Source organism: Calypte anna, chromosome 17 (genome assembly GCF_003957555.1).
Source record: "Calypte anna isolate BGI_N300 chromosome 17, bCalAnn1_v1.p, whole genome shotgun sequence".
NCBI lineage: Eukaryota > Metazoa > Chordata > Aves > Apodiformes > Trochilidae > Calypte > Calypte anna.
The window spans coordinates 7581540-7867970 of record NC_044262.1 but is presented as its reverse complement, the minus strand read 5'-3'; the positions used below and the strand labels follow the sequence as shown (position 1 = coordinate 7867970).

At 44.5% G+C, this 286431-nt stretch overlaps 5 protein-coding genes and 1 long non-coding RNA gene across 22 annotated transcripts in view; 3 read left to right on the top strand and 3 right to left on the bottom strand.

The window, feature by feature from the left end:
- Positions 1-4587, bottom strand: part of RAB14 (RAB14, member RAS oncogene family) — a 15846-nt gene extending 11259 nt beyond the window's left edge. The window contains exon 1 of one of the 2 annotated variants that reach the window (XM_030461199.1): positions 4450-4587. The gene's annotated coding sequence lies outside the window, so the exon portion shown is untranslated. Of the gene's footprint in view, positions 1-4387 lie in introns of both variants that reach the window. The other variant, XM_030461198.1, reaches the window with a different exon arrangement.
- On the top strand, positions 4554-10828 carry LOC115599258. Its single transcript, XR_003988256.1, has 3 exons — positions 4554-4642; positions 4976-5186; positions 10728-10828. It is a non-coding gene; the product is annotated as an uncharacterized LOC115599258 (long non-coding RNA).
- Positions 10829-12722: 1894 nt separating this feature from the next.
- On the top strand, positions 12723-35486 carry GSN (gelsolin). Of its 2 annotated transcripts, none has more exons than XM_030461437.1 (17): positions 12723-12802; positions 26445-26646; positions 27089-27243; positions 28100-28261; positions 28497-28646; positions 28919-29008; positions 29361-29493; positions 29940-30028; positions 30322-30537; positions 31194-31327; positions 32132-32222; positions 32414-32584; positions 33097-33271; positions 33538-33662; positions 34002-34079; positions 34543-34603; positions 35076-35486. In XM_030461437.1, exons 2-17 carry the CDS (start codon positions 26454-26456, stop codon positions 35243-35245), a joined length of 2193 nt encoding a protein of 730 aa, XP_030317297.1. In that variant the 5' UTR covers positions 12723-12802; positions 26445-26453; the 3' UTR covers positions 35246-35486. The 2 variants fall into 2 exon arrangements, with proteins under 2 accessions (XP_030317297.1, XP_008489720.2); XM_008491498.2 differs by lacking the exon at positions 12723-12802 and adding an exon at positions 24971-25189.
- STOM (stomatin) lies at positions 35426-46094 on the bottom strand. Its single transcript, XM_008491592.2, has 7 exons — positions 45884-46094; positions 41965-42068; positions 41675-41747; positions 40699-40781; positions 38342-38545; positions 37794-37928; positions 35426-37691 (listed from the first exon to the last, which is right to left on the bottom strand). The coding sequence occupies exons 1-7, from the start codon at positions 45930-45932 to the stop codon at positions 37497-37499; spliced, it is 843 nt and encodes a 280-aa protein (XP_008489814.1). The 5' UTR covers positions 45933-46094; the 3' UTR covers positions 35426-37496.
- Positions 46095-68655: 22561 nt separating this feature from the next.
- On the top strand, positions 68656-237893 carry DAB2IP (DAB2 interacting protein). 12 transcript variants are annotated; one of them, XR_003988251.1, is made up of 17 exons: positions 102227-102609; positions 120345-120448; positions 137835-137953; positions 197678-197831; positions 202790-202888; positions 205083-205637; positions 213816-213960; positions 216173-216317; positions 219482-219718; positions 221268-221469; positions 222079-222257; positions 223595-224468; positions 227256-227408; positions 230783-230985; positions 231978-232065; positions 233098-233456; positions 234436-237893. XR_003988251.1 is itself a non-coding variant. In XM_030461028.1 (17 exons), the coding sequence occupies exons 1-17, from the start codon at positions 102489-102491 to the stop codon at positions 234443-234445; spliced, it is 3459 nt and encodes a 1152-aa protein (XP_030316888.1). In that variant the 5' UTR covers positions 102228-102488; the 3' UTR covers positions 234446-237893. The 12 variants fall into 12 exon arrangements, 11 of the variants coding, with proteins under 11 accessions (XP_030316887.1, XP_030316886.1, XP_030316889.1 ...); XM_030461028.1 differs by having other exon boundaries at positions 102228-102609; positions 233098-233168; XM_030461027.1 differs by lacking the exon at positions 102227-102609 and adding an exon at positions 68656-68844 and having other exon boundaries at positions 233098-237562.
- Positions 237894-240192: 2299 nt separating this feature from the next.
- On the bottom strand, positions 240193-279558 carry TTLL11 (tubulin tyrosine ligase like 11). 4 transcript variants are annotated; one of them, XM_030461343.1, is made up of 10 exons: positions 279196-279558; positions 272438-272534; positions 270679-270812; positions 266177-266752; positions 265479-265574; positions 264838-264956; positions 249712-249957; positions 246882-246988; positions 243804-244111; positions 240193-243650 (listed from the first exon to the last, which is right to left on the bottom strand). In XM_030461343.1, exons 1-9 carry the CDS (start codon positions 279556-279558, stop codon positions 243846-243848), a joined length of 2004 nt encoding a protein of 667 aa, XP_030317203.1. In that variant the 3' UTR covers positions 240193-243650; positions 243804-243845. The 4 variants fall into 4 exon arrangements, with proteins under 4 accessions (XP_030317203.1, XP_030317202.1, XP_030317201.1 ...); XM_030461342.1 differs by having other exon boundaries at positions 240193-243612; XM_030461344.1 differs by having other exon boundaries at positions 243647-243690.
- Between the last annotated feature and the right edge of the window lie 6873 nt (positions 279559-286431).

Genomic DNA, 286431 nt, shown 5'->3' with positions numbered 1-286431 from the left:
CATGGTGAGAACTCAGAAAACTTAGTCTCAGCACTTACTAGAAAAGAAAGAAGGAAGTCCAGATAATAGTAGACAACAGGATTCAGTAAACACAGGAGTATATTAGCTACATGTTAATGCAAGGGGAAGCCATGTTGACAGCACCAGCTATCTGTAGAAATTCTTCCTCCACAGCCCTCTGGTTCCAGACACATGACTTTAAATTAACCTCAGTACCAGGGTTAGGGATTTTCCTCTTGGGAAAACAGGGAGGCAAGAACTGCAGGACTGAAAGAGTTGCACATAAGAATGGGCAACTTACCTTCATCCACCACTGATATTATACAGTATGACAGAAAAGTTAACTAACTATGAATTTACTGCTAACAGAAAACAGAAGTTTAGTCTGAAAGCTACCTGCCATCTCTCTATCAGGAAAGCTTGCCAACTTAAAGCAAGTCCTGGCTCCCTTTTCAGAGGTAACACTTCCCCAGAGTTTAGAGCATTACTTCAGAATGGCAGCTAGCCAGAGGATCATGCTTCCCCATACACAGAATTTTCCTATTTTCAAAGTGTGCACAATTAATTTCTGTATTACAGTTAGGATTAGAAGTCTTACAGTGACTAGTGTCACTATAATCTATACAGCAACTTTCTCCTGCAAAGTTTCTTTTTATTTATAAGAAGTTATAGATGACCTTAAAGAGATACCAGAGACACCTACATCTCCTCCTCTAATTGACAAACACTCCACAGGTATTTTGACATCTCACTGGAGCCTTATTTCAAGTATCAGCATACATCTGTACAACCCAAGATAAGGTGGTTCAGGCACACTGCCCTAACATTCTTTTATCAGAGTAACATAACTGTAAATACCATAACCACACCAGCTTTTGTGAGACACAAGCAGTTCCCTCTAGTTCCACTCAAGGACACAGTCAATTTTAATTCTTCACTAAATGTTTGCATGGAGAAATTTCATAGCTTTATGCTCAGTAAGAAGCAGGTTCTTTACCAGAACAGTAAAAAACCTGGATGCACAAGCTTTGTTGTACAGTGTGCATGGTTAATACCATCAGCTGGACAACCTAGAGAGAGATGATACCTCTGGAAACAGTTATCACCTTCAAATTCAGGGCTGCCTAATTAATACAGGTTCCCCTCAGGAAGTGCTGAGCAAGCAGCATTTTGCATTTCATCTGGCCATCCAGGTATTCTTTCAGTCACTCCTCAAGGATATGCAACATGAGAGGATCTCACAGGTGAAATCCAGTTCCTTTTATAAAAAGGTAATGCCACCACATCATCCCTTGCATACACTGAAACAACTGCTAAAGAGCTGTTACTTTCTTCATTTGGAAGAAAATATTAGTTGAGTACACAGGGAACTGCATGCAACCAGTAACTATTATTTAGAACAGCTAAATCTACACAAAATTAATAGGCAGCTATCCTCTTTCCCAGAGCATAATTTTCCTTGCATATTTACTTAGATGCTAATTAACACTGAACACTGAGAAGAGATGAATAAGGAAGGAAAGAACAGGACAAAGGTAGAATTTTTTTTAATTCATAATTGCACTATTCCCCTGATGAAGACTTCTGCCAAGCACACAAAACACAGGCTAACTGATACCTTACTTTAGAAGGCTGCTAAAATGTCTGAAATTGCTTCAGTTGTGGTCTTCTGTAAAAGTCACATCATACTGGAAGGCAATAACAGTTTTGTTATCAGTTAATGCACCCAAGCAGTGAAATCCCTAAAGTCTGTTGTCCATGACAAGTTATAAACTCTATTACAATTAAATCTCATTGTGGTCCTATGACTTCCATAAATCAAGGACATTTATGTCGTCCTTATCATACAAACATTTTGGCCCTCTTTAAGCTGATGGCCCCACAGTCTCCCTGTTTATTTCTGTAGCCTTGTCTTTCTAAAGCTCTTCCCTAAGACTGATCCCTGAGGATTTTTATTAGCAGCCTGCCAGCAGCCCAATACTTCCACATCCAGCATTCTGTTGCTGGCCAGTTTCTTACTCATTCTTCAGCCCCCCTAGAGTCATCCTCTCTAGCTTTCCCCATTTGGACTTCATTAAAGCATCTGATTAGCACAAGACAGCAAATTTGGCTGAACTGATCTTTGATCACACAGCTGCCCAGCAAGCTCCTTCTGATCTGCTGTCAAAAATCACTTTTCATTTCCTTATTATTTCCACATCCAGTTATTCCAATTCTAAAAGCACACCAGGGCTGAATGCTGGTGGGCTCAGACTAAGAAGCTTCAGCTGTGCAGAGCCCTGGTTTAAGCTGTTCTTGAAGAAATGCATTTGCTGTATTTTTTAATAATGCAAAACACCTAAACTCAGCCTGAAATACTCAGCAAGTATTTCAGAAGACCTCACAGGCCTTCACTTCTCTTCCTATACAAGAACTCTGACTTTATTTATATTTTTACACCAAGGTTATCTTCACTTTATGATTTTCCTCAGCAATTATCCAGTCATATGCATGCTGCAGGTTATCCTTTCAGTGGTTTCAGATCCTGCTCCATTCAGTTCCTCCATTTTGTTTCAGAAACTTTCTGCATTTATATGCCCACACCTCATTTCTTACTAACCACACCCCAGCACCATAGCTCAATTAAATACTGCATGCCTGCCCTCACCAGTAAGAGCACTTTCTCCACTACCCATTTTCTCAGCCATAGTTCTATATCCATCTGTCTTATCTTTTTTTTATCCTATTTCCCCTTCCTATAAAACAGTCTAACCTGTAGCACATGCCTGTGTTCACAGGCTAGAGAACCAAGTTTCAGAGATACCAGGGAGTTTTAGGGGCAGTACATGGAGAAACCAGGAGTATTTTGTTGTCAGTCTAACAAATCAGAAACATGGAGCTGTCTGGAGTCATCACCTTGGAAAAGACAACAAGACAAAGACATTTGAGAACAAAATTAAGTAAGGTCTGCTGGCTTTGTTCCAGAAAGAGCAAAATGAGAACCAATCATAAACAGGCTGCAATGCACAGGAGTAAGCAAGTAATTTAAAAAATCTATTTACATTTTAAATCCTTGTATCTCCAGTATAACAGGTTTGCTTTCAAACTACTGTTCTTCAGGATAACCTTTTTTTTTTTTTGCTATCCATATGATGGAAAACAGAAGCTTCTTCTTTCCACTCAGACATATGAGTGGAAAGCCCTACAGGAAGCTAGCACATTCCTTTTTAATCCATAAAAATCTGTGTGATATTAAGTCCTCCATAGTTGGAATCTTCTTCCTATTCCTGAGCAGTGCCCAAGTACAAGAGGCCCTCAATCCAAATCAATGCATCCCATACAATACCATTGGGCTAGTGGAGAAGTTAGGTTTCTACATTAAGATTTTAAATGATTCAGGATACAGACAACCAGAGTAAACCCTGCTCACAAGGGAGTTTTTTTATTTTCATGAAAAAATGTCATACAACCACACAGATCCACTCTGTTTCAGAGGCCTATAGAGCAAAGTCCTCATCAAGTAACATCCAGAGCAACAGAGCCACTGCCAGAGCCTCCAGTGCACAGACACCACTCCCTGGCTTTACTGCAAGGATAATTCAGTAAAATTTTAATTAAGGACTAACCTTAAGTGTTCTGCACACGAACAACAGATGACTAGGTGAGAGAACCGAACAACGTTTTTCTGTTTAAACCAAACAAGGATTGACATAAGAAAGCAGAGATTAAATCTAGAATACTTCTGTTGCCTTCTCGCATACAAAGTGGCATTCCCACAGCCCTCGTGAAAGGTATTTTTCTGTCGAAGTTCATGACAGCACGGGTGAATCAGAGCACAGGTAACACTGCGCATCGGCCACACACAGTATCCTACATACATGCAATAAGCACCTTACGTGCACTTACAGCCATTAGTGGGGGGCACGTATATAAATATATTCATTTATATAATTATATTTATACCGCATGTTCAGGAGCGGCAGCCGGTGCCGCGTTACCGAGGGAGGGTGCAGCGCAGGGGAGGCGGTGGCGACAAACAGTGCAGCAGCGGCCTAGCTCCAGCCAGCCAGCCTCACCCTCCTCCTTCCCAGACGGACCAGCAGCCCCCTCCCCTTCCTGTCCGCCACCCGGAGCCAAGGCAGGCAGCCCCGCCGAGCCCAGGGCCCGGCCCGCACCCCTGGAAGGAGGGCAGCGGCACACTGAGGGGAACGCGACCCCGACCAGGCCCCGGCTCCGGGCAGCAGCAGAAGGAAGTGTCGCCCCCCCAGCTGAGTGTCTGCCCGCGGCTGGCAGCGAGAGGGCAGCGCGTCCGCCCGAGCGGGACCCGCTGGGTGCCGGGTGCCGGCGCGGGGCCTGGTGCGGTAGGCCCGGCGGGGCGGAGGGGCGCCCCTCCCCGGCTCCTCCATACCTGGGCGCGGGGTGCGGGTGGCTGTGCAGCGTGGCTCTATCGGCGGCAGCCCGGTCCCCCCCCTGCGGGCACTGTAGCGCTCTACTTCGGGGCTGAGGCGAGGGCCGGGCCGGGTCTCCGCCTCTCTCCGGGGCTCCCTCAGGTTCAGCTCCGCTGACTCCACTGCGCCCCCATCACCCCCCTTATCCAAGATGGCGGCGCACCGCGCACGGGGTTTCCCCTCCCACTCTCGACGGGCGCCGGGGCTGCACAAAGGTGGGCGCGCGAGGCCGTGCCGGAGCCAATCACGGAGCCGCTGAGGGGCGGGGCGGGGAGGGGCGCGCGCCGAGGGGCGGGCGGGAAAGCGGCGGGGCGGGGGCGGCGCGCGGCCCGTGAGGCGATGGCGGCGGCGGCCCCGGGGGGGGGTGAGGGGGAAACGCCTCAGCGCTGAGAGAAACCGCGGCGGTACCGACCGCACCGGGAGGAACAGGGCAGAGACAAACACGGCAGAAAAACGCCCTGCCCCTTGACCCGCCGTGTGCCGGCTGCGGAGTTACCTCAGCGGCTGCCAGCCGGTTGTTAAAATTACTTTCCGGTTTCTAATTTTAGATAACGTGCAGCACCGAGAATAGCAATAGAGTTAAAAACAAAGTCTTCGAGGTGCTTCACACGCTAGCTACAAGCAGTATGTCCGTGTTTCGGCCCTGCCTCAGGCTCCCTCAGGGCCTGGAAAAGGAAACCTGTGGTGCTTGCTGAGGTGCGGTGGTTCCTCCCGGGTGGTTCCAGCAGGAGCCTGGCAGGGCACAGGTACACAGGACAGGTAAGCTCCAGGACAGCCCAATATGCAACAAGAGAGCTCTCTTCCCAGTTTTCAGTAGAATCAGTACCATACCTCCTTTTTTTCCACAATGTCTTGTGAAAACGCTCTAAGCAATTCGTTAATTTTTAGCTTTGGTTGGGTTTTAATAGGCTTTTTAAACACTTGTGGCAAGTGATGCTAAAGAGGCAAGAAACTGCAGGAACCTAACAGCTTCTGGGATTAATGTAGGTGAAAAAAATGTCATAAAAGTAACATTATAAAAGACTCTGTGTATCTTCTGCTCAATAAATTTACCCACATTCTCAGCTCAATATACAAACTCCTTATATGAGCCCAGAAATTACAGAAACAATTGAGTTCAGCTAATGAAAATTAAGACATCTGGCATTCCAGGTTAGTATTCATATTTTCAGTTTTACACTGTTTAACCAATCCTTTAATATAGTTTTTTTGGGAAGCTTTAGGGCCTACAAACCTGTCAAAGGTAGTTACAGCTTTATTTAAGAGAAATTACCACAAGAGCTGCTAGAGGGCAGCCACAGAATGCCTTTTCAGGGGATGATTTATGGTTTTGAGAAGGAACAGGATGGTTCTTCATCTCTAAGGCCCCAAAGGCAAAAAACTTCAATTAAAGCAAGTGGAGGGATTCTTTATATTTTAGAATTGAGAGTTGATTAGGGCTTGAGCGTGGGTGAAAAGCATTAATGGTTCTTGCTGCCCAAATACATACTAGACTTTTAATCTAAAAAGTGTGATTTCCTCTCCTAACAGACTGCTAGAGGACAATAAGGATTTAATTTCAGTCCCACACATTACAGAAAGCAGCAAATTCTGTTGTGTACCAGTATCCAAGGTTCAAACTGCCCGTTGCCATCAAGCAGCACACCACTGATGTTAACAGACCCATGGAAATCTCTTTACAAAATGGGCATTTTCCATCTCCATTACTATGACACAAGTAATAATTCCATTTACTCAGTGTAGTAATGGGGAATCCTCTGCTTTCTGCAGTGAGTGCTCCCCATGAATCACACACCCCTAATTATTACTCAGCTCCTACCAGGGAGGCACAGGATGCTGCACTCCACGTCATCCAGGCAGACACCTCTTACACAAGGTGAAAAACACAGATAGAAAACAGCTTATGGGATTTTTTTTGTTTTGTTTGTTTGTTTGTTTGTTTTACACCTACATAATAAATAAATAAATCTCCAGGTTAAAAAGAAAAAGAAGACTTTCTACAAAGATATAAAATATGCAAGAAATCCACAACAGTTTTACAATGACTGTCAGTTACTGTCAGGGTTCTAACTTTCAAGTATGTAGCACCACATAACTGAACCATTTTCAAGTTTTGCAATACCTTATATGGAGTGACTTTTACTACAAAAATAGGTCAAAACAAGCCAGTAAGAATGATTTCCACAAGAGGGAGTCTTTAAATGAAAAATTATCTGACTATTTTGACCCAGTTACAGTTTAGCTTACTGCCTTTAGAGAAATACAGTTCCTTTAAGCATCTGGTGTTTCCCCAGTTATTATTCTATTAACACAGACACTACAGTTTTTGTGTGCTAGGTTTTAAAATTCAAAATTGTGAAAATATTATGCAAAAATCTATAGAGTGCTTTTCTATTTATGGTTCAGTCCTGCTAGTTAGTCAAATGGTGTTAGCTTCCCTGTTTTTACCAGATGAACTCATGACAGGTAATCACCACCATTAGTGGTGATCCCCTGGAAAGAACTACTCAACAATTCTCAAAATCACTTTAATCTGAAGCCTGGGTTGTGGAGAGCATATTTTAATCCTGAAGGAAATGAAGAGCAGTTTGAGAATATAATTACTGTCATTTCTTGTCTACAACAAAGAAAATTAGAAGCCATTACCTAGCTGTAATGTTGGTCTTTTTCATCTGAAACTCCTATTTCTGTGATATGCTCTAAAACATGATTTATATAAAACTGTCTTCATTTGTCAGATGAGGTAAAAGGCAACACAGATTTTCTTTAAAGGTTCTGATTTTGAATTGTTTATCAAACATTCCTATAAAGTTGAAAGTACACAAAAGATGCCAGCAAGACAGAAGATTGAGTAATGGCATCTACATTTCTTCTTTGGTTCTTTGATTCTTGCAAGTGCTTGAAAGCCTGCAGCAGTTTTTCAACAACAGTTATTGAGAAAAGGCTGACTTCAGCTTATTTGTTCTGAACATCTGGACAGAACCTAACAACAGTAATTAAAACCCACTAAATTGGTAACAATACCAAATTGCTAGAAATGGAATGCTGCCTATTGTCCCACCCTTCTTTGTGGATTTCTGCTAGGTCACTACAGCCTGCTCTTGAGAAGCCTTTTCTACGTGTCTCTCCCTGAAGTCTCTGTCAAGAAAGCAGCATCCAAATTTTCTGATCATGTGAGCATTGCTCTGGGATTTATTTTTACCACAAACCCAAGGAAAAGTGAAGACTCAGAGTTAATACAGTTCTTTATATCTGTTCCTAGGAGGAACTCTCAGGGACTCCTTCACAACAAGCTGTGTTAAAATACTCTAAACAAACAATTTCTTTTTGCAAGACCCTTCTGCATTTCATATCCTTCCTGTTAAAACTGTCAACACTATGCATTTTATTCCTACAGTAGGCTCCTTTCTTATTATTGTCCCAGACAATCTCTGAAAACATAATATTACTACTTATTTTTTCAAAATTCCCTGCCTTCAATATAATAAAATGTATTGGATGTACTCATGATTAATAATTTTGCCAGTAGTAGTTTATTATTATATAACTCCAAGTAAGGGCTTTCAAAACAAAGCATAATCCTCACATTCCTCTGAAGGGAAGTATTCTAATCCCCATGCCACAGATTCAGAAACTGAAGAACAGTGTGGTTGATGGCCTTGTCCTAAATCACAAATACACCAAGAAAATGGGAACAGGAGCTCCTGACTGCCTGTTCCATCCATGGCTGTGCTCCTGCTGTGGGGGAACCATCACTTTAAACATATTATTTATTTCTCAATCAACTTTCAGTTTCCTTATTCAAAACAGATTTTCACAAAGAAAACAACAACAAAAATTTAAAACCAATTTCACAAACATCTGTAACTTTGATCCCACAAGAAGCTGGAGAAGCTCCATGGTAGATGATCTTCTAATGCCCCTGAGAGGTGGTTCATTTACTCAGTTCCATTGTAGATCTCTGCACCTACAATACCTCATACCTCTAAGTGCACAAGCACAGACAGAACAGCAAGGTGCTGTTACACTAGTGAGTGCTTCTCTTTCCACTGCAACCCAGACATTTTCACACACTCATCAGCATCTGAAAATATTAGGAGATGACAACAACACAGAAATGCAGAAAAAAAGAATTGCAATCAGAGAGCAAGCAGGCCTTCCACAGTTCTGTTTCTGTGGAAAAAGCAGGGCACACTGTGGGTAGCAGACAGAATCAGCAACTTAGAGGAAAAGGAAATGGCAATTGGTCACTAGTTCCTTATTTGCAGTCACAACAGCTGCTGTGAAGTCACAGCACAGGTTCTCAATGTTGCTATCCCTAACACAGGTTTGCTTATTCTATAGGAAAAATTACTTTGTACAGTGCAGTAGAAACATAATAGAAATGATCCATAAAGGGCACCTATAGCAACACAGAAGCAGTAATTAGCAACAACTAGGAAAATCTAAGTTACCCAGCAGCAACAATGACCAAATTGTCAGTAAAAAGGTAGCTAAAGCAAGGGATGTTTGTTCAGGCTTGGTTTGTCTGTCTTCCCCTGAACCCCCACTTCTTCTGGCTTTGTGAAAATTCATGCAGGCAAGTATAGAAAGAAGAAGTGTGGGATATTTCAGGAACTATATTTTAAATATTTTTGGTGAGAGTCAATCATATAACACTGGATTGGTCTGAAATGACTAATTGGTCTTTTCTTGTGTTGTAATTTTAGTTGCTAGGTTCTTTCATATCTTCCCATTTCAGTTTTGTGGTGTCTGTAGAAATAGCCTCGTGGTCAATTGTTTTTTTCCTTCCTTCTTTATAGTTTTTTTTTTAATTTCTTTATCTGATAAAAAATAGGTAGCCCAAAGTCATGTTTTCAGAGGCACTTACACAATCTCAAAACTCCAAAATTTGAACTTACTAATAGTACAACACCATTTGGGCCAACAGTTCTTCTGGTGGAAGTAGCTGCAGATCAGCTGGAATTTCTCTGTTGAGATTGGAGGCATGGAAGGGGAGTACAAAATGGAAGTACAGCTCTTTCCCTTTCAACACTGAATTTCAAGCATGGCTCTCAAGTACCTCTAGCAGTGACTGCTTGAGGGGATCAGTGCTCAGGATGACTCCTTTTGTCCTGACTAAAGACAAAGCTGAGCTGCACTGTCTTTAATTGACTTATTTGGGCAATCACATTTAAACTGATGTCTGGTTCACTTCTCCTTTAGCTTGTTTAGTCAGGCTTGTACGTGTTATTTAGCAAGTTGCTTATATCTTAACACTAAAAAAAAAAAAAAATTGTTACAGCAATAACACTGTCTGCAACAAACCAGCATCAGCCTTTCAAGGACATGCAAGTTGTGTGGTTTTCCTGGCTGATATGACAACATACCCATAGACCAAATCTTAAAAGTGGTGAAAGAAAGCATGAGCCAATCTTCTTGCAAAAACCAACATTAGATCCATGCAGAGCTTCTCATGAGCAGAAAGCAATGACTGAAGATAATGACAAATGCCTGTGTGCACAATCTTGATCCTAGATATGGATATGGATGCAATTCCACATCCCCTGAAAAGCAACTCTCTCATCTGCTTCAGCACACCAGTCTCCCTTTTTTATATGGTCAACAACAAAATTGTAGCTGCATTTCCAGTTAAATAAGTCTGTTTTGGAAACTGGAGCCTAAAATTTCCATGGAAGCATTTCAACTATTTGGCTCCCTCAAAATAAAGAAAGAAATTAAACATAGTGTTTTGAAAAGGTCAGCTCATTTTATGTCAATCATATATGACTGATAGTTAAAGAGTTTTTGTTTAGCTGTGTAGTGTAATGATTCTATTATAATTTATTATATTATCTATGTAATATAGATATAAAACAAAAGGATAAAAGCAATCTTCTTCAGTTACACTGCTGACAGATGAGACATATTGATCATTAACCATGTCATTGTTACATTTCCATGCAATTCCAGCAGCAGCTGAAGGCATTGTTGATGGCATAGAAACTTCTTGTAATAACCCATGCCAGGCTGGCACTGTCTCGGTACAATGCTTCTCTCAAGAACACAAGACAGTTCTCTGATTACATGATGTATAGAGGAAGAAAAACAACAGCAGTCTGTGGCCTGCCAGCCTCTCTTGAAGTTACCACAACTCACTTGTACAATGTAGGAGAAACTACATAAAAAAACACAAGTAGAAAGTGTGTTTTTTCCTGAATAATGTTGAAAATATATTACTAGCTCTCTGATGCATTACTGCATACAATGTTTCACAGAAAATGGTTCATACTAAGCTGATTTTAAACATCATGTTTCTAGAGCTTCAAACACAACCATGGGAGGAATGAATCATGTGTACCAAGCAGATGAGCCAGAAAGTCCATGTCTTCACATGTCTACTGTTACAACTCCACTGCCAACAGACTTTGTAAGTTTAACATTGTTAAATTTCTTAGGAGCCTAAATGGATTATCTAATCAATAATTTATGTTACCTGTGTCATCACAATTTGCTTATCAGACTTATATATACACCATGCACACCTATATACACACAATACACACTCTTACAAAGAAGATATCCTGGGGTACAGCATAGCTAGCAAGCATCAGGAACTGTCTTCACATGGCTCAGTGCAAAATGACATCTCTATATATAGACACAGATATCTGTCTGTACACACAAACCATGTCTTGGAGAACTGTCTGGAGGAAGTGGCTTTCTCTAAATAGGTGGCAGGAAAGGAGTCATTGCTGGCCTCCAGAGGAATCCCCAGCCCTGCTTCATTAAAGCAGTCTCTGGAATTGAAGAGATGGGATGATGAGACATAAACCCATTTCAAAGAACTTAGAGTAAAAAATTAAAAAATAAGGAAATATTTGCCGGTTGGTGCAAAGCTTTCCACACCACAAGGAAAACTACAGCTAAGCAGAGAGAACAGTCCATCTAACTTGGATGTATTTCACAAGACAGGGAGGGATAAAACCAGGAAAAAACTAGCAACACCCAGAAAAGAGGAGAGAACAAACCTCAACATACCCTCAACAAAGGTATGTTGGATGAGCTGAGGGGACAGGCTGTGGCCACCTAGCACAAGAGAGGGGTGAAAGAGAGCAGGACAGAGCAGCTGTCCTGCTGTGCTGCACTCTGTGCCCTGTCTGCAGTGCATTTGTCACTGTGCAGAACAAAGGAGGGGAGTACAGGTCAAAGGCAGCAGAGAAAGATGGGCTCAGCAGCAGCCAAAGATCAAGGTGCCCCTTAAAGTTTTTGTGGTTTTGTATTTGTTAAATATTTTTATTTGGGGGTGGATGGAGGGTGAGGTGAAAAGAGGAATCTGCAGCCCTCTAGTTCTGTGTTTTGCTGATCATTTCTGTCCTTTGCTCACTGAGCTTTCTCATCAATTAACACTCCCATTTAAAATCACATTTGTGATCTTCACATACAGAAAATCAATTTGATTCCTTTCTGGATAAACCCTTGTCTCCCGGAGCAGGATAACTCTGGAAGCACACTTCCAAAGCAATGTTTATGATGCTGCAAATGAAGGATTTGGAAGGGACAAGCTGCTCATCACCCTGCAATAGCTTTGCGAAGAGGCACTGCCCCTGTGGGTGCTCACAACCCAAATACCACACACCCGTGTCTGTGTGGGGGGCAGCCCTGCGGCGTGACAGCCCTGCGGCGTGACAGCCCCGGTCTCACTGGGCTCACTTCGCCTCCACCGCCCACTCCATCGCTCAGTTCTGGGTGTAGAATCAAATCTTCCAGCACCACTGTCCTGCCGTAGGGTGACCCAGACACCGAGCCTCCCCCGGTACCGAACTGAAGGGTTGCTTTGTTGGGCAGGCTCAATGGGGAGCAGCGGGAAGGCAGGAGGCGGCCCAGCAGAACCGGGCTGCGGGAGCACCCAGCCTCCTCCGGGCCCTCTGCTGAGCCTTTCCCCGTCCAGGCGACAGGATGCCACACCTTGTCACCTCTGCCATGTGTCACCGGGGCTGCCCGCCGCCTGTGGCCCGGGGAGTGAAGGCACAACCCTCCCCGGTCCGGGGGTTCTGCGGTGGGCAGGGTGCCGGAGGGCTGGGGAGCCCGGGCCCTGCGGGGAGGCTGAAGTAAGGAGCGTGTAACAAAATGGTGGCTGAGGCACGCAGCGGCTCTGGGGATACGACGGGCGGTGCCGGTACCGCTTCTGGTTCTGCCTCCGCTGCCCCAGGCGGCACCGGGGCCGGACCTGGATCTCCTCATGGGCCGGCGCGTGACCGCCTGCACCACCCCACAGCGGCGGGTGCGGGGTAGGGGCGGGGTCCCGCCCGTCCCCGCCTCTGGGGCTGCCCTGCCCGGCACCGCCCGGCACAGCTCCCGGCGGCTGCTTCTGTACCCAGCCGGTGCCACAGCAGGTAGGGCTGGAGTGGGTACCTACGCGGGGACCGGGACCGGGGCGCTGAGGGGGAACTTCCCCCGAGCCCCTTCTGGCTGCCGCTCGGTCGGGCTGAGGGGAAAGCTGCGAGATCCTCGCCGAGGGGGCGCGGAGGGAGGGATGGAGGGCGGGAGGGGTCGGACCGGAGGCTGTCAGCCCCTCCGAGGAGGGAGGCGGACGGCTGGGTCCCGGAACGGTGCGGTTGATCGGTGAGGGGTTGGCCGGGCTGCCCGGTCGATCTCGGTGAGTTGCCCCCGCACATCGCCTCACGCGTGGCAGTGACCGTCCCGCAGGGTGCCCGAACTGGAGTGTGTGTGCGTGACACCCCGAGGGAAAAGGGAAGGCTCAGAACGCCCCAGAGCAGCCGGGCTGGGCCTGAGGAGCCTCCTGAGAGGGGCAGGGGCTGGGGCAGGGGTTGAGCCCCCCGCCATCCCCACCTTAGCTCGGGGTGCCTGTGAACCCCGGTAAAAACACTGCCAGGCCCTTCTGAGATAAGAACAGTGTGGGGTTTGTTTTGTTCTTTACCTGGGGAAAGAATGTTTGAAAGCTCTATTTGAATAGAGATTCCAAAAATGTAGACACTTAAAACTTATTTAAAATGTTTCCTAGGAAGAGTATTAAAAAAAAAAAAGTTATGGGGATGACTTGTTTCAAGGAGGCCTCATTAGTAAGTAGATCCTCTTTGAATGAAACTGCTTTGAATGTTATTTGCTTTTGGGTGTAAAAAACCCAACTTTCCTAACAAGGATGATACTTGCATCGTTTCCCTTCAAGTCTCTTATTTTTCTTACTCATCATTACAATTTCCATTTTCCACTACCAACTTTCTGCATGATGCAAGTTTATTAGCAACAAAATTTCCTTTTCTGGGGTATGGCATGGCTCAGCTTAGTGTGTCCTAGCTCTGGCATCAAATGGGGGTGGGGGTTCATTAAAAATCTCTCACCCTTTAGGTTTCTTAAGGTATTTTACAGAATACTGTATAACATCCATCTGGGCAAATGAAGCAAAAACCTGAGTACTGAGGAAAGGGTCTTGCACAGCCTTGGCAATTGCTGCTGGTTTCTCTCCTCATGTCCACGAGGTAGTTTATTCCATAGTCCCTGCTACACAGAGGTGGGAGGTGGAAGTTTAACCCATGCCATTAGCAGAGAGAAGCAGAAGTCAGTCCTGTTTAACTCCTGCTCCTCAGGACTGCTGCTGCCACTTTGGTTGCCTCCCTGCCCTCTCTGTTCTAGATGTGTTAGATGTGGTTTCAGGCTCTAGATTTAAGCTGTCTGTTCACTTCCAGAGCAGATAATGAGAATGCTGTCCTCTGCACTTATCCACCAGCCCTGGGTGTCAGCATTAGTTTATCTGTGCCATCAATGGGCTCATTGCAGGGCTGACTTGCTGGAGTGGTGAGGAGTCCATCTACATGGATTTCCCCAGAATTCAGCATAAAATAAGGCAAGAAAGGCATAGGTGTCATCAGTGACATAGGTGGAGGATGAGCTGCTTCTGTGTTTTAATCCATGCAGGGATTTTCCAATGGTTGTCTGAGTGTTTAGATAACAAACTCATTTTACTGAGAGCTGAGTACCTTGCAGTGTCCTCAGGAGAGTGGAGGCTTTCTCCAGCTGGATGAAATTCCAGTGCTATGGGGAAACAGAACCAACCATCAGTCTTTGGCTGCTTCTGAATATCTAAACCGTGACAAAGCAAAAATGCTACTGTGAGCTTCAACTTTGATTTTTACAGGCACCTGTCCAACTTGTTTGTGAATTTGTTCCTTTCATCACCAAAGCAGGGATGTGAGATAGTGTTCCACAATCGAGTTTCATGGTTCTGATAATGTTACCCAGGGGGATTGCTGCCAGCTCTGGATAAAGACTGGCTGCCTGGCATGTTCCATTACAAGGCTGGTTTTGTAGGTACTTTCGTGAGTATATACTTTCGTGAGTGCTTCAGCCACTTCCTGAGTTCAGAGCATGGTCAGCAGTGTCTCTTAAGTGCTTCTTCTGTGAAAGAGAAGAGGTAAGAGCCTTCCCACAGGACAAGCAGCAGCAGCAGCTGTCTTCAAAGACCTGTGCCGAGCCAATGCTTCCCACTGTCCCAAGTTCAGATAAAATAACTTTTTGCTGTAGGCTGGGTGTTTTATAGCATCCCAGTGAGAACTAAACCATTCTTAAAATAGCAGTGTTACACAGTTTATTACTCAGGATTTATATCTGCTTTCAACCCACTTTTCAAATACAAGCTTTCCATTTTAATTCTATCTCAGATTAGTGTTGCTACCCAGTAGCATGGATGGGAAAGAGAATGGTGGGCAGGAATATGCAACTTCACAAACCAACCATTTCCTAGTTTTGCTTTGGAATTCTGGCACAGGATTTTTGTAAAATATGAGCTGAAGTGATCAAGTTGCAGACTGGTTGGGATGAAGGAAAACAAGGTAAAACACAGATATAAAGTAGCTTGGGCACAGTAACTGTCTAGGAGGAAACAGCTGCTCTCCTATTTTGCTCAGTTTTAAAGCACTTGGGAATTGATGGAGTTTTGAATGTCTCTGCCTGATTGCTACCAAGTGCTTTTCATTAAAAGGCAGAAAAATCTGATGTGGGTAACTTGTCAGTAACAAGCTGTGTATTATTTGTGTTAACGAGTGGCTGTCTGGTTCTCCAAACCAGGTATTTGGTAACCCTTCTAAAATGAAAATAATATGTACTATTTTGTATGTGCACTTGTAATCTCTTTTGAATCCTTTTGAGCTCAAGACTCTGAAGATCTTTTTTTTGAAGCTCACTGAGGTTTTACATTAAGAAGAAAACCTCAAGTTATCATTTTTTTGTGCAGCTTATCTCGTGTGCCTCTGTCATGTCATTTGTTCTGCTTCTCGTTCAGGTCCTTGTCTTTTCAGTGTCTTAATTGTTTATTAATCACTTCACACACCAGGAAATCTAAGGGAATTGAAAAGAAGTGCTCTGGATGATTAATTCTTTTGCCACAAAAAGCAATACACTTGCCAGAGATCTCAGCTATGAGCCATGCTGGAATTATTTTTCCCATATCAGACCCAGACTCCCTAGGTGGGGATCGTGCACAGCTATTGAGCCTAGAGCTGTGTTTTGTCAGTTTTTGCCATATTTTTCTGCAGGAGGCTCCACAAAACAATGGTAGTGTGAAAAGGCAGTGCAGCCAGACTCAGTCCTCGGGGCACAGGAGCTGAGAAGCTGTCACACTGGTTCCCAGTATCCTTTCTCCCAGGGCAGTTCACAGCAGAGGTTTAGACAAAGGAAGAGAGTGGAAAATTGCAGGGGCATTCCCAGGTCTATCCTTGTGAATTTTGGCAATCCAGAAATGGTGTGATTAGGTTTTTCCTGGACTGAGAGTTGCATTCAGGTGGTTTTTAAAGTAAGGAGACCAGCAGGAAAGGAGCTGGTGGTAGGAGTGTCTGAGCAGACTTCCCATGCACCAGGTCTGGATTTCAGAGGACATGCTTCTGCCTCATCTCTGCTTCCCAAGAAGTCACAAATAGTGGCACATTTCCAGCATTTACACTGTCCTGCAGCCTTCAGCAGCTCCCTGACAGCAAAAGCACACCGATTGCCAGAGCTGATTCATCAGGCCTCTTAGTAGCTGTTTGGCATGCTGGTAGGGGACTTTTTTTTTTGTACACATTCCAATCTGCTCCGACCTTCCTGGCACAGCTGCTCTGCTAGGACCTGCCTGGTGATGGCAGGGGACAGTGGCACAAGTCCTGTTACATCCCTCACTGTACAGAGACAGTCAGAATGTGCCTGCTGCTGGTCCAGGTGTATCCAGGGCTCTGGAAGAGAGCTGTCACTGTTAAACCCCAGCCAGGTGAAATCTGCTCGGTGTTCTTAAGATGTCACAGCTGAGTACTGCTCACCTGCTCAGTGGAGGGCAGGGGGATGCAGAGAAATTAGGGAAGGAAGTAACAGCCTTTGACAGCAAGGCTTTGACTCTGCAGGGTTGCCAAGTATTTATCTCTGATTATCCACTGATGATGCATTTGCAAGGTTAAATTGAGTTCTGACATTAGTGGGGTTAAGTAGAGCTCCAGCAGCTTTTTTTCCTGAGATGCTTTGCAGTGCTTGGCAACCTGGAAATGCCAGACCAGAATAGCCACCCCTGGTGACTGACACTCAGCTGAAGGAGCATGGCTGTGCCACTGGCATTGGAGTGGGTTGAATTACTTGGTGTGCTGGGGAGTTCTGCCTGTTTACACTTTTCTCTGGAGAGTATTTATTTTAGCCTGTTTGGTTTTACCCATTTTGGGGTGGACTGGGTCTTTGCTATGTCCTCAGTCAGAGTATTCATGTTGTTTTGATCAAAATTTGGGGTGTGCTGGTGACTGGTTGGAAAGGTTAGGTGGTAGAGACTCTGAGGGTTTTTTGGGTCTTTTTCACTTTTGCCTGTTTCAGAGTGTTCTTTTCTGACTACAGGCTCTGGTTTTGGTCTTTCCCCTCCTCTGCTCCTCTGGCTCTCATTCAGCTCCCACTGAGAACCTGAAGAGCTTGAACAGATCTCAGCTGATGTCCCAGCACAATTAGGAGAGGACAAAACAACTGTTTGTCTGTATTAGGAGCTAGTGAGTCGATGGGATGCCATCCAAAAGCAAAGTTTAAGCATATGTTATTTACTGAATGTTTCCACACACAGCAAAAATACAGCTACAATTCAAAACAGTGCCTTTAAAACACTGGAGGGAATGAATCATCCCAAGATCTTTCAGGAGGGATGGAGGCTGTTGCCATGAGAGCTATCACCATTAGGATGTTGCCTTCTTTCAGGCTGTCTGCTTGGAGAATGCTTGTGGTTCCTCAACACTGCAGGCTGAATCCTGCTCAAAATCAAACAAAATCCCTCTTAACCATCAGAGGGAGAGCTGCAGACACTTTGCAGCGAGGCAGAGGGGAGGGTTTGGCCATGGCTGTTCATAGCGTTGCCCTCTTGTGGCTCTTAGCAGCAGGGATGGAGCTGAGCACTCCTCCTGCCAAGGCTCTGGTTCTGGAGCTTCTCAGTCTTCCCGAGAAGTTCTGTCTCCTCAAGCCTGAGCCTTTAATGCAGTGGCTGCCCCTGAGTGTTGGTAGGGGAACTGACAGCAAAAGGGAAAGGGGAACTCTGATAACTCTGTGTCTCCACATGGTGTCATTTGGAATGGATCTTGGTGGAGAAAACCACTTTATGTGGAATGGGGGGGGTCCTGTCCCCTCCTGGTGCAGAGCTGCCTGCACCGTGTGCTGGGGGCAGAACTGGAGGAAGGTTTTGATGGGAGCAGTTCTGTCTCCTTGGCCTCTCAGCAGGTACCAAACCCTTCCCCAGCACTTGTAGCTCTCAGCTGTGCCTTGTGTTCTGATTACTGTCCCTGAACTAGAAGAATGTAGATGAAGTGAACTGATTCCTGTTATTTCTGCATGGCTTCATGTCTCATGTGGAGGTTTTTGAGGTGGAAAGATAAATCCTGTGTGGAACTGATTTGAAAGGCAGGAGCTCACTGAGCCAGAGCAGCTCTGCAGTCACCCCATGGTGGGTTTGCTATAGGACTCAGAGGTGCTGTGCTGCATCAGGAGAATCTTTTATACTCAACCCTAATATTTCCTTCTTTCATCTTATATATCTCATCTAATATACTTCTCTCATCCTTTTCATACGTGTAGCAATGGCTTATTGTAGTCCTTTCACTCAGTTACCTGGGTCTGATGCTACAGTTGCAGTTCAAGCACTTGTTTTATGCCTCCCTTTTGAACTTTTTTTAAAACCATCTCTTCTGGTTTCCAGCCCTTCTTCTCCAGGGATAATGTATTATTCTGTTGTTCTTTGAGTTATGGATGATGGATTGAATGGGCTTCTGTACTCCAGAGGAATGTAATTGGCTGGTGCTCAGGGGAAAAACAGTTTGCATAAAGTTGCAGATGATTTCCCCTGTACAGAGTCAGGAGGTAGTGCCAGGAGGAAGAGCAGCTCTGTCACTTCCCTGCAGCTGACCACAGGTTTGACTCCACTGCCTTCCTTGAAGGGTTTTTGGCTGTCACCACCACATCTCTCTATGGGGCACAGTATGGGGTGGTGGTCACATTCTGATGTACTGGGGTATGTCTTTTGGCTGACATAAGCACTCCTTCAAGCCATGCGTTCAGCACGGAGCAGTAATTTGTGTTTGAATATAGTTTAGGACTCATTTTTGCTCCCAACCAAATGAAAGTAGTCAGTGGTTTCCCCTGAGCCATACTTCCCCATGCTCTGTGTATTTAAGTGCATGATTCAGCCCTCACGTATGCTCTTTAAGGCAGGGCTTTCAAACAGTTGATTGTATCAGCAGATTTTCTCTGGGTGTGTTTCAGATGGCAGAGCTATATATTCTCCACAAGTTTCTCCCATGTAGGTAATAATTTTCCCCTTTTTACAGCAGTGCAGCTGAGAAGGAACTCAGGTTTTTTGTGTGGAAGTTTTGTAGCTTTGGTGAATTGGGGTGAACTCCGTGCTCACTGAGTGGATCATATTCAAAAAGTAGAGAGACCAGAATAGAGCTGACATGACTCACAATGCAAACAAACAGCTGGAAAAAGTGAACAATACTCAAATCATCTGGGTGCTCTCATTTGGTAAAGTGGTTTAGTAGGAAAATTAGTAGGAATTTTAACTTTATTAATGCAAAAACCTACTTGCCAGTTGTACAGATAATGCTGAACTTGGTGTCAGGGACTGTTGATCTGAGTTCTTTAAATCAGGTGCATATTTTAAATGAAGGGGCAATGCCAATTTTAATTTATGTTTTTTTTATTTGTGGTTGGCTGTAGCTATTAAGCTGTGGCTGCTACGAATGCCACTGGGTATGCTGCAGCTCCCATAAAGAACTGAAATAGGTTCTGAAATGGACAGGGTAGGAGGAGGTCTTTTCCATGCCAAGTTTCCTGGTCCCAAATCAGCTTTGTTTACTGCCTTCTTCAGGGGATGGAAGGAAGGAGGTTGTTTATAGTTTGATGTGGATATGAATTTAGGGCTGTCTGGAGACTGAAAACTGATTGAATGTATCATTTTAGGTATTTTTTTCAATGCCTGGCACCTTGCCAACAAAGCTGACGTCCCACCAGATGTATTTTCAGTGGCTTGCTGGAGAGTTAGACACAATATATACTGTTTTGGCAAGGAGGCCCAAGGAACAGACAAACATTTCCATTTTCAGTGTGTGCTGTCATCAGGTGTTAATGCTGTGCTGAACTCCCTTTCTGTTCCATTCAACCTCATGTTTTGGGTTTCTTGTTGTCAGAACCTGAATGATTTTGGAGTGCTCTCCTCTCACAGTCTGTAAATTCAGTTTTTATGGGTCAGGAGAAGATCAGAGAAAAAAAAACAAAAAGGCTGCATGAGTAGTCAGAAAGCAGAGATTCTCTGCAAAGCACAGAAACAGCAAAACTTGAAGCAAGCAAATAACTTGATTTGTGCTGTGTTTGATTTCTTCAGGGGCATTATTTCAGGCAGTGCTCTGCAGAAGGCAGCTCTTACTCTGGGAGAGTTACTGTTCCAAGTACAATCTGATGTTTTCATGGGGACGGATGTGTCAGTGAGACTGCAGGACTTTGCTGCTTGCAAAAAGCAGTGATTTACAGTTTTGCTGTTGCTGCAGAAGGAATACAGTGGTAATTTACTTCTGGCACTTACTCTAGGAGGTCTGGAATGCTTTGAGACAAGGGAGTCTTTCTTTTCCTGAGGAGATACATTATTATCATTTCTTTGGAGCACTCGACATTCTCCAGACAATTTTTGTCAAATAAATAGAGGGAAAGAGAGAATTAGCAGGGTGGAAATGCAAGTGTTTGCCCCTAGGGTGCAACACAGATGGGTGCACAAGAAGCATTTTTGAAGCATGAATGTTGTGTGGATACATTTTACTAAGATTTACTCTTCTCCCCATGTTTTAGAAATTCAGTCTATATTTGCAAGTTATTTAGGTGCTCTGTATTATCCATTAAAATAAAAAATGCAGCCTTTGCCATTTAGAAATGCAGAAATCCTTCCAGAAGTAAGCAGCAGGTGTTTTAGGCACTCTGTGGTGTAACTTTATGTTGGCTGCCAACCAGCCCTGTGTGGGCTTTGTTTATGCAGCAAGTTTAGACAAATTAACTGAACCTGTCCTGAACTGGAGCTGTAAATGAGAACAGCCACATGGTGACCTGGCCTCTCACCACGGGTTTCACAGTCTTGGTTAATTCAGCCAAGTTTTCCTGAGCAGCCCTGTGCAGGTAGGTGAGTCCTTTCTGTCTTTGTGGGTATATACAGTGTGAATTGCCACAAATTAACTGGAGCTTCAGAAAGATCATAGAATCATAGAATCATAGAATTAGCCGGGTTGGAAGGGACCTCAGAGATCATCTAGTCCAACCCTTGACCCAGCGCATCAGTTGCTAGACCATGGCACTGAGTGCCACATCCAGTCTTTTTTTAAATGTCTCCAGGGACGGAGAATCTACCACCTCACCGGGCAGTCCATTCCATAGCCTGATCACCCTCTCCGTGAAGAAATTCTTTCTAATATCTAACCTAAACCTCCCCTGGCACAACTTAAGACTGTGTCCTCTTGTCTTGTTGAAGGTCGTCTGTGAAAAGAGTCCAGTTCCCACCTCGCTACAGCCTCCTATGTTATGCTCATGTTTCTCTTGTAAGTGGCCAGTGACTCAATAAAAGCTGCAAGGGGAGTAAATCGTTGAGCAGAGTTGTTTCTTTTTTTCTTTTCTCAAATGTGAGGGATATATAATACCTACCTATTTTCTTTAATCTTCCTTTGATAATTTTTTATTTTAAAAGCTATTAAAATATTATCACTGCTGTCTTGTGCCTTTTGTGGTCTGAAATATTCTGGCAAAACCAGAAGGCAGAGGATGTTCTGGTTGAGTGTGTGCATTCCTTCAGCTTTGGTAAAGCTGCTCTGAATGTTTGAGGTTGAATCAGAATCAGACTGGAGCCTAACAGAATAAATATTTTTCTCTTCTTTTTTCCCCCAGTCAGTATTGGATGATACTGTCTTTGTAGAAGGATAGTTTAGACAGCATCACTAGATGCTTAAAATGGTGGTAGGTGTGACAGGATATTTCATGTGGAGGAACTAGGCATTAATTATTCTCTGTAGTGGACTTTGCAGTGTGATGAGATAAAACGAGATTCTGAGCTCCACCGGGTTTTGCTGAAGGGACCAGAACATTCCTTTTCAGTGTATTTGTGCTGGGCCACATCTGAGCAGTGCAGAACTTGGCACCTTCTTGGCAGAAACAAATTCAGAGAAGAAACACAAGTGGCAAAAGTGTTGATGGCATCAGTTTGTGAAGTGGCTCTGTGACAGATGCGTGGGAGGCACAGCTACACAGATGAATGTAAAGGGCATAAACTGAAATAGGGAGGCAGAGGGAACTGCTTATTAGAAGTTGCAGGGTGGTAATAAAAAGGTGGTTTGGATTGGATACCAGGAGAGGAACCTGGGTTCTGGATCAGAGGTGGAACCATCAGCTGCCAGAGCTTCCAACAGCACCATAACTGAGAGGGTGCACTGCAGGCTGAGATTGTCACATTTGGTGAGCAGAGAAGACCACATGGTCTTTGTGATTTTTCTGACCTGTCCTCTGAAGGAAGCAGCTTCCAGCCCCAGGAAAATAAAGAAACAAGTCTCAAAATTCTGCCATTGCTCTGGCAGTCAGACCCAGACTTCTGCACAGCGTCAGGTTCCCTGATGTTCCCCTTCTGGTGCTTTCCATTTGGTAAGTAGGAGTCTACCCTATAGTGACTCCTCTGGGGCAGTCTCCATTGTGCTAGGTCTGTCATGACTCTGTTAACTGCACATCTGGATACCATAACAAGTTGTCTTCCACTGTTTGCTCAAATCTTTGGACTTCTTAAATTCTTCTTTTTATCACCAATTGTCATTCAGATGATCCATCTCTACTGAGAGCCTGTATTCCAAGCCCTGTCCCTGTTTTCTTTAAATAACTTTCCTTTGCATAAGATGTTGGCTCTGCATAGCACCCTTTCTATGACTAAGCTGGACAGTGTTATAAAATCAGCTTAAAATTTCCCTTTTCCCTGTGTTTCCAACAGGACATCCTTTTGGGTAGGGTCTTGGCAATCTCATCTGGCATATGCCCTTAATAAAACATCCAGAGCCCAGATTTCTGTGGCTTAACACTGCAATGTTTGCTGGCAGCACTAATAAAGCATACCAGCTGTTGGAGTATACTCCACTTATTCCCTTCTGACATGCTTTGGATATATTTTTACCAAAGAACACTATAATATACAATCTATTTTCATTGTAGCTCTCATTCCTTTTTCTTGCCTTTATTTATGTTCTCTAACTAATGGGCAATGCAAGCTTGGACTGAGGGCAAAGTTTATAAAATGCCAAGTTTATTAGAAGGCTAAATAAATTGTTTTTTTCCAAAATATGCTTATGAACAGATAGCTGCAGATTAGAATATAACAAAAAAAATTGAATTGCTAACAAAGTGGTTATCCTAGATCTTCTCACCTTCCATCTGTGAAGTCTGGCCAAGTGTGGCACTATACAGGTATTTGTTAATAAATTAAGTCCAAAGTATTTTTCCATTTGGAAGGGACCCATCTCTTGCTGATGTTGTGCAATTGTCTTGGTCTGGGGATGCTGCAGCTGCAGAAATCATTCCCAGCTGTCTGCCTCCCAGTGCTAAACCTGACCCACCACACAGCCAGGCCTCCAACATTTTTTTCACTGGGTCTTAGACCTCTGACACTCTGAACTTCCTTCACAGAGATGAGAAATACCAGCAAGACTATGACATTGTTTTTCTTATCTATTTCATTTTGAGAATTTCCAGTGAAGTTTTCAAAGGTACATTAATGAAATCAGTGTCTGCCAAGGTGACATTTCAAAACAAAATGCATCAGCTTGGACAACAGAGAAACAGAGTGTTCCAGTGAGAGGAAGAGAGAGAAAAAAAAAACCATTCTCATGGAGAGTGGAGAAAGCACAAAGCAGAGTCTCCATTTTCCTTACAGAACTTTTGTTGTTGAAGATTTGGCAGAAGATTTGGCCCCTTATTTAAATGTCTTTTGAGAGATTCTGAAAGTGGGAACCTCAGACTGTCAGTCATTCACCCCTGGCTGTGTTAAAAGTATATCCACACATATATATTCCTTACCTACCCCCTGGCATTCTTTGGCCTCCCAGGATATTCCTCCCCACATAGGAATGGCTGGGACAGGTTTCTGCACATCCCTTGGCAGATGCTGTCCCACAATCACTGCTGCTGGCACCCCAGGAGCCATTCCACCCTCTGATAAGAGCCCAGGGCTGCTCTGTCCCTGGGTGGAAAGTTTTCTGCCCAGCTTCCTTGCTACAAACACGTATAAAATGTGGGAGATTTGGCTGCTGAAGCATGAGATTTTTGGAAGAACAAGTGGTAGCTTGTTGGTATGCTACAACCTGCTGTGCTCCATTGTAATTCCATTGAGCTGAATAGGTTTGAGGGCTGTTTTTTTCCTGTCACAGGGTCTTGCTACATCCTCAGAAATATTTGGTGGTGAAATTATTGAATTAGTTCTTATTCTGTCACCTACCAGACTGCTAATGTCCTTTTGCCAACAAATGAGCTAAAGGGTGCATCTCACCCCCTTGTGGGTTAGTCCTGTGTGGAGACTGCACTGAGCTGCAAGATGCACAAAGAACATGCTGAATTTTATTCAGAGAAATGAGGGCTTATTCCCTCCATCCTCAGGTTATTCAGCTGTATCCTTTCAGTGCTTCTCTTTTCTTCTCATCTCCAAAATCTCTGCAGCCCTTGCCATCTGGATCAGCCTTTCTGTTCCTTTGTGTCTCATCAACTTTCCCATTTATTTGCAGTTTTCAGCTGACAAAATATTGCCTCTGTTACTGGGGTCTCTTAATTTCTTCCTTTCTTATTGGCCTTTTGACTAGATATTTGGCTGGTCTGAGCATCGTTGGCTGTAATGGATAGCACATTGTCTTCAGCTGTTGCCTGCTGGGATTAAGCCTCTGGAAGTGGCTGAAGGAGTCCCTGGGACTTCCAAGAGGAGTTTGCACAAACATGTTACGCCCCTGTACTGCAGAGGGGGTGGGTGTGTTTGTCCCTGATAAAAGATTGGCTCCTGTGGTTCATCTTTACCAGCAGCAAGAGGAGGAGGAGGGAGCAGGGACTCCCCGCAGCTTCTGCAGAAGAAGGGAGAGGTCCTTTTGCTCTTAGAAATGGGCAAACAGGACTTGAGTTACGTTTTTCTCACCATTTTTTGTGCAGTGGCTCTGAAACTGAACTGTGTGAGCTCCATGTCTGTTGCAGGGCTGGGATATGTTGTCACAGCAGCTGTTGTGCTTTCAGCTGGGGTAAGTGATTAATGTCACAATTAAACATTGAAAAACTCTGGTTTTTCAGTTTCTTCTGAGAGTCATGCTCCTTTAACTCTTTGTAAGGAGTTTGTCCAATTTTATAGTGAGAATTTGGGAGAAACGAGGATAGGCTGACTGCATTCATGATGATAAAGTTCATTGTCTTCTTTGTGATCTGATTTCAGTTTAGGAATCACTTTGGTAGCTAACCTGATGTTTTTCTTTCTAGTTTGTAACATTCTTTATTTCTGCCTTGAAAGCTGAATGTATTGTACTGTCCATCAGCTCCTGTGAACTGTCTGTCAAAATACTGGATGCTTCTAATATAACATTTTAATTTTTTTCTTCCCTGTTATCTGCTACAACTCAAAGGCATGCTGGAATATACAGACAAACTTCCTTTGCTGATATAACAGAAATGTTTCTTTCCTTTCAGTATTACCAAAGTTAATTATTTTATAACACAGTTTGAGAAAAGTGTCCATTAATCTTGTTACACGAATGGATTGTTTACTGTTAAAATGTTGTATTAGTATGACAATACACAGACTGAACCAGAATTGCAATGTCCTTAGAACAACATGCAGCATGTGTTTGTATCATTCCTGTGTCTTGGTGTAATTCCTGTAAGGGAGCAGTTACACAAAAGTGCTAAAGTAAAGTGTCAGAAGAGATGTTAGAAACCTGTTAATTATCTAACTCTTTGATGATAATTCACAGCATTTTCTAGAAAGAGCTGGGGAACATCACACAAAGCTTTAGAAAAACTGTAAATAATATCTGTGCAAAGATATACAACATGAATAGTTAAAAGGGGTTAATTTCCAACTGTCTTGAACATCAATGCAGCATTTATAGAAAAGAAGTCAGCAAGGGGGTTAGTCTTTCACTTATGTGCCAAACTGAAAAGCTATAAAGTAGTAAAGAAAATACATAGAGTAAAATCAGGAGAGGCAGACATAAAACAAACAAAAGAAAATAGAGAAAAGTCTGGGAGAAATTAAGTCAAGAGTAAGCCTGCAAGTAGATTTGATTTGGAATGAAAATTAACAGTGATCAACAGAGAGAAATTTCCACCTCCCCTTGGCCCCCCCCCCCTTTTTTTTTTCTTCAAGAATTCAGTGCAAGTGTTAAAAAGGAAACTTTCCACTTGTTGCCTGGAACAGTAGTTCAGAGATCAGAAGCAATATAATCTAAACATGTGCTTCCTTGTGCTGTGCATACTGAACAACACTCTCTGTCTCCCCCCTAGCCTGCCAGCATGGTGGAACACGCTGAGTTTTCGAAGGCTGGGAAGGAACCTGGCCTTCAGATTTGGAGGATTGAGAAATTTGATTTGGTACCAGTGCCAAAAAACCTGTATGGAGACTTCTTCACAGGAGATTCCTATCTAGTGCTCAACACCATCAAGCAGAGGAGTGGGAACCTCCAGTACGACTTGCATTTCTGGTTAGGTAAGCTGGGAGTGCCCCTGCTGAACTGGGAGCCCAACGGGAGCTCTCATCTTCTTACTACATCAGGCTTGTCCAGTAAGTGTTACCCAAGGAAACAAAAAGCAGAACTGGCAGACCATTGAGGAGGTCACTTGGGGTACCCTATAGTGCTGCTCACCTTGAACATTTGAAATGGTTTCTGCAAAAGTGAGTGCAGCCATCTCTGTACCTACAGATAGCTTTTTCTGATCCAGATGACAGAGAACAAGCAGTTTATTCTGCTGTTTGGGGGCATTATTGGAAAAGTCTGGAAGTGGCAACTCTGCATACCTTCCTGGGAACTAAACTTGTCAGTAATCTGCTTTCTCCCTGGTGTTTTTGCACAGTTGAATGGAGAGGCTGAAAACCCTGCTTTCCCTCCGACTCTGCTTTCCCTCCAAGTTGTTGCCTTTTCATTTCTTAGGAGATGAAAGCTCTCAAGATGAGCGTGGGGCAGCTGCCATATTCACTGTCCAGATGGATGACTACCTGCAAGGGAAGGCTGTTCAGCATCGTGAAGTGCAAGGCCATGAGTCTGCAACTTTCTTGGGGTACTTCAAATCTGGCATCAAGTACAAGGTAGGTGATGTCCTTGGGTCCTTGTACTACCAGGATGAGTCAAGTTTGCAAGAGATGGCATCTTGCCCACTGCCCAGTTCTCAGAAGACTGGGAATTGCCCTTTCTCCTGTTGCTCAACCATTCTCAACCAGATGTTTTCAATGAGTTGGAATTGACAGGGTGGAGAACAGCAGATCCCAATGGGAGAGCTTTGGCTGAGTTTATAATACACAAGCAAAGCCCCTGGAAATTTTAGAAATCGAGGTTTTGTTTTTCTTTGAGAAGCTGAGGAAAAAACAGTCCCAGGACGTCTGGAATGAATTTAAGGAACAGCAATCTGAGTTAATGGGAAACGCCCACCCAGTAGGTTTAATCTCTTCCCACTTGCATAACAGAATTTGACCTTTCTAGTCCCTTTTTCTGTGCTTAGCCCACCCCCTTAGCCTACAAGATGTTTAGGTAAAGTAGATAAGTAGTAGTGAGAGTTACTCTTCCATGCCCTTGCAGTGAAGTGGAATAGAAGAGGTAAAAACATACAGTCAAGAACAGTTATGTTTGCTAGGAATCCAGTGCCACTAGGAAAGTGATATCAGGTCAAATGCTTGCAAAGTGCTTACATTTCCTCATGTTTCAGACCTTCTGAGTCTTTCTGTTTTGCTTATCACCAACTGTATTGTGTCAGTGTCTCTTGGACACTATGGGAAGAGAGAGGTACAAATAGGTACAAAAAAAGCCCAGCCTGGCCAAACTCTCTCTGCAAGCTGCTGCTGACCCTGCTGTGAGAGGCAAAAGTGCTTACTGATAGCAAATCAGTTGGATTTTCATTTCTTCTGAAGCAACAGCACAAGTGTGAGTTGTTCCTTTGTTTTCCCTTAGGCTGGTGGGGTGGCTTCTGGCTTCAGACACGTGGTTCCCAACGAAGTAACCGTGCAGAGGCTGCTGCAGGTCAAAGGCAGACGGACAGTCCGAGCCACGGAGGTCCCTGTATCCTGGGAGAGCTTCAACACAGGGGACTGTTTCATCCTTGACCTGGGCAGTGTAAGTACCATGTCAAAGACAGGTTTACAGACTTTCAGGGGCAGGAGCTGGCTGATTAGTTCCCATAAAGATTTCTCTTTCCTCGCTCTGTTGAATCTCCCTCAAGCGTTGAGCGTTCTGAAACACTGGTAAGCCAGTCCAACATCTTTCAGTCCCACAGCCACACTGCCATCTTGTCTAGAGAAGGGCTTGTTCCACTTGGACAACTGCACTCTTTCTCCTTCTTTCCCCCCAGAACATCTTTCAGTGGTGTGGTTCCAACAGCAACCGCCAGGAGAGGCTGAAGGCCACGGTCCTGGCCAAGGGGATTCGGGACAACGAGCGGAACGGTCGTGCCAAGGTCTATGTTTCAGAGGAAGGATCAGAGAGGGAGGAAATGCTTCAGGTTATTCACTTCCTCCTTTTCTCTCTGCTGGAGTTGAAGGGTGGTATGTTGTGGGATGGGTAGATAAGCTCAGTAGTGTGGGGGTCTTTATATATGAAGTGCTAAAAACAGCTCAGTGAAGACTTGGTCCTCTGCATTGCTGGAACATCAGAGTGTATTTTCACTGTTGTTGATCTAGATGTTTTTCTTCTACTTGTTCTTGTGGCTGGAGTATCTGGGGAACAGAAATACTCTTGAATTGCCTTGTAATGTGTTCTCTCTCTCTCTCACAGGTCCTGGGACCAAAGCCCAGCTTGCCACCAGGAACTTCTGATGACACCAAAACTGATACAGTCAATAGGAAGCTGGCTAAGCTCTATAAGGTAACAAGAAACAGATGGGCATTGGCAAATAACCTTGTGGGGAATGGAGTGAGCTTTGTGCAATCAGATGGAGCTGGAATAGCAGAGAGGAGCTGAGCTGATCTGAGTCCTGCTTTTGCCTCACTCTGCTGTTAGCTTTTTATGAAGTTTTATGTACTTGAAATCCTAAGAGTAAGTGTTTATTTTTGTCATACTGTTGCTGTGTTAAAGGTATTCTGTTCAAAAAACAATAGTGCCTGAAGCAGCCAGTGCATTCAAATTTATTTCCCTTCCACTCCCTGAGTTTTGAACTGTTGCCAGAAAGCTGGAGGGGACCGGATGATGCCTTATCTAATCTCTTGTGTTATCACAGGTCTCCAATGGGGCTGGGAACATGGCAGTCTCCTTGGTGGCAGATGAGAACCCCTTCTCCCAGGCAGCCCTGAACACAGATGACTGCTTCATTCTGGACCATGGCACAGATGGAAAGATCTTTGTTTGGAAAGGTACCACAGAGATGTGGGTGAAGCTGATTGTGCCTGCACAGGAGCTTTTCCCAGTTACCAATCCCTGTTCCTTTCAAGCCAGGTAGGGAAGCATAGTGGTGGTGGTGGTGTTTTCAGGGCAAGTTCCGACAGGGATAACAATATCAGAAAACCACTCTCATCTGGGTGCTGAGGTACAGGGGCTGTAGTGTAGGGAATTAAAGGGAGAGTCCAGGGAAACAGGAAGAAAAAAAAATACTCTAAGTAGAAGGGGAAGATCACAGAAGGTGTAAAAGAGATGGAACAATTGTCATTCACTATTTGACATCATCCTCTGGGAAGGCTGGGCCCTTACACAAAAGGGACTGGGCTCTGCCACAAAAGCCAGAAATACCTGGGACAGTTTCTTCCCTAGGTATCCAGAACTTCAAAAAAGGTGATCTCTTTTCTCTCTATTTTCAATAAAGGCAAGAGTGCCAACTCTGAAGAGAAGAAGGCAGCACTGAAAACAGCTTCTGAGTTCATTGATAAGATGGGTTACCCAAAACACACCCAGGTAAGGATGTGCAGTCAAGAGCACTGAGGTCACTTTTCTGCCACAAGGGCCACTGACTCCAGAGCTTGGCTCATGCACTCCTGTACCTCATCTGAAGGTACTATTGATTACTTTCCCTGATGATGGCAGCAGAGAGCTCTGGCTTTGCTTTCAGTTGAGGTACCAAGCATTTCAAGATCTTAGAAGAGTTGTACCAGGCAATTCCCACATGAAGCAAAGAGTAGCCAGAGCTGGAGGTGTGGAGCATGGTGAGGCACAAGGCTGCTCCTGATGGGCTGGCTCATTTGTTTCAGATCCAAGTCCTCCCTGAGAGTGGTGAGACACCTTTGTTTAAGCAATTCTTCAAGAACTGGAGGGACAGGGACCAGACAGAAGGACTGGGGCAGCCTTACATCTCTGGTCACGTTGCCAAGATCGAGAAGGTCCCATTTGATGCTGCCACCCTGCACACCTCCAAGGCCATGGCTGCCCAGCATGGGATGGAGGATGATGGCTCTGGCACAAAACAGGTGAGCAGTGTCACAACCCATTTGAGAAGGTTTCCAGAATTTTATTTTTTTTTTTTTGCTACTCAGTGGCATTCCTGCAAGGGCAACAAGACAAATGCAGGCCTGAGAGTTACCAGCACTGGAGTTTCATAAATGCTGAGGGAATTTTTAACACCAGAAATACCAGCAGGGTCTCAAGAGCCCTGCAGCTAAGTCGTGTAGATCAGCTGTTAATTTTGACCCCAGAATTTCTCTGAGGGCAATGCTTCACCCAGCGGTGTGGACCCAGACTTCTTCCTCTTTCTTCCTCCTCCCTCTTGTAGCTGTTGCCATCACACGTGTGCTGGCTGATTGTCTCAGAGCACACATCTGGTGCACCAGGATGCACACGGGTACACAACAGCCATCAGTGGTGCTCAGGCTACTACTCTGCACTTGTTTTTTCTCCAGTGGTTCTGGCTGAATCTGATGGAGGTTTGGGAACTCACAGTAAGAAAAGCACCCTGTGCCCTGCTCTCAGGCCTGGCTTTAGTGGTGCTGAGCAGCAGGTGGGGCTGCAGGCCTGCAAGCTCTGTGAGGTTGAAATTGGAAAGACAATTAAACAGAAGCTCTGTCAGGAATGACTGCTTATTCTGCTGTGTCACACTCAGAATAATTCTGCTCCTCTCCTTTTCTAGATTTGGAGAATAGAAGGCTCAGCAAAAGTGCCAGTGCAGCCTTCAACTTATGGCCAGTTCTACGGAGGGGACAGCTACATTATCCTGTACAATTACCAGCATGCTGGAAAACAGGGACAGATCATTTATACTTGGTAAGAGTTTTCTTAATGCAAGTCAGGAAACACTGGGGCTGCGTGGAGCTGAGAGTGCACTGCTTCAAAAATGGATCACTGCTGGTTCCTACTTACAGAGGAGCCTTGGGGGATAAAATTTCACTCTGAATAACCTTTCATTGCAAACTAAACACTACCAGAGGTCTGGAATGTTTTGTTTGAAGTGGGACAATGGAGGGAATTACTGTGCTAGGTTGCTGGGGTTTTTTCCTGGCTTTTTTTCCCCCCAGTAGTAGTTGCTCCCATCTTTGGATCAAGCTTTAGTTCTTTTTGCAGAATTCCTACACCTTTTGAGACCACTGTAATGAATTTTTGATGATCTGCCACCTTGGCTGGCAGCTTGTGACTGTTGCAGCTCCCAGAGCATGCCCTTAAGGAGGGTTTTTTCAGTAGTCTCACAGTAGGCTTCCTGCTGCTCAGCAAGCAGAGAGGTCACAGAGAAGCTGTGGAACTAAAACCAGAAAGGATGCAGTCTGTATAGGGGCTGCAGGTGTAGTGCTGATACCAGTGCCAACAGGTGTGTTTTTAAGCTGGCTGCTAGAAAGATAACATGAGATAGACAAGAAGATACTAAAGAATCTGTGCTTATTATGTAGCAAACTTTCTTATCTCCCTCTATAATCACTGAGTTACAATATAAGATAGTGAATTGCTCCTTCATGTTGAATTAAATTCTGCAGAGGTTTGGTAACAAAGGTTTTCCTTACCTCTTCTTTATCTCTGTAAGGTGTGTGTGAGCAGGGAGGAAAGGGGCTGAAAATAAGTCAGATTTTTGCCTTTCAGGCAAGGTGCTGATTCCACTCAAGATGAAATTGCAACATCTGCATTCCTTACAGTACAGCTGGATGAGGAGCTGGGAGGCAGCCCTGTGCAGGTAAAAATGGCAATTGTGGGAGCTATTCCAACACTGGTCTGTTTGTGCAGGAGGTCACAGCTAAGGTCCTGTGACCATCTAGGTGCTGTATCAATACTCAAGCTCAACAGATGTTTGTGAAGGTCATTTCTAATGCATCTAATGCATTCTTCAGCAACAGCTTAAAACTGACAGCAAGTTTCTTTGTCTAGAAACGAGTAGTGCAAGGAAAAGAGCCACCTCATCTGATGAGTATGTTTGGTGGAAAGCCCTTGGTTGTTTACAAGGGAGGAACCTCTAGGGAAGGAGGCCAGACAGCACCTGCAGCAACACGGCTGTTCCAGGTCCGATCCAGCACCTCAGGAGCTACCAGAGCAGTAGAGGTATGTGGAAAGGGTCAGCTTTTGTGTTGCTTTGGAAAAAAGAGACAATAAAACCTGGTCCATAGCTACAGGTGAGCACTGTTTGACATCTGCAGCAACTTAAGTTTCTAGCTTCAAGATGTCGTGTCCTTGTTGACACAGAGAAAATTACATTAATGATTCATTAGCCTCAGCAGCAGCAACACCACTCTACAGAGGTCTCCCCAGCAAAGTCTTAAATTATGTGCCATAACCATAAATCCTGGCAATATGACAAATCCAAGCATTCTTGACAAAGGTCATATATACCTGAAGATTACAAACAGAAACACCCATTTATTTACTCTTCTGGTATGATTAAGTCTAACCCATCACTCAGAGAAAGGCAAATGTACAACATAATTTATAGCCTTACATATTTGTGTGGAATAGTCTGTCTGCAGTTTATTCACCAATAGGTACTGATTGGTACTGTGAAATATCAGGCTCTGTGTAGAAGAGCATCTGACACCTGCAGTGTTGTTCCTTTTCAGCTGGATCCTGCTGCCAGTCAGCTCAACTCCAACGATGCCTTTGTCCTGAAAACTCCCTCTGCTGCTTACCTTTGGGTTGGCCAAGGAGCCAATGATGCTGAGAAATCAGGAGCACAGGAGCTGCTGAAGATACTGGGAGCTAGCCCAGTACAGGTTTCTGAGGGCAGAGAGCCAGGTGAGAGAGGCACAGGGGAGGCTGAGATAATGTGTTGTAGCTCCATGCTCTCAGTAATTATTTAATGGATGTTTTCTTTTGTCTCCCAGCATAAGGAAATGTGGCCACGGGCACAGAGAGGTTTCTCCAAAGCATCTTCATTATGTTTAACAGTGCATTCATGTTTGTGGGCCTTTGGGACTTTCTGACATAGAAGAGTGCTTCCAGCCCTGCTGCTGAGGTTTCCCTGAACAGCTGAAGCACCAGTAGCTCCTTCTCTTTTTCAGATAATTTCTGGGCAGCTTTGGGTGGAAAAGCTCCTTACCGCACCTCTCCCCGGCTGAAGGACAAGAAGATGGATGCTCACCCCCCTCGTCTCTTTGCATGCTCCAACAAGAGTGGACGCTTCACTGTGAGTGGCCAAGAACTTTCTCGAGTCTCTAACTGGTTTTGCCCTGGTTAACAATTACCAACCCTCCCATTTTAACTCCTGAATCTTCCACATAAAAAGAGGCAGTGTTACAAATCTTGTGTGGGAGGGAAAGAGTTTCTGTTCAGTGACTGATTTTCTGTTCTGTGGTCGAAGAGCACTTCTGTGCATGCACTGAATTGCATGGGCAAAGCCCACACCCTTGTCTAGCTGAAGGTATCTGACTGGCCAAAGGTAAAAGCAGAACCTCTGTGAAATTAATTTCTGATGGTGAAATAGCACCTGAAATATGTGCTCAGCTTTTAACCTTATGTTTTCCAGATTGAAGAAGTTCCAGGAGATCTGACTCAGGACGACCTTGCTACAGATGATGTCATGCTCCTTGACACGTGGGATCAGGTATGGGACAACTACCCAGTGATGAGGGGAGCAAAGAATAGGCACAAATGGCTTAAGATTGAGACCCAAATCACAATAGCTGAAAGAGTTGTTGTACTTTTAAGAGTCTTTTCATCTTCAGGCCTGAAAACAAATCACCTCAGATTGTGCATGAATCAGCCAGAAGGCAACTCATAATTTTATGTTTTATGTTAAAATGTTCAAACATACTACTTTTTCCTGATGTTAAGCTAGTGTATAATTTGTTCGTGTATCTAGAAATTATGCAGAGAAAAGGCAGTCAAAAAGCTTCTCAGTATCTACCACTAGATTTAGTCAGATAGGTCAACAACCCAGGCACACCACCATGAGTATGCTCTTGTTCTGTATCACACTGTTCACTGGGACTTAGTCTGAATTTTCCTTTCTTTCATAAAGAGATCAATTGTTGCTGAAACAGTTTTTGGGCTTTTTTTATATTTAGGTCTTTGTATGGATTGGGAAAGATGCCCAAGAAGAAGAAAAGACTGAGGCATTGAAATCTGGTAAGGTCACATTTTCCTCTCTGAACTAAGAGTGTTTTATTTTCCCTGCTATCTGATCATAAGGCAGGCAATTTAATAGTCTGAGAAACATATCTTAATCACAACATAAAATTCAGTGTTGTGCTCAAAGAGATCACATCTCTCAAGAACGTAGGCTCACCAAGATCAGTACAAAGAGGTGTGGTATCCACTGAGCAGAAAAGAAGTGTCCTTGTGTAGGTGAGGGCTGTCACCCAGGCACAGCATTTTATAATCCTAATGTCATTTTTCCCTGAAGAAGTGCCAGCCTTCCCTCAGGTGTAGATAAAACCATGGGGTGAAATCTTTTGTGGGTTTTGTTTTGGGGGGTTTGGTTTTTTAGTAAACAATTGAAAGTGGTATCATTAGCACCCCTTTAGTTACAATTAAACTGTTCCAGCTGTTGCTCCAAACTTGCACTCTCTGAGTTTTCCTTCTCCTTGTGTGTTCACAGCCAAGCGCTACATTGAGACTGATCCTGCCAGCAGAGATAAGAGAACTCCCATCACAGTTGTTAAGCAAGGGTTTGAGCCACCAACCTTCTCTGGATGGTTCCTGGGCTGGGATGATGACTACTGGGCTGTTGATCCCCTGGAGAGAGCCATGGCAGATGTGGATGTCTAAGTACCAAGTTTTTTCCTTTTTTTTTTTTTTTTTTTTTTTTTTTTAAATGGAGCAAGTTTAGTGCCTTCAATGCCTTCAAGAGCTACTTCCTCCTGCAGGATGCACATTAACAAGGCAATGATGTTAATAGCCAATTAGCTGTGCAATAATTACCAAAAACAATCACGACCAATCACTGACCCTACTCCTTGCTTTGATAATATTTAATACAATAAAGCTTGTATGGAATACATGAAGAATACAAATGGTGGGGTTTGTTACACAGAAAACATTACACAGAGCCTGCAGATCCCACATTTGAACTTTCTTGAAACAAATACACGTTAGGAAACTAAACTTTTGTGCTATCTTTTGCACAGGCACTTTTACCCAGTGGTTACAGAAATTAGTGCTGGGGGTTGGGTATTGTTTTACTTTGCCCTTGATAGAATTATAAGCATTTAAGACCCTGATAAATCAACAGTATCCTGCTCTTTCAGAAAGTCACTCATTAGTAAAGAGCATGTTTTTTTTTTATTCAGACTGAGAGCAGAAAGCATGCTTCTGTTGTCAACAAGAATTCCCAGGGGTGGCCATCAACAACAGCAACAGTGGGAGTTAGAGATTCACTCATCTTCCCCAAGGACTCACCTAAAGCTCTGCAGTTACTCAGTTTTCCACTTCCAAGTGCGTGAGCACAGTAATGCTAATTAGTACAGCTTTGTTAGCCCCATTTCTGCCCCCTCTCCCAGGAAGACTCAAGCTCAGCTTGTATTACCTGAAGTATTGACAAACAAACCCATGCAGATGGGTGTACTGCTTCCATGGTGCAGAGGAAGAAAAAAAGTTCACAGCAAAGAGGCAGAGAAGAACCAGTGGCAGCTCCAGCCCTAACAGAGCTTGAGCATTGTTTCCTAACAGTGACAAAGGAACAGTGCATCAAGGCACAGGTGAGCAGACCTTGCCCTCCCTTAAAGACCCATAAATGCAGACCTGATTGTAGCAGAAAGGTGATAAAAGACAAGTTAGGAACTTTGTTGGCTGAGGAGGACACTTACATCACTGAGCCAGCCTTTTCATTTTCATTGCCACCCCCCAGTGATTAAACAACAGATACCAACCTCTGCTGGTGGTATCCTGAAGAGCTTCCCCCAGCACATACTCTGATCCTTCTCATTTTAACCTGGAATTGTATCTACTAAACAGGTACAAATACAGTACATACAAATATAGTTTAACAGACAGCTCAAGACTACATGAACTGAAGATTAAATGCTTTTGGTATTAAGTATAAACCTCTAATGTCTTATACATACTACAGATCTGCTCAGAACAGCCTCAGCAGGTAAATCATTAGCTTGTTACAACAGATACATAAAGAGTACAGCATCTTGTGTTAACCATTGCAACTCCCTGCTAGTTACAGAGATGCTGCTTCCCAGAGAAGCAGATTTCAGACCTGCATAAAATGGCTGAGTTGGTACTCTGGCTTTTTTAGAGAATTAAAAAAAAAACAACCCAAAACAGATAATGCACTCAGATGTGGGGTCTGCCTTTAAAGCAGCATAAAGCTATACAGTCACACCATTGCAACAACACAAGTTGTTGCATCAGTGACTGCAAGCTTATAACTACAGCATGGTTCTGTTATTTGTGTGGCAGCACACAGGGGGAAAGATCCACTTTAGTAACATTGGCTAACAGCTGTTTTTCATGAGTGGGGGACTCTTTAATCATGAACCTGATTTTCAGAAGCACACAGTATAGTTTTCTCCTTCTTCTATTGACTTCCATTACTGTTCCTTGCATAAGGTCAGTAACCAGTCCAGATGACAACCATCAGCTGACCCCATTGCATCCAGCTGCACTCCAGGAGAATACAGCTGGGGCTGTTCTGCTTCCCTTGGAGGGCTACAGACCCATTTAGCACAAAGAATCTTTCCAGATACTGGATCTTCACCCCACACTATTTTATATGCTATATGAACATGGGAGGTTAGAGATTAAAGGCACCCCACCCAGGCTAGTATGGTTACCTACATATTCAAGGTCACAACCCAATTCTAATTTTGAGAGGCTTTCAGTTTCAAGTATTTTGGCTGCCTGTATTTGCAAACATTACATATAAGTTTTATAACACACTTAGTATAACAGAAGTTCCTCAGCAAATCCACTTTGTGAACACTGCCATAACACACACAAGGCATTCAGCATGTCAAGCATTCATTGTAGCATAAAAAACCCCACTCCAGACCCTCTCCTCCCACTCAACCTAGTGACTTCCACCTATGATACCCTGCAGCATATTTATGGGCAAGGGGAAGACGATGGTGGAGTTCTTCTCTGCAGCAATGGTGGTCAAGGTCTGCAAGTAACGAAGCTGAAGAGCAGCAGGGGACTCTGTAATAACCATAGATGCCTCTTTCAGGGCTCTGGAAGCATTCATTTCACCTTCAGCTGCAATTACCTGGGGAAGCAAAATGAATTAAATTGATTTCATGAACAAACAAACCAGCCAAGAAAAAACCCAAACCACAACAAAACCAAACACACATGTTGATGTTATTACCTTAGCTCTTGCCTCCCGGGCAGCTTCTGCTTCTGCTGCCATTGCTCTCTGCAGCTGGACAGGTAATTTCACGTCCTTGATCTCCACACGTTCCACCTTAATGCCCCAATCATCTGTTGCACCATCAAGGGTGTTCTGAAGAAGGCAGAGCAATGAAGTTAAGGCATCTTGGCTGCAAACACATAGCCAAGTTTGAAGTTCAACTGTTGAGAATTAACAAAGAACCCCACCCAGAGCTTAATTAATACATCAAAGGAATTCTGTGGCATGATTTCCTTCAACAGCGAAGTATTGACATGAAGATCCAGGGAAGCTCTCCTCTCCTTTATCCCCCCATTCCCACCTGCTTGCCCCACTGCTCCATTATTGCTTTGGTCACTCATTTTGGTCACACAGATGCCATCCCAACAGCTCAACTGGGTTTTGCCTAAAGCTCCAAACCACAGCTTGGCTTCTCACTTAGAAGACAAAATAAACCCTGACCTATAACTTATCCATGGGATTGCTGCTTAACTGATAGTGGATTGCTTAGGTAAAGCTGCTCATACCTGCATGCTGTGTGCAATTTCTTCACGATCAGAGAGAATCTGAGAAAGGTTTTTGGTCCCCAGAACATTCCTCAGAGTAGTCTGAGCTAAGAGACGGGTGGCAGAGTCAGCATTTGTGATATTTGCTACAGCAAGGGTGGCATTCTGAACTCTGTAATAAACCACTCCATCCACATTGATTGTCACAGAGTCCTTGGTCAAGATCTAAAAGCAGTGGAGAAAGCATATGATATTCAATAATTATGTGCTTATTTATTACAATAATTACATTCTTGTTCTACTAGACAAACTCCTGGTTTTCCTAGGGTAAAGCAACTCTTGAAAATGAGAGGTCTTACACATGTATGCTGCACATGAACATCTCTGTACAGAGAGATGCACAAGCCCTTTGCTATAGCTTGGCAAAGCTGGAACTAAAATAAGGGATTCAAACATTTCACTGGAAAATAAATGCCATTAGCTCTGCCATAATGTTATTTCTAACTCACTTCTTCAAATTCACAGAAGGAACTGCAATTCATACAGGTGACAGAAAAAACAAACGTAAATTACTTCTTATTTCCCTAACATGGGGCAGTGCTGAAGTCTCTAGGACTGCAGTGGCTGTGAACAGTAATTTATAGAACTGCAGAACTTTGTAAAAAAGGATGTCAGCACAAAGCAAAGCTCAGAGGAACTGAGAGTTGGGCTGATGAGACATTTCAGAAAAGACTGCAAGGTTTCACTACAAAACTGGTTTTACCTTCCTCAGAAGCCAGGTGTATTGCGGCTGCACGGGTGACAGCCTTCCATCCACATTTAATTAGTAATATCTGTTATTATTTAGCAGTTCATTGTCCTTTTGGAGGTACTTCTGACTGAAATGCCACTATGTGTTACTAAATGAGTGTGTGGTGATTTATAGACAAGCAGCAGAGCAAATCCCAGTTTGTGAACATCCTCAGAGCTAGATTCAAGTGATTTACTGAATTTAACACTTGGATGTTGAACAAAAGATATACACACAAAGATAAAGACAGATATTCTTGAAAGTTAAGATGCCAGTATACCAGAAAGAAGCAATAATGTTAATTACATTTCAAAGCTAGGTTTAAGAGACTGAACGATGCCACCTGACCATGAGGTGTCCTAATTCCATGTGAGACAATTACCTGTGTGTTATTTGAGGAGAGGGTTATGTGAGTTACTTAACCTTCAGGACTTACCTGCTCTGTCCTTCCCCAAATTACCTATTTTAGGCTTTGCATAACAACACAAAATAAAAAATAAAAAAAAGAGTTGGATGTCCAGAAATCACATTATACCAAAAAACCTTATACTTACAGAACACAAACAAGCCTATATCCATCAGCATAATTTAATCAAGTCAAAAGAAAAACCATAGAACTGATGGCACATCAGCAGCTGCAAGCACATGTTGCCTGGCAGTGATTAGGTTTCTACCAATTACCCTTTAGAGTGTTCCATGACAGCTGCCATTTGTCTGAATCTACAACTAATGCTGAGCAATACACCCACCAGCAAATAAGACAGAGAACAGATGCACCAGACAGCTTGGGTCAAACATCTTTGCCTTAGAAAATACACCAGACACATGAGGGATATGGTTCTAACCACCAACATACAATTGTTCACCAACTTATTTTTTGGGGGCTGGTTGGTTTTTAGTCTTTTGTTATCCATTGAGTTGGCATCACTGAGTTCAGCCAGCTTAATGCTATGGAGAGATTCTGCTAAAACATGAAGATGTCCAAGTTAAAACAGGCTAGAAACAAAAGTAAATCTTTTGTCCTTAATGACCTTCAAACTGAAAGACATCAGACAGCATTAGGTGCATTACTTTGTAATGTTTCTGTTCACAGCAGGACACAGGAGCAATGTGCACACAAAGCCCACATAAAGAAGTGGATCAATACCCTGAGCACCTGATGTATATTCTCATTTCATCCCATGATTTTAGCTAGTTTATACATCAGGATAATTTGGCATGAGGAAGATCATTGCTGCTTCTGTAAGTCTTCCAGATTTCACAGAAGGAATTACAGAATGTTCCATCAAGTCCATGGACTTGATGTTCAGCAGTCCTCATTCCAAACCACTCCCATTCCAGCTGCTAGACAGAATTAAGTTATCTTATTTGTTCCTTAGAGGACAGCATAATTGGTTTTCTTTCAGGGATTTTCTCTCATTGAATTATAATTGCTAAAGGATGTAAGTTTTCTTCACAGTCCATTGAACTTGCCCAAGAAATCTACATTAAAACTACATGCTACCCAATACTGAGAGGGAGGAAAGGAAAAAGAGTGCAAAATATTCTGCAAAAACTTCAGCAGATAAATAGGCAAATGCAAACTCACCTCTTGAGGAGGAATATCAAAAGAAATGGTCCTCATATCAACTTTGATGAAGCTGTCTGTGCAGGGCAGGACAAAAAACAAACCTGTACAAAAAAAGCCGTTCAAGAAGATGTGAAAATGAGTCCTCAAACCAGACAAAACTTAAAACTTAATTAAGTTTATTTCAATAAACTTAATTCCAGCCACAGTAACTGTGAAGCCCTCTTTGTAATGAGCTCAGCAGCATGTTTGTTGGTGGCTTTCAAATCAGGGTAAGATTTCCAAAACTGAGAAACTTCCATTTATTCAGCTCTAACTTGTTCAGAGGTCTTTAATATTTACAGAACACCCTGCAAACCCCAGAATTCTAACAGCTACTTTTGAAAATCTGCCCCACAGAAGTTATTTGTTGGGCCTGATTCTGTCAGGCAGAACTATCAACCTCCTGCTGTTCCTGGTGGATCACTGCAATTCTTCAGCTTTTCAGCAATGGGGAAGTACTGCAAAACCTGGATCAACATGAAAGAAGCAGCTACTGCCCCTTGCTGTCACTTTGGGCAGCACGAGCAACAGCTGAAAATAACATTTTTTCAGATCTCATCAGAATCTCTAACATACACAGGAAGCTTTTCAAAACTATCAAACAACTTAATTGCTTCTCTTTCTTTTGAAAAGCATCAAGGCTTTTGAAACACTGGGATTATAACTGACATGCTAAATTTCTTTTTTTAAATTGTACATTTGATGCCATTACTTCTCCCTGTAAACTCTATGATTCTGATTCTGCTCAAGGGCCACACATGAACTGAGGAGACCTGGGTGAGGCTCACAGAGAACAAGCTCACTGTCTTCTCCATATAAAGTAACACATCCACTTACTGGAAGCAACAAAATTCTTGAGAAATACATTTGCCAGTCTAGCTTGTCTAGACAGATAATATTTTGCCCAAGTCTTAATTAGAACAAATATTAACAATGAATGCTCTCCAGGACATACCAGGTCCCTTTGCTCCCCCTTTTAAGATGCGTCCAAGCCTGAAGATGATGGCTCGCTCGTATTCCTTCACAATCTGTAATATTAAACAGTTGGATGTCATGCAAGGCTTTCCAGAAGCCACATGATGCATTCCAAACAATGTATACACTAGTCTAAGACAGCCTTGTATCTCAGATGTAGATTAAATGTAGCTTAATTTGTGTTTGAAACAAATAAAGAACAATAACAACCACTAGGAAGCATCTGCATTGCTTACAGTCTTAATCCAATTTGGCAGTGAATAATTTTACCTTTATGCACATCCAGATTGATACAGGAAATGTAAGGACAGTGAAAAAAAGTGAAGTGATCACCAGGATCCATCCACAGATGCCAAGGCCAGTATTATTGTCACCTGCAAGAAAACAGCACAAATTTTCAGACTTCTGAAACCACGAAAACCTGTTAGAGACAGTGCCTACAATGGGATCTGTGTTGAATATTCTTTGAAATAAGCCACTGTTAGCACTACCCCTCTGCCATACTCATTAAGGTCAGGTCAGAAGTCAAATTAAAGGCCAAATTCTGCTTTCATTTAATGAGTCACTGGAAGCTGCACAAGATAGCTGAGGGCAGAACATGATCTAAGTAGCACCTGTGCAGAATTAAGTTTGCAAACACTTAAGTAGACTCCTGGGGCCTCTCCCAATTTTCTCTGGCAGAACGACCCATAGGCAGCAGCAGAAATCCTTAATGTCTAAGGAAGTCAGAGCAACACCTGCTTAACAGCTGATGTGCCTGTCAGCTCTGACCATAGGACATTAAGAATTTGGATTCTGTTCCACCTGTCAAAGGTGCTAAGAAAACCCTAATTCTCAGAGCCCTTGCCAATAGGAAGTGGGGCAATTTCCAGGTCTTCTGTGAAAGTCAAGGAAATGCACAACCTACATGCCTTGGTATTACGCAGATGTCAGCATTAAGCAACATCTGTAAACTCCTTAGTGAAGGGAACAAAACCTTTCAGTTAGCAATAAGCTATTAGCCTAAAACCATAAAAAGTGTTCACAGTCCACAGTGGCAGAGAGACAGACTCCTCCTCTCTTTCACTTTTTGACTTTTTTAAACCTAGAGGAGCTGAGGATCCTGCTTCACTTCTGCTCTCCACTTTCAAATCAAACTTTCACCACCAACCACCTACAGCTCTTAACAGAACTTCAGCTTCCCTGCTGGACATGAAGGTAGAAGTGACAACTGAAATAACGTAAAATCCCAAAATTGAGTAAAGGAAAAGTCACACTTCATTGAGCAACAACGATTGTCCCATCATGTGGTATATTTCACAACACAAAAAGCAAGAGAGATGCCATCTTGTGAAAAACTGTATGAAAAAACAGGGAACACGCTTGGAACCTGCAGAATGAGCTTTCTGGTTGCAGCTTTGGAACATCTCGTTCATGGCAGTTGGGTAACTCCACCAACAAGCTGTTCTTGCCACATTTACAGACATACTTATGAGGAAGCTGAGAAGGGCTTTGATGAGACTTTGGCCAAAGAGAAAGGAATGAACTGTAATGACCAAATCCATGGTGCCTTACTGATCCTCAATGAGCTCGTGAGAATCAGCAGTATGGAGGGAGAGATGAGCCCAGGAATTAAATGGGAATTGAAGCTTCTGGTTTCCACATTGAAATGGGGTTCTTGGGCTGAAAAGTCAGCTGAACCTGGAGTCAGAGCATTGATTTATCATGAATTGAAGTATTACTGTGTCCTGTTCTGGGCCCCTCAGCTCAGGAAGGAGATTGAGGTGCTGGAGCAGGTCCAAAGGAGGCAACTGGGCTGGTGAAAGGACTCGAGCACAGATCCTATGAGGAGAGGCTGGACAGCTGGGGGTGTTGAGGCTGGAGAAGATGAGGCTCAGGGGAGACCTCATCACTCTCTCCAACTCCCTGAAAGGAGGTTGGAGCCAGGGGGGGGTTGGGCTCTTTTCCCAGGCAACTCTCAGCAAGACAAGAGGGCAGGGTCTCAAGTTGTGCCAGGGGAGGTTTAGGTTGGAGATTAGAAAGAATTTCTTTCTGGAGAGGGTGATCAGGCATTGGAATGGGCTGCCCAGGGAAGTAGTGGATTCTCCGTGTCTGGAGATATTTCAAAAGAGCCTGGATGTGGCACTGAGTGCCATGGGCTGGGAACTGCAGCAGTAGTGGATCAAGGGTTGGACTTGATGATCTCTGAGGTCCCTTCCAACCCAGCCCATTCTATGATTCTATGATTTCCCAGTTTCCTGGGTTCTGAATTGCAGCTCATTCACCAGCACTGACATGAGAGGGGCAGAGATGGTGCAGGTGCAACAGCAGGCTGCTGGTTCCAAACACTTGCAATGTTCTTCCTCTTTTATTATCAAAATATTAAAACCTGACACTTTAAGCACAGAAATACTATTTGTGGACAGTGCCTCTTTAAGGAATACACCACAGAGAGAAAGTCTTGGATCCTTTTAAGGCTGATTGGAACAGTTACAGTTCCTTCAGCAAGAAATTACCACTTGGATCATCAAACAATATTAACAATTTATAATCAACACTTAGTGCTGGAAGAGGGAAGTTCTCACTAATGCTTGAGGTGTGGCATACACATCACTTGCAATTTATTTTCTTTTGCAATTACTTCTTTGTCACAAACAGCAAAAACACATATGATTCCTGGGTACCACGAGAGGAAGGCACCTTCTCCACAACTCTGCAAAAAACCCACGAGATCAAAACCAAAATGCATATGGGAGATGAACTGGATTGAACATAAAGCAAGCAATGCCAGACAGAGATGTCCTCTGTCATGCTGCCTGGTCAAATGCTGACCAGGCCTGAGAATGGTCTTATTCTACAAGTTATTCAACTGCTAATTAGCAAACAATCAGGAATTATATATAAACTGCCTTTCAGATGCTTCTCAAAGCATTCCAGAGTGGGAAACCGTGAAAATTATAACCTCTAATAATCAAAATTATCTCTAATGCCATTTATTCCATGGATACTGATGACAAAACTAATTGGTAGTCAGCATTACCCTCCAAAACTACACAGCACAGAGTAACTACAGAGGGAACAACCTCCATGCCACATACAGTGAAAGGTTTCCCCAATCCCAGACGAGTCTAACATCAGAGTGACCACAGTTTGGTATTAATAACCAACATACTTACAGATTGAAATGCAAATCCTATCCAAGGAACTAACATGTGCCATTAGGCATGGGGCCCAAATAGGTCTGAAGTTATTTATAATAACAACTCATATTACCTAGCCAAAGCCTTTGTATATCAAGAGATCTTATAAATACATTTCCTTTTCCAGTTGCCAGTGACAAAACCATTAAATGACTTTTCCAGGGTCAGTTTCTGACCTGTGCAAGCAGCAGGAAAAGGCTCCAGCTCCCTGAAAAACCATGCAGTTGTGCTATTGTAGTGCATCATCTCCAGAGCTCCCTGACCAGCACTGAAATGCCCAAACCCACCAGAGTAACCACACCAAAACCTAAAAATTAACTCCAGCTCCACTGCCCAAACTGAGGAAAGATAAGTGACTTTTATCGCTTCCCCCCTTCGCATCTCTCGCGTTTGGCTCAAGTGACAAGGACCCAACAACCAGTTCCCAAATTCTTTTTTCTTCTCGTTTACTGGTGCAGTGCCTCGGGGATTGCTTCTGTCCATCCGGTCTTAATTATTTATTCAGCTTTCCCCTTAGCGATCCTTACCGCATGGAAGAACGAAACTTACGGGAAGATCCCAAACCCAAGTTACGCAATTGGGGCTAACCCCAGCGATGCCTCCCCGGGTGCTGTTTCTGATAAGAAATGAGGCGGGGAACCGGGGGACTGCACCGCCCGCGGGAAAGACACCGAGGGGCCCGGCCCGCCCTGGGTCCGCTCCGGGGCGAGGAGTTGCGGGGCCTGCGAGGGACTTGGGGGGTGCGGGGGCTGCGAGGGGCGAGAGGGCTGCTGGGGGTGTGAGGGGTGCCGGCAGAAGAGGCAGAACCGCTTTTTGCTCTTTTTTTGCTTTTTTTCCCGCGGGTTTAACTTCGCGAAAGAATGCACCAACTTTCCTCAGTCACTAAATAACAATTAAAACGGAAACAGAAAAGCGGAAAGCCCCAGGAAGGCGCCCCGGGGCTGGCAGCCAGCGACCCTGCCCTCCGCTATCCCACGGCTCAGCCCCCTCCCCTGCCCTGCCCTGGTTACCTTGCTCACGTCGGACCTTGCCCGTGATCCCCGCTTCGTGGTCTGCCATGGCCTCCCCCGATGTCCCCACCGCTGATGTCTCCACAGCCGATGTCCCCTCCGCTCCTCTCTGCTCCGCCCCTCGCGGGAGGGGCCGCGGCCGCTGCGCTCCCCTCCTTTCCTCATGGGTCCCGCCCTGAGGGGATGTGAGGGTGCGGTGGGAACGCACCCCTCAGGCACAGGGATGAAGGACACGGGAAACAGGCAGGGAAGGGGCTGTAGGAGCGTGGCCCAAAGTGGGCTGAGAGGAGAGGAGGGGAGCAGAACGAGCGCGATGCCTGAGGGAAGCGAGACCCCCGCCAGGACCCTGCAGTGCTCAGGGGGAGTTCGAGCTGAGCCCCGGCCTCATGCGGAGTCAACGCACGGACATTGATGGTGTCTCATGGCTTGAGAGTTGGTTCCACATCAAAGAATGAGTAAGGAGCTCCCAAAGTGATAAGTTTTACCTTTCAACCCCTCCTTTTGAGGAGTGATATGCTACTGCACACCATACCTCTTCCCGTGATCATGTATGTGTCCCACATAGGAAGGGAATTAAAACAATCCCGAGGAACAAACAAACAAACAAACAAACTGCTTTTAAACAATTCAAGTTTCAGGCATTACGGCTTTTCTTCTTCCTGCTGGCTGGTTCCTTGTGTGGAAACAGCTCAGGCCTCATCCAAGGAGATCAGATGCAAGGATGAGGAAGGACTTATCGATTTGCCTTGTTATTAAAGTAAAAAAAAATAGTATTAAATTAAGACCTTTATCCTTCACTGAATTGCTTTAGTTAGAAAAGGCCTTCAAGGTGCAGCCCAGCCACGAGCAGCCATGCTCCTCTACACCCACAATGTCTCAGCAGCACAAATTCCCCTCGGCGTTGTGCTCAAAGCAGAGAAATCCTTCCCTCCAAGCTGAGGTGAGTCCTCATCCCCGTTATTTCACTGTCTTCGGGAGTTGGGAAAGTTGGGAAACCCCAGGGCTGTGGTGCTCAGGGAGCAGTCCCTGCTGTGGGTTATTGCTGCCATCTGCTGTGGGTTCTCCACAGGTCCATTCCCAGTTAACCCAGGTGGGAAGTCCCCTCTCGTTTCCTCGGGGTGAACTGAGCGATGTTATCATGATATTTATTACAGTTTTATTTTCTTTCAGTTTTTATTTTCTTTCTTATGTACTGAAGTTAAGAAAAGCATCAGGATTAATCACAGGTGGCTGTAGTGACTCACAAGTCCTTTTGCACCAGTGAGAGGTGATCAGGGTCAAAGAGTTTGATCAGATGTAAGCAGAAAAATGGGCCATGCAACATTTTCTAAATAGTAGTATCTGAATATTTTGTTCGAAATTTTAGTTCAATAAATAAAGGGATCAAAGAATTTTTGTCTGGTTAGAACACAACAGTGGGCTTGAAAATCAATTTAGTAATCTCTAGGCCTTAGGGAGAGAAAAACGTCATTGGGTTTTGTCCTTATAATTCATTTAAGTGAGTATGATTTCCAGTATGGAAGTTCCTCTCAGCAAGGACTCCTGAGTATTAGCCTACAGTAAAGCCTGCATTTATTTAATCTTTCCTTGAATACTAATCAGGTGGGCAGTTAATTAGAAAGCAGATTTGTGTGAGGTCTACCAGCCTTGGAAACATTTGTTCTGTTTCTTCTGCAGGCCATAGCTGCAGCTTTGTTATTTCTCAAAAAGTCAACAATCAGTTGAGATGTTTCTTCTTTAGAGCAATGAGCAGATCTGCCATTAGATGTCAGCATCCTATTAGCCACAGCTGCTCCCAGTCAGTGCTGTTTGCCACATGTGTCGAATATATTGATTTTTGTCACCTCAGTCTTTGTTTTAAAGGTCTTTCTGAAAGTAAGTTGTAGTCCTTACTGACCATGGGATAATATCAAAGGTTGTTCCTGAAACTCTTTGATTCCTCCTGTAAAAAGCTGCTGGATGTGGAACGCTCATCTTCTGAATCCCATGTGGAGCTGCACAGGGTATGTTAAATTTTAGGTGAAATTTCAGTTATGCTCCTGCTCTTCTATGCTCAAAAAGTCTTCTTTGTTGTCAGCTTCCCACAGGGATTCTACATGGCAATATGGTAGCAAGGTGTGCTCTGGTGCTTTATTTTATTGTGCTTTTCCCAGCTGACAACAAATTTTAAGGGACTCTTATAAACATCATTTTTCATTGCTGTTTATAATTCAGTTTTTAAGGGAGAACTTCACTTTGTTAGGACCTCTTCTGTATTCTTACTATAGTTGTGTTCAAATGTCTGGTTGGATTTTGGATTGGAGCTATGTCCCTGGAACTGTTTAACTTTGCAGTAGGTCCCTACGTATATTTTTAGTTTTATTCTGAAGAACACTGCTTTGCATCAGTTTCTCTTAAAATGTTTAAAAGTAATCCAAACCAGAATGCTAGTTCAACAAATGTTTCCCACGTTACAAAAGTCTGCATTTTATTTAGTTGCCTATTTTCATATAGTGTGGTTATTTGTTTTCAGTGGAAATAGAATATGTGTATGTTGGAATCAATAATCCCAAAATAGGAATATTTTAAAACTGGGTTTCTTTAAACAGAATAATTTCTCCCTCATGAAAAGATACATTGCTTAACGTATCTTTTCAAGTCTGGGAGGTTTGCTATTTTTATGTTGTTTACACTTACAGAATACATTTAAAGGACTAAGTACAATTAAACTGTATTTGCTGATGATGTTTGCTTCCAGACAATATGTTGGGAATAGTTCTTTTTTTCCTGAAGTATTTCTTACTGTTCAAGGGTAGAGGACTGAGTTTTCGTGGCTTGTTAGGAGTCAGAATTCTCCTTTCATGGGCCTGGAGTCCAGGTTATGGTGATGTGTTGCTCCTCACATCCTTTGGGTGGATGCTGGGGGCAGAGGGATGTAGGAGCAGTTTTGTTGGCATGGTGTTTAACTCTCAGAAGGAGCTGTCAAAAAAACCACAAAAAACGTAACTCTTTCAAATTTCCCAATGTTCTCAGGTAAGTTTCTTGTGAAATCTCTTTCCTATTCCCTCTGCCATTTCATATGCTACTCATGTGCACAAAGGTCTTACTTGTCATTCCTGCTCTTTCCCAGAATTCCTCTGGCCAGCCACTGCTCTTTTTGATTTTTCAATATAATGATTTCTTTGCTTCTGTAGGTTTGGCAAAAGAGAATTTGTGTTTAACAAAACAGAAAAAGCCTTGGGTAATAATGAAAAAATAGACCTACTAGAACAAGTCAAAGTCATCAAGATGCCTCAGAGCAGCAAGGGAATGTCACTTTGCTATGCAGGAAACCCAGGCTGAGAAGAAATCCTCCTGTAGTATGTCACTGAGATTACAAGTTTGTCTCACACTTAGATAGCCTGGAGGTTTTAGCATTGTAACTGCTGCTTCCCTGGAATTTAAGAGCAGAACTGCTAGCAAGAGGTGGTTGTAGAGTAAGAGATTATATTACTGAAAAAAAAAAAATGTTCAAGTGCTGCACATTTAATTCTATTTGTGCATTTAATAGTTATACATCTAGAAACAGAATAACTCTGTAAGACATTGAAAGTACTTCGGGACAAGCAGTATAATCTAAAACTGATGATAAAAGTAACAAAGCCTCTGAGGACGTTTTCTGATGCAAATACACTCCTGGCAGCAGTGATTCAGCTACACTGGGTTCAGAAAACAACTGAAGGAGACTCTCAGGAAATGAAGACAAACATTTGTGTTTCTTCCCTTGTTGTTCCCAATAAAACTGCCCTTGAGCTGGGGGTCAGGAGCAGTACAGAGGTACCAGTCACCCTGACTACAAACCAGTGCACAGGGTGGTATTTATTTTCCATTCTTGCACAAACCTCACCAATTACACAAAGGGAGAGAGCCAGGTCAGCTCTGGGGGAGGGGAAAAATTAAATCCCAGCCACTTCATTTACCACTTTGCTACCTCAGAGCTACAAAATGGGGAAGTCGAAAGGAAGAGACCCCATGAGCAGTGCCAGAACCCATGGTTCAGCTGCATCTGGCTGTACTTCCCTTATGGAAAACAAGGACAAAAGACTGGAAGAGCACTAATGAAAGATCTAATTGTTGTTTTTGAAAATCCAGCATTAAGGAAAGCTGAAAGTTTATGAACAGGTTTGACAGAGAGACCAAGAGCCCCATGATGTGTTTCTATGGAAACTACAGTTTCAGGTTCTATCTGATGAGATTCTAAAAAGAGTACAGTCTGCCTCTTTTTTTCTGGTTTGGATAGACAGGATAAATACAGAAAATCAGTATTGAAAAGTGATCTTTGGAAAGACAGTTAATGAAGTGCTTCAGGATGAAAACTGCTGTATAAATGTAAGGTGACATTTCTCTTTTAATCATTGCCTCTAATGATGAGATTTTTAGGACAGATTGCTGGCAGGAACCTGCAGCTCAGCAGTCAGTATACGTTTCCATTCGAAATACTTAATTATTTGGACTTAGTCTGAATACAGGAGTGTAACATCTTGCTCAGGGTTGCTCATAGGTTGTGGAAATTTCCTGTCTGCATCTCTGGTGATTTCCAGTCCTCAGATATCACCTTTCTCCTTTCCTCATCCTGCCTGGGCAGCTAAATGATAAATGCCTGTCCTGGGGATCCTGAGCAGGTTCCCCCAGCCCCCCAGAGCTCCTCTGCCAGGACCCTCTCTGTGGTCTCCAGGGCTGAGCTCTGGCCAGGCTGTGCTGACCCATCCAACCACTTGTGGGACAGGGACCCTTGTGCAATGATGACAAGGCTAAGACTCTACAATTGATTCATCATCTCAGAAGTGAAACATGCTGGTCAGGGATGAAAGCTGTGATTCACTGAGCCATCCTGCTATTTCTGTCCAGGCTTTTATTCGCTTTGACTTCGCTTTCTTCATCAACATAGATGAGTTCACAGCCTTAGAATTCATTAGGTACAATCTATTCACCCACAGTCTCTACCAGAGCTTTCAGTAGTTCACAGCAGAGACTGATCCTCACTTAATCAAGTTTCTGTTCAGAAGTCAGTGGCACCTTGTGCTGTGATTCATTCCTTCACAATTCCAGGGGACAGACAAATGGCTTCGTTATCAAAACAGCATATGGTCATGTTCAGAACTGGCTGAAGCTGAGATTTTAATCTTTGACTGTCTTCTAATATTGACTGTCAGAGCAAATGAATTAGCATATGTATTTTTACTCTAATGAGGAAAAATACTGAGTTAGGGCTACCTGCACAGCAATAAAGGCTTTCTCTCTCCTTTCACACAGAGGGACCAAACCCTTCTGCATGGTGATGGCTTCTTACATAGCAACAAGTGGATCTGGCAGCCAAGAACTAAAGTCCTGGGACTTGGCTCTCACCTTTTAGATGTGTTGCCTCTCTGTATGTATTGTAACATCTCAGTACAGCTAAAGTGTTTGTAGGGATCATAATAATGGAATAAATACTTTTGGAATACAGTGTAGGTGTGTAGAAAGTAGCCTGTTTGACAGCATTACTCTTGTATAGATGTTTGCCTCAAAACAATATTTGTTATATCTAGAACCTTGTTCAGCAGAAAGCTTTTTTTCTTTTAGTATTTTTACTATTAATTATTTTACTTAAAGTAACTAGATGCGTTTTTCATTTACAACATGAGAGGTTTGCTATATGCAGAAATCATCTGACTTCAAAGCTATTTTGGTATCTCAGTTATTTTTTTCCTTTTAATTGAGCTTGATGAATTAGGAGCAATCACTTTGTGTGCAATGTGCAGTGTGGATGTTCCTGAAAAGTGGCTGAGTTTCTGTAGACTTTCCTAGCATTTAACTTGCTACCTGCTATCTGTTTCCGTAGACAAGGCAGGGTCTGGTGACCACATCCCAGGAGTGGGGATATATTAAAGAAATATGACTCACAGAGGGAGCAGAGCCCTCTTAATCCATTCTGCTTTATCTCATGTCCCTTGGACACAGTGACTTCACTACAGGCATTGTCACTATTTGCTAAGCACTTGGTGCAATGCATCCCAGTGCTGGATGGAATTATTTCACTCTAGCTCAAATATTTCATAAAATCTGACAAATCCCCCTGAGGTCCCTGGATGGCAGCGTGTGTGTTATTCCTGACTTTATATCCTTACTTCAGTATGTAGATACCTGCTCAAGTGGGGATGCCATTAGCAGCATAGCACATGCCCAGCTCACTGCTCCTCTCCCAGGCTGGGTCTGTGCTGCCCGTGAGAAACTGCATAATCCCAGCAAAAGTCCATTAAGTTGCTAATTGTTTGGCCGTCCTGATATTCCACTCATTTTGGTGCTGTTTGTATCTAAAGAGTGCCCATTGGTATCAGTGTCTCTTCTTACACAGCAGCTGGAGTTGCATTTCCTTCTAAGCCTGCAATCTATTTCCCAAATTACTATTTTTGTTCAATTTGCTAATGACTTGAGCTCTTGTTCCTTATTAACTTGTTAGTGAAGCTCTCTCTGAGTTGGGTTAGACTGGAATCAGCTCAGACAATGGGAGAAATACCACTGCTTGCTTCTCCTTTCATCCCAAGGACTGAGTCTTAATGGGTTGCAAGCTTTCTCATCTTGCTCTTGGGAGGGATTTATGATTCTATTTCTTGCTGTATGGATTTCTTTTGACTTTTTCATGTAGGTTTAAAATACACTGGAAGTGGCTGAAGAGGCTGTCCAGAGAGATGCCTGCTACACTGAAGTAATTAAAGTTGTGCCAGTGTTTCCACTGTAAAATGCATTTCTTCAAGTTTTATTACTTAGCTTCTGTAGTTTGTTCTCGTAAACAAGATGTACTCTCAGGCACAAACTGTTTTGATAGGTTTTAAATGTCCATTTGCAAATTAGGTGGCTAGCTTGCCATAGAAGGTTTGACAGTTTGAATGCAGAAGGTCAGAGCAGAATCCAGAAGCTCTGCAGGACAGAGCAAGGTGAGGAAGCTGCTAAACCTAGAGCTGCCAAGAGGAATCACTCGACATAATTACCTTTCCACTTTATATTAAAAGACTTTGGAGGATGAGGTCTACGTTTAATTTATGAATGGGATAAAATCTAGGAGGATTTAAGTGTCTTCTTCTCTTATTCGTTCACATTGCAGAATTTTAATGGTGTACTTTTCACTTTTAATGGTGCCCTTTGCTCACAGCTGAAATGGCTGCTGGGCTGTTAAATAAATTCAAGGATAAGCAGTTGGCCCCAGTTAAAAATGTGTGCAACAAAGGGTATGGCTGTACTGCAATAGCACTTTGACTTCTATGGCCCTGATACCTCATGGTGCTATAAAACTTCCTTGTAAGAAATTAATCAAATGCTATTTTTATTTCTTGAGTTTATTCTTACATATAGGACTTCAGTGTGAACATTTCCTGAGTGGTAAAGTCTGTTTTGTGTTTGTATCTTCTGTATCCATCTCTGCCAGCTCACAAAATGTTCATTGGTTGCATCCACTGAGCTGAGCTTCCCTTGGATGATTTGAGCTCAAAAACAAAGTAAAAGGTCCAATGCACTCCCTTGGTAAAAGGTCCAATGCACTCCCTTGACCTCCTAACTTGCAGCAAACTGTTGTAACCTCTGTGGAGCTCTTCTGGCTCTCTCAAGTGCTTTGAGACTCGTGGATGGAAAACATTATGTAGATATATTGTTTTATTTGGTTTTGGAAAGTAAATATTGATGCTCAGAATTCTGCTGCTGTTTTAAGAATTAGCTGTGGTGAAGCAAAATTATTATTTAGCAGCACCTCTGCCCAACTTTACAGCGTGTGGTTACTTTGGGGTACAGGTACAAAAAGAGACTCTTGAGATGATACTTCAGATGCTGCTGTCACTGTGCTTCAGCCCTGTCCTGTTTATACTTCTGTTTAATTCTTATCTCCATCTGTCTTGGGAATTAGGACAGAAGTACATTTTGCTGTTTCCTGTATTAATTTGCCTGAAACTTCCAACAGGAGATGATGTCAACTGCTTTTGGATCTAATGAAACAGAGTAGTGTGAAGCCTCTAGCACACTTCCATCCTTTATTTCCCTCTGTAGCAGCTGCTGAGCTCTCTCTGGTTTATGCTCTTTCCTTTTTGTGTGTATAGGAGCACAAGAATATAGGATATAACACAAGTTGGAGGGGACCTCAAGAGATCTTTAACCCAAGCTCCTGTTCCAAGCAGATTGAGCTGAGGCTGCTCAGGACTCTGTCCTGGCTGAAAACCTCCAAGAATGGGGACTGCAGAGGGGGCAAAGGATGTGAAAAGCTGAAGTTCTCGTAAGAGAGGCTGATCCCTTCCAACCTCTGCCGCTGTCTTCCTGTTTCAAACCCGATTTTCTCCAATTATCCACAAGGAGGAGTTTAAGCCTTTTCTATCGGGAAACAGGAGGTGGTTCAGGAGGGCGGCAGCAGGCACCGGGGCAGCAAATGAATCCCAGGGCTTCATGCATCGAGATCCATCGCCCCAAACCCCGGGTTGAGGGGCTCAGAGATGCTCACAGGATCGCTGCACTTCGGCCTGTTGTCTGTTCAGCTTTGCTGTGGCTCCATGGCACAGGTTTAGCTGCTCCCTTGTATTTAACTCTGCATTCCAGGTGCTCACCCATCCTGCTCTGCAGGCAAAGGAGCCTTTGGGACATCACTGGGTCCCGTTCTTCCCACTCGTGGTTCCCTGAAACCTTTGGTTTGGGTGGGAGCCAGGTGACTGCTCTCCAGGCATTTGGTGGATGTCAGCTTGGTCAGAGGGCTGGTGGGATGGGTGCTGACATCCTCAGCTGCTCTGAAGGGAAACCATGTGAATTCTTCCACTCCTGATCTCCCACTGTGACTGCTCTGCTGCTCCTCTTCCACTCAAGCCACCTTGGTTCTACCTTCTCTCAGTAAAATGTAAATTAATCCCATTACCTGTTACCCAGAATGGTTCCTTTAAGGAGCTGTATGTCTGCACAGGAAAACACCAGGATGAAAGTATCCACACCGACTTTTTGTTTGTTTGTTTGTTTTTGTTTTCATAAAGTACCAGCTCAGAAAATTCTGAAATGAATATAAACCTCATGCCAGCCTCTCAGAGAAGGTGGCCATTTCACCTGGTAAATTGTCATGGTAAGCAGTAATGTGCCTGAGCAAATTGATCAGAGAGGCCCCAGCCCAGGTGGGGTCACAAATTGGCAAAGTAGCCCCAGAGAACTGTTCCACTGTGTGAAACTGAACTGCTGGGAAAAACTTTTTCCTGACTGTCATGGAATTTTTTTTCCCTGACATTTTAACTGAAAATGAAACGAAGAGTTGAAGTACCTGCAGCCATTCAGGAGATTCCCTGCCTTTTCTTGCATTCTTATATATTTTTTTTTGACACATACAAAATGCTATCAGCCAAATCAGTTTTGGTAAATCCCACTGTGTATGGCTCTGTAGTCATTCCAAGAAAAACAATATGAGAGGAAAGGTCTTTTGGGGAGAATGTTGGTCTCCAAACGCTCCAAAGCCTCACTTCGCATTGGTCACTTGTGCACTTTTCCTTTGGAGGGAGCTGCACACACCATCTGCTCTTCAGGTGTGGGTTTTATCCTCTGGCTTGAGGGAATTGGTCCAAAGGCTTAGTTTAGTCAGAGGGAAATACAAGGATGAATATCAGCTGGGTTTGTGGCCTTGAGCTGACAAGCCAAGTAAATGATGCTGATTGGTAATGAAAGGCTCAGCTGTGAGGAAGCCAGGAGTGGTTTTTCTCTTCACCCTTTAACTGCAACTGTTCCCCACTTCTGGGTGCTTCCAAAACTCAACATGCTCAGGAAGGTGGAAAATGTACGAGTGGAGTTTGGAAGTTGTGCTGAGCAATTGATTATGTTCGTGGGGATGTTATTCTCCTTGCTGAAATTGTTTATACAGAAAACAAGGCAGCAGAGTTGTATCGTGCCAGCCAGCCTCTGGTTCTGAGCTGCATATTGTTAAAAATAAAGATTTTTAAAGCCTTGAGTTTTAGTGAATTTGAAAAAGCTTTCTTCAGGATGAAAGTAAGGAATAAAGCAAGGAGTCTGTGTGTACTGAACTTCTCTGAAGCACTGGATCCAAAAAGAAGTTGGCATCAGTAAAAGCTAACTGCTTTTAATCCATTGTAAAACTGCACTGTTATGAAAAACCTTCTGGCTGAATTATGCATTCACTTATGTTTAACCAGAAAATCCATTAGAGGCACAGAGGCCACAGAATAGATCTTAATTTCAGATTGGATAAAAGAAAGCCAAGGCTGAACAAGAAGATGTGGCACGTTTAAAAAATGAAGTTAAGGAAATCAAATTAGGGAAGTCATAGAAATAGGAAATCATTGAAAGGCCAAAGGAAAGATGTTGTTCTAACATTGTACTTCTGATGACAGTGAAGGGAGATGACCCAAGCACTGTTCTACTTTCAGATACCAACAAAAAGAAATGCTCTAAATTTTTAGGAATTTTCATTTTAAAATACAAGGAAGGCATCAGTGCCTGTGAGTTTAGAGAAAAGGCAGCACAGGTTCTCTGGTAAATCAGTTCTGAGATTCATCTAAAGCATTCTGTGACCCTGCAGCCAGTGTAACTCAACATCTTTTCTCTTTGTTAAAGAGAATGCTCAAATCCATTAGTTAATTCAAGCTGAATAAACTCTGGTGTTTTCCTGCCAAATACTATAAAAGGGAATATTGAATTGCTCCTTGGAAAGGCCCCCAGGATCTGTCATGTCTATTAATTCTTTTATCAAGATGCAGATACACTCCCGTGTCTTTCTGGACCATCACAATCTCAGCTTTGCTCCACATGACAAAGTAAGAATACGAGCCTGATGCTTCCTCAAAGTTACAAAACTTAAGTACCTTAAGTGGACCTCGGGTCCACTCTGCTGGGGAGGTATTTCTCAGCTCCAGGTTTAGTTCTGTGTATTTTTTCTCTTTGCATCCCCAGCAGCAACTTCAGGTTCCTGGCGGCCGCTGCTTTGCCAAGAAGGGAGAGAGAGAGAGAGAGAGGTGCTGGTGAAGGAACCTTGTGTTGGGTGGTGGTGGTGGATGACCCCTGCTAGACTTGTACTCATCTTTTCCTAGGTGTGCTCGGTGGCAATGCTTGCCCAGCTTCAGCAGGAGTCTGTAGGGATGAACAGGATCCCATCTGTTGGAGAAGCTGCTCCGAGGAGTTCGTTGCCATTTTTGGGTTCCTAATCACACTGGCTCACTCAGATGTCATTTCAAAACGTCTTTACCAGAGAAAAGGTGAATATCTGAGGCAGGAGGAAAGAGATTCTCATTGGAGATGCTGAAGTTTTAGGGTTTCAACACTAAGCAATGAGGCAGCACTCCTGTGTGCTTCACTACCCAGGTCAGAAAGCAGATTACCCAAGCTCTTCTCTGCCTACTTAAAATATGGGGAATGGCTGGAAGATGAGTCAAAGAAACATTACAGGGCATGCATGAAGGCAGACCCTGGCAGGGGCTGTTGTACTGAGGTTGTCAAAACCAATCAACCAAGAGCAGATTGACATTTCACTGTGCAACAGGCACCAGAGAAAAAGCAACTGCAGCAAATACAGGAGGTGCCTGTGACACCTGGAAGCTCTGGTTTGCTGTGAAACCACAAAAGGTGAATATTCATATTTGTCTAGCTCATAAGAGGCCTTATCATATAATCTGTAGAATAAATCCATCTTTGCATAGTTGGGTTTTTTTTGGGGGGGGGGGTTTTGGTTTGGTTTTGTTTGGGTTTTTTTTTTTTGTCAGCCTGAGTGATCAGTCCATCAGAGCACAAAACTTTTCCTCCAAAGCAAAAGATGGGAACAATAAACAATGGGTCTTTATATGGTAGTGATGTAGGGGCCTTGGCACATATATGGACTTGGAGCTGTTCAGCTCTTAGAGAGCAGTTCCTCTACAATATATCCCTGGTACACTGAGCTGTAATGAGATTTTACAGATATGATTTCTCCATATTTAATTTATGCTGTGTGCATTCAGAGAGTGCAAGATCATCCAGGGCAGCCTTTGGGCCACTGGAATAGCAATGCCTTCTCTTTACAGCCTCCTTTCTCTTTGTCCTGTTTTGACACTTGATGCCATTTTTCTCTAACTGTGCCTATCTTTATATAACCCAGGTAATATTTCACAAGCATTTCAATGGACAATGGTGCTGTCAAGGGCTGTGGTGCTGCTTCTCACATTACATTGCTAAGCAACATACAATATAACAGCATGATATCCTCCTGCAGCTGGGAAGAAGTCAAGCTCCAATATTGTCAAATTTTTCTGATCTGCTTTTCTGTTACACAAGAACCCACTTGTTTCAGCACACAGAGATCTGGATTAATAGTAACAAACTCATACAAAAGTTGGAAATTTCTTATTTTATAAATTCTCAAGGGCTAAATTATATAAATGACTACATTTTATCCCCATTAAGCCCAGAGAAGTTGGTCTTTGCCATTTTTCCTGTTGTGTAGCTTTCACTGACTTTGTCAAGACTTACCCTTATCAAAGTGATGTATCAGTGAAGCAAAATGCTTCAACTTTGAAATAAGTTTGTTTGTCTTCCCTGCTTAAGATTATATCTGTTAGAATACCTTGCTAAGCATGGGTCAGCTTGAGAGCAGAGGTATAATGTAAAATTTTAGAAGCAACCCATGTATTTCCTGAAGTCCAGACCATAATATTTGATGAGGTGAAATTTCAGTTATCACATTTATTCCAAACTCCTCTACTTAGAGCCAAATTAATTATGAATTTGAAAAAAAAAAAAAATCTGATCTGTAATCCAATTTCTAAACTCACATATGATATTTTATAGGGGAGATCTCTTTTGGCAGCTGATCTCATCTCTATAGAAACAGATGCATATCTCAGATCCATTTTTATTTATATATGTACTTTAAATATTTCAATGGGATCATCAGTGAAAATGTTAAGCCTCCTTTCTGAAGGAAAATGTCTGTCTGAAATATTTTAGTAGATCATGAGAGGAGAATTCTGGCACTTGAAGATCTAATAAAGCCTTTCCTATAACTTGTTTCTCACTGGCTTTTAAAAGCTATTAATACCAGCTCTGCTCCTTGTGCCAGAGGATGCACAGCTTTCACGTGGCTGCTATCAAGAACTGTTTCAGCATTTTACCATTAGCTACTCTGATAGGGATCAAAGGAGACTTTTATATTATTAATCTTGTATCTTAAAAGAGCTGGAGCACGAGGTCAAAATCAGTGTCATTTCCAGAAATGAAATCACCAGCTGGGTTAATACTGAGACAGCAGCAAGAGAAAACAGCAATGGGGGACAGGAATTTTCTGGGCTGTTCAGGGATGCGAAGAATGGCTGAGCTGAGCTGCTGGACCTGGGGGCTCCCTCAGAACCTGTTTCTCAGGAGAAAACTTGTTCTGCACAACTCCCCTGCCTGGGCCTTGAGTCTGGGTTTGCATCCTGCTGCTCTGATAACCAGAATGGTGCCAAAACCTCTTTCTTTTCCATGTGTGCCAGCATTCCTTCTGATACCTGACTGCTTGGGAGGGAGAGAAGGCCTAAATCTGGACATCTCTCTTCTTCCCCATAGATCCCTTTTTCCATGTCTTAATTTTGTCTCTCTGTATAAATTTTTTGGAGGCTCTGTACCTCTGGAAGGGCTGTTAGCTCTGTAGGTGGCATAAGAAAGAAAAAACAGCCTTTGAGGATAATAATAGTGTGTATGGGAGTGAGACAGAGGAGCTCAGTGTGTGAGAAATGGTCTTCATTTGAACAAGAGCAGAGTAAACAGATTGGCTGATAATGGTGAATAACATGCAATTTCCTTTTAAATTAGCAGATGGGGAGGGAAAGGAATATAAAAGGAAGTGAGAGGGGGGAAAAAAATAAAAGAAGCTAATGATGAATGTTGATCGGGAACAAAATGTTGCCAAGACATCACAAGAGAATGAAGAATTGGTGAAGACAGAGAAATTAAATTGTTGCTTCATGTGGGAGCTCCAAGAGCTTTGAACCCCTGGCTCCAGTGTCTGTGCTGCACTTTATATGGTCTTGGGATCATATATCTTATGATCTTTATATGATCTTGTTCTTCTGACATGCCCACTGGGGCTTGGGAGTCAGATGTGGGGAGGGTTTTGTTTGATGAGACCCCCAGCAGAAGAGAAGCCACACAGGGGATGTCCTGCCCTGGGCAGACTGAAGGGCATTGCCTAGAATCAGGTTTTATCTGCCACTAAAATGGTGCTATCAAGTGATGGGAACTGATTAGAGAAATTTGTTGCATCCCCTTAGTCAGAATAAGGAGGCAAATCAGGACACTGCTAAATCAGATAAAAGTAGACTGCCAAGAAGGAGGGGAAAAAAAAAAAGGACTTTAAATTCTTCCAACCATTCTCATAATTTCAGTCACTCTAACAAAGCTAGGAGAGAAGACTGGAGTGTCTGAAAATGATAATATTGCATGGGGAGGGAAGCAGAGATCTGTCTGCAGAGGATGCTGAGCAGTCAATAGGATCAGCAACTGAATGTTAATGATTCTGCAGTCACTCAGACTTGATGATAATCCCAGTAAGAGACCCAGCAGCTGCAGGACGTGCCCAGGGATGTATCCATGGGAGTAGAACAGAAAAATTCATTGGGAGGAGTTAATTCTGAAATAGGGGTGATAACTTGCCCAGGTCTAATAGAGACTTTCTTTAAGCCAAGCTACCTGGAACTGTGTTTCCCAACCTGTGTGGGCTGGGATGGTTCCTGGTCAGAAAACCAGCAGGGGATGGTATGGGAAATAAAGTGAAAATGACAGAAAAGGTGACATTCACCTTCTGCATGCAAGTTTGGAAATAGGCAAATGAGAGGGGAAATAAAACAGCAAATAAGCATTGAAAGTTTAAAGTTTTGTCTTGTTTGTCAATGAAAACTGTGCTGGTTAGACTACACAATGTGTTCCATAGGTTTTTTTCCAGAAAGATTACATATTCTATAAATGAAATGAAAGTAGTAAACACCTTTCTGGAACTTCTGCTGGAGATAAGCTATAAAAGAAGATTAGTTATTAAAAACCAGCATGTTCCACCAGGAAAGGGTATCGATGGTTTGCAGAAAGACAGAATGTCTGTATGTGAGAAAAAAACCTGATTTAACCATCTGCATACACAGAGAGAGGAACTTCTATATTTCATTTTGGTAGATTAAACTGTTTTCCTTTCATTCCTTCTCTTTGTAGGTGTGTTGCCTAAAATATTGTAAATAACACTAATTCTATTTTACCTTCCTCTTTGCTGAGTTATGAAATATTTCAGGCTAAGTGGAAGAAGCATCCCTCACCTGAGGGATGTGGTGTATCTATAAGCCAAAATGATGGGATTCCTAAATAACTCTTCTAGGTTCCCAGCATTAAATCAAAGGATAACCTCCACCCATGCATGGACTAATTAGAGAAATACCACAGGAGTCAGGAAAGAAATCATTGGAATAGAGGATTGATTATTTAGGATTTTTTTTAATTCATCAGGATGACAAATAGCAGTTTGAGCCTTGCAATCTTTTGTCACATGCTGAGTATTTATTTTCTGTCTTTTCACTCTACTCTTCCTCTTCTGTTGATTTCAGTGAAGTTTCTCCTTTTCTAGCCAAGTCTGAAATTAGATTTGCTCTGTGTACTTCATACCCACACCAGTATCTCAATAATTCTATGGAAACCTTCATTTAAAAAATGGTTTATCTATGTTATACAGTTAGAGCTGGTTCTGAAGTCTTAGCTCAGGCAAAAGTAATTGAGTAGGAACCGAGTCTGTATTCTCATACTTTGCCTAAAGCAAGAGAAAATATTGAAAAAATGAATGTGAAACCATAAGTTACTGGACAACAAAAGGGAAGAATGACAGTAATATTCTAAAAAGAGACAATATAAGCCTTTTTCTATCAGAAACAGATTAGAAACAGGAGGAAAGAATAAGACATCATTTATCTTGCATTTCACTTTCTGAATGACAGTAACAAACAAAAGTTAGTGCAAAAGCTTTGCTTTTTGCTGTGTGAATTTCACATAAAGCAAGAGACCATATGGAGTAATTTAGCCTTAAAAAGCTATTAAAATGAAGAGACTGCTCGATTTAGAAGGATAACAATTGGCTCAGTCTCTAAACAAAAAAGAGAGGGAGGAAAAGACAAGAAACAATAAATGAAGGAAAGCAAAGAACAAGGAGGCTCAGAGGATGCACTCTGTCAGCTTTTGAGGATTCAGAATATGTCTCTCTCTCAATGCAAGAGCTTTGTTCATGTGCCTCAGCATTGTCTGGAATTTTCTCTTATTTCTAAGTTGTGTATAATTCTGTAGAGGGCTTGCAAATGGAAAGAAATACATATTTTTGATGTTGCCTTTCTGTGCTGGAAGTATGGATGTATGGGAATAATCTCCTGATTTGTGAAAACCAAGATGTCAGACAAAGAGACCTGGATGTCACTTTTCTCTCTCATTTATTCTGAGTATGGCACTGGATTTCATCTGGACAAATCTGTGTCCATGCCAAATTCAAGGCCTTATTCATGTCACTTAGCTTGCTGCCATCTGCTTTGGAATCCCATCAATTACATACATTCAGATACATCTGAACTGCAGACTTGCTTTTTTTAACCTTTTTTTTGTAGACTTTTACAAATTTAGAATAATTTACCCAAAGCCCTGGGAGCCCTGATCCCAGCTGGAGAAACAAAGAGCAGTTACTCTTGGTTGTATCATGTCCAGTCAGCAAAATGCAAAAATAGTGGCAGAATAGCCCATAGTTGACAGAGGGGAGAAAACATGGGGTTCAATATATATATATATATAAAAAGATATTGATAAATACTCCAGCAGGGTTATTTGTCCAGCAGATGTTGTTAGGGATGCTCTTTTGGGTGGTGTGTTGTGTTAGCCTGAACCTCCACAGAAGCATCAGAGGGAACTTCAGTCCATGTTTCAAGAAACTGCTCCTCATTTTCCCCGTTTTCCTGTGCAGTAAGAACTTCTCCAGAAGCTATATTCATTATTCAGCTTGATGCCAGAAGGAAGTCTGTAACTTTTCAACATCTGGTCTGCTCTTGTGTGATTATTAATCCAGTGTTTGGGTACCCTGAAGATTCTCAATGTATTTCTCTGTATTTCACTTCCCATTGGTCCCTTTTGTCCATGTTTGTTACTGATCTATCATCATCATCACACCACTTGCTATTGGATTGCACTTAGAGAACCTGCTATCAAAACATCTCATTCTTTAGGGCTCATTAGTGGTTAAAGAAATTCAAGTTGATTACTTCTGTGTCCTGAAAGTGAGGAAAGCTGCTGCAGAGCTTGTCAGAAAAAGCTAAGAAACCAGCAAAGGCTTCTTGTTCCTGTTTCTAGGAGACAACTGCAGAAACTTAGCTGGGAATCTGGAAAGTCAGCTAGGGGGGAATTTCAGCAGCCAGCTCAGCAAACTCTGCACAGAACTCTGCCTGTTGCAGACCTTTTGTTGGTTTTTTGCTCAGGAGTCAGCTTGGGTTTATTTGCCTTTGTTAAGCTGCCATTCAGACTGTGCTAAAGAAGTTCAAAGACAATTTCCTCAGCCTGAAGTGTACAGCAGCAAGAGATAATATTATGTTCTTGTCACCCTGACAGGATGTCTTGGTAGTATTACTAATTCTGGGGGGTTTTAAAAATATCGACAACATTAAACTGGTGCTTGGCAATTTTTGTGGTATAATAATTATTGTGTCTCATAGTCAGAGGTGTATTCTCTCAGTCATGATTACTGTCAAACCTATAACCCTGAGGCGTTTAATTGGGTTTATTGTTTAGATTTTTGTTTGTTAATGATTACAGCATTTAGTAGTTTGTGGCAGAGATCTGAAGAGAGATTAAAGGCTCAGGCTTCAGAAACTGAAGAACTGATCTATTTTAAAGTTTCTGGAGACAAAGATCATTCAGTAAATTCCATGTTTTGAGCATGTGTCAGCTACTGCACTGCTCTTACACCAGAGAATGTTCTCATAAACCAAAACTGCTCCTGGTTCACAAAACCAGAGAACACTGAAGAGAAAGATGTCACAGATGCCAATTTTGCACTGATATCCTATGGAATGGCTTCCACAGAATCCTTCTCCAACACAGGGTTTCCAGCTTTTCTTGCCCCATTTAATAATACCACCTTTTTTTTTTTCCCATATACTTTTTCTCTATGGTGGAGCTTTGCTAAATTCAGGATGAAAATCTGCCACCTCAGGGGTGTGATTAGAGCATCCCCTGCTATTATCAAGAGAGAAGTCTGCTGATTTTATTGTACAAACTTCCAGGTCCTCAAAGAAAGAATCCTTAGAGGATCTGTGGTATTGCTGCAATTTGAAGGATGCACATTCTGAAAGGGGACCCAGCTGGGAGCAGAAGCTTCCATCAGGCACTGGAAAACTCAGCAGACAGATCACCCTTTTGGAGGTTCTTGAGTAATAAGCTTAAAATAGGTTCTAGTCTGCTCTTCCCCAGAGCTGGGCTTGCTAACAGGAGCATTTGCACAGAGAGATTCTTAGTAACTTCCCTGAAGATCCCAGTTATACTTGGATTTATTAAATGGTTAAATTGCCATCGGTGAGGCAGGGGGATTCTTCCTTCCAATGGGAAGTAGCCAAGGTTGTGTCATTTTTCCATTTGTGCTTGTGCCATATTCAAGCACATTGCTGGGAGATGTAGTGCGGTTCAAGCAGAAAAACAGCACAATGGGGCTTTGGCATGAACTTTTGGTGTAGGATGAGCCCTGTGCTTGCTGTCCAGGGCAAGATAAGCTGCAGCTCAATGAGAGCAGACCCAGGCATCAGCAGTGACTTTGAAAACTTGCCAGATAAAGGCAAAGGAACTGTGAAGCTGGTTACTTGGTATGAATTGTTATTCAGCCCTCACAAAAGAGGAGGCTTTGACAACACCCTCAGTAACCTTGGCAAAACTGTTTTGTTAAGCAGGTCTGTGCTTCACTGGCTTTTCAACTTGCAGGCATTCACTGCTCCCTCCTACATATGAATTTATTTCCAAGAAGGGTTGTGTGGTGGTGGTGGGCAGCTGGGCATCATGCTGGTCTTTTACACCGCCTCAAACAGCAGCCAAAATAATGTACCACTCCTCTGCTTCTCAAGGGGAAAAGCAACTAAACCTCCTCTCCCTCATTTCTGTAGATCTGCAGCCTAGAATGTTTTCACCTTATTTTAAATAATGAAGATCTCTCTGCCTCCAACTTGGTGGCACTACATAGGGTGACACTCCTGAGGGTGGCATGTTGAGAAGGGGCCCCAGGATTCATTTTGGCAAAGATATTAGCAACCCAAATGTGATTGCTGATTTTCTTTACCTGCTTATCCTGGCAAAGATTAATTTTAGGGCTATTAGAACTTTTACTAGTTAAAGACCTTCAAGTTTTATTACTTTAATTCTAAGTCCCATCAATGATTACAAAGAAGGTGTCCTGCAGCTCCATGCTTCTGTGTCTCTTGTTACAATATGGAAATAGTAATGTTGGCTTGGTGTGAGCAAGGCCTAACCAGTGCCTGTGATGTACTTTGGGGTCATTCTTAGATTCTAAGACTAGTTTGAAGGATGGATTATTGTTTTCAAAATGTCAGGGGGTTGTGCTTGTTTATAGATCCAGGTGTTACACATCCAGCACAACTGGAGTCTGCTAGATGAAAGAGGTTGAAATGAGCATCATGCAGACATGAGGCAATTAGAGCTTCCACTTTGGGCTCAAAACTGGCAATCTAGTGGAATGTGGAGAAGCTCTGATTAGGTAGAAACAGAGTACATTTTATTTCCACTTCCTTCCAACCATTTCAAAATTCCTTACTCGAAGAGTCAGCTTTCCAAAACTCTGACTTTTGGGTTGTATTTAACCTCATAGGTATTCCAGAGCATATGCAAGCAAGCCTTCTCTTTCCACACTCATTAGTTCAGTGTGCTTGGCTCATTTCCTCAGATTTGGTCTAGCATAGCCTCTGACCATTTAGGCCATTTGTCAGAAAATCATTCCCTCTTCACTTCTGCAATTTTCCATTCAGTGCCTGAGCAATTAAAATCCTTCCTGATCAAAGCCCTGGTCTTCCAACTGTCCCTTTCTTTTCAAAATCATCGCATGAGCTGTTTTTCCTAGCTGCATGAGTGGTGCTGGAACAAAGAACATATTACAATTGCTCAACTGTTAGAGATTGTGAACACTGGCTTAGCCAAAATATTGACATCATTCTGGCTTGCACATTAAGGATTAATTTTTACTGGGGCTGTAACTACAGATGAGCAAATCGTTTGGATGTCATTAAAATCAAATCAGCTGTCATTTAAAGTCATTGAGGTCTAAATAACTGTTATTTTTCACTTTCCTATCTTGATTTCTTGATCTTAGCTATTCTGCAGCATTTCTGGATTATCCCTGCCTCTCTGCAAGGAAGGATTTCACAGGTGTTTGTGCTCCTCTGGCAGTAAATTGTCTGTAGAAAATATATCACGGATATGCAGCATTTGTTTCATGGAAGATTACAAATTGCTTCTCTTTATTGAGTTTATCTTGAGTCAGGTGTTTGTTACAGAACTGGGTATTCCTTTCCACTGACAGTCAGAATTCCCCAGGCAATTTCCAGTCCTCTGTGATCCAGGTGGGCTGTGGCAGTCACTCTGTTGGGTACCTCCTCATCCTGGGATACAGGACAGACAGATGAGAGATCTCTCCAGGGCTCCTCACCCCCAGAAAACCTCTAAATCCCTTCTATACCAATTTATTATTGTCAGCTGTTGTTAATTCAGACTGGAGGGATGTAATATGTGTCAGTCAAGAGTTAACAGACTTTTTTCTGCCATTTCCTAACTCCCAGACTGGATACATGACACAGAGCAGGTGGAGCCCTGTTAGCAGGCAGAGTGCTGGGTTCCTGCAGTCACAGAGTAGGTGGCTTTGTGGGGAAGGTGGAAAGAGGGAGGGTTTTTTTGTTTTGTCAGTGAGTGGGAGAAGTAGTGAAGTTGTAAAGAACATAGGGAGCGTAGGGTGCAAGTGGAGAAGAGAACACAGGGTTTGCAGCACTGTAATTTAGACCAAGCAGAGATCTCAGGATGGTGTTTAACAGAGGCTGTCTACTGTGCAACACGTAAAACAAACGGATGGAAATGACTTTGACTTCTTCTATTAATATGGCACAAACCTCAGGAACAGCACTAAAGTGTTTTTGCAAGGTACAATTACAGCAGAGTCCTCTCAACCTGCCAGGCTGGTTCCTCCATGCACAGCTCCACGTTTTCCTCCCTCCAGCCAGGCCCTCATTTATCCGCCCACAGCTCCCAGCACCAGGCATGAGCAGCCAGCTCTGAAGCACCAGTTCCATGACTCTAAAGAGTGAGCTAGGAAGGCAGAAGCATCACCCTGGGGCACCAAAATAGAAACTCCTGCCTGCCTCAGAATCCTGGGTCATCAGGCATCACAAATCCAAAATGCACTAAAGCTGCTGGAGATGTTTGGGGTGATCCTTGTCTTAGATCTAGACAGAAGAGTTGTATTTAAACCAGATCTGTTTCAACACCTTAGCTGCAGTATTAAAGGAAGTTTTTATTATAGGCTTTTCTTATAGTTTTAGATATGGGGTTTTTTTATATAAATAATATACTTTATATTAAGTAAAATTGATCCTGATGGGCTGCATTAGAAGAATTGTTTCAGGATGGTTGGAACAGGAGTATATGCATTTACCTTTCAGGGATACTGCTTGGTTTATAGTTGCACATTGGTATCTTTTTCTGTTGTTTTGTGGCCACGTCTTCAGAGAAAACGAAGTTTTTATTCCTCAGCTGGGTGATAGGGGCTTCTTTCTCAGTCCCTGCACCACATCATTTACCCAAGAAGTTCAAAGCATGTAAAGCTGGGAAGTTTCAGCTGTATTCCTGTGAGATAAGGCACGCGTCAGTGTCAGTATCACAGAAAATCGAGGCACAAAGAAGAGTCATGAATTCTGTGAGGTCTCAGGGAGCTGGTGGCAGAGCCAGGAGCAGAGTGAAGGTGACCTGACTCCTAAGACCGTGATCTAGCTCTTAGCTCATGTTGCCTCTGTTGGGAGAGAGTCTGCAGTTGCAGAGTGGTGTAATTTACCATAGGAGGCTCACAAAGCTGGTGCTTGCCCTTCCAGCTCATTTGCAGAAGGCTTTTGAAAATGCCAGCGTAGCAGCAGCTCCTGGCTTGGCAGAGGAGGTAAATGTAGGACAAGGGCTCCAGCAGAGGCTGTTGCTGCAGCAAGGCAGAGTCATGGAGTTGCCTCCCCGGTCTCTTCATCCTGCTAAACAGCCTCTTTCCTTTCCGAGGCAGCCCTAGGGAGACGAGGGGAATGGCAGAGTTTATTATAAACTGAGTAAAGGAACAGACTATTGCTGGAGGAGATCCAGGGTTATAAAAGATTGGAGCGGCGGGGGGGAGAGGGGGAGGAGGGAACAGGACATCGTTTGTATGGGTGTTTGGGAGGGTGCGTCCTGGTGGCTTCAGCGAGCCATTCCCCAGAGGCTCCGGACCTTTTTGCTGCTTCGGGGGGGGGGGGATTTTCTGCAGTGCGTCCTGTAGCCTGTGGAACCCCAGTTACTTTTTGTTGTTGTGTCAAATCCTTCTCTTTCTGCAGCAGCCCGGATCGGAGAACGCTCGCAGGTCCTGTTCTGAATGAGCTCCGCTCGCTGCCAGCTCAGCCCAGTTACTGCTGGAACTTAAGTCGGGGGGATGGGAGAAAAAGGTTGCTGCTACTTTAAATGTAATGCATTAAGAGGATGCTGGAAAAAGGCCTGCATGCTGTAATACCCAGCCATCTAGTTGGAAAAGGAGCCAGATGTAATAGAAAAGAAGAAACGCAGCCTCTTATGGATGCAGCACTAATTCATAAATCAGGTGAATCAGCTTAGGCAACTGCTGTGTTTTTATGCCTCTGCTGCATGGAGAACTGCATGTTGGATGCTTTTATTTGAAGTAATGGAAGCAGATAATCCTTTGGACCAGGACAACTCCAATGGTAAGAAGTAGAAAACAGAAAAGAAAGGGAAAAAAATGATAGTGAAAGAGTGTCTGAGTTACACATCCTACTAAAGGCACAGGGTTAGGGATGTGGTTTTGCTGTCTACTGCATGGATAAGTAGAAATGAATGTGGTGATGTGCTTCACATTATCTTAGAAATCACTGTTTTCAAGGTTTGGAGATAAAGAGAGTAGACTGATACATTGCAAGGAGCAGTAACCAGGCAGGATTAACCTGGGCAGGCTTGCAGGGAGAAGAGGATCCTATGCGTTCCACATTATTCCGTTTGGGGGTCTTTTTTGCCAGTGAGAAAAGAATGTAACTTTATGCCTTCTGTGCTGTCAAACGTAGCATTTGGAAACAGTTTCTTTATCTGCAGAAAGCTTTCCTACAGGCAGTTGCATGAGTAATTTACTTAGAAGGATATATTTAGCTAGGGACCACATAAATTCACCCTGGAATTAAAGTCCATGGTTAAAACTGCAGCTATTCCCTGGATTTATGGCATTCCCCATGCTGGTGTTCTGCTATTCAGCCTTTTGGAAGGCATGCAAACAATTTACCCCTTTTTGGGGGTAAAAAGTTGTTTGCAATTGCAAGTCTTATTTCTCTGCTAGTCAAGTGGAATGGCTGCCCTGAGGACAACAAATTGTTTACAGTTCTGAAAACAATTTCAGATGGTAATTTTCAGAATGAATTGATTCTCAGCTCTTTAATATCTACTTGGTGCTATTCTGGGGACAGTTTGAAATCCACAAAGGATCCCAGTTCCTACATAGATATTGGTCAGGAACTGGTTCTGGTTTTCCCACATCCTATTCTCTGCTGGTAACCTAGAACTTCATGTAAGACATAACTGCAGTGATAATATCAAAGTAGACCTAAAACTGTATGGAAGGAATGTGGTTAAGGGGATGAAGTAACATTTAAAGTATGTGAACAGTTGACTGGGCAGATATAAGTGGGCAGCACTGCTTTACTTTGGGCTCTGTGCCATTTTGAAGTTAAATTGTATAAAATAATCCAGGATAGATTTCAGTGTCATTTGAAACTATATTTACATGATGTGAGAGTCACCCTTTATACTACATTTTTCTATTCTCTTTCATATGTAGTTATTAATTTCTCTCTGGATCTACCTCTCATGTCTTTTATATCTCCTCTTAGATCACTAGGACATAGAATTAAATCTTGTTTTTGTTACAGCAGGATGTTTTAGGATTATCACAGAAGGAAAGTTATAGCTTGAGCTGATGCTAACAAACATCTAAGCAAGCATTCTTGCCTGTCCCAGCACTAAAATCTGGACTTTAGGAGTCACAGAGAGTGCCTTGATTCTGTGGGGAATAAAAGTTTAACTTTGGTTTCTCAAATATTCAAATTACTGAAGTGTTGTGCTGCTGGAGCAATGTGCAGGACTGGATTAATCTATTACTAGGAGATTCCATGCATTGTTTTGCATTAATTCAGTAAGTAGAACGTTCTTCAAAACATGCCAGCAGAGTGCTACTTGGGAAGATTTTCCCCTTTGAGAATGGTAGCTCGTGGCTCTCATTCCTCAGGCAGCCCCCTTGTCCCTTTATTATCAAACAGCTGCTGAACACATTGGTAACTCTGAAATTTATCTTACTCTGTTGCTCATGTGACAAATATTAATGCCCTGGAAAGTGACCATAACTTGAAACTTCTGTGCTTACTGTAGAAGGGCTTTTGCCTTCATGAATGTCAAATCAAATTCCTTTTTCTCCTGGCAGACTGAAAACTGGTATTTAATTTTGTCTGCTTGATAGTCCAGATTGGTCAAACATCCACCTTAAAATTCAGTTCATTCTTGGTTGCTTTTTGCCAGCCCAATTGATAAATCACTAATGGCATTAAAAGCTCTTCTGATGAATAGGTGGCAATAATATGGAATTACTCTTTTTGCCTCCTGCAGGCCTTTCATTTGCTTAGAGATGTCTAATGTGAAATGTTCAAGACTGAGAATGTCTAATTTCTCAGCATAGGTTGGGGTTTTTTTTCCCCTAATAAAATTAAGTAGCCAGCTTTCCATGGAGATAAGTCATGGATTAATTATTGTTTGTAACTGGAAGTCCCACTCGTCTATTTGGGGGCCTAAGATGAGATTTAAGCTGTGTTAGATGACTTGTAGACATAGTAGAACCTGGAATAAAATAATAACCTTTGGGTGAAATGGTTATTGGATTTTTCTCTAGGATTCTTCTGGAGCTGTAGTGGTTGCACTCCTCTGAACACAAACTTGATGGGTTGCTTTCCAGTTTGACATTTGTGAGACACAGGATGTGTAACTTTTCTCCATGTGTGCTGTGATAAAAGTCTTACATAAATTTCTTTGTGAATTACTTGTTCATCTTTTAAGGGTCCAGTATTTCTATTGGATGTTTTGAACAATTCTGTATACCCAATCCCAGCTACTGGTTTTAGTGGAATTTAAATAATTGTGCTTTAATAATACGATAATGCTGGCATTTTCCCCCCCATTTCTGATATTCAACTTCATCCAGGTGAATGATATGGATGACAACCAAGCTTGAACTTTGTCTGCTGTTGGTAAATCTTCAAGTAATTTCCTAGGGAAGTAATGAAATCCTAGCCCCAGCAGCACCTTGATTTGCATTAAAAAATCACGTTTTGTGGATTAGATATGAAGTTAGTTAGCAAGAGTTGTGCAGGTTTGTGAGTGAGGTTTTTATTCAGAGGGATAGGGTGGCTCTGCCTCAGAACAGACAAAAGCCATGAATGTTCCTATTGAGCTGGATCTGGCAAATGATGTTGTCTGAGGCTCCTCACCCAGTATCCCAGCGGACAGAGCCAGTCAGGACCCAGTATCCCAACAAAGTTGTTAATAGTAGTGAGGTGTGTGAGGTTCAATGTAGGAAAATGCTTCAGAATGATTCAGTGACAGTGAAAATGAGGTTTTAATGTTTCGTTCATCTGTTTGGTTTGGAAGACAAGGGATTTAATGGGAATAGAGATGATGAGGAATTAAAAGCCTCTCTCTGATGTATCAAAGTAGTTATTGGTTAGAAGCTTTTGCATTTGTGAGGTTCTGATATTGGGTAACAGCACCTGGAGAAGCCATTGAAGGAACTGTCAGGCTTTATAGAATGCTGAGACCCACATTTTGACAGTGAGCAGATCCAGTGGATTTTCCGAGACCATTAATCAAGGGTCACATTCCATACATACATCTACTCAGATGTTGGACAGCAGCTTCTTCTGGTGATGCCCAGAAAGAGTGACAAGTGCTGGTGCTTTACATCTGTGTCTAACAAAGGTTCTGCACACGAGGGACAGAAGGAATAAATAGTTGGTTACCTTTAGCCACTTCATGTAATATCCTTTACTATATCTGATCAGGACATGTGCCCAGGAGGTTTCTCAGTGCAATACATGGTTATCCTGTCAGTTAGAGCATTATGGTAATAATGTTTACATTTAGAGCTGCTTCTTCTCTGAGCATCTCCAAGGAACAAGCACGAGTGAAAGATTTCATTGCAAAGCATTGCCACTGCTGGGGTGGGCTGGGGGCCCGACCAGATGCCTTGCTAAGTGAGTCAGTAGTCAATGAATTTGGCTGATTTAGAGCTGAACGCCCAAAATAAAGTTTCAAGAAACGTTTGTTTTCATACTGGATCTAGATAGGCTTCTAGTTTTGTTTTACAACTTTAAATACTTCCCTAGATGTAGCTGGGAAGTTGGTTGGCAGCTGTGGCAGATGGAATAACTCAAGGCATTGCTCTTTTTCCTGCAGTTCTATATCTGGGTTTGTTTGCTCAACCATGGGGTGGGCATGGCATGGCTTAGCTGGCAGTGATGCCTCTGAATGTTGGTTCCTGGTGTTGGAGAAATTCTGGTGCTTGGGGTTTTTAAAGTAGGAAAGTACGGTGCTAATAGAGTTCTCTTATTTGTTCCAGAATGAAGACCAAATAAACAAATGCCAATTTAAAATAATAATAGTAAAGGTTAAATAAGAGTTCATGATGTTTTATTGTCTGGGCAACTGGTCTCCTGTTTTGCAGAAATGTTACTGGAGCATTACTCACAGTGGAGAGAATATCCCTGAAGAGTTTTTCACAGTTCATGTGTCAGGCAGGAATGCAAAGGATCAATTTACAGCCACAGACAAAGATCTGAAAATGTCCGGGGGGACCTGGGAGAAGGCTTCTCACCCCAAATAGTTTGAGTGATTTAACTGATTCCACTTGTCAGAGTGCAGTGTGTTTGCAGGTAACCCTGAGTTAATTTCTGAGTGGCAGCAATAAAAACCTCGTGGGCAGACTGGGGTGAGAGTGGGGCAGGAACTTTTCACCCTCACAAAACTGCCGAGAATTTTGGTATGTTTGGAAAGCTCGTGCCTCCACCACTGCTGAATTCCAGGGAGAAACCTGCTGGTGCTCTGCAACTGTGCTTCCATGAGGAACTTGCTTTGTTTGGATCATCCTTCCCTGCTCCCTTGCAGCTGTCAGCAAAAGCCATCAGGGAGCTGAGGCTCCAGGGGGCTCTGGGGAAGAGGAGGTTGTGGTGGTCTGGAAGTGAAGTGTTTTACTGGTTTGGTTTGACTGAAGGTTATGTTTCAACTGCAAGTTGGCAGCCATTCTTAATTCGTTTGCTTCTTAGATGTATTTGTTTTACTGCCATTTAAAGTTTTCTGGTAAACTTCAGGCAAACCAGAGCGTGTGTTCATCTGTTTAGGAGTTTAGAAATGAGCCTTTTTTCTTTGCATATTAATTTGCAATTGTATCTGTAAAGTTAGGCCTTAATCCTAGAGATATTGATGTGTGTATTCAGCAAGAGATGGCATGAGGAGTTTCCCTGAGCTATCTGGAAAAGCCCAGCTACAGTCCAGACTTGTTTGAATCTTCCAGACTTTTGCTGGTTTGAAGACGGAAGGAAAACAAAGATTTAAGTCTTACTGTGATTTCTAACCCCAGTCGATCGCACAAATTAAAGAAAATGCAATCAGCATTTAGGACTTAGGGGGGGGAAAAAAAAAAAAAGCAGGTGCAGTCAAGTTGAAACCAGTGCTTGTCAGACTCGGGGCTGCTGAACCTCCTGCCTGTGCCCCTGGCTCGGGGAGGGGCGGGTTTTATTTTCCCTGCTTATTCATTTTCTGAGTCATTCATCTTGTGCTGTAGCTATTGAAAACTGTAACAGAGTCTGGGAAGCGCTTGGCTTTTGAGTGCTGCCTCCTGATTGGGCTGAGGAATGCTGCTGTTGGGAATAATGTGTGAATACCATCTGCTCCGAGGAGCTGGGAGCCTCCGTGAGTTTTGCTTGGAGAGGCACCTTTAGCCAGGGCTGCAGGAGAAGGGAACAAGCTTGCTGCTCCTTAGCCAAACTTTTAGTTGTTGCTGGATTTCCTTTCTGTTTCCCCGTTGAACTTTTTTTTGATTATTATTATTTTTTGGTGCTTTGCTCAAGAGCTGAGGTGCTTCTCCTGTAGGTTTTGGGTTGCTTTGTCTTCATTTATTTTTATTTTCCCCTGCGTGGGCTTTCTGCTGGGGTTCAGCATGCACAGCAAATGGAGAAATCAAGCAGTGAGTTTTGCAGCTGTTTGTTGCAGCCTGACAGTTAACATGGAATGGCTGAGTTGCTTTGAGAAACTACTCCCCCAAAATTTGACCTGCTCGTAAAAAGGTAAGCAGCTAAGGAATTCTGACTTCCAGGGACTGGCTTTTTACTTGCATGGAGGTTTTGTTTTGTTAGGAATGAGAATGTTCCATTTGAACTGTACAGTTGCCTTGTAGCAGTGCCCGAGATCAAAGACTGTTTTGTCTCAGAATTTCTTTTAATTGAGCCCGAAGAAATGAGCAAAGTTGGAACAATGATTGCCTCTTGCTCTTTTGTACAGATGTTGTTTTACAATAGGTCCGAATACAAACTTTCTGCAGTGCAATTGTAATTCAAGACAGCATAAATTTTTCCATTTGCATCTTTCTGAAGAGAACTCTCTCGCCTCTCATTTTCCTGATTATGGAATCTCCCAGGCTGTTATTCCAGACAAAACACAGCTATTTGCAGCAGTTTTTGCAGTCAAATGCTGCAGTCCACTTCAGGAAGACAAGATGAAGTTTGTGAGCCCATTAAATCCTCTCACTCATGACCTGGTGCCAGAGACTCAGTCACCAGACAGAAAGCTGTGGCCATTCCTTTAACCTCAAACCACCAGGCCTGACACCACTCTGATGGCCACCACTCTCCCATTACTCTTAGCATGTATTTCACTTTTTCATCTTACTGTTTTAAAACTTAGTACTTTGGGTTTGTTTTTTTTTTCTGAAGGTGACATTTCAATCAGACACTTCTGTCTGTGCAAGGCAAAGTTAGCAAAGAGAGGACATGAATTACTGATGCTTTACAGAATCTTAGCCTTGTGAGTCAGATTATTCACTTTACTGCTGGCTGCTCCAAGGAGAAATGTGCAAACCATACTTCCAAGGCTTGTTTGCTGAAGGCTTCACTGTAATTTATTTTTTAATAAATACCTGTTTTTTAGCTTTCTCTTTTGTGTTGGTATGTTAATTGTAACTGTATAGTAAGTGTATAAGTTGTATGTATTATAAGAGAAATGTTTAGTACCTGTGCATAAAGGAATAGTGGATTTATGTGGCTGATACTTGATCTAACCTTTTCATAGTGGATCAGTTTTAAATAAATAAGACATGTCTAGCATTCTTCTTACACTCAGGCCTTTTGAGCTGATGTTCTTGTAGTGCAGAAAAGAGCTGGTGCTGTCTGCAGTTTCACTGGGAAAAAAAAAATCTTAAAAAATTAACATTGAGACATCTTTTCTCTTAGTCATTTTTGTGGCAAAGTGCCAGAGCATCAAAAGTGACTCTTTTAATGAGAAAAATAAAACTTTCAGGCTTTGCTGAAGCCTGAAACAGGAAAGCTGTTGCAAGGCAGGGCAGGATTGCCTGGATCCCAGGCAGCACCAGTTCACTCCATTGCCTGGGGGTCACTTGGCAATACAGGACACACATCCTAAGGTGTCACTGTGCCTGGTGCAAGCCAGCTGTGTTTATATCTGTTAAAAAAACCTTGAAAGGTCAGGGATGTACCAGTGTGAATGGGGCTTGTCATCACGTTTCTCCTTGTCATTTTTTGCTGCTGAGAATAGAAGACTTTTTGGTGGAATTATATTGTCAGCTCTAGGTTTCTCAGCTCCTCTTTATCAATCTGTCCTTGGACAGACATCACGAGGGATAAAATTCTGACTTTCAGACTCCAGAGGTGATTACCACTTCCATTGCAGACTCAGCAAAAGTTTTTGTAGCCTTTTGTGGTGGTGTCTGAGTATCAGCAGCAACCACCAGTACCTGGGGCATGGATGGAATCAGAGCTTTTAACTCTGAGCTCTGTACATCTGCACACACATCCATCACCAGCTGATCCTAAACGTGCATTTATTTCTTGATCAGAGGGGACAAACTTCTTATGTTTTATGAACTTCACCTTTATCAAGCTCAGTAGGTAGTTGGCTCAGTGGTCTAACTGTGATAGGTATTTTTGCATGAGTAGAATTTATTGCTCAGGGACTTAACATGCAACCTTCCTATGGAGGGTTACATGGATCCCTCAATAAAGCTCTCCCCAGCTTAGTACTGGTTAATATTTCCTTTTGATGTGATGCAGCTGCAAAGCACTTTTTGTTTGCCTGCCTGTTGCTAGTGTGATCATCAATACATCAATACTGCAATCTCTAATCCAGGTACCTTCATGGGAGCTTAACTGTGGTGCTGTTATCCTGTTCTTACAAAGGGGAGCTGAATTTAAAGTGATTTGCCCAGGGTCATGCACATTTTATCATTGTACAGTGGTTGCATTGGATCTTCTGTGTTCCATGTTAGCTCCTGAGCCATTCCTCTGGCTCCATGGTCTTCCTCCTTGCCCACATCCCTTAAGAAATCCTGAAGGACATTTCTCATTTTGCTGGGGAGAGCATCATCCACTTGTCCATATCAATTTCAAAAATCTGTGCTGGGTTTTGTTGTTGTTGTTATTTGGGTTTTTTGTTTGTTTGTTTTGTTTTGGGGGATTTTGGGGTTTTTTTGCTTGGTTTTGTGTTTTTTCTTTTTTTTTTTTTGGCAGTTTTTTGTTTCTTTCTTCCAGCAGAGCAGGTTATTTTTTTCCCAGAAGATGAAGAAGTGGAATTTATCCTACAGGAAGAGTCCTTTCTTGTTCAAGGGTCCACTCTGACAAAGCAGCAAATTTTGTGCATTTCCAGCTCCATTTCAGGGTTCCACACAGATTCTCTTCTCCTTCACCACAATTCTCTGCCTGACTTAGTTGCCAGACTTTCTCTGGCAGTTCAGTCTCACTTAATTCACAAAACATGTGGCTCCTTTTGCCACACCTGGTGCCTGGGATCTAAATCAGGACATTTTTAGGGAACCTCAGCTGAAGTCAAATCTGACCTACCTAGAATATAGGTTTTCAGTTTGCAGATGGGAGCCGGAGTGCTGAGGCTCTACCTTTAGCATTAAGGTACTTTGTATGTATCTGTGCTAGCTATTTCTATTGCCTTTTATATAATCTAATATTCCTTTGCCAAGGAGTAAAATGTAATAGGAACTATTTTTGTGGTGTTGGGAGTATTTTTGCTGGCTCTGAGCTCCTCTGAATAGATGCCGCCTCTTGCCATGATCTCATCATTTCTGGTGCTTGCCAGGAGGCTGTCGAAAATTAAAAAAAATCAAGATAATAGCAAGATAAGAAAAAAAAATCAAGATAAAAAATTGTTATCTTGCCTTCATTTAGGTCAGATAAAGCCTAGAAGCCAGTGTTTCAAACAGAAGAGAGTCATAACTGGAGAAAGACTTCAGAGAAACTGGGACAGCCTGGTGGCAAGCACAGGAAACAGAGAATTCCTGGTTTCTGCTGCAGCCTCCATGAAACCATTTCCAGAGAAGCTGTGGAAGCAAAAATCTACAAAATTAGGTTTAATTTGGAATTTACTCATAGAAATTTTGAAAGTCCTTCTTTCTCCTAAGGTGTTAATCGCTGGGTTGGAAGGGACCTCAGAGATCATCAAGTCCAACCCTTGATCCACTCCCCCCGTGGTTCCCAGCCCATGGCACTCAGTGCCACATCCAGTCTCTTTTTAAATATCTCCAGACATGGAGAATCCACTACTTCCCTGGGCAGCCCATTCCAATGCCTGATCACCCTCTCCAGAAAGAAATTCCTTCTAATGTCCAACCTAAACCTCCCCTAGCACAACTTGAGACCCTGCCCTCTTGTCTTGCTGAGAGTTGCCTGGGAAAAGAGCCCAACCCCCCCCTGGCTCCAACCTCCTTTCAGGGAGTTGTAGAGAGTGATGAGGTCTCCCCTGAGCCTCCTCTTCTCCAGCCTCAACACCCCCAGCTCCCTCAGCCTCTCCTCATAGGATCTGTGCTCGAGTCCTTTCACCAGCCCAGTTGCCTCCTTTGGACCTGCTCCAGGACCTCGATATCCTTCCTGAGCTGAGGGGCCCAGAACTGGACACAGGACTCAGGCCACATCTGCTCTTTTTCTCCCAGGAGATTTGTGCTCCTGACCTCCCTGTGGTGGGGTTTGGTTTGAGTGTCCCTGAACCAGGATCCCTGCGAATAGGGAACAGGGGACAGGCTCTGGGACAGAGACTGAAGATGAACAACTCCTCTTTCCTTCAGTCTTGGGAATCTTGTCTTGAAAAAAATGTAGCCAGAGATATATGGAAATCCCATTAAGGGCTTTTGAATGATCGTAATCAGATTTTTCTACAGAATAAAACGTTTCCCAAAGAAAATTCAGCTAGCTTGATTTTTCTCTGTGTTTCTTCCTCCAGACTTGGCTTTTATAGATAGTACTTTACAAATTACAATATTTAACCCTTTGACTTTTATTGTGTCAGTAGCAATGCTGTTCCTACTTGCAGGAACAAAAAATACCTGTATTTTGTACTGCTAAAAGAATATCTAACAGTGGTAATACTTCTTTGAATTGATTAGTGTAGCATATATGTATGTCTTTAGCATTTATTTATTTATGTAGCATAACTGCATTAGAATCCTCTCAGCCAAGGATTTCCAGCTCCTTTGTAAGGATTGGGTCAGGGCTCCGGGCTCCTCTTTCTGGGGTTCCCATTAGTGGGGGGACTCTCACTTGGCAAACTCCTGGGGTGACTTTGTGCCTACAGCAGGCTGAGGGTGAAGCTGGAGGAGCCAGAGGTGCTTCAGTAAAGCCTGGAAATGAAACATGAAGTGTACTGTGCAATATAAAGCTCCTGCATTTTAAAAGTCTTGTTTCAGGATGAGATTCCTTAATATTTCCTTAATATTTCAAAGAATAAATATTTTTAGATATTACATGTATGCTAGGCACTGTATTACATATGTACCTATATACCAAATAATAAGGAAATCTAAAAGGGATGGCCTGCCATAACATTCCAAAGTGTCTTTCCAGCCTTTCTTGCTGAAGTCCCAAGTTCTCAGCTTCTGATCCTGACCTCAGCAAGGCAAGAACCTTCCTTGTCTTGAGACTTTAATTTTTAATTAAGTAGCACAGAACTGAAGGCAAATAATGATGTCAGTTGAAATGAGTCTTGTACTTAACTTTGCTCTGCAACCACATGTCTGATAGAACTAGGATTAAATAGTTTATGGGCAGTACAGAAGAACTGAATTTTGGGAGTAAAATCAAGGTTTTTCTGGGCGTGATGATCTTGAAGGTCTTTTCCAGCCTGAGCACTTCCATGATTCGGTGAAAGAGAATTGTCTGGAGGAGGTAATGTTTTAGATGTGTGCAGTACCTTCTACTGAAAAAAGGATGAAGTTTAGAGGTTTAGGCAGTGTGTTTTTCAGGCTGCAGGATATGAAATGACTGCTGGGTCTGTCTGTAGTTTATAGATTTTCACAGAACTGATAGCATTAATTGGGAGAAATGGTGATAATTATTAATAGGATTAAAAAGAAATGGAGAACACGGATAATATATGCAAGCTTGTGCTTTTAATACAGTTTGTGTGGGTGAATTTGGGGGGAGGAGAGTAAGAGAGAACAAGTCTATTCTTACAAAAATTCTTATAGAAAAATTCATATCTTAGTGCAAATGGTTTCTTCAGTTTCCCTTTAATTTTTCCACATGGCTTTATCTCTAAAAGCAAAGCCCAGCACCACCACTCCCTACCCCCCTTACAAAAACCCTGGTGGTATCAGCAGATGACACCAACTTTCCTCCTGGGAGTGCTAGATGACATTCTGTAGAAAATGTGGAAGAAGAGGATATTCCAACAGCCACATTTTCCAGGCAGTGATAAAGACTTTTTTGTGGGTGGAATGAGAAGATTTGAGAGCAGGTAACAGCTGGTTGGATGTTGGTCACCCTGTCATGCTAAAAAGGTGAAGATTTCCTGCAAAAACCTTCAGGATCCAACCTGCAAGGATCAGCCTGGCATGGGAAGGGTGTTGAGGACTGAGCACTTTCCTTAAGGGAGTATCTAACACAAATCTCTTAAAGCCTGAGCTTTGTGACCACGGGTTTTCCCTTACTTTGTAAAAAGTGATTCAGAAGAGGGAGGGAGAAATAGGAATAAGGGAGCTTTGCAGCTTGGTGAAGAGCAAAGGGAATTCTCAGGGGGAGTTTGAAGAGGGAGGTTCTGTGACAGAAGGTCGTGGGGATCATTCTTGCCCAGGTTGGATTCATATTTCATCTCTAGAGGTGGAACAAAGTCTTGTTACAGCTGAAAGTGGTAGAAAATCAGTGCATTCAGCTTGCTTTGTGCCTCCCTCACTGTAACACTGTGCAGGAAAAGATTTCTCTGGTCCTGGGGAAGAAGGGATCCATCTGGAGTTAGTCCAGAGACAGAGGAGCAAGGAGCTGAGCACTGATCTCAGATAAATGCAGTTTCTCACTGCCTTGGTTTCCTCAGCAGTAAAATTACCACCTCCAGATTGAAGTCTCTCGTTGCTATTGATTCAGGGGAGTGCACAGAACATTTATTTCATCCCCAGATTTATTCCAGTAATTATTTCAGATAGCCACTATCTGTTAAGGTTTGAAGTAATGATCTTCTTATTTTACTCAGTCCTTTAGTATGAAACTGGCTTTAAAGTCCCTTGCCATTCCTACACTCTAGTGCACAGGGAGTTCCCCAAGATACATTCCTTTAAAATACTTATTTCTCATGGTAAATGGGGATCAGTGCTTAATGTTAAAATCAAGCCAGGTTGAAAATTGCTTTTGCAAACAGTAATCTGTGAAGAGGGATGACAAAACTGTTTTGCAAACTGTCCTGTCCAGGGAAAGCCTGGAAATCTTTTTTTATCTTTTTTCTTTTTTTTTTTTTTAATTGCTACTTGCTGTCGTAAGCCATACGATGCTTTTGATAACAGTCATCAAATTTTACAGCTATCACTATAATCTCACTGCTGTCAGCCATCTGCATCATTCCTCATGTTCTATAGAAACTGAAGAGAAAACAAATACATAGTTAATTTTAGACAGCACATCACTCCTGTTAATGGAGTTTTGTGTGCCAAGTATCATAACTGTGTAAAGTCTGTGCAAATAATCTCAGGGAAACCAGAAAGATTTGAAACACAAGTAGATTCCTTGATAGTTTCAAGCCCTCAGGGCTGTGTTAGAGGTGTCAAGGCTGGGCTGCAAAAGGTTTGAGTCCTACAAAAGTCTGGACACTTCGTGTTATGACTTCTGACTGGAAGATTTTTATTTCATGGGATCTTAGCTTGACATCATCTGAAGGAAGAAGTCAGGTGAAGAGCCTACAAGTAGTTTTTGTACCCCTCCTGGATACACTGAAATGCTGTGAGCAATAAAGAAAATGCAGAGCATCCTCTGAGCTGCAGGGGAAGGGGGAAACATCAAGATCAGGAAAGGACAGATGGAGAAGAGCAGTGCTGTAGGTTACAGGGTGGTTTATGTCCCACAGCATGGTCCTGTCCACGTGTCCACAGTTTTGTGCTGTGGCTTTAGAGAACTCATTTACTTCTTCTTCCTTCTCATCATCCATCCATAAATAAAAGTTGCCAGCTGTCACACCTAATACAGGATTTCCTGTACTTAACCCTCAAATCCTATGATTTGTTTTAAAACCTGAGATATTACCTTTCTTCTACTTCCCTTACACACCAGTACAGAATTGGAGTTGAAATACGGGAAACCAGCTCAGAGCCAGGCACCTCCCCTGCTGTGCTCTCCTAACTTCTTTGGGCTAGTTAGGAGTGCCCTGTGGCTACTGCATGCAGTGGTCAAAGAAGGGCCCATGTTGTTGGAAATAGAGCTTGTAAAGTTCAACATCTGTCAGGTCTCTATAAAACAGGGTAACACACCTGATATGCAAGATCTTTGTTCATGGCCAGATGTTCTGCTTTTCCATGGCAGGTGGTACAGGAAAAACCACAAACTTAACAAATAATGATATTTTATACTTGGACTACCTATTGCTTCCTAGGAGTACCAAGTGCTCAGCAGGTCCTCTCTTGCATGAATAATGCACAGGAATTTGCTACTGATTGAAACATGCATTAGAGGTTGGCTAGAGCTGAATATTTTTTAAAAAATCACTTCCCAAAGAACACAAAGTGAAACCTGTGTCTCATTGTGTTGTTTAGCTTCATGTTTTATAAAAACCACAAACCCAAAGAAGTTTGATTTTTAATAAAAAGGTAAATTATAATAGAGGGACTGATTCATAGATGGAGCTGTCATCTTGAGAACAAAATTATGGCTTCTTCATTTAGGCTTCATTTGTATGGTCAGGTTTGGTGCTTAAGATGCCTTTCAGCATTTTATTTAATCATTGTGGAGATGTGAAAGGGGTCCCACAATAAAAATGGAAATAAAAATGGGAAATTTCCCAGTTGTGGTACTTTAACCTTTATGCTACTCAACAGATAGGTTAATTTTAAAAGGAGCATTTACAGGAATTCTGTAATTTTGTTTCTCCAATTCTTTTCTTCATAGGGGATCCATTTAAAATTACACAATAAACCCCTCTTCCTCTTCTGAATGTTTCACTGATTAGCAGAATTTACAGCTAGTTCTTGTGAATGACGTGATTTAACCAGGTGATTGCAAAGAGGTCCACACAGTTTAGCTTTATAAATATTATTCTGCATCTAACTTTGTTAAAGTAATTTATGTAACAGGAGTGAGGGCTTTGCAGAGCTCTTCAGATGCTGAGACCACACACTGTGTAATCTTTGGAGTCAGTCCTTGTCTTGGCTTTGCTTTTCTTAGCAAAAAAATTAACTCCATGATTATGTTGAACTAATTCCTTAGCTCTGCTGTCACAATATTCTCACACGAGATGGTTCAACCCAGACTGTAAATCCTGCCCTCATTACCTGTCATGCTTTGCCTTAGGGAACTGGGGGAACCTCTTGGCAGACCAAATGCATTCTCACCTGGGGAGGTATTGCAGGAAGATACTGGTAGGGAGATAAAGCACCTTTCAGACTCTCTGACAATCACCAACAACATCCAACTCCTCCTCTTTGCTTCTTTCTTTTCATCCACAGCTGGCACGATGCTCTAGAAAGTGAAAGAGAGTTATTTTCTTAAGCCCACAAAGCAGGAACTAAAGGTCAGGAAGATTAATGGGGCTGCCCATGGCCATGCAGCTTATTTATCAAAGCTTTAGGTGAGGTCTCCAGGCTCAGGGCACCAAAAAAAAAAAAACAAGGCACAAAAAAAAAGTCCAGGGCTGTGCAGTGCTGGTGCTGCCCATGGCCAGGATGAGTTCTGCTGGGCAAGTCCCGTGCTTGGCATGGAGCTGTTTGGCTGCTGGGTGGTTCTTCTGCTTGTTGGGTTTGCCTCTTCATCCCATGTTTTCTTGCCCAAAGGGCTGGATGCTTGCCTAGGAGGTTTTAAATACTCTGGCTATGAGTTGGTGGCAACTTTGTCAGTTGTGTTTGGATTTCCCTAAAGTTTTGTGGCTTGTCCCTAGTCCTGCTCACAACCAAGTTATTTGGAAAGAGGAGGAGAATGCAGGTAGCCTGGTGTCAGAGCCCTTCCATGGCTCATCAGAGGGGGGAATGACAATGTGACATCACCTAAAATTTCCCAGAAACTTGGTGTGGTTTCTTTATGTCTTGAAGCAAATTTCTGGAGAAGTGCCAAGATGAAAACATGCCCATGGCAGGTGTGTTATCCTCTGTGCAAAAACTTGCATGTTCTATAAAGATGAGATTCGGGGAGAAGCTGGAATCATTCTTACTGGAGAGAAGGGAAATAAAGCTTTCCAGCTGTTAATATTAACAAGCCCAGGATTCTTCTTGTTTGAGTTGGAAGAGAACTACCTGGAAGTCCCTGTAGATTTCCAGGCCAGCACTACATATCTGAAAGGTTTGGATGCCAGTCTGAAATATTTCCATTGCTTGACTGAGTCTGCACAGCTTGAGCTACTTTTTCTCATAATCCAGTCAAAGAAATGACATCTGTAGTGCTGTTGGCCATCAGTTTAAGTGTTCTGATAGCACTATTGTGACCAGAGTGTTTGCTGTGGTCTGCAAGGTCCTGACCACCCACTTTGGGATGGAAGAGACCTGGAGGCAACTGAGGTGTGGTACAACTAGAGAAATAGCTAGAAATTCTCTAGAAATATCTAGAAATTTTTAGAGAAATATCTTGCAATGGGTTTGAGGTCCCATTGTAGGCAAAAAAATGGGAGGGCTCAGTCCAAAGCCAGCATGGTCACTCCCTGGGCACAGTTTCAAGGCCTCTTTTATTTTGAGAAATTAATCCTGTGCTTTATTAGTGATGAAAGCAGAGGATGTTTTTTACAGTGCTGGAGCAGTAAAGGGTGACTCAGCAGAAAGTTACTCTCTTGTATTACTCTTGCAATTTATCACCTGCCTGTGGTGCTTGTGCAGTGTATCAGACAAGTTTATTGCTATTCAGACCAACTTTGTTCTAAAGCCACTTAATTACCTCTCAAATTTAACATTATACAAGTGATTGTTATATAAGTAACTGGAAAAAAACTCTACTGTGACATCTCATCTTTGAGGCAGTCTAAATGCAAGCTGCTTTTTTGGTGATCCATTTTGAATAAAGTGATCTTATTGAATAAATAAATGTATTAGGGCTTGGATGTGAGGTATCCAAATGCCTGCAGTCTTTTTTTTTGCAGATCTGTGGTGATTCCAGCTGAGGTTTTATTTGGTGGATGAAAAATCCATTCTATTTTTTCTTTGGTTGCAGAAACTTAAGGTAGTAGTATTTAAAAATAGTCACAATTATTGGTAGAATAATTGGTTAAAATTACAGCTGTGTAACCTGCAGACTCCTTAATGTACCTTCAGGAAGCTGCATTCAAGAAGTTGTTTCAAAAACCATTCCTGGCCTAGAAACACTTTCTAACATGCACTGGTTTTCTGTATTCCATCTGGGAATGCCAGTAACACTGAATCCAGGCAGAGTGAATCTCAGGGCTACACTGAACTTGCCAGAGCTGCTTCCCCAGAGCTTCTCTAACGTGCGTGTTGTGTTTCACTATATTGGTGCCTTGTTAGTTGTTCCTTGGTGACCCTTCAAAGCCACAGGTTCCTTGATTTCTCTATGATTTCTCTATAAGAATATCCAGGGCTAAAATATTGACTTCCAACTCAGCCACTCCTGGTAACCAGGAGAGCAAGGTGATATCTGCCAGCTGAATACAACAGATTGATCAGAAACTCCAAACAATTTCTAAGCTTCTATTCTCTGAATTTTTTTTTTTTCTTCTTTTTTTTTTTTTTTTTTTTTTTTTTTTTTTTTTTTTTTTCTTTTTTTTTTTTTTTTTTTTTGCTTCTGACTTGTGCACTCTGACTTGTGGTGTGTTTGCCCTGGCCCCTGGGGCTGCCAACATCTCTGATTATCCAAAAGGCTCAGGTTCAAGGGTCCTGCACTTACTGCTCAAGCTCTGCTGAGTTACTGCACAGCTTTAGGCAGCAGAGTTTTACTGACTGCAGCAAATAAATTTACTGTGCTTTATGGAGCACAGAGAAGCTTGTTTTCTGAATTTTAATCATCTCAATAAATTGAGTTAAGATTGTGTTCTGTTAGGCTCCGGGGAATTAATGAGGGCAGTTCAAATCTGGACATTATTGGGAAGGTGTGATGCTAACAGCACAGTTAGAAAAAAGTTTTGGCTGAGGCAATAATGAGGGTGATAAGGACTGCAGAGATACAGAGTGGCTACCAAGGAATCCCAGTTCAGTCTGGTTTTACATCCTGGGATTCTGTTGTCCCACTCAGGACATAACTAATGATGGTTTTAAGGTTGCTCTTCCTAGAGGTGAGGGAACATTTAATGGTGACCACATCGTTCAGACATAGAGATTGTGAAAAGGACATTTTCTTGTCAAACTGTACTTATGGATCATTTAAGACAAAAACAGGAATTACAGCCACTGCAGGTAGCACTTTCATCCTCTGCAAGCTTCTTTGCTGGGTAAGATGTGTACTTTAGTATAGTACAGAAAGTAATAAAGGAGCATGAATTAAATTTAATAGGGAAGGTCCGTAGGGTGAATGGAGTGTCCTCTCCTCCTGGCAAATCAGTCACATCAGCAACATTAACAACATTTTGATTCTGTGACTGGACAGTTTGGTGCTAATGACTGCAGCAATGAAAATGAGCAAATTTTACTTCCAGCCCCTGCAGTAAGTGGAGGGAACCTCTTGGTTTTCAGAGGAGGAGTGGATGTGCACCTTAGGGTCGGGGAGCAGGTGGGTGCCTGGTGCTCTGAGGCTCCTCATTTGGGGAGCTTCTAAACCTTTATTTGCAAGCTCAGAATGTTTTCATAAAGATATGGCCAGGTTGAGGCCTCTTCATTGCTGGATCTCAAAACATTCTGTGTGAAAGCTGTAATGATTGATGAGCATTCCTCATTGCAATTACAGATGAGGAACAGCAACCAACAAATCATACTGTGCTGGTGCAGGAGTTACTGAGATGCTCTCTGTAGCCTGGCCAGCAAATCATTAAATCAAAGGAAGATGAGCAAGGGGCTGCCTGGATGTTCTCACTTCAGCACAGCTGAGTAAGCTGCTGTCTGTCTGAATCAATCCCTGTTCTGGGAATCGGAACAGTGGAGACATGGAGCCTGTGTGTAGCCTCATAAAAGACACATTATGGCTGCAATTCTTTGAATCCCTAATCCTGTCAGCTCCAAGGGAAGAAAACTGGGGGAGGAGGGGGTGCATACTCAGCTATGTAAAACTTTTCTCCTGACTTTTAGGTGACCTGGGGGAGCTGGGCTGCAGCTGAGCCACTCGATGGGGAGTTCATGCACAGTGTGTGTTGTAATGGGATTTTATTACACAGATCCTGGCAGGTATATTTAATATCTAGCAATTAAAATTGTCTGCCAAAGACACGGAACATTGCTAGATTTTTATAAGATCCTATGAATTCCTGACCCAGATATTCACTGAAGGAGAGAATTCAAGAAGAGGAGGAACCAAGTACGAGTCTGGACTCTTCACTTCTTACCCATTTTCCTTAAGTCTTTGGAGTAGTAAGAATCTAAAATATGTAAGATGGGGTTAATGAAATTATTTAGGATGATCATAAGATCTGTTGACTCTTAAAGTTGTTCCAGTTTCGCTCTTTTTATAATTTACCTTATGCTTGGGGTACTGAATAATGAGAAATCTAAACAGAGGACTAAGCCTCAATCCTACATGTAAATCTATGCACATGTGCTGCAAACAAGATAGTACCCATGGACAGATTTGTTTGTGTTGCCATGTGAGCCGAATGCTGTGGTTTTGCTTCTTTTAATTATTCAGTCCTGAAAGAATTTACTGTGAAATCCCACCAGGCAGAGATAAGACTAAAAACCTTGTAATCTACAGCTGTACAGGAGGGTCAGTTTATGGCTTGAATGTGCTGGAGAATTTAGATGTAGAGAGAACCTTTCACAGTAAAATTGCATGAAAATCCATATTATTTTAGTGCTTTGCAGCATGTAAACTATTTCTGTTTATGAGGAACTTACATCTTGGAAAAACCAAATGGCTAAATCTAATCCAGATTTGCTATTCTGATGATTTCTTTCATTCTCAAATTAATTCAGGTTGTCAAATTAATTCATTTCCAACATGGCAAAGGCAAGAAAAATCAATTATCTCAAGCCTGAGGAGTTCTGAGGGGTTTGTCTCCATGTACTTCACGTGAGGATGTAGAGAACTCTGCCTTCAGCTGATGAGCCACTAATAAGGGAAGGGTCCCTTCAGCTTGCCACCCACCCCAGTACCCCTCTCAGCCAACTGAGAGGATTGTAAGTGAAAATATTTGAATGCTCTTACAGTTTGGAACTGATGACCACCTCCCTAGTACAGTTATGATTATTAAAATATTCTGTATTCTCCTAACACTGCTCAAGGTAATGCTTTTAAAAAAATTAGAATGTTTAGTTACAGAAAAAATGGCTAGGTTTGGTCTCTGAAAACAATCAGCCAGTTCTTGAAAAATGTTGGTTTCCACAGTATCTGGAACTCTTATGTCATAACCTTGTTGCATGCACAATAGTTATGGATAATGATAAATTCTGCAAGGGAATCCCCTGACGTTCTGACTTGGAGGATTATCTCTGTGCCACCATTAGGTACAGATTCTCCATCAGATTGAGAGTGAAGTCTTTCTCATCTCCTTTAAAAGTACCACCAACCAAAGACACGACAACACTTAATTATTTTTTTCAAAAGGAAAAGAAAGTCATGTCTTGGGAAGAAGGGAAATCAAATAAAAAATTTAATGCTAGAGAAGAAAGGCAAGAAATGCAGTTGCCATGGAAACCAGAGCATAAGTAGAAAGTTTCCAGCAAAGAGCAGAAACTAAAAATGAAAAAACAGAGTGGAGAGACTTGGCAGATAGCCAGCAGCTTCCACCACCTTCTCTTCTCCTGCTCTCTTGGTGAGATTTTTTAGTCCTCTTTGCCACATTTGGGAAGTCCTCTGAGCATTCCCAGCACAGCTGAGGGGGGGGGTCAGGGCCCTTCACCAGGGTGAGGAGATAGGGCTGGAGATAGGGGAGGCCATGGCAAAAAACACCCAGAGGGACCAAGGGGAAAATTGTGGGGTAATGACATCAGGTCACAGTGGGTTTGGAGGATAACTCAGAGCAGAAGCTGCTCTGTCTGCTGGTCAAAAAACATTGAGCAAGTCCTTGATTCTTACCTTGTTCAAACCAAGGCTCTCAGAGGGTGTTGCAGCAATAAGCCACAGAACTCCTGGTGAGCTTCAGTATTCCACTGATCCCTTTTTAGTATGGAAAACGTACCCTGAAATCTGCTCCAAGAGCTGCTGGGACTCAGGCAAGGCTGGGGCAATGCAGATCAGACCTCTGGTCCTCTGCTCTCATCTTGGAGTCACACACCACTTGTCAAAGGGCTGCCCTGGGCACAGGACGTGGTTTGTATGGGGTTATTGGTTGCATCCAAAGTATTTCTGTAAGCAAAGGTGTATTTCATACATTGAGTTCTATCTGGGGCTCTGGGATGGATTGTTACCGGGCACATTGGAGTCACTTGCATGTAGTAAAATTATATGCTTGTTGGATCAGCAATGATTAAGTCCATATATGCTTTTTGGAAAAAAAGGTAAAAGGTTGGGAAAGTTACCAGACAGTGTTGTAAAAGCTTTGTCTTGGCCAGAAACTGATTTGGATGAAAGAATTTGAGCTTACCTAGGACTGTAGGTTATTACAGATGGAAGTAATGAAACCTCTGAAACCTCTGGTGTTTAGACTTCGTGTAGTCATAGTCTTGAAATTAAGCATGTGTGTAAGAGTTTTGCTAATTTGACCTCAGACTGCTCAGAATGGACTCCTTTCTCAGGAGCAAAAAAAGAAAATACAGTGTGAGCCAAAAGCACCAGCTTTACCCCTTTGTAAGTGAAGTCTGGACAGTTCTGCCTCAGGTGCAGCCCCAGGAGTGCTGAAGCTGCCCCTGTGCAGCTCACAGGAGCCCCAGACGTGTGTAAATGTGTGGCTTTGCCCCTGACTGTGCTGTTGCTGTCTCACCTGGACCATTCCCTTGCCTTGCATATGTCTCATTTAAATATTATTCCAAAACAGAAGGGTTTGTGGGTTGTGGGGGTTTTTTGGTTTTTTGTTTCTTTTTGGTTTTTTTTGAAGTTGGAAGTGTTGAAGCCCTGAGTAACCAACTCACATGGCTGCTTCACTGGGATTTCTGACCAAGTAAAATGGAGGTAATTTTTTTTTTAATGTTCTTCAGCATCTGTGCATGAAAATGCCTGTACACAGCAATTGCAGAGTATGGCCTTGTGTTTATTTTCCTAGGCTATTTTTAATTCCACAGGCAAAGTTTATTCAGCTAAAAAAACAAGTAGGAGAGGCCTGGCCATGGTGTTTCAGTTACTTGAGGGGGGAGGGAAGGGGAAGAAAAAAATTTCTCTAAGCTCTGCAGAAAGGATTTTTTTTAAAGAGGAAAGCAGATCTGGGGAAGAAACGTAACCAGATACATATTTGGTTAACGTGGGTTCTGGGGACTGATTTCCCTGGCAAGGGGCGGGTTATTTTCCGGGTAAAAACCACATGTCCCGCAGCAAAAAGAGGAGGGGGGGAGGGAGCTGCCAGAGCAGCCGAGACGGCGCCCTCCGTCCTGCGGGCGGCAGCAGAGCCGTTCCCGGAGCCCCGGGACAGCCCGGACACTGCCCCTGCCCTTGCTCCTTCCCCTTCCTCTTCCCTCTTCCCTTGTTCTGTCCCTTTCCTTCCCCCTTTCCTTCTCCTTCTCCCTTTTCCTTCTCCCTTTTCCTTCTCCCTTTTCCTTCTCCCTTTTCCTTCTCCCTTCTCCTTCTCCCTTCTCCTTCTCCCTTCTCCCTTCTCCCTTCTCCCTTCTCCCTTCTCCCTTCTCCCTTCTCCCTTCTCCCTTCTCCTTCTCCTTCTCCTTCTCCTTCTCCTTCTCCTTCTCCTTCTCCTTCTCCTTCCCCTTCCCCTTCCCTCCCTTCCCCTTCCCTTCCCCTTCCCCTTCCCCTTCCCCTTCCCCTTCCCCTTCCCTTCCCTTCCCCTTCCCCTTCCCCTTCCCCTTCCCCTTCCCCTTCCCTCCCTTCCCCTTCCCCTTCCCTTCCCCTTCCCCTTCCCTTCCCCTTCCCCTTCCCCTTCCCCTTCCCCTTCCCCTTCCCCTCCCTTCCCTTCCCTCCCCTTCCCCTTCCCCTTCCCCTTCCCCTTCCCCTTCTTCTCCTCCTCCTCCTCCTCTTTTCCCTCCTTTCCCTCCTTTTCTCTTTCCTTTTCCCTTCTCCTTCCCCTGTCTCGTCCCCTTCCCGGTTCTGGGCACCCAATCCGGTTCCCTCCTCGCCCTTTCTGGTGCTTCCTATGATGATCAAAACCCCGCGGAGATCTCCGCGTAGAACAGGAGTGTCCCTGTGCTGCCTTGGAGGCTCAGGAGCAGTGAAGGAGCTGACCTGCAGACGCAGCCTTGTACCGAGAGAAGAGCCTTGTGTGGGACACTCGGGCTGTCACCTGGGTGGGATAGAGGGAACGTTCCCCCAGGATGAGTTTGGCTGCAGGGCTGTCTGCAGCACCGCATCCCGCCGGCCGGGAAAGTGCTGACATGGCACTTTGCAGCTTTCCTGGCATTTGCAGCTGTAAAAAGGCTGCTTTGCTTCTCCCGTGGTCTCTGCTCTGGGTACACAACAAATGTTTTTTCCTGCGTGCTCAGCACAGGCTGGGAGTGTGTCAGTTCTCTTTGTTTGATATGGCTTAATTTGAATCGATCTGATTCCTCTTGGAATAGTTCAAGTGTTCCTATACTTTAACTGAGGTTATTTTTGTTTTTTCTTTACGAAAACTCAGAAAAGTTGAGACAAGTTGACAAGAGGTGTTACACTTAATGTATGCAAAGTAAACCATGGCAGCAAAAGCTCCACAATCCCCTGTGTTGTGTTGATTTATACACAGCTCTGTGTGTTTCGGTGTGAAGTTTAGGAGTGACGTGACCTAAACAAAAAAAGCACTCTGATTGTTGCCAGAATTAGGTTCCAGATGACTCTGGCTGTAACGAGATGCCTCCCGTGTAGTATTACCACATACTGTGTAAAGGTAACCACAGGCTACTTCATGGCCTTGCAAAGAAGGGGAATGTTGGGAAATTCCTGTTCCTGGTGTCTGTTTTCAGCATTGCTGCTGAGTATTTTACCACTTTGGATTTGTCAGTGTTTGCCAGACTGCCTTGTTTAGATGTGGTGCTGGAAGAAATCTGTGCATCTGACCCTAATGATTTCTGGTAGGAGCAAAGTGCCTTTGTATAATGAACTAAACAGGACCCTCCAAAATCCCTTCAGTTACAGGAGTTTTGGAGTCTGCTGCATTCAGCTTCATGCAGGAAGTGTGGTGGTTTTAATCTGCCAGGCTCCCTGAAGAAAGGAGAATCTGGGCTTTGCCAAGGCTGAGCACTAACTCTCCCTCAGCTGCCAAGACAAATACAAAACATAAAAGTTACCCTTACAACTTCAGAGATCTGTCCCCTCCTGACTGGAGGCATCCAAGCCAGGTGTAGCAGTATCCCTGCTGAAAACAGATTGCACAGAGGAAGATCAGTGTGCCTACTAAATTGTTGCTATTTTTTTCTCATCAAGGGGAATTCCCTTCACCTCTTTCAGACGATCCTGTTACTCAGCCAGTACCAAACTCCCAACAAACATCCTACAATAGCTTCAAATTTCAGTTCTGTGCCCTCTGACTGGATGTTCTTTAGTATGTTCACAGCTCCTCTGGGAGAACTAAGCCAGGAATAACCAACATTTTCTCAAGCCAGGCCTCCTGCTTTAAGGCTCTGTTTCTTTTCCTGCCCTGTACATCTTTGCTCATCTCCCCAGCTCATTCCTCCTGCCCTGTGCATCCTCACAGGAGGTGTTACAGAGGAGAGTGCTGGATCTAGTGCTTTCGATTTTGCTGGCAGAAGGAGGACAAAGGACTCTTAAAATTTCTCTGCTGCAGTCGCCCCTTGGCTTAGCATACTGTTCATTTCAATAATAAAGTGTTTCCTTTCATTCTCAAACAGCCAGGCCCCTGCCAGAGCCATAATTGTTCACAGATGACTCATTTTGGCTGCAGGATCAAACCGAGGGAAAAGCGCTGTTTGCACAGCCTTTGAAACCTACAAGATGGGAAGAGATGTTCACGCTTGATATTTGTACCATATGTTCCTTCTAAATTTTATTATACAGCCTTTACATTTCAAAAGAGGTTCTAGTCTTGTCCTGGGGATGGTTTTAGAAAGAAAAAGATAAGTAGAGTTTGGAGCTGGACTGAGCTGAGCAAAGGCTGTGGGTGCAGTCTCAGCTGGGAAGCTGCAGGGCTGGGGGATGCTCTGGGGAGGGGTCCAGCAGGTCTGGCTGCTCTGCTGTGGGTGTTTCCAGGCTTAGGTATTGCAACTCCATTGTAATTTTTACCAAGTCACCTTGAACTTTTAGTTCTTTTGTTCTGAGGCCTTGCATTCAGGTTTGTAGCAGGTGTTTGCATTTCTAATGCAGGTATAGAGAGTTCTTCTGATGAACAGTTCCAAGTATTGATCAGCTCTTTGCTCTCTTTGGGTGTTAGCTCTGTTCTCAGAGGGTTACGGGTGTGATCCAGAAGTCCCTGTTCTGAGGGTCAACAGGAAGGTCAAGAACGAAGTTCTTTGTTAGGGTGGGGAATAAGGAAATGGTGTGATGATTCCTGCATTACTGCAAGCATGTGCTCTGTCCATTAGAAGCTATTTGTGTCTCCCAGAAATAGTGTTTTGAGGCCACCCAACTATTTTAAAATGCCAGACGAGTAGCAGAAGGCTGCCTTCTTTGCATCATTTTGACTAATGAATTCTACAAACCCTGCAAAACCCACATCATCCCAGACTGCTGCCACAATAGATGTACTAGGACCATCAAGACAAGCTGTCCTTGGATGGCCCTTTGCAGGTGCTCAAAGAAAGGAGTGAGACACCCAGTAAAAAAGTATTAGGAGAATAAAGGCTTTGACTTCTATAGGAAGAGGTTTTTTCTGTAGCTTTTTCCCTCTAATGTAATGGACATATTAGCAGAATGGGTATTTATAGACTAGATATTTACTCTTGTGAGTGGCAGTAACTTGGAAGATAAGCAGAAAAAATTCCATTTGACCTGATACTGCAATAGAAGAGCATTGCATCATCACTTGGCAGGAATAACTGTGTGCTTTGCTAGAGGTTTTCCAACATTTTTATTTGGAGTGTCATTTATCAACCAGTTCTCTGCACAGGGCTTGTGAGGTCTGTGAGGTAAAGACCTGGGGAGAATTTGCAGGGGTGGGTTGTGACTTGGTAGAGCTTGGGAACTGGAGATGTTCCTTGTTTTCACTGAGGTTCCACATTTTAAACTATCCCATCCGTGGTAGAGCTCTTAGATTATTTTTCATATTTCTGTTATTTTAAGGAGGGTCTTCACTTTTTTGCAATCACCTGAACTTGGACAATGACTTCTTTCAGACTAGCACTGTGTTGTTGTACCAGAAGGAAGGACGTAAATTAAAATAAACCACCCTCACAATGGTATTTAAAAATTGATTGCAGGATTTCCAGCTGGTTTTGTAAACCCCTCTTTAAAAACAATAGCTCCATTTTCATTTTTTAACTTGCTAACAGGTTATTTTTTTTAAATAGAGGGTGTTTTCTGTGATGTGCTGTCATGTAAGCCTGATAAGGAAGATGGCTGAGGAACATAGTTGCCAAAATATTCCTTGGAAGAGTAATCTGATGCCAAAAAGCAAGGAAAACAAGCAACTATACTTGTAGTATAGTTTGCAAATTATGTGGCAAGAAAAGGAAGAAAATAATCTGTCACATGAAAAATGAAGTTTGGATTGTGTGTATATAAATCAGTGATTTGTTCTGTGAGCACAAGATCATTATCAGGCATTTAAACATGAAGTGGAAGTGTCTAATCTATTAATTAATCAGGAAGTAAATTTTACATAGCGAGTGTAATCAAGTTAATCTTTCATTTAACTTGTCAACAGAGATGCTGCTTTCAATGTGATGTTATCATGAGATTAAAACACCCCAAGTGTTGATTCATTCTGCTGGGTGCATCACACGTGTCCTCATATTGCACTTTGGAAGCATCAGGAGGGGAGCACTCAAGTGTCTGCTTCCCAGGGAGCAAACTGGATTCCTCCCAGGAGGTGGAAGTTGTTTGTGCACAAAGTGAGTTACTTGGCTCCTCCACCACCTTTAAAACTCTTTTCTTTGCCCCACCTCCAGTTAAAACCCACTGGAATTCCAAGCAAGCAAGGATGGGGATGGCCTGCAGTAACTTTCAGATTCTTTTTTTTCCTGATCTTTAGCACACTGCACTGGGAAGTGATTGTATTAGAACACAGAATAAATAGCTGAGACTTCTGCTAATAATAACTGATAAATTTGGTGTAGGAAGTCAGTGATGCCAGACATCAACTTGTTCCCTACAGCAACACAACAGCAAGTTTTCTTCTAAAATACAAAATAAAAATATTTTAGGAGTTAATTATTTTTTTGTTAGGGGAATGTTTTGATCAAGGTTGATGCACATAGTTTATTACAATTATTTTTTATTGCATCAATAATTAGATTCCTAACCTAAAGGTGATGATTTTTTTTTAACCTGAATTTGCAAACAGGGAAGTAAAGTTGAGCATCTTATTCTTATCTGCATAGATAGGGAGCAGCATGTGAATGTGTTATTTGTATTACCAATGATAACTTGTAATAATAACTGAATAGGAGAGGTCTGCATGCAAGCTGTTCATTAGATGTTGAACTTCCCTCTTTCTTTCTGATTTTTTGGTACTTTCTTCCTCAATGGCCACGAGCTCCTTTTTTCTGCAAGGCCTGACTGGCAGTGCTTGTCTGTGAGGGTTTGTCTTCTGCTTCAGGTAATGCAATGTTTAAGTCTTCTTTCATCATTAAAAAACTCATCTTCTAGGCTCCCTTTCCCCCAGCAGGTTGGACCAGATGATGTTTTGAGGTCCCTTGCAGCCTGGTATCCCCAGCACCAGTGCCTTTGGGGTTGGGTGTGGGGTGGGCAGGAGCACTGGTGCTGTCTGTGAGAGGGAATTCTTTATGGCAGGGTCCTTCTGCTCAAAGGAAACATGTTTGGTTTAGTCTGGCTGGGTAGGTGACCCCTGGAAAGAGCAGAGCAAGCTCAACTCTGCTCAGAGAACAAGTGGAGGAGATTCAATGAACACCAAGTTGGCTGAATGCTGAGTTGGGAGAAAGCCCCATGGGTCAGAGCAGGGAACTGCTGTCATTTGGTCTGGGGGAAGGAAATGGGAGAACTTTGGAAAGCCAGAGCTGAAGTTACTCTCTTAATGATTCAGTGGATCATTGTTAACATTTTATTTTAGTAATAAGTTTTTTTTGTAAAGAATAATGAGGCTTAAACAAATATTTCCTCCCAGCAGCGACTCATGGAAGATGTGTGATGCTGGGAAATCTCATACAGTTCCCATTTATGCAGAAGGAGCTTTGATGTGGGGTTTTTTTTCTTTCTGGTATGAGAATTTTGCTATACAATGAAGATTTTTACACTTGGGGTTTGTTTTTTTTTTCTCCTGGGCTGTTGAAATCAGCAGGCTGTTTTCAGGCATGGGATGTTTGCTGCTGGTGTAAGTTTCTTCTTCAATTTGTGTTGGACTCCATGTGTTTAATAACCTGATTAGGTATATGGAAATCGTAGCACAAAGCTCAAGATAGGTTTGGACTCTTTACGTTTTCCTCCCATCATTACCAGTCAGGTTCTCTGAGCAGAATGTCCTTTGTTGCTCGGAACTACCTGCCAGCAAATTTAGAGCAAGTTAACTGATTTTCCTTTGGTCTCCTCCAGCTTCTTACAAGCTGATTTGAACAAGCTTATGTTCTTTAGCCCTATTGTTCAACTGGGAAGCAGTCAGGAAATGTGCTCTGCTTTGAGGTCACTTTGTGTGTTTCTTCCCCAGTCTCTCCCAGCTCAGGGTTCACTTTGAGGCACAGGAAATGTCTGGGCTGGGGTTCTCAGACACGCTGACTGCTCCGTGTTACTGTAACCTGCCCAGGGACTGCACAGCCCTTCCTATCTCAATCACTTGGTGTGTTTCTCACAAAGCTCTCTGTGTCCTTCCAGCACAATGAACAACACCTTTGTCAGCCTCCTGTTTGCCTGTTCCAGGCTGGCTTGGGGTTGGTTTGTATGGGGAAGTCACACGTGGTCCTGAAGTAAGATTGTTGATGGACTTGTTGGGAATTCGAGGTAGAATTCCTAAGCTCTGTGTTCTGCTTTCTTTTTGTGTCTGTGATATTTGACAAATGTATTTATTCACATTTAAAAAATGTATTATGAGTAGTTCTTAAAATCCGAAAATTAACTGTTAGAAACAAGTAACTGAGTTTCTGGCTTTACATTGGGCACATTCCCTTGACTGTCATATTTAGCAAAGTGCAAAAAAGGATGTTTCTGTGTTTCAAGGACATTAAAAAGCTGAACAAGCATTTGCAGAAGCACCTCTGCTCCATTGGATGAAAGAAAGAAAAAAAAAAAAGCAAACAACAAACTATTGTGCTTCATACTGATTTGTCAGGAGGGGATTGTCTTGAGAGAGCAAGGAAGCTCCATTCCTCCTTTGGGCAAGGACTCAGGGATGGGGAGGGGATGTGAATCACTCAGGGATTCTCCAGGACTGGGGTGAGCAGGGTGGTTACCAGGAGGGTAATTGTGTGTTTGGTGAGATCATGAGTGGTGTGGACAAGGAATCACCTCTTAATTGGTGGTGTTTGCAGATCCCACAGCAATGTGACACTGATCTTTATGTGTCTCTGGTAAATCTACAATAAGCATAATGACAGTCAACAACAGCAGCAGTCTGTAGGCAGAGAACACTAAAGCTAAAGGAATCCATGTCCTGATTTAACTTCCCTAAAACCTCCTGAATGCTTGTTTAATAATAAATTATTCAGATGCACATTCTTCCTCTTGCCTTTTTAATATGGCACTGCTTTTTCTACTCATTAATATCATTAAATATCTATATTGTGTGTAAAGACTACTTTCCCTTTACACTGGGATTTCATCACCATACAGATAGCAAGAGTATTCTATGGTCTCAGTAGCTATGACACCATTCAGTAAATGGGGAGAAATGAATTCCATGCTTACATTTAATATAGCTGTTTATTTCTCATTTTGATCCCAAATTTGTGTGCCCCTTTGTTATGAGGCTATCAGAAACCTGCTACATCCCACCTAAGGTGGGAAGGAAATAAATTGGCCAATACATAGTCTTAAAATTACCAATTGTTTTGCATTAAAAGATGAAAAAGAAGTAATTTATTGTTAGTCGTGTGTATGAAACTTTCCTTTTTAGGTCTTCAAACAAAAATGTCACTGCAGATTTTTGGTATGGGTACAGCTGAACTGAAAGTTAAGTTATCCTTACACAAAGGAAATTGCCTTCCTCTCTGGCTCTGCACATGAGCTTGTGTAGCCCTGGTAGCCTTGAGGCAATAAACCTGGAAATTTTCCAGCTTTGTAGTATGCTGAACTGCAGGCTGCAATGGGCTTGTAAGCAAACTCAAGCAGGCACATCTTGAGAGTGTCTGGGATCAGTGACAGGAGCACTGTTACATTTCTCATCTGTTTTAGAGGACAGATATCTCATAGAGATTATTGCCTTATTCCTTTTGCCTCAGTCTGAAGAACCCAATCATTCCTCAGAGTTAGTTACACGGGACAGGGAAATCTGGGTTGCAATCTGATTTTTTTTCAACGTTGCCATGGTCTGTCTGCAATTCCTTGACCCAATAGAAAATAGAAATTAAACTGATACCCAACACTCCCTTCTCTGCTGGCCAAGGCAAAACCTTTTCCTCTTTGTTTGTTTTAACTTTTGAAAGCCTCGGTTCAGTTGTTTGGGAAAAAAAATAAGGGAAACTGAAATGAAATGACTGAAGCTGCTGCCTTCCAGAGGGCAGAGTAAATTCAGAGGCTGTTAGTGTGGAGATAAATCGATGTAGGAACAGGTTTGGGGCCCCCCCTGACCGACCATGGAAACTTTCACTTTCAGAATAAGGAATTCAAACTCCTTGCCATAAAAACAGAGGGATTTAAGAGGAATTATTGTTTCCCCCTCAAGCCCTTTGGGAAAGCAAGAGGTTTAATGGTAAGGGCTGCCTTGGGAACTGCTTTCTGCAGCCCAATCTTTGTTTTCCTAGCATAAGGCACTAAACAGATGCTGAACCCGGGGGTGTTGGTGGCAGGGGAGCCCCAGCCACTGCTGTCCCCAGCCCCAGGCACCAGCCTGCTCCTGGCAAACAAGCCCATGTTTGTGTAGCACTCCAACCCAGAACTTGGTTTAGGGCTAATTTAAAATTTTATTCCCATGCTGTTAGTTTGGGTGTGAAATTAAGGAGTGAAATAAATCCCAGTTAAAGAAGGGGCTTAATGCCAGGATAACAGGAGATGAGAGGGGACACCAGGTCAGCTGGGGGATGCTCTGATTTTCCTCTGCAGCTCAGCAGTGTAGCAAGCTGGGTATTTTACTGGGATGTTACAGTTTGGTAGGTTTTTAATTTCATGGGTTAGGTTTGTGTTCAGTGTTGGGGAGGAGGAGTTAACACCCCAAAAATCACTGCTGTGTTTGGCTCCGTTTATTCTTCTTATTGAAAGATTCAGCAGAGCCAGTGACTGAGCTCGTCCTTCTGCTTTTTGGAGGGAACAGCCAGGCTCTGATGTGTTATTTCAGAGATAGAGATTTTAGTGTTGTCAGCTTGCCTCCAGAGCAGTTAATATATCTTAACATTTGCAAACGATGGGTTCTGCTGTACACAAAAGAGCGTTTGTATCAGGATGAAGCTTTCAAAAAGGGGAAAAAGAAAGTTAAAAAAAGCCTAGTGTTGGATTAATTGGAAAGGTCCAGACCAGTCACATTCCCTCCCAGATGGGTCATTCATTTTGTTGCCTGCTGCTACGCAGCATCTGAACTTCAAGCCTTCAAAAACATTGTTGGAGTGGAGGAGACAGAGCCAAGCTGGCAAAACTTGTGCACAACTCCCAGCCCTTTATGCTTTTATAGTAAGGCTGCTATCTCGTGTCACCATCCTCATAGTGCCTCCTTCCCTTCTCTTTTGTGGTGACCTGTATGAACATTTCTGAAGGTACCAGGCTGATTAAAAATAAAAATCCCTGAACGTGGCACAGATGCTAAGTGCATGAGAGAGGCTGCGGGCCCCTGACTCTTCCCCTGAGCATTCCCACCTCCCTACAGAGGTTGGGAGATCCCCATCCTGTGGCTGCCACATCCCAGCTCCTTTGAGGAGTCACCTGGTTCCAGTGAGCAAAACAACCCCTGTGAATCTTCTCCTTTTAGATTGCCTTAATTTAAAGGATTTTCTTGAAGGTTTAGTTTTCATCAATGCATTTTTTTTTCTGTTGAGAATGACAAGAGGCAAAATAAAATGGTTAGGCTGTTTTAAAGACACTCCTAGTCATAAAAGCATAATCCTGGAAGATTCTTTTAAGAACTACCAGGTCAGTTATTAAGATATGAAAGTGCAGAGACAAGCCTTAATATCTGGCTTCTTGTCTATAGCAAATCTTTAACTGGATCTCAGGGTTTTCAGACTTTCCCATCACTATCTTCTGGGTGTTCTCTGTTCATGAATTGAATCAACTGCACAGTCTCTGGGCATCTGGAAAGTGGTTATAGTTGTGCCTGGATTTTTGTGTGTGGGTTTCCTTTTTTTTTTTTTTTTTTAATCTACTCAAATAGGAAAAAAAAAATCTGGATAACAAGAAGGGGGCAGATGTGCAGTAACTGAAGCCTTTTCCTTTTTTCTGGGATCTGATGTGGGATTGGGTGACTGAGGAGCCTGAGGAATGTCCCTGTGCAACACCCCCCTCCCAGAGGCAGTGGGAGCCTCTGCTGTCCAGCTGGGATCTGCCTCCTTGACCTGAACTTGTCATTGCCCTCTTGATGGGCCCATTCCTGCTGCCTAAAAGCTGGCGCTGAATTCCTTAAGAGCGGCCTTAAAACCAGGCATGGACTTGACTGAAGATCGAGATTTGTTTTTTTTTTCCTTCCTGAGAGTGCCTTTCTCAGCTGATAAACATCGTGGGTTTACTACTCATGTAAATAAAGAAATACAGATTATGTATTTCTAAGTTATGTAAACTGCACAGGTTTAGGAAATCCTAAACTTAAGGTTGTAGGAAATACTAAGATTAAGGTTGTAGGAAACCCTAAACTTAAGGTTGATGATTGGTGGTGGGGAGGGGACTTGTGCAGTGCTGCAGGTACTGAAATCAGAGTCTGTGCCTCTTGTTACTGAAGATACAACACAGCATAATCCAGGAAAGCTTCTGAACTTCTAAAGAAGTTCCTGCTAACTGGGGGCCATAGCCCACCTCAGCCAAGCCTGTCCAGTCCTGCAGCATCACAAGACACCACAAAGATAAATTTGCACCAGTGTCCAGGAAAAATGACAAACTAGGGCACAATGCAGAGAGGTGTTGGGCAAACATCACTTTGTGGTTCGTCCCATTCCAGTGAGGTTTTTCCAACTGGTGATAACTGGTGAAAAGAAGTGTCAGGGCATTAAGTTCTGGGCCACCATTCTGGTTTTCTGACATGTTGTCTACTGCTCTTCTAGCATCGTTTGTGCCAGGGAGGGAAGGAGCTTAGCTGAAGGATTCTGGACAGTTTGCTTCCAGCCTTTTAAAGCTGTAAATATGGAGTGAATTTTTTAATCTTACCAGTCCATTTCTCCCCTTTCCCCCCGTTTTTTCTCCATGGCTTAAAGTGTTAATTCTACCCATTGAAATGTAATTTTATTGAGCAATATGAGCCGGAGGCAGAATCTTCACTGCCATCAGAACCCAAATGGTAAATAGGCTCTTTCTCTAATTTGTGGGATGTGCTATAACTCAGTTTGAATGTTGAAAGGCAATGGGCCTCCAGGGGAGTCTGGAGCTCTGTTCATTCAACTTCTAATTAAAGTTTTCCCCTCTCAAGTTTCACTTTATTTTCCGGGGCTTTTGCTCCATGATGATTATTAACATGTGTCCCATGGCCAGGAAATCATTATACCCTTCCCCAACCCAGTCTTTTCGTCGGTACCTCCTGCTGCAGACCAAACCTCCTGAAACTCCATCTCCAACACGATCCGATGGCCGGGGCAGGTAGAAAGGAACCGGCACCCTGAGGCTCCCCTGCCCACAGCAAGCCGGGGATTTTTTTCCAGCCCCGTTTGATCAGATGCTGCTGTCCGGCAGAGAGGATCCAGTCCAGGATTTCTTCCAGCCTATTCTTCAGGTTTCAAGAGCCCAGGCCAACTCTGGCTTCCTATTCCGACTCCAGCAGGCTTATCTGTTTTGGGGCAGGAATTGTTAGTACAGTTTATCTCGCTTGCTGCAAGTCCTCCCTCAGCTGAGCCATGTACTCTGGAGCCGCGATCTTTTTTTTCCCTCTCTCTCTTTTGTGTTTTCTTCTGGTTGTTTTTCTTTTTAAATGTGTCAAGTGAAGAGTTCCTCTTCTCTCCCCTCCCTTTCCACTCCAAAGAACCAACCTCCAGTTAACGCGAGGCTGGACCCGTTGCTACTTTTGCCAGAGGGGAGAGAGTGAACCTGTACCTGCATGTGTGTCTGTGTGTAAAATAGATCCAAAAATGTCAATGAACAGCAGGAAAAGTTCTGGGAGACCGTCTTACTACTACCGACTGCTCCGGAGGTCACGACTTCAGAGACAGCGCAGCAGATCCCGGAGCCGGAACAGGCCGCTTAGTAGGGGTAATTGCACCAACCCTTCTCTTTCCTTGCCACTGCACAGACAGACCTGCTCTTGCTTCCAGGTAGCTCCGTTCCTGGAGCTGAGGATGGCCAGGGGCAGTATTTGTGTAGCTGCTCCCTGCGGGGAGCTTTGCAGAAGGGCAGCGAGTGGTTTGTGCAGCGCTGCAGGGGAGGATGGGGAGGGAGAAGTGTTGGGTGGCAAAGCCTTATCTGGGGCTGGCAGGCTTGGGTGCTGCTCCTGACAGGGGTTTTAACACCTTGTGTAACTGTAACTAACCCAGCCTTTTCAGTTATCCATGGTTCAGGTTGTTGGGGTTTGGGTTTTTTTTGACTTGTATAATGAAGGTAACTTCTTTTTAGCTGAGATGTTGGGAGGCCTAATTGGTGGAGGTTTGAAAAATCTTTGATTTAGAGATGGTATCTGCAGGCAAAGAGGGATTGCTAGAACGCCTTGTTCTTCATGAGCTGAGGATCACCTGGGGTTTTGGAATTACAATGCTGATTACAGTTTAGGGGTAGGGTTTTCAAAAGAGCCTGAAGATTGTGCTCCCGAGGCCCTGTGGAAACCGGTGGGACTTGTATTCCCGAATCACTTTGTGCTTTTAAAAATCCTGCTCTAAAAGGGCCTATTTGTCCTCATCAGCAGGAGTTAGGTCCACAGAGTTATGTTTCTTTAGGGCATACTCACTCATGCAGCCCATTTATTCTACTTGAGGCAGCTACTGACCCAGTTGCATTTTTAAAATAAGCTCTTCTGGCTTTCCCTTCCAGTGTGAAATAAATGTTTGTTGATGCTCATGCCTGTCGTTCAAGCAGTCAAAGAACCTGGAGCCTCTGAGACATTTTGCTGTTGAACTATCTTTTTCAGAGAGGAGGAGCAAGGCTTGCTCCAGAGTCACAGTTCAGTCATGTTTGTAACGTTTATATATTGAGTTTAATCAAAGCCATTAACTAGAAATATTTTTTGTTGTTGCTATGGTGTGAATAAAAAGCTCAGCTGCAACACAGCGATCAGGTGCTTGTGCAGATCCAGGCTTGTACTTGTCTCACTGGAGTTATTTCTGATTTAGAATGCAGGCTGTAAAGTAGACTCCAGCACAACAAGACTGAGCTTAGTGCAGTGTCCTCTTCCTTCTTTTTCTGGCATACAGTACGTTTTTTCAGGATTTTGAATCATCACTGAGAAAACAATGGGAATCTAAATTAGTCCCTGAGCTTCATCTTTTCCTTTAAGCCAGTGGTGTTTTTCTTTCCACGATTTTGTTTTATCTGTCAGGGAGGAGTGTTTGTAAACTCACAAGCATGTAGCAGTTCCTTTTCCTCTTTATTTGTGTACTGTTCAACACCAAAATATTTTGCTGTCAGTTCAGTTGTGACAAACTAAATGTGTTGGTTTCATTTAGGTAACCCACTATAAACTTAGAAGTTCATCACTTATTGATGATCACTTATTGATGATCTCTCCCTGAGTATTTGGTGTTTGTCACCCCTTGTCTCCTGCCTGCTTAGGAGTGTGGCAATACTCAGCACTAGCTGAGCTCTTCTGATCTGTAGATCTGAAAGGGATTTGAAAATCAGGGTGAGAATTCTCTTTGCATTTTCAGCATGTTTTTGTAAGAGATGCAGAAAGGCAAGTTGTGCAGTGGTGGTGGCACACAGCAGGGTCCTGCAGTCACACTGATCTGCAGGGTAATCTGCTCTCTCTAGCTCAGAGAGTCAAAGATCAGATGTCCATAGTGAGAGGTTACTGAAAACTCAGGAGCCTTGGAGTTCCTGCACAGGCACTGGCAAGGGTCTGGTTTGCCACACGTGTGGATCCCGGACATCCTCTTGGCAGCTTCTTGCTCTCTTCAGTCTGGAGCCTCTGCCAAGATCCCCACAGCGTGCAGGTAAAGCTGTGGCTGTAGCTGATGGAGCAGCTGCAGGTTGAGCTTTTCCCAAGTATCCCTCCAGCAGAGGATCACGATGCTTTTGGACCGGGAACTGGCCGAGGCTCGGGCAGTTGTTACCCATTTACCAGGGAAGAGGAGGAGACCTGCGCTGGCACTCAGCCCCTTCTCCCCAGCTGGAATCCTTTTGGGTTTTCACTGCATCCCCCCGGTGCTGGATCCCGGAGATACTGGGAGCATCCCGGGCCTGCCAGCACAGCCCCTTCTCCACAGCTGGAATCCCTTTGGATTTGCACCACATCCCCCCGGTGCTGGATCCCGGAGATGCTGGGAGCATTCCCTGCTTCCTCTGCAGCACTCCTGGGCTGGGGACAGAGCATCTCTGTAACCCCTCCGCTCAGATCCCTCCATCTCTGAATAAAGATGAGGTTGTGTTTAAAAGCAGCTATTTCTGCACCTCCACGTCCCACTCGCAGCCCCTGGGGGGGCAATGCCACCTCCCATCCCCTGCCAGCCGGGCCGGGCTGGGGCTGGCACATAGCAGGGCAGGCGTAGGTGGGGTGGTTACAGCTGAGACCTCGCTTGGGAAATGGCTCCGGCTTCCTGAGGTCCAAAGAGAGAGAGAAGCTCTCCCTCAGGAAAGCTCTGCTGGGGCGGGTTTGATTTAGGCGAGGTGAGCAGAACAGGAATTTTCTATGCAGGGAGCTGAGGGATGTAGGGGATTGCTTTCTGCTGGGACTCCAGATGGAGGCAATCAGATGCAGCATGCAAAAAAAGTATCGGTTTGAAGCTGCTCACAATTTCAGCCAGCTTCTTTGATGGTTCATGTGATGGTATCTTCTGTTCTAGGGTTCTTTGGTTATCCCTGGTGCTTATAAAACATTCATCTCGTGCTTTAATTTGTTTACCCATCCGTGCTTTTGAGAGGTCGAGGGCTGGAACAGTTGAAGAACAGTAAAACTGATAGGAAGGACAAATCAAACCAGAACATGCAGACATGCTGTCAGGAGACTCGTCTGATCTTGCCTACAAAGCATTTAAATTATTGCTATTCGATAATGGAAAAACAAAAGAGGTTTCACTCCTCTGTTAATCTTTGGTAGAATTATGATGGTGTCTGAAATCTCCTGGCTCTGCTTTCCACAGAGATTTGGGACACACAGCAGGTATATAGTGGTTAGTTAAAAAAAAAAATAACTGCAGATACTCCATCTCTTCCTTGGACCATCTGTTCAGCTCAGAGATGTGTGTAACTGTATGAGGAATCATGGCAGTAATTATGATTACTGCCAGGTGATCCATCTAATGTTGTGGAAGGTACTTGGGAGAAAGAGAAAGTAGAAGGAAAATTATTGATAAAAGCAGCACCTGCTTCTGCCTGTAGTACTTTGGTCTGTGGCTTTCTTTGTGGTATTTCTGCTTCTATAAAGAAGGAACAGGGGTCAGTGGCAAGTGTTCTGAAAATACAGTTTGCTCAGAGAAACTGTTCCATATCTGAGCCAAATGCAGCTTTGGCTTCAGGTCTTTCTTCTGTAGAACTCTGTAGGCAATCAGTTGTCATCAAAGCTGTGAGAATTAGAGAGCTTTTTGAGTTCCTGATCTTGAAGGTTTAGTGTTCCTGATACTTCTGCTTCTGTCAGCTCCTTGGACATGAATGTCTTGCTCTAAGTTCTGTTTATCACAAATGCTTTTCAAGTTGTTCTATAAAAAGGGTTTTTATTAAACAGGCTTTCTTCTTCTTTGCCTTTGATGGCTTCTGTGAAGAGAGAACTGACTGATCTGCAGCAAAGCCCAGTATTTTAGTGCACCAGACACTGAGAGCTTGGAGGCTGAGGTCAGGCTGGTTCTTTCTCAGGACAAGCTTTTCAGACACACATCTCTTAAAAACAGATGGAATTTAATACTTTTTTTTTTTCCCTCTCTGATTAAATCAAAACTTTTTAATTGCTAAATGAGATATCAGTTTATACCCAGATAGCCAAAACCTGAGCTGTTAAGACACTCACTTGGAACAAGGAGGGCAGAGACTTCCAAACTATCCCAGCAGGTAATGGAATCACATACCAAAGGAGGGTTTATCATTTTTAAAGCTACTACAAGTGTGCTTATGTGTTGCATGTATTTATATTGGCAGGCAGAAATCTGAATAAAAATGCTTGAGTTTTACTGTTTTCTCTGACTCATATCCTACAAAATCTAACAAGATGAGTGATTTTGCCTTTTCAGCACATCTTTCTCTACCAGGGGCTGGTACTGAATGAGGTGTGGTTGGTAGGAACTCAGATCTGGAAAGGAAGATGAGGAGAATCACAGGGCTGCTCATCCTGCCTGCTCCATCTGGGCTCTGAGTGACTGTCCCTGGGGCTGCCCTGCTTGGCCACCTGCCTGTCACAGGCACTGTCAGGCAGCACTGGAGTCAATTCAAACCCAGAATCACTCTTCCCATGCTTAATTTATAAAATACTTGGGTTTAGGTTATTTACTTGAGTGAGCCAATCAGCAAAACAATTCTATTGTATTATAAATATATATATATATATAGCCTTAAATTTTGGATATCCAAAGTGGTACATGTATACACACTTCATCTGTCTCCTCTTTGTGAGATTTCTTGAAGAATCCAAAGCATGTGCCTTGGAACACCTCTGATTTTCCTAAAAAAGAAAAAAAAGTACATAAATGATTTCTTTTCCTCTAAGGGCTGGGAGCAGGCAAGTGAAGAGTCCAGCAATAAACACTAGCGATAAGGTTTTTTCCAAGGGTGGTGTCTTTTAAATGTCAGGAAAAGCAGACTTTCCTGCTTCACAGTTTTTAATGACCATTGCTTTGTTTTTCAAGTGTCTCCTGTGACATTTTCTATTTTACTGCAGAACTCTTGCAGTTTTTCATTGCAATTTTAACAGCGTAGCTGACAGATGCCCGTGGAAAAGATATGGAAAATTCTTTAAGCTGAACTGTTTGTAGGAAATATTCACTGGCAGCCGTGCTATTTTTAGCACTGGTGCTCCAGCTGAGCCTTTGTTGTATGTTTTTTAATGCTTAATTGTCTAATAAAAATCTATACTAAATGTAATCACTTGGGAAGGAGTGCATGATGGAGAGATTCTTGAATTGTTTAGATATTAAATCAGCAGATGGAGAAATACAAGTGTCCCTTAAATGAACAACCATGTGGGGTGAATGTCTGGGGAGGAACAGGTCAGATGGACCCTTTGGTGGGAGCAGGGTGGCAGTAGTGGTGCCACATGGACCCACACCAACTCCTTGGGAAGTAAACATCAAAATTAGTATTTTCTGTGACAAATGTGTCAGTTCTGTATTAAAAAATGGAGTGGGCTTTGGGGTATATCTGGGATTTGGGGGACCAGACATGTAATTTGTTTGTGACAGGCTGAGGTACCACTTACTGTTCATTTACTTGTCACCTGTCCTCTTAGTGACAGCGTAGGTGCCTCCTTTGATTTTCCCAGGTTGTAACTTCTGTCAGATTTTAAGAGGAACAGCTCATTTAATGCCGTGACAAAAACCTGGAATTTTGGGGCAACTTGGAGACTGACTGTTGTTTCTTTTTGGGCATCTTTACTTTCTCTCTATTTGAAGTCCTTTCCTTCTAGGAGTAACCCCCCTTTCCCAGTTGCTCCCAAGTAACACAGAATGAGGTTTTATCTAAAAGCCAGAGGTAATAAATGAGAGGTTAAAGACCCTGGTCTGAGTCCAATAAAGAATTGCTTCCCAAAGCATGCTTAGAGGGGTTTCAGCAGACTTTCCGTGCTTGCTTCTGTATTAGAGTAAGTTTGTCTCCCTACAGCTGAGGCAGTCCAAACAATTTAGAGACAGAGCTGCCTTTTAAAGCTTTTAGACCTGTATTTCCCTTGAAGGTCTTCCAGTGTGCCACTAATCCCTTAAGTTATTGCACTGAAGGCACTCTATAATCCTTTAATTTACTCTGCTCTCAATAGAGAGAGGAATGAGCTGGGTCACGTTCCAGATTTGGGCATTATCAGTTTTGCTTTTTTCAGCTCAGATGCTTGCTGAGGGTGTTTGCTTCCCTTTCAGAGACTGCAGAGAATATTTTAATTTTGGATATTAATTGCTTGTGTGTTTGTGTATATGCATAATAAAAAAAGTACACAAGCCCCAGAACTCCTTTAGACATTTCATGGTTTTAGCCAGCCTTGGGGTCAGGCTTTTAAACTCATTTCCTCAGGCCCTGTTGGAAATCAGTGCCTGTAAACACTGATGGCTTCTTGAAAACTGAGAATTCCTACCCAGTAGTGGTATGGTGAGGGTCAAGAAACAGCATCAGCCACAGGTAACCTCTGAAATCCTCAGAATTTCTGACTAAAATGTCCTTGGAGGTGCTGAAGGTAAAGCTTTATAGTGATGAATAATACCAAGCAGGTGTTGTGCTTTTTTCTTTTTTTTAAATAAGCAGAAATACCCTAAAAGACTGTCTAGAGCAACACACTGGTTGCCTCAATCTGGAAGGTTTGTCCTGTCTCTTGCTGCTTGCTTGCATGAGGGACAGGATTTTCTTGTAGCTTTGTTGTTGAGAGCCAGGCTGGGAGTCCTGGTGTCCTCTTGGAGCTTTGTTTTTGAATCCTGGCTGCTCAGCATTACTTCAGAAGTTCATTTTAAGTGGAGCATTGGGAAAAAAATGTGTCCTGAAGTTGTGTAGACTTTGAGAAACACTGACAAGAATAAAGATGGCCAAAGTTTTGCTTCATTAACGTTTACACAGAAAGAGGGATCCTCAGCTGCTGAGCACTTAATGTGTCCTTTTGGAGAAATCAGTTTATGTGAAGTGCATGTTTCTTTTGTACATTCTGTGGTCACATTTTTGATTTCTTACAGCACTTCTGCATCAGTGCATTTGTTGTAAAGTTGGAAATCAAGCATGGGCTTGTTCTGAAGTATCCAAATGCAGTAATAGGTGGACTGTTGTAAAATCTGGCATCTGGAGGTAAATTACAGGATGCTTCTTAAGCTTCTTGGTTACTATAGTAACAGGTAATAGTCATCCTTCATGTTTAAGCAGTGTCCATGGTAACCAAACGAGCAAGTTTTGAAGGAAAGATATTTTCCCTTTCCATTTTTAGCAGTCAGAGGTTAACAGTTATTACCTTTATACCCTTGGGTGGGAACAACTTTTGATCTGTCTGGCACATTTAAAACGAGAACATTTGGTGTTCATTTACATAACTTTACTTCTAGGACCAGCTGAATTTTGGGTGGATACCAAGATAAAATTTCTGAGAGCAAGGGTGTCATGCAGTAATCTCCCAAGGAAGAGTCAATGATGTTGTTCAGAGCTGCTGAACAGTTCTGCAGAGTTGCTGTGTCTTGCTGAGCAGCCTCCCTGTTGCTCCTTGGAGTCTCTGCGTGTCAGGAGTAGGGGAAGGAATCCCTGCATGTTTTTCAGGATGGAAAAATGCAAGTGACAAGTGGTAAAATAGGTAAGAACATTCTCCTGCTCCCTCTCACTTCAAAACCAGGATGGGAAATGTACAAATGAACCTAGCTAGATCCCTAGCCCTGGTAGATCCCTTTCTGTAATCTCCTGCCCATTTTTGTTGGGAGGTGAGCAGTGGATGTTGCTTTAGGGATCATGGCAACACCACCAGAAAGCTTGCACAGTCACTCCAGGTGAGGTGCTGGAAGAAGCAGAGTAGCTTGAATGGTGGTTTCCATCTGTCCATCTGCAGCACATGTTTATTTATCTTAAATAAGAAACCATGACTGCTTTTGCTTTTTTCTTTTTTTGGCTTCCATTTTTCTCTTCCATTGGCACTGGCATTGTTTGCTTGCAAATGGAAAAGTGAGGATGAGAAGAGGGCATGTGTGTGTAAGAGAAGCAGAAATACTCTCCCAGCCCTAAAGGAAATACACACAAGCAAATGCACAACACTTGTGTAAGCACTTGCCTTTAAATAATAATCAGGCTGGCAGAGAAGTTGACATTCTTTTAATAAGCAATATTTTCTATCTGAATCATATTAAAGTGATGTTTGGTAGGGGAAAGTTGTTTCTGTTGGGTAGGGGAGCTCTTAAGCCTCCTGCATTATGCATTTTGAAAAACAGAAAAAATATTCTGAGCTCTCCCTAGTGCTGTCCCTAATCCCAACCCTTGTAATTGCCCCTGGAGGAGGAGCTGTGTTCTCAGACTTTCCTGTCACTGCCACTTTTTAATGCTGTCTTTCACTTATTTCAGCAGGAGAGATATTTTGCCCAGTAGCTACCAAAAATTACTGTTATTTAATTAGGTAAAACCTTAGGAATCATCTGTGTTTCCAATGAAACTGTACCCTAAATAGTGTTAAATCCCAACCTCCTGCTTTCTTGAACAGAATTCAACTTCCTGCAATGTTAAGGCAGTCTGACTTGGATTAATTGGCTCTGGGCATTAAAACTCTTTCAGGCTGATGTAAGAGCTGCACATGTACCAAGTGAATTTCAAATCTTAATGTTTGGTCTATTATGCAGATGGATGTGAGTAGAGATACGTATGTGACCCCATTTATCTCCCTAATGAAGTGCCATCAATAGAACATCTGTTTCTTTGCTGTAGAAGATGAAACCTCTGATGAATCATGCTTATAAATGAACTTTTTATTTATTTATTTCACACTTTGCCAGCACAGACCTGGTTACAGCAGCCACCACACACCACTGGAAAAATGGCCCAGTAATGAAACTGCACAAAGTTTTCAGTTCTGCTGCTCCAGACACAAAGGAGCTGGTTCTGAACAGTTCTGAACAGGTCACCTGCCCAGGACAGTTATTAAGAAAGCCCCAAGAACACCTTGCCAAGGAAACAGCTTCCCTGATGGGTGACAGAAACACAGCTGGGATCTGGGTGTGCATCTCCTCTCCCCCCATGGCACTCTGTGACTCTTTACTTCTTAATTCTCTCTGAAATTGGAAGCAAAGAGGTCCCAAGTTCTGCAGCACAATCTCTTCTTGTGAGATTTCCAACTCCCTTTGCAATCCCAGGAGTTCTAATGGAATGGGAGGCCTGGCAGTTCCAAGGGCTGCCCCCTCCGTGCCCTGTCCCAGGGGTGTAGGAGGTGGCCCAGGGACAGGGATTTCAGAGTCCTGGGGTTTCTCCCTTGCCTGGGGTTGGGAAGCTGCAGGAAAGCAGCTCGGGCAGGGTGCTGAATCTTTGCAGAAGTGTTAAGCATGATGGATGAACCTATTTTAAATCTCCCCAGAGCTGACTTCTTGTTCCCCAGATGCCTTGTTGCTTGTCTTTATCATCACATAGGAGGAAGCTGATGTTCCACTTCACTTTATCATCCTTTCCAGTTTAACCAGGGTATTAGCAGTCTCCATGAGCTGGTCCCCAACCAGGCTAGAATTTCATCTTTTTCTGATGTATTTTTAAAGTCTGTGCTTGATTTCAATTTAACCCTGGAGAAAAGGCTCCTAATGATACACCAGTAGCAAAAGACAAATTTGTTCTCTAGACAGCATACCAGAGAAAGATAAATATCATACATATTTAATTGGAGAGACTGATAAATATAGAGTAAAAATACCATATATATATATATGCATAACTAAATTTAAAATACCAGACAGTAAAAAGAGGTTGTAATAAAGGCTGCTCCATCAGCAGGATTTGCTGTTTATTTCTAGAAAGGGAGTTAATTTCCTGGATTCCCCTGTGGTCTCACCCTGGCACCAGGTCTGGGACCTGCCTCTGTGTCTCCCTTTTGGACATGGATGGGTTCTGCCAGTTTTTGTGGATCAGGGAATGTAAGTTTGTATATTTTCAGATTCCCTGTGCTGAGATTTAGCCAAGCTTTCCTTTCCTGTGTTTTCCCACTTGTGCTATTTTCTCCTTTCCTTTTTGCCCTCTCTCCCCTCCAGGCAGGGCAAATCTTTGTCCCTGGCTCGGTCCCTGCTCCTCTGGGGGTTCCTTGGCCAAGGAAGGGGCTTCAGCTCCCTCTAGTGAGGCACCTGGATTGCAGCTCTGGCCCAGCAACACTTCCCTCACCCCACTGCTGGGTGATGGGGGAAAGATTTTATTGCAGCTCCAAAGGGTTTCCAGGAGAGGAGAAGCTGCAAAACTGAGCAGCTGAAGCCCCCAAAAAGTCAAGAGGAAAGGGCAGGGATTCCCTTCTGTGCTGCTGTGCCTCAGAAAGCACCTGAGAATGCTGCTGGGAAATGAAAATCTCTTCCTGGGTAGTGCTACAGAAAATAGAAATTCTGTGTACTCCATAGCTATGGAGTACACAGAAAAGGAGCATGGCTTTTTTCCATCCTGGATTCAGGAGCCATTCAAAGCACTTGCTCAGGAGCATCACGAGGAATCTGAAATCCTGCCCAGTACCCTGGATCAGGACCTGGCACAGAGGTGGTACCAAAGCCACCAAAGTGCACAGGGAGCTATGGCAAAGGCCAGTGCCACTTCAAATCATTATTTAACAAAGGAAAAGCTCTTCTTCCAGAAGCTCTTCTCCCTGCTTTGAAAGAAGATGACCGTAATTTTTAGCTGATGGGAAACAGTGTGGTTGGGTGTTTTCTGGGAGCTGAATTGCTTTCTGTTTTCCAGTCAGTTCTAATAAGGCTCTGCAGTTCACACACCTCTCAGCCACCCTTCTGGGAGCTGCAGGGACTGGATGGCTCTGGGTGGTGCTTCAGGTGCCTTTTGATGCTCTCAGGCAGGGACAGGCTTGAGTCAGAGATGGCAATCCCACAGCTGAGCTGAATCCAGTGGTTTTCTAACACTTCAGTCATCTGTGAGGGAACCAAAGGTACTGATAAGAAGCTATAGGCATGCAACAAGCCTCTGAGTGTTTAATTCTAAATATTTTGTGCCAGGGTGTAGCACAAAAGGCAACTAATTATCCCAATTCATTTTTCTGTGTAAATGGTTAGATAAGTGATTTTTTTTTTCTTACCAGCTGTAGTTCTGTAAACAGTGTCCTTAATTGTCTGAAAAGGTTGTGAGAGCACAGAAGGCTATTTCTGCTCTTAGAGTAGGGAATAAAGCACTGGTTCTGATGGAGAGGAGTTGTGGGTGCAGCCAGTGGGATTGCTGTGCTTTGGAGAAGTGTATTTAAGCTGCAGATTCTAAGATGCAAAAGGAAATAGTTTTATTCTAACAAGCAAAGTGGCAGAGATGCAATCTTTGATTAGCCTGGAGAATACCCACCCTAAGTGCTCGTTAGCTTTGCTTTTAAATGAGTCTGATTTTTCAGAGGGCAGCATTACCTGCCCTAAACTTTTGCTTCTGCACCATTTTTATTTAAAAGTCAATTTTATTGCCTAATAAAGGCTTGACTTTTAATTAATTTTGTGTGGCATAATGGTTATAGCATTGCTGTGAGGGAGAAACTGGAATTCACTGCAGGAGCAGCAGGGCTCTGGGGGATGTTCCTATAAACAATTCTCCAGGCAATTGGAAAGGGAAAGTGGCCTTGGAGCTGGTTCCAGCCCAGCTGATGGGAGCAGGAGGAGGGTGGTAGTAAGGGCATTCATAACCTGTCAGTGGTTCTTCACTGACCTTTGTCCACTGGAAATCAGATGTTGGGTTTTTTTTTATCTCTGTTTCCCATTTTAAGTTATTCATGCCTCACCAAGGGGAAAGCTGAGTATTTTCTGTCATTGTTTATTCCCAGAGTAACATTCCACTTTTAAGAAGTGCCATTATTCTAATAGCAGTTTCTAAATATTCTTTTGCATACAGTGTAAATCCATCTTTCATCCTGGACTCATGTGGACACCTAAAGCTCTCTGAAATGTAGATTTTTTTTCTGCAGCCTCTGTTGAGTCTTTGGAATCACACAGACACTAAAAATATCTACTCTCCGGGGACCATTTTTAATTTATAAATGCTCCTGTGAGCTGTGTTAAAGAAATCACTTCTGTCACTATGTGCCTCCTCTGCTGGCTTTGTAGTAAGGAGTTATTAGATAACGCAGAAATTAGAGGAATAACACCTAAGTTCATTAAGCAATAAAATTAATTCACAGAGTGTAATTGTAGGAGCAGGAGACCGGTAATTCCTGTTCCCTCTGGTTTCACAGAAACTCCACCCTGGAAAGCTCTCTGGGGCAGCCTGGAGATGTCAAGCAGTGGGGCAGGACACAGGAGCACAGGAGCTTCAGCATTGCCCAGGGTCAGAGCCAGCCTGACCTCTCCCAGGGCTGCCTACAGAACCTTTTCTACCACCTTTTGGTTCCGATGAGCTCTCAGTTCTCTGCATGACATCCAGATCAGCTCGGGAAGTTTGTTGTTCCTCCTCAGTCTCCTTTTCTCAAGCACCTCCCGTGGCAGGGTGCAGGAACCTCCTGGTGTCCCCAGCTCTGCTGGCTCCTCTGGCATTCCAGGCATTCCTCTCCTTCTCCTGGCTCTGATGAAGTCATCATCTCTCCTTCTCCTCTTATTCCTGGCTTCTTGGGAGTGCCATGGCACGGGCGGTGCTGCCAAGCAGGGCTTCCTTCTGGTGAGTTGAGGGAGATGGATTCCCACTGCTGACTTCTCTGATGCTCGCTCAGCTCTGTCCCTGCCTGGCTTGTTTGGAGCTGGAACAGTTTCCTATCAGAACATCAGAACTTGCTGGGAAGTGCCTGCTTGTTAGGGATCCTTTCCAGCTTGGTTCTCCCTGCTTTTGTTCACTCTGTCTCTTCCTCTGCCTGATCCTGGGAATCGAGTGTGAGAGGAGAGCAGGCGAGGGGGAGAGGGTGAAGAGAAATGAACAAACAGAAGGAGTTAATGTATTTCATTCCCACTAATGAGAGCATAATCTTGATGATCTCTTGGAGTAGCTGTGATTCACAAGAGCAGGTAATGCAAATGGGGAAACATCTCACTTGCCGAGTGAAAAGTAAAGTGTTGTTATTTGTTTGTGTGTTTGTGACACTGAATGCCCTGCTCTGAGGCAGTGCCTGGGAAGTTGCCATGAAGGCAGCAGAGATGTTGAGTGGGTTAAAGCAGAGCTGGGGTGCCAGGAGTTCCTCACAGCCCCTCCTGCTGCTGAGCTCCTGGGAGGGAAGGGGGGAATTGGTGCTCTGGGAATGTTCAGCAGCATGGAGAACTGGCAGGGAAAAGTGTAGTAAGAGTTAATTATTCGGTCAGCTCAAATACCTTGTATTAGTTAGTAAACCAAATGTGTTTACTGCTGTAGAGAAACAGTTTCAGAAGTGTTCATAAGCCCTGGATCTTAAATAGATGTGCAGTGTTTACAGTGCTGTTGGGGTCCTGTTGACACTGAACACAGTGGGATACTTTAAACCCCACAGGCTTAAACAAAAATAAATCTTAGTATGATACACACCAAGCAGCATTGTGGACCCAGCTCTGTGATAACCAGGGAGAGGTTTCAGGGGCTTGCTAATTTCAAGGAAGTTTCTCTTTGAAGAGCTTACCCTGCTCTGGGGAAAACCCAAAACATCACAGCCTTCTGTAAATATTCAGAAAAGCAGGAAGCGCTTTTGTTTGTTTGTTCTTGCAGCTGTGATTGCATCAGGTGGATGAGCCCCAGCCCAGTGTCTGTGGCAGCCATGGAACAGTGCTGCTTCTGGGGACATTCAGTGCATGCCCACAGGAGCAGAGTTCTACAATGGGCAGGGTGGAATTAAACAGAGTGTGAGCAGCATTGCCTACTGACTGTAAGGCAGGCTTGGCAAGGTACAGGAAAATGCTGTCAACATGCTGTTCCATTCAGGAACAACGTGGCCAGCAGGTCCAAGGAAGTGATTCTTCCCTTGTACTCAGCTCTGGTGAGGCCACAGCTTGAGTCCTGTGTCCAGTTCTGGGCCTCTCAGCTCAGGAAGGATATCGAGGTCCTGGAGCAGGTCCAGAGAAGAGCAAGGAGGCTGTGAAGGGATCCAGCACAGATCCTATGAGGAGAAGCTGAGGGAGCTGGGGGTGTTGAGGCTGGAGAAGAGGAGGCTCAGGGGAGACCTCATCGCTCTCTACAACTCCCTGAAAGGAGGTTGGAGCTGGGGGGGGGGTTGGGCTCTTTTCTCAGGCAGCTCTCAGCAAGACAAGAGGGCAGGGTCTCAAGTTGTGCCAGGGGAGGTTTAGGTTGGATATTAGAAAGAATTTCTTTCTGGAGAGGGTGATCAGGCATTGGAATGGGCTGCCCAGGGAAGTAGTGGATTCTCCGTGTCTGGAGATATTTAAAAAGAGCCTGGATGTGGCACTGAGTGCCATGGGCTGGGAACCACGGGGGGAGTGGATCAAGGGTTGGACTTGATGATCTCTGAGGTCCCTTCCAACCCAGCCAGTTCTATGATTCTAACAATGAGGAGAAGAATCAGATGAAAAATTTCAGGTAGAATGGCCACTGGCTTCTTCAGAGTGACTTATGAACCTTTTTCAGTCTCATTTTGAGATCTTTTTGAGCTTCCGAAGGGACAGGTAGCATACTGAGGTGGCCCTGCCTGATTCAGCTGTCCCACAGGAATTAGACAATGTTTTATTGCTCATCTGTATCTATTTCATCCCTTGGGCTGAAATGGTGAAAATGGTGGAGAATCAGAGCTATCCTCTTCTGGGGCTTCTGTTTCTGCACACTGGCATCTCTGTTGCTGTGAAATGCCTTTCTTTGCTGTACCACAGGAATCAGTTTTCAGATCCAGTATGCCTGCAGTGTAATCCTCATTTAATAGACTGTTACTTCAGTGATTTTCAGGCCCCTGTATCATAAAAGAAAGATTTGAAGGTTTTAAGTTCATAACAAGTTGAGAACTTTGGGACAGCAAATAGTGTCCCAAGATACCGTGTGTTTAAGTCCCCAGATCAAACCTGATCTAAAGCAAATAAATGGACAAATGAAGGTATAATCCTGGAGTTTCTATGAGCTAAGGGCTAGTATTCAGCTAACAGAGAAATTCACCTTCTAGTATGGATGTTATCTGATAATACTAGGTGCTTCTGGAAATGTTACTCTGTGGTTAGCTGCCTGTGGTAATGCTGTTCCCCATTCCCAAATCCTTTATCTTGTGATACAAAATCGACAGCAGACATTCATTAATGAAACCTTCCATGTTCCCATGGGACTGTCAAGGCTTTTTTATCAATTGTGAATCTGATAAAAAGCATTAAAACTTCCAAGGGTCACACTGTGAGTTGGTAACAGAGGGTTCCAACCTTGACCCTGGACGCTGTGTGCTGGTGAGAGGCAAAGTGCTGAAGGGCAGGAGAGGAGGAGGATGTGTTAGAGGTGGTGGAGAGAAGGCTAAAATCGAATACTGAGTCTGATCTCTCATAGCTTGCTTGTCTTAAATAGAAGTGGGCAAATTGGTCAGAAACCACAAAAAATAAGGCTGGAAGGGATTTTAAGATATGCTCAAACATCCATTTATCTCTCTAGATTATCAATTCCAATGTATAACTCACTGTGTCAAGAGCAGGCTTTTTCCAATGGCTAACCCAGATATCTTCTGTAAATTAACACATTTATTTTTCTGCCTCTAGTGCCTACAGAGAAAGTTTTTATCATTGCCTTATGGTGACCTTTGCTGTGGTGCCTGGCAGCCACAGTGCTCCTCTGAGCTTGCTAAAGCAGATGGTTTCTAGGCAGGGTAACCTGGCCTAAGACTTTTCCTCTAACCCTGAAGAATTCAAAGCATTATGTATTCATACTCTTTGGTATGTTCTGCTGTACATTTCTGGTCGTTAGGAGTTACTAATTTACCTGTAAGCTATTTTTACTTCACTTTAAACCAGCCCTCCTCACCCCAAACACCCACACCCAAGCCTCCTTCTGGTTATTTCTGGTTTCTTATCCAGAGTTTTGTAATGTGTCTCTCCTGGAGAGCCTCTCCAGTGATACCTACAGTGCTGAAGCTAAACTAAAATGGAGATTTGACTCCAAATACTTTAGGTCCTAACTCAACTCTGTGTTTTGGTCTGGGTCACACTGGTGTTTGCTGGCTCTGCTTTGGGTGTATTTTAATAAGAATCTCAGAGTACAGTTTGTGATTTCAGTGCAATCAGACCCAGATATTAATCAGCCCTGGGTCAGAACACATTCTCCCTTTCTCTGAAGAGGTCTGACCTGTGTGGTTGAAGGAGGAAGCAGGTTGTCAGATTACTGAGAATGAGACAATTGCACTTCTTGCTCTGACAAACCACTGGGGTATAAATCAGTGGTGGGGACACCTGTGTGAACACTGAGTACTTTCCCTCCGTGCTGAAGGCAAGAGATGTGTTGGGCTGGGGAGCACATTTTCACATAATCTTCCTGTTCCTCTTTCCCAGGCACATATATGGGAAATGCTTTAACCAACTTTTATTTTTCTGCTCATTAAGCAACTGCAGAACAGCTTCTTTGGTTGTCTGAGCATCCTGAACTCACTGCCAAATATTGTAATCGAGTAGTTTCTTCAGGACAGCCCAAAAATAAAGAAGGCCACTGTGGAAAGCAATGGGGTGGGAACCTTAGTGTGGAAGGAGATGACACCAAAGGATTTGATTGCAAAGAAAGTGGCCAAGAAATGAGAAGTTTTGTCTGGAAGGTGTGAAAGCCATGGCCTGGCTGGTGTGGTTATGTGGCCTATGGTGAGGAATTAGGGGTGGGATTTGCAACCCAGTCCAAGGGTGGAATCTCACATCTGTCCTTTTGGAATAGTTTAGGATACATCTCAGGAATTGTTGAGCGGAATTGCAGGTGTCAGTTGTGTCTTACAGACCCTGGGTGGTGGCAAAGGGACCACCTTGCTGAGGGGACGACTCTCCTTGCCAAGACCTGGTAGCAGCAAAGTGCAGATCACAGGGGCTGAGAATTGGCAAACAAATCACCTCAAAGTCACACGAGTTACAAGGACATCCTTGTCTGAGACTTTCTGAAGTCTAGGTTGTTCCATCTTCAGATTTCTTTGCATACTAATTTGTAGCAGCCTCCCTCTAACAGGCAGCAGGTATTCTTCAGGCTCTCATTCCCAGCCCCAAAGCCCAACAATAATGTGATGCTCACTGCCATGCCTACTGCCTGTGAAATTGTGCATTAGGAGGAGTTCTCCATGAATTGATTTCAGCTCCACTTTAAAATTTATTTTTATGGTAATTATTTTTTAAAAGAACACTCGTGTGAAAACCCTGTTTTCAGTGTCACTCTGACATTGTTGTTGATTTGCTGTTGTCTTTGCTTGGATCCTGTATTGTTTAGTAAATAACATATCCAGGGTCTCTCTTTCAAAAAAGTTACAGGGATTTCTATAGATCAGAAGGGTGAGGTGACATGAAGGACAGATAGTGTTAGAAGAAAAGAAGCCTCTGGTAGAAAGGATGTGGCTAAATAAAAGAGCAGAGAAGATTCAGGGGCCTGGGAGAATAAGTACATTCATCTTCTTCTGCACTGTTCTGTGTTCAGGAGACCATGATGTGATGGCAGAGGATGATATTTTGATGTGTATTACTGTGTGGCAAAAAAGCCAGAAGAACACAGTTCCAAAGCAAGTGGCTGGAGGACTTAGAGAGGGAACTCTGAGCATCCTGTGCTGTACCCCCCTTAGCAGCTTCCCTCAGGAGTATCAAGTCCCCAAGTGCACAGATCCATACTTGACATGGAATTTTCACACAGCTCAGTGCATTCTTCTGTTAATGCCAACCTGCCAGGCATTATCTGAAGCTTCCAGCTGTATCAAAACTACTGATTGTTGAGGGTGAAACTCAACTGCTGATTGTTGAGGGTGAAAAACTCTTGCAGGCTGAATGTTGTCCTTGGTGGTGTGGGAAACCTGAGCAGGTACAGTGGGGTTGTTGTGTTGAGCTGCTCGCTGGGGGCCCTTTGAAGGGGGGTACCACATTCTGCATGCCCTGCTGCTGGTCCTGAGCTGGTCCTGTGCTCCTGTGTTTGTAATTGTCCTTTCTCTTGTGTCCCATCTGCAGAGTCCCCCCCGGAGCGGTGCGGGCAGAGGCGCAGCATGCCCAGCGGGGGCACGGAGAAGAACCCCAGCATGGAGCCAAGTGCCACCACCCCCTTCCGGGTCACTGTGAGTGTCACTTTGCTTCTTAATGAGTGTTATGGCATCTTAATGCCATAATATGGGGTTCTGTTATGGTTATTATGGGGTTCTGCTGGAAGGAAGAGGAACTGGCTCATCCTGAGAGAAGAGGAGGTGGATGTGAATCTAGTTGGTTGCTTATTTTTAAGTCAATGTGTTGCTGTTAGATATTGTTAGCAAGAAACAACTGTAAAATTTTTCCTGAGAGAGCAAAAAGGTTTGAATATGAATCTGGAGCAGATTTGGGTAAGTTGTGTGGTTTGGGAGACTTTTCTGGTGCTGTTTCCTTTGGGAATGCTAGGATAGTGCAGGATGTTCATTGCTGTATTTATTTATCTGCAATTGGACAATGATAAGTTTGCACACAGCTATTTTTATTCAGAGAAGAGGCAAATGATCTTGGAGATGGTTTGCTTGGTTTAGCCCCTAGGTTTGCTCTGCAGGCCACACCTACTTTACAGGCTTCATAACAGACTTGGATAGGTGGAACCAGAATTGCAAAGGGAAGACTATGGTGCAATGCAAAAAAAATCTGAGCACACCCAGTTCACCTGAGAACATGTGCACTGATGAATGAATCATTAATAGCACTTTGTCTAAGCAGTTTATTTTAGTTCTATAAATTGTACATTTGTGAATGCCTAATGTTCTCTCTGTGGAATTATATCCTGTAGCCATTATATGCAAACACATGCTGGATATATGAGTGTGTTTTTTCATTCTATTCATACCAAATGAAGTGCTGAAAAAAGTGAGTGGATGGCAGATGAGTTCTGTTTGAAGGAGTGTGTACAAGTATGTGTCAAATACTGAAGACAATGAAACAGAAAACCAATAATGTATGAGATGTCTTTAAACATTTGCTGGAGCAGCCTGTTTGGTTTTCTTTTTCTGGAGCTGATGAAAGTTCTTGTCCTAAGACCTCCCTGTTCCAACAGGTCAAAACACAGAAGGATCATCTTCTGGTCTGGTTCCCCTTGTGGCATCACCTCTTTGCTAAGCAAGGTGCAGCTTGTTTCAATGCCAAGAGGGAAATGAACTTTTTTCTCTCTAACCCCCTTGTTCCACAAGCCATATGCCATCAATCTGAATTGATTATCAGTTACAAATGCTCTAAAACTCTGAGCATGCCAGACAGAAACATGTCAAGCTAACTGTACAGACATGCTTTTGCTTTGTGCCTTTCATTTATCAGAATCTGTCTCAGTAAATGAGTATCTTTGGACCTTAAACAATGTACTGCTTGTTGATGAAAAAGGCAAAGAATGATGGGAAAACTGGGATTCTTCACAAGTCAGAGGATTTGGGTGTATTTTTCTTTGGGTGTACTTGCAGTCAGTGAGAATAAAATGCTGTTTATTCCTTTTCCAATGGCATAAATCCTGGTTTATGTTTTTAGGGAAGTTATTCTTGTCTTTAAGCAGGTTAGTCAAACAGCCTAGTGGGATGTGGTTACTTGCTTTGACTGGCTCTGTTATTCAGTATGGATTAGATAAGGGCAGGCATCACATGGAGAATACAGAGCGTTTGTCTTCTCTGAGGTACAATTCACCATCATCCCATTTGTGTTGCTGCTCATCCCTCTGAATGTTATTGCTATTAATATGAATGGCTTCATTACATACAGTTTTTATGGCTGCTCAGATTTCAGCAGATGTCTGACTTAAGAAAAATATTCTCCCTCACCTTCCTTCATTAACCAGAGGAACATTAGCAGTCAGTCCACTCCAGCTACTGGGAACAGTAATCAGTGCTTTTGTTTAGTGGTAATGGGATTATTACTTTTGAGCCTGCTGCTGTAGGGTTTGATGTTGCAAGCTTCTCATATTTTACAGCTGATTGTTCTTCACTGACATCTCCATCCTTCTGCTATTGAGTCTCCAAGGGGCAAGTAAGCTCAGGAGCTGTTGGATTCTGCTTTTTTGACAGCATTGCACTCCCAGTTGCTTCCTTTCATTTGCAATCCAAAGCAAACTGGGGTGGAAATACTCCCTTCCCATACAGAAGTCTGGCAGGAAAGTTGCAGTTAATTGGGCATTACAGGTTTTACAGCAATTCAGAAAGCAATAGCTCATGCTAGTTTTTTGAATTATAGAAAACAAGCTGAAATGTAAGTCTTAAGATTTCTACATCTTATTATGTGAGCTAGTTGTTCTTACTACTTCTACAAAAAGTAGTTTTTAATAGAGCTTTTTAAACATGAAAAAAATCTTACCTAGTCCTTGTTATCTCATGGTTTAAAATTATTACTTTCCATGCAGATCCCCCTCACTTAACTTCTGTGCTGTCAGCTTTACCTGGTCTGATGCAGTCTGTTCATTTCAAGGCTCTAATCCAAGTGACCACTGATCTGAAGTCTCTGATACAGAATTTTCTCTGAGCACCCAGCTCAATATTCAGTTTTTAGTTTGTGTCTGATTGGAAAACCACAAATTGACCTCACAGTGCCAGCTACACAGTGCTGTGTGGGGACTTGGAGGTAACTTTCCTTACTGCTGCCTTGGTGCCTAGGAATAGCAGATTTGGTGAGTATAAAACTTAAATATAAGCAGGGAAATTCTGGCCCTGATAATTTTTTTATATGATAGATGCATGGAAGAGCCTGACTGTCCTCACATACATCTGCAGGAGGCATTTTTAGACTTAAATGGTCTTGTTGGAACCCTTCCTATTTGTTGCGATTCTGCAAGAGCTTCAAGACAAGTCAGTATCTAAGGAGAGAAAAAGAAAACCAAGGTTTGACTTAGCCTAAGAGCTTGGTTAAAATGTTGCCTGCTTAGGTAGTGACCTAGAGTTGTCCCCACTGAGGATGTGTGAGTGTCAGCAGCTCTGCAGCTGTAGACCCTGATGTGACCAAGGGCAAATTCCTGACTCTTTTGCACACCCATGGGAGCTGGATGCATCCTTGCTGCTGACTGACATTGCCTGTTAGGAGAACACAGAGGGGCTGAAAGCACAGAATCCAAACAGCTTAAGGAGTGAGATGGGTTAAACCTGAAACTTGAGTTTTATCAGACACAGGGAGCAAAATGCTGGGTGTTAAATCCTCCTGCCTGTACATCCTGTGGGGAACCCTGAGCAGGGGTGGGATTGCTGAGAACTCCTCACCCATCTCATTAGGGTGCTGCCATCTATTGACTGCTGGGGCTGGAGCTGGGTTTAGTTCTCAGCAAATAGCCCAGGACAAGCAAAAGTCAAATTTGTCAAAGAACTCGTGCAGAACACTTGGACTAAGTGATTGGATCAAGAAACCAGAATGATTTTTTTGCAGTTATTCTACATCGCTGACTGGGCAAGGAGCCTCTTTCCAAACAGAGAGGAAGAATATAACATCTGTAGTGCCAGGATTTTTAAATGGTTTGAGCATGGCTCCTCTGTCTTTCTTACCCAGAAATGCTAAAGAGTATTTAAGATTTCCCTTTCTCCAGACTTTTAATCCTCAATTCTATGATCAATCCTTTGCTTTCCAGAATCTCAGAAAACACTTCTGTGCTTCCTCTGAGGCCACATTGGCTACAAAAAGCCCCCCCAAAAACCCCAACAAAACAAACCCAAAGCACATTGCAGCTGTAAGCTACATGGTCAGACTGTCTGTCCATGGAGTGGTGTGAATTGGACTGGAAGTGAAATGATTCTCAGGAGTTTCAAAGGCCAAACCCTGTGGTACAAACATTTTTCCCCAGCTCATTGTCAGTATGAAGATGAGGATCAGCTCTTCCTTTTCTCATCTTTGTTCACCATCTGCTTACTGTGTCTCCTGTTCTGCATCCTGAGTGTGAGGTCTTGGAGCAGGAGTTGTCTTTGTGGTTCATTTGTCTCTGCCTTTCAGGCCCTTTAGGAATGAAGCATTTATAGCTGCAAATGGATACAGAATTTTTTTAGATTTTAGTTCTCCTGTTTGTAATGTTAGCCTGTTTTCCAGCAGTTTTTCTGCCAGTTTGGCAGTTTGGGTTGGGTACACAGCTGAATTTATAGTGATACATTATAAGCTACTCTTACAGCATTCCTCCATCTATCTTGGTTTTAATCCTTGATAAATGAAGTATTAAATACTAATAGCATACCAGTAAATGGAAGCTCCTGGAGAGATGAAAGTGAGTAACCCCTCTACCATTCCTCTTCACTGAACATAATCCTAAATAATGGGATCCTTGTTCAAGCTGATGTGGATGTGATATTGAAGTTTGTTTTTTTTTTTTAAGCTTTTGCCTGTGCAGAATATTTTCCTCTTTGTTTTAATTTTTTTTTTTCCCAAAAGCAGTCATGTAAATTCTAACAGTTTGACTTTGGAGGCTTTAGCTTCCTAAATGATGTGAAGAGTTGAATGGTGCTTCCCTCGGCGTGATCACCCCATCTTTAATTGAAATGTAATTGTTTACTAAACCATTCCAACTAGAAGGGAAAATTACTATCATTTTGGTCTCTGGCTGCATGCATTAAAGCACCCCTTTTACGGGCACTGAATTTAAGGAGAATGGGAACATTAGCCCAGCTGATATACAAACAGAAAGCTATTATCATTAAACTGTCAACTGCAACTGAATTTGGATAACTGGTGGCAGCAAGAAATATGTAAATTACTTTGAGGATGTATCTGTCCATGCAGCCACCATTTCTGGAGCAGGACATGCTTGGAAGCTTTGGCTTTCTGAGCAGTTAGAGAAGAAGAAGCAACAACAAGGTCATTTTGAGCATTTGCAATTATTTCTAGTCTCACTGGTACTGCTTTTCAAAAATGAGGAGTGCTACCCTGACTGTCAGATTCTTTTTTGTCAGGTCCAGCATACAGAGTTCATGTTCCTAAAGCATCTTTCCCTGATGCTTGATCCAGGCCCTTCTCAAAAGGGGGTAGTGATTAACACTCTCCTTTTCCTGCTGGGAAAACTGAAGCAGGGAAAAGTTAACTAACTTCAGTGTGATTGTGTAGCAAACCCAGGAAATACATCCTGAGCTGAATTTCTTAATTTCTAATTCCCAGTCCTGGTGTTAAACACTAGCTGAGCTACTCCTAATTACTTCTCTGAAATCCTCTTTCAGTTTCAAGAGAATTAAATATTCTTCTCAAACTCGTCATGTGGAAATGAGTAAGAGGTTTTCTGGACTCCTGAGCCATTGTTCCCAGGTCAGACATTTCTGGCTTTCTTGCTTGCTCTGCCAGCACCCCGTGTTGTCAAATTTCCAGTTCCTTGCTGCTGAAGTTAGAGCCCTCTGCCTCATTTTTCTAAGTCATCTTGGTAATTTAAATCTCAGGGTATTTTTGCTCCTTAATTTTTGTGTGTAGTTTGAGACACGGGATAAATTCTAGTTAGGGCATGAAGATAGATTTTGTTTTCAAATAGGAAATATTTTTCCACACTTGGTGCTACCTAGCACAGGAATTGGAAAACGAAACTGATTTTAAATACACTGTATTTAACTATTTGAGTCTGACCTTGTACACTGTGAATTTTCTAAGTAAACTTGGAGTTTCCAGTTGGGGCAGTCCTGAAGGCAACATGGCTAAAGATACGTGGGACTGTCAGAGTTCAGCACAGAGCTGCACTTCAAACCACTGTGGATTTATTATGTGCATCAAGCAGGAGACAGGAATGACAGGATAAAAGGCATGGTGCTACGACCTGCCTCACTGAAAAGGACTCAGCAAGGCAGAATATGGATTTTATTTTTTTTTTTTCTTTTGGAAGTGAACATCTTCCAGGGAGGTCTCTTTTTCAGAGCCTGCAGCTGCCCAAAGGAGAGTTTTACAGAAAGGAAAGAGGCAGAAGGGCTCAACAGATTAATTCCCACACTGAGACCACTCTTTAAAAGTATTTGTAATCCTGTTCTAGTTTTTGTGGGGTGGAGCATGGTTTTGGTCTGCTTTTGATTGCTCTCAAGCTGAGCTGGTTGGACAGCAAAGCCCTGAGTTCTCAGGTCTGTATGGGCAGCAGCAAGGCTGGCTCTGGCTTGGGGCTGGAAGATGACCTGGTATTGTTGGCATCTGTTAGATGCTTTGTATAGGAAGAATTAATAGAGCTTGGTCAGTTCTTAAAGGGCAGGGATCCACACAGTGCACCGTCAGAACCTCTTGTTTAATGTGCAGTGATGGCAGCTTCCATCAGATGGCCAGAAATCACTGTGCCTCAACCACCACTGAAACACATGCAGGATTAGAGGAGAAATTCACAATTTCATTTCTTATGTTAGTCCTGGGGAGCAGAGTAACAGGGGAGCAGATAGTTTTCAGGAAAATAAAGTCAAAAAGAGGTGAGAAAAGGGGAGAACAAAGATTTCAGCAAGCTGTCTGGCTCTGCAGTGGGTGTAAATCAGCACAGTTCCATTGGTTTCAGGTTGCTGTTCCAAATGCTCACCCTGCTGCATCCTTTGGGGACAGCTGGGCCCACTCCTTAGGGATATGTGAAACCCAGGGGCTTTCAGAGGAGCTTTGTCCAGGGTCCAGAGGAACTGTTGGCATAAAAACCCTGGGGATTGTGACAGGAGATCCCATCCTTGTGCCAGGGAAGAGACTGGAGACAGGGAAGGAGTGAGGGAGAAAAAAATAGCTTCAAGCTCTCCTGTTGGGAAGCTGTGGGAGAAACCTGTGCTGTTCTCGTGATTTTCTGGCTTTTCTCTTCAGATCCCTCCATTCCTCCACCCCTGTAGCAACAGTGTTGTAGCCATATGAGAAATACCAACAGTTCCTGTCTGTTTTCATGGAGAGAGCCCATGGGAGGAATATTTAAAATTTAGGCTGTAAGTAGGGCTAATAGGAAATGCTAATTCTCATTTCATTCTTTTGATCAGTGTCTATTGAATGATAATTACAGTGATAGTGCTTGGCACTTCTGTAGCACCTTTCATCTGAGGCTGTTAAAGTGTTCTGCCAATCTGAGTGAATTCAAGCTTGCAGTCACTGTGGGGTTGCAATTCATCATGCTGCCTTAAAATAAATGGGAAGCCAAGGCATGGAGAGATTCCCCATCCTTTATAATCTGTAGGAAGGTGTTGGGGCTGCTTAGGAGTGGTGCTGGTCATCTCGTGAGGAACACAACCAACTCAAGGCATCCTTTAAAATGGAGAAAATTATTAAAACCATGCAGATGGCTGATCTCTGCTGTCTGCAAGACGTTTGTGTGGTGTTTGTTGTGGCTGTTACACAATTTAATTTATGCTCAGGTGCTCCCTTGTGCTTTTATCTGTTGCATTTATTTGCATTCCTCCCATAAAGGCAGAAACAAGCTCAATCCCTCACTGGATTTTTCAGCAATATGTTGGGATTCCTATCAGTTCTTTAGAGTCGTCCATTTCCAAAGGATGATTTGAAGTTCTTGCTGGTTTCTAAACTACTACAAGAAAAGATTTAGTAGTACTTCAGACTCTTCCCAGGAAGCCCAAATGCAAACACTCTCTGCAAATTAATGGGCTGTAGGGAGACAAATGGATCTGAGCAGTTTCACCTCTGTGAGATGAATGAAAGGCAGAAAGTAAACAAACAAAGCTTTAATTTGTTTAAACCTCCAGGCACTGAAAACAGCTCAGATTGCTGGTAGCACAGGGAAAAGATGACCATTAATGTATACAGCTTGACAGTGTCCCTTTAATTTGTTTCTGGGTCACAGATAAAGAATTGTACTGCAGATATAAAAGGCAGGATAATAAACACATTCCCTTCTCCCCCTTTCAATAGCACTGATATTGTGCTTTCAGAAAACAACTCAAACAGTGTAAGCTATTATTTGAATCCCTTGAAGAGCTCCAGTGGAACCTGAGTGTCCACTTAATCAGGACCTTCATCTCTGAACTTCTTCCATTTGGGAATTGTATTGCTTTAGATTGTGGATATTAGGTATTAGCTTTGATATTAAATTGATTGCAGTAGAATGACTAGAAATGTGCCATTGCTACAGCTAACACTGAATGGTTACCAAGAAATTTCCTTGCATTTTTAACTTGGTTTCTGATATTTTCTCACTTAAACTAAAGGCTTCCCTTTCATAGCCATAACCACGCCACATTTGGAGCCATAAATTCTTGGACTTTCATTGTGACAGATGTTTCACATGTCATCTGTGTACTTTGGTAAGAACCTTGGGTGCTGTGATAGGAAATCATGTATATTCATGAGCTGCTCCATCCCAGTTGGAATTGATCTTGTCTGTGTTGCTCACCCCTCTGGAAGTGTCTGACTTGGAACTTTAACAGCCACGGAACAGCTTATGGTGCTTTCTGTCAAGCAGGGCTGCTAAGTTAGATCATTTGGAAGTTTTTTTTGGAGGCTGCTTCTTCCCATCCAAAGCCCAAGCTGGTGCTGCCTCCTGTGTGAATGTTTCTCCAGGTGGTGACACTGTTGTTCCAAACCAAGTGCAGGCAGCGGGGCTGCTCCGGGTGGGCTCGGGATGATTCGTGGCCTCCCAGCACTTGCAGCCGAATAACTTTTTATTCCTGTGGTTCTGTTAGTAAGCAGCCGTGGTAAGATGACATTGATTGCTCTATACTTTTGTCAAACTTTGGTTGCCATGGAAACAAGATTCACTTTCTCCTCATACCGTGGCTTTTCCTCGGCGCTGCACTCTGGTAAGGAATAGGCTGTGTTTATCCTCCCCACCCTCTTTATTCCTGGGGAACAGGGGCAGCCATGGGTCAGGGATGCTTTGGGAGAGCAATGATATGAGCTGTGATGCCTTTCCTGAGGGATTCAGGTATTCCTGGCCCTGGCACTCTGCCAGCAACTTCCCTGTCTTTATCTTCCCCCATAATTACTGTGGATCCTATCTCACCTGCAACATTCTTCAAAGCACCAAGGAAATTAGCTCCAGAATTAATCATGTCTTTATTTCCCCAATTGCTCTGTGTAGTTTTGCAGGATGGGATTCCCAGGGATCAGCCTGCCCTCCCCTCCTCCCTGTCCTCCTGCCACTTGCAGGATCACATCCACCTGGTTCCCAGGATGTGACAGCCTGGGCTGGTTCCTTTGCTGCCTTTGCAGCTGGGGGGAGATTTTGTCCAATTGTGTTCCAGGCAGGTGCAGAGCTTCAGTGAGCACCTGTGGGGCTGCCCCATCACTCTGCATCCTTGCCATGAGCAGGAGAGTTCCCATTGGAGCTGTGCTGGGACCTCTGCAGCCTCTTCCAGGGCATCCAGGTAGTGTAGGGGAAGGGGGAGCCCAGTGATCCCCTGGTGTATGCAGATGCTGCAGGACTGGGTGGAATCTAGGATTAGTTTTTCTTTCTGTACTAATTTTACTTACAGTTAATTAGCTGAGAGCAGGGATCACCATCTCTCTAAGCATGCCTAGGAGACAGGGATGTGGTGTGGAATAAGATGGTAACTCAGCATGTCCACATCATGCTTCCATACCCTACATCCATGAGCTCCTCAGCACTGCACTCCCAGAACAAGGGGGTCAAAAAGGCACCCAGGCACCTTGCTGTCAAACCTGGATTTTTGGGAAATATTTACAATTAATAATTGAAGTTTGGATGCTGATAGGAGGTAGAGGAGGACAGCTTTGTGGGAAGCATGGCCTGCAGAGGGTTGCAGAAGTGGGATGAAGGGGCAGGCTGGCACCGACCTCCTGGCTTCAGACCTGCTCTGAATGCAGCCTCCCCTGTGGATTAGCAAGTTAGTAAAAAACAGTTAAGGAATAAATAAATGAGACTTAAACCTACCTGATAGAACTGAAATTTCCTGCTGGGTGACAAAATTCTGCTTTAAAGATAGCAAATCTACTGCTAATAATAAGGGAAGAAATAATCACTGCTAAGACCCCAAAATAGGATCTGCCACTTAAAGTATCTGTCTTATTATTTTACACAGAGATAAAACAGCAATGAACTTTATTCCTCCTCCAATTCCTGAATTGCATTCTTTTTTATTTATACCTTTGGCAAGCTCTCGAGTTGAGTGCCCAAGGAAACAGGAGTTTCAGCTGTGCAGGTTATTGCTGCCTCACAGCTCATTCTTTGCCACCTTAACCTAAAGCCCAGACACAAGGTACAAACTCAAGAGGAACAGGAAAAGTAAAGGTGGAGAAAAATACCAGGGAGTAGTCTTGCCCTGTTTTCATTTCAGTTTAAATTGATGATTGAATATCTGTGATTTCACCTGAAAAGGAAAAACTTCTGGGTGCTTTGCATTTTTATTTTGCATAAAGGGGGCAGATATAGACCTCACCTCCAGTCTCTAGGTGGAAGGGTTTGTATTTTGAACCTCCAGTTTCTATTTTAATTGAGAGGAGACTTTGAGAACTATTTTACAGGTTTGTAAAAAAAGCCCTGAAGTTCTTAATTCTTTTTTTTGTGAAACAACTTCAAGTAGAAAGATTCCTTCCACCCCATCCTAAAGTTATTGCCTGTTAAAGTCCTAAATGTTCTTAATCAAATAATTGTCTGATCTGTGTGTCTCAAAGGACAGCAAAACTGCTGAGAGCAAGGCTGGTAACTCCTGCAAGTGTCATGTGTGTGCTATAGTTATCCCTTCATTGTAATTGTTATCTTTTTTTTCAAGCCTTAAGCAGAAGGTGAATCAAAGTGAAGCACTAATTTTCATAAATTTTGAGCTTGGGAAAAATGAGCTTCATCCTAAGTACTTTCACAATGTCTGGAAAATAAGTTGTCTGGAAAGGTAAAGAAAAATGCAAGACTGATGTATTATCAGAATTATAGTAGGTATCCACTCTACCTTTACAAAAGTTAACATTTTTGTTTGATTGCAGCTGTAATTATTGCTGGAATACAAATGTTCCAATCTAAGCTTCAGAAATGTGGTGAGAGTCTTTGGAGCCAAGAGCATCTGCCTGAAACATGAGTTTCATATTTGAATGAGTAACCCTTCCTGCAAAATTGCACAATGAATCCCTGCATTCAAAGGATAATAATAATTTTTTATTCTAAACATATCATCTACCAACTGCTTTTTAAAATTTATTGCCCTAGCAGATGGTTTTGTAGGAAATGTGTTATTAAAAGCAGGCAAGATTTGTCAATGAAAATGCAGCAACTTGATGCTGGTACCTTTCTGTAGACTTAGAGCTGGTCATCAATATTGTGGAAAATGGGGTTATTTCTTCCAGTATTTGCTCTGCTCTGAAGATTTTGGAGGGAAGGGAGTAGGCAGGGGCCTGGTGACCACATCCAACCTGACATCCACCTGCTGCTCCGAGGCCATAAATCAAAGTAGGGAGGGAACACATAAAACACACTCATGAAACAGTTTGTTTTGTATCATATAGCAAAAGTGGACTTTAAAAGTGACCATTTGTGTAAACAGATTTATGGAGGTGGTTTTCTCCTCTCCCCTTTGTGTTTATTGCTCATCTTGGAGAGCTCTGATACCTGTTTTAACACAAGGCAATGTATTTGAATGGTTAGACTGCTGGCATGGGCATGAAACATTCTTGAGAAATAATCCTGGCTTTGCAGTTTATCTGCTGTGTAGTCAGTGTAGCAAATCACTTCAACACTTCTACTTTCAAACTCGTTTTCTCTGACCTGCCAGACAAATCTATTTTGATAGTTTTTCCTACCTGCTCTCCCACCTCTACCTGTGCTCCCTCATTTTTCCCCTCCTTGGACAGTAAGCTTGGTGAAGCATCTTCCCAGAGACTGTCTTTTAAAAGGCGTATTCTTATTTCTGATCTGTAAAAGAATTAAGTTTGCCCTCTGGGTTGCCTGACTCCATTGTGCCAGTTAAATAAGAGAACTGTTTCACCCCATTGCAATTCTTTCCCAGCTGACACCCTTGCTTGGCTTCATTTAGGCAGTTTTTTTTTTTTTTTTCCCTAATCACTCCTCTCTTTGGGTAAATAACTGGTTTTGTTCTTCAGGGTTACTTGCATTCCACCTGTGTCTCTGTTTCTGCATCATTCATCCCTGATTGCTCGATTACCCTTCTCCTACCTTCCTAAGGAATATTTATCTGTCTTGTTCGGATATGAAATGTTGACAGGATGATAATTACGGAGCTGCGAACAAATAAGGCAGAGTGGTGTGGGTTTGTTTTAATGGGAGAACAAAAGAATCCAAATTAAAGAATCAAGCGATCCCTGAATGACAATGACTGTGAACTCCAGGTGTTTTCTAGACCCTTCCTGGCACTTCCATCCCTTCTCTTGGACTCTTCTAATGCCTCTTCCATGTGTGTGTTCTGCCGGGGAGCAGAGCCAGAGACTTCCCGAGTTCTCTGCTGCTTTACTGCTTGCTCCAGTTTTTTTGGTAGTTCTCTTGGTCAGGGACTGAGAGTATGTGCTGGCTGAGGGTGAATGTTTGAGAGTCTGGAAAGGGAGACTTTCCCTGGTAGAAAAGCAACAGGGGGAAATTCTGCAAAGAAACATTTAGCTGAATATCAGGAAAAATGTCCTGAGAGCTGCCAGATTCTGTAATTCTTTCTCCAGGGCAATGGGAGAAGACCCTGCCACCAAGACATTTTCAGCAAGATAGGTAAAATTTCTGCAAAAATAGAGCATAAGCAGCAATCCTTTATTGGCCAGAGGGGGAGAAAGGATGAGATGTTACATGTTGAAGCAATTACTTTTTCTATCAGTGATTTGCTGATACTTGCAAGCATGAGATTTGCCACATTCACAATTAACCCCCAGAGCCTCTCATTTGACGTAATTCCAGTTTTCACGACCCAGACAGACCAACACTGTCCCTTTGGTGACCTGTGGGACTTCAGTGCATCTTCATCTGATTTTTCAAATGGACTGAACCGAGTGTTTCCAATGACACTGCAAATTTGATTAATCTTTTGCCATAGAAGGGCAGTGTTGCTAAGCAGCACTTACCAACATGAGCTGTGTCTCACATTCCAGGGCTGCTTTATGCCCTGGCTCACTGACATTCCCTCTCCTGTTCTTCAGTGCTCTATCTCCATGTTTACTCTTTAACTCCGGATACAGGACCTTGTGGAGCATTAGCATTGGAGTTCCTGTTGCCATCTATCACTGTACACACAATGTTTTTGCAGCTATTTTTTTCATTCTTTTAGGTTCTATCCTAATTCCAAGACACTCGTGTGTCAGAGGGGCTTTCCTCATCCCTATTTAATAATGTTTTAAGGTCCTATAGGTCATAGGAGGTTGGAGGTTCATGGGTGGTTCTCAGATGTAAGAGTTCTTTTCTTCATCTCAACTTTGTGTTTCCTTGGGGTTCACAGGATGCCTGGGAAAGGTCTGTTTGGTCACCTCATAACTGTGACAAAAAAAAACAACCCAAAAGAACCAAACCAACCAAAAAACACAAAACCCAAAAAAACCCAAAAAGCCCTCACAGTGCTGATTCCAGAATTAAAGAGGTTTAATATATATAAAAAAAAACTCACTAAGATTCTAAAGCCCAGAATAAGGACAGGTATGGTAGGAAAGGTTTATTCCCAATTTTATACCTATAAGCTTATCCCTGATATACTGGAAGAAAAGGACACTCAATATGAAATACTGCATTGCACATTTATATTCATGGCAAGTACTTATTTATGACACTTTCATTATTATGAGTAGTGAAAAAAATTTCTGACGTCCTCTCGAGTCCTCTGTAGTTGAGATTTGCTTGGACTGAAACAAAAAGATATGGAAGAACTATAAAAATAACTCCATCTGTTCACTACTTACTGTGATATGTGTTTGTAATGTTTATTCTGCATGGTCCTTGGATAAGAGCATAAACCAGAAGCTCTGGCTGCTCCTTCAGCACTCCTGTTAGAGCTGCATTCTCCCAGTTCAGACCCTCCCACTTTGCCCCTCTCCCTGTTTGCCTTCCTTATAGTGCTTAGAAAGTACAAAGACCTCCCAGGAAAGAATTATGATCTTGATACATTCACCCTGATTTACTGAATTATATTTTTTACAAAATTTAATATATATTGTGTTTCCTTGGGGCTGACTTTGAACCTTAAAAATTTTATCATGTAAGTTCACTGCAAATGGACATCAATGGTGTGAGAGGCAGTTCCAGACTTGCATCATTACTTTATGTTTAATAAACCAAGAGCTCAAGATTTTGCTGTCTTGAAGTCTCCTCAGTTCTGTACCACTCCCTTTCTTCCCTCCTCTTCTTTCCTGTTTTCTCATCCCTGGCCAGGGGGTGTGGAAGGACACAGTTCCTGTATCTCAAAGGCACACAGGCTTGATGGGTTTGCACAAAGGCTTTAAAAGTGTTATGATACTTTAAAGACTCCCATATTACAGTACAATATGAGATCATTCCCAGGTCTACAGTAATTGGAAAATCCAAAATAGATAAGCAGGGAAAATTAAAATGAGAGTTCATCACCTGTCTCCATCTGCAGCCAGGTGATGGCATCAGATTTTGGCTTTGCCCAACTATGAAAGAAAACACAGCCCAGGTCCCAGCAGACTTAATTGTCCTGTTTTGAATTGTGCCTGTCCTGTTACAGCTTAAGTAGCAGAGCTTGTGATTAAGTCATTCCTCAAAGAGATTTGTTTGGTTTCTTTTTCTGCCTTGGTTCTTTGTGTCACACTGCAACTTCAGTCAGCTCCTCTGATTTGAACAATTGTGCTCCAGACTTGAGGATGTCAGCATCACAACTGCTGAAACAAAACAAGAAAAGCAAGGCCCCTGCACTGAAACAAGTTAATTCATTGCACACAATCCTGCCTGAGACAGCTCTGAATATAAACTTGAAAGCATATAAAGAACATGTAATATACAGAGCAATACTTTAATTACTTGAACTCACAAGAATGCAGCAAGGCTAGAGGAGGATGCAATGTTCATAGGGTAGGATTAGCCTAATTTGTCTGTAGATCAGAATCAAATGTTGTTTAAAGTCAAAAATGAAGAAGAAATGGATGATTTTCCTATGATCTCAGCATGAAAGCATGGTGGTCACACCCCAGGCCAGCTTCTCAATCTCTTCTATTTGTGGAGACCAACTCCTCTCTCTTTTTTTCTTACCCCATTTAAAAATTACAGAAGGTGGTAATTCTCACATCAGACTTTTTGATCTCTGGCACACACCATGGAGGTGCAAAGTATTGCTATAGCAGCATAACTTATCAGCAGTAAAATCTCTGACATGTCATTCTCCCCTAGCACTGCAAACTGAAAATGGCTCAGTGTGATCTCTGCCTGGTAGCACCGAGTGTAAAAACAATGGGAAGCAGAAGGAAAGGAATGGCTTTCTGCAACCCTGAATTCTAATTTCCAAATCCTGCACATGCCATCTAATAGCTGTCGAGATGTGAAATAGCAGGCAGCGAAAGGAAGCTGTGAGCATTCACTGCAGAAAGTGTTTGGTTTTGTCCTTATCAATTCCCTGTCCAGGGTTCAAAGCTGTGACTGGATTTGAAGGAGCTTGATAATATGATGAGATACTTGTGGCCAGGCTGTGGGTGATAAAGGAAGGTCCAGTCTCTTGCTTCTGCTCAAAGCTTCAAGTGGCTTTCAGGGGACTATTCGGTGTTTGGCCAGTTGCATAGTTTTGATTTTTTTTTTCCCTTGACAGCAAATATTGGCTAATCTGTATAGCAGGCAACTAGTGGCCTGATCTAGCCAGCAGAACAAGAGCATGAAGGGTTGATATGAGGAGTATGAGACTGATAGCACTTTGATATCAGGGGTATGAGGCTGGCTAAGGTATGAGTACCAATGGGTACCAGTGGAAATACCTTAGCTATGTTCTAGATAATGCAAATCCTCAAATGTGCTGTTTCATAGTCATGTTTCTCTGTACATAAAAATTCTCTGAAGGTATTTCTCATGGTCAAAACACTTTTAACAAGGCCTTTGTTATCTTCTGCATTGGCTTTGTTTAATATGGCAACGTGTATAACCTGATGGCCTGTGTTATGTACATCAAGCTATTTCAGTCATGCAAGTAGCTCCTAGAGAAATATTCAGTTCACATGAATGCATGTTGCATACCTCATTTGTAAGTAAAGTGGCACTTAATAAATGAGAAACACCTTTGGTTATCTAGATGTTTCAAATTCTTAATGCACTCACAAACAGGAAAGTCACTTCCATAACAAGGGCCATGCAGACTGCCCCAGGAAATTTTGCAACCTGAGAAAAGACATAATGTGACCCACGAATACCCGAGGTGGGGAAGGAGTGTTTAAACAGCAGGAACAAATGACAGGCTAGAGACCAAGTTAGGCTGTGATTATCTTCCTGCAAGACCGTATAGGGTATTAATTTGTAGAAGGGAGCTGCTAAAGGCTGCATGACCTATATCCACTCCCTTTAGGTTGGCTGGAGAAACTGTTGGGACTCATTCCTGGAATGGCAGAGAGCTCAGGGGGTAGGGCTGGGATGCTGGTGTGGTCCCCATCATGCCTGTTCTTCCCACGTCTTCTTCTACATGTCAAAATCTGTGCTTGGTCCAAAGGGAATCTTGCCCTTTCTCCTGGGGCTGGGGAAGGGAAGAAGCACGGGCAGAACCCCAGGTTGAGCAGGGACCTGCCCAGTTGTTGAGCTTATTTGTTTCTTTGGTACGACAGTGAGTAAAGGAACACTCGTTTAGGCTTCACCCCCAAATCCTGGTTTTTCTTCAGAATCCTACCCCACTTTGTCCAACTAACATGCTTGACCCTCTAGGGCTGTTCCCAGATGCTGTGAATACTGGACACCACAGCAGCGTGAGACTTTTATTGCCTTATTTAGCCAAGAGATTAAATGTAATGTGCAGATTATGTAGAACATTAACTCCTAACAATAAGCAAATAACGCATTAGAAGCTTTGCCATTAAAACGTTTAGTGCTGGCTCTGCTGAGGAGCTCCACGGGAGCTGTGACTTATGTTCCATGAGGGAGGAGGCAGAGCGGAGTAGAATCTCTGCCCGAGCAGAGCAAGGGGCTCTCCCTGCTGCACAGGTAGTGCCTGGAGCTGCCGAGCCCATGCGCTCACTTTTCGGGCTATTTTGACATGTAACTAAAGCACCTGAGGCCAGTTCTGCCAGCCATGGCTGAAAACCTGGGCCTTTTGGAGCAGGTAACCGAGTTTTTTGCCGCTCATCTGGGCTCCGGCGAGCGGGTGATGCGGTGGCCCCGGTGCTGCGGGGCCGGGCTGGCTGGAGCCCCGTGCTGCAGCCTCTCCTCCTCCTCCTCCTTCTCCCTCCACCCGTCAGGAGTTACAATGTGCGAGTCTTGTCTCTCAGACTGTATTTTTATGGGAGCTGATGGTTGCCAAGGTAACGGAGGCTTCGGGGAGTCTCGCGCCGACGCAGCGCCCTGGCCGGGGCGGGCAGGGGGAGCAGATGTGTGCGGGGAGCTGCGGGCAGCCCCGAGTGAAGGAGCGAAGGGAGGAAGGGAGAATCATTGCCTGGCTGGGCTCCGGGCTGGAGAGCAGGCTCAGGGCTCGCTCCCCTCTCTTCTCCTCCCCCCCCCCTTTTTTTTTTTTTGTTGTAATTTAGTATTCTTGTCTCACCCCACAGGGGTTCCTCAGCCGTCGGCTTAAAGGCTCCATCAAAAGGACAAAGAGCCAACCCAAGCTCGATAGGAACAGCAGCTTCCGGCACATCTTACCTGGCTTCAGGAGTGTGGACAATGAAAGGTAAGGGGATGACTCTCAGAGGGTGGGGAGGAGGAGGGTGTGTAAGAGAGAATGGGGATATTGATTTTTCCAGGTCTTGTTAATATCTTGCTTATCTTACCCGGAGCAAGTGCCACATCTGTGATAGAAGTAGACTTGCTTAATTGCATGAGGGGTAATTTTAATTTGTCGGCCAGTATACCATACAAGCCCTCCCTTTTTAGGTTAAATAGCATGTTCAGAGGAGCCTGACTGCTCTGCTTTCTTTTCCCCAATAAATCCTAAGTTGATGCACCAGCATATAAATAGCACATAGATGCAGCAGCCAGAGCCGACTGCTGCGGCGAGGGAGGGAGAGGGAGGGCTGCTCACACACTGGACTACAGCAAACATTGCTGCCTTCCACACTGTACCAACAACACCATGGAACAATAACAACCATAATCTCCCCAAATCCTTCTCTCCCCCTTCCCCACACACTCATTTTCAGCAGTCAGTGTAGCAAGGTGGATCCTCAGCATGTGGCCGAAGCTGCTTGTTCTGTCTGAGCCATGGCAGGAGCTTTCAGGCCAGGAGGGACACATTGCAGGCAATGTGCAGATGGAGCAGATGAAGCATTTGACATGGGATGGTCAGAATCACAGCAAATTGCAAGTGAAATACAAGGCAACCAAGACTTGGTTTTATTCCTCAGCTCCGTTAGGAAGTAGTGGAGCTCTGTGGTGGGTTTCTGTGTATTTCCCTACTTGTAGGTTTGTGTCAGTGTGTGTTTGAGACAGACAGGCATTCTAGGTGAATTTACATGTGAATTCACATGCAGAGCAAGGTCATGGGTGAGTGAGACAGACTTCATTACCAACCACAGAAACAAACTAGTGGTTTGCTTCCAAAAGGAAGATCTTTCCACCTTACGTGAATTTTGGGGAATGACACTGAAGTATTCAAGTGCCAAGAAAAGTCTGTGTCTGAGAAGCACGCCAGATTGGACAAACTGTGATGTAACCGGTTTGTAGAAGTGGCATTTTAAAATACCACAAGGGTACTTTAGAGTACATTGAGTGAGTGTTTCACTTTTAAAAGCAATCACAACTTTTACTTTGTTTTACCTGTACTTACTTATTCATTGGAGAGGCTGTGAATTTCTGAAGCCTGCAGATCACAATTGTCGGGCAGGACCTCTCCTTACCTGACCTATTACAGCCTCCTAAACGTATTCCTTCTGGATGCTGCAAGTCAAATGATTGTGCTGGTCAGTGCAGAGCAATATTTCAGGGTCACTGTCTGGGAAGGCAGAGTTGATTTGATTCCTGTGCTGCAGTTTTCCCAAATGCTCGAAGTAGGGCAGTGTGTTCCGTGTGGAAGAGCAGGCAGTGGAGCTGGGAATCTGCACACAGTGCTGCTGCTTCAGCCCAGGAACAGGCAAATTAAACAATGTGTTGGTTTTGTTGTTTTCTTTTTTTCACTGAGATGAGTTTTATTTGTTTCTGGGAGCTGGCAGTATGGGATGCAGGAATTAACTGTTCTGGCCAGCCCTGCAGCCATTTTCCCAAATTAAGCTTTGTAATCTCCCTGCCCTCCCAGCCCAAAGCCCTGGAGCTTGCTGGGCTGTGGCCTTCCAGACAGAGCCAGATTTACTGCAACTTTCTTTAGAGGGATTCAGTTTGTGGCTGTCTTGCATTTTCAGTGGAGAGCTTAAAGGGTGGGTTAGAGGAAAGGCAGCGTTTGGCAGGCTTGAGCAAGACCCAGGGGTTTGCTTATGTGGGTATTTAGAAACTGAAAATGAAAGGTGTCACTCAGAAATACATTTCATCTGTGATACAGAGGCAGGCCATGAGCTGGAGGAAAATCTCTGACACTCAGTAGCTTTTGACAGCAAGCTTTTAGTCCCCGAGCTTTTGTAGCAGTGGCAGATCTATAAAGTAAGCAAGAATCCTGCTGTGGGAGGTCTTGGCCTTAGGTACTGTTGCTCTCAGAGAGGTGAAAAAAAAAAGCAGCAGCTGGGCTTCTCAGTCATGCATCGAGGTTTTGGTGACAGAGGATAATTTTATCTTCCTCAGTATTCCTATCCATGTCTGCTAAAATGCACAGTGAGCTCACCTGAGGATGTGAAAGGGCTTGAGACTTTTAGATCACTCTCATGCATTTTCTGCTCTGCTTCCTTGTCTTTCCTGAAATCCTGTAACTGTTTCAAAGCAGCAGCTGGTATTGGAATATTTCCCTCTTAAATATTTGACTCTTGACTCCATCTTGTATCCGAGCTGATTGTTCATGAACTGCTCCTTTCCTCATGGAAATACCCATTATAACAATTATAACACCCTTCTCTTCTGCAGCTTTGTAGAATTTTTGTAGGAGATGCCATAGCAAAAATGAGTAGTGCAATAAATGCAGTTAAAACACTGCAAGTTGAAATATTGAGCTGTAGTAGATCATCATGATTCTGTTACCTGGCTTCTGTGTATCTAAACTGGTACCATGGCATGCCTCTTAATTTCCTTATTTTTCCTTTTCTTGCCTGTCCTGTTTATCCTGCTATGTACAGCAGGTGCCTGTGGATATCTGAAATGTTCACACACATGTACAGACAGATGGCTGGGTGGTGGTGGCATGTATGTGGGACAGACCAGAGGATACAGTCAAACATATCTGTGCTTTTTATCCTGTGTTTGATTGATGCTTGCATTTAAATATATCTTGTACATTTAAAATGGAAAGTTACTGCCTCCTACACTAGTGAGGTAACAAAGGTGAACAAGGAAATTACAATCAACATTGGGAAAGTCACAGAATGTCTCAGTGACATCAGCTGAGTGTCCCTGTGCCACTGCTGTGCCAGGAGAGCTTCCAGACTCCAGGGTGCTGCTGGAGTCTTGCAGAGCTGCTCCTAGGAAGCTGTTTTCTGCCTCCTGGGGAAACATCTGTATGGTGGAGGCTCTTTGGTGGGTTGATGTGCCACCTCCCAGGGTCCCATGGCCATTGCAGTTCTGCCATGGCCTGTGCCTGGATGTTGGGAGCAACTATGAAAACATTGAGGGTTCTGGTTCAGTAAAACCTTGGCCAACCTTTCTTTTTTCTCTATAGAGAGCATCTGAGGAACTGCTCAGAGTGGGATGTTAGAAAAAAACCACTGATTATAGCCACGTAGAGCTTGTGTTTGTAGAGAAAACATGGATGTTTCTCATCCTAGTGGATTTTATGTAGACTGAGGAGAGACCTTACCAGTGATAAATGTACAATAAGGGCTTTGCAGTAACTTCAGTGCATTTCCATGGGTTTCACACTGGAGGTGTTTTGCTAGTCCAGTTTTGCTAATCCTTTTCATTCTGGGAGTCCTGTTACAGTAACAGTAATAAAATTATTGACCATGAATACAGGAAGCAAAAACCAGACTAAGAATAACCAGTAGCATTCTATATGAGAGGTGGATTAATCTGGTACAATCAGTTTATGGAAATGTGAGATTTAAAGGAGGATTGTGAAGCAAGTGCTCCTTTCAAGTTGTTGGCTGATGAGATTGCTTGTTAGAGCTAAACAGGGTTCCCTGAAAGTGGCTTTTTGCTAACTATGTCTCCTGCATCCTGATTTATCACAGCAGCTGACAAAGTTTTTATCATGGAGCACTGAATGTTTGTAGCAGCCTCTCTGGAATCAGTCACAAAAAATCAAGCATTTGGCAGATGGATTTTTCTTAATTGGACCCACATTACTCCTACAAAATTTGTGCTGGAGAAAGTTTCTGGGTTGGGCTTTGGGCACAGGGAGCCAGAGAACTGAGAGAACATCATTCTGAGGTTCTTAATTATTCTTGTTAGGGCATTTCTGATTGTTTTCTTGTGGTAGGGACCTTTTCAGTCACTGCTGTCTCTTCATTATGATCACATTTAAAAAAATAGTTCCTGGCAGTTTGTCAGGAATTTAGAAAGTTGGTTTATATGGGTGTTGGCTTTTTTTCTTCTTAATTTAAATACATGACCTTGGTGCCATCTCCTCTGCTGTGACTTTACATGGGCACTGGGAGGGCAGGGACACAGTATCACTTTATGGGACAAATATCTTCAGACTTTCCTGATTTGGTGGAAACTGGGCACTCTCTGCAACTCTGTGTTTGGATAGAATCCCCAGCTGATCATTCCTTGGGACACTTTTCCTTAGTGCACCTGGAATTCATTTAATGCTTAGGGACTCTCAATTACTAACATTTATTATTATTTTGCAATGGTTTTTTTTTTTCATAATTCCAGAAGATAACATTCTATTTAAGATTTTTCTTGGCACTACAAACGTCTGAGCATATGGTTGATTATTAAATGAGCTTCAGCCTTGGAAGTGGTACAGCTGTGTCTTACCAGCACAACTTACACTGCTGCTACTTCCTCTTTAAACTACTTTTGGTTTTAATCCTATCAAAAACTTCTCTTATAACACACAGGGGGGGAGAAAAAGTGTCCCAGTCCTGGCCTGCAGTTCATTTCTTTCCTGACCTCGTGCTAATGCAGTCTGCTCCATGGCTTTCCAAATGTTCTTAAAGGTTATTTTGATGCCATAGGAGAGCATCCATAACTTAGGAACGTCTGCACTCTTACAGGAAACTTGGTTTGTGAGTTCTTTTTAGGTATAATTACCATTTGTTTATTCCCTGCAAACTTGATATGCCAAATATTTTTAGGCATGATGAAATTGGTTACGTTTGATGAGAACATGGTGAGTGCTGCATTACAAAGAATGAAGTCTCTCACTTGCCTTTGGATGGAGGAATGATTCATCCTGCAGAACTGGGACACGGGCAGCCCCAGACACATGAAAAGCTTTCAGACCTGTGTGAAGAGACCTTGCTGGCTCTTCTGGCTCCTTACTTAAATGGCATTACCCACTGGAGCTTTCTAAGTAGGAGGACTTAGAATAGTGAGTGCACAGTGAAGGATGGCACTAACAGCATGCTGAGTACAGCACAGGGGCCACAGGTTCTCAGGATAATAAAAATATTTTGAGGAAACACTGCTGAGTTTAAATAGGGAAACCATTCAACAGTGTCAGCAATAACTGAAAGGTAAAATAAACCATCTTGCCACGTCAGGAACAGGAGCACTGGGCAGGTGACAGTGTCTGCTTCCTCAGGTGGGTGATGTCTGTGCCCTCTTCCCACTGCAGCCAGGGAACAAATGGAGGTGGCTTCAGGGTTCAAGGGCAGTGTCAGCATCCAGCCTGGCCTCATACAGCACCTGCATTTCTATCAAAGCTACCTTGTCCTGCAATATGCAAATCAGCCTTTTAATGGAGTTCCTTTGCAAAATATTTCTTGAACCAGAAAGTTAATTACTGATGGCTAATTAACAGCTATGTTAGGAGGCTAGGGTAGAATCAGAGAGAACTGCTTTGAAGGAGAGACGTGGGAAGAAATTACTGACTCTCCCCAGAAACTACATTCAGGCTTTTGCACGTATGAGAATCTGTCCCTGGTATCTGAGGCTGCCCGAGGTAAATCCATTTGACATTCTCAAGGAAATAAACACTTCCCCTTATCCTACTTATTCAAACTAACTTCCTAATTGAACAGGGAGGTCATGTCAAATATCTCTTAGTAAACGACTGTATCAATTCCTAGAATTTTTTCAAGCCACAGTAAAGCATCAGGGGAAGGGCTAAGAGGCCAGAATTATTTTAATAGCCCTCTTCACATTTCTCTGCTTCTCAGCTTCCTAACAGTGCAAACAAACAGCACAGTGCCCCATGGGGTACAGCTCAGGCTTTGACTTGACTTGGAGTCATGTAGCAAAATTATAAAATCCTTCCTGCTCAGACATATGCAGTGCTACTGGGATAATTGGCTTCATGCATCTTACAATTAGCTTGCAAAAATATGTTTTGCATTCCTGACCTTTTCTCTATAAGCAAGGCCATTGTTTCACTGTCCTGCTTAATTACAAAATATAGTGTTGTGTGAGGATAGAGATGACATTGTTGTATCGTTGACTCTAATTTGACGAGACATCATAATGGGGAGTTTTCATACTGAGGGCACTGAATTAGTGTAGCGTGAAGCCACATTTCTCTAAACCTACTAAATAAGGAGAAGTTAATTTTATGCTCTATCTTTTTGACGTTTGTAATCAAAGCATTGTATTACAGCTGCAGATGGTTAGCAGTTGAAGAATGTTTGGTAAATGCTGACAATCGGAAGGCATTGTTTCTGCAGCGGAAGATCAGGGTGATTAATGGCTGGAAGGATGCTTGCTTTCATTTCACTGCTCTCACAGCCTGAATACACATTATTGACTCGTTTGGCAGTCGGGATGTTGTGGTGCATCAGTGTACACCTCAGGGTTACAAGCAGAGAGTTCTGTTCCTGTCCTGTCAGCAAAGACTCTGAGCGAGGGCGACAGTCGGGTTGCAGTGTGGCTGATGGTGCCTTGGTGCTCTTCAGATCGAAGACAGAGCCTGCTTCTCCCCTGCGTTAACATTTGTTTCCAAACAGACCATTTATTCTGACTTTGCCCTGGTGAGGTTTTCATGTGCATGAATTTCAGTGCAATTACATTAGCATTACTCTACATGTCAATAAACTCAAAAGAAAAAAAGAGAGAGAGAGAGAAAATGCCACCGCTACAGCTTCTGTATCAGAAGATGCTGTTTGTTCTAGAATATTCTGTTAGTTTTTTTAGTCAGTATTTGTTTGCAATAAAAACTCAGGTACTTAACATTCTGGCACACCCTCAAAGCTGCTCATGATAAAAAATGACTTTTAAACTAGGAGAAGAAGTCTTGCTTTCTCCTGGCCACGTCTTCCCTTGCAGCAGATCCAGTCAGCACCCAATCTTAGGAAGGGCAGCGAGGTGATTCAGTGGGATGTTTTTATTTAGAGGGGTGACTTTCTGGTTAGGGCACTGAACCAACTCATGTGACTGCAGAGTAATTGGAAAATGGCAGAAAAAGGACTTTTCCTTTCAGTGGCAGTGGGCAGTGGCATTGAATGAGGTATTGTGTCAAACTGGACTCAGTTTTGTCCTTAGTGCTGTGTAGGCAGAGGGCACTGGGCATCTGCCTCAGCTTTCCATCCTTCAGAATGGAATTTCCCATCTCACAGGAGAGGTACATTGCTTGATGGATCAGATTTTTGTCCTCTACTCTGTCATTTCTGTTGGCAAGGAGTATGAGCAACAAATGTTTTTCTCAGAAGAAGGAAATGTTTAAAACCAGATTTCGTTTTGCCCTTTATTGAAACCGCAAAACCTTGACTGGAAAATTTGTGTGAGGGACAAAGACAGAGATGTAAGTGAACATTTATAACAACAGAGGTGGGCAGGTTTTTCCAGGCTTTGTTCAGAGAGCTGGTAGACACAGATGTTTGACATCTCTATCTTGTTATCCAGTTTGATATTGCAGTGGTCGTGCACGGGAACCCGCTGATTGTAGCTGGAGGCAGCCCATGCACTGAGCTCACTGCTGGCAGTCAGCTGTACACAGCACTGGGTGTAATGATGTTCAAGACTTTCGAATATAAAATAACTATGTCAAGTTCATCAGCTGGGAGGGAAGAAAAAAAAAACAACAAAACAGACTGAGGAAAAATATGCTCGTCTGTCCTTCCTCCTTACCGTACTCTTTAGTGATGCCTTATCATTTGTAGCTTCTTCTTAAGTGATAGTCAGGGAGATTTTGGGTAGATTGTTCACATATGTGTGTCTTCTTATCATACTGATATTGGATCTTCTTCATTTGGTTGTCAGGGTTTATAGCTTTAATATTCAGTACAACTATAAGATGTGTCACTTAGGTTTCCTTCAGCAAAATTCAGGTCATATGTGATGAAAAGAAGCAAGAACTGATTGTAATTGAATAAAACCAGTGCATTTTAGCTGGAATTAAAATATAATTTGTTTAAAAGTACCTAACTGATCTGAATTAAAGCCAGAAATATGAATTTAGCCTTAATCCACATGTGTTATATAACTAATTACATGAGAAAGGGATGTGGCATGCATTGGACATGATTGATAGTGTGCAGGAGGATGGCATTCATTCACAGAATGATGTAAATGTATTAGTAATTATAAAGCCATGGGTATTATATCAGACTGTCCCCTTTGCTCCCATTTACAAATGTCTCTGGGATTATCTTGGCCCTGTACAACAGCCCCTGTGCTCCAGTGCTGGTACATGAGAGATTACACACATCCCCTGTTTGAACCATTCTGTGCTTCTTCCCCACAGGAGTCCCTCCGCACAGTAATCCTGCAGTAGTTACCCAATGATTTACATAACTCTGTTGTATGTACCTTGAATAATTAATATTTTGCTGTCCTTGCTGTGTGGGGAGAGTTGTTCTGTTATGGATGTTTTTGTGCTGTACAGTAAGGCTTCCAACGATGTGGATATATACTGAGAGAGAAAGAGAGGATTTCTATAGTAATATGTTTTTCTGAGAATGAATCTTTTCCAAAACACACTGTTACTGCAAATGGAAGGCTGAGGGCTGCTATTAGCTTCTCCTGGAATCTGTTCTTTATCCTCTGCCTGGGCATAATCCTCCTGGGCACTAAGGAAGGCCAAGCATTGTCCTGTTGGGATGGGACATTTCCCTGCCAAGGGGACTGTGCCCCCCACCTCAGGCTCAGCAGCCCCAGGGCACAGGAAAACCATTTCTGCAGCCAGGGCAGGGTGAGAGCATCCTCTGGAGACTTTCCTCAGCTATCCACTTCTCTTCTATCTGTAACAAGAAGAGTCTGGTTTTTGTCATTGTGCCTATGAGATATTTGGCATTTTGAATCACAGTAAAAAATATTTCTTGCTCTCCTGTGAGATATGAACAATTTTAGTCCTGGCTATTGCTAAAAAACAGTGAGAAAACAATTTGAATTCAAGTCACCAGTTGCTTTTATTTGGTAGTACTTGGATCCAGAGGGTGGGTTTAGGACTATTGTAAAGATGAGACATTTGCAGTATATCACTTCTACACATTTGTGTTCTGAGTCAATAGAGGAGACTGAAGTATAAAATCTGGCTGTTTGTGAGCTCTTTTATTTTAACTTCTGTGCTTTCAGAAGATCAGATTTGCACGGTTCAAAAACTGTATTGCAGTGTTTTTTTTTCTTTTGATCCATGCTGAAATGGTTGTTTCAGTGCTATACTTAAACAGCTTCAATGCCTGATGTGGCAGAGCTCATGATTACCCTGGGCTGTGGCATCTTCACTACATTTTACTGATGCTAAAAGTAAAAGTGAAAATCTGTGTTGTTTGTGCAGTGCTGGTGAGCACAAAGGGTTTGACCAACGAAGTGTAAATAAGGGAGTAACACGAGGCTGGGTGCTGGATACTCAGGGGTGTCAGTGGGTGCTTACTCTGTGTATGGCATTCACGGGGGCTCACTGTCTGAAACCTATCCAGCTCACCTAGAATTAATTATTCACTGATCATCACTCAGAATTTATGGATTAGGGAGCAGAAAGAGGGTGGGTAGAAGACAGAACAATCTGGATTGCAATTAGTATTTAATTTCTTTCCTTGCACTCTTGCTTCCTTACACTGGAGATTGCACATCAGAACCAAGCAAGGATTTATATCCCAGCAGTGGCAGTTCCTTGTGTACCAGAAAGCAGCAAATCCATTAGTCTTTAAGCTTCCCAAAGAGATAAAAAACTCTCAGTCAATTTGAGGAGCTGAAACGTGGGGAGCAGTTTTCACTTAGCAGATGTAGCAAGGGAACAGCAGCACCCAGCCTGCCACAGCAGCAACACCTCCCTGCCCATAGCCCACCCTTATGATAAGAGCATTTAGATGCTGTCTCTCTCCATCCATTATCTCCTCTCTTCTAACTCCTTGAGTGCTCTTCTTGCCACGAATCTTCTCTGGGGATTCCAGCTGTGGCAGCTCCTGAGCAGAGCCTGGGGGGAATCCTGGAGCAGAAGGTGCAAACCCCAGTCCCCAGCTGCACTGCCCAGCCCCACGGAGTCTGATTTTGAGTTGACATTAGAGAAATGTTAACCAACAGCTGAAAGTCTGCTGCACTGGTGAGATTGTGTCTGATGTGGAAACCTCCAGGGGTTTTCTTGATTGCACCAGTAACCACAGTCTGGGTCACACTTTGCAATAATTATCCTGATGTCTGAAAGGTTGTTAGATGGTCCCTAGAGGAACAGGGCCCACTTGCATTGCACAAGAATTTAGAGGTACATGCTGGCAAGCCTTCAGCACTTAGAGATTTATTTAAGTTAGTTCTTTTAATTGCTTCTTGCATCCCTATTCTATTCTAAGCTCTGTGAGCCATCGAGGGAAGTAAGTCTAGTTAAAATTAATCTCCTCAATCCTTCCTTTCACTGGTTACTCCTGGCTTCATTTACACAGACATTTGAGCCCTACAGAGTGGGTAATAATTTTGATTGTTTTAGCATGTTCTAACAGAACATGTAACCTTAGGAAAATATCATCAGCTGACTTCTGCATTTGTTTTTGTTTTAGCTTCCATCTCTTAAATGTGGCTTATGATCTTTATACAACATTGCTGCTTCCCAAGACTGTTGACAGCTTCCCTGATCTGCATTCATAAAGCAGTTCCAGGTGCTTAAGTGAATCCTGCAAGAAAAGGGCAAAGAATTATTCGGGTTGGTTTATTTTGGTTTGGTTTTTTTTTTTCTGTCCATGATCACAGCCCTCTTGTACCTGTTCTGATGTGCACTTGAGAGTTTTTTTATTTGATGCCTTTACATTTGGAGCTGTTGCTTTATTTAAATCAAGACAGGGTGTCTTGCCCTCCTTAGATAAAGTCACTCAAGTTGAGGCTCTGGCTCCCTTCACTCTCCTTCCTTCCCACCCCTCTGAGAACCCCTCAGTTACAGCAAATGTTTTGATAGCAGGGGAAGGAGGCAATGAACTGATGAGAACAAGTTGGAGTGGTGGCGCAGGGAGCTCAGCTGCTTCCCTGGCTCCAGAGCTTGTTTATCACTCCTGAATAGAGTGAAAGTTTCATTGTCTTAAAAAATAATACTGCTGCTTGAGTCATGTGAAGTTTTTGGGTTTTATTACATCTTGTATCAATAAGTTCCTCAGACACAGTGAGCTGTATGATACATAATTTTATATCACTAGCATTTTTTAATCTGTTGTTGGTTATCTCACATCTTTATTATCTATTCCTTGGCCATGGTAATAAAAGACAGTAAACAGAGACAAACATTTTATTCCTTCTTTTGCCACACATTATTTGCTGCTAATTTGCTGAGGGGACATTTGTTATGTCATCTCTCCTTATCTTTTCCACCTCAAGAGACTCCTCTTAGGCTGCTTTCCATGGTTTCTGTCACTTCTTGAGGCTTTCCCTGGTAACCATACTGCACGTTGTGTATTAGTGCCCCAGCAGGAGGAACACCTTTTCTGCACCCATTTTTCTTATCAGCATGGACAGACGTGTTCTCTGTGTGGGGGGTGTCTTAGGGGAGCTGAGAGCTCCAGCTGAGAAACACTGAAACATGAGAGCCATGAGGATGCTCCTCTGGTAGCATCCAGATGCTGCACATCTGGCACCTGACAAGAAACTCTGCTGTAGAGGAGGGAGCGTTAAAACAGGGGTGAGCTGGCTGCTGGAGGACTTTCCATCCAGCAGGCAGTGTCCCTGATGGGCAGCACCAGGATACATGGGCCCAGCAGTTTGTGCAGCACTGAACAGTCCCCAAACAGTCCCCAGAGTGCTGGTGGCTGAGAGCAGGAGCCTTGGGCACCAGGGTGTCCTGGCTGGAGGAGCTGTGTTGGGTGCCACAGCCCTGGGGCTGCCTCCCTCCTCCTTCAGTCTCACCCCTGCTCCCCTGGGACCCCCGGGCAGGGCAGAGCTCTCACAGGGGACTCTCCAGAGTAGGGATGAAGGCTCCAGGGCTCCATCCTTACCAGGGTTTTCCTCAGCCCAGGCACAACACAACCTGCTGCCTTTCCTCCACCCTCCTTTTCCATCTCTGAGGCTCCTCATCCCTTCTTGTCTCCAAGGAACATATCCTTTTGTTAAAATGAAGTGATATAGAGTCAGCATTACCCAGAGGAATGAGTTATAAAATAATGGGGCTAATAAGCATGTAAAATAACCTGACTGTACAAGAGTGCAGCCTATGGAACAGCAGCTGCAGCAAATATATTCAGGTTATCAGTGTGTGGCTATTTTGTGCTGAGAGAGCTTAGGTGTAATGAGAGTTACTGCATCACAGGAACTCTTGACAATGAATAGTGACATTTTCCAATAACAACTTTTACAAATGAAAAAAATCCCTGGTCTGAAGGCAGAGCTGACTGAGGGCTCAGGGCTCTCTGCCCTCCCAGCAGGTACAGCACACCTGGGGATGCTGCAGGGACCTCAGTGGGTGGCAGGGTGCTGGGTGCCCCAGGGGACTGCTGGGTGCTGGGCTGGGGGTTCCTGGAAGATGAGACACTTGCTGCTGAGGGTTGGGCCCTGGTTGGATTCAGGCACCCAAGTGATAACTCCTCATTGCCTCAAACCACTTCAAACCACGACCTCTGGTTTGAAGACTCACCAATAATTTTTTCTGGGGGGGCAAACTGTCCTGGTCTCAGTGTTTTGAAACCTGAATACTTGTTTTTTAAAATGAAAATGCGAAACATATAAAAATAGTTCTACCACCCCAATTACAAATCTTTAGGGAATTTGATTCTTCCAAACCCTCCAACAGTTCAGATAATTCCTCAGTCCCTGATTTCACCCAGCCCCTTACCATCCTTGGTTCCAGCTCAGCACGTGGCATCCTTGCTCCTCAAGCCAATAAGTCACAGAGTGGAGCAATGTGTCAGTGCTTCCAGCACAGGACAAGTGCTGTATCACCTGCATCTCTGGTATTTTTATTTTCTCCTATGTGATGTATTAAAACCACAGACCTTGTCACAAAGGAGCTGGAAAAGCATCATTCATCTCTGGGTTGCTTTTCCAGACACTTTTCTTGCTCTTACATGTTTTTTCTTTCTATAAATGTCAGTGCATCAAGAATGCAGGATTAAATTTTATTTGTGCTGTTGGTATTTGGTACATAAAGGATAACAGTTTGGTATCAGTAAAATATATTGGAGAAATTGACTCTTCCTAACTGTGTTCATCCTTATAATTGAGTTAAACATAAAGAGATCTTTAAAACCCATTGTGTACCTCTGTGGAGATTAAGGCAGGACAACTTTGGGAAAGAGTGTTCAGTAAACTCTTTAATAAATATTGTGAACTGTCACTACAGTCATTCCTGTAATCTGACATGTTTACAGCTGCTTGTAAACCCTAAAAGTCAGACTCGTGTTGTCACGCCTGGAAAATCTACTGAGAACTCTTCAGTAGTTGAAAAATTTTTTCAGTGACTGATCGCCTGACTGAAAAAGAAATAAAATCAAATCTGGCAGTTTGTGAAGATTACTTTGCATGGGCTATTGTGTCCTGGGGTTTAATCTACTGTTTGTATCAAAAAACAGAGTGGAAAACGTTTTATCTGAGTCAAGTGTCCAGCTCTGTGTAGCTGCTTGTTTGTGCTGCTTCTGAGGTCACGGAGCTCCAGTTTTTCTCTGTTGTGGCATCCAGTTCATAGCAACCTCATCACCGACCAAATTTAAGAGTTCTACATCTCACTCCCATGGTCGCCTTAATTTTGCATTAACTAGAAAAAGAACTGAGTACATGGCTGGGAATTTTTGCCAGGAGTCTCCCTTTCCTTGCATCATTGCACTGCCCCATTCCAGGCTCCGGGCTCCACCGTGTGCCATGTCAGGAAGTTTATGGAAAAAATCTGGTGGTTTTTTTCTGGTCATGAGCTGCTGGCTGCTGCTGAGCTGTAACAAGCTGTGAGTCTGCTGGATGGGAAAATGTGAGATTGCATAATTATGGCTTACACAACACACACTTCCACAGGCAACCAAAGCAGGGGCTGGGTGTGTGGGATGGCTCGGGGAAGCCGGCGTCGTGCGCCTTTCATCACTCCCACTCCCCGCAACAGGAATTCCTGCTTCTTAATTTAGTAACACATCCATCTGATTTTCAGTTTTTTTGGAGAAGGTGGGAAGGAATGTGGCTGGTTTTGCTGAGGGGATTTTTGCTGCTGTCACTCTCTAACGCCTCGGCAAGGTGATGACTTGCAGCGTTGCCACGTTAGTGCCTCGCTGCGTTTCTCTGCGACCAAGGAGTGGTGCTCCCCAACAATTGGCAATTGCAGCTCTTCTTTTAAATAACATGAAAATAAAACAGACTGCTCCCACCCTGGCCTCTGCAGATGGGCAGTGTTTTGAGTCCTGCTTAAATAATCAGTGACACTAAATATAGAATTCAGGGAAGACAGGGAGGCTGCTGCATGGGGCTGGGCTGGGCCAGCACCGTCGGCTTCCAGCACGAGCTGGAGCCCAGCACATCAGAATAATTTCCCTATTGTGATCTCTGCTATTTGCTTTGTCTCTGCTTTCCTTCCCCTTCGTTGCCTTTGTGCTTCCAGTAAGGGAGCTTGTAGCAGCGATGAGGTAAGAGCTTGAGTGGCTGGAAAATCCTTTCATAGCAAAGATGACGTGATTGTTACTTATTTATTTTATTTTTTCCTAATACCACTGGAATACAAATGGGGCTTCGATGCCCACGGGCCTTGCATTCTTAGAGTAATTCCTTATGACATGTGTCAGGCTCTGTTTTATTCAGGTGGGTGGTATGATATTAAACAATAAAGCAAGCTTGCATTTCTCTGCAGCTGTATTTCTATGCACACTCCCTGGCACAGAGGTGTTTATTAGTGGGATGTCAGCTCTGCACTGGCTCTACCCAGCCTGAAACATTTTTCAGATACCATGTGGGCCTTACGAGAAATCATCTTAAATCAATCAGATAACCTAACACCAAAGTGTCCTTTGTCCAGGCAAAGAGGAGGCCGTGGGAGAGATTCCTTAAGTAATGCTCCAGATGAAAGGTCCATGTCTGAATGGAATATCGATTTCCTAATTGCTGTGCTGCTGTTAAATGAGTCGTTAGTGGGGAGTGGGGGGAAAGCAAAGCTGAAGTGGGTTGCATTCAGGCTTGCTCAGGTTTGTCTCTGCTAAACACACTCAGGGTGTTAATGTGTGAAATTCAACCAATGGAGTAAGGTGGAATTTTTTTGGTATGACACAGACATAGAAAGGGCAAATAAGATTCACCAGTGGGACAGGCTTGTTCTCTCCCGAAGCACAAACCAGTTTTTTTGCTTTGGGTCATTCGTGCTGCAGATGGGGAGGAAAACATTGCATAGCAGAGGCTTCTCATGCCATGGTCCCCAGGAGGTGAATCAGTCCTTCCAGCTTGTCCCACATGGTCTGTCTGATCTCCTTCAGGCTCTCAAGTCTAGAACAAGGTTGCCCGTTCCTCACACACAGGCAGCAGGAACATATTTCTGTTCCCTGGTAGGTATTTGCTGTTTCTGAGGTGAAATCTTTATTGCAAAGGATCTTCTTGAGACAATAGAAATAACTATCAGCTATGCCACATCTAGCCAGTAAATAATATTTATTAATATAGTCCAGAAAATACAGCATATGTTTGTGTGTTCAAACACATCCTCTTAGCAGAAAAATAGCTTCTTTATTTTTCTGAAGATTAAAATGCCAAATCAACTAATTACTTTTCTTTGAAAACCTCTACCACATGAAACACATACTCTCTCACTGAACTAAATAGATTTATATTCAGCCAGTAATTCTTTATAGCCCATAATTTGCAGAACAACAAAGCTAGCTGGAAAACAGCTTTCTGAAGAAGAAGGAAATGTGTTGGCATGGAAGAGAACCCTGGGTGCAGCTGAGGCTGGAGTGGCACAGGGATTAGAGGGCAGCCCTGGAGATGATGGGCACTGTTTCAGCCAAATTTCCTATAAACTCAAAGGGGAATTGTCCTTGCTAAGGTGAGAGTGAGAGCAAGGTAGGTGTCTATGCAGTTAGAAGTCAGTGCCAGACATGCAGCAGTAACCCTGCACAGTTCTGTGTTTGTCCCCAGACTCCTGGATGCACACCAGTGTTAGTGCAGTCCATGTATATGATTTAATCAGGTGTCCTGACCTTTCCTGCTGGGAGGGTTGTCCACTGGCTTAAGAATATTTGAAATGTCTCCTATTGTCTGCACTGATCTCATTTGCATTGTCCATGGAAGACAGTTTTTGCTTTTTATTAGGAGAGTTTAGAAAACTAATGACATTACATTGGGTTTCTGCCAGTGTGGGCATCACTGCCTGGAACTGAGAGCTTGGTAATGACATTGGGATTTGTCTGCCTCTCTTTGGGGGTAGGAATGAGCCAGGGGTTGGGTAGAAAACTGCAGGGTTTTGGCAAATGAGCGAGATGTAAAAGATTGTGTCTGACAGGAGGAGAGCCTGGAGAAGGAGCTGGAGGCTGAGAGGGTGCAAGAGGCCAAGGAGAGCTGAGGCTGAGAGCTGGGGGTGCCTTTCCCACCAGCAAGTCCTTGTTACTCACTCTCTAGAAGGCTCCACTCTGCCCTAAACTCTGTCTTGCTGCCAGGGAGGGTTTGGAACACTCAGGCACAAGCTGTGAGTCCTCATGAGTCTGTGGATGGCAGGAAAAAGTTCTGTCCCTGCCCTGGCTTGGTGGCTCTTGGGAGCCCTGGGGGCTGCTGGGCAGAGGGTTGGGATGTGTGTGTTTGAATGATGTTTCTTTTCCTGTTGGATTTTAGGTGAGATCACAGGCTCTGCCTGGAAGTCTTTGTTTGGTGTGGGTTTTTATGGAAATCTTCTGTTTGTTCCCCAAAATGGGAGTCTGTCAGACACTGAATAAATGCAGGCAGAGCAAGCAGGGAGGTGTTACAGCAGAGGAAACAGAAACATAGTCTTAAACAAATTAAAAGGATGGTAATTAGCCAAATGAATTTCATCCTGGAGATAATCAGACGAATACATTTAGAATGAAAATAATCCCAATTCTCAGAAAACAGTAATTAAAATATACTCATTTTTAGGAATAGTTAACAAGCTAAGATTGGAGGCAGCAAAGTAGAATAAAGCTGTGATGGATGCTCTTTGGGATGGCGTCTGACGAGGCCCTGATGTGTGATCTAAACATAGCCCTTCGACAGGATCAGATTCAGAGTTTGGGGAATCTCTCTGTCTGGATGAGTTCTTAAGAAGCTGAGCAGAGTGTGGAGCACAGCCAGGGCTGTTATCTAGGTCGGCTGAGAGATAACAGAGGATGAATTTCATAACCATCTATTTCAAGGGTGTCAGCAGTGGGGAGGTGAAAGAATTTAGGGTGGATAATTGACAGCTAAAGATGGGACAAGGTGGGAAGCTGCAGGCATCAGGAAAATACCTGCCCACCCGTGTGTCAGTCTGGAGGCAGCTGCCTGCAGGAGCAGTGAAAGCTCTCCCGTTACTGACACGGTCCCTGAGGATGTGCTGGAGGAGTCAATCACCCAACAGGTTTCTTCTGCTTTTCACTGCCACCTGAGGATCCCAGGCAGGGTCTGAGAGCAGGGAGGTTTGTGGGGGGAAAGGGAGGATGTTTTGGTGTGTATTGGTTGAACGTCCTCGTCTGGGCACGGGGTTGTGTTCTCTGGTGTGATGGTGTTTGGTGTTTCCTGTGGGTTCTCCTGTGTAAGCTTCAGGTGTTGTCATTCATGGATAAAACTAAAGATGGGTCAGGGCCACAAAATACTCACTTGTGCCAAAGTTTTAGGCTTTCTGACAGCTGGATCTACTGAAGAGTTGGATAGAGCACAGAACTTGAAGAAAAAGAAAAAAACAGTACTTGTTTCCAGACCAAGTCTCCTTTTCAGGGTTTAGCCCAGTTACAGTGTCCAAGCCTCACTGGCAGACTTTACCTCTTTTGGGTTCTGGATGACCAAATGCACCTTTTCAACCAGCTATGGATAAATATTGTTTTTCTAGGAAACACCCATCTGATCATAAAATATTGTGATCTGACAGCTTCTCTCACACACAGTAATTCATATTGATCCAATTTATTCTTGAAACTGCTAGTAGGGGAATGGATGGATTAATGAGAAGGACACTATTTAGCCATTAATTTCATTTTCTTAACAAAATGCCTACAGAGAGGATAGATTGTACTGGAATCTCTGGCAAACAGACCTTTCTGGGGCTGTCCAATCTTCACCTGCCCATCAAATGGAGAGGGAATGGAGAGGCCTGGAAAGGACCAGGCACACCAAAGGCTGTCATAGAGGGAAGGCAGTGCCTGCCATACCCTGGTTCACTCAGATGTGCTCAGTCCTGGGCAAATAAACAAGATTAACCAAGCTGCTCCTAGGATTATTGAGGATCCTCAGATCCTTAAATTGCATATGAGGGGGTTTCAGTTAGATTGACCCTTCTGCACGTCACAGTGCTCTTATCTAGAATTTATCAGCATGCAATAAAATGAATAAAAACTGAATTAGAAAGAAGATAGCAACAGAAATCACATCAATTAGCATACAGATTTATAATCTCTAATAATGACTATATTTTCAAAGAGTTGACATCTTTTTTACTCTCACACAAACTTCTAATGTTTTATTTGACATTTGCATTCCTAGTCTTGCACCAGCTGAATTTACAGCTTTATCTAACAGTTCATCTGTTCAGGCTCTTCACCATAGCCTGTGTTCTTGCCTAACAGCAGAGAATTATTGATAATTTCATTTTTTAACGAAGCAAATGGCTACTTCTTTTGTGTTATCATTTGCTTGCAGGCTTGTCAAGAGCAGAGGTGTGCAGGCAATGTGTTGGCATGGGGGCTGCTGCTGTCTGGAGGGTGGGCAGCTTTGCATTGGTTCCACCAGCACTGGGCTGTGCCCTGAATCCCAGCTCTGCTTTCAGAACCTCTTAGCCTTTTGTGTGTGCTGGAGATGCCTTGTGGCTTGGATGTGTTAAAACAGGACATTTTGTTCAGCAGGTTGCCTCTTACAACATTCAGCACTCAAACAAGGGGTTTATTCTGTTCATTAAGGCTCTCATGTGAAAATTCCTCACTAATGGAGTAACTGGGTGGTGATCTGAAACGTGGCACAGACAGAGGAGCTGACTTGGGGACTGAAGATGATGCTGGAGTTGGGAAATAAATAGCAGAGAGAGAGAGAGCTTGGAAAAGTGGGCTAGTGGTTGACCCCACTGACCCCACTAAACACCAAAGCCCATGCTTTCTGCTCCTGATCCTCTCCTCTAAGCTATCAGGCAGGCAGAAGGCTGTGGAATACCAAACAGCTTAAAACATGCCAGTCTTAAAAGTAACATTTAATGAATAGGAATTCTGTGCTCTTGAAATAAACAAATAGCCTGTTTTCCATCTGTATCTGCAGCACATTGCTCCTCTCAACCTCTTGTTACAGAAATACATTTTTATTCTGACATGTTTTTCCTTTCCCCAGCTAATTATGTTCAGTTTCAAGTGGGTGCTCTGGATTAACAAGTGACTATCATTTAGGAAGTCAGAGTTGGGAGGGTACAGAGTTTCATGAAACCCTTTGTGACCTTGGTATGTAGCAGACATTTTTCTTATTTTTTTTATTTAAATTTGATTTCTTCAAAGGAAGACCTTCAGCCCTTCTGAGATTGAGCCATCTCTATATTGCAGTCATTAAAGATTCAGTAGTACCTTTTAAGTCCATGTTAGGAAATTTAAATTTTTCAATTTAGTAAAGTTATGTCTCTTTTTTCAAGTACTATATGGCTCATTTTTGAAGGTCTTCCAGGATTTCCAGTGGCTTCTTGCAGAGCAGGAGCCAGAACGTGTTGTTTTAATGTAAAATCTCAGTGCAAGAGGGCTGCATGCATCCTAGGGCTGAACTGTCTACAAAGGTAAAAATGTCACCTGGGCTGAGCAGTGTATTTCTGCTCTGCTGCTCAAGTCCTTTTTGAGCCTGGCTCGGTTATTTATCTTGTATTTATTTCTATCTTTGGGATTGGACTAGAAGTAGAAGTCTCTTGTCTCCAAGGGCTCCCGGCTTTCAAATGTTGAAGGTTGAACCTCCTGGTTGTGCTGGGCTAAACTGCAGTGTCCTTTGAAATCCACTTCAAGATTTGAACTTGGTTAAAGGGCCCTTTCTCTGTTTAACATTAGAGAAGGGAAAGTCTAAGCCTTTGAGTGGATTCATAGTCACACTTTTAATTAATCATATTTTTACAGCGTGCTGCCAGCAGCTGTCAGGAGGAAGGAGATGCCTCTGATCCAAATTCACAACAGAAAAATAAACTCACTAGAAATACCCCCAGCCAAAAAACAGACCCATCCTCTGAGAAGTAATGCCCAAACTCAGAAAAACTGATGTGAAGCAGCTTTCTCCCCTTCTTCAGTCCCAGGCAGAGCAGGTCCCTGGCTGCACAGGACAGGGTGGCAGGAGGGGAGCAGAGGTGGTGAAAGGGAAAATGCTTTGGCAAGGAAACAGATTTCAGTGCCAGCCTCCCCAAAGGATCACTCTGAGAGCAAAAGGTGGGTTAGGGAGTGGAAACAGGATCCTGGAATGATCTGACATGTTTTGAAATCCCATTTCAAGCTGAAGAAATTCACTGGCCATATTGTGTTGGGGTGAAAATAACCTTTGTGTGCAGGCTGTGGGGCTGTGGCTTTCTCAAGGATAACACTGCCTAAACCCAGGGAAATAAATGGCTGCAGTGAAGCTCCAGCAGCCTCAGGTTCTTGGAGAGAGGCAGGGCAGAAGAGGCAGAGAAAGGGCTGAAGAATGATGATAAATTTGAATCTTCTCTAGTTCAAGAAGTGCTCAGGAAATGAGAAGCAACTCGCTCTCTCTTGTGCTCCAGCTGGCTTGGCACACAAGGAAAAAATATAAAATTGGTAAAAGATGATGAAGACATTTTTCTGCAAATGACAGGGTGTGTGTGACTTGCCTGGATTTGGGGTTTGGATTTTTTCACTGTTCTAGTTAATTTTCAAGCAGCTGTTTTGAGAATAGTTTATCACTTGTCATTAAAAGAAAAGGAATTGTTCTTGCTGTTTATCTTCATTCCTTCCTCCTCTTGGTAACTGCAGGGGGAGTATAAAGCAGATGAGGAAGAGCAGGGGTCAGGAGAGAAGTCTGTGGAAACAACTGAATGCCTGTTTTCTGGATTTTATTTACTCCCTGTGATGTTGGTGGAGTCACCTGGGATGCAGGGCTTCCCCAGGGCTCGGGGTGGGACCCCCTGTCCCAGGAGCAGGGCAGGCAGGGTGATGGTCAGGACTCCAAGCCCTGTGCTGATGGGAAGATGGCTTAAGTTAGTGTGGTTGAGAGGACCTAAAGGGAATGGCCTGGTCCTGAGGGATGAGGAGGGGTGAGGGGAGAGAATGTAATGTCTCTGGCCAGGCCAGGGTGAGAACATCCGGGGGGGGGGGAAGGAGGATGGGCAGATCCAGGCAGTTTCTGCAGGACCAGCAGCTTTGCAGTGCCACCGGTTGGTGACACCACCTGCCTGTCCCACCCACCACGAACAGTGTGAGAGGAGAGATGTGGGATGGACAACATTGTGTATTGAACAAAGGAGGAAAAGAAAAGGGATCCAGCCAGGCTGGAGTGCAGAGAGGGAGGAGAGAACGGGCTCATCCCTTGCCTGTGCGTGGAAGGACCTTCCCATTGTCAGGGCTGGTAACTCTGCTGTGACTGAATACAAGTTATCTCTCTCCAGGGCTTTCACTGCTGCTAAAATCCAATTAAACCACGTTAAAAGAAACCTCCCAGGAGCTGACAGCAAAAATATATTGACCTTCTCTGGCAAGTATTGGTGCTGTCAGTGTAATGCAGTGGTTTTGTGTCTCTGCTGTCGGGGTGCCCGGTGCCACTGCCCCAGACAGTGGGAGCTTTGCTGCCTCCTTTGGCCCCCCAAGGGGCAGCCCCTGTCTGTGCTTGCAGCTTCATCCATGCTTTCTACCTTTCTCCATGACACTGCAAAGCTGGTGTTCCCCAGAGCTTGTCCCATTACACCTTTCCTTTCATGCCTGTCACTGTTACTGGCCTCTCAATGTGCTCCAAATAATCTGAGATACGGGGTTTTTTTCACTCTTTCTGAGTGGTTTCATTTATTATTTATTAATGACATCCAGAGGACACAGTAGTGTGGATTCCATTATGATGACTGCAGTAAAACTCTGTACTTATTCTAAGTTACTGGGAAGATAATACATTCATGACACAGTCTCTGGTCAACTGTAATTTTCATCGTCCTTATCATATGGGGATATATTTTTCTGAACTTAAAAAAAAAGGGGGGGTTTGCAGGGACTAAATTGGGAATAACACAAAAAACCCACAGGCACCTCTGAGCTCCCCTGGAGAAATCACAATAGAGCTTGGTCACACATCCCTTGGCCTTCCTCTGAGCCTGCCACACTGAAACAAGGCTCACACTGACTGGGGTTCTCTCTGAGAATTTTTTTAAACCAGTGCAACTTTGCAGACTTGCATAGGGTGCTGTGTAACCAGAGTGACAGGAGAGGGGCCAAAGAGATGGCAAATCTTGATGATTCTTCCTCCAAGCCAAGAGTGAGGGGCTGCAATGCTGAGCATACCCTGCCACTTCTCCTTCATTTCAATCTCTGGCTACCTGTCACAATATTTCTCTGCACGGGATTTCACTTCATTAGTTTGTATTGTTAACTGTGAAAGTCCTGTCAGTTTTTATCTTTTATTTCCTGCCAAGTGCTTTGAACAATCAGAGCTAAATTACACAGCTATCTCCTTAGGCAGCCAAACTTCAGGCCATTGATAGGCAGTCAGTTGTTCAAGATTAAAACAGGTAAGTTGCAGGATAAATGGCAGGTTAAGGAATCTTTCTCAGGTTAAGGAATTCTGCCTCAGTGCTTTCCAGATGCCCCCCCAGGACCTCCCCTCACCCAAGGTCTTGCTGGTGCTGGGTGTCCCCTTCCCCTCCCTCCAGCCCCAGCTGGGTCGGTGTCATTGGGCTTGCCCTGCTCTGGAGAACCAAGCAGAGTCAGGTGCTGGGATGGTGCCCAGGGTGAAGCAATGAGGCAGAAGGAGCCATCAAGGCTGCTGAGCCATTCCCATCGGGATCAGAAATTTTCCATGGGGAGACAAAGATTTGTTCCCATCTCAGCTGAAGGGTAGGAAGGAGCCATTAGCCTTGATTCACTGAAGTGCTTCACTGCAGCAAGACATTAAGCTCCTGCCTAAGTGTTTTGCTAAATAGAGGAGACATTATTGCAAGAAACTTTAAAGGCACATTTTACAGCTTAAATCTCCCTCTCAAATGAGACTTGGTGACAGAAATAAAGGGAACATTGGGCTGATGCGTGCAGAGTTGTCTGATGATTTTTAAAACATAAGGTCATCGTTTACAAACTTGGCTCCTTTAAGTCAGGCATGTGAATGTTTCTGTAGGTACATAAATAAGTGGCCTATTTTTCTGGGATGCTGAATCCATTAAAATCAATGGAAGTTCTGCATCTCTAAATGTCGCTTACTTTGCCAGCTAATTTTAGGTACCCAAATACAGAAACTTTGATCTAAAAGAAAAAGATTTTTTTAAAACGCTGCTGAATTTTTGCCGTGCTTCTGGAACACCAAGCTCAGTGGCCCATGGTTAGGGCCTGGCTCTCGGGGGAATTCAAAGGGAAGCTGGACTGAGCCCTGCATGCAGAATTCATCTGGGATCACCTTAGTGTAGGAGAAGGAAGGACATGAAACTCTCTGCTCTCAGTTCACAGCTTGGGCTGAGGGCAAAGTGAAAGTATTGAGAAAAACCACAGGACAAAGCATGCTGCAAAAATCTCTCCATGGGATCAGTAATTCCTGTAAAGGCATTTTTGAAGTTGTCACGTTGGTCAGGCCAGATACCATCTCTGTGCATTGTCCCTCACAAAGAAGTTGCCAGGTCATGACTTGTTTTCTTGCTCGATCTGAACAGTGCTGGTAATGTCAGTGCAGCCTCAGGAACATGAAGGGAGAGCTTTGTCAGGTGTTTTAGTCTTTAGTTTTATAGCACTACGTATAAAAACTGAGAGACAAGTGTCCTTTTGTCCTGTGAGGTCATTGATTTTCATTGCCTGTTCCTGCTGTGCCCGGTAGCTGCGTGGGCCCTGTTTTGTTCTGCAAAACATTAACTCTCAAAGTCTGCATCAAGGACTAATGCACTCTCTCCTGAAAGGGAGAGCTTTCTGTTTAGCATTTGTCTTTTGCATTAGATCCACAAGTTTGTCCTGATGCTCTGATCGTGTCACGGATACCCCTGCTGATGGCTCCCAAGCTACCCAGCCAGCTATGCCCAGCTACCCAAGCTATGCCAGCTCATCTGGCATCACGTTCAGGTTGCCCTTCTCTTTCCAGCCTCAACATATTTTTCACAGTGTTAATCTTGGGCTCCTAAGTAGCATTCAGTCTTCACCCTTACAATTTTCTTCGTTTCCTTACCTGGCTCTGGGGTTTATGTCATCTTTGTGCCTTTCTGTCTGACAATACTTATATTTAGAAACTGTTGCCTGTCCCCTCCACTCACAGCACTCTGCATTTCCCAAACATCAGTCGTCAGCACCTTCCTGAATAACCACTCTTCCCCTCAGGTCTTCTAGACCTTGATCTCCATCATGTGCCAGTGTCTGTCCTGGGGAGTTTTGTTGCTTTTGACATCACCTGATTTCCAGTTAGACTCAGATCCAGGAGTCTTGTCTCTTCCTGCTTGCAAAACACCCGCTGTGAAGAGTAAAGGCCATTAACACTGTGTCACAATGCACTTGTCTGCTCTTGCACAAGACATTTTCTGTTGCTGAAATGTTCCACTGGTGTCAGCAGTAAAAGTTTTCAGCAAATTCTTAATTTACCAAGTACTTCCAGATTAAGGAAGAACCTGGAATGCATTACATACACAAAATACTCAAAGGCCAGGGGGACCCTGCAAAAAAAAAAAAAATATTCTTTTGAATACAATTATTTTCCAAGAGAACAACAACAACAAAAAAGCTCTTTTTTTTTTTTTTTTTTTTTTTAAACTGGGTCAACACTACATCTGCAGCACTCAGCCATTTTACATACAGCAGGATCACCCACTCTGTTTATCTGTAGGCAATATGCTCCTGCAAACTGCCAATTAATTGCATATTTGGTGCCTGCTCTCTCCCAGCATCCTGGATAAACACAGCAAAGCCAATCAGAGGGAGCTGCTCCTGGCTGCCAGGGGAAGGAAATCAGTCATTGTCTCAGCCTTGTTATCTGCAACCAAGGCAGACTTTTAGCAGCGTTCTGCTTGTAAACACCCTCTTTAGACACCTTCTGATTTACATAGCTGCCATGTCAGCCCTTGTCTGCAGCACTACCTGAGGATTTTTAAATAATTGCTTTCCAAAACATTCGATTCAGGTTGTCCTTGATAAAAGGCAAGGACCATCAATGCCAGTAAACTGCAGGAAGGAAAGTCCTTAAAATGAAAAGATAAAGCTGAGCCCAACCAAATGGGAGAGAGACTGAGAAGGAGAGAATAGGATAATAGAGGGCCCTTTATAGGGTTTTATCTGCTGGTGCTGTCCTTTGCAGAAAAGCCCAATGTGTTGGTGTTAGCCCAGGGGTACCTTCTCCTCCTCTCAAAGCTGGAACTATTTCCTGCTCTGTGCAAGAGTCATATGTTATTTAAATCTGGAGAAAATAATCAACCATGGGAAATAATCTCCATCACATGCAGACAGGCTGTATCCTTCCTTTCTGTCTATTTCTGTGACTCCTGTAATCCCAAAAGAATGTGCTGGAGAGATGATCCTTCATGGGGTTTGGATGTGCAGTAGCCACAGCCGAGCAAGTTTTCTCTCTCCCCTTATTCCTATCATGCTCTAAAACTAAGTGGCTTCAAAAGAGGCTCAGCTGAATCTAGAGTGGTTACAGAGAGCCAGGACAAAATCTTCTCCTAGAGCAATCCTCAAGAGGATTTAAACTGCCATCTTGAGACTGAGTTATTGTAAATTAACTGTTGCTTCCAGGCAGGGAATGATGAATGGTCTGAAATGAAGAGATAAGCGTGGGTATGGATACATTCTCCCAGATTCTCATGGACCTTCTGTGTTACTAGCAGCTGGGAATAATTCCTAAAATGGGGAATGTCAAAGGCTGAGTCAAATCTTATTTTATTATGCTCATGTATATATAGAATAAATGAGTGGAATTAGTTTAAACCAGTGTAGTGTAGAAGAAAAGCAAGCTCCTTGTGTCTTAAAACAATACAGACACCTATCTGGAGGTTTGGGTTTTTGTCATTTTTAGTAGTCTTATTTTAGATATTCCATGTCTTAATTGTGTCATTTAATATTTACCTACCAGTAGGACTCTAATGCCATAAGTTCAGATGAGTTCTGACATGCCTGACTGCTATTTTGATAGCACAGACAACCCAGAATTGGTGTGAACAAGGAAGGGATTCTGGAAAACGGGAGGCTTGCAGTTACTTCATGGCTGATCCCTGCTCCTGCTAATCCATGAGGATGTAGTCACTGGACTTGTGTGGAAGTGGCATTTGGTCTGCAGACACCAGACATGGGCTTGCTTCATCACTGGTGCTGCAAAAATTTTTTCATTCTTATCCCTCAGTTTGGGATATAACATGATTTCTGGTGGAAGATCTCAGATGCAAAGTGGTGCAGATGGAAAGGGGGGAGTGTGTCCTGGGATCCAGCAGTGCAAATCCCACTGGGGAGACTGGAAAGATCCCTGTTTGCATTGGAGTGATGGTGGAATACATATGGTGAGGGTGCAGGAGTCACAGCCAAGCTGTTAGCAAGAGGCTAGGACACTGAACAGAGATGTAATAGAAAACATCCTCACTATTCCCCCTTTTCCACATACTTTTCTCAATAAAATCCCTTCCAGAAGAAGCCCAGGTCTTTGCTGACTGCTCTCCTGAAGAACGAGGAGTCCTGGCTCCTAGCAGATGCTTTCAGTGCCCTTTTTCATTAGCTCAGGGAATGATACAAAGAGCAGAAATAGATCATCTGCTTGTGCTCACCACCAGAGCAGGGAATCTATAAACATATGCCCACAGAAATGAGTGAAAGCCCCAGCATCCAAGAGGATGTGTTTTGAGGAAGGACAGACACGGAGTTGAGGGATCCTGAGTAAAATATTCAGGGTTGTTACTTTTTCTTTTATTTCTGTAATGTGCCAGAATTTTCTCATTGAAGGAGTGAAGTAAAATCCGTGGGACTGAGGTCATTGTGGAGTATTGTGATAGTATTTCTACAGATTTGTATTTCTATAGATTTGTATTTCTATAGATAGAAATACAGTGGAGGTGAGATACATGTGTTGCTGTCAGGGAATAGAGTTTATTATCACACTGGGTATGGCTAATAGTGAAAGCTGAGATTTCAGGAGGATTTTAGGAGAATGTCCATTAATTCCTGTATGCCTGGGTTGTGGACGTACTCCTGTGTGCCTGGACTGCTTTATAATTTAAAATGTGATTTGTAAATACCAAAAGAAGTAGGCTGCAAGCTAAGCTGACAGCATTTATAGTTTCAGTTTTAAAGATAAACTGCCTTCAGGAAGTAATAAAGATCAGAGCTGCCCAATCCCAATGCAACTGCCTATGAAAACATGTTGACATTGCACTGACAGGCTCTGCAAACGTGCTGTCCCCTAATGCCACCAGCATCTGCCTGACAGTGTCCTGCCTTCCTGAGTGTTGTCTGGCCATGTGTCCCTGGGAGAGGTGATGGATACATAACATTTTGGGAGTGCTGGGTGCCTCTTCCTGGATAAATGAAGAGGAAATCTACCCAGGGAAGTTGTGGATGACCTCTCCTGGGTCTTTCCACATACTTCTCTCAATAAAATCCCAATCAGGAGAAGCCCAGGTCCTTGCTGACTGCTCTCCTGAACAACGAGGTGTCCTGGCTCATAGCAGCTGCTTTCAGTGCCCTTTTTCATTAGCTCAGGGAATGATTCAAGGCCAGGTTGGGTGGGGCTTGGAACAACCTGGTCTAGTGGAAGATGTCTCTGCCCATGCAGGGGGGTTAGAACTAGATCATCTTCAAGTCCCTTCCAACCCAAACCATTCTGTAAGCTTAAAATGAATCAGAGGTGAGGACAGAGCAGCCCAGGCTTCTGTGCCAGCTCTCTCCCTTCTTACCTTTCTGTTTGCTGTACCGCACGAATTATGAATGAGAGAGAAAAATGCCAGATGAAGCTTCATGAGGAACGAGCTGGTTTGTGGTGTGAACTCGGAGTGCAGTGCAGTCTCCAGCCTGGACCACAGCCAGTACCTGCTCCAGGCAGCAGGGAAGGGGCTGGGAGCAGATGCCTCCCCTCCAGAGCAGCGAGCCTCAAGGAAGGGTTTGAATTACAAAGGAAGGGAAGGGGCTGAGCTTCCCTCCCCCCCCAGCCTCCCTCCACAAAGGGCAATAGTCAGTTTACTTTAATAACCCCACTATCAGCTGCAGAGGAAGTCTTACAGTCCGGGAGTCTGCGAGTGGTTTGAGAGCCAGCAGAATCCTTGGAGCCAAGGAGAAGCGACCGACCCGCCCAGGAGAGCAGCACGGGGATGGGCTCATACTGCTCTTAGAGGAACTGACTTTCCTGGGGACCTCAGAACTGGTTTTCTATCCTGATCTTATTTTTCTATCCTGTGGAGGTTTGGGTAAGTGTCCGGTAGTTTTCCACTTGCCTTTCTTTTCAGTAGTTCACTCGAATTTGCCAAATTACAATGGCACTGGAATGACAAAGTATTTCCTGCACCTTCGTGTGCTTGCTCTGGAAGTGGATGATGCAGATTTGAAAACTGGACCTTTAATGTCTTTTGAATTCATATACTGTTTTTTTAAAAAAAAAAAGGGGGCCTGGGAGCAGATTCAGAGATAACAAACTTCCCAGCACATTGTTTCAGCTGGTGGGGACTGCTGGGGCTACAGCATCTTGCAGCGTGTTGGATTTTTTAATGTTGGATTGCTCTGAACAGAGATCTCCCGAGGTCTGTCAGTCGGTTCAGTGGTGCAGATGTTTGTGCTGTTTCCTGTGAAACCAGCCTGGGGGGGTCAGGGCAGATGTGCCTGGAGCCAACCTCTGCATCCAGTCATCCGCCAGGAAAAGGAGCGCTCAGCGCTTTCGCTCGGCATTCGTGGGGAGAGAAAAAAAAAAAAAAAGAGAGACAGGAATCAAATGGTGAAACGGTTTGCTTGAAAGGTTTTTACTCTGGACCCTGATACTCTTGCCAAAGGGATGGGGTGATTCGGAGCATGGTGTAGAGGCAAAGCCATCCCCTGGTGCCCGGCAGGAGCGGAGCGTGCGGAGGAGCAGCCGCGCTGCGTGCGGAATTCACAGAGTTTTTTTCAAAGCAATTGTAAAAGATCTGTGTGATTGTGAGAAAAAGAATTGGCCGTGGACTGGGGTAGGGTGTGTTTGCAAGCAGTCCCGGGTGTGTGTAGGCGGCTGTGTACGTGGTAGGAGTACAGCAGAGCTCACTTGAAAGGGAGATGTACTGAAACTTATGTAATGCATGAAACCGAATGTCCTTTCCTGATGTCCCTGCTGTGAACCTGAAAAGACTAACCCTGAAACGATTTTTAAAGCTGCCTTTCTCAGTCATCCTTTATGCAATTTGTTTCTTTTCACGTTTCATTTTGAGTAAAAGGAGATAGGTTGGATTCACTCCCCTCTCCACTCCTCTATTGTTAGTCTCTCCCAGCTTCCCGTACAATTGTCCAGCTCCGCTCTTTGCAGAGCCCAGCGGAAAAGGATATTGTTGAAAAGGAAAGAAAGAAAGTATTTCAAATTAAAGTCTGGCAAGCATTTGTGTCCTCGTTAAACTTCAGGCACACTTCCTCCCTCCCAGCTCTTTTCCTCCAAAACCAGCAGGGTGCCCAGTATTGCTTCCAATATCTTAAAGAGCAGCAGAATCCCTCTTCGCTATTCACGAGCCAATAAATGCAGCAAATAATCACAGTTGGAAAATGAAGCCTATTTATAATACTATTTACAACTAAGGACACATGTAACAAAAGCAGTGAACTCTGCCTAATTCAGACTTTGGGCTGGAGGCGGTGACACTGAGCAGCTGCCCCAGGCACAGTTGGGGATCCTGACTTTTAGGAAGGGCGTAAGGAAAGGAGTGTGCTGGGAGGGAGAAAGATCAGGGCTGCAGCTGTATTGTTCTAAATAAGTCATAGCTTGACGTAGCAAACAGTAATTAATAGTCACATTAATGATCAGAGGTAAACTGATCTGACTGTCCTTCCTTCCTTTTGATTCCCAGCCATCCTTTCTGGAATTTTCCTTGAAGCAGCACAGGTGAAGCAGGTGTGGGTCTCATTTCCACAGATGAAGACTTTTTCCAAGAGGGTCTCCTTTCCCCAGCACTGGATGCTCCTTCCATCCCTTTACCATATAAGAGTTTCCTGCCTTTTTTTGAAGCAGACAGAATTGCTTTTTCCTCATGGTATCCTCTGTCCTATGGTAATACCAAGAAGGAAGAATGGGCCCCAGCTGGGGACCATTTTGTTCTCAGTATCCCAGTAGCAGTGGAGGTCAGCAGTCTGGGTAGGACCTTGCTGGTGGCACTGGAGATGCTGTTTGTGTTAGTGAGGGGTGGCAGCCTCAGGCCTGCTGTGATGGGAGTGTCACACACACTCCATTTCCCAGTACAGAGCAGGATGCAGACTGGGCTACAGCCAGCAGATTTACCACAAACACAGTATAAACCAGAATTAAACTGATAAAATTATTAAAAAGGCTTTAACAAAGCCTCTGGGCAGTTTGTCATATCCTGCAAGGTGACTGATGTTCTGGACAGGAACGTTCTCACATGGGAGTTGCACAACGTGGTGCATGTGCTGGTGACCTGTCCTGTGGCAGAGAACAGAAAACTCCAGCACAGAGATCCAAATCAGTTGTTCCACTTACAGGACTGATCGTCACAGTGCGGGACATTTCCCAATGTTTATTGTCCCAACTGTGCATTTCCCATCTTCCAGTCCCCCTGTTAGTGCTGTTTGCTCTTAGATCACTCTTTCCCTCCTGCAACTCAGAGGCTGGGCAGCTGCACAGCAAAGTCTCCTGCTGAGCTCTTGGAAAGGTGATCAGCACCTTGTGAGCCTGATGAACCTGTGCAAGGGGAGGTAGTCAGATACTGAGCTTGTGTCCTTGATAAATCAGGATTATCTCCAGTCAGATGGCATCAGGCTGCTTGCACTTCCTAACCATCCCCAGGTAGTTGGCCAGGATGCCTGTGGCACCAGCCAGCCTTTTCCAGCATGCCCCTCGGCCAGGACAACATCAATAAAAATGATAATTTATGAGCTCTGTCATGTACAGCAAGCAGAGCATCGTGCAACAAATTAATCACTGATTGCAGTGCAGTGCTGACTGGGAGCTTTCTGGCTCTCTCTTGGCATCCTTGCAAGATTGTTAGTTAGAAAACGAGTTTGATAAAGAAACCCTTGACTCCCAGCATGTCTGTCTCCTCTGTTACCTGCTCACCAAACATAAGGCACTGTTAGCCCAAAAGGTGATTTTTACTGTTCAAGTTGCTCCAGCTTTCAGTCATCAGAATGAGCACTAAGAGTTCTCTGTGCTTGTCTGTTGCTTCCTATCCAGTAACTTTGGGGTCACATAATGATCTGCCTTCCAGTTTGGGCTGGCAGGAATTGGGTTCTGCTGCTCCACTGGAGGTTTAATGAATAAACTGTGCAGGAGCTTCTCTTGGGGCTTCACCAAGAGGTTCCCAGCAACTTTTCCTATGGCAGAACTGAGCTGCAGCCCCTGGGCTCCTCCTGCAGCTCCTGAGCGCAGCGGGGCTCTGGGGTTGGCTGCTCTGACTGTGTTCCTTCTGCTTCCCCTTCCTACCAGGGAGGTTTTGCTCATTGTTTTCTAATTTCAGCAGACAGGAAAAAAAAACACAACACTTTGGATTCTGTTGCCTGCCCTCTCCCCACAGCTGGTGCTAGCAATTGTCCCGTGTTCCTACCCAGACCCCTTTCTTTGTTTCCTGCGAGTACTTCTGCAAGGTTATTGTTTTTGCAGTAGTTTTATTTATCCCTGGCTGAGACCAGCAAGTTGTTTCCTACTGACTCACGTCACCTGTTGATGCCTCTTCCTGTCCCTTACAGCAATGCAGCACAGGGGTGGGAGCTGGAGGTGGTGGCTAATGCTCAGGTGGTCCATGGAAGGAGCTGCCAGCAGGTCTGGTTTAGCTGCAGGTTCAGTTTGGTTTGCCAGGCTTGGTTCTTACTTCTCTTTTTGCCTTTCTGTTTCCTTTTTGAAGAGAGATCTCACACCAGCTGGGTGTTGCTGCCCCTCTTTGTGTTGGAAGGTGAGCTGTGTCCTCTGCCTGGAGTGGAGCCCATCCTGCTCCTCTTTGTGGTCCCAGCAATTACCCAGGCACAGGAGAGGGAACGGGGCTTTCTGCATCTGAGATGCAACATCACCATGAAATTTCATCACCTAGGTTTCAAGAAAAATAAACTGTGGCTGGACTTAAAACACAGCAGTGAGGAGGAGCAACGGGGAGAGCCTTTTATGAGCATTGAGATTATTTGTAGCTAAGCAACCAACATCAGCAGGAAGAATAAATCAAAAGTTTCAGGGCTCTGCCTGCCTGCCTTCAAGGGTCAGGAACTATATTTTCCCTCTGTTAACAAGATTGTCTTCCTTTGAAACATCAGCTATTAGCTGCTGCTGGAGGCAGGATACTGTATTAGATAGGCTAGGAGCTTGTTGTGGGATACTGGGCTAGAAACATAAATGAAAGGACAGAGAAGATAAGCATCTTGCCAGAGGCCATGAAGTGAGTCAGGCTTCCCAGCAGCTTACAAATGCTCTTGGAAAAGTCATGTCTAACAGATACATAATATTTCCACATTTCTTTTGTATAATTCCTATAGTCTGTATTCCCATTCCATGGCTGGTAAAAGTTGAGTGAGTGCTTGACTGTGGTGGTTTATGTTTGAGAGGGTGAGTCTCCGTGGCTTCGTTCATTTTATGTATTTGTACAGCTCCTGTTGCTTGGGGCACTGATCTCTGTTGCCATGGCTGCAACACAGATCCGAGGCCTATTAGGTAACTGAGCTTTATTTTAGACAAAAATGTTAACGTGGTGTTCTACACCAGGTTTCACTGCAAAACCTGGAAGCCAGACATTTTACTTTAAAATATGTTTTATTTATAAAGACAAATTTTCCCAAGAATGCCAATGGGAATGGCAGCAAATCAAATCCCAGCAGCAGTTTCTCAATGGAACTTCTTTTTTTTAAATATCATCTTATCACCTCAGGGTATTTTCCATCTCTGCTGCTTCCTCCTGCTCCATGATGAGCCAGTTACAAATGATGCTCCAGTCCCCACCCTGCCCTGGCACCAGGGCTCCTGCCTGCCCCCTGCTCATGGGAAGATCCCCTCCAGGTATCTCCATCCCAACTGCTGGAGCCCTGAGCCCCAGCTGAGCACACACTGACACACTCCATAAATCCAGGCTTTAAAGAGGTTTGTTCCCTGCTCGAGAACCCCAGAGACCTCTTAGCCTTCCTAGACACTGAAGTTGGTGTTAATTATGAAGCTGAGTGTATTAAGGCCAGATCTCATGATATTTAGATGGAACTCTATTCCTAAACCAGATTTATGATTTTAATGAGAGGAGTGAACTGTTAAACAGGATTGCTTGGGTGGTCTTGGGCTGGCCCAGAACCATTCACATTTCCTCAGCAGATGGACCAGCCACATATATGAGCACATTCTAGGGCATTTTCTCCACTTTTCCACCTGGAAAGCTTTCTGTGGCATGGAGCATTTCAGTGGTGTTTAATAAAGTGTCTCAGCTGTTATATTCTTGCTGATCTCTGTTCAGAGCATCCTTTTAAAGCTGATGACAAGCATGGAACTTTGAGGAGACAAGTGGCAGTTCTTGCTGTCTTATTTACCAATACAGCTGGAAGCCTGGCTGATGGTGGCTGGAGATACTCAGCTGTGAAAAGCACTCAGGGATTTGAAAGCAGAGTGTGTTTGTGTCCATTAACACCCGTGTCTGCAGCCACCCAGCTGAGTGGGAGCCCCTTTAGTCCCAGCCCCACAGCTGGGCTCTGAGAGATGGCTTGAGATTAAATGGCTGTTGGGTATATTTAGTAGTAAGACCATGCCAGCAGGACACTAAATGATTTGGGGGCTATTATTCATGTTAGCATTCAGGATGGATTTTATTTTTCACGTTGGAGAAACTGTCACTTTGGAAGTAGTGCAAACACAGTTTGGAAGCAGCACTAACTATTTGAAAAGAAAAAAAAATGCATTGGGAGGTGTGAGGGAGATGTTCTGTAAAGAAAAGGTACAGCCTGGGTTAGGAGAAACCTGAGTGATTTATGGAGAGCTAAGCTTTTCTGTTTGATTTTTTTTCTCCCTCCCACCCACCTTGGGACTGAAGTGAGGTAGCATCTGATCTGCTCCCACTCCTTGGGGTGTAGGAGCTGAACTGCTCCAGCTGGTTTCCCAGGCATTCCCAGCTCCCAGCCTGCTCAGACCACAAAACAGCTCCCTGAGGCACTGAGGAAGATTCTGAAATGTTTCCACAAATACAGATAAGCACAATCAGTTAAAAAAGAACCACTCGAACTCTTTCCTGACCCTTCCTGTGCCTGTAGGTAGTGAGGGTGCTGGAGGGGAGTGATGGACTGGGCAGCTCCTGCCCTGCTGCTGCCTCTGCTTCACCCTCCGAGGGATGGAAATGCAGGCAGCTGATTGTCAGACTGACTGAGGACACTCCAGTCACCATAAAATTCCTGTTCAAAGTAGTTGTTTCAGCTTCTTTATTACACTGATAAGCTTTGCCCCCCTTAGTTTGCTTGATAGGGTTGTGTTCAGTTGGCTGCTCTCTGGTTTTGTCAGTACAACCACTCCACGTGTCTCTTACTGGAGGAAAAGTATAACCCAGTGCTGGCAGCTGCCAGAACTCAAGCTACTCTGCCTTGTGATTTTTAAGTTGAGTGGTTTTCATATTGGCAGTGCCCCCGTGGAAACTCATGTTATTTATTAATTAATTCTTTGAATTACGGCCAAGCATGCAGAGCAGCCCCAGCCCCTCGCTGCTCTCTGCTGAGCAAATCCCTACCTAAAAGTCAGCTGTTGGTGTGGGAAAGTCTCCAGAGGTAGAAGAAATATGCAAAATGGAGAAGGCTTTTGGTCATTTCAAATAAAAGCAGCACTGGTTTATTATTCTTTCTTGGAATATGAGGAGAAATTGTTGTTTAGTACTGCTTCGAAGGTGTTTTCTCTATCTCCTTTTATGCCCTCTAAGTGCATCTTTTTCACTTACTTTTTTTTCCCCAAATCACAGCCTCTCCTCTTTAGTTTAATTTTTACATTTAATGAAATAGCCCTGTAATTAAATGTTCTTCAGCAAATCCCTGGGCAGGGTATCTCATGACAAAAAGCACTCTGATTTTATTATTATTACTAATGCAAACTAATGAAATGTTTGGATCCTTATAAGGTGCAATTCAGGGGGTTAATCTTGTAAATTGAAAGGACAAGTTAGCTCCATCACTTATGCTGACCTGATCTGCTTCAGTGCCCTCTCACATTCTTTACTGTTTATTTAGTTCTTGAGACTGTGTTGTTCTGGCCTAGAAGATACAATGCTAATAATTGCATTTATGTTTGTCTGAGCTTCTGTGTGTTAACATGGTGTGCTTGGGTGGGTTTGGTTTTCTGGGTCACTGGGCAATCAGCGATAAGCTAAATAGTGGGAAACTGAATTAAAATAGATTTTTGATGTCTGTGATGTCTAGCTGGACAAACCTACCGAGCATCTCACTAACAGGCACAAAGGAAGCTGTAAAAATATCTGAACTTGCTGAAACATTCTCAATTGGGAAATATTTTTGCATCTTCAGTCTGAACTACAACAAAAACCAATCCTGAATCAGTCAGTCCCACATTTCCTTCCAACTTGAAGTAGCTATCAGTGCATGCACCTTTTCTTTCCCATCTCCTGCTGGTGATGTTAATTGTTTCCAGAGCTCAGCCCTGAGCTGAGCACACCATGGGGACAGATGTTGGCCACCTGGGCTCTGGGAACAAGGCTTCCCAAAGCTGGGACAGGTTCAGCTTCCAGAGCAATGGTTTAGATATCGAACAGTTGTCAAAAGTAGGTCAGCTGGATATCAAAATCTGCATTTGCTGGGTATCCTGCTCGAGGGCATTGGAGCCTGGGCAAGCATAGGGCAGCTGTGGGCTGTCAGTGGAACAGCACCATGCCTGGGTAGGATGGGGCTCTCCTGCTGCTGTCTGTACCAGACTGATTAAGATGACAACAGGGAGAGCAAAGCCTGATGTAGAGGTTAACAGAAATCACTGTTTGGTATTTAGAGGCTTTACAGAGAAAATTGCACACCTCTGGGAAATGGCATCTGCAGCAGATGCAGATAAAGCAGGGAAGGTTCTGAACACCCACCCTGGTCCCTGGCCATGTCTGTACTGGATGTGCAGCTGCAGCAGGGTGCATGTCCCCAGCATTCCTGTACCCTGCTTGGAGGGGGCAGGATGTGTCTCCCCCTGTGGACTGGGTGCTGGTGTCCAGCTCTCCTGGTGGCAATGCCAGGAGCCCTGCCCCAGGGGTGCAAGAGCACAGGGGATCAGGAGAAGCAGGAGAATGTTTGGGGTGGGTCAGAGGCAGTGGATGGGTAAGCTAAGCTGGAAGGAGAAGGGTGAAGGGTTCAGACCTGTTAGTCTGCATGTGGCCAGCTGAAACCTTCCTTTCTTCTGATCATCCTTCATCCCACCTTTGATCTGAGCTCTATGTTTCCCTGGAAGGCTGCCAACATTCTTGGTATAGGAATGAGGCTCCTTTTTTTTTTTTTAACCTCTGTGCAAGCCACATCCCTCAAATTTAAGAAAGGTGCTGTGATGGTGAAGTTGGACTGTTTTGTATGAAGTCCTTTCTGGATAAACACATTTGACTTCTTCAGATGTTCTTGATCTCTCTTTATTCCTAGAACAGGCACAGACCAGGCAGCAGCAGCAGAGGCTCCCGTGTTCAGTGTGGAAAATCATCCCCACAAAGGGTTCAAGCTGTGCTTTGGGTACAGATGTCTAATAAATAGAGAACTTTCGGCGACCCTGATTTCTAGACTGATGTGTCAGACAGCTACACATGCCAGAAGCACACTGGGGAGCAAAGTCTGGGTTGAGAATGGTGCCAGGAGCCACGATGCATTCGTACAGCTTTGGCGCAGCAGCTTGGCCATCTCTGGCCCAAGCAGCAGGGTGATGGAGAGAGTCCCAGGGTAGCTGGCTGGATAATGATGTTACTTTTAAAAAGGACAGCAATGAAAAAAATAGTTGCACCCTGCTCCAGCTTAGGAGGATTGGAAGCAGAGGAGAAAAAGGTTCTTTCTGTAGAGGTGAACAGTCACTACTCCTTCCTACAGCAGCAGAGGCCTGACACTGGTTAAGTAGCTGTGAGATGATTCATAAAAAACTAATTTATAATTTGCCAGAATATAATCCTATTTGATCAGTGTTATTCAGTTCCTCTTTCTTTTAAAATTCAGTGCACTTAACTGTTCTACGAGGGTTTATGAATGTTTAAAAATTGCTTTGTGGTCCCTAAAGTAATTTGACAAGTCTGACAGCTATTGATTAAAAACCTGAAATTATTCAGACTGTAGGATGACTTGGGGGATTAGATAGAAAGTTTTTTCAAATGTGAAAGGAAATAAGATGTTGGAAAGTAAATATGTTCTTGAATATTTTTGAAAAATCCATTACAACTGTGAAATTAAATTGAAATGAGATACTTCGTGTGGAGCTGAGGAAACGAGATGCTGGCTTTACTGTTTAGGCATAGGGTAGAACTCCCTGTCCCAGCTCCAACAAGTGTTTCCCTGGAAGATGCTGGTAGTGGGGCTCTGGCAGGGATCCCACCCCAGGGCTCTGGGAGGAGCCACCTCCAGCTGCTCTGCATCCTGGGGTTAGGTGGTGGTGGGCAGACAGCTGTGGGGCTGACAGGAATGTGGCTCCTTCTGCCCTCTACGTGTGTTCTGTGTACTCTGTGGGACAGACAGGAGGGAACTGAGCCCCAGGCTATAAGAGACCACATCCTCTTGGGTTGTCCTCACTGGTGCTCCTCAGGAAGGGCTGCTGTGGTAGCTGGGAGCAGCTGTTATGCTGGGTACCTCTGCCTCAACTTGTCCTTCTTCACCAGAACTTCCAGGAAGGATATTCAAGAACTGGCTGTACATCTCCATACACACCAAAGAGACTTTCCTAGGAAATCATTATCCAGCCAGGCCATTTTCTATAGAACCAGGAGGGACTTTGTTCAGCAGATCCAGACCTGTTCTGGTACTGATGGCTATGGTTTAGAATATCCTTCATAAACATATTTTCTCCACCTTAACATCACTGGGGTTTTCTCCCCCGTTTTCCTTCTTGCTGGAAAGCTCAGTAGGCTACCCCACAGGCTTTGCTCATCCCCAGAAATTCTGTTTCACTTGGATTGGTGTAAATCACTTGTTCAGAAGCCTTAGTGAGGGGACATGGGGCTGGTACCTGGTGTCACCAGGGCATGTCATTAAACCCTTGTGCTAGGTATGGCCCTCAGTTATATTTCAGTGACAGTATTAGGCTTTAAAAAGATGAGTGGAAAGACAGGAGACCTTCAGATTTAGTTACTGCCAGAAATGACTAGGCACCACATAGCTGTCATTCTGCAGGGATTATCCATAAACCCTGTACTTCCAAAGTGAAGGACAGTAATAAAGCTGACCCCAGGCATACTTTGAACTTAGCTACCTCTGCTTAATTAAGTTTTTCCTTCCTTGAGCCTGCTTTAGTACTTATGCTCAGAATGAAGGATTTAAGTTAAGAAACTGTTGAGAAGTTGAAGTGCAGCTCTCATCCTCTTTCTCATCTCATCTCATCATCTCATCCCCTTCCCCATTGCATGCACCCACGTGTGGGTAGCAGAGGACTGGACGTGGCTACTGAAAAATCAGTCTCACAAGGAATTCCTGTCCTAGAATTCTTGTCATTCCTCCTGCAATTGCACCACTTTCCCTGTGGTTCATTCCTGCCAAGCTTGCAGTGTCTGTGGGACATGACAAACACTTGGCTAACACTGGCCATAGGTCTGAGGGCAGCCTGGAAGGTGTAAGAGTGACTCTGCACTTGTCTGGAAAGCAGGAAGGTTTCTGTGCAGCTGTGTGGTATCTTGCATTTAATGACTGAGCTCTCTGGGAAGTTTAAAACACATCCATGGCAGGGCTGAGGCACAGCATTGCCACCCAGGACCCGGTTCAGAGAACTTTTCCTTTGCTTCAGGCATCAGGGAATAAGGAGGGGACCTCCTGGTTCTGCAGCTCCCAGCGTGCTGGCACAGCAGCCCCAGCACCCCACTGCCTGCCTTGGCTGATAGCTCTAATAATGAGAATACAACTTCATTAATGTGCTGGTTTTTACAGCCTGCTGCTATATGGGCAGGGAAATGTTTAATAAAACATAAAGAAACCTGTGCAGGTACAGGAAAAACACCGGATTGAAAATTTTGGGGGTGTTATTGCCCTGGGTGAGCCAACAGCCCAACAGGGGTCTGGCTCTTCTTGCCCATGCACAGGAGGGGCAGCTGTGCTGTGGCCATGGCATTTTATAGCCCCGTGACAACTTTGTGACTTCTGAGTGACATTTGCAGGGTTATTTCCTCTCAGTAAGGAACACAGCATGAAATCACTCTGCTGAGATGGGGAGGCCCTGGCTTTGAAAAGGCTGTCACGGGATGATTAGTGATAAGAAGTGTGAATATGAGGCAGAAAGGCTTGATTTCCTTTTTTTTTTCCCTCTGCTGCTTTGGTATTTAGTGGCCACAATAGAATAGTTTTGTTTTAGAAGGAGTTTAGCTGACTACGTTTGGGAATATTTTTCTTCCTACCAACCAATTGAATCTGCTCATGTCCTGGAAAGTCATTCAACCACTACTTGCCTAATATGATATCTGCTGTTGGTGTGCTCTGTGCAGCACTGCTGCTGTATCCCTGAAAATGCTCAAGGAATTACAGGGGTGGAGGTTTTACAAGTGCAGTCAGATTTTTAAAAAAACCTTGTCAGAAATGATTCTGCTGATCCCTTGATTAGAATTCTTCAATCCACTTTTTGGAGGAGAAACAATTGTTTGGAGTAATGAGAGAGTATGTTTTGATTGAAGGATGTACAATAATATGCCCTGAATCTGCTCTGCTGCATTGTACCAAATTAACTTATTTCTCTATATTTGTTCCTATGCAAAGCATAAATAATTTAGCATTTTGTCTGTCTCTGTGAATGTGAGAAGGATGCGTGCTGATTCCAGATCAGATGGAGCAGTGATGTTTATTACTCTGATGCTGGGGAATGATTGCTGCATATTTGATATCACCATAAATCAAAATCCTGTGGTTACTTTCTCACTTGTGGGATCAGCATGTGGCTCTTTCCAAACGTGCCTGATCTGCAGGACCCAAAGCTTTTGTGTGCTGAGGGCAGAGGTTTTGCTTGCCCACAGTGTTACAGACACGAGTGGGATTGACCACTGGGCCCTGCCTGGCTGGAGTCTCCCAGCATCTTCCCACAGCCCTCTCATCATTTATCTCACACAAAAACACTCAGAGAATTGCACTGTCTGACAATGCAAATACCAGAAGTAAAACAAACCTCATTAAAATAAAGTGGCTGGATGATAAAGCAAATGTTTCACATACTTTTTTAAAGCGCTACATCTTTTCTTCATTTTACTTACTAATGACTTTTAAAACTGCATGAAAGTATTTTATAATGATTGCCAAAGCAGCTGGAGGTTTCTAGAATCCTTACAACGGGCACTGAACATTTCTGATTTTAGTAGGCTCATTTCAAATTGGGGGGGGAATATCTTGCAGTGGTTGAGTTTCTGTTTTCTGGAGAAAAACTGGACAAGTTTTCTTCTTCCATGCCTATTATTCCTCTTTCTAATTAAAATTTCTTCAAAGTGTGGCCACAAGTATTACAACATTCTGCAGCAATGGGCCTGGGAGTCATGTAGCACAGTGGTAGTTTTGCTGTGCTTTGCTCTATTCTGGGCTGTGCTTCTCTGCAGGATTTTGCTTGGGCGCCTTGCTGAACTCTGGCTTGTCACCCATTTTCTTCTCTAAAATGCACTAGCTTGAAGATAAGTCCTTGTGCATTTTGCCTGAGACACTTGCCAGAATAAGGGATGTGAGGCACTGCTTGGCAGTAGTGAAAAGCAAGGGAGAAAGAGCAAGCTTTGTCCCTGAGCATTTACAAGCCAAGACCGTCCCACTAGGTCACATTCTTCTTCTCTCAGCCTTGGCATGGATTGCCTCTTTTAACAGAGTCCAGTGTTCCCAGTGTTTCCAAACTTGCTTTAGTGTTAGCAGCAAGCTGGGATGGTCTCTGAGAAACAGTTTGTCTGGATCTGATTTAGAGCAAGACAGTGTTGCTGTGTTGGAAGCATGAGTGTCTCCACACAGCTCTCCAGGCTGGGACTGCCAAGGGAAGGATGGAGCTTCCACTGGTCCTTGGAAGGCTGAGGTCTCAGAGAGGGTCTGCATCAGAGTCTCAGGGTGACCAGACATGTGCTTCTCAGGTGACTTTCCCCATTGTCCCCACTTGCTGTGCTTGGATCTCCACCAGGCTCAGCACCTGGAGGCAGCAGCTGGAGCTAAACCCATTGAGGTGCTCCAGGAGCATGCAGCACGACCTTGCTCCTGCCAGACAGGGCGTCAGTCCTCCAGCACCACCTCCTCCTCCTTCAGATTTGCTTCCATTGCACCATGGTACCTGCTAACGTGGGCATGGTGGTACCTGCTAATGTGGGCATGGCTCCAGCAGAGCATCACTGGGGTAAGAGAATTGTGTGGAAGAGGAAAGCCCCCACAGCCAGCCATGAGTGGTAACTCTGCTGAAGGCCCCAGTACTGGGCACTGAGAGACAGATGTTGATCAGAAACGGTTCAAACCTCTTCCTTTGCTGGAATGCAGCCATTTTGTTGTTTAGTGTTCTAAAAGAAGAGTTAATAGCTATTTTTGTTTCTATTCTCATTTCTCACGTACATATAAAGTCTCTGTTGATGTTGAGCTTGACAAGCCAGGCAGCAGTTATGATGCCAAAAATCTCAAAACTGTCATGGAGTGAGACAAAGATAGAGGAAAAAACAACTCAGATAAAAGGGCCATGGAGTTAGAAATGCTGCATGTGGCTCAGTTCCCAAGCCTCAGAGAGACTTATTAATTTAATCCATGGAAGTCTTTGTGGGGCACAACTCAAGTGGCTTTCTGGCTCCATTTGGGATCTTACTGGATTTACGAAGGAGCTGTTTTCACACTCCTACAGGCAAAGGCATTTAAAAGCACTTTTGTGTACAAGCTAATAAAGAATGTAAAGTACAGTGTAAGGGAAGCCTCCTGTCAAAGGTAGGCAAGACTGTACTCAGAAAATTACACATCAACCTGATGCAGGGGTTTTTTATTATCTTCTTCCAAACAATAGCAGTCAGTCCTTTGCTGCATCCTTAGTGCTTTCTGTCTGAGCAGGAGACAACTTGGGTCAGGCACTGTTGGACATTATGGCACAGCCAAGCACTGCAACACACTCTTGGGTTCCTCCCCCAGCTTCCTCCTAGCTCTGTTTGCCTTTTGTCAAGACAATTACATTGGTCGTTATTAAAACAAAACCAGAAGGGGAGTAAAAAGATTCATCTGTCTAAGCAGCTTTTCTATAAAGTGTCATTGATTCAATACTGGCTGGAATGTGTGTGCTTAGGAAAATGTGCTCTGTCTATGGGACTGGACTGCTTACCAGGCTGAGTCCTTTTTTACCCTGGAGAGCTCAGATGTAACCCTGTGCTTGTGACCAGTGCTGGGGAGCCCTGGACACCCCAACTACCACTGCCTGCTGCCCAGGGACTGGGGTACTGCCACACACCACCTCTAACCTCTATAAAAAACCCCAAACTAAACTGACCAAACCCTTAAACTAACAAACCCAGCTTTTTTTATCATTATCATTTATATCAAATCATTATCATATAATTTATAATCATTATTGTCCCATTATTCGTAGCCATAGATGTGTGCATTGCAGGCACTTCAGAGAAGGTGCTTGACAGCTTTTCCCAGGTTGTTTGCCTCCTGGTGCAGCTACTGGTGCCACTGGTTTTGCTGGGAGTGTGCAGGTTGGAGAGCAGAGATCAGTGAACCCATCCCTGGGCATCAGGGGAAGGTTGGTTTGTGTTACCCCTGCATTACCCCCACAAGCATCCAACCAGAGCCTCATCAGCCCTGCATTTCCCAAGTGCCCAAAGAAGGAATGAAAAAGAATTGTGGCGTAGTTTCCTCACTTGGTAATTGTTTCAATGTCTCAGGAGTCTGCTCGAGACTGGCCCTGGCCCAGCCCTTTGGTGCCCAGTGAGCCCAGCAATGTGAGTTCTCATCCTTGTGCTCTATAAATGAGATATCACCAGAGATTATGGGGTGACTGAGTCACAGAAGGTGCTGGGTTACTCAGCAGCAGCCAGGGTTGCTCTGTGTCATTTCCCTGGACAAGCTGAGGAGCTCCCAATGGGAAGGCAGCCCCAAGGCCCAGGCGTGCACCCATCCTGCCAGCCAGGGTCTGGAGAAAGCCAGGCAAAACGTGACCATCTCCAGCCAGACCATTCCCCAGTGCCCCTCTGGATGTGTCTGGGTTTCAGAAGCTGCCAGCAACTGTGTAAAATCAGGGCGCTACAAACAGCTCAGGCAGAGAGGAGGAGGAATGGTAGGGCACTGGGAATAGGAAATGGAACTTTCCACCTCAGAGTTGGAGACCTGATGTGATCAGCTTCTGCTCCTGAGGAGCACTGGAGAAGTGACACTGTATGAAGCCTCCCAAGGATATTGCCTCCTTGTAGCCCCCATGTGGCCTCTGCCACCTTGGCTGGCAGCCTGGGCAGGGGACACCATTCAGGGGTGATGGCCAGGGAGGTGGCACAGCCCTTGTGACCCCTGAACTGGTTTGGGACCTTCAGCTGAATCACCAACCTTTGGCTGTGCCTGTGTGTCCCCTGGGGGGGTCCTGCTCTGCCTCCAGCTCTCTACCAGAAACATCTGGAGGTGGCTGGGGGTCAGTCTTGTCCTGGGAAGGAGAGAGAGTACAACCTAGGGTCACACACCACGTGTTTTAGGTTTTTTTGATGACTGCCATGGCTCAGAGCCCCTGTTTGGGTTGGCTTGTGGGAAGCAGTTGGGACTGGCTGGGCCAGGCTGGACTTTGCCTTTTCACAGCATTGACAGGGTTGTCATTCATTTGGGAACGGAGTTATTGCTTTCAGTTTTGATCCACTGAACTGGTATATAAAGGCATCCAGCCTCTCACTTGCCAGGCTGAGAGGGAGAGGAGCTGGCACAGCCCTGGCTTGCTCCTGCCCAGGTGAGTCTCACTCATCTGCATTGGGATGGGAGGTGCCCAGGCCCTCCCTGCTGGGTGCCCACCTGGCCTCACCATGGCCATTCCCCCTCTCTGGTGGTGACCACTGCATCCCAGGGGTCAGCACAGACTCCAGTGCCTGGTGGGAACCTGATTTCTGTTGGCTTCTGTCCCCTTCGCCACCCCGGGGATGCTGCAGGATCCACCTTCTTCTTGGGCAGCTCTGGGTTTCTTATTGCTTGGTTTTCTCTCAAGCCCTCAGCCTGTGTTCCAGTCTGATTGAGTCTTGGGTAGGAAAGGAGGTGCAGGGAATAGGGAGAGAGGGCTGGGAGCGGGGCAGAGGGAGGGGATGTTGGGAAGGAATCTGCAGAGCTGGACTCCCAGAGTTCAGCCTGGTGCTTCAGACCATCCCTGCTAAGGCTTAACTCTACCCTGGCATTGTTCAGTCCGTAGTTGTCAGCCCTGGAGAAGCTCCCTTGGATCTGCTGGATGTGTGTCATGTCCCATGGGCAGTGCTGGCACACACACCAGGATGGATGCTGGAACATCATCAGCAACCTCTGCTGTGGGCAGCTCAGGTCCCCAGCCCCCAGGCCCTGCAGGGCCAGGTGAGCTCATCTTTATAGTCACTTACAAAGCCTACAAATCTGCCAGCTGCCTCCCCAAGTGGAGCAGGTCCTGATTTATTGATTTACAGCTGTGTTAGCCAGAGTAAATCACCCTGCTAGCAGGCAGCTGATGGAGTCCAGCACCTGAGCAGGTGGAGCCTCCCCCTGTGCCAAAGATCTGACCCCAGCTATGGGGGGGAGGGAATCTGTGGCCTCTCATACTCTGCCCCTTCTCTTTGCTTCATCTCTTTTCTCATCAGAGAAGGCACAGGGCCCTTCCCAGAGCTACCATACACCCACAGACAGACACCCCTCCAAAGAGAGCTCTAGTTTTAGCTGTGATGGTGTAAATCCAGGGCAGCCTCATCAGCTGAGGAGCAGATTGCAATTTTGTTAATGAGAACATGTGCTGCCTCCGTGTCTTCCCGGGGATTTGATCTGAGCTTAGCATCTGTCTGGATGAGAAAAACTGGTTTAGTGGCACTGGCAGAGAGGCAGTTCAGAGGACAGGGAGCAGGGCAGAGAGGGTTGCTGGCTCTTCCCTCTTGAAGGATGGGTTTATATTCCAGCAGAGAAAGAAAAAATATTTGTGGAAATCAGGGTTTTAAGAAATTAAATCCAAGAATCAACTCTAAACCCTAACTTTCCAGATCAAAACATTCTGAATTTTCTCAGAAGAAAGCAAAATAAGAATTTTTGTCTTCTGCTAGGCAGATATAACCCATTCAGAGCTGTGAAACCACAAAGCAAAGCCAGTGACAGGGAGTGGAAAAGGCAGGAGTCAGGGCTGTGGGTAAGGAGTAGAATCCAGGTTAGATCTGCAGAAAAAGATGTGTCCATGCAACTATGTTCATTTTAACTCAATCTAGTTACATCAACTCAGGCTCTTACTGGAGTGCATCTCAATGTTTTTAACTCTTCTCTCTCAGTATAGGTGATGGCTTAAGATGTAGGTTTACCCACTGAGAATGGAGTAAAATTGCAGATGAGACAGGCACACTGCAGCCTCAAAGGAGTTTTTGTGGCCAGGCCAGGTTGCAGGGAGCTGTGTGGTGACCCCCCATACTGACTGCAGGGGAAAATCCTCCCAGATTCTGTCCTTGAAAAAATCCCACCCAACACAACTATCGATGTAAAATACAGCCATTTTTGCAATGAAGATGAGCTGAAGTTTAATTTGGTTAAGATCTGAGGCCAGTTAATCCTGTTCAGGCAAGGATCAAACCAGTGCATCTGTGTCAGTGCTTTGCATCTGTCTAACTAGATTGATTTAAAATAACTTGGTTACAAAAGGAAATTGTTTCTGGGTACAGGCACAAGGTACTGCCCTTCAGCCAGGCAGGAGCCCCACAACCCTGAACAGTTTGGCAGCAGCACTGGCAGGGCTGGGAGGGAGCAAAGGGGGGAGGCTGGGGGTCTGCAGCTCCCGGAGCAGGAAGAGAGAAGCTTTCAGCAGAGAAGCTGAAATGCTGCTCATCATCTGCTTTTAATCATAGAATCATAGAATTGGCTGGGTTGGAAGGGAACTCACTGATCATCAAGTCCAACCCTTGAACCACCGTTGCGGTTCCCAGCCCATGGCACTGAGTGCCACATCCAGTCTCTTTTTAAATATCTCCAGACACGGAGAATCCACTACTTCCCTGGGCAGCCCATTCCAATGCCTGATCACCCTCTCCATAAAGAAATTCTTTCTAATATCCAACCTAAACCTCCCCTGGCACAACTTGAGACCCTGCCCTCTTGTCTTGTTGAAAGTCGTTTGGGAAAAGAGCCCAACCCCCCCCTGGCTCCAACCTCCTTTCAGGGAGTTGTAGAGAGTGATGAGGTCTCCCCTGAGCCTCCTCTTCTCCAGCCTGAACACCCCCAGCTCCCTCAGCCTCTCCTCATAGGGTCTGTGCTCGAAAATTATGTCATTAATTATGTCATTCAGCCAGGTTGAGAAACTTGGTACTTCTGAGGTCTGATTTAAATTTGCAAAGCTTGTTACCACTGTGGTCCAGTTTGTCCTGCAGGTATCAGAAGGCACACTCTGGATAAACACATATCCATAAACACATTCCAGGTCAAACACCGTAGCTTTGATAAGAGCCTTTCCCTCCCTTCCGCAGAGGGTGCCACCCTGGCTATGTTTGGAAAGCACAACCCATGCCTCTCAAGTCAAATAGGCTGTGTTTTAATCTTCAGGAAGCCACATCCTACCCTCAGTCCTTAACAGCCCCCAGCAGCTCTCCCAGAGTCCCTGGTGAGACAGACTGTGTCCACAGTGGGGAAACTGAGGCACAAAGCAGCAGAGTCACTGCACCAGTCCTGTGTAAAAAAAACAAAGCCTTTTTTTTCAGGCTGTACTTACTCTGGGTATCACTATGACACTTTATTGTCCCTTGCTATACAGAGATTTATATTAAATAGTTTCTATTACACTGAAGTAATTTTCAGAGATTAATTTTGGGGGGTATTAGCATTCATTCCAAGTGCATGTGCCTTCCTCCTCCCTCCAGCCATCTCTGTCCAGGGAGAGCTGCATTGTCTGAGTTGGAGGAAAGCTCACCTGCCCAAATTTATTGAAAAATATTAATTTTACATTTAATATGGGGCTGTCGTTTATGAACCCCATCCAATCTGTTCTTCCCTCCTGAATTCCACTCTGACCTTTTCCATATCTTAAATCCTCTGGGCTGTTCTCTGTGTTCATTAGTTAAACTTTCAGGAGGGAGCAGCAGGTGTGGGTTGTGGATAAGGACTGCATGAAAACTTGGCTCTCTGCTTATCCTTGTACCCTGAGCAGGCTGCCACTGTAATCTAATTTTGGGCAGTGCCAGGATTTGGACTTTTTTAAAGAGTTTTTCACAGTTTGTAAGTTTTAATAATAATGACTTTTACATGAGCTCTGGAAGTAGCTGCCCCTGGTGTTGCATGAACTATGCAGTGATGAGGCTTGCACTTGAAAAATTGAGCTGGAGAGCTGATGCAGTGCATGCCAGTATTGCAAAGTTTAATTTCTGGTCAGGGAGCCTGGAATGGTCAGAGCCAGCCTGGCTGGGGGGGTTGGGGTCTCAGTGGGGTTGCTGGGGCTGACCCAGGTTGGGTGCAGAGCTGGCCCACAGGGTTCTCAGGGAGCAAGTGATGGGGACATCCCTGGAGATGGGGCTTTGGTGTGAGTCAGGAAAAAGATACGGAGAGAGCAGGAAAAAGCAATGAGGTGATCTTTAAAAATACTTCTTCTCTTCTTGCTTGTCTGTTGGGGGGGTAAGTGGGGGCTGTAGGATCTGATAGCTTTCCAGTGCCGATGGCTTTTCCGGAGGTCCTGTTCTCTCAGGAATGACTGCACAGGTTCTGCAGCCAGACACACCTTGTGACCTGGGGATTTGGGGATGGGTTTAATATGGACGTGGCTGGCTGTGGAAGTGCTGTGGTTCCTGTGTCAGTACTGCTGCTCCCTGATGGTAGAGTGTTATGGAGAGCACCCCAGGGTGGAGAGCCCCAGGTTGCCAGGAGGAGGGGACCTGTAGCCACCTCCAGGCACGGTGCCTGTGGGCTGGGAGCATGCACCCACTGCAGCACTGGGGCTGCCTTCAGTGTTCCTTAGTGCTTTCTGATTTCCCTTTACCTTGTCAGCATATGCTCAGATGTTATGTGCAAAAATATTCCATGTCTTCCAAGGGCTTCTGTCTCCCAGAACATGCCAGAGGCAGAGGAGAGCAGGGGATGGTGTGTGAGTTCCCTGGGATGGATTGCCTACAGCTACAGTGCTGAAAGGCATAGAAAAATCACCAGCTTCATCAGTGTGAATCTCTCATTCCATCTGAAAAGAAGGTTCCCATGAGAAGGATGTGCTTTATATCCCTAAAAGCCACTAAAATCTATCTGGATAAAAGGCAGATAGCAGTTGGAAAAAATTAGCTTTATATCCTGGTTCTATCTCTGGATTAAATGCAAACAGCCAAAACAAACTTTAAAATACTTTGAGCTTTTCTTTTTTCTCTCTCTTTTTTTTTTTTTTTTTTCTTCTTTTTCTCCAAGCAAGAGTTCATCAGCAGCAAAAGAACATATTCCTAACTTTATTCTGATTATAAATTTCTCCTGTTGGTTTTTAAGAGCATCATTTTGTTTAATAACATGATTCAGTCTCTGAAGTCAGATACTGCCTATTACACTGAGGCTATTCTGTATGTCAGTATTGTTAGACAGAAGGACAAATCAAAATAAAATGTAGTTTAGATGCTCAAACATGCATTTGTGTTTGTCAGGCTCAAAGTCATAAGCCATTGGTACCCCTGCGTAGTTTGGATTTGAAATTCAAACCTTGACTCCTGCAAATGCTTCTTGGCTCAAATTGCTGCTGAATGTTAAGTGGTGTCTCTGAAGCGGGACTAATAGTGCAAAATGATATTGAGTGTTTGCAGGAATGGGACCTCACAAAAAGGTTTATAAAAATCTGCTGCTAATAGCAATGTTACGTTTTAAATAAAACCTCCAGGAAAGATGAGTGGCATCTCAGTAAAGACAGGTTTCCTGCAGGTGGGATTACATTCCTAGAGGGAAGTCTAATGCTTGCTCAGGAGAGCAGAAAAGTGAAGCTAATTACAAGCAGAAAGAGAAATTGGCTGATGCAGATCCACTGTCTAGCTGCTATGAAATAGGGAGTAAAAGGCAGCATTAGTCAGAGGTTAAATATTCCTTCAGTGTAAATACCATTTGATACGGTGCCTGAGTTTTCAGAAGTGGTGGGTGTCAATTCTGCAACCTTGCTGCAGCTCAGCTTTTGGGAACATAAATAAAGCAGGTGAAGAAACCTTTTACTAATCTCTTAATTTAATCTGGCCATTGTTCCTCTAGTCTGCAAGGCCTGGGTAATTTCTGTGCCCTTCAGGTTCAGATTACCTTTTTTGCTGAAAGGGAACTGAAGGACAAAATAAACAAACTCCAGCACAGTCAAGGTTACGGCTGTTCAGCTGCCGCTGAGCTACAGCCTGAATATGCAGTTTGCTGGAGGAACATTGGGAGTCCTGAGAGGTGATTTAATGGTATCTGCAGTGAAATCTGGACCATCAGTGCCATAGGTTGCAGTACATTGTTGAAGAGTTTCTTTGGAAGAGCCCCAGAGCAAAGGCTATGCCCAACCCTGTGCTTAAGCAGCAGCCAGTTGTGAAGGGACACATCTTTTAACTTAATTATGCTGAGGTGTGGAATTCTTTAAACACAATTGTTTGAAAATAAGTGCTTTTTAGGACAGTGATGACAGGTGTTTTGATTTTAACTGTGAATTTGGGTAAATCTGTGTAATCACAGGACCTTCCGCTTCAAAGTTATTGGGGGATTTGTTTTTTTCCCTTTGCCAGACGGTGTGGCCATAGAGCACTGGCTTCATACTCAATAAGAAGTGTGAGATACCTAGGTTTAGTAGCTCCAAAAGGTAAATACAGTAGGAGTTGGGAAAGGTCACTGCCCAGAGGGCTGGAGGCAAAGCCCTGTCTGACCATCCTCCCCTGTTCAGACAAGGAAACTGAGTAAGCCAGACCTGGCTGGGACCATGGGAGAAAAAGTGATCCAAGAAAACAGGAATATGAATAATAATAGAATATGAAATGGAAAACTTGCTATTTCAGTGGGTTATTGGAGTTATGTTACCTGCACCTCTGAAGCTCAGTGGGTTTCCCTTCACAAATGCTATTTCTTAGGGAACTGTGTGGATGACTGCTGGGATCCTGTAAGTGCAGACGTGAGGAAGGGGAAGAGGGCACAAATGGTGCCCCAGGGAGGTTCCTGGCATTGGCAATGACAATAATAGCTCTGACCATGTTGTACACTTGGATCTCACCCTCTGAACAGAGCCACCTGTGGGGAGAACAACACTCTGCACGGAAACACTACCTTGTGCAGCTGAGGAATGAGGTACAAGCTTGCTTTAGGAAGCTGTGTTAAAGCCTGGCTTGGAGTAAAATTAGCTGAGACTTTGAAGTACAGACTTCTTGGTGTTGGTAGTAATAGTTACTGAAGCAGTATTTAAACACTGAGTCAGTGAAGTGTGTTTTTTGCACTGCCTGGTACTCCCTGGGGAGGGGGAAAGAGTCCCCCTGGGCCTGGTCTGCAGTTCGAGCTTTTGGAGCTCCTGAGCAACACAAGGATTTTCAGTCCAGAAGCCATGGGAAGGTGTGGGGGTTGGTGAATGACCTGTGTGTTACAGACCTGTAGCCCCAAGAAATCTGTGTGTTTTAGACACCACCCCAAGTCCAGCGTGATGGATGGACAGGGACCTGGCAGCAGGTTACCTTCAGGAAACACATTTGTCACTCATGGAAGTGAGAAGATGAAGAATGAATGTGCAGCAGGACAGTACCACAGAGCACCTGGGGCTCCAGGTTCACATGTTGCTTCATCTCCCAATGCCTGGCTTGTGTGCCAGCCCTGCACAGACTGGCAACCTGGAATTACAGGTTTGGGACAGGGGGAATTCAACTGGGTGGTTCCCAGCAAACAGAACTCTTTTGCTGGGGTTTGCTGGTCGTCTTCCTTGTCATCTGGTAGCGGCAGTGGAGCTGTGCTGGGTCCTTACGTCAGCTGGAGCTGCTGCAGTTCCCAGCACATCTGGCTTCCTGCTGGAACGCCGGCCAAAAGCACATGCTTGTTGGGTTTGGTACTTCCTTCCAGATTGTCCTAATAATGTGTCTGAACGTGCAACGGAAAATATTCCAGTTCTGGGCTGCGGAGAGAACCTGGATTCTCTCTTCTCCTGCTGCTTTCAGTCTGCTCCGGTCCCCACCCGCTGCAAGTGCAAAGGCTTGTTCCAAAGTTCAGGTTCTGCATTTTCCTGCCTTGCCAGAAAGATAAAAGGGTTGGTAAAACTGTAACCTGACCTTAGCATTTCGCCGCAGCGAGGGAGATAAGGTGCTAAAGGAAATACGGAGAGCAGAGCACTGATGGCTGTGGGAAAAAGGACCCCACAAGGCAGGAGCTGCCCGGTGAGGACCCAAGTGCTCGGGAGCTGCTGGTGAGCCTGGTTCCCAGCTGGGAATGGCTGTGGATTTCTGACCGGGATTGCAGTCTGGCACGCGCCGTATTTTTGCTCTGCTGCACAAAGGACCCCTGTGCTGCTGCTGCTGCAGATCTGAGGAGGCAAAGATTGACTGAAGCTCCCTGTTATTATTTTTGGCTATTCCAGCAATGTATCAAAAACCTGACTCTGGGTTGATGCTGGTGCCCTACTTTATAGAAGCCCTGAAAAGCAGATCAAGGACAGCGAGCTTGTCTCTCTGCGTGGCATCTGCCAACAAAGGGTGAGAAAACTTCCATCCTCTGGTGGGGGGAGGCAAAAAATGCTAAATCCAGAGCTCTGTTTGCAGACTTCAAGGGGAGGGGGTGTTCATGTGCTCTGCTAAAGAGGCAAGGTAGGAAATGCACTGACTGGGGCATTCTGCACAGGCTGCTTGTCCCAGAATAGCTGGGGAGCTGATGCTGTCATTCCTGAGGAACAGCGGGGACTGTATTTTCCTTCTGGAAGGAAGAGGAGAACCTTACTGGCCTTAGGGGACTGATGATGCGCCTTACTATTGAAACCCAGCAATGATTCTGTCAATGCTGCACATTTTTCTGTCTCCTTTGGAGATGAGAGAGGGTTATGCCTACCTCTCTGGCTGAGGAAGAGAGTTAGTGTTAGAGCTGGGCTGGTTTGTCAGCACTGTGAATGGTGGTGCTGGCTGGAGGGATGGTCCATCCAGGAAACTGGCTTGCAAGTCAACTGGAGGGCAAGATTCATGCCTGCTACTTCAGAGACCTTGCTTCCTTCCCCTTGCACCCTGAGTATTTTGTTTAATCAGGGATATTTACCTTTGCTTTTGCCCTCCACTGCTGACCAGCTGTTGCAGCCCAGGTGCCTGCCTCCTCCCTTATCCAGAGCAACCTTGCATGAGCTGGAGGATTTATGATTTGCTGCAGACATGGACGGTAGCCTTTGTAAAGTGGAAAAGGAAGCAGCCATAAATAACAGAGAGAGGACAGTGCCATGTGGTGGTTTTTCATTTACTAGATAGTCCTACTTTGTTCTTGATGAGTAATGGAGGCATTTGAATACGCCGCGATGACAGCAGCAGTCTGGCTCTGGGAAGGTGTCTTCGTGGGCCGGGTGAGGATGGTGGCGGTCAGGACACTCGGACCGTGCTGTGTACCTTCCCCTCTGATCTCCACTCTTTCGCCTCCTTCTCTCGCGCTCTTTTGCCGCTCTGGGCATTCTGCTTTGTGAGGCTGCATTGCAACAAGCCCAAGCCTCGCCGGGTGCCGGCCGGTGCTCGGTCCTGATGCGGGATCGCTCCGTGCGTGCGGGGCGCGGATCATGGCCCGGGCAGGTGCGGCTGGCTGCTGCTGCAGACGCTCCTTGCTGTGGATTGCGCTGTTGCAAAGGTCAGTGACTCGGCTTTCCAAAATGGGAAAGGAATGTGCGTGTACACCCCAGGGCAAGGACAGCCGGGCCGGGCGGGCTGCTGCCTCCCTCTGCCCGCCCCGGTGGTGTCAGCCTCCGGTACATCCTCCCAGCCCCGCAGGAGGGAACCGGCCGGGGAAGAAGTGCCCTAGTGCAGGTTTTGCCAAATAAATAAATAAATAAATAAAGGCTGATGGAGGATTGGATTTTGCTGGGGTTTAGCACAACAAAATGAAAGCGGCCAACGGACCCGGGACGGGCGGGCTCCGACGAGGGGGTGAGCGGCCGGGCTGGGGGCGGGCGGGGCGAGCGGAGGGCAGCGGCAGCAGCGGCAGCGCAGGGCGGAGCCCCGGCGGCTGCCGAGGGGAGCGGTGCCCGCCCGGAGCTCAGCCCGGGCCGCTGCCGGGGCTGCGATCGCGGAGCGGGAGCGGCGGGCCCGGGGCGCTCTGCCCAGCTACAGCTCAGCCAATCCGGCGGCCCCGGCGGCGGCGGCCTCGGCGGGGCGGAGCGGAGCGGCGGGGCCGGGGGGCGGCGGGGGGCGGCCCGCCCGTGGCCGGCGGGAGCGCGGCATGGCCGGGCCTGAGCGGAGCGGAGGAGAAGCGGCAGAGGGGCAAGAGCCGGGCCCTGCGGGTGAGCGCGGGTGTGCGGGTGGTGCCTTTTTGGGGGGCTGGAGAAGGTCCGTGCCTCGCAGACCCGGGCACGGCCGGGGGGTTCCTGCCCCGCCGAAGCAAACTCCGCTCCCGGGTTGCAGCGTTCGCCCGCGGCTGCGGCCGCCGCCCGGGGACGGCCCCGCTCAGTGCCCGGCGGCCAAGCGGAGCTGCTTCGGCGGGGCCGGCTGCGGGAGAGGCCGCTTGTCACCGCCGGGACGAGGACAGGAATGGGGCGGTGGGGCCGGGGATGGGCGGCGGGGCCCGGAGGCTCCCGGCACCGGCATGGACGGGCAGCGGGGGTCGGCCCGGAGCGGGCCCGGGAGGGCGGGAGGGCACTGCGGGTGTTGGGCACATCTGGCTGGGGGATCCCAGCCTGCGGCTCGTTCTCAGCCCAGCCCTCGGCTCGGGTTGTTTATTTTTAGCAGCGTTTCGTCCATTATTCTGTGTGTAATGAATTTGTTTTCATCATTATTTATGAAAACACCGCCGCTGCCCCAGGCAGCCGCCCGTGGCCGAGCTCCGGATCCAGGGCCAGAGTGTGGGAGCAGGGGTTTGCGACTTGGGTTTCCTGGAGGAGAGATCCTGGCGTGCTTTTCCTTTCTTGTCCAGATTTCACCTCCAGCTAGACATTAGACAGAATTTCAGTGATGAAAATCAAAACCTTTATCCCCACCCCCCTCCCACTGTGGAAACCTTTCAGTCTCAGCCACAGCCACAGCATCCCCTGTTTTGGTGGTTTCTGCCATGGGCAATGACCGGGACCAGGGGGCTTGGTCTCAGCTCCTGCAGCAGCTGCTCATCCCGGGTTTGTCTGTGCCTCCAGTGTTTTTCTGGGGCTCTACAATCCCCACTCAGTCCAGAGACTGCTGCTGTGGGAATGGCTGGTTCTCAGGGGTGTGCTATGGTTTCAACTGGCATTGGAGTGGTGGGTCTCTGGTGACTGCAGTTTGCATCAGATGTCTACAGATACGGCGCCGTTTACGCTGGTTTAGGCTGACGTGATAAGGAAAGGTAATTTTTTTAATAGAAGGTGTCAGTTTCTATTAAAAGTGAGATGGTGGTGCCATTGTGCTTGGGAAAGAGGGAGAAATCATTTCTGTACCGTCTTAAATTTTTGATTATTGAAACTTAGATACGTATCTGAGCACTTTTTGCTTTTGATGCATTTTGCTTGCTTTTGCAGTTTCTCTCCTCTTACCTGTTACAAATGCAGTGTCCTTGCTGGTTATACTGTGCTGGACTTTCAGGTTGTCACTGACAACATTTTCAGTGGCATTTTGTTAAATAGCTATCCGTGCTCAGGAGAATGGCACAGGTTAAAATCATTCTTCAGGTCTGCTCTAGCAAAAACAACATTTAGAGTCTGGTATGAGCTGACAGAGTCCTTTTGAATGTAATTAATTCTGCTGCCGGTTAAAACTGAGGACAGCCTGAAAACAAGGGCAGGCATTAATAAGTTTAATTACAGGTCCTTTGTGTTGCTTGGTGAAGGTGTTGCGTTAGGGAGGGTAACATGTGACACCAGGTTCCCATCCTGAGTGTGCTGAGTGGTGTTTCCCAGTGTGCTGCTGCCCAGAGAGCCCCAAAGGCTGCAGAGCATCCACCTCCCCTTTGGCCCAGCACGGCACTGCCAGGGCAGAGATCAGCAGCTGGCATGGAGAAGGTTGAGGTTAGCAGATCATGGAAAAGGATGTGCTGCATGCTGAGACTTCATCCATGTGTCCTGTCCTACAGGAAAAAAAACCCAACATTGTCATCTTCTGGAAGTGTCCAAGGGCTCTTGTGCTGTTCTTGGTTGTTCCCGTAACATCACTTTCATATGTATTTATTAAATTGATACAGCATGAGACATGGGGGGGGAGGAATGTATGAATCTTTCTTTAATAATCAGAGACTGACTGGCCTCTCTGTAGGACTCCCCAGGTCAGTGCCAGTAGCAGTAATGTTATTTCTCTTAAGCACTAATGTGGTCTTTGCAGAGATTCCACTCCCTCTCCTTCATTTCAACTGAACTTGAGGCAAGTAGAAAGGGATTAAAACAAAGCCCATGGCAAAAAGAACTGAATGTTCTGTAAAGAGGCTTTCCTGCTGTGAGATGTCTCTGGACAGCTGGCCATTCCCACCATATTAAAACAAAAGTGTAGGAACTGAACTTGGATCAGTTCATGTCAGCCAGAACAGGACCTGGAGTACACAGCAAGTTAATACAGCAAGAGATCAGGTGGTTCCACAGGCAGCACTTGGAAAAGTGATGGTAGAGAGATGAATTTGAACAAAGTCTCTCTTGTCACCTTAGAGGTGTGACACACAGTGGGCAAATGATGTTCCAGGTGAGTTTGCCTGTTAGGGTGTCGGATGGCCAAGGGAGAGCACGGGTTTATGGGGACTCTGGTATCTTGGTCTCCACAGTATGCACCTTCTACCCATTTCCCTGCTCCTGTCCTCTGGGCTGTCCTGATGGGAATGTGCCTGGCTCCCTGGTAGGAGATCCTGGCTGGGGGTGTGAGTCTTGGAGAGAAACTGGAGGGAACCAAGATTCTGGGACACACCAGCACAGCCAACACCACTGCCTGATGTCCCATTTCAGGCTGAGTCCAGCCAGAACATTGTGTGCTTAATATTTCTGCATGTCTTCACCAGCAAGTGGATTTGTTGATTTTGTTTGGGTTTTTTTTTTAGCACTTGCCAGCCCTTGCCCAGTAAATTTTCTTTTGAGAATGCCCTCCAGGTCAGTTCTGGCCTGATGCAATACAGACATTCTTGCTCCAAGGGTTTCACTGGACTGTGGCACTCCCATGGTGGGTTTATGTTCTCCTCACCCAAACAGGGATAACACTGGATGGTCCTTGCAGTAAGAAGACTGCTCTCTGAGTCAGGGAAGAAGCTTGTGGCCTTTAGCAGGACCTTCTTTGTGCTGTTGAGGCAAAGGGAAGTCTGTGGGAGCTGCCACAGGGACTTGCAAACATCTTCCAGAAAGTGGGCTCCTGCTGCAAATGTCACATTATTAACCAAAGGACATGAGAAATGCGCCCTCCTTGAGCACACAGTATTAAAATGAAAGGACACATGCTCCTTCCATTTAGATGCTGATGGTGTTTTAGCCCTCCTGGCACTCAGGGGTGTTTGTCACCTCCCTGGACCATGCCAGGCTGCTGTGGGTAAAGTGCCATAGGGTGAGGGGAGGCTCTGGGTGCTGGGGAGGCTCTGGGCAGGCAGCACTCATCCTGCTCTGCCAGAGAGAGCTCTCATCCTTTCTGCTGAGATTGCAGATGAGAGTCTCTAATTAATGGCATCTCTCCACTTAGCTCTTGATACACAGGCACCTGCTTGGCCTTTTAGGGCTGATTTGAGACCTGCAGTGCTCTCTCCTTACAGGGAGCTGAAAAATATCTCTGCTTCTGACCTGGGTTAGATCCGTTCAGCTGTCCAGGGGTGAAAAACATCATGGGAGTGAGTCCTGCTGGGGCACAAACCTGACCAATAACCTCCTGCCTAGGCAAAGCCCTGTTAATTTTAGGATTCCCAGAGGCATATGGCAAAGTATGGAGAAATATAAATACACATTTGCTGAATCTGGTGAGAACATCATCTGTCCTGAGAAACTCTCCCTTGGTGGTTCTTGAGTTGCACATCTGCACTCCCACCCATGGCCTTGCAGCTGCAGTAGTTTTAAACGAAAAATAGCCTTGTTTTGTTTTATTTTTAACAAGAAATCTCAGGCCAGCATGAAGCAGTCCAGCTCAGTGATGCAGATGTGTGTGTTAGAGTGTAACATTCCTGAGTTGTAGAGTTAGATTACTAATTATTTAGGGTTGCCACACAAGATTGCAAGTTTCTGGTTACGTACCTTTTCTAATGTCATCTCTAAAGTATGGAAATAAGATTTACCATAAATGCCTTGATTCTGGGCTTATCTGGGCCTGGTGAGCAGCTGTGTTGTCAGTTCTTGAGCTGCTGTGTATTAGTTCTGCACTCAGTGTCCAGAGGTAACTTGATCTGTCTGCCTGTATCAGAGTTAATTTACAGTAGCATTCAGAGGGAAAGGATACGGACCCTTTTCTGTGGAAATAGTGTAAAATTGCCTCAAAGTACTGGGAAATGACTCAGTTCCTAAAGATCAATTTATTCACCACAGAGATATGGGGTGAGTGGGCAGCTTAGAGACTCACTAATGGGATGGGAAGCCTTTTGCTTCTGATCCTGCACAGGGCTGGTGGTTGTCCCCCAAGAAAAGATTGCAGTGTTGTAGGTTGGGTTTCTGCAGATGCCTTCTCAGGTACCACAACAGCTGGGCCTGGCTGCCAGCCCCAGCAGCTAAAGGGAGGTGTCTGGAGCTGGTGCTGCCAGGGAGCCCTTGGCAGGCAGCGTGTCCCCAGGCTGTCATCCTGCTGGGAGGAGGAGGCTGGCCTGCAGCCTCCTGAGCTGCCCATTTAGCATGCTCTGCTGGAGAACCCAGCTATGGGCTGAGCAGTTATCACCTGGGGGTTCCTGATGGCATGAATCTTAATGGCAAATGTAGAGAAGCACCTGCTTATCTTCCACTGCTGTTTATCTTAGCATCTCCTTTGGCTCTTTTCTAGATTCAGCTGGGTGTGTCATTTGCTGCATTTTGCATGCAATGTTGACATTTCTCTGTGTTTTGGTCTGCTTTACTCTAGAGAATGACAAAACACACACACGGAGCAATCTGAGAGTACAGTGGGAGCATTGTTCAGCTGAGTTTGTGCTGAGAATATCTCGGCCTCCCCTTACTCCTGTCCTTCTGTGCCTTGGAGGAAGGCATCATGCTCTCTCTGTAGACAGAGGGACTCGTGGTCTCCTTGAAAGACCCTAAAGTGCCTGCCAGAGGTTTTAAAGATCAGAGGTGCTGGGGTCAGAGCTGGCTGGCCCAGGAACACTTTGCATGGCACAGGCTGTAGAGAAGGCATCCACTCCCTTTGCTCTTGAGTAGTTTTTTTCTTTCCTGTGCCACTTTATGGTTTTGCTCTATTTTCCCTGGGAGTCCCTAGTGATCTTTCTCTTTCTTTTTCCACCTTGGGCTCTCTGGTTTTACTTTAAGAGTTCCAGCACCATTGATTGTATTGGCTGTCTGGAAAATGCTGTGCTGCTTGCTGGCTGTGGGCTCCCTGCTGCTAAATGCTGCCTGTGGGACTCCAGAGCATTTAGATCGATCGATGGGGCTATCATGGCCTTATTTTCCACACTGGCCCCATCCTGGGGATGTGTGTAACAACTGCAGAGAGCACACGAGCCCTCTGGTTACAGACAGCAGATCCAAGCTATATCCCTGGTATGGGTGGGTTTGGTGGGGAGGAGAGGACCCGCACACACGGGTGGCATCTGCCCTGGTATGCTCAGTGTGCACTGGCAGAACACATTTTGGGGTTTTAGAAGGATGTTTCCGTAGTTCTTCCCCATTTGCCCATAAATTCTGCTGTTGGGAGGGACAGGGTGCTGCGAAACAATATGGAATGGGGTGCTAAAGGGATTGCTGGCACTTGTCAACATTCCTGTGCTAGCAGCTGGTGCCCAGCACCATCAGAGCTCAGACCCAGCTCCTGTACCAAGGAGAGCAGCAGCCTGCATGGGTCAGCCTCCCTTGTCCACTTGTGCTGGGCATTCCTGGGAGGTCTCATGTAGGTGTCATGGACATTTAAGGATGTATTCAGCTGGGCAAGAGACCCACAGCCTACAAACCTCTAATAATGTCATCCTGACTGTATCCAAGCTTGATTCCATGGCTTTTTTCCCTCTAGATCCCATCTAATGCCGAGGCTGAAAGAATCGCGCTCCCACGAGTCTTTGCTCAGTCCTAGTAGTGCTGTCGAGGCTCTGGATCTCAGCATGGAGGAGGAAGTGGTCATCAAGCCAGTCCACAGCAGCATCCTGGGACAAGACTATTGCTTTGAGGTAAGGAGCCTTTCTCTGGCCCTGGGGTCCATTCCTGCCCATGGTGGGGAGCCAAGTGTGGGGCTGCATCTTGGGCATTCACTGTTATAAAATGTTTCTACTCTGAATTGCTGTACAAAGATGCAGCAATTGATGAATGATGCAGAAAAATACTTCCATCTCTCTGAGAAGGATCATACCCACAGAATCAGCAGTGAGCTCTTTGCCTCGTCACCATTGTGGCAGCAGAGCTTGCTGCTGGCTCTGGCACTGAGCTACTTAGGGCTGTGTATTAGCAGGGCAAAAACATGTAGTTTATGTTCATACAGATACCAGGAACTGCTAATCCCTACTCAGTGCTCGCAAAGATATTTTAGGTGGTCACAAAGATATCCTGCTGTTGTCCGTGGGAGTGTTGAGGGCTTGGTCTAAAAAATTGAAGCTTCACTTGTTTGGGTAAATAGAAAAATCTGTGAGTATTTCAAAATTTTTTCAACATCTGCTGTGGCATGTGGTGAGGTCTGCACTAGCAGGAGGTGGTAGGACACGTGCAAAGCAGTCTGGAGTTGGATAATTCAATATACTGTGTCTTGGGGATCATTTGTCCTGCATCATGGACAGCAAAGTATTATTGCTTATGGCAGTGGCTGGATGTAGAACTGGGAAATGTTTTTTTTGCAGTAATCAGGTGGTCAATACTTGTGTTTCTGTGAAGGGAACCTCTTTGTACTTGGAGATGGAAGAGCAGCCCGTGTACCCATGGTTAGGTTGTTCTGGAGAGGGGTGCTGGGACTGCAGGATGGTTTGGAACTGCAGGTCAGGAGCAGAACAGTTTTGTAAATTATATGGCCTCTGTTACATTGCACTCAAGAAAGATAAAATGAAGCTAGATGGAAAATAGATGTGACATCCATAATATAGGAGTTGTTTACCAATTCTGCTCAGCTCATAAGAGCAGAGGAAGAGACATGAACAGTACTTGTAGAAAGTTTGGTGAGAGAGACATTACACTTGTAACAAGAAAGAAAATTTTATTTAAGTGAGTTGGGTAAAGAAGAGTCACACAGGGAAAAAAAGAACATGTTAATTGCTGTTCTGCAAATCCTGCAGGGGAAAGGAAGAATGCCAGAAAACAAAAGGGACATTGATTTGTGACTGATGGTTACTCATCAGCAAGCTCCAGCAGGAAGGGCTGAGGTGAGAGCTAAATGGCCTTGCATGTTAATGCCTTGGTCTTGTGTCTCCAGAGAGCCTCTCTCAGATTCAGGGTGAGGTTGGCTCTGATGTGGGTTTGCAGATCTCCCAGGATCCCGGGTGGGTATTGGGCTCTTCAGCCCAGCAAAGAGAAGTAAAAGTTGTGGTGGTTCCTGTGGCCTGGGACTGGGAATGCTCTGGTTGAAGTCTGCACAAGGCTGAAGGTAAGCTGAAGCTGATGGCCAGGAGCTGTGCCACTCCTGTGTGTGGGAGCACTGAAGAATGAACAGCTCAGCTGATGTCCTGGAAAAGGAACCCTGACTAAGAAATGTCAAATGAGAAGTTACTGCTGGGGTCACGGAGAGGAAGGGGAACCCAGGACATTTTCTGCACAATGGATCCACAACAACATTCTCCTTGTAGTGGGGTTCTGAGGAAAGTGCTTCCACTGCCACTGCCATCCTCCTGGTGTCTGGTAGTTCTCATACGGGGTGTTGGTGCTTGGTTTGTTGGGTTGGCTCAGCGTGCTCTCCAGGGTCCCTCAGCAGCAGCTTTTCCAGAAGTTGATGGTGGTCCAGGCTTTCCAGAAGGGGCAGGGTGAGGAATGGCAGGTCACAGGTCCTCCTCCTCTGAGCTGCAGCAGCAGCCTGGTGGCTCAGGGAACAAGACAGCAGGATTTGACATGGCTGCAGATGGAACCGCGCTGAGGAGGGCAGGTTCAGAGGGAGAACTGGCAGTGCACCCAAACAGAGACAAAAGCAAGAGATGCCAAGGCCATCTGCAGTGGAAAAAACCCAAGTGGCTCGTTTGGAGGGAGCTGGCTGTGTGAAGGTTTCTTTTCTTTGGCTGACTGACCTGCATTAGGATGTGCTGGAGCTGAGTGCTTGGCTCTGCTGGGCCCTGCCAGGGTTGGGGCTCAGCAGTAATGCCACAGCTGCTTCTGACCCTGCCTTTGGCTTCTCCTGCTTATTGAGTTCTATGAAACTTGCTTTTTTTTCCTGACTTGCTGAGTACTTGACAGTTGGTATTTACTTGGTTTCTTCATTGATTTTTTTTTTTTTTAAGTTGCTTGACATCTTCTCTCTCTTTGGGACCTCCCAGGCAGCACAGTCACCCAGTGCCACCACACGTGCTGCAGGGGCTCAATCCACAGCAGGCATCTGAGTCCAGATTCCCAGAGCCTATTCCTGGCTCTGCTGTTCGTGGGGTCCCAGTGCCTTGGGCCAGGCTGGGGAGGTGGGACCTAAGGGCTCTGCATCTGCCTTGGCAGAGCAGGGTTCTGTCCTGCTGCAGAGCTGGTGTCAGGGCTGGCACAGGGCAGTGCTGGGGGATGTGCTGAGGGACAAAGCTGCTGCTGGGCTGTACTTGCTCCGCTGCACCTGGAACAGTGTCCTCTCATCCTGGCCTTGCTGGAGCATGGAGAAGTTTGCTGGAGCTGAATTTCTCTCTGCTCACTAGTCCAGCTGTGCAGGTGCTGGTAGCACTGGTTTGCACGGGGTGTGGTGGCTGTCACCAGCTCCAGCCCTTGCTCAGCCTTGGAAAATCATTGGGACACTGAGTGAAGAAGCTTCTGTAGCTCAGTTACAATCTACTCCTGAGAGATTCCTTAGAGTGCACTCGGGAACCCATTCTGTACCTGAAACATTCCTAAAAAAACCAAGATTTTGGCTGGCTTAAGAGATCACCCACTCGGGGACCATGGATAATGAATATGAACAAGTAACACTTTAGAAATTAATGAGTTTTACTCATTATGTTTATCCTATATATTAATAGTATTCTAGAATATCCAAAATCTTGATGAGACCAGAATACTCTCTTTATCAAGGTAATGAATATCTCACGAAGATCATTATTACCATGTTTAGGTCAGAGCTCAATGCTGATTCCAGCAGATCTGGGGAAAAATTAACATTTTTGGTCACACAGAGCAGATGTGACCTTCAGGCCCCAAGTTCAAGAGGACTTTGTGTCTGACACGTGAGGATTTTCCCATTCTATCTCAACAGTTAAAGTTTTTTTAGGTTTTGAGTGATTATTTAATTGCTTTGGGATTGAATCGTGAGTTTTACCATGATAACCCAGTGATAATATGTTGACTTAAGTGTGATAAGAAAATGGAGCTTCAGAAGAGCATCTGCAACAGCAAACAGGAGGTGAAGCAGGCCAGGTTGGTGGGGCAAACTTTGAAGGAGCTGGAAGTACTCTGAAACATTAATGGATGCTGGAAGGACCATGCTACTGGAGTCTTTTTGGAAAAAGAAGATAACTTGTGCTCAGAAGAATACACAGTTTTACAGGAGAGGATGAAAGGGTATAAGGACAGAGGAAAGTGTCTTCCTGAAGGAATGTTGAGGGTTGGAAGATGTCTTCAATTTGCTGTGTAAAGACAGGAGAGGCCTCTTGTCATTCCATGCTGGTTAGGTGATGTCTGTGTTCAAAGAGAGGAATGTGTTCAACTCCTTGTTGAGGTTCACTAATGACAAATCTCAGCTAGTGCCAGCTCTGCTGTAAGAACAGGTTAGGCTCCTGAGAGATACATGAAATTAAAGGAGATTGTGTCTCCCAGAAGCAGATAACCCAGTAAGCAGTGTGTAAACACAAACCCTGTGAGATGATAAAGTACTCGCCAAGAATGCTGCAGCTTGAGGCTGGTGGAGATGAAGCTCAGTGGGGAGTGATTTAAAGTACTGGCCAGATGTGTTTGGCCTATACAGAGAGGTAAATACAGAATTACTGGATGTCACCAAATTCAGAGAAGGGCAGAACAGCTGATGGAGGATTTCATGGTTACACAGTGCTGGTCCATCAGTTTGCCAGCAGAGCCTGGAGGAGATAGCAGCTTTAGGGATACATGTATGTGAGCAGATGCAGAGAACTATGGACCTTTCAGACCTCTTTCTTTAGGTAGAAAGAAATGTTTGGTTCCTCCCACCCTGGGGCTGCTTGGCAGGGTCTGCTTTGGTGGTCTCTGCAGGGTTGAGTTTCCTTGTTGTCACAGGGATGTGATAAGGGGCATTTGCACCACTGGCAATGTCACTGCTTTGGGTGTGTTTCTTCAAAACCTGGCCATGAAGTCCTGATGGTCAGAGAAAGTCATGCAAATACTGCAGGAGTTACACTGGAAGTGTGAGGGGTGAAAGGAAGGCTCTGCATGGGCCAGCTCCTTGTCCAGGAGCCCCAGCCTGGTTCTCTCCAGCTGGGGAGCAGATGCTGGGAGCACTGGAGTGCCTCTGGCCAGGCTGGGAGCTACAGCACATGTCACTGCCAGCTCTGTGGGCTGTGTACTTGACCCCCAGTTCTTCACAGCATGGTCTTCAGAAGCAAGAGGGCACAAAGGGGGAAGGCATGAAGCCAGCCTTTCCAGAGCTGATGTTCTGCTGAAAACAAGGAATGGGTTGTTAACTGTCACAGGCTTTGGGTGGAATCTGGAGGAAGGCCAAGTAGTTGCAATTTTTCTTTAGTTCATCTAAGGATTTGCACTCTCTCAGTTGTGGAACTTGGTGGCTTTAAGTGTGGCTTGCATGGGGCCCATTATCTAGTGTTTTCTGGTGTGGAAGAGGAGAAGTAATTGGAATTTGCTTCCATGATTATTCCTGTGACATACGGAGTCGCCCTGTTTTTCCACCAGCCTTAGGAGCTGTTGCTTCATGCTCGGGTGAAGCTGTTTACTTAAAAAATAAATAAATAAAAAAATCCACTAGCATTTTTCCTAACTCCCCCTCTCTCCCCAGATCAGTCTGCAGTGTGCTGGTCAAGACATAATCCTGTTCCTTTCCCTGTAGGTGACGACTTCATCAGGAAGTAAGTGCTTCTCGTGTCGTTCTGCAGCAGAGCGAGATAAATGGATGGAAAACCTGCGGCGTGCCGTGCACCCAAATAAGGTACTGGCTTTGAGGAATTGCCTCTCTTAGAGTTCAGTTCCTCCTTATTACATTTTGTAGCCTGGTGCATAGTAGCAGCAGGGGATGTATTGTCATTTCAGTGAGTAAGTGTAACTGTGGGTCAGCCGTTTTTCATATTGCTTTCTTCCACAATTATATTTACAGGCAAGTGCCAATTATTTCTTTCCCTCTTTCCTCAGCACATTCTGCTTCAGCTGTTGCTAAGAATTGATCAGACCTGAAAGAGCTGTTACTGATAACACTTGCCACTTACATAGGACTTTCCACCTCCCAAAAGCTTTGGGATGGATGTCAGGAAGCTGCCAGCAAAGTTACAACAGTCTGAAGAGTTCACATGTCATACTTCAGACTCTAGTGGAACTTGCAGTGTCTGCTTTAGTGATGGAGAAACTCAGGTGCCCATGGCAGCATGTTCCCTGAGGTGACAGTGGGATGTAGCTTTCCTTTCTCCAGGCAGTTGTGGTAAACTCATTCCCTAGGGATCTGCAGAAACAAGTCTTCCTCTTCTCTAGAACACAGGGACACCCATTATGTGGCTTTCTGGCCCAGTAAGACTAAGCACATCCTAAGCTAAACTCAACAGGTGCTTCTCCCTCTCTGCACTGGAGTTAGCTAACAAATACCAGGACTAATCAGCTGCAGGATTTGACATCTGATGAGCTCAATCAACAAGTCTTTTTCTGCTGATCAAAGAAGGCACAAAAGATGGGATCCTGCTAATGAATTCCTGGCATCAGAGCCACATAACTGCATCCCAGTTAGGAGCTGGCCTGTTGGGTTGCTGAAGCTGCCCTCCCTGTGGCAGTTTATTGTTCCCAGCACAGTGCCAAATGTCAGTATAAAAGATTTCCTTCAATATCAGAATGGGAGCAGTAGAGGGGAGGGGTGAACCTCTGCCTCTTGCAGCGTGTTCCTGCGTGTGGAGTTCAGTGACTCTCCAGATGCAGCAGCCTGGGAATAATGATCTGAAAGAGCTATGCAAGGTTTGTGTGGTCACACCTGCCATGGGGAAGGTCTCAGCAGTGTGGGTTGGGGCTAGGCACATCACCATGGCTTTGAGGTGCAGTGGTCACTGGAAATTCATCTGGGAGTGTGCCCTCATCTCAACAGATGACATTAACTGATGGCTAACTTGCTGTCTTTGTTTGAGTTCATAGACAATAAGCTCTCAGTATCTGACTTAATAATTCTGTCAGGAAATCAGTGTTCTTGTATAGTTCCTGTGTGTACTTCCTGAACCCACAGTAGCCCATTGTGGATATCCAGCAGAAACATTCCTGCCCAGACTCCTGGGCTGTACAGATCAAGCCGTGCTTGCTGTTCCATAGAGGGGTTTCGAAAGCAAACAGGTTACTGCAGAATCCCTGCAGCACTTCAGCTGCAAGTGCTTTGCCTGTCAAGTCACCCCTACAACAAATAACCCTGGATGTTCCTCCAGGATGAGGTCAGCATCACTGGGGGGGCTCTTAAGGATCCACTGTATCCTTTACTCTGTTGATTAAAAAAAGAAATCCAAACCAAATTTCTGTTTCTGAATTTAATTTCCCATGTGGAAAGAATTCTCCCCTGTCTCCCATGATTCCTGTCAGTATTTTAGTTGGGTTCTCTGTACTTCTGCCCTACAAGACTGTGAAGTTTTGTAAATGCACCTTTCCCAGCCAGTTGTTGTTGTATTCCAACCATGGATGAGGTGATCCCTGCGTGGGTGTTCAGATCCCTTTCTTGTTGCTCTGTTACAGTAAAGAAAATGTATTCCAGAGCTGCTCTAAAGCAGCTGTGCTAAAAGAAGAGGTGGTTGTGAGACAGGTGTTAACAGCTTCTGTTTTGCAAAACCCAGTAATGATTGGTGAGGTTCTTTTGGTTTCTTCTGAGGCCCTTGTGGCAGTGAATGGGAACTGGTACATTTATGGTTTAGAGGGGTTTTATCTTCCTTGTTCCTTATATTAATTGGTACCAACAGACACGGAGAGCACGGTGATATTTGGAAAATTACCATAAGTAGGGTTATTATGCAAATTCCTGAGAGCCAGTATTTCCTTAAAATGAAATGCAATTAAGCCTCTGCTCATTTAGCACATCCGAAATAATTAACTCATATCTGAAGTTTTGTTGTGCTTCGCTTTGTGGTTTTCTTATTGACCTTTTTTTTTTTTTTGCATCTTTTTTTTTTCAGGACAACAGCAGAAGGGTGGAGAATATGTTAAAGTTATGGATTATTGAAGCCAAGGATCTGCCAGCTAAGAAAAAGTACTTGTGTGAATTATGCCTGGATGATGTTCTTTATGCACGAACTACCTGTAAATTGAAAACTGATAATGTATTTTGGGGGGAGCACTTTGAATTTAATAACCTCCCATCGCTCAAAAACATTACAGTGCACTTATACAAAGAGACTGACAAGAAGAAGAAGAAAGACAAGACCAATTTCATTGGACAAGTGAACATCCCTGTCAGCTCTGTCATGGGCCGGCAGTTTGTAGAGAAATGGTACCCAGTGGTCAGCCCCAACCCTGGCAAGGGGAAGTCCCCAGGGCCCATGATCCGCATCAAGTCACGCTACCAGAGCATGAGCATTCTTCCCATGGAGATGTACAAAGAGTTTGCTGAGTACATCACCAACAATTACATGGTGCTGTGCTCCGTGCTGGAGCCCTCGCTGAGCGTCAAGAACAAAGAGGAGATGGCGTCCGCGCTGGTGCACATCCTGCAGAGCACAGGCAAGGCCAAGGTAAGACCCTGTGTCACCCATTCAGGAAAGCTGGGGAGGGGCTTTTCACCAGAGAGAGTGGTGACAGGACAAGGGGTAAACTGAAAGGGGGTAGATTTAGGTTAGATAGTAGGAAAACATTCTTCATCATGAGAGTGGCAGGATACTGGAATAGGTTGCTTAGAGAAGTTGTTGATGCCCTTCCCAGGAAGTGTTTAAGGCCAGGTTGGATGAGGCTTTGTGACACCTGGTCTAGTGGGAGATGTCCCTGACCTTGCAGGGGGCTTGATCTTAATGATCTTTAAGGTCCCTTCCAACCCAAGCCATTCTCTGATTCTCTACCTTCTATGATAGCATCACATCAGAGACCATCAGAAGCAGGTTCCAGTGTTAGGTTTCAGAAATTATCACATCAATTAATACATTCCAGTTTTGCTTTTCAGAACAAACAAGTCGGTAGCATGTGCAGCATGAGTTGTGTAATTAGCAAACAAGTCAGTGGGACCGCAAGGTATCAACTGAGATATTTCTCTCTCCTCCTGGAGGCTGAGGGGCCAGGCTCTTACTTTATAAAACAGGCACTAATGTGAAAGGCAGTGCTGGTTGGGGAGCTGATGCCAGGTGTGGTGGAAGTCCAGTTTTTGTAGGCCACTTTGAACATCCTTCTTGGTCTCAAGAGTGGGGTTTACTCCTGGTTGTGATGTGTGAGGGTGCAGGCTGGGTAAGCAGAGCTGGAAGCATCTGCACTGGAGAGCACTGGCAAGTGCTGAGGTCCCTGGCACTTGGGGCATGGAGTCCTGTGCACTATGTGCTGCAGAGCATCCTTCATCCCCAGGTGGCACTTGGGCAGTGCAGGTGTCAGGACTGCAGGAGTTAAAACATCAGTGTTTCTCTCTGTTAACATCTCCCTGAACTCTGCAGGGGGGAGCTGTGGGAGAGCAAGATTTCCAAAGCTTTTGCTTCGCTGAGGAGACTGAGTCCTCACCCTAGGGGAATCACAAGGCTCTGCTTCCTCTGCAGCTGCCACTGCTGCCTGGGACCGTGGCCGGGTTCCTGGATTAGATTTAGGTACCATCTGTCGAGCAGAGAAGTGCCTCAGCCTCCTGATCTAGTTCAAGGCAGGCAAAGCTCACTGAGAGGATTGTTAGTCTGGGGGCCTTTGGTGGCAGGGAACATACCCAGGTTAAAGCCTCCTTGGGAGGCTCACAGGGAGCAGAGCCCAGGGGTACAGGGGGACAGTGGTCACAGTCCCCCTGTCTGCCTTACCCTTGGTGGGGACAGAAGTGGCTTGTGATTGTGACTGATGAGGTGTGGAATAACACCCAGCTGTTAAACAAGGAGAGCATCGTGGTGTCCCTCTCCTCAGCACCAGGGCTGTGCTGTCCCTTGCCTTGGCCCTGGTGACACTGGTGCCAGGGCTTTTGTTGGAGCAGCGTTGCCATGAAAGACCCTGTCTGTGGCTTACACGGTTCTGGTGTCTCCCTGATCTCAGTCACTGTGGATGATGTGTGGGCATGGCTGAGAGCTGTTGTCACTGCTCCTGCCTTTTCCCTCTTCTCAGTGCTGGAGAGGCTCTGGAGAGAGCAAGTGTGTTTCTAGACGTGCATCTGCATTCGTGCTTGAGATCCCAGAGGCACTACTCAGGGGACACAGCGAACTGTAAACAGCCTTGATGAATTTCCCCCTAAAATGGAGTTTCTCCTTTCCCTGCCTGTCATCTGCCATCAGCATTAGCACGGGGCTTAGAGAGCTGTCAGAACAACAGGAGTTATTGGAGCATGGGAACCGGGTGGTGCATCCTTTGGAGAGGAGTTGGACAAGCAGAAAAAGGGAAAAGCAGCAGCAGGGTAAAAAAAAAAAAAAAAAAATCAGTGAGCAGGAGAGGAGAGCACCTCTCAACCCTGCTTGAGTGCCATGGGTGCACCCAGACACAGCTCCTTCAGCCCAGACTCAACCAGCACCAAGTGCCCACTCACTGGGAGGTGACACTGAGCAGGAGGGTCAAACACCCACGTCCCCAGGTAGGTCACAGCAGGCTCTGAAATGGGTCTTGGGGGAGCAGAATGGATCCCTGTGGGCCAGGAGCCCAATGGGTGAGGATGGTGCTGAGGAACCAGTGTGCTGCTGGGGGAGGCTGGAGCTGTAGGAAGTGGGGCTGGGTCCCAGGCTCTGCTGGGTGAGGACCTGAGGTGAGCACCCGTGGTGTGGGGGGTGTGGGGCAGTGCCCCCTCCCCTGTCCTCCCCTGACCCTCTGAAGCTCTCCTGGGCTGGAGGTGTGTTCCCCATCCTTGTGCCTTGCACAAGCCTTTCCAGTGACCTCTTCAGAGCTCTCCCCTGCCCCAAGGAGTGCAGACATGGCAATCAGCAACCACTGATGTATTTTGCTGATAAAGGTTGTTGTTGTTGGTTTTGGTTTTTTGTTTTGTTGTTTTTTTTTTTGTGGATCTTGGCTGCTGTAGCTAGTGCTAAAGCAGCAATTACAGATGGAGTGAGAAAGAAGTGTCCGGTAGATTATCTGTGAGGACTTGTTAGCAGCTAATTGCTCTTGCACTGTTTCAGGCCCTGTTTTCCTGTAGTGATTTGCTTCAAATACGGTGTAATCCCTTAATGAGGCACAATTGGGTACATGTGTCCACCAGAGCCACGCAGCAGGAGAGGCTCCCCGTGCAGGAGAGGAGGTGGGATGTGGGCAGATGATCCCACATGTCAACGACAGCCAGGCCCTACAGATGGCAGAAGGGTGATGTATGATCCAACACCCCACTTTGCTCCCTTGCAATATGGAAATGTCACCATCTGAAGCTCCTAGATTCTAGAGATTAGAAATTAAGAGGTGAGGAATGAAATCAGGAAGCCCTCTCTGGAGTCAAAGTCTTTATCTTTCCTTTCATCTCTGTTGGGGAAGGGAAAAGCTTCATCATTGCAGTGCTGTGCCAGGGCTTGGTGTGCATTGGGGCACCCCTGGAAAGCCCAACCAACCACCAAGGCAAGTGGATGGAGAGGAGGGTGAAAAAAGTTTTGATAAAGTTCAAAGTGCAAACAGTCTGCCTGAAGGAGCTGCCTCAGCCCATGGGAAAGTCTGACAAACATCCAGGATTAACTCAGCTCTCATGGTAGAAGCAGGAGGGGGCATTGCTGTGCCCAAAGAGAAAGGGACTTCTTTGGCCAAACAGAGGCACAGGCTCCCAGCATCGCCCTTGACTTGTATGCTTAATCTTCCCAGTGAGAACACTTGATGAAAAGTTATCTGTAAGGGTGTGGAGAGATGCCTAACTATTTCCATGTGTTTTGCAACCCCTGGACAAAAGACACAGAGTCATAATTAGAAGAATTTCTGTTGCCATCCTTGGTGTTACTGGGAGTGCTCAGCCATGCCATTAGCATGACTTGATGTGGCCTGTCTGATGTGGCTGTGGATAGGCAGGCTGCATCCTTCCCAAAGCAAGACCCATTGTGACTTTCGATGTTTCCAGAATATTTCCTATGCTTAGATTTGTTTCAGAGCTGTCTTGCAGCTTTTGGAGCTCAGTTCATCACCATAAATATATCTAAAACAACCCTCCCTTGTCCAAATGGTTGGTAGATCAAACCCAGCATCAGACAGAGCTCTAACTAACCAGCTGCTCACTTGAAATAAATATTTATTGTGTTGTGAATGGAGTGAAAAATAAACATGTGTCCCTGTTTGTTTATGCTGCAAGGATTTGCCTCCACTCTGCAGATGTATTTCCTTCCCCTGTGTGAGCCTGATGGAAACTCTCCACGCTCCCCTCCTTGGAGGTGTGGGGCACTTGGTCAGAGCTGGCAGTGCCAGTGAAAGTGCAGATATTACCCAGCACTGCCTGAAAGTCACCTCTTAGATCAGGGAGGGGACTGAGAGGTCCCAGACCCTTCTGGCTCTCAGGTGCCAGAGTTGGGGTGCTGGCTGTCGGGTGGTTTCTCAGCCTCCTGTCTGGGATCTGGTGGTCCCTCAGGGTGCTAGTGTTGTATCCCTCAGGTTTTCTTATTGCTGTCAGCAAGGTGCTGGACATAGATTCCTCTATGTTAACCCTCTCATTGCCACTTCACCTCCTTTTGCCAAGGAGAATTACAAAATGGCAGAAGTGTTGAGGATGATCTCCTGTGCTCAAAGGAGTGACTGCATTCCCTGGCAGAGAAGTGTCCAGCACAGACCCTCAGAGGAACTGTGTGGTGGTGAAAGGTGGAGAATTGGCTGCTGGGGCCCTTGGATTCCCCTTTTTTGCCCAGGACCCAGTCACTGCTCCTCAGGGCTCTCCTTGCACAGCTCAGCACCATCAAGTGCCTGATGTCTCTGTCCCTGCAGCTCTGACACACACAGAGCTGTGTCCTGGCACTTGGTCCACCTGCTACATACAGCCCTACCAACCCCTCCTGTCTTCCACCTTTGCATAAAATCCAGCTGGGCTCTGGACTAGTCTTTGAAATAAGCAGTAATCTTATTACCTTTATCAATTCAATCCTCTTAAGGTTAAGTCAATCCTATTAATCAGGCTTGTGATGTGAAGAACCTTATTATTTCAAAGTCAGTCTGCCCATCAGTCAGTTACAGTATTGGGAACAGTCAGTCCCAGCCCAGAGGGGTGCATGGGCCAGGCAGATGAAGACCTAGGGGAAAAATGGAGATGTTTTTAGGCTCCACTAGAGGTAAACAGACATTTGAGGGACAAAGCGAGGGGTATGGAGCAAGCCCAGGCTCAGGCCATGGCTGTCCCATGCCAGGTGTTGGAGCCCGGAGATGGAGCAGAGGATTCTGCCTCCTGCTGGGACCCAGCTGCTGCTCTGGCAGCCAAACTCCTGCATGAATTTCTAGAGGACTAGAGGAGCTGCCTTAGGATAGCACATCCTGCCATGGGCTCATGCTTAGTTTATTTGAGAAGTGCTGGAAACCAGTGCTGTCATGCTCTGAATTTATTTATTTATGAATTGCTCTTCTTTCTCAGCATATGTGCAGTGACTGAAGTTGAGCAGGTTCAGCTGTGTCCAGTCTGAAGTAAATATCTTTAAAATAAACACAGGAGCAAGCCTGAAGGACATTGCCACAGCCCTTAATTTTAACTGTAGACCTTTTCCTTTCCCTTTCGACTCTGATGTAATGAAATAAAGCATCTTATTTTCTTCCATTGCCAGGGGCCTAACTGAAAACAACCCCCTGCTGATCTCTGCTGCTCAGAAACAGGGAGTTTTATTGGCTTTAGTTATTGCATTTTATTCAGAGCTTTGTATGTGGGTGAGTGAGGCCCCCAGAGGGATTCAGCAAGGATTTGCATTCCATTTGTGTCCTCCAATTGCTGGCTACTGGTGGACTTCAGGCAGGGATACTGGACGTGTGCTCCAGAGCCCATGTGGCTTTCTTGTGTGGAGGGAAGACAAAATCTGGAAGATGGCTGTGGGACAGAAATCTGCAGGATGTCCTGGGAACTGACCCAGGGATGAGGCTCCTTTCCAGCAGCTTGCAGAGCTCTGCTGGGCTGCTGAGAGTGGGCTCTGCAGAGGAACTCACTCAAGGACACTGTCTGTGGGTCTTTTCATCCCTGATGCATCTCAGGGCTGGTTTGTACAGCCTGGCAGCCCAGGGAGGGGGTTGGACCTGCTGGGGACACTGAGGAGCCCTGGCCTGGGGCTGCTTTGGGGGCTGCTGGCTGTTGCCTCCATCCACTGGTCAGGAGCAGGATTCTTAACAAGGCTGTGACTTGGCTTTGAGTACTGCACCATAATGGAGCTCTTTGGGATTTCCACAGCTTTCTCTTTGGAGACAAGGGATCATTTTCTCAACTGTTGAGCTGCAGGTGCTCCACAGGGGATAACGTTTGCAGCAGAGGTCTCAGGGGGATCTTTTCTGTCTTTGCATTGAGTCACAGAGTGGAATTTTGCCTCATTTTGAATTTCAGTGTGTTCTGTAGATCAGCTAAAATCATCAAAATTCACATTATTGCTGGCTAAAGCTTCCTCCTGGGTTTCCACCACTCAGCAGCCCTGGCCTCCAGTTGGGTTGGACATGGCAGCTTGGCCCTGCATCCCACAGCAGTCAGGCCTGGGCTGACAAGAGATGGGGAAGCAAATGGTTGGCTAAGAGAAGCTATAAAACTCAGTGTTCCTGAGATAATTAGTATGTTGGGAAAGTGACAGGAAAAAGAATCAAGCAAAGCCAAGGTCAGTGGCTGCTAATTAAGAATCAGCACCTTGTGTCAGCCTGAGCTGTGGCTTGGAATTGAAACATACCCCGGGAGAGACCCAGAAAGATAAAGGTGATGGAGTTACCCAGATAGCAGCTAACAGGATTTGAGCAGGCGTTTAAGGTTTCATTCCAGCTTGGCTGATAAAAGGGGCAGAATGAGAGAAAATAGTCGGGGGGGAGGTAAGTGCTTTGCTTCCAGGAGGGATTTTTGCTTCTGCAGCTTCTGGAGCATTGAAGATGTAGCAGGGTCTGAGGAAGGGCATCTTCTGGCTAAAGAAATAATGGAAGTGACTTTGCTTTTTCTCAGAGCTCTTCCTCTGGTTTGTTGGGGTTTTTTTGAAGCTTTTCTGGGAGGGTCATGTCAGTGTGTTTGGTCCCAGCCACAGACTTGTGGGAAGGTGGGAGAGATGGGGCTGTTGGGTGCTGCAGGTGCCAGCCCTCCTCCCCTCCTTCCCTCTTCTCAGGTGCAGAGGTACCTGTCTGGTGCCTGGATCTTCCTTTGGGACAGAAGCACAACAAAGGATTAAGTGACTTCGGTCCACTGGGTTCAGGTGGAGCTGTTTGTTCAACCTCCATTAAACATTCAGTGCAGAGGCATCCACATGAAAAATGAAGCAGAGCAAAGGGCCTCTCCTGCAAATCTCCTAGACAGCTGCTGGCAGGGAGTGGGACCTGAGTGTCCCCTGTCTCCAGTCCAGGTTGGAGCAGGCTGGGTCATGGTCACAAGCCTTTGGGGGGAGCTGTGCTACGTGCGGGGATGGCAAGGACAAGACCTGGGTCCCTGCAGGGCAGCCTTGGGATGCTCCTGCCAGGAGCAGGTTACATCTGGTATGGTCATGACAAGTGAAGGAGAATTTCTTAGTGGAAGGTTATTACTGAGCAGATTATTTTGTTTTAGAGGGAGGCAGTAAAGGTGCCCTTGGTTGTAGAAGTGAATTTGTATGTCAGCGTTGCTCTGTCTTCTGCATGGGGAAGCAGTAAGAGGTTTAATGCGTGTGATTTTCATGGTGGCTGCAGCCTGTTTCCCTTTGTCATCCAGGTGAGTGGTGCTGGGTGAGAGCTCCTCGACCTTCCAGCACCCAGGGCAGCCAGGAGCCCAGAGCTTCTTTTCCCCTTAACAGTGGGTGCAGAGAGCAGGAGCTGAATATGTATTAACCTGAAAAACTGCACAGCATTTCTCCTGCATTAACGTGAGCTACAGCACACTAAATCTTACACTAAATGTTACACCACGCAGTGGATTTTCAGCAGAATGCATGGGTAGCAACATGACCCTCTCTGATCATTTAAGGGACCCTGTCTGATCAGTTAAGGGTGTTGCTGAAGCAGACATGGAGCTCAGTCTGAAGTGCTGCTTTGCTGTTAGAATTGGCAGTTCCATAGCCTGGCCTGGTGCTCAGGGCAGCTCCCAGCATGTGGTCTGCTCCTGCTCACCCCTTCAACTGCTCTGCAACACAGAGAATTATAGAATTGCATGGTGTTTGGTTGTGTGGACTTCAGACAAAAAATGTGCCCAAAACATGCTGTAGCAGCTCTGTTTATTTCAATGAATACTAAGCAGATAGGGCATTGAGCATCCTGATATGTATTTCAGGCTTCTCAGCTGCTAAGGGCACACATCCCTGTTTTGCAACCAGTGCAATTAGACAGCAAATGCAGCCAGTTAACAGTGGAGAAAAGGTTTCACCCGAAAAACATGAGGCTAGTGTGAGATCCAACCAAAAGCTGACCTTGGTGGAGGGGAGAGTGTAGTGGGGCCTGGAATTAATACATTTTTGGGCTGCAAAGGGTGTGACTCTCCAGGGATTTATTTCTGTTGAAGAATCAGGAGGAAAAGTCAGGCTGGTAGTAAGGCAGGGTGCACACACAGGACCACTGCAGCACCTCCACTCCCTCTGGTGTCTTATGGAGGGGAGACCTCTCTGGAGAAGGGGAGGCTGCCTGCTCTGCTGGACAAAGTGTCTGTCAGTGCATGGTGACCTACCATGGGCTTTGCTTTCCAGGATTTCTTGACTGACCTGATGATGTCTGAAGTTGATCGCTGTGGTGAGAATGAGCATCTCATTTTCAGGGAGAATACACTGGCCACCAAAGCAATTGAAGAATACCTGAAGCTGGTGGGGCAGAAATACTTGCAAGATGCCTTAGGTACGTACAGAGCATTGGCAACTCACACCCAGGGAGGTCCTACTGTAATCTGCAGAGTGCTCTGTGTGGTGGGGACCATCAGCTGAGCCCTGATGGCCATGGGTGGCACCAGCATTTACCTGCTGGAGGGTTTCTGTGACAGCAGGGTCCCAGCTGGGGGCACACGTGTGGCTGCAGTGGGCAGCTCCCTGCTCCCAGGTGAAGGTCACCTCTGAGTTACTGCTTTAATCTGCTTTCAGAGGAGGTAACAAACTGATATTTGGAGACATTATGCTGCCTGCCAAGCCTCTCTCTGCACCAGCAGTGTCACAGAGGTTGATTGAATCCTTCCACTGATTGAACACCCCCCCCAGAGATGCTCCCCCGGTTCCTTGCAGCACTCCTGACTCAGATGAGATCTCCCAAGTTCCAGTGATGAGAGTTGCCTCCCAGATCACCCTGGGAACCCTCCTGAGTTTTGTTTTGTTTTGTTTTTTAAGTGCTATGTTTATGGCTCCAAAAATATTTCTCTTGTTGCAAATGAAAATAATTAGAGCTTCTGCTTCTGGGCAGGTCAGGAAGGAGCTGTTAACTTGCTGTGTGCACAGGATGAGGAGATGCTGCCTTTGAAGCCTTATGTCTGAACCTCAACTGAAGGCAGCTAGAGAGTTTCTGTTAAGGTGTTTAATTTTTCAGGATGTTAGGTTCCTAATATTGGATGTGTGTAATTTTAGCACGAAACAAAGGAACATAAATACATTATAATAAATATCAGAATAATGACAAGGTTGAGGAAGTGGAAATTGTTGAGCAAGTTCAGTCAAACCAACAGATAGCCCACAAGAATAAGGAAAAGGGATATTATTTATTTATGTCTTGTAATGCTTTCTGTTTGAAGGCAAGTCTGTAAGTAGATTACCTTATAACATTTCTAAAAAGCCAAGAGATAAACGAAGGCAGAGAATTTTGAAATATTCCCCTTTCCAGGCTCAATGCAAATGCTTCCAAGGCAGCTCCATCAAGTACAGGAGGAACCTGCGGTTCTTGCTCGCTGTTCCAGGGGCTGATTCTGTGTAGACCCTTTTATCAGTGAAATGATTCATCTGTGTGTCAGGAGGTAACACAATACAGCAGAGCACTTTCCTTTAAACCATGAAGCACAAGCAAGTAATAGGGCCAGATAATCACAGCAGGCATCACCTTCAGGCAAGCAGAGATGCTCCAGAGCTCCCTGGCAGAGCTGAAAATACATTGGAGAAGCTCTCCAGTACATAATTAAAATCTGTTTTGGCAATAGGAGAGGAATGCAGACTAGAGTGGGCAAAAAACAGGATGGGCAGGAGCTAGGAAATGAGCAAACCTCCTGGAATTAGAAGAAAAACAAAGCAAAGGTCCCTAGCTAAACACATCATCTGAATCCCCATCAGATGGGGGATCTGATCCCTGGTCTTCCCAGCCACTGCTCTGTGCTCCCAGGGATGGATGACTGTCACCCCCAGGCAATGGGAAGGACCCTGTGGCCAGAGTCTGTGCCCAGGTACCCAGGGCACAAGAGTGAGGAACTGGCACAGCAGGAGCCAGTGCGAGTCCATGCAAGGGTGAAGAGTGGCCAGGCAGCAAACAAGAGTGCAGGGAAACTCAGAGAAATGTTTTAATTTGATTTGGTGTGATGGTCAGCTCAAAATAAACCAAATAAATTGTTTCTTTCTTTTAATTACCTGCTTCTCCTGTGAATTATGCTGGCCTGCCAGCACCAGGGCACAGTCTGCAGGAGCAGCCCATATGACAAATAATTACAGAATTTGCCAGCCTACATCCTACTGGATTAGCCCAAGGGAGCATCTCTGGAGCTGGTGTAATGGGGGCCGGGGCAGGCTAGGGAAGCAAGAGGGCGTTTTGGCAGTGCAGTTCTGATGCAGTAGCCCATAGTCACACAAGCAGAGCTGCCAGATGGGGAAGGGGGCTGCAATCTGCTCATTGGGACCCTGGGTGCCTTTCTGCAGGGTGTGCTGGAGTGTTTTGTGAGCTCCCAAGGCTGCTCCTGGCTCCACTCAGAGATCCTGAGAGCTGGTGGGCACAGAGCCTGTCCCAGGAGCCACTGCCTGCTCTGCCTGGCTTCTGGTCAGCTGCTGGGATGGGGTCACAGCTCAGGCACTGGGGCTTAGGTACAGAATTGTTTGAAGGCTGCGTCTCTCGTGTCTCCAAACCCCCTCACCCACTGTCTGTTTTACAGGGGAATTTATCAAGGCACTGTACGAATCAGATGAAAATTGTGAGGTGGATCCCAGTAAGTGTTCATCTTCGGATCTTCCTGAACATCAGAGCAACCTGAAAATGTGCTGCGAGTTGGCCTTCTGCAAAATCATCAACTCCTACTGGTGGGTGTCCCGGGAATGTGGCTCCTCTCCACATGCTCCCACCTAACTGCAGGAGACAGGGAATAAAGGGGAAAGTCTGGAATAAAGGGCAGGAATGTATGTCCTGGATCTTCTGCTCATGTAGGGATTCAGCCTGCATCAGGCTGCTGGGCTCTGCATGCCTCCCCAGAGCATCAAGGCCAAGTTTTGAAATCCTGCCTGCAGCAGGCAGGACCTGGGGCACTCCTCCTGCCTGCAAGGAAGCTGCACCAGCACAGGCAGCTTTTGTTTAGGCAGATGTTCTCTTGTTGCTGAGAGCTGGAGCCAGGAGGCTGCTGTTCCTCCTGGGTTGCTGTTTGGCTCAGCATCCTGCATTCCTCAGGGTTAACCCTTCTCTCCCAGCCTCGGGGTACTTGCTGAGGCAGAGGTGGGAGCTCGATGCCTCCTTGGCCCAAGGCCTGGTATGCAGTTGGAGGCATTTCCTCGTTGTTTATTCTGAGGGTAAAGGTTCTTGCAGCTGGTTGGGACAGGCCTGAATGTGCAAAACTGATAGGCATAAGGTAGTCATATCTTGTTGTGGCAGTGGCTGTCAGGTCAGGACATGGGAGTCTGTGGGTCTGTTACAGATGCTGCCTGCAAATACGACCTGAAAGGGGAAAAAAATGAGCTCATGACTCTTTATTTGGAGAAATAAAAATTATTTTATTTCTGCTTCTTGCTGGCATACTCAGACACTCCAGTTTGGGTCATATGAGAGAATGATAATTTTTATCTTCCTGCTGATTTAGAGTCTTCCTGCTTAGAAGCCTGGGCTTAGTTTTTATTAATCTATTTAGCAGCAACAGTGTTGCTGCAAAACATCAACTGACAATAATATTGGAGGAAGTCTTTGATATTAAGGATTTCTCATTTTTTCTCCTATTCTAGCTGTTGTGTTGAGGTCTGAAAACTCATTATGTATAATCTCCCAGGGAACTGAGTGTGCCCTCCTGCAAGCCCAGGAAGGGAATTGCTTTTCCTGATATTACTCAGAGAGAGAACAAGCAGTGAGAGACTCACTCCTTTATCTACCACAAATAAGCGAAGGGCAGATTCCTTTACAGGTACCCTATACCTTATCCTGGACCAGCTAATAACTCTCTGACTCAGGAATGGTGTTTACTTGCTCTGCTGCTTACAGTCACCAGTGGCTTCAAATTGTTTAAATTAATTTCTTCCTAAAAATACCCAAAGCAACACTAAAAGGTCACTCTAAAAATAGTCTTGAAAAGTGACCTAGGGAAAGTCAGGAATTCACAGGAAGCCTTTCCTTTGGTCCTGCCTTTCCAAGGAAGGCTGGAGCAGCCGGGCTGCTCCTCTGAGTGGTTCCCTCTTGGTCCGTTGTGCTCAGCAGTTCTTGGGGATTAATTGGGCTGATGAGTGCTCAGGATTGGCTGAGGTATCCTGACAGCTAATGATCTTGCTTTAAATAGAGTGCCAGAGTGTGGATGCTCATCTACCGGAGAGAGTCAGAGAGAGGAAAGAGGCTTACAATGACTGAAAATTGTTGTAATTATGACATAATTTGGACATCTGGAAAGTTTCAGTGTAAGCAGAATTTCAGCATCTGGGAGCTCGTTACTGGAAAGTTGGGTAACGAATTACGGGCCCGTTTGTCACATGAAGCCAGCTAACTGAATTCCATCCACTGTTACACAATTAAACTTTTATGATCTCCCAGCCTGTGACAGTGAGCAGGACTCAGGGGCTGTGTGCAGCCGGCGTGTACGTTTTCAACTGTTTACTTTCCAGTAACTGTACAACCTGTCCTGATCATTCAAGCCTTAAATTGCTTAAAGGATTCTCCTGTTTCTGGGCAAATACCATGAAGTAAAAGAGCTTTGTCCAATTGTGTGTATCAAGCCAAAGACAGAGGAGAATTTATCCAGCCAAAGATGTTAGCTAATGTTATTTATAAAGCACAGGGTAAAAGACCAGGCAGCATGCACATGTGGTTCTTTGCTCCGAGTGCTCTGTTTTGGAGCTTTGCAGCTGGTCTTGCAGCTGCTGGACAGTGGATGGTGTCTCTGGCCATGCTGCTCCCGAGGTTTTCTCTCCTTCTCAACTCATATGAGGTTCAGATGCCAGTCCCAGGGGAGGTGCAGGCCAGTGAGAAGCCAACTGACATGGCTTTGCTTCTCCCAGATAGTCTCTGCAGTAAAACTGGGAAAGCTTCCTCCAAAATGGCTGTTAGTAAAGGAGATTTATGGTCTAAAATGGAGTCTGACCCCTCTTCAGTCTGCTTTTGTACCATCCAGCTCTGTCAGTAAACAGCTCTGGCTTTGGAACACAGACAGTGGTTGCTGACCAGGACAGCCTCCAGGTCCCCTGGGACCAAGGGCAGTGTGGTGGGATCCATAGCCAGCATGTTCCTGTGGGTGGGAGTATCCAGCTGAATAAATAATACATGCTGGGAACAGGATAAGGTGGGAGCAGGGAGCTGGGGAGGGCTGAGCAGAAACAGGCAGCAAGATCTCCAGTGATAAGAGCTGCTGCAGCAAGTGTGTGCTGGACCCAAGGGAGTTCTGGTATCCAGGAAGGGCCAGGCTGAGGTCTGTGCAGTTACAAGGCAGGAGTAACTGTGGTGGGGCTCTGTGTTTGTACTCATCACAGCAGGACTTGATCCCAGGTGTTTGAACAGGAGTATTGCAATTTGCACAGCCCTCCCTCCAAGACTGTGGTGCTGCTGGTATCTCTGACAAGGAGGTCCCACAGTGCTATGTTCCTTCAGGAGGCACTCTCCACCTTGGTGGTTGAGCTTGCCCCCACTTTGAAGCCCCCCTGGCAGCCACCCGACCCATGAAGAGCTGTGTTGCAGTGTTTGTTTTGTACCTCTGGCCTCCCAGTTGCCCAGGGCTTTGGTATCCAGCACAACCAGGAATATTAGTTTGGTGGGAGCTGCTTCTCTTAAAATTTTATGGAGCAGCTTTGCTTTTTCCTGTGCTGTTTGAGTCTCCTCACAGGCACTCTGCAAGGGAAAGGCCAAGAGATCCACACTGTAACTGGTGTGGATCAGCAGGGTGAGACCATGGCAGAGGTCTGGGCCGTGCCCCACAGCTGCTATGAACCATGTTTTGTTACTGCTGTGAGGCAGCTTGACCATGCTGCCCTTGAACTCACCATCCCTGCATGTCCTGTTGTTTCAGTGTCTTCCCAAGAGAGCTCAAGGAAGTTTTTGCCTCATGGAGACAAGAATGCAGCAACCGAGGCCGCCCAGACATCAGCGAGCGACTGATCAGTGCCTCCCTGTTCCTCCGGTTCCTCTGTCCTGCCATCATGTCCCCGTCCCTCTTCAACCTCCTGCAGGAGTACCCCGATGACCGCACTGCACGCACTTTGACCCTCATTGCCAAGGTCACCCAGAACCTTGCCAACTTTGCCAAGTAAGCCGGGGTGCAGGCATGGGAGGGGGAAGGCAGCTCTGGGGGTGTAGGCAGAGCCATGGTCCCACACTGACCACTCCTTTCCTCGGGGGAAAGGGCCTGTTTGTTTCCTGTTGGCTTTTTCACCCCTGTCTCTCTGGGACCCATTCCCTCGCTGTTGGGTCAGAGAGATAATTCAAATTTCCAAAACAGGACATGTTTTATGAGAAGGAAAACAAGCTGTTCTGACCACACAGCTGAGCAGGCGGGGCAGCAGGAACGCCCGGCACAGTCAGGTCCTTTGTCCCATGATGGCTGCACTGCCCACTTCCCTTCACAGGCACCAACAGGATCACAACCCAAGCACCAGTAATGGTGTGCAGAGCTCAGGAGCTGTTTTTTGACTCCTGTGAGCTCTGGGACTTTTTCTGCTATTAAAATGCAGCTGCCTGAATTGGGAAGATAGGACAAAAGAATGGGGACACTATCAATTTCTAACTCAGTCCATTGGTTTGATGGAAACAAAGAGAGAGATTTCTGAAAATGTTTCCACTGGCTGCATCTCTGAGCTACTTATCCTGAGCTCTGATATCAAAATGATGAATTTTCCAAAGCATGAATGGACAGTTTCTGTCTAAAGCTTCTTAGATTTGGAAACTAGCTTAGTACACACACTGTCAGTCAGAAATGCACACACATACACACAGACAGGAGTGGAAGACGTACAAGCATGTTACACGAGATGACAGAAATTCCCTATATTCCTGACCAGTCCCTCACAAAAGGGTTTTCAGTACTTTGCAGGAAAGACTCTTTAACTAAGCTGACATTAGTCAAGCCAGAGTGATCAAGCTGAGCTGTCCTGCTGATGGCACAGAGCTGAGTCCCTCCTCACAGCATCACTGGCACCAGCACAGCACCAGCCACTGGTGGTACAGCTGAACCATGAGGCCCTCCCTCTTGTGCTCTCAATAAGACATCTAACTGAGAGCAAAGTCTGGGTGGAGTGCTTGGTGGACAGAAGGAGGTTGTAGGAAGCCCAAGGGGACAAATAGGCTGGCCCAAGCGTGGATGTGGCTCTGCAGGGTGACCCCCAGCAGGGTTGTGCTGGGGCAGCAGCACTGGCAGTGCTGGGGTTGGCCTCAGTGCCTGCAGGAGAGTGTGCAGGATTCCTACCAGCATCAGTCACTGCCCTCTCATCAGCTGATGGTGCTTACTGTCACAATTTCTTTATTTCCAGTGACAGGTCCTATTTCTAGAGGCTGTGTCCTGACCAGCAGTGAGATACACTTCATTACCAAGAGCAGCTTTGTTTCTTAGCTTTCACCTTCATTTCTACTGTGTAGATCCCATGCTGATGAGAACTTAGCTGGATTAGGCTGTAGTTACTTTCAGTTCCATGATTAGTGAGGTTCACCATGTGCTTGCTAGCAACCCAGGGATCCCAAAGGCTTTGAAGGGTTCAGATGCCATAGGAAGGCTCAGCTATTTTTACCTATGTAGGTAACCTTCTGTTGGCTGCACTTTTATTTACAGGATTTAGCTGAAATTTGTATGGCTCTCTCAATAGGTTTGGCAGCAAAGAGGAATATATGTCCTTTATGAATCAGTTCCTGGAACATGAATGGACTAACATGCAGAGATTTCTACTGGAGATTTCCAATCCTGAAACCCTCTCAAACACAGCTGGCTTTGAAGGCTACATTGACCTGGGCCGGGAATTGTCCACTTTGCACTCGCTGCTCTGGGAAGTCATTTCTCAGCTGGAGCAGGTATCTGGGAGGGTGGCAGGGGCAGCAAAGTTGGCCAGTGCTGGCTTAGGTACCACACCACACACCTCCCTGTGTCCATTAGGTACCAGACCATTAGCTGTGTCTGTGCACAGCAGAGCTGTTACCAGCCCTTTGCACTTCCCCAGCCTTTGCACATGCTCGTTCTTTACATCCTCTTTGAGATCTTACCCTCCTCTGCTCTTTATCATTGGAGGTGCTGATGGAGGGGAGGTGATGATGGAGGGGCAGGTGGGATGTGAAAGCAGAGGTGCTGAACATCAGGGTTTTTTCTGCCCCAGCAGATTCAAAAGGTTTCTTTTTAATTAAAAGGATTTTTGTCAAGAGACCTGGACCAGGCTTGGCTATAGCTGTCTTCATCAGTATCTGAACTTTGTTAATCACACTTTCACTGCTCCACAGCAGCCAATGGTTTCCAAAGCCACATGTTCTGGGACATCCCATAGCCTCAGCAGTGGGGGTAAATGATGGAGAAAATGAGTGTTGTTAATGTGCTTCACTGAAGAGTCCGTCCAACAATTGGCAAAGCCCACAGTACTCTTGGCAGAAATACAAGATGTTGGTGGTAATTCTGTTCTTTTTTCTGCCCAGGGCACTACAACAAAACTTGGGCCTCTGCCTCGGATCCTGAGGGATGTCAACTCAGCACTCAGTAACCCAGCCTGCGTGCAGGTCTCGGTCACGGCCGATCACACCGCGTCCACGCCTAACGCTGGCAACAGCATCTCTGCAGGGCTGCAGAAAATGGTGATAGAGAATGACTTATCTGGGTAAGAGCATGAAGGGTGGCCTGGCCACAGACCAGAGAAATAAGGAATAGCCAAAACCTGAGCAGGGACAGGCAGGGTGTAGGGTGGAGTGGCCTGATCCATTGACTAGGCTTTCCAGTTGGAGAACTGACACTGGATGTGGTTCAGCTCTGAATCCAGGCAGAACAGAGGGCAATGGTGAAGGCACGTGGCTTCATCCCGGGTCCCTTGAGAGCCAGAACTGGGGATGTGGTCTGGTAAATCAAGAACATGGTAGTTCTGGTCTCAGCCAGTGAGATTCAGCTGGAGAAGCAAAATGCTCATCCTTTGAGGACTTGTTTGTGCTAACCTCAAAGTGATGGGTATCCCCATTATGTTCATTAGGTCTCTGAGCATGTGAGATTTATTGGATTGGCCTTATATGTCTTTGTAAGACAGAATATGTGCTGAATTCAATGCGATCCAGATCCAGACATTTCCCTAACAGCTGCCAAGCTCTAGAGACCTTAAAATGAATTCCAGTCTACTCTGTCCAGTTCTTATAATACTGGGTGTTTTTAATGGTGAGCAGTGACTCACAGGCCCAGTCACCTGAGATGCTTTTTGGCCTAATAATGTGAGGAGTTCCATTCATGGGGAAGATGACTGATGCAGACCTACAACGTTTCTGTTTGTGGAGAATGTAATGGAGCCCACACAAACTGAAAGACTCTGCTAGTAAAACAGTTTATAAGTGGAAACTGCATATTTAACAGGAATGAAAGGCAGCAATGATGCTGGACTTGCTGTAATCAGAGCTTTCATCTCTAAGACTTCCCAGCATGAGGCACAATTATTTAGATCTAATGCCATGGAGGATCTCTGACAATGTGCTTTCACCCAAATACTTGCTTACAGTGCACCGTCTTTGATCAGTGGTATATTCACATTAAGCTTTTGTAAAGCTCTTTCTTCCTATCCCCAAGAAATCAATATTGCCCATATGAGTGTTGCAGCAGGAGGAATGGGTGGATCCACTTCAGGTGCTGAGCTTCAGCTCTGCTCTGTCTGACCCTCGGAGGCTTAGTGTGGATCAGGCCCCCGTGGAGCTCCATGCTGTACAAATTCTGGCCAGGATATTCCCCGGAGCCCCAGCTCCTCCACACCCCTCCATCCCTCAGCTCCCCTCACACCATCCCTCCCCACTAGCACCCCTGGCCAGCCCAGCTCAGCCTCTGGGTTATGTCCCTGTCCCTCACAGCCGTGCCACGCTTATTTCTTCTGAGTGATTTTGTTTTCCTGCTCCGGTGTAGCATTCACAACTCTTCTTTTTTGTTTTGTTTTCCTCTCCTCTTCCTTACGCACTGACTTCCCCGCAGTCTGATAGATTTCACACGGTTACCATCTCCAACCCCTGAAAACAAGGACTTGTTTTTTGTCACAAGGTCTGCTGGGGCCCAGCCCTCTCCTGCCCGAAGCTCCAGTTACTCAGAGGCCAATGAGCCCGACGTGCAGATGTCTAATGGCAGCAAGAGTTTGTCCATGGTGGACTTGCAGGACAATCGGCTCTTGGACAGTGGGGCCAACGCTCCCGGCACGGCTGACTCGCTCAATGACAGTCAGTCGTCCCTCGGGCAGTTGCAGGGCGTATGGACCACGCGGACTCAGCAGAACAGCGTGACGGGCATGGCCACCGTGCGCCGGGTGGGCCAGACCCCCACCACACCCAGCGGCGAGAGCGCTCCTGGCCGGCCCCAGCTCCTGGCGCCCCTCTCCTTCCAGAACCCCGTCTACCAGATGGCCGCCGGGCTGCCGCTCTCCCCCCGTGGCCTGGGCGACTCCAGCTCCGAGTGCCACAGCTCGCTCAGCTCCCACAGCAACAGCGAGGAGCTGACAGCCAACAAACACGGCTTCACCGCCCCCACTGCCAGCGAGGACTTCACCCGCCGGACAGGGGAGCTGGCGCGCCGGCAGCTCTCGCTGACAGAGAAGGGTGGTCAGCCCACCATGCCACGGCAGAACAGCGCGGGGCCACAGCGGCGGATAGACCAACCGCCCCCGCCACCCCCGCCCGTCAGCCGGGGACGGACGCCACCATCCCTGCTCAACACGGTTCAGTACCAGCGGCCTTCCAGTGGCAGCATGATGTCCTCCTCGCCGGACTGGCCAGGCAGCGGGGCCCGGCTCCGTCAGCAGTCCTCCTCCTCCAAGGGTGACAGCCCGGAGATGAAGCAGCGCACGATGCACAAACAGGTGAGTCCGGATGCCAGGCATTGGAGGGGACGGGCAGGGTCAGACTGCGGACTTGGAGGAGGCATTGTCTGGTGGGGATTGCTACTGTGGGAGGGGATGTCACTGTGGCACCGAGTTACCACATCGGTGACAGCCCTGCAGTGGCACTGCATGTGGGGATCTCAGCTCTTGCACCCGGCTTGACCTGAGGAGGAGGCTGTCCTGGGACGAGGGCACAGACCGTGTTCCTTCTCAGTGTTCCTCCCTTGCGTGGCATGTTGGTGTGTGACTGACACAAAGCAGTAGGTGACAAAGACACGAGGGCTGTGGCAGCCATGCCTCTGGCCTGCTCTACCATCTTGTCACTGCTTTGCCTCTCCATGCCCAGGCTCTCATCCCATGCCATAGCCAACCCTGCGCCATCTCCCAGACATGGACCAGGCACTGATCTTGTCACTAAAAGTCTCTCTGCTGTGGCTCCTGTCCCAGCAGATCCATGGCTCTCCTGGACACTCCCGTTTGCTCTGTGAGACCGCCCTGTCCGTGCCCCTGGGGAGGTGGGAGCAGTCAGGAGGGGCTGTGCTCCCCACCCAGGATGAAGTTCCTGCTGTGCAGAGCCCTGCAGTGACTCAGGTCCCAGACCATGTGCTGGTTTGCACAGAAATAAATTTTACTCTTCGTGATGCTAAAATTGAAAGCAGTAGGACACAGACCGAACCCTCTGGTTTTCTTGGCATGGATAAATTGTTTTTCTAGTGCTCATTTATTCATTCTACATTTCAGAACTAATCCTGTAGAAAATTAACACAGTAGGGTCTCTCAGTGCCTAAAGGAAGATTTTTAAAAGTAATGTAAACCCAGAGCATGTGGACAGCTGGCAAGTGGTCGCTGTGTCAGCCCAGGCACAGTATTCAGGCACCTTTTCAGCAGTGCAGTGTTGAAAGAGCAACAGAGTTGGTACAAGTACCTCTCCTTTACATGGCAGCCATGGAGGCCTTGGTCACTGCTGCCACTGCAGTGATGTCTCAGCCCCATCTGGAGCTGCTCTGTGCACACAGCATTGATTCCTAAGCACTGACATTAGCAATCATGCCATGTAGCAGCATTTGTATAATGTGGATCAATGCTCATCAGGTGCAGAGGGCACAGAGCTCTGCAAGCAGCAGCAGCCTGTTTGACAGTTTCTTCCAGCAAGACAACAGTGAACTCTGTGTGACCTTCAGAAAGCCCTGGCGAAGTTGTGTGTGCAGATCTTTCCTCCACCCACCCCTATTATCCTCTCAAAGTTTCTCTCAAGACCTGAAGACCTCAGAAGACCTCTCCTACTCTTGCATAAAGAGTATCTCTAAACCATAATGAAACTGCTTGCTTATAGTTGGTGGTGTAAAATGCTGTTTGAGAACAAAGAAACTCCATTTGGTGGCCATTTTAGTAGAAGTCTGTGAACCTCATTCTTGCCAGCTCTTCCTCACTTCTCTTAAGTTCATCTCCTGAACTGACTTCCAAGCTGTCCCAGGCTGGATCAGATACCCTTTTTTACTTCTTCAGAGAGTGAAGAGGCAGAAGGACCTGTCTGTGCACAGTGGGCTGAGCTTTGTTCATTGACATTCTTAACCAGTGGTCTTAACACTGCTGAAATGAACCCATGTGGCCACTGCTCCTTGAAGCCAGGAGTTCTGAGCTGCCACCACAGGTGCAGTGTTTGAGCTGGAGAAGCAAGTAAAAGCAGAGAGCCACAAGCCAGGTGAGGACTTGCAGCAAGTGATGTTCACTTCAGATGCAAAATGCATGAAGTACAAGAGCAGACTCGAAGATGGCATAGGAAAACTTACCAACCAGCAGTGAGGTGATTAAACCAGTCCCCATTTCTTCCAAGTATGGAACCTCCTATTCTGCTGCTTGGTTTCTCTACTGTCCTGAGGTTTGAATGAAGGAGCAAGTCCCCAACATTTCTGACTCGATAACTTGAATTCCCTTGACCAAGTCTTTCCAGATCCCTTGTGTTCAATCAAGGAACAGTTTACTGCAGTTTATAAATGAGTCAGGATGGAGAGAAAATAGCTGGAGATTCACTTCCTCGACCTTCTAATGTGGTTGGAAAATATTTATGCAATGCAATTTGCAGTTCCTGCCCAGGGTAGGACTGAAAAGCAACAGCCACAGCTCTAGGTCATGGACAGTAGAACAGCACCACAGCACCACAGCTAGACAAACAAACCTGGGGATGAACTGCTCAGATGTTGAGCATTTTGACCTCTCCAGCATCATGAGTGTAGTCTCAGCCAAAAAAGAAACCTCTCCTTCCAAGAAGGCACCTGCATGACCGAAAACAGTGTTTCAGTTTGCAGAGTTGATTTTATTTGTTCAGAATCTTCACAGCAAGCAAAAAGATGGCTCAGTAAAGGGGCTGAAGAGTTGAGTGACATCTCAGCTTGCAGCATGAATATACCCCATCAAGCCACACCGTCTACCTGCAGCTTGGTGCCCTCTGAGGGGACAGGACCTGCTCAGAAACCTGAGCCTGATACTGTCAGCAGGACCCCATGGCAGCACCCTGTTGCACCTCTGTTCTGTAGGGTGGCACAGGAAAGAATTTACCCTGTCAGAGGCTGTTTGACCCAAAACAATGTGCAGGTGCAGAACAGGAGTTGGTCCTCACCCCCACCCCTACTACTCTGGCAGTTCAGGCTTGTTCAGTGCTGTTTGAACAGCATGGGAGAGGGCTTGCTCAGAAGGAAATTCTCTCCAGCTTCATGACCATTTCTGTTACAGGTTTTTCTTTTGTTATGGTTGTATGTTTCATTGTAGGCCCCTTCTCCTGTGAACCCCAATGCCCTGGACCGCACTGCTGCTTGGCTTTTGAATATGAACATGCAGTTTTTAGAAGATGAAAGCATTGACCCAGATTCCAAGCACAGGGATAAGCTCAGGAATAAGGACGAGCTCAGCCAAGCAGAAAAGGTAAAACCTGATTGGATGGAAACAAGTTTCTAAATAGAGAGAGGATTTCCTTGAATGTCGTTCATCTGAGCACCCTGGGGATAAAGGGGGCTGTGTGGCAGGAGAGAGGGGTGTCAGGTTGTCAGGACACTTCTGGGGAAGGTTGGGGAGGTTTTCACACAGTCAGTGACTGGAATTTCTCTCTGCTGAAAACAAGTATGAAAAACAGGAGTCAAGAATGAGAGATGAGAGTCAGAAAAGAGATAAGAGTAAGGTACAGGAATATGTAGCAAGAAGCAGCTTCCATGTTCAAAGGCTGTAAACAGACCTGAAAATTAATCCAGATTCTGGTCTTAGAGGCAGCACTGGGGCCTGAGGTGACATAGGAGTTCAGTGACCCTGCCCCAAGCATATGGCTGTGTCACACAGATGTGGGTCTGACCAGTCTGGGGGTCCATCAGGAAGTCAGCTCCATAGCAGGGAAGAGACAGAGTAGGCCTGGCTAAGGGTGATGAAATTGGGTTAGAAATAAGGAGGCAGCAGTCAGGAGCTGAGAAGATCCCATCTTTGCTGATTGCTGCTTCTGCAAGGTGCTTTCTCAGCAGTTGGGCTCTGCCAGGACCGCTGCAGTTGGGCACAGTTAGTGTTTGGGATGTTTCCTCAGTGTCCTTCTCTTTCTCACCCCAGCCACATGTTCCCAGCCAGTCCCACAGAACTGCAAGCATCACCTTCCCTCAGCCTCCTTCCTGTTTTTCCAGCACAGTTTCTGGTTTTGTCACAATAGCCTTCCTGTTCTCATTTTGCTGTGCTGGGTAATTTTGGGGCTGTCTCCTGTTCGATTCAAGCACAGTGCCCATGGCAGGTACTGCAGGGACTGGGAGGTGCAAGGCCACAGCTCCCAGCTGCCCCAGGGAAAGCCCATTTCTCACTGGCTTTCTGCTCCTTGGGTGTTCCTGTAAACATAGATATGTGCTGATGGAGCTGACACAGAAAAATATACACATTTAGCAGGCTTTGTTTGCAGAGATACAGAAATCTTTGCTACCAGCTGAGCACTACACCAGTAGGCAGCAAATCAAAGAGATGTCCTCAGAGTCAGGCACTGGGTTATCGCTGTGTTTGGTCAGTGAAGGGCTTCAGGAAGGGTTCAGTGCTCATCTGAGGCTGCCCTGGAGATGCCAGCAGCAAGTTTTGCTGTTGCAGTGAAGCTGGAGTGAAGTGAAATGCTGAAGGACCACAAGCTAAGAACTGTGAGCTGCCCTTCTCCAGCTCACACCTCCCAGCTCCAGCCAGCGGGCAGGTGGCCCTCAGTGTGGACACTGTGTGCCAATGCCAAGTGCTGTCACTGACCCCTTCCTGGCATCCTTTGCTGTTCAACAGGCTCATCAGGTCCCAGGTAGGCACACTCTGCTCTGTGTCCACACCAGCTCAGGGGCTCTGTCCCCAGGACACCCATTCCCTCCCCATGCAGGGAGGGGCTGGCCAGCACAGCCCTGCTCAAGGCAGGTGACAGTGGGGTTACAAACTCTGGCAGTATCACAGCAAACCTGTCCCAAGTCCAGAGGTAGCACCCACCCCCAGGACCCTGCTGTCTCATTCCCATGCAGCATCTTTTGTTACTTTGCTGTCACATCAGTCACTGACATTAAAGATTGCCATTAGCACAATCTCTCTCCCCATGACTGTAAGACGTGAATGGTAATGGAGAATGAGACAAATGTTCTAGAGACAGGAGCGACTTCTTCATCTCTGAGGCCTCTCCTGCTATCATTTGAGCTCACTTACGCTGCTCCTATTTTAAGGCTAGGGTAGGTATGTTATCTTTCCTCTTCAAGCAACTCCTGTCTGTCTGACTTGAATGCTTCTCTGTACCTCTGTGGGCGTTTGTGTTCCTCATGGCTCCAGGTGACATGTGCAAACTGTGTTGTTTCATTGCTGCAGTAAAAGCTTTGCTAAAGGAAAACCAGAGCAAAGCCTTGTGCCTATCCCTGCCCAAGCAGAAGGAGCTCAGAGGTCCTGCCCACCTGCCTGCCACTGCAGTTCAGGAAGATCATCAGCCCTGTAAATCTTACAGTCCTCAGGAGCTGTTGCAGTTACTTCTGCTGTCAGCCAGTCAGTGGAGTGATACTAGGCAAGCAACATGGGTTTGTGTGTGTGTGTGAGCTGGGGTCTGTCTGACCAGCACCTGGGGAGCAGACTGTCCCCTGACAAAAAGCTGATCAGCTTGGCAGGCTCCCCAGCAGAGCTCACCAAACTGGGACACAACCAAGCCCATTGCTGAAGTGCACACATGGGTGGTGATGGCCACATGCAAAGTCTGAATTTTCAGCCAGCCAAGTCAAGACAATTAAGCACATTTCTGTCAGTTCACCTTGTGCCTTTGTAATAGACTTCATCACTCAGATGGAAGTCTTGTTCCTATATCTGACTCTAAAAGCAGCTTGTCAAATTATTAGCTGCATGTTAACTATTCACAACTATTCTGTTGTTATTTCAGATGAGTTTTTTTCTTGAAAGAAAAATTCCAAATACTTTTTTAAAATTAAAGTGGTGGGTTTTGTACAGATGCATACCAGATTTTCCTTTAGCAAAGCAAGTTGTAGCAAATGCTGTGCTTCTGCAGTAGTTGAACCCAGCTTAACTGAGTTAGAAAGCTTTTTATTTTTATTTTTATTGCTTTATGTGATTCTTCTGCTGCTGATTTTTTGCTTCAGTTGAATGAGCAGTACAACTGTGGGGTCTTTGGCTTCATGCAGCATCTCTTCATGGACTGAACCCTGGCTGGACATCTGATTGAATTTAAAATGCTGGGCCCCAAGAGGCAGCAGCAGCGCTCACTGCCCCGCTCACGCCAGCACCTGGAGTGTGGTGACCACACTGTGCTGAGGTGGCAGTGGCCTTTGTCCCTGCTGCAGAACCTGTTGGGAGCCAGGCAGCACCAACAGCTCCTGCTTGGCTTCCAGCAGCTCCAGAACCCTCCTTTTTATTGCCTTAGACTGAAGAGCTCATGCGTAAAGCCAAAATCCCACCAGTGCAGCTTCTCCTGCCTGCATTTAGCCCTGTGCTTTCAGTGTGAGGAAGGTGCCAGCTGCATTTGCTGTTCAGTCCCTCTAACCTGCATTCCCCATGTGAAATGCCAGACTCTGCTAACAGCCATTCTCTGAACCTGCCAGTGACCTTCCTGCCCGGGGGACTCAGCATCGCTCCTAGCGCAGTGCGGAGAAGACAGAAGAGGCGGTGTCGGCAGCGGGGTTGTGTGACACGGGTTTGCAGCTAGCCTGGTGCAAGGAGAGGGGCATAATCGGGTCATGGGGACACCCTGGCAAGGGCAAAGCCCTACTAGGTAACATGCCACATGTGTTTTCTCCTCCTGTGTCTGTCCCTGCTTGCTGTAGTACCAGCAGGACCTGGTGGTGCTGCAGGACAAGCTTCGCATCTCCAACAAGAAGCTGGAGGAATATGAGACTCGCTTCAAGTGCCAGGAGGAGACAACTCAGAAGCTGATGCTGGAGTACCAGGCCAGGCTGGAGGAGAGTGAGGAGCGGCTCCGCAGGCAGCAGGAGGATAAGGAGATCCAGATGAAGGGCATCATCAGCAGGTACAGGGGAGCTGAAAGTGCTGGAGGTGACAGTAAGGTTGGCAGCCTGGGTGATAGAGCTGACCCCTGCTCAGGAGAATCACATTTCTTTGGAGGTGCAGGCAGATTTTACATGTGGGTTTTCCTGCACTTACTCACTTTTTGCCCTTCTGGGTTACAGCCCCTGAGGTGGGGAATTCAAGCCCTGACTCTTTGGGTCCCCCTGTCTGTGCTGCCTGGGACAAGGAAAACCCCAATGTGTTCCTGATTCACAAAGGCAGAACTTCAGGAGGGGAGAGCTGGCAGCCTGCCCCACTTCTCTGAGGATCTGGCAGCCTTGCTCTTCTGTTCAGATGAGCAATAGATATAACAGCAATCAAAATGTTCTCTTCCTGGTGTTCAGCTAACGATCTCACCATCCCATCACTCCTGGCTATAAATCCCTTCCTTCCACCCAGTGGGATGTGATGTTCACATTTGTCCAGGACACAGGTTGTTCAGTGCAGCTCTCTTCACCTCTGCCTGAGCCAAGCCAACTTGGTGTTTTTAATCAGCCCTCATGAATGAGGCAGCCTTCACTGTGCTGTAGCTTTGGGACAGTCTGCTGTAAAGGGCTGTGGAGAAGAGTAAGAGCCAGGAAAAAGACTGTTTCTAAACTACTGGTTTGTGTAATAAGAGGCAGTTCCAATGAGTGTGCATCTCCTTTGTGCTCAGAGGCACAACTGTGGGTCTGGGGAGCCTCAGCATTGCAATTTCATATGGGGTGGTTTGACCTGGTGCAGATGATGGAGCCACTTCCATCTGCAGATGAAGCTGCCCTGGTATTTCACATCTCTCCCTGTGTGCCTCAGAGGTGCACATCAACAACTAAACGTGTGGTGTCAACAACTAAATGAGGATATGATCTCTATCATTCACTCTGGGTGACTGATTTAGACGTGTATGAAACTTAATATCTGGGCTTAGCAGAGCCCAACAAATGTAATTTTTTTTCTTGTCTGTTTGGCTCCCAGATTGATGTCAGTTGAGGAGGAGTTAAAGAAGGATCATGCAGAAATGCAGGCTGCTGTGGATTCCAAGCAGAAGATTATTGATGCACAGGTGAGTCCCCAGTACCAAGGGCTGCAGCACTTGTCAAGGTGAGTCTGGCAACAGGCAGCTTCCCTGCTGGGCAGCACAGTGAGGCTGTGCCTGTGGATGAGCTGCCACTGGGGAAAGAGCCTGTCAGACTTCAGCAGAATGTGATTATTGTCACAGCTTTCACACTGGGGCAGGTCTCCAGCCTTGCAGCTTGGCAGGGGACACAGGGGATGTGGAAGGTGGCATTCTGTGGAAGGAATGTAGAGTAATTAGTTCAAAGCAGTAAATCATCATGGGCCACTCCACACAGTTCAGTTTGTGCCATGTCAGGCTGTACTACAGTGTTGAACAGGGTCTGTACCTTCAGAGTTACACCCAGGCAGGCTGCTGTGCCCCTCTGCCACAGGGCTGTTTCCTCCTGGTGGTGGCAGAGGGAGGAGGGCGATGTCATTTGCAGTGCCACAAAGAGCAGGAGTGGCAAAGGCTGCAACACAGAGGCTCTTGTTCCCATCCTTAAAATACTGTTACCAGTGACAGTTGCCATCAAAGCCATCCTGGGAGGCCACAAGTCATTTAAACTATTAATTTACACTAACAAAATCAATTAAACACTGACAGGAATCACTGTCCTGGGAGAGCACTAGGTTTTAGAAGAGGAATCTTGTCATCTTTGTAACAGCTGCAGACAGAGCACACAGCGCACTGAATTTCTGTCTTAACTGCAGATTTAGAGAAAATCTTCTCTGTTTTGTTCAGGGTGCTAAAATGACTTTAGGGACAAGAAAAGTACATTTATGTACTGTTAATAGCAGTGAATCAAAAAAGAAAAAAGCTTTGTAGCACTTCAGAAACCCACACCTAAGAATGCCAAAGAGAAAGGCACTGGTCCGACAGAAAAGGCCCCGGTCCCAGAGGCCCTTGGGTCACTGTCTCAGGACAAAGTCAGGAAGGAGCATGACAGGGAGGACCAGGTTAGGAAGGAGCAGGTCAGGAAGGACCAGGTCTCCATCCCTTCCCACTGATTATCCCCTCTCTCTGCCCCTCTGCTTGCAGGAGAAACGCATCGCTTCCCTGGACGCTGCCAACGCACGGTTAATGAGTGCCCTTACGCAGCTGAAAGAGAGGTACAGCATGCAGACACGTAATGGGATCTCCCCCACAAACCCAACTAAATTGCAGATTACAGAGAATGGAGAATTCAGAAACAGCAGTAATTGTTAACCCACGGAGGGTGCTGCCGCAGGAGAGGAGGCCTGGCCAGAGAGACCGTGCAGCAGCAGTGCGAGCCGCGGCTTCCGAGAACGGCTGCTCTCTCCCAGAGATCCCAGCTCCTTACTGCGGACGGCGCGTGACTCGGCCTTTGTGGGAGATGCTGGTGCCAGCAGCACATTGAGGGGACGGAAAGATCGAGTGTGAGATGAGTGGCATAAGGAAATAACATATATATATATATATATATATATTTGAGAATCGCTGTCACTGTCGGATTCGAGTCAGTGTTTAATGTTTAAACAAAAGTTAACCTTGTCCTTCTAAAACTGCCCAAAGGATATGCCTCACCCCTCCCAGCAAGGAATAACCTCCTTGTCGTGGCAGTAAGCAGAATAAAGGGAGCTGGGCAGAGCCTGCAGCAGGCAATGGCCCAGTGAATCCAGTTTGAGGGTGCTGCTGGGTGCAGCCCTACGAGGGATGGCAGCAGAGCCTGACCCGCTCCTGTGGCTCCCCCCAGAGCACAGCTCTCTCCCAGAGCAAACCCCAGAGCTGAGCCCTGTGTGGTGTGTGGAGTTTGCAGTGGGTGACTATCCACAGGGTATTTATGCAGCTGACGAGTGTTTAATTAACTCCACCCACCCAGGGAGTACAGTTCCCAGGAAAGGTCAGGGCACACTCTACGCCATGGTGGCCCCAGGGGAGCTGCGTGGGGACCATGGTGGAGAGAGTATGGCTGGTGCTGCTGCGGGTTCTGGGGGAGCAGAGCAAGCCCAAGGATCCAGCACATGGGTGGAGGGAGGAGCTGGTGAATGGCAACTTGATTCCTCTCTTCAGCTTCTGCTCCCTCAGAAATAGTGGGGAAGAGTTTTTTTAAGCAGCAGCCACAGGGCACTGCCCCCACACGCACACTTCCAGCCACAGAATAAAGCAGATGTTGCTTGAGCTTGGTCCCTGAGCTGTGGGTGAGGGACACGGGCTGGATGTTCTGGTGCCTGTTGTGGTAGAGGGGGAGCAAGGGGCTACCTGAGATGGTCAGCGTCTGGCTTGACAGAGGGTTCATTGTGGGGGTGTAATTCTCTGTGCAAAGCTTTTTACTATTTCTGGGGAGAAAAACAAAGAAAGAAGAAAAAGCCCTGAAGAACCATGAAGATCGGTAATTGTATTTCTTTTCTTTCACAGTATGCATTAGAAAAAAAAAGATCCCATTTTCTGGAATACTGTCCTCTTTAAATTGGGAATGAGCACTGCATGGAAATTAACCGGCTCGAAGAATGTAAAACATGGTCATAAGGGAGTAACCAACAAGAACAGCAGCCACCACCGAGAGCCCCCTTGTCAGGAGCACTGTGCAGGCATAAGCCAGGATTAGACTTTCCCAACTGCTGCAGCACACAGCCCAGCAGATTCAGACACTTTGTGCTCAGCGGAGGGGTCACCTCCTTAACGGGGGATTGTGCCGCTGACCTGCTGCCACGCTGCCACGGTGTGTTTGTTGCTTTGTCTTTTTGGTTTTTTGATTTTTTGTTTTTTTTTTTTAAGTTAGTACTCGATGACTCCCAGTCTCAGAGCAGGTCCCTCGTACCAAGAGCCAGAGAGATTTCTCTGAGATACGGATGACAGTGTACAGGACATCTGCCTTTTCCTCCCACTAAAGTTTAACACACTGCTCAACGCCTGTCCTAGCTCCTCCTGCCATGTGTAAATGTACAGCCAAAGGGATTAGGATGTCCACTGGGCTCTGCACAGCGTAGGGACCATCTCCAGCCTCACCCTACCTAGGCTGTCTGAGCAGGACACTTTGCCAGTAAGCTCTGCATTGCCATGCTGCCCTGCAGCCCTAAGGCTCCTTAACAGCATTCTTCATTCTTCCACATGCAATTGTTTTCAAAATTAAAAAGATGCTTGCTTTTTTTTTTTTTTTCCCTAAATATTTTTTCTGTTCCCTGGAAGCCCTGGGCCAAGCCTGGTGCAGCTTGGTCCTTGGAGGAGTGAACACTGAGGTCTCCACACCCCACCCAACGCCTGCAGAATGGTGCAGTCACACATGACCCCAAACGGAGCTCCTCAGAGCAAAGTAATCACTAAGTCTTTGTGGCAAGTACAGTCACCTTTGAATTTTGGAGACTAGCACAGATGACTTTGAAGAATCTCACAAAACTGACAAGGTTACAACTGGAAAAAAGACCCAGACAGGTTAGGAGCACCCAGGGTACTGTGAGCCGTTGGGTCCGTACACTGCCACCTGCCATCGGCTCAGAATCAAACCCTGCAAAAAAAAAAAAAAAAAAAAAAAGACTTCCTTTAAACTGCTGTGGCCCTGAGATGTGTGTTTAGAGCTGATTGTTTTTGAGTTCCAAAATATTTGTGTTGGGAGAGACTGGAAGTTTTTCAAGAGAGAAGGAACATAGAGGAATGGAAACTAACAGGGCACAGGGGCAGGTGCCCCATCACCAGCATGTTTCCCTTCCTACATGGAAGTAATTTTGGGATGCAGTCAGTGCTCTCTGTAAGAACTGGAAAAAAAAAAAAAAAAAAAAAAGAAACACCCAAATCCCAGTTGTTTAGTACTGAAGCTAAGCACATCTTAATCTTCTCAACCACAAGCCAAGGCACAGCTCCCCCCACCCTGCTCTGATCTGTCCAGAACTCCTGATTAACCTCAAAATTGCAAATTACCGAACACAAATTGTTCTGCTGAAATAGCAGGAATGTTTAAATCCTTCCACAGTGAGTTAGTGAAGTCTTAGAAGTTCCAGTACCTTCTGCAGTTGTTTAGTTTCCTGAGCCAATATGCAAAGAAATGCAAATCAGGACAAAGTCTGGTTACAGTAGTGATTCCCTGCCCACCCCCCTTTTTTTCTCTGTCTCTTTCCACAACTGTCAACAACTGGACCTAAACGTGACCCTCCCCTAGGATGCTCTGGGGATAGGTTTAAAGATCCAGGCTCAGCTCAGTTCTGTTACTTCAGTTTGTCTTTCTGTTATTTATAAACTGTACATTGCTGTATGTGAGCGTGTGTGTGTGTGTGAGTGAAGGAGTCAGTGCCAGCCCTGTGTGGCCAGGCTCCCCGAGGTGGCCTGGGACCTGGTGTCTGGCACAGCCATCCCAGAGGCCACCCCCGAGGTGCTGGTGGCACCAGAGCACCCACGACCCCGTCCTGTTCTGTGAGTGGCTCCATTTTTGTTCCCATTCTTGCCCTTTCTACAGTAAGAATCTGTTGTAGTGCAAATGCGTCCAAGTGTAACAAAAGGAAAAAACAAACAAAACACACTCAGATTTTTATCTTAATACAAGTCTTAATATTTTTTTGTAAATGTTTTCAGTGTTTACTGTAATGTATCTATCTCACTAACAGTTGTATATAGTAACTTCTGGTGCTGCTTATTTGGTCAGGATTTGGCTGTATCTCACTGCTGTTTTGGAGAGGTGGGCTCCAAGTAGCAAATCTGGATCCAGATAAAGGTTATGATTTCAGCCTCTTCCCTTTGAGGGAAGGAGAAGGGAGAGAAGCCTGGGATCCAGATTTGGGTTGGTCCACCTCAAGGATTCTGTTTTAAGAGTTTTGATTTGGGGTTTTGTTGAACTGTAGAGAACACTGCTAAAAAAGTGAGCAAAGTTTTGTGTAAAGGGGGATGAAATGGACTGAGCAGTATCCCAAGGTCTCTGTAAGTATCACCATTTCAGACAGGGATTATTATGGCTTCAGTGCCAAAAAAGATTGGAGGGACCCAAGTCCTTCCCTATGCCAACTAAAACTACAGTGTAGTCACCAGCCCCTTTTGCACCAGTTTAAGCAAATCCTGCTGCCATCCAAAGAGTCCTGTATCATTCTGCATTGTCATTTAAGTCCAGTTGGGGTTTTTTTTTTTTTTGTTCTCTGCTTTTGCAGTTGTATAGCACTGATTGCACTGTGAGAACACACTGAATCCTCTGGCCTGGCAGCCAGCCCCATAGCTTGCTGCAGGGTGCAGGACACAGGTTCTGCTATTACAAATATTCCTAAATGGAGAAAGGATTTGGTGGACCTGAGCAAGGCACCACAGCCTCTCCTGGGAAAGCAGTCAGCAAATAATCAATCATTCCCAAAGTTCAGAGCTTTCTCTGGTACTAATGCCAATATCCAGAGGCAACAGAAAACACAGCAAGGTCTGTTCTGTGATGAGCAAGGGGAGGATTTTTATGACAGGAGATGGCAGCTGCACTGATGGCTCTGGCCAGGCCAGCCCCAAGGTGCAGCTCATCCCAACTGAGCTGCAAGGGGCTCATTTCTCCTGCAGTCCCAGGGCAGGGGGAACAGCCCCTGGATATACCTCTGCCAGCAAGAACCTGTGACCCTGGGGGTGCCTGCAGCTCCACCAAGGTCCCTGCCCTGCCCCAAACACACCTGGAGAGCATGAAGCAGAAGCTCCAAAGGGAACAACTGTGTTGTGGCCAGACAGGAGAGGCTCCTGGCAGCTCCATCTTTCCCATGGCTTGGGGTCAACCTCTTCCCCCAAGGTTTGTCTTCAGATAAACCCAGGCCAGTACTGGGACTCGCCATGGGTCATGGCCACCAGGAGATCCCATAACTAGAAGGGTCACTGCCCATCACCAGGGTCTCTGACTCTTCAGGGCACGTTCAGAGCAGTCGTGGCACCTACCCTGCTCTGAGAACCCTGCAAGCCCTGCACAGATCTCTGCTCCCTTTGTCTTTGCCCTTGGGGAAAAATTACATATGGGGAGGGGAGAGGGAGGGTGACAGCAGCTCCCAGGCTTTACAAACCAAACCCAATCTTTTGGGCAGAAACAACCCCGCTTTGGGAAAGGGCATCACGTTCCAGCATCAACTTCCAGAGCTCACCTGAGCTGTGCCATTGCTGTAAATGCCACTACCCAGTACCCCAAAGTGCAGTCTCCATGGTCACATATTCCTTTATCATACATCACTGTGTCTTAAGATATACCTCTCTCTGTATATCTGCTTAGGCTGATACTTGTTCCTGATAAGCAGTCGCTATGTTTTATATCCTCTTATAAAGAAAAAAAGAAAAACAAATCTTTTTTTGTAAGTATGTTTAAAAAACAAAAAAAAAAGCAAAGTGGAAGTGTTTGCTGAACCTACTTCAGCTCCTTTTAAACTATGTAATAATGTACAGAGAAAGTTGTTGGTGTTCAAAGAAATGATGTGGCTGTGCAATTTATGTACATTTGCAATTAGAAATATTAAAGATTTATTTAGATATTTTATATAAGTGCTCCAGCACTTACCCTCAGTCATTTCCAGTTTCTTGAGCATCCTCACACACACACTGCCTGATGCACACAGGAATATTTGTCTCAGCTGCCTCCCCAGACACAGCCCCCTGGGCTGAGCAGCACCTTCCCATCCAGCACCCACCACAGCTTTGGGGAGGGCTGGACACGAGGGGGGATGAGAGGGACCAAAGGAATAAGAAGCTCCAAAGGTCCACAGCCCTTGAGACTTGGCCAGGAGCCACAGCCCTGATTTGGGCATCTCTGCAGCAGCAGTAGAGGACAGAAGTCCCTATGGTGGGCAGCACCAGATGCTCCCAGCAGCTCTGCCACCAGCAGGCTGGACACAGTGCCCAGGGCAGCTGGAGGGAAGGCAGATTGTGGGTCAGCTCTCAGCTCAGGGAAAAACACTCAGCTCATCACTGGGGAGACAAGGAGGGCTCCATTCCAGCACCATCCCCAGAAAACCCTTCTCCAGCCCCACCCAGGGATGGCAGCACTGGGGCTGACGCAGCCCCACACAGGGACAGGAGACAGCTGCTGCCCAACCCTCCCTCCACTAAAAGCAGCAGAAAGCATGGAGGAGAGGCAGTCAAACCCTCATTACCAACACTATAATTAGAGAGGGGGCTTCCAGGCCCAGGGATGTTGGGGTGCCAGTGGCTGCTGGAGCCTGATGGGGTTCTGGGCTCTCTCCCAGCAGCAGGAGTGGGATGGATGGGAGAAGGAGAAGGTTCCTGCCCCTGCCAGGAACCAGCATCTGCCCATGAAGGAAGGCAAGAGGCACCCAGGCGAAAATCCCCTGGTCCCTGCCCTCCAGCATTTCCATTACAAGATGCTAACACTGCCCACCCTGCCCTCCTCTGCCACCTCAAGCTGCAGGTTCCTGGGCAGCAGCTCTTCCAGCAGATCCAGCGAGCAGCCATGGCCCTGCCCTTCCCACCCACCTCCCCCAGGGCCTGCAGCTGGATACAGAAACCAAAGAGCAGATTTCCCTCCCTCTCACTGCCATCCCACGCACTCAGCCCAAGCCCCAGAGCAAACATCCTCTGGAGAAGCAATTCAAAGCCAGCAGTAAACAAAACTCCAAAGCCCTGTCCCTAGAGACAGGGGGAGCACAGCTGAGAAGTCACTAATGACAGGAGAGCAGAAAGGAAGGGGCTGGAAGAACAAGAGTCATTAGTGCAAACTTGTTGTTTGTGCTAATTAGATCATTATCTGGAAACTGCTATTGATGTTGCTATTTCCGCTCCTGCTGCTGGTTCCCAACTTCATTTTATCCATGTCTATCGACTGCCCACACTCTTCCATGTCCAGCAGGAAGGACCAGGGATGCTGGGATGGAGATGGTGACCCAAGCCCAACGTGTCCACCACGTGGACACCCAGTGCTGGTACCAGCAATAATTGATTAACTTCAACCATTGGCTTTTTGTGCCACAGACCCAAGGAATGAAACCTGAGTAACAGAGGTCCCAAAGCTGACTGATTTACTACAGCCACCATTTCTTCCACCTGGAAGCCACCTACCTGTCTGCACAGGCACACAGTGCTGGGGGCAGTGTACCCTCTACAGCCCAACCTCAGAGTTCAACAAGGGGTTGGATGGGTTGATTTTTAACAGAAACCTCTCCAAGCTGCTCTCCTGCACCCTGATGGAAACATCCAGCTGCTGAAAGCAACACAGGGAGCTGAACTAATGGATTCAGCCAGATTGACCACATCAGTTTATTAGGCAAGCTGAGAAACAGAACTGTGGAATTAAGAAGAAACACAGCAAAGCATGATGGAAAGCAAATTAGAAGGAATAGAGTGATATTTAGAAGCAGATTGTCACTGTCCATCAGAGTAAGGTCAGACAGTGCTGGTGAGAACCCTGGAGCTGTGACTATGAAGGTCACTCATAGCCTGGGCTGTAATGAGCAAGTGCAGAGCTGAGGCAGCATCCAGGAGGCCCCAGCTCTCCCCATAGTCCCAGGGCAGCCCTTGAGGACTCCCACATCCAGCAGAGCATGAGCAACCCCCTTGTCAGCCCCAAGATCACTGCAGCAGCTCCAGCCCCTTCCAACTCCAGCACCCAAAAAACAAAGACTTGGGGAATGTCCCCACCCTGCTGTCCATCAACCACCCGAGGCTGGGGCAGGAGGAAGATGAGGTCCCTCCTCCTCACCAGGGTTTCCCATCTCTAGGAAGGATGCTTGGACCTCCTGATGACAGGCTGAAGGCAAGATTAATGCAATGAGAGGAGAAAAGCCAGGAAAGAGGAGTCAGCTGCACAGCTTGAGGGTGGGAGCTCCAGCTGACAAGATCCATGCTGAGGTGGGTGGACTTGGGGCTCTCACCAGAGAGTGTCACTGGCCAAGTATCATCCAGATTTTAAACTCAAGTATCAAGGACTGTGTGGCAAGTGAAGTGATGGCCTTGCTGTACATTAATTACATGTTCCCAAAGCATTCAGCTCTAACGGGCAAGCTGGGCATTTGGACAGAGGGAAACTGAGCTTGACAAGCACCATCCAGATAAAGCAAATTGAGGTGATTCAGTCTACAACAGCTTCATGCTAAGAAAGAACTCAAAATCCAGTGAGAACTCATCCAGTGAATTTGGGCACTTTGGGGCTAGGCAGAAACCTGGAGGGATGGGGGATGTCTGGGTGGAAACTCACTTGCCTCAATTTTCCTCACATTTAAGTGCTCTATTCTGATTTAAACCCAGTGTGTCTGGCAACAAGATTTCACTGGTGTGCAACCTTCATATAATGGAATAGTGAGTGCTGTGCTTTTCTCAGAATATAATATACAGAAAAGTACCACTAAACCCCAATGCCTGCTACCATTCATGTATTGTTTCTCTTCCTAGAAAGCTACCTCAGGATTAACAGATTATCAGTGCACTGGCATTCCTGTTCTGAATAAAGTGGTTCTGGTTATTTTTGTGTGTGCACAGACTGGTAACTTAAAGGCTACATGAAATTGCTTTGGATGCTAGATAATATGCAGAGGAAATTGCATTAGATGGGAGGGAAGAGAAATGCAGCTTTGTCATTAAATCTCTGAAGTACACTTCTGTTTTATCCCCCTCAAGGATAATATGGCATTCAATTTTCCAATTACATAAATACATGAACACTGGATTACTAGAGGCAGATAACTCAGTATTTTGACAATTCAAACAAGGGACCCTTCATATTTGAAGTGGGAGACAGGCAGGTCATACTGCATCAGCCTCTGTGTGCACAGGCTACAAAAATCTGAACTCAATCCAGAGAATATAAAGATCTCTAAAAACAGAGAGATCTTACCAGTGTTCAATATATACAACAGTTAATTTATTCCATGGAGATCAGGGTAACTTACACAAAGCAAAACCTGAGTAGCTCAGGCCACAGACTGTATGACTTGAAAGCTGTAAGGAAAGGCACTCCCAGCTGCAGCGTTTCAAATCCAGCTCCTCTATAACTCTGCCTTTACAGGACATCAATCACAAGATGAGAGAATCTGTGAGCTGGTTTCTAGGAACACGCTGCCAATTGCAAGACAAATGTCAGATGTCACAAAATGAGAAGTAACCATTTTTCAACTTGTGAATGTCTTCAAATATATTACAATGAAAGTGCAAAAAAAATTACCTTTTCAGCTTCATTTGTTCTGACAGATGCCAGACCTTGGAGTTTGCCATTTCATCTTCATACTGCAATAATCTTTATGAAACTTCAACAAGGCTGAGGGCAGTGGCTTTAGTCTGCAATTGTCTTCTTATTTACAATACCTAAAATTTCAAACCAACTGCTGAAGTAAAGAAGATCTTCTCCTACTGCTCTTACAGGAAAAGACAGAAGGAGGGATGTCCACACCTGACATTCACACATGCTGGGGACCAGCTTCTTTTTGAGTTTTCTACTGCAGTGCCATTCTAGAGACACAGTCATGGTGATTACAAAAGACACCAGGAAAGAAACCCTGAACTTTTCCTACGGTAAAAACTCCCTCAGTGCTGTGTGTGCATTTGGGTAAGGTCAGGTTGCTTATTCAGCAGCCTTGGAACATCAGGAGGTTGTGCTCAGGTGGAGTTCTTTGACCCAAACCTCAGCACCCAGAGGCCATCTCCCAGCCCTGCAGTTCCTGACATATGAGAACACCAGAACACCAGCAGGTTCATTAACACTGGAGAAGAGAACAAAGGAGGGAAATAAAATTCAGATGCAGATATATGTTCTTGTAATGAAATCTGAGAGCAAAAAGAATTCATCTGAGCAGCCCCATAGGTCCAAGTTCAGATTATTCCCCCTTCAAGCAGAACATGATTATGAAAGTCATGGCTCATTCCTTGAAAAATAAGATTTCTCTGCACAGCTCCAGTGGTATAGCCCAGCATCTGTGACAAAACATCCTGTTAAATAATATAAATCTACTCTGTACAGAATTATACTGTTACTTAAGGGAAAAATGAAGAATACATGTGAAGACAAAACAAATCTGCTCCAGGTGTTACTATAGGTCCAAATAGGGTAACAAACATGCAAAAGGCAAAAAATAAGCAAACCTAGAATATAATTATCTTAAGCTAAAGTCAGTGACAGGATTGGTTTCACTGGAATTTCAATGAACCCTTGGGCCTTCACACTGTGTGCAGCAGCAGCACTTAGTACCTGAAGATAAAACCACCACTTGATTCACCAAGTTTGACATAATGATATAAATCTTTCTGTAAGTGTGAGATGATTGGTCCTGTGGAAGCAAAAGGATAAATATCCGTAGTTTTTCTTTAAAAAATTAACAGTACTTGTCATGGCAAAGACATGTACAAAGAAGTACAAGCCAAAGTTATGATTTCAGTGTTTTTAAGACTGACTTTAAAAAACAAGTGCATAGACAATGACCAAATCTGTACTGATTCCAACACAGACAGTCCAAGCCACTGAAAGAAGAGGCTCAAAGCCTGAAGTCTGACCACACGTGTAATTCCAGGTGTTGGTTTTTCAAAGTCCACAACAGGTATTTGGATCTGCAGCTCCTCACTGGGTTTCCATGGCACAGGGAGCAAGGCAACTCCTTCCATCCGAGTGAACCCACGGCTGACACCCGCGTGGCTTGGTCCTTGTCCTCACTGCTGGTTTTCTGTACACTTGGGATGAAAGCACAGATTGTCACCTGAGGGGTACTCTGGGTCCAACAGAGTGGTAAATCAGTAGCCAATAGGGAGCTTTTTGAAGAGTGTAAATAAATAAATAAATAAATAAGCTGAAATAAATAATTGCCACTACCAGAGGAAGGAACTCAAGAGTCTGCCTCTCCTCCCACAGCACCCCTGTGTACCTGGGGATTAATTATCAGTTCTGTCCTGGTGAATCAGCCCTGTTAATAACGATGACTTCTGTAATCTGTACATTTCCCAGCTGTGGCCGTGCGATGCAGGAGGGGGGGGTGTGGGGCTGGTGTCAGGTGCAGTCCCTCTGCCTGCCCGGGCACCGCTGCGCTCCGCCGCATGCGCTTCTCGTCCAGGGCAGCCAAGTGATCCTCACAGAACTCAATCAGTGATGCCACCTGCTCGTGGAGTGGCAGAGACTTGTATTTTTTCTGAGCCAGGCAGAAGAAAGCCTCCACAAAGGCTTGGAGACACATCCCTGGAAAAGGAAAAGGTGTTTCTGAGAGGGTGAGAGCCCAGTGCTCCCCAGCAGACTGCGTCCTTTCAGTGTGATGCTGTCTCTTGGTTCTCTGGGCAGCAACACCAAACAGCAGCCACCTAGAATGTTCACTGGGAACAGGAATCCCCCATCTTTCCAAGACCAAAAGATAAGGATTAGTTGTATGGAACACCCCTGAGCTCATTCAGTATTTCAGTCCAGGGCAGTTCTGCTCTTGCAGCCAGCAGCCTGACCAGCAACCTGGCAGCTCCAGGAACAGCAACAACCCATTTACAGATATTGTACAATTATATTGATGTAATATCAGCCCTGATTTCTGCTGCCTCAAATATTAAACTGAAATTGAACCAGAGACACAGTAACATATTGAGCTTCAAGGAAAACAATACACCTGGAGAGAAAAATGAGTTTATATTGGTACCTGAATTGGGTCATTTAAACCTTGTACTTTCAGAGATGGACCTAAAACAAAAGTTCAACTGTAGAACCACTCAAAGAGTATGTCATTTCAGTCTGTAGCACTATAAAGCTAACCCCATTACCAAGTATCACCTTCTTGCAGAAGTGAGCTTATTTGAAGTGTTGCTTTCCTTCTGCAAAGGCTGCCCTGGGTAGGAATCCCCACCCTTCCTTGTGGGGGTGAAAAGGCCATTTATTCAGCAATACTCAGTAACTCTGCAATAGTAGTTTTGTTTCAGCTGAATGAAACACAAAGAGCTGAAGTGTGTATGAAGGGAAAATGGTGCAGTACCAAAAGATTTCTCTGCTATAATAAAACTCTCAAAGAGAAGTCCCCTGCAGCAGCCACATGCTGCAGTACAGACCCTTCAGGTGCTGCTTGTTCACATCCTTCTAATAACACATTACCACAGCCAATGGGAAGGTGGGCTGCTTATTAACACTAATTATTGTATTTAAAACCTTGAAGCAATACCTACTTTAACTCTTAATTAAGAAGCCAGAGTACAATTGATTTTGCAGAATGCCAGCCAGGAGGAGCAGTCAGAGCTGCTTTGTGCTTTAACTGGCTCTCCCAGTTTGAACATACACTTAAGAAGATTATTTGAGGAGGAGATATTGAAAGGTTTGGGTTTTCAAACTTAAACGGTGCCTTATTGATGCTGCAGGAACAGCACCTTTTCAAAATATTACAATTACATTCTGAAGTATAATTTCCCTCAACTAAGGCTGCAGCTGGGGTCGGTTACGATCTTGGCTGTAAAAGGAGCTTGCAGAGGAATTGTTGAGTTATCTGAAAGCAGCAGCTGCCAGCTCAGTGAATTATTTTATCAGTCAGAGTGAGCTGCAGGCAGGGAAAGCTCCTCTGGTAGCATGCACACCCTCTCCCCCATCAGCAACACTCTTGTGAAGCATTTAATGACAAAAGGGAGAAGCTGGGGGTTCACACCAGCCACAGCAGCTCCTGTGTTGGACACAGCTGGGAAGGAAGGGGCCAAGGGCAAAGGCAACAGAAATGGGGCTTTGTGTTTTAGCACCTAGAAAATATCTGGTTTATTGAGACTGTCAACAAATCTCTTCATTTCTGAAAGCCTGAAGATTCACTTGCATTTCTATTATTTTTGCCAGTGGAATTCTGTCAGCTGGGCACACAAATGATTTGCACCCGCACTGAAATGCTAAATAAAATTCTCAAGTTTTACAGACATGTGAAACAAGGGTGACTCTCATCCATATAGAGCAGCACAGGAAACCATGCTATTGCCTCTGCACTGAACCTTCATTTTCCCCCTTCTATTCTGGATTTATTCTATCAGCCATGTCCACAGTCTATTTTATTTGCTCTCCTTTTGCCTTATCTGACTTCATATACACACAGTCTACCTATGGTTAAGTAACACAAAACATTTTTCAAAAGCTACGGAAAAGTAGCCAAATTTATGGACTCAGTTTCATTTGGGAATGTAATAGTAATTTTAGAAATTAAGTTGTCTATATTAAATGGAGTATTTAGGCTATTATTATATCAAGAAAATAATCCCTGAACAGTGCTGTGTGACAGATTACTGTCTCAGATCTAAAAACATGACCAAAGCAGATGGGGAGGTAATGCACAGCTGAAGGGTAGGCTGGCTGTGTGACCCAGCTCCTGCAGGAGCAGTTTGCAGGATTGCATGTGGCATAAAACACTGCTCCTTGTCCTTCAGAAAAACCCCTTTAACAACTGAGCACTGTGCAGGCTCCTGCAGAAACCTCTGTCCTTCCCTCACCCACCACAAAGACAATGAAAATGAAAAAAGGGAGTGTAGTGTTGGGCAGGAGGGACTGTCTGAGAAAGGAAAGGAGCTTTGTTTGTCCCCAGAGGAACTTTTTGTGGGAACACAAGTCAAAGAGAAGTCAAGCATATGCATTTCTGACTCCTGCACAGCTTTTGGGTTGGTTGGTTTCCAGCAGACCATGTAAAGCTGCTCTAATGTGGATATGCTTCCTACACTGGGATCAAGGTGAAGGTTCCACTGGGAATGGTTTTTAATGCTCCTCTGCACACAGCAACAAGTCACACAAAGGCAAAATTTGCTTGCAGAAAACTTGTTCCAATAAATACACTGAAAACTAAGAGTGATCTATGCTGTGGATAAACTGCCAAAAACTGGGAATCTCTTGAAGGTGCCTCAGATGGAGATGCTTTTTTCCCAAATGTTTTTTTACTTAATGTTTCAGGTGTGCTTGGGCTACCAAACCTGCAAAGAAGCCCCAGCTCCCCAAGTCCTCAGTGAGAAAAAAGAGTTACCTGATTCCCTGTGCTCCATTCCCATGCTGTTCCACCTTCTTGTAATATCAATGTACAAGATATCTACAGCAGCCATTGAAAAATTGCTGTTACTCAGCTTGCAGTTTCTGTTAAAAAGAAAAAAAAAAGACAAAATAAAGAAGAAATTCTGATTCCACCCAGACTTTCAAGTTAGGAAAAATTTTGCCAGGGCAACTTAGAGCAAAGCTTGCCCATGTCATGTGTAGACACCCATGGTGAGAGGCTTTGATTAACACACAGACAGTAAAGTAAGCAGTGTTCATTTCCTCCACATCACTGACATCCCTGAATTCTTCACCTGCAGAACCTCTTGTGGATGTCCCTGGTCCTGCTGCCCACTCGGGTAAGGCAGAAACCACCAGAAGCAGCTCTGGCATTCACCAAAACCCACCCTGCATGTGCAATCCCAGGTCAGGCTCTAGACACAAAAAGGCAGGAGGTCAGATTGCAGAGTAACTGCTTCGCTTTGGTTTGGTTTGGTTTTGCAACAAAGCTGGGAGGGCAGTAAAAAAATAAACTAATAAATAAATAAAATTTAAAAAAAAAGAAACTCCTGGATATTTCAATTAAAAATAATAGGACTTGACTGTTACACACAGCTTACTCCCAGGCTACTGCTTAGTTCTCTTTCTGAGGCTGCAACAGAATGCAATTAATTGGTCCATCAAAATCCCAAACACAAACCTGCAGAGAGTGTCTACACTGTCTCTTACCTGACTGCCTGATCCAGTTTGAAACGGGTTGGGGGGAACCTTTCAGGCACAGAATGACTTCTTCATGCCTGGACAGGGCACAATTCCACCTTCTGCATTACCAAAGGAGATCAGGAGCACCCCTGGGGACAGCTCAGGCAGATGGGGACCTGACCCTGGGTGGGCTGAGCCTCATCAGGACCTGGGAATTGCTGCCTGTCCAGCATCCCCAGATGTCTGGCAGCCCTGGCTGGAACTACTGAATATGCCAAAAAGCTGCCCAAAATCTCTAGCCAGAAAAGAAAAAACAAAAGCCAACAAAAACTCCAGATAATTTCAAATTATCTTATTCATTAGCTGACTAAGCAGAGCTCTCTTCAAACAGAGAGTGAGGGTCAGGCCTAAATGGTACCAAAAAAATCCCTGGCAGCATCTAAGCAAGGACCAGAGTGACATCTGGTGCTCTCCTTTTAGTTGTCTTTTTAGAATGAAGAAATTACAGAAGGGGAACAGATTTTGAGTAGCTAAAATGAGTGGGTAATCTCTGCAATGATCTGCCCACAGGCACAGACTTGTGGGCCCTTTTGTTATTCCCAAGTGATCCTGCACACGAGATCCTTTCTGAGATGAGCAGTAATGACAGCTTCTCAGAAAAGGGACATATAGTTGGTATAGATCCTCTGGGAAGAAATAATCAAAATATTTGCCTATAATAAAAAGTTTAATTTAACATGCATTAGGAAACTGCAAAGACTATTTCACTGAGATATGGCAACTTATTTTAATATTCTTAAAAGGAAATCATGGCATTTATTCTGTGTTCATCTGACAAGTGCCAAATTAGTGCTGGACTAAGCAATAGAAAACACAGAACTGGAAACAATCCTGCACTGGTTTGTAGATAGAGCAGATGCCTTCAGTCATTTTCTATATATTGTAATTTGTATAAATCAAATTGTTTATATTCATTCCTGAATGCTAAATGCATCTGCATAGAAATAGGATCTGTATTTTAAGAGTACATCTGCTGCTGCTTATTTCTTTTGTCATTGTCAATGAAAGACAGAAAATGAGATATTTGTACCATGACTAGAAAAGATATATCCATAAAAAACAACAATGAAAAAAACCCTCTCACAAATAAAAGAATGTGAAAAAAAAATAAATTGAGTTCCTTGCCACTGCAAGCTGCAGTTTCCCAATGCCAATCCTCAGAGCACAATTCCTCAGCAACCAGGGGCTGGAAATCCCTGCCTGGGGCTCAGGGGCAGTGCCTCTGCCCCCCCAGCCAGCAGAATCAGCCTGAGTGACCCAATTTTGGTTGTCACTGTCTCTCAATGCCATTCCTGCAGTTCACTGGGAACCTGACATGTTGACTAAGCCTGCAAATAGCATCTCCCAGAGTATCACTCATCTGCTCTAGGATAAAGACTTGGCTTCCTACCAGAGAGTTTCATAGAGCAGGAGCTCAGTGTGATAAAAATTTGTAGTTATAAAAAATATGCAATGCTTCAACAGAACTTCCAGGGAAAAGTTTCTTTGGAAGGCACTAAGCCAAAAGGAAGAACTTCAGGCAAGGAGATCACAGAATCACAGAATGTTTAGGTTGGAAGAGACCTCCAAGATGATCCAGTCCAACCTTTGACCAACTCCAAACCCATGTCCTTAAGGCCCAGCTCCAAATGCCTTTTAAATGCCTCCAGGGATGGTGACTCCTGGGCAGTCCATTCCAATGCCTGACAACCCTCTCAGTGAAAAAATATTTCCTAACATCCAGCCTAAACCTCCCCTGGTGCAGCTTCCATCCATTCCCTCTGCTCCTATCACAGTATACTAAGGAGGATTTTTCCCTCCTTGCTCCAACCTCCCTCCAACTTTGGGACTGCAAGGAGCAACGGTGTGATTAGAAGGATCTACAGAGCCTGATCAGAAGTCATTTACATGCAAGCAAACCAAAGAGCTGCCTCTTTCCTAGGAAAATGCCCAATTCCATACTGATTTACAGGCTTTCCAATCTCAGCAGCAGCAGTGTTGCCCCACCAAGCCAGGGGAGAGGGGGGTTCTGACTTCTGGGCTCCATTCCAAGCAATTCCTCAGGACCCCTGCACCTCACTGACCTTATAAAGGTTCGGAACCCCGTTGGGCCCAGCTTGGTTGTCCCTTTGACACCCAGGAAGCGGATGAAGAGCGCAGCCACCCTGTCCACCAGCCTCAGGTGGCTGAACTGCTTGGCATACTTGGGGAACACTTGCTTGAGGCAGAGGGAAGGGAGCCCAGGCTCAGGACCACGGCCACCATCCTGCTCCTGTCCAGCCTCCAGCACCTCCTCCTTGGCTTCCGACACCGGATCCAGAGTCTGACACCTGTAGCACACAAAATAATTGGGTTTTACATTAGCCTTAATGAGGTTTGGGGTGGGTTGTTTTTTTTTTGTTTTTTTAATTATTATTATTTCTCAAACATTATTTTATGGGATCTTTACAATAATGAAAAATCAAGACAGATACTAAGGCAGAAATTATGCTGTAGGAGTCAGAAGGATGATGAGCAGCCCATTCTCTGATGGACAGAGATGCAGGGGAACTGTGAGAGCTACCCCTGCCTCCCCTTGCACTGACTGGGAGCTGGGAACAATCACATCTTTTTTCTGTAACATTTGAAGTTTTATCTTTTACACTAATCCTCTCTTTTATCAAATTCTGGGGTTCACCACACCAAGAAGGTCAGAGTGGGTGCCTGGTCACTGCAAGCTCTTACTTTTCCTTCCCTTAACCAGTAATGCTCCTTAGATCACTAAAATAAAAAGTAACAGAGGTAAAAAACTGAGCCCCACTGAGTAATTTTTCTCTAAAATGGCAGATTATTTTTTTTTTAATCCACACAGTTGAGCATTCAAAGCCATACATGTCAACCTTCTTCCTCCCCTCCCTGTAACACAGAAATTGTTTTTCTCAGCCCAGATTTCCTCTGATGCTGGAGAACATCCAGATTCCTTTCAAAAAGTCTTTACAAGCTCATGTCTTCCCCACAGACAAGGAAACACCAGGTAATACCAACACAGTTTCTATCAGCAAACATATTTAGTTTTGTAGGAAGAAGATGAGTTTCATGGAATTTCATGGAACATTTAATAGGAAATGTTGAGAGACTGCAATAATCTGAGACTAAACTTATTTTCCAGTAATGATTAGAAGCCTTTCCCTTCCCTGATAAGCAAGGTAGAAAAAGTGCAGCCAGATATATTTGCAAAGCAGAAATTCTAATATATTCAGAAGCAATATGGTTCACATAAATGCAGACTGGCACCATTCAGAAGACAATTTCTGGGCAATCCCATTATTTTTTCTTCAACTCCTCTGTGCATACTGTCAAAATACATTATTTCATCTTCATTGTTGCTGCCAAATTCCCTAAAGAAAGCTGATGAAGATAATGGTGTTCTGAAACAAATGCTACATGTTTGTTCAGCATGGCATATTTTTACCTTTTTTTTTTTTTAATCCTTTGTTTGACATATTGAGATAAAACTCAAGATTGCTGCTCTCGGAAGTTCAGAAAGTCTGATAGCTGATGGTAATTATCTGGGGTGCACTAAGCATATCCAGGTTTGCATTTGCTTTCCAGTCATTTTTCTAAGCACCCATCATCAAGAACAAGTAGAATTCACACAAGACAGAAAAAACTGGCAGCAGATCCATACCAAGTACCTGTAAATGTGATCATTTCTTGAGACAAAAAGCCTTTAAAAATAAAAATCTTAGGTAGTGCTTGGGTGATGTTCCACTTCACTGCAGACAGCAAAGTAGTCTTAAGTTGTCTTTAGCAAAGTTGTCTTTAGTTAAGTAAAGCTTGAAGTAGTAAATTATTAGTTTTGTTCTTTCTCATGTAAGATGGGATGGTGGTTCCAGGGCCATTGAGTACCCTCTGGCTGCTGAAAGAGCAAGAGCACCTCCTGCCAAGAAATAAGCACACACAGGCTTCAACTTTTCAGATTAAAAGGTCTGCTCATTAATTTAAATGTTCATAACTTCAGCCAGTTGGCCAAATGGGAAACTGTGTACTCTCTGTAGGAGAGAAGGTTGTGTTGTTTGTAACATAAGTCTTGTTTTAATGATGCCTGGGAGCCCTGAAACCCTTTCTTGTTCTAAATTCAAGAGTGTTTCGGGTTGAACACTATTCATTCATCATTAATGTTTTCAAGTTAAAAAAATATAAAGCTATACTGAAAGCTTTACTTTCTTTTACACATAAAAATGCTGAAGAGACTGGTAAAGGGATCAGCTTTGGAGGGAAAAAAAAAAAAAGTACTATAGTTCTTCATTTTCTTTTACAGGTTATTGCTTTGAAAACAAATCATAAAACTTTCTGTTCTCTTGCTTCCCCCCCCCCCCCCCCCCTTAAGACTTTTTCAGGTTTTCTTTTCTCAAGCACAAGATCTTAATTAATTTGCTCATCTAACTTGAATTACAGTGATAGTTATACTTGGGGCTTTTAATAAATCCTTTTCCAGACTTTCTTGAGCAAACCTGCACCAGAGTTTGTCCAGCTCTGTCCCATTGGAAATTCCACACACTCAGTTTAACTGCAAACACTTCCACTGCCTGCAGAGCACAATTCTCCCCTGCTATCACCAGTACTACAATCAAAGTTTATTCTCTGTAGATCTATTCAACACACTTGTATGCACCCAATCTCAGTGCGATCTCAGCACTGCTAATTAAGACAAACTGCCTCACCAGCTATATTACAGCCAGACTGGGTGCCTGTAAAAACAGAATTTTGCTGTGATCTGTACATTTCTGCAATGAAACCCTGCACAACCTATTTTTTTGCCCTAGCTGAAGATAAATGGCACTCTCTTGCCAGGCACCATGGCATTTCCCTCTGCATTCTGCTGCCAGCCCCACATCAGGGTGGGCAGGATGCCACAGCACCCACGGGTCACCCACCCAAAGGCCAGGGGCAGCATTGGCACTACAGCTACAAAAAGCAGAAATAACAGCTCCAAATCCAACAACCACAAGATATGGGGAGGTTTCACCTCCATTCCTACCATCAACTCACCAGTCCATTGGAAAACACAAATCTATTTTTGTCCTGTTGCCTGTTGAAAGCTCCTACACCCCCATCCAGCCCTTCCTTACTCCAGAAAGTGACTTCCAAGAAACATCTTCCACTCTGTGTTGTCAGAGCTTCCCCTTGGAGCTACCACCCAGCCCTGGTTTCCCTAAAAATCATGCAAAATGCCCATGGCCAAGTGCTGCAGGGAGCTTAGGGGGGGGAAGGATCAGCAACTCCAGAATTCTGCACCAAACCTGCAGGCAGAGAACCTCCCCCAGGGTGCCTCCAGCAGCTCTGTTCCCAGGGGATTCCAGCAGGCAAGGGGAGGAGAAGAAAGCTGAGCCCTGCACTTCAGTGCTGCTCCTTAGGATTAATGGGTTTGACTGACAGAGCTGAGTCAGGCTCAATGAATGAAAGGTCAAATAGAAGGTAATGCTGCTGTTGCCATCCAGAATAAAAGCAAAGCTTAATTTCCATACTAATGTCTGACCTCGATACATTAATTTCTCTAATTCTGCACCTCATGACAGACCTCTCTTTAGAAACCATCAACTGCAGAGCAAATATTAGCAGCATCTTTAAAAAAAAGAATTTCAATTTTAATAAAGCTTATGGAAATGACATCGAAGACTACTTATCTTTTATACATGATTACTAATTTATTAATGTTTCCTCCATCTATGCTTTATCCCTTTCATTCCAAATGGCCTTAATCTTTATGCAAATGCAAGTTGATAAGGGACAAACAAATTTGCAACTACTAATTAAAGGCTTCAAAAAATTGCAGCATTTTGTGTACTTGTATATAAAATTTAGCTATAAAGTTCAGAGAAAAATTGGGTAGAAATAACAATATTAGTATTTCTAAGGAGACTCACTTGATATATTTAACATTTAGGGCATTGTTAGAAGTATAAATTAAGCAATTTTGGTATCAGCTGACAACTGCTTACCTAATAAAAGAAAATACTATGTTCTGGATTCTGAAGCTGTAATTATTCCCTCAGCTGAGCCTCTATTCTCAAAGCAAGAACCATGCTAACACAGTTAAAAGCAGAGAGTATTTTGCATGACAAATCTTTATACCAACCCATTTATCACCAGACTACATATGGGGACCTCACAAGAAACAGAACCATGTTTTGTTCCTGAAGTTTGTAGGTATGAAATATGTTCGTGTTCCCATTCTTGGAAATAAATCCTTTAGGAAACAGTAAGACAAAGCCAGAGCAGCATCCATGCATTATAAACCAGTCAGGAATTTTCTCTTATGAACTAATCCCATTACTTTTATTAAACACAGAGTCCCAGCACTCACAGTATGTGACAGCAAGAAGTGTCACAGTTTGGCTGCCTGTTGTGTGAATAATGAGCATTGGTTTTCTACTGGCCACTTGCAAGTTCCATTTTGAAGAAACTGAATATTCATCTCCTCTTCACCCTCTGGCAAGGTAAAACACATGGACAGCACTAGAACTTCCTCCTTTCAAAATAATAATAAAGTTACAAAAAAATAAAAGTATTACAAGAATATTAAAGCCCACAGAGTAAGAGATTTTTGAACGTATGTTAGAAACATTATTGCTTTTATATAGTTTATTCAATATTTTGGGAATGCTTTGGAGGAGTCAAAGCAACCACAGTAAAGAGTCCAAATTCCAAAGAGCAGAATCCATGACATGGAAAAGGATTGATAATCACCATGCTGTTGGCAGACAACTAACTTCACATCATCCAAAATACATATTGAAAATGCAGCAGCTGTCCTGCCTCCTGGAAGCAGAAGGTGCTGAAAGCAGTTGGAATTTCCATCTCTCAAAGAAGAAAAAACCCACATTCTCTCCCAGTTAGAAGAAAAAAACCACTTCGATTTTAACTATATCATGAACAGGACCACATCCAGCTTTACCTGCACCTTGAAAGCCTCACACTGCTTTAGCTCTGCAGGGTGTAAGAGATGGAACACACTGGGGTTGCTCCTGAGAGCTGGCAACACTTTGTAGGTGAACCCAAGGACAAATTCAAAATGTACTCCCTGGCCTTTCCATTTGCTTAACAAAACCAAAACACTTTATCAGCTTCCTGAAGATGAGTGGCAGCAGCTGCCCATTTCTGTCCCAGGGGATTCAGTTTTTTGCCATGCACTGAGCTCCTCAGACATCAGTCCCTTTCCTGAGGATGGTTTGCTGCCCCTCCAGATTGGGTGCATTTATTATAAGAATAATTGCTCTTCATTAAGGATTGAATAGCTTCTGAAAGAAAACAAAAGAATCCCCAAGTTTGCTGCCTAACACATTGCCAGTTAAGTGTTTCCAAGACTTAGAAACTTAACTGTGGGTCCCGACTTGCTCCACCCCACAAGACACAAAAAACCACAATAAGAATATTGCAGACACTTCCATATCACAGACAGGAAAGACTGGAGTTTCCAAACCCAAAACCTTGAGAAGCTCATGTAAAAAACTGTGTTAAATCCTTTGTATTTTAAAACGAAACTCAAACCAGTAAACTATTTCAAACCTGATTTCCAACAGGTTTGGAAATCAGCAGCAACACTGCAGCTAAATCTGGGTTTGCTCAATTTCTACCTTGCCAGGTGGTGCCAGGAACCAGCAGAGCAGGGAGGAGACATCCCTGGGAGACACAGAGCAGAGACTGCAGTCCTGGGATGAACACCCAGCTGGATGGAAGGATTGCACTTGACCCCAGTTTTGATTTCTACAGCACTTCCTAACACATAGTTTAAACCTAGCATTCCCTCCTTTCCAGCCCAGCCTTTCACTATGGCACTGGTAAAGCTTGATCCACTGTCACTCTGTGTTTTGCCTGGGACAAGGAGAGTAGGAAAAAAAAAAAAAAATCAAAGTCCTGCAATAATTTTAACATCAGCATGCCTGATTTTAAAGGCATGCAAGTACCACTGCCTGGTGTACTTGGCACTGCCAAACTAGAGGAGATTTAGATGAGATATAGGTGGAAGTTGTTCACCATGGGGTGGTGAGACACTGGCACAGGATGCCCAGAGAGGTGGTGGAAGCCCCATCCATCCCTGCAAGTTTTTAAAGCCAGGAGGTGCCAGGAGCCAGCAGAGCAAGGAGGAGACATCCCTGGAGACACAAAGCTGAGACTGCAGTCCTGGGATGAACACCCAGCTGGATGGAAGGATTGCACTTGACCCCAGTTTTGATTTCTACAGCACTTCCTAATACATAGTTTAAACCATGAAAGTGAGGAAAGGCATTTGAGGAGTCTCAGGTGCAATCAGCTGCAAAAATTGTTATTTCCTAATTATTAATAGGGATTCTTTATTTTGAACTTTTTTTTTTTTATATAATAATGGTAATATCAGTTTGCATTAAAGATTTAATACTTTTAATGTAACAGAAGCAGTGAATGCTTAAGCTATTACCCCTCATCTATTTGAGTGCTGCAGAAAATATGGCATTACTCTAATGAATTAATGGGTAAGTAATGCAAAGCCTGCATTGAAAGGACTTAGTTTCACTCTAGCACAAAATTATTACAGGACAAGATCATTAAATATGGACTTTTTTTTTTCTTTCTTCTTTGTGGAGATAACTTTTAATATTCCTTGGAGATTTATGTTCACTATTTGCTTTTAAGGTACTCGTGCACCTCATTATTCCTCCACTTTTTTTTCTTTAGAAAAGTGTGGCTTAAAAACAGCAATACAGGATACTGCAAAGTCAAACCAGTTGTAAAGCCTGATATTATATTGAAACAAACACTAAATTAGACCACCAAGTGTCTTCCAGTGGAACACAAAAAAACCTAAACCCCACGGTATTCTTCCCCATGTGGAAATAATTCTTAGAAAGCAGTCATGGTTATTTGAGGGGAGCCAAGGAGCTTTCCCCTGTCATGCAGTGGAGGAGAACGCAGGGGGGTGATTGCATTTCCTCAGCAATAATCCTCCTGTGAAAGGAGGTGAATTCTGCACACACAAAACAACACTGCTGATGATCACACTGCTCTTAAGTCATGGGCCTTGATGCTTTCATTTTCTGGCAACTGGGTGCTAGGCAGTTTCAGTGCTTTCTCATTTTTTTCAGACTTGAGAGCAATTATTTCTTAAAAAGAAGCCAATCAGCTCCTCTGCTAAATCATGACAAGCAGCAGGAGTTGCATTACAGAGAGCATCACTGCCCCCAATACATGAATTTCTGTCACTCTGTCATTGTAAAATTTACAGCAGATATAATCTGTTTGAAGGGGGATCAAGTCATAGAAAATGTGAGCCTAGTTTTAAATAGAATTTTAATTTTAATGAAAGCTTCAGGGAATGATGTTTATGCTGCTTATCTTTCATACCTGGTGATTAAGTTAATTTATACTTAATGGAAGAGGATATTTCTAATCCCCAGACAGGCTCAACATCTGTCTGTGACTATGTTTTTGGAAGCCTTAAGCTGCTTGTGATTGATGTAATAAAACCAAGATCCTGCAGAATTGACACCTGAAGGATATGTGGAAGAGGGACAACATTATTTTTCTGCTCAATGTCTGTGTATAAGTCAAGCCAAAATCCCAAGCACTTAATTTTTCTGTCCCTTAAAAATCTGCTTTGCACTCCCTCACCATTATCATGTGAGTAAAACAGGGGAATAAACAAACAGTTCTCAGCTATTGCTATGATCTAATATTCAGACTCACTGTGGGTAATGTTTAAGATGTAAACTGCTAGTGGCCTAAAGCTGATGAGAGTAATAAAGGTCCTGCAAAAAAAACCTGATAAATAATCTCTGCTTTTAATTCATTTCGGATTCCAGGGCTATTTAAAATAAAATCCTAGTAAAATAAGTGCTTGCATTTGCCCTCCTGTTATGAAACAACAAAACAAAACAAATAAAAACACAAAAAACCCCAAACCCAAACAAAGAGCAAACAAAAACTCCTGAGAAGTAAACAGCTTTTCAGGAAAAGGTATGGTTTTCAACTTTCCCAACAAATCACAGTATTCCTGCAGATGGAAAATAAAAACAAATAAATTGGTATTTCCAGCTGTCATGTGTATCTGTTATTTTTTAGACTGATGCTGTTCCAGACAGGAAAGCAGTAACCAGAAATTATTACAACACAGCACATCAAAAAACTCTGAGTAAGTTTCTGGCCATGTTTAATCTAAATTTTTTCTGTTTTCAGCTGAAGTTTGCCATCAGCAATGGCTGGATCCAGCAAACATATGTATGCAACAAAGTTCCCAGGGATGCTTTGAAGTATTGCTGAGTTTGTGTTTAAAAAGCCCAAAACAACAAAAAACAACAGAAAAAAAAGTGTTAGAATTCAGACAAAGCAGGAGCCCACACCAAAGCAGCTTCAGCTGTGGAGCTGAGCTCTTAGTGTGGGTCTTGGGCTGCAGGGAGTGGACTGAACCCCTCCTGTCCCAGCCAGCACTTCTGGGTATGAGGGATGCAAAACACAGAGTGCCCTAAGCCAGGTTCTGTTGCCTTATAACCTCCAATCAAATAACTGAATGCAAAAATTTATTTAGAGCCACTGCCTCCACATTCATTTTTCTGCCATTTGGAAGGAGACAAAGCAGCCACCCTGCTTTATTCCTCACCTCCTTTCTTCTTGGGCAGACCTTGAAGATACAGCAAGTTTTGTGGCTGCACTGCAAAGCCCAGAGGAAAGTAGCATATTCTGATAAAACCTTCCTTGGCTCTATTTTATTACAAAGTTTTTCTTTTCATTTAAAAATCATCATAAGAGAAAAGAAAGCCAAAGGACTTCTTAACAATCAACTTAAGATAAAATACAGTGTGATTATCCAGGAGCTAGAATTGCTACAGCACGTTTGGATATATCAGGATGGCTGGAAAGTTCAGGTTTTATGGAAATGCTTTTGACAGGTCACATTGCTCAGTTTATTTTCAATCCTTCTTATTGCTCACTAGACATTTTAGAGAGCGAAAAAGAAAGAAAAGAGAAGTCAATAAAAATGTAATTAGATTAGCTGCATCTCAAAACATTGTGATTCAACTCTAATTGGACAAACCAATCTCCATTTGCAATCTGATAACATAAAACCAGGTTCAGGTTCACACTGGAGCCAGGGGCACTGCAGCACACCAATTACTGCAAAAGCATACGAGGGGTTTGGACCAATTAATTTCAGAGAGCAAAAAAAAAAAGAAACCTTTTACAATTCTGCAACCCGTACCAATTCCTGTCCATTAAAATTTTTTAATGAACTGGGCCTGTCATCAATTTGCTTGCTTAGTACATTCTAAGTACTTCCAGCAGTCCCTCAATGTCATTGCCACAGCACATTCTGATCATTTGCCACTGTTCTGCACTCAGCAGTTTATTTTCTGGTGTTGTAGTCTCTAAGTGCCTCTTAAAACCAAAGGAGAATTATTCTGCGAGGCAAGCGCTGCCAGATCCTTCCCTTCAAGGAGGGACTTCTCACATTGGAGTTTGTAGAATTTCCAACAGGGTCTGTTCCAATCAATAGGAGAAAGGTTAAAAGCTCTTAAGGATGAAGCAGATAAATAGTTGGAAAAGCAAGAGCAGAGAGCAAAGATAAGGCACCTATAACATTGGCTTCACAAAAAGGAACAGAGTAGTTGAGGCTGTTGAGCAGGATGAGAGATAGCAGTAAAAATAAATACTCTCCAACTACAGAAAAACCAAGTTAATGTTTCACTAATCTGAGCTGAAGGAACATTGACAAACATCACATTTAGAAATCTCCCCCATGTCTAACTCATCAAAAGCTGCACAGGCTAATGTAACAGACAAGAGCTGATACTGAAGCTGGCAGATTGCCTGATGAAGGAATAAACCAAAAAGCCCTCAAGGAAAGAGAAAGGGTCTAATTCAATGTGCTTTCAAAGGGCTCGGGCAGAATGATCCTGAATATGAATGCTGGGTCATTTTGACTGATGGAGAAAAAAAAAAAAATTGTGTCAGCTTCCAGAATGAGCCAGAGTAGAAAGATCAATCTCAAGAAAGCCACACACACGACTTTATACACTCTCGGGCAGAAATGAGCCTTGGAATGAAGAGGTGGTGCTTAAGATGCATTTGAATAGTTGAAAACCTGACCAGACTTCCAAGTGATAGCAAAGGGACACAAGAATCAAGCAGTCAGCTCATAAAAGCAATTAGCAAATGGAAGCCAAAAAACCCCACGCTACCAGCACAGCTATCTTTATTGCATGCTTATTTTTTACCAGCACTAAACTCACCCCATATAATGCAAAAGGCACTGACAACCCTGAGCAATGAATCCCTGCAGAACACAGTGCAGTTATTCACAGAAGTGGAAATTAAGAGATTCTATCCAGACCATAGAACAGTCATCACTGTCTGATCAGAGGTGGCTGTAACACCAGTGTTCCCCCCTCCACTCTCTCCAGATGTTTATGCCCCCCGTTCCTGACCCTGTTAAACCACCCCTGTCACACAAGCATAACCTGAGAATACAGTGAGATAAACAGAGTATTCAACAGCACAGATGACTTTATCATCAGCAAAAGCTGGGATAGTCACATTCAAGACATTTTGCACATTATGTTTTCATATCACTATTAAACATAATACAAACATCAGGGGAGGTTACAAAACTGAACAAAAATATCAGGAAAACAACTGGAATAGAGCCACACAAGTGATTTTCATAATTTCTTTTCCCCTCTTCAAGGAAGCAGAAAATTGCACCTCAATATATATTAAAAGATTTGAAAAACATCTTGGAAACATTACTGAAAGGCCTGTACAAGTGCAGACCCACATTCTTCTTGCAATTTGTGGACAAGGTTACACCCATAGCACAGCAGGAAACATCTCCTGAAGAAGCTGCCACTTTCACAAACAATATTTAAGGCAGAAAGTACACGAATAGAAAACACATTAATTTCTGGACATTCATTTAATACAGATTGTTAATATGTAATTTTGTTCTATATCAAAACAAAACATTTAAACTGAGAAAGATACCTGATCTACACAGTGGAAAAAATGAATCACCTTGTTTTGTGCAAGAAAAGAGTAAGATCATTCCTGTAGTAAGGTCTACAAAGCCCTGATTAGAACTGCTTCCTAACTACACAGCACTTAAGAGGAAAAAAGTCCAACTGACACACATTAATATTTACAGTGTGCTCTGTGAACATTAGCCAATGTTTGCATGCTGATCTTGCAAAAATTTAAGACAGACCACACTGGGGTTCCTCCTGCTTAGAAAATCAATTAATAAAGATTTGACATTTGCTGGAGCCACAGAACTCAGGGAATTATACCCAACATATTTTTAAAAGAAGAACAAAAAAAAAAATCAGAACATAACAAATAAATTTCAAGTCTGAATTCAAACAGAAAATCACTCAAGTGGTACATACAGAGAACAGCACTCAAGATAAACTGGCAATGAGGCAGCAATACCATAATAGGTAATAAAACAAAACGACTCATTTTTGTGGGCACAATGAATTTATTGTTTTTATAACAGCAAAAGATTAAACCACATTTCATTTCCAAAGTGTTTCAATCCTTTCTTCTGTCAATGGCTATATCAGTGCTGAATAAAAGTCATTATATTACTTATGGGGCTGCACCTTCATCATCTCTAGCAAGGAAAAAGCAAATTTTATTCCATGAGCAACTCATATTTCTAAAGACAAACATGTCATAATACTATGCTTTCTTTGTCAAAAGAATAAAAAGCTTATTTTCTGTCTTAAAATATGCAAAAACTAGGCATATAAATGGAAGAGATCATACTGGGACACAAAATAAACAGAAACAAAAACATAAAGAAGTCCCTTATTATCTCTGGATTAATTAGCATTAACAAACTAGGGCACAAATATTTTTGACAGGACAGGAAAGCAGGTCATTAACATTGATGAGATGATATAAATGATCTTCCTAAGCCATTTAGAGCACATCCACTCCAAATAATACTCACAGCTTGCAATTACCCCACAAAGAGTTTACATCTAACACCCAGGGAAGAACAGACAAGATTTACATACAAGACTGAAAGTCCTTTTTGGTCTTCAAAAATCTACTGCAATTCCAAAAAGAATAAATTGGTAATAATTAAACAAACACTGAAATTAAAAGATTTTACTGCTACAAAAATTCAAAAATAGGCACAAAAAAGGCTGAAGTTTGCAAAGCTGTTTGAAATGGATTTTCTGTTGGAGGCACCAGTGATTTGCATCAGTGATTATCTTAATTAAACTGCTGTTTACATAAGTAACGTTGATTTACTTCAAATGTTGTTCTGTGTCATTAGACCATTCATTCAATTGTGGAAAATTTCCTTTAGCTGAAGTCTTCTCTCACCTTCAGCAGGCTGTGAGCAGCACCTCTGCTGCCAGAAGGAAATTCAGAGCAAATTTAATCCTATACAAATTTCCTTGTAGCAACAGCAGGAGCAAAGTCCAAATACTTGACAAGAATTTCCCCAAGTCTGGCACAGCAAAGCTTTCTGACCATGTTGCCTACTGCAGTCTTGGACAAAATGCACACCCAGTCCAGGTAAGGGACACGTGCAACCTGCTCTACATGATGCTTTGAATATATTAAGTAAAAAGAAAAAATAGTTTACATTTCCTCATCTTCTTTTACACTAGATTTCTCACCCAAAAGGGAGAGCTCCCTCCTGATGACAACAACCAGCTGGTTGATCTGGTGCACATAAAGATTGGAACTGTGTTGGAAAAATTAATAGATTTGTATGGTATGATAAACTGATTTTATTCAACTTATTTTTCAGTGTTGTATGTCACATGAAAGGAGAGAGGAAAAAATAATCAAAACTCCATAAAGATGAGGAAAAATTAAACTAAAAAAAAAATTGAGCTATTAATCTTTCCTGATAATTAAGTACTTCAGGATGACTTCTAAAACTCACATTCACTTAGATGCTTCATTTATTTTAATCTGGGAGATAATTAGAGGGAAATCAAATCCATCTCCGCAGCAGAATATTTACCTGAGACACAGCTCAGACTCCTCAGTATTTCCCCTGTGTGTTCAAACTCAGATATCTATCATTAAAACTTTACTGGAATTAATGTCCATTACCTAATTAGCATCAAAACCAGAGTCTGCAGTGCTTGCTGCTGGTTACCTGTCAGAACAGGAAAGCTCTCAGAATTTTTTCTTCTATCAACTGTCCAAATGTTGCTTTCCCTGCTGCCAGGTGCAATTTGACTAGCAGGAGATTACAGTGTAGGTAAAGTACTCTGCAGCTTTCTATCTCCAGTTGATTATTAGTTATTATCTTTCTTCTGCAAAGAGAGAAATCACACCAATTCTCTGCAGTTCCTGGTGGGAGTGTTTGGAGAGGGAACGTGGGAGCACACAACTGCTGGAAGTGCTGAAACTGTTGAAATGCACTAAAACAAGCAAGGGGCAGGACACAAAGTGAAAAAACCTTTGCTAGTGATGATGAGGCAAAAGCAGCTGGTGCTCAGCTCCTCTCTTCAGTGCTTTTACTTTGCAGTGCTCAGGATGAGATCCTTGACTTGAAGCTCACTGCAAGCTCATGTCTCCCTGAAGCAGCTCCACACACCATGCCCAGCTCAATAAAAAGCACTTGGAAGAAGAAAGGGTAAATCTCAGCTGCACAAGTGGGCAGTTCCTGTGTACCCACACAAAAAGTTACCTAAATATTGCCCTTTGCAGCAAGAAGTGGTACTGACTGATGGTGAAGACACACAGGTATTCATCAAGATGTGCTGCTAACCAGATTATCCTGAACAAAAGCTGCATCACTGATGGATTCCTGCAGTGAAGAGCCAGTGGTTTTATCTCATCACCAGCTAATCCTGTTATAAATTATTTAGTACTCAAAACATATCAGAGATGAATCCTCAGTGCATGAGTGTTCCACACACACCACTGTTCTCCAGGAATATATTTGTAATTATCATTTGCCTTTTTTTTTACATATCTAATACATCATTAATGAATGCCTGACATAACTTCAGCATTAAAAAAAGTGTACATAATTACAGGTTAGAAAATGATCTTTTTTCAGCTCTGTGCACTGAGGTAATCTTAAGGGTGAAAGTTAAATACAGGTAACACACAGTAGAGATTGATTTGCAAGACTTTTGTATACTTACTACAGCAACCTCTGTGTGGGGCACTGCCTCTGAAAGAACAGCTTGATCTTATAATAATAATACAGTTAATACAGAACCTTAAGTATTATCAGTCATGTCTGGCTCATGGAACTCTGTCTACACAAGGACAGCCAGTTTGCCCTTGAAATCACTGTGCAGCATGAATAACATCTTTAAGCTTGTCACTAAGTGCCAGGAGAAGAAAATCAATATTCTAGTGTGGTGGCAGGCCTACAAGCAAGAATTTCAAGGGACTCAAAAGAAAATTAAAAAAACCTCTCTCCCTTTCATGTTTCTGAGGAAATGCTTAAAACAAGGTGTTTGAAAAAAAAGAAGATATTATTTCTCAGCCTGATCCCACCCTAAGCATTTCTGCACAAGCTGCTTCAGGCAGTTCCTCTCGTTTCTAGATCACAGATTTAACTATGTTTATTATCACAGATCCAGGAAGCAATTTCCAAATACAATATTCATACTTTTCAGCTCCAATGGGGCAGTTCATTCAGAGCAATTTGTGACTTGGAAGCAAATTAATACTCAAATTTACATCTTATGGCTGTTTTGATTTTTAAAGAGGCCTCAATTAAAGTAAAAACAAATGAACCTGAGTTACTGAATTATTTGCATTAGCTCTGAACCAAAGGTAATCTGTTCCAGGGGAACTGATACAGCCCACTTCCTATCAGTTTGTGGGCAAATTCCTTAGGCTACAGCATTTCCAGGGCTCTTTCCACTCTCCTGCTATAAGAAAGGAGCAGGTGAAGTGGTCAGTGCTGAGCTATCAGAATGCCATTCAGGGGACTCACTACCACCCAGCAGAAAGTAGCAGGAATTGGCTTTTCCCCTAACCTTCCCCTGGCAGAGCCACACATCTGAGCACTCTTTTTGTACCACACCACCAATTAGGATACTGCAGGCTTTTTTTAGAGGTAACACTGTGGATGTAAAAGAAATCACAGGGTCAGGAATATATTGTGCTGAATAAACTAACAGAAGTGGAAAAAAACATATTTCACTTTTATAATTATTGCAAGGCACTGATGCAAAAACACCAAGGAAAGTCAAAACACTTACTGGATATCTTTCCTCTTTTTTTTCTGAGGGTCCACCAGCCGAAGAGTGTCTCTGATAACAGCTACTTTCACTTCTTCATCAACAGGGCTTGGAACATTTTCAAATACTCCAGGAGAAAGCTTTAAATTACAAAGGGATACAATTACTTAGTACAGAGTTAAGGACTATTTATTCCACATACACTCAAACCTTATGCATGATACAAATGTTTTAAATACACAATGACAGATTAACAAAATACTTCTTAAAGGGAACACAACCACCTGAACATTTTCAGCAAGATATTTTTGGCAAGTTTCTCTAGTAAACTAAGTATTGAAGAAGAAAGATTGTTGCCAATGTTACCATTTATATTATGTATACAAACATGAAAAAAAAATTAGTAATGCTCTAAACACAATTAAATCAACTGCATGATGAATAAATGTATTTATGACATAGATGATGAAGAGCTTTCACCATTCCAATAAGTCATATTTCCAGTGTATAAGATTAGCAATGATTTCAAAGCAGAAAATTACAGAGAACCTTGAAGGTTTCATATTAGCAGACAGCTTTCATCTTTCAAACAAGGAAAAAGACCACAAAACCAAACTTAAACAATTTCCTTCCAATCTCACTGTTATGTTGAGAGGCCTTACCTCCTGCTCATGTTCTATTCTCATGCTGGGGTTTGCATTTACTTCTAGTAACATGGGCTTCAAGTTTTTCATCAGGAGAATGTCAAACCCTAAAATCTGTGCATAAGAAGCAATGTGTTACTTCCATTCAGCTCACAGTGTGCTTGCAGAGAATGCAATGGTCAGACAAATGTCAGCACTCAGGAGGAAGAAACATTTGAGGGACAACAGAGAAATAACTGAGAACCAAGCTATATTGCTGAATCTCTACTGAAATCTACTTCCACACCACCCACATCTCTAAATGCTGCATCTACAGCAAGGAACCTTAGCATCTGTGACAGAAGGGTCTTAAAATTCCCATCATCATAGCTGCATGAGGAAGCTGCAAAGCTTCAGAGTTGTAACATCTAGAAGATGGAAACTGGAGTGAATACTGCTACTAATGACTGACACCCACTGAAAATTCTCCAGGTAAGTTTCTGAAAAGTAGTAACATAGGTCAGGGGATAGATTTGCAAGGTACAACGTGGGTGAAAAGAATCAAAGCTCTGAGCTCATGCAATGCATCACCCAGGTTGCACCATTCAGTGGTTGCACTACAGCCAAGCAGTGAGCAGCAGCATAACTGGGGACAGCTTTTAGAAAAGGAATTGAACATCCAGCAAATTAATTCACTTACAGAAATAATCACATTCCTGGCAGAAACTCCAACCTACCTGGAAGCAAGTTGGCCCAGGCTTTCCTGCTGGTATGTCAGACTGATAGTAAACTTTCAGTTCTGGTGTCAGTGCAATAATTGTTTTAATCACCAGTGAAATTATGTCTGACCACAGCTTTTTGACATCAGCTCCTCTGGAAGACAGTCTGCACAGAATGCTTGAGAAAGTCCTCTTGCTGCCAGTGTTTGCATTGTCAGAATGGATGAAATTCCCACTGTGGATATTCAGTGAATAGTTGGTTAAGTGCATAAAAACCTGGTGCAAATTTTTCAGAGTGGGCTCTTGGTAGGGCTCTGTACAAAATCTAGAAAGTCCATCTTTGGCTATATAAATCTCTAAGGGTTCTAAAGATTTCAGTAAGACATAAAGACGAATATCAAATTTCAGTTTGTCAACAAGCAGTGGTTTGCAGATATATTCCTGGACCACAGCAGGGCGGCTCTGGATGCTTCCTGTCAGCCTGATGTCACTTGGGTCTTTAATGAGGTAGATTCCATCCCCTTGGCATCCTCCATCAGGTTTTACAATAAAAGTAGGCTTCCAAGATGGATCACTGTCTTTCATCACACGAACCTGGAAGGGAAAGAATTACACTGAAAGATGCTAACTGGGGGGGGAAGAAGCCTGATATTATGAAAGCCAAAAAAACTCCACTCACATTCATAAATAAATAAAAATAACAAGATCACATCATTGTAGAAGTAAACATACTGCAAAAAAGGTAGAAGAGAAATAGTACTGACAAGCACAAAGACAAACAAAAAAGCATGAGTAGAGAGTTACTAGTGCAGCTAAAGGGTCATTTTATTTAACAGGCCATTGTGCAAATGATTCCAGGTACTTGCTTTCAACATTATGCACCAATTTTCAGGCTGAAAAGCTCTGTTTCTCATGAGGCCCATTACATTAGTCTTTAAGGTACATAAAATAGCAAAGTTAAACTTTCATGCTGCATTTTGAACAAGTACTGACAAAGATAATCAGTAACCTAAGGAAAGGCATCTTGGGTATAGAGGTATAAATGCAGAGAAGCACTACTGGGGAAGCAAAGATAAAGTAACAATTAGGCACTGATAATACCTTTTTCCACCACTGCATATTTTTCACAACCAGATACCCAGTGCTAGGAACACCAGGGAACACAGAGCCACAGAGTCATTATTTAGACTAGAAATTTTCTCATGGACAGCTGTCACACAAACTCAATGAAAGATTCTTCTCCAAACTAGGTCACTTAGAAGGCTAAAACACCACAGTGGAGCCCAGGCTTACATAAATGGTGTGTGGATAAATAGGTCCAAGTAGATCAGCAGGCCTAGGTATATACAAAGAAGGAAAGCAGGATTTATGCCCTTGTCTTTTTACCACTACAGAATAATCTTCCCCTGAACTGACATTACTCTGGACGCTACAAAGTGCCAACCAGGGTCTAAGGGTAGAAACTACCAAAGAACTTCCATGAAACCAGCCAGGGCAATCTGCCTCCCACTCCCAGATCTGTTGTTTCATTTTATAGAAAGGTGAGAAACCTTGATTGATTGCCTTAACCATTTTTTAGTCCATTTTTTGATGGATTAGAAGACCTGGATATTATTCACGTCTTCTATTTCATCAAAACTTACACATGGCAGATGAAGGTAGGAAAACAGGGAAAGTGGGAATAGTAATCCAGAGTCAGTCTGGTTTCCAGCATCTTGACTGCCTTGAAGAAAGCAGATGGATTCTTGATCTTCAAGGAAATTTCTGACAATCATCCTGAAATTCTCCAGAACCCACATCACTATATTCTTCCAAATTCTCATTATGAGGAGGATCATCCAGACTTAGAAAAGTCAGTCATGGAGGAAATTTAGCTCATATGAAATGATGAACTGTGTACTTAGTAACAGGAAATTCCTGTTAAAAACATGTTAACCACTTACAGCCAACAGCAAGAGGAGAAAATGAAAACCTGATCCAGCTGCAGGCTTGGCTTTTGTGAGGAAACTCAGGCTGGATGAATATAGAGTTCTGGGAAAAAAATGCATCTAATAAGCTACAAGATCTGACAGCACAAAGACTAGAATATTCATGTCTATGCCTAAGAGGTATCCAAAACTTGAAAACCTGATTAAACTACCAAAAATATGCTCTGCTGGAAATGAGACTGTCCAAATTAGATTCTTATTAAAAATTCATCATACCAGGCTATTCATCATCCTCACAGACAACACAAGGAAGGCAGTATGAGAGCAATCAAGGTCCTGGTTTGAATCCCAAGCTAGGTACTTTTCAGAAATTGGAATTTCCTACTAGAAATAAGTTCTTATCACACAAAGTCTAACAGATTCTTCTCTGTTAGCAAAGGAGTGATTACTGTAGCACCTGAGAGATCTGCTTATTTACAGCTCATCTTCTGTTTCAGTGAGATGTTAGTATAGAGTGTTTTACAAGGTAAAAAAATAGATCAATACTGAAAATAGCTCAATATTTACTTAATAGAATTAATTTTTAAGCCTTTGTTAAAAATACCTATCACCATTTCAGTTTAATACTCATGACACTATGGGAACTACCATTTTGTTGCTATTTCCAATACCAAGCTAATCCACAGAAAATTTAGGAGTGAGGCTCTCTCATTGATGGCTGGTTCATTAGGATCTGATTAGCTGCAGTTTCTTCTACATGGATTAAAGGATGGGGAAAAGTGGGAAAAGCTGCTAGCAGATCAATAACCTATTGATACAAATGTACAATAAAAGTTCATTAATATGTCTGCAGAACTGAGGCATATAAGATTATTTTAGAGAGAAAATGTTTTGAAATGTTGTAGTATTTCAGAAAACAGCAGAGAGATTAAAATTCTCCAGGAGTTTCTTCTTTCTACTTTCAGTAGTAATTTCTACTACAGGTAGAATCCTATAGGTGTTAATTTCTTAGCACCAGAGATGGCTTAATCCTCTTTTGCTCAGCTAAAATACATGTACATTCCCAGTTTCAAGCCTTTGCCAGTTCCTACAGGGGCAGGTCTAACACACAGGCACCACACGTGCTCTATTGTACATGTTTGTGAATACACTGAAAATTCACCCTCAGGGAGCTGACATTTCCATCAGCATTAGGGTCCCTTGGTTGTCAAGCAAACAAAACTAGATAGGAACAAATAAACAGCATAAAGGACTGGAAAGCTTTTAATGAGAATCAGCAAACTGAAATGTTCTGAACCCTTTATGGTTCACAGTGGATTTGGATTTTTTTTGTTTGTATTTTTTCTTGTTTTGGAGTGGTACATTACAAACTTGTGTTAAGTGGAACATAAAGTCTCACAGCACAAAATACAATGTTTGATAACAAGAAGTATGCTTCTCTCAAACACAGATGGAAGAACATATGCAAAGGAAACTCCTAGGAGTGTGTTACTGGACATCTGTTATTCTTGGAACAAAAACCAAATCGTTTTCACTCCAGTAACCATTCAAGCAGAGAAAAGTGTTTATTTGCAGTGCCACCTGCTGCCAGGTCCGTGTGTGGAACCCAGGGGACAGCCCACCCACACTGTCTTCAGTGCATTACTGCCTGCTGAGCCCACCCAAAAGTCATCACTGCAACCCCCATGCACCACTGGGAAAGTTTGCTTCCAAGTTATTTGTACCTATCTGCCTGTCATTGCCAAATTCATTGGATAATTTACACTCCTTTTCCAAATCAGTCTTACATTTAAAGCAGAAAGACTGAAGTACTCCTGGGATTTTATCAATTTTTACTGCTACTAGCCAGTACCATGGCAGTGGCCCAGTATACTTGAAGAGTATATATCAGGAGGTGTTAATGGATTTAACTGGACTGTGGATTTAATTATCCAAAAAGACCCAGCATGTAAGTCTATTAAAGTCCATACCTTTTCCTCTCACTTTTCCAAGCAGAAGGTACTGTAGAATACAAGACTACACTGGGTCAGTCAGACAGGGTTAAAACAAACACATACAATATTTTAAAAAGTATTTGTAATAACAAACCAAACACTACCACACACCATCACTTCTTAAAAAGAAAAACCAAAAAAGCTGAAAAAGAATGGCATTTTAGTAAATTCTGAATATTTAAACAAAGCAACAGTTGACAAGAGATTCAAACAAACAACTATTTGGGAAGATGTGAGTGTATTTAACAATAAGGAGTACAAAATGCTGGTTTGAAGGATTTGGCTAGAACAGGCAGGATGGACTAAAAAGACTTCAGTGACAACAGAGATGGTAAAGTGCTACACTCCAGACACTACTGTCCTGGAACCTCCCCAGCCCATTTGAACTCAATAGAATATCCAGGAAAAGGAGTTTTGGTTCTATCATTTAATTTTCAGACATCTCTTCTGGCATTGCAGACACATAATTGTTATTAATTTTATTCTAGAATATAACAAACAAGCAGCTCGCCCAGACTATGTCTGATCTCAGACAAACCAAAAAGGATGTCATCCACAGCACCCAAGTGTGATTTCAAATAATCTGAAATTCATCTACCTCATCCACAAAGAGGGGAAATTCTTCTGGCAGAATCCAGGACCGAGGATAGAAGTTATATTCCAGAGGAAACAGATCCTGCATCGTTCGCACGGCACGGCTCAGTGTGATTTTCCGAACCATCTCTGTCATGCCTGGGAAGAGAAGTGTTTAAAAGTGATGACAAATCTGCACTGAGGTCTTATCTTAAAAGTAGATTGCTATATTGTTATTCACCCCACTCCTAGCTCATCTAGTCATAATCCAAAATTACTGCCCTAGCCTGCTATCATTCCAGGAATAGGGAAAATTGTCATTTAAATATAAACAATCCCTTTGTGTTTACTTAGCACTGACTTAAGTAACTCCATCAGAAAGGTTATTTGTGAGCAGCCAAACTTAGCTGCCCTCCTGCAGCTTTGAATCTCGTGCTTGGATCATGTAATTTCTAGATCCAGGTGAGCTCTGGTAAAAGCTTTCCCAAGGTCAGGGCATTCAGGGTTACCCTCATGTTGTTTATATACTTTCAATTATTCCAGCTTATAAGGTTTATGCTGCAGCTTCTTTCCAGGGTGAACCCCACCTTGGAGCTTCTTTCCTAAGTGGTCAGAAATTTCCACAGAACTGTCTTCAGGACATCAGTAGTCCCTGGCTGCAAACCTCTTGTCAGATTTGGTTGATTTTGGCCAGGAAGTTCCAGAGATGCACAAGGAGGACAGAAAGTGACAGGGCACAAACACACATTTGCTGATGTCTTATTTTCTTTGGGAACAAAACTGAAAACCTATTTTTAGTGAAAAGTTTCTAGGTCTTCTGAGAACCAACCCCTTTGGATTCTTTGAATTTTGAAAAAATAACTAAAGGAAAGCATCAAGATCTCTTTTAAAAGAGAACAAATTTAGTAAAACCTAATACCGAGTTAACACAACAGTCCTGGAAATCAGGATTGAGGGTCTTCAGGTTCTGAAGGACTCTGTGTATTCTGGCTCCTACACAGTAAGCAAGTGGCTTGCATAGCAGTCAAAACCAGAGGGTAACATTCATCTGACACAGCTTTAAACCACCAGAAAACTACAACCACCCAACACCTGAATGTGAACTTCCCACAGCCAGGAGAAAGTCAGGGTAAATAAAGCATAAAGTTCAATATCTGAGGGTTCTTATTCTCACTGCATACTAACAGCAGCAATAAATCTGAAGTTAAAGGCTCAGATAAGTCAATACCTAAGCTCTTAGCTCGTATTTAGAAAGATCTCAACAGGGATTAAATGAGAAAAAAAGGGAGCTTAAAAAGTTGAAGAGTCATCATAAAATGAGAGATGACACAAATTCTTCAATATTAAAAAATCAATTTGAGGATCTCTACTTTGAGCTTTTCCCTGAGATAGTATGAAACAAAACACATCCTTTCTATTTGAATAAAACCAAACCCACAGATACAACACTGTCAGTGCTAGATAACAGACAATAATTGCATACTTCAGTTGAATTGTAGCCTAACACTCTTATTTTTCATGAATTCATATATATGAAGTATTCTTTTCATCAAAAACATTTCCTCTCAAAACCAAATTTCATCTCACACATTGTCTGAGACACCCATTCTGATATCCAAAGCAGAAATTACCTACCAAAACCAGTGAGACTCTGATCTTAAAGATTCTATGAAAAACTGTGAAACGCTAAAAATACCATCAGCTGATCAGGCAGATAATTCACATTAAAAACCAGTAAAACACAAAGACAGTTAAAATAATCACTTTTTTAAGAAGTAAGGTACCTGGAAACTTGTTGACTTGACCTGAGAATATATCATTGTCATGAAATGATACCCCATGCCAATAGATATCACACGGCAAGCGTCTGCCAAAAGGAAACTGGAAAAGAGACAGGACACAAGTTTTGAAGCAATCTGGCAACACCCATTCATTCTTCTCCCTTCTAAATGCTTGTAGAAAGCATAAACCATGCAAGAGCAGCCTTCTGACTGTCAGAAGTAAACATGTCCTATTTTTTGGATGCAAAACTAGGGGTGTTTTCATCAGTTCAAGAAGCCAACAAACAATGAAAGGTTTCTATAAACTAAAAACAAATGACTGAGAGGCATGATCTGTACTGAAGATTCTGAGCTTGTTATCAGCCACAATAAGCCATGATTCGTTTGGAATTGAAAATACTATTAAAGGGAATAAAATGTCATTAAGAAGCACTTAATTTCAGCACAGCAACAGCAAGTGCTAAAGCTGGGAAGCAAACAAGCTCTGGCAACGTTTGGGGTTGAGCTTTTTTCCCCCCTGGTTTCAGGGGTGATGAGCAACCATCGAGGGAATACAGCACTAGAGGTCATGGAGGAATTCTCATTATTAATCAACTCCTTTTCTTTAAAAGAAGACAGTTAATCCCCCATTAATGCCCATGGTGTGTATCTGCAGCTTGGTAACCCACATCCCTCTCCCAGATTGTCCCCACACCACAATGGCACTTCGCCACCAACCCCATGGCTCCCAGGCTCCCGTTAGCACAAAACGTTTCTGCTCCCAACTGCTTTATTTCAGGGAATATATAAAGTTACCAATATTGGTGGGAATTAATAGCAAGTTGTAACTACAAAGCACTTTTTAAGCCAGCTGATTTACTCTGGTATGCAAGCTGCAATAAATTTAAACTGGGTATTCGGAACAAGGTATTTAAGTGTAAAAACTGTATTATTCATTTATTGATATCCAGCTATGTGTAATAACTTATGAAATATTAATTCCTTTCTGGTACTAATAGCCTGTAATTAAAAGAAAAGCTTGCAATTCAATTAAGTGTTTGTTGAGCATATCTATTTCAACTATTAAGAGCTAAGGCAATTATTTCAACAATATTAAATATTCCAACTTCTTTTCCCATTCATGCAAGATATCACCATAAAGTGGAAAACTGTATAGTTTGTGTTCTACTATCAAAAAGATGAACCTTTTTCAAGCAGCCTGAAGAGCTCTGAAACAGCACTTCCAATTAGTGATAGCAACAGTTTCTAATAGGAGTAAAGTGGGTTAAAAAAAAAAAAAAAAGCTACCATCAGGATGAACAAAAGCTCTATGAATTAGCAGTATCAACAATGAAAAGCAAAAAGAAAATTAAGAATCAAGCATTTGTAATCCACGTTATAATAATAATTAGTTTTGTGTAAAAAAAAGGTACCCCACTTTTTCATGCTTGTTCTTAGACACAGTCCCATCAATCCAAAAATCCATTTTATCTGCAGTTCCTTGTAGATGCCATTTAAAGACACAGAATCATAGAATCACAGAATCATAGAATCGACTGGGTTGGAAGGGAACTCAGAGATCATCAAGTCCAACCCTTGATCCACTACTGCTGCAGTTCCCAGCCCATGGCACTCAGTGCCACATCCAGGCTCTTTGGAAAGATCTCCAGACACGGAGAATCCACTACTTCCCTGGGCAGCCCATTCCAATGTCTGATCACCCTCTCCAGAAAGAAATTCTTTCTCATCTCCAACCTAAACCTCCCCTGGCACAACTTGAGACCCTGCCCTCTTGTCTTGCTGAGAGTTGCCTGGGAAAAGAGCCCAACCTCCCCCTGGCTCCAACCTCCTTTCAGGGAGTTGTAGAGATGACATGGAATACATTCACAAAAATCTCTCCTAGTATTTGGCTACAACTTTTTCAAATAAATGTACTGTATTTCTGACCACAATGTTTTTAGGACACGTTTGTATGAAATATCTACCACCCTCATCCCTTGATTACTGCAGAAACATTTACTTATTGAAGGAGCCACTTTTTTTTTGAAGAAACTACATGTTCTTTACTCCAAATGTCATTTTGCTTCTTTTAAAACATTTCTTTAAGCACTGGATTTTGTTTCAATATGACAGAAAAAAAAGAATTTGTAAGCTTTTCAGTGAATTACTTTACTTGCTACTTTAATTAAAACTTCAGCTTCCTCAGTAAACACCCTTGAAAAATTAATTTAAAATGCTAATTGAGCAATGCATCCTTTCTCTGTTTCCTTACTCATAGGGATAAGATACTCAATTTAATAGAGCCTGTGGATTCTTCACTTGTTTCATTATTATTCAGCCTGCAAAATCTGTTTTTGTACAAGTGAAAATTAATTCTCGTAGGCTCTGGAAGACAATCAGTGGCCCTAACCTCTCTCCACAGGTAGATCCAGAATACAGATGCAGTACTAGGTCTGAGAGTGCCCTTCCCACTAAACCCTGAATGATTTATTTATTTATTTAATACAAGAAACTGAAATGAAAGGAATGAAATTTGCATTTTTATAACACCTTTCATCTACAGAAGATATCAGAGCACTTTACAAACACTGCACAAAAATCATTTTGCAACAGATGATGAGTGAGCAGCTCCACTTGGGAAAAGAGAGGCAGTGGACCTCACATCAGTGATTCTGCACCACAACTTTCTTACTCCTGCCAAAACAAAATCATTTGGATTTGTCCAAGGGGCTCAAACTCACCTCCTGAACGAGCTGGGAAAGGTTCTTAATCGGCTGCACTGTGCTTTTACATAAGAGTGTTTGCAAAGGAACAAACAAGTCTGATTATTTGGCTCCCTCTGGCAGTGCCAGGCAGCTATGAATTCATCTTACTGCAAATCTTACAGCTAAAGAGAAAGGGACAACAGAACAGCTGGAACAGCCTCAGCTCTGCACTGCCTGGTGCCAAAGTCCTGGTGCTCTCAGTCCCAGGGGGCACAGGGGGCACAATGGTGTCAGGAGCCACCCCAGCTGCTGTGTGCCCATCTTGGGCAGGAAACTCCAGAGCCTGCTCCTGGGATCAGTGCCTGCAAAGAACTTTCAGACTGCAATCAATTCAGCAACTCTTTGAAGAACTTATTTAGATTTTATTCCGAGTTGGGGGGGCTTTTGTCAGAGCAAAAAAAATAAAATTTAAATAATAATAATAATAATAATAATAATAATAATAATGAAACAGATGCCACAAAGAGAAAAATTTTTTTTCCACATCTTTGACAACATAATCTCAGATTGGTATGACAGGTCACTGCTACCTTTGGATTGGAAGCCAATAATTTAAATTGTCTCGTGGGTCACATCAGTCTGTTCCATCATGTTTAATGACAAGTTAAATGACTCTTGTCTCCTAGTCAGCTTTTCCTAGCATGAAATTTCAAACTATTTCTACGCCTCCATGCAGCTACAGAACAGCAAGACAAATGAAATGCTTCATGCTGGGATATTTGATGCTTGAGACATCTGCTTCTTCCATTTTCCTGGTAATTGAAAGCTAGACGAAGAAATAATTTATTAAGCAATGAATAAACCCGGGATGCAAGCTCAATTTGTGCCCATTATTTCATTTGGCATATCATGTTCATTTAAAGAATCTGACACACTAAATCAGAGAGCCCAATCTACTGCTGGCAGTAATGGCCTCACTGGCATGCACGTTAAAATCCTGCAATGCTTTTTAAAAGGTCCACCCTGAGTGCTACCCCAGGCAGAGCCAGCATGGTTGATGATTTAATTTACTCAAAATTCCCACAGCTGAAATTAAAGGAGAGGTTTTTCTGTCTTTTGCTTCCAACAGCAGAATCTCAAGAGTCAAACTGCTCTCTCTCAAGCTCTTTCACCCCTTCTGCATCTATCAGTGCCACAGAATAAACTCCTCACCAGTATTACCCATGTTTAGAGTATTACTCCTTTTTTCTGTGTGTCTTATAGTGGCATTTACCATATGTTAATCTATTAAAATTAACTCCTACCATGTGGACAACTCTGTAATCACACGGTGCATTATGTCTTACTTCCACAAATTACCAGGGAGCATAATGCAACCAGAGATTATTACTAAAAGAAGGCTCCTCAGGGTAACTACAGCAAGGAGACTTCAGACCATACAACTTCAAACAAAAACCAAACACCTGTATGACACTGCAATAATGTTACCCATTAGATAGAAAGTTATCAGTAAAATGGAGCTTTTATAAAGCCTGTTGCAATGTCTCCTGCCCAACAAAATATTCAAGAAAATATTCCAGCAGCAAACACAGGGAACAAAAGCAAAAGTAGCAATGGGAAAAAATTGAAAGAAGACTAAATCACAGCCCAGTCACCTTGAAAAGTATAATTATACAGTAGAATACCAGCCCTTAAAACATCAGTATTAACATATATGCATTTCATTACTTCCAAGATTTTTTTTCATTTTTTTACATTCTTTTTATGGATCCTGCAAGAAACAACATCTGTGTTCCCTCTGCTGGTCCTGCTGCAACAGTGACAGTATTTCCAAGGCTCTGTGGCCATCAATGAGAGTTGTTTGAACAAATACCTCAGTGCTTTTTTTCTAAATATTTCAAAGGAGAATGTCAAAAATTATATGCAACTTGAACAAAAGACTTTTCTCTTTCTACCACCTAGATAGTACAGGCAAATGGCACAAAATTCTGCATTTGGTGTCTTCTTTATTAAGAGTACAAAGTGGCCAGAAGGGGAGGCAACAGGCTAAATGAAAAGTATTGACTGAATTAATGGATGAAGGAGAATGGATATTGAAGGAGACAGCAACCAAAGAAAGATGAAGTAAAGCCAAAAGCAATTGCTGCTGTGGGATGCAGAGCAGGAAGAAGAATACTGACAATGCAGTGCAGTTATTCCAGAGAGGAACAAGAGAATGTGAAACAAGTCAATGTGCAGGACAGAATACCAAGCAGGCAGAATCCAGGGGATATCTTATGCAAAGCAGGAGAAGCTCAGAAAAAGGCAAAATTAACCATTAAGCATGGCTTATTACAAAGATAATCTGTGAGGCTAACTTAAATCAGTAATTCTGAAACACTCACTGGAGAGGCATCAGGCATTCTGAACAGAAAACTTAGCTGTAAGAATGAAGAAATTAAGTGTGAAGTCCCCCTTGCTCTGTATGTCACCAAGTACAACATGGAGCAGGGCTGCTGACAGACACTCCATGGATGCACTAAGGGGAAAAAGAAGTCAGCAGAAGAGGTTTTAATTTCATGCCTCTGGTATTTCATTACTATTTTGCCATAAGAGCAGGAACTGAGACCTGGAGCTTCTGTGCAATGAGATCTGGAAACTCTCCCACTGGATTTAAATAACAAAAAACTTGAAATAAAATTTTATCAACACAGAGAATGAGAAGGCATTACTTTTTTTTTGGCAAGGGGCATGTATTTCTTCATGATACCAGGCATTTAGGAGATGGAATGTTTACTGCCACTCCATCCTCCAGAAAGTAAAATTGAAGCATTTCACTCTGAGGTTAGAAACAACACAGCCTACCCCAATTCTGCACAAATTTTGTTAAAAGGTCATCAGGTGCACATAAGTATTAATATCTTGTGAGTGGGCAGCTCTGTAACGTGGAGCAGGTGCCATGGATCACACTGCTGCACCCCAGCTCTGCACACAAAGAAACAGCTCACCCTCAGGTTTTATCCTTCCACTTCATGTCCCTCCCAGCTTCCATTTCCCACATGGATTACAAGTACCCTTTTTCTTACAGAAGTTCCTCAAAAAGCCCCTAGAAGTCATCTCAGCCTCTACAGAGCCATTTATAACGGTATTAGGGTAAGAAAACCTTTACCACTTGAGAATTAGTAAGTACTTATTATAAGACACATTCCAGAAATCTATTCAGGATTTAAATAGGGAGTTCCAAAGCATCAGTTTTGTGCCAGCTTCCATACTGTCATGACTTCAGTTCAGTATAAATAGACAGACATTGAACTCCTCACACAGCACAGAGAAAACATATGACTCAAGCTGTAGGAATAATAATTAAATATATATATATTTCCCTCCTCTACACACAGCACTTTAGAAAAGCCTGTTACATATGCTTTATTAGGTGGATTAATATTGCTCCAGTCATACACAATGCTCTTTGACATGCCTTAAAGATAATCTGCAAAGCAGAGGCTTTGCCATCGGATCAGCCAGCTGATCTCTCAGGTCACACTTTTTTGCCCACTGCCCACTGTTATGTCACATACCCACACAAGGGAAGGGTAAAATGAAATGAATACAAACCCACACAGCATGCTAAACATTTCTGCACAGGGATAGGTTTCTTTCTTGCCCTTTCCAGTGATCAGCTTCATTAAGAAACGCGCTATATATTGTATACACGGCACATACAAGCCTTACAATATACACCAGCCCTATTCTGGCTTCCCTGACTGCTGACAGAGCTCTTGCTCCTGAGTCAGCTCAGCCCCCAGACCCGGCATCTGATTAGAAATAACCCCAGGGACCAGATGACACCGGACGGGACAAGCCCCCGGCTCCAGGAGCTCGGTCTGGCATTGGTTCAGGGAGGTAGAGGAGGAGGAAGGGGAACCGCTGTGCCAGGGGCAGATCCCCGGGGAAAGAAGGGAAAGTGTCCCCAGCTCCACCGGCTGAGCCACTGCGGGGCCGGGCCCCGGCCCTGCCAGAGCCGGGGGTGGGCGGGGAAGGCCCGGGCAGAGCGTACCGAGAGCGGGCTCGAGGGGCCCGAGGCTGCCGGGCACTCACCTCCCTCCAGCGGAGCTGCCTCAGGCTGATCTTCAGCGCCTCCAGCGAGGTCTTGGCCTTGGAACTGTCCACCGTGACCCGGGGCCTCCGGCCGGCTCGGACCCCCTCCTCCCCTCCGCGCCGGCCCGGAGCCCGCCTCCCCCTGCCCCGCGCCGCCCGTCCGGGAGGGCCCTGCGGGCCGGTACCGCGGCGGCTCCGGCACCGCTCCCGCCCGGCCGCGGCGAGCGCCAATCCCTCCTCCGGGGATGAGCCGGCGGGCTGACCGCCCTGCGGCTCTTCGTCGGGGAGGGCCGGGGACCCCGGGGGCTCCTCCGCCTCCCGGGCCGGGGCGCAGCCCTGCGGCGGGGCCCCGGCCGGCTCCATCCCGCGGCACCGCCTCGGCCCGACCGCCGCCCCCGCTCCCCGCCCGTTGCCATGAGAGCGGAGCGGCGGACGGGGCGCGGCAGGGGCCAATCGCCGGTCAGGCGGTGACCCCGACGGCTCCGCCTCACCGGCAATGACGCTTCGCGGCCGCCTCCGCCATGTTGGACGCGGGCAGGGCCGCCGGGCCCCTTCCGGGGGAGCCATTTCGGAACGGCGCGGGCGGGGCCGCCATCTTGGAAGCGGGCGGTGCCCGGCGGGAAGTGACCCCCGGTGGTGGCGGGAAACGCCTCAGGGCGGCGGTGCGGACCCGGCGGCGGTGTCTGTGCCACGCACAGCGCTGTCTGCGTGGCTTAGAAACGAGATCCACTCCTTAGTGTGCGGTGAAGTGATTCACAGGCGAGGCAGCAGGGCTGGTGCTGTTAGACACAAAGGCTGCTGCTCAGCTCTGGAGTTTCCTCACCCTTGCCTCACCCAATGTCGCGTTTTAGTTCCTGTGTTTTCTTGAATATTTAGTCAGAAGCCACCTGGGAAGCCCATGTTGGAGAAGCGGGAACGGGGATGGAAGGGGAGCGGGGAAGCGGGGAAGCGGCGGGCGGGCGGGCGGTGGCGCTGCGGGCCGGGGCATCCCGCACGGCTGCTGCCGGGCTGGGAGCGGGGAAACGGGCAGGAATAGTGGGGATTCTGTGCCTAAGAGCTGACTCCAGAGTCCTGCTCCTAATAGGGAGCAGGGCTGAGAAAAAGGACACCAGAAGAAATAAATGAAAACAAAATTTAAATAAAGACGGCAAAAAGATGGGGCTTCAGTTAGCTGTGGATTCAAAGGCAAAGGTTGTGTCGAGACTCGGCTGCTGATGGGCACTGTGCAAACCAGGAGGAGTTAGGAATGTATATTTTACCCTGCTAGATCAGGTTGTAAGGAATATCTGGATTAATAACCCATTTTCACCTCATGCTACCTGGTATTTTAGAGAAACCAAGACATGAGACACAACGAGCCAGTAACTGATGCCTGTGTGTGGACCTTTCTCCACTAGTAGCTGATAAAGTTTAATCACCAAGATACTACCTGGAGTTTCTCCTGCAATCCTAACTACATAATTTTTTCAGTGCATTACCTGTCTTCCACCATTTACCTGATGAAGAAACTAATTAATTAATTACAGTGTTACAAGGTGGAGTGACCGGAAAGGCTGAGGTCACGTAACTCCCTCTTGGTTGCTCTCAGGTTGCTATCAAATTACTTTTTTTATAGCTGTGACAGTTTTTAATTAAAAACTTGGGAGCATTTCCCTGTGCCAGCAGGAGCTCACGGGGATGCTGTGACCTTGGCAAGGCTGATGTGTCCAGGTGGTGTCTTTGCTGTGTCCATCATTGAAGGACACATCCTGGTTTTCTCAACAACCATCACCAGATGCTGGGCTCTACCAGCTGGAGTGTCATATGAAACGGTGACCTGACTCTCTTATTTTACTGCCAGGCCCCTGGATGAACATTTTTTAACATATATTAAAGATTTGTCCTCACTAATGTCACCAGTGCTGAAGGAAAGCCAGGGAAATAGTTAAGATAGGCCAAGGCACTAAAAGGCTTTGAAGCATGGGAAATACCAAACAAAATTCTTGCAAGTAAGAAGTATTTTTATATTTAATTATTATGTATCTGTATTTCTTACAGGTTAATAATGTACTAGTTGTTTCTCTGCCAGAGCAGCAGTAATGTATCAGATGGTTTGCACCGTATTGTATGGATAAAACCTTAATTTCATGTTGAGATAAATAGAGATGGTCTGTAGAGTGCAGCATGAAGTCAGACTGTACATGGTATTCAGGTACTGCAAGGTCGGGGAGCAAAGTATAGGCTGGGTAGTAATAAGGTAGCAAGGTAATTCAGAAGGAGAGCATATCCTGCTGAGTACTGCAAGCTGGATCAAGCAGCAGGACAGAAATAATATGGAACTGCAAATCATCCATCCCCTGTGAGGAGAAGGGAAATTTAGTTATGGTGTACTCTTCAGCACAAGCTTATTTCCTGAGCCCCTTGTTCAGAGGGAGTTGTTGATAAGAACAAATTGTTACTATCTTGTGACAACAAGTGGACAAGGATGTGTATTCTGTCTAGAAGAGCTGTACATCTGTTAGGCTGTGCTGGGAAAAACAGCAAAGAATTTTTTTCCTGAATCCCTTCCAGAGTTAGGAGGATGTGGCAATGGCATTTGCAGGCAGGACAGAACAAATTGTGCTCTCCTACACAGGAGGAAATTGTGATTGTACAGTCTTTTGCTCATGCCAACAACTCCACACTTATTTATCCCGAACTGTAACTTACACCGTGACATGGTTAACCTGATGTTTGGGTGTGCAAATACACCTTCCCAGGCTGTGCACAGGCAACCAACAAATCCCAGGCTAGTCTGCTGATAAAGCAGTTGCACAGAGGCAGAGCACTCCAGAGAGCATCCCGCTTCCCTGAGCTGTGCAAGCAGGTACTCACCATGGATTTGCAGGAGTATTCTCCCTGAAAACCTAATTCTAAGACTTGCCCTTTCCCAGACAGTAAACTGAGCAGTTTGAGATTCCCATCATGATAATGTGCTGAGCCAAGCAACTCATACTGAAGGTGAATGGCACTGCCAACTCCTGGTGTAGAGAATTCCCGAGTCAGACAGGCAAACACATCAAGCTTAAGAGTTTAAAAAGTAACATTTTCCTTAAATAATACTTTTGACTTCTTCTAGTGAGCTTTCTGGTTATTGAGTCTGGATCAAAATTTCTAGCTTTTCTCTAGCATCATAAAGACAATAAATGTATTGTTTTCTGTATTTTTCTTTTTTAAAGACAGCCAAGACAAGGAAATCATTAAGTAGTACATAATTTTCAAAAAGAACATACAATCTTTTTGAAATATTATCTAAAACCTAAAACTCACTGGCCTCCTGCCAGTGCAAAGTAAGAATTATTTTCAGAAATTATTTAATGTATGATTTGGAAAAAACCCAAAACATTTCTAAAGCTCTTATTAAAAATCAAAAGTTACTCGTTAAGAATTGCCCATCTGTGTCTGAAGTTAACAGTTCCTTTTGCAATGATGGTATCTGCTGTCAGTTGTACTTTCACAAATCATGAAGAAAAAGCAATGCTTTATAAAACGAAAAGTCAGAAGAAAATGTATCTGGTAAACAGACTCCACTTGGGAATGTCAGTGGTGGCATTCTGCTTCAGACTGGGTTTCAATCTGCATCCATCAACCTATGCTCCCAGTGTTTATGTTAGACCACTGAAGATTTGTGGTTGACCTACATATGCAAACAAAACATTTGCTGCATACTTGGGGTGTGGGGATTTGCGTGATAGAAGATGATGAAAATATGCATAATTGTGGATGACATTTTTCATTCCTGAGTCCTGCTGCAGAGGACTTTGGACCTGGCCATGCATGAAAGCAGCTTGCAGCTCTAACGTGGGGCTGCCTGGCTTTGCTGCTGAGCTGAACTTTCAAGACATGAAGCTTCTGTTTCTTCTGGAGCAACACAAATCTGCTGTCCTGATCTAACCAAGCAGCCCCTGTACTTGCAGAGGACACGAAATGACATGAGCTGAGGGGGCTGAAGCAATGACAGTTCCACATGTTACAGCTGAGGCAGCTTCAGAGACTCTCTTAAAGATTTTTTTTGTGAGTTGCCTCTGTTTTCTTTAAACCCTCGATACAACAGAGGGAAACATCACACAATTTCACTCAACACTACCTAATTTATGTATTCTTGCCTCCCTGTTTTGTCACACAGCAGTGTTTATGGGACATGGTTGGTGCCCCCAGGCATACCTGCTGAAACAAAGGTTTTAGTTTATCACCCAGTGATTAGGAGTGATAGAGAGTTATCTGATGCAAAGCCAACAAGAGGAACTGCAGGCCAAGACACATTCCTGAACTACTTCATGTGTCTGTGTTTTGATAATTTACCTATACAGAAAAGTTCAGATTTGGCTGGGGTTGGGGTTAATGATTTGTTCCTTTTTTTCCTGCCAAATGGAAGCTCAAGAGCAATTAATTTAAATGATGGTTGGGCAGTTAAATAGTGGGAAATATAAATCTTCACCTCCCTTTACTTACAGGTCTTTTTTTTTTTTTTTTGCTAGGGAAGAATACACCTTCTGAGTACAACAGAGGGAAATGGAGCTATATAGGAAGAGAGGATGCTATGTGCATCCATGTGACAGAAAGAAGGAAGAAATCTTGGTAAGCTTGTGCCTGAAAAAAAGAACTGATATAAACCTGCTCTCAGCAACAACTCATGAAGTTATGAGCCAAGAAACTGTCTTTGGTGCTTCACTCCTACTGTGTTCAGAGAAATGGGACTTTCTATGTGTGCTTTTCACATCAAAGGAATAACGAGCTCAGTACCTCCATCTGATGCAAACACCCAGTAAGAAGTTTGGCTGACTGTTCTGTCAAGAAGGGGTAATGCTGCTGGGGGTTTGTTGATACTAAATCCGTGACAATGTATTGTGTAACTGTTAATTTCCACATATTTGCCCAGATTTACTTTCCAGAAGAAAAAGTATACAGATTTTTTACATGCAGTGGAGTAAGAGAATTTTCTTTGCTCAACAAACTAACTAGAAAGTTAACAGTTTTTAAAGTTCAGCAGCCTTCAAACTCAATTCTCAAACACAGACCATTAACCTTAGAAGAGCTAAGTCCTATGAAAAGTTCACAGAAGTTAATGAACATGGAATATTAAACACCTCCATTCAATTGTGATCTAACACAGTCTGGCACTCCAAGCTTTATTAAATCCTAGTTGCCTTATTTTTCTCAAGATTCCCATGAGAAGTTTCTTTCCCCCCCATCCAAAAGATTTTATAATCTGCAGGATACTGGAGAGCACCAGAATGGAAATAAAAAGACCATTCTTGTTACTTCATCCTGACCTTTCTATTAGATTAAATAATGTGACTATCCCAGGCAAAGTCCATCTGCTCTGACTTACACAGGAATGCTCTTGCAGCAATGGGAGGGTGATGAGGAGGAACTTTGAGCAGCTCAGCACCCTGGCAGGTTCACGCATGCCTCAGTTAAAATGCAGTATTGCAGAATCAATGTAGAGACTCCCCAGCAGTGGCTGTGTTGGGTGTTTTATTAGCTGAGCTTTGCTGGCGTTAGCATCAAAGGAGGAACAAGCATGGGCTGACTGGGTGTCATCTCCTCTTCTTTAGATTTGGGAGGACCAAAGGGCTAAATCTTGCTCAATCAGTCCAAGGACATTTGCACACTAAATGTTACTCACTCAGGCCAACAGATATTAAAAAAAAAAAATCAAGATCCATGTAAGATAAAATCAGCATGGAATGCTTTAAGCACATGCTAGACAACAACAGAGAGATCACACAAAAAGCACCTACAAAGAACCAAACGGATGAGTCTGCAGGTGAGATGGGTATCTCGAGCAGCACATGGAACAGAAACCAATTCATATATTTACATACCCGAAACAAAAAAAACCTATTTTGAGTTATGCTGTATAAAAGAGGGATTATCATAAACATGTGACTATATAAATGAAAGGGTAATGCAACATTATAACAAAAACCAGAGCAAAGACAGAGCCTGACCACAGAACCCATCCCAGCACAAGTGCCAGAATGAGCTGCTAATACCACAAAATATTTGAACATGTACGATCACAGCCAGTGAACCAATATTAATTCTTTGGGCTTCTTCTCCCTCTTTTAATTAAAAGTTTCTACATTTTTGGCTCTTGCCCATCTCCCACTGACTTAGAAGTACTCAGAGAAGCCAAGGAACACTCCTGAGTGTCCCTGGAGACAGGGAGTTGTGCACTGACTGCCTGTAGCCAAAGTTTTCTCTCTTCCTTCTGTGAAAGCCACATAAAAGGTAGTGCCCAACAACACTCAAGCATCCAGCTGGGGTGTTATTTGTACAACAAGAAATTACAAATGATCACTCAGAAATTAATTCTGGGGAACCCAGATGAGATCACATACAACACTCCACCCCTTGGGTTCTACACAATGCACATTTCTGCTCATTCCTGTAAACACCAGAGTGTGGCTGCAGTAACAGCCAGAAGACAAATCCTGGGTCTTCCCATCACAGCTGTTTATGTGCCTCATCCCTTACCAGTGCTGGTGCCCCCTGAGAGGAACAGTGTGCTCAGCACGAGCATCCTCAGTCAGAAGCTGGAAGGAAAGAACACCCTGAGTGTACAGAGCACCCAAAACCCTGACTGCATATGGAGTAAGTCATGGACATCAGATGTACCAGGGCTTCTGACAGTGAGCATGCACTAGTTGCTAACAGAGCTGTGAGTCACAGTAACATTGGACACATAAAATGGTTTTAGTGCAGCCCTCTCATGCAGGAGCTCCAGTGAGACACCGGAGCATTGTGAACCACCTCTTGTTGGAATGTCCAACACGGGAAATGGCGCTGGTCCTGGTGACACGATACAGCGTGACTTACACCGTCCAAACCTGGCAGATGAGCCTAATGACATCTGCTTGTCAGGAGGGACATTGCCCTCCGGGGAACCGGGGTTTGGTGCTCCTGAGCCCCGGGAGGTTACGACATGGTGGTGTTCACCTGTATCCAAACTGCACCACCAGGCCAGGACAAGCAGAAAGACAAAACCTCCAAAAACTCCAACAAGACGCCTCAGGGTTTATCGTCGAGGAGACTCGGCAAGAACCAGAGGCCCAAGCCCGGCTACACCGGGTGCCCAGCGCTGAAACCGGCTTTACCGACACGAAGCCGCCGCAAGTCCCGAAGCGGCTTCACTAAACTCCCGCGCTGCTCCGGTCGGCCGCGGTCCCGGTGTGGCGGTGCCTGCCCGGGTGAGGCGGTGCCGGTCCCCGG

Bases quoted from the DNA above. Each gene is read 5' to 3' on its own strand.
- GSN (XM_008491498.2), top strand. From the start codon at position 25,055: ATGGGCAAACAGGACTTGAGTTACGTTTTTCTCACCATTTTTTGTGCA. The intron at 25,190-26,444 runs GTAAGTGATTAA...TCTCCCCCCTAG, and splicing joins CTGTTGTGCTTTCAGCTGGG to CCTGCCAGCATGGTGGAACA. The intron at 34,604-35,075 runs GTAAGGTCACAT...GTGTGTTCACAG, and splicing joins GACTGAGGCATTGAAATCTG to CCAAGCGCTACATTGAGACT.
- STOM (XM_008491592.2), bottom strand. From the start codon at position 45,932: ATGGCAGACCACGAAGCGGGGATCACGGGCAAGGTCCGACGTGAGCAA. The intron at 38,546-40,698 runs GTGAGTTTGCAT...CACTGCTTTTAG, and splicing joins TTGATATTCCTCCTCAAGAG to ATCTTGACCAAGGACTCTGT. The intron at 37,692-37,793 runs GTAATAACATCA...TTGCTTCCCCAG, and splicing joins CCCGGGAGGCAAGAGCTAAG to GTAATTGCAGCTGAAGGTGA.
- DAB2IP (XM_030461025.1), top strand. From the start codon at position 102,489: ATGTCAATGAACAGCAGGAAAAGTTCTGGGAGACCGTCTTACTACTAC. The intron at 137,954-197,677 runs GTAAGGGGATGA...TTTTCCCTCTAG, and splicing joins AGGAGTGTGGACAATGAAAG to ATCCCATCTAATGCCGAGGC. The intron at 230,986-231,977 runs GTACAGGGGAGC...TTTGGCTCCCAG, and splicing joins ATGAAGGGCATCATCAGCAG to ATTGATGTCAGTTGAGGAGG.
- TTLL11 (XM_030461341.1), bottom strand. From the start codon at position 279,558: ATGGAGCCGGCCGGGGCCCCGCCGCAGGGCTGCGCCCCGGCCCGGGAG. The intron at 270,813-272,437 runs GTACCTTACTTC...TTCTCTTCCCAG, and splicing joins TCAAGTCAACAAGTTTCCAG to GCATGACAGAGATGGTTCGG. The intron at 266,753-270,678 runs GTAGATGAATTT...TTTCCCTTCCAG, and splicing joins TTCCCCTCTTTGTGGATGAG to GTTCGTGTGATGAAAGACAG.